The 288,358-nt window shown below is 43.4% G+C and overlaps 1 long non-coding RNA gene across 2 annotated transcripts; it reads left to right on the top strand.

Moving 5' to 3' along the window:
• The first annotated feature begins 90,917 nt into the window (after positions 1–90,917).
• LOC142010394 (uncharacterized) lies at positions 90,918–253,611 on the top strand. Of its 2 annotated transcripts, XR_012644783.1 has the most exons (5): positions 90,918–91,220; positions 117,179–117,262; positions 188,565–188,709; positions 252,369–252,682; positions 252,767–253,611. It is a non-coding gene; the product is annotated as an uncharacterized LOC142010394 (long non-coding RNA). The 2 variants fall into 2 exon arrangements; XR_012644782.1 differs by lacking the exons at positions 90,918–91,220; positions 117,179–117,262 and adding an exon at positions 161,548–161,760.
• Positions 253,612–288,358: the final 34,747 nt, after the last annotated feature.

Below are 288,358 nucleotides of genomic sequence, written 5' to 3'. Positions count from 1 at the left end.
GGGGCTCCTTTTCGAAAGGACGCCACCTTCTTTGAAGTCCCCAAGGGAATAAGGGGACTTTGAAGTAGGCAGGGTCCTTTCGAAAAGGAGCCCCGTCTGGATGCGCCGCGCGGCGGCAAGGCACATCAATTTCGAAGCGCCGCTGCAGCCTGCATGCTAATGAAGCGCTGAATATGCATTTCAGCGCTTCATTAGTAAACTTCGAAATGGCCATTTGCATGGCCATTTCGAAGTTTGGGGCACGTGTAGACACGGCCATCCTGTACTGAGTAAAGATGTGTTTGTTGTGACCTGAATTTGTGGCATAGGATTCTCACCTGGGAAGTGGAATTCATCCAAGAAATGATTAAGTAACTGAAGCTTCATCTTGTGAGTTAGAAAGAAAATCAATTACCTTAAACCTCTCTGCAGTGGTTTTCCACATGGGTCAGTCTGGGATCCCTTTTTGTTCAATATATACACATAAAATCTTCCTGAAATGCAGGCAGAGAAGGATGTGTGTGCTGATGACATGTCTATTGCTGACACAGAAAATTATTTCCAGGGGATTGAAGAGAATCTCAGTCAAGCCATGAACATTTGGACCACTTTCTGCCAGGAGTGGAGACTAATTCTTAACAAAACCAAGAGAGTGGCAACTGCTTTCCATCTCAGCAATCCTCTTGCCAGGCAAGCCATATTGATCCACGTACAGGATGGTAACTGCCATATCAGTCAGCTGTCACAGAATTGGGACTGTAGCCTGACATACTGACTTCACGTCTAAAGAAATAGCCTTCACTTCAAAAGCCTCTTCTTGTGTGGCTTTGTTACCAGAACAGTTGGGAACCTCCTGAGGAATAGACCCGAGGGGCCTGTGTACATCTGTACTGGCCCTCGTGTTTGCTCCAGCTGAAAGCTGTTCTGAGCTTTGGGGGTGCAACTTCTGCACTCACCATGTTGACACAGAGCTGAATTCAATCACTTGCGTTATTAGTGGCTGCTTGAATTCTACACCTGCCCGTAGGTTATATGTGTTCGCACCAGTGTTCTCTGTAAGCTGACTGTTTGGGTGGCTGCCCAGGAGAAATTCAGGTGCTGCCCAGCTGGTTGGCAGAGCGCCCACAGCTGCCCACTTGTGTTTCTACTGGTGATGCATATTCCCACATGCCTTGGTGCACATAACAAAATGTATTTTACCCATTGATGGACAATATTAGAAGGAATACTGGCTAGCACCTATAGCTCTGCTGCCAGATCTTCAACGTGATGTCATTATTAAGCCTGCCTGGAGAGCTGTGACCAGTCATACTAATCTCTAAGATCTCCAGCTGACTGGCTGCCCCATTGTCAGCCCAGAAACAACTTAAAAGGTTTGCAGCCCCAGCTCAAAGGTCCACTTGTGGGCAGGGGAGGAACCCCACTCCTGTGAGCTGGGCTGTAACATCACCGTGAGCGATTTTGCAACACCACTTTGCTACAGAGGCTCACGTGCTCCGGAACAAGAGCACTACTGGCCCTCTACCATTCATGGAGGATTGGTGCTACCTGGGAGCTGCAAATAACATTTGTACAGTGTGGAAACACTGGTGGGAAAAAGTCTAATATATTCAGTAAATTCAGGAATAATCACTTCACCTACCTCCTTGTCCTCTTGATCATACATGCTGGACCAGGCTCAACATGGATTATTCTCTGGCTCATCCAGGGTTGCTGCAACTACATACCAGACTGGTCCGGTTTCCTCTCTGCTGTGATTGAGGCGGTATTGCAAACAATAACTCATGGAATGGAAGAGTGCCCAATTCAACATCTGGAAGGCAGTTTACAGAGGCCTAAATACAGAGGCTAACTTTTGGCTACTGAAGCTGGATACTGAGTTCTTATATCTGGATGTGAAAGGAGAATTCTTGCCTATGACCTAGCCACACGCTTCTATGCAGTAGTGACAGCTCCAAGTGGGTCATCTCAGTCTGTCGTATCGGTCTCCATACATATTCATGAGTTCTTTTTGTTAAAAGCACACTGAGAACTTCAGGCATTGTGGGATGAATAGTTAAAATTCATTGTTTTATTTAACAGTAGGGAATAAATGGAAAAAAAATCTACAAAGTGGAAAAACTTCAACACTTTAACACTTTGCTTTGTCTCAGAGTGTGCCATGGCTAGAATAAATGCAGGAGTGCCTTCTGCTCCCCCTAACATTAGCTTCTCTCTTAAAACAGTTCCAGAAATTAGCTAATGGCATTATTTTCAAAACTGGGTAAACACATCCATGATGCTGCTCTGTTCAAGGCAGGATTACTGTGGTAAACAAATCTAGAAGGCCAAGGCTTTTGAATGCATCTGGAAAATAGTTAAGGTCCTGTCTAAACTACCAAGTGAATGAAAACAAAGTTGTACTTGGTTCCTTTGATGGAATTGTGAGTACCCTCAGCAGGGTTCAAACAAATCCTATTTATTTTTTACACTGCCTAAAAAAGATGCATGGAAAGAGAGAGCACCTGATTTCCCATTTTATGTTGTCCATCTCTAGTGGAATGACTGCTAATTTACACTAGTACAAGCAAAGTGAGAATCAGTGACCATTGTTTCTTCCCTGAATACACACTAAAGCTAACAAATCTATATTGTCCTTCCCATCACTTCAGTGGCTGAGTGTTTCACAAATAGTAATGAATTTAACCCCACAACGTCCCTGTATAATAGAGGCTGTTCCCATTTACAACTGGGAAGCTGAGGTGCAGAGGCTACAGTTACATTACAGCACTCTGTCAACAGAAGTCACTGTCGGAAGAGTTTACTGACAAAACTTCTGTCGACAGAGTGGGGCCACACATGAAAACCAATAGGAAGAATGTGCCACTTTGTCAACAGAAAGGCCAGACTGCCCGGCTGCTTTCGTGACAAAACAGGCACCCAGAAGCACAGCAGACTGGGCTGCCTGTTGTTGTGGATGCCCTGTCTGTCGAGAGAAGGCCCCCCCAGAGCATCCACACAGCTATTTTATTGACGGTATCTGTTGACAGCAGTGTTATGCCTCATGGCTGAGACGCAGAACACAGCTGGTGAAAGTGCTGAATTTTGTCGACAAACTGTTGACAAAACACATTTTGTGTGTGGATTTTCCATCAGTTTTGTCAACTCACTCGTGTAACCATAGCCAGAGAGCAAGGACCTGAACCAAAATGCAATGTAATTAATCGGCATCTTTTTTCCTTTTATTTCAGTTATAGAAGACTTCAGCACTAGCATAGTCACACTAAGTCACACTCACAAATAGTATATAGACCAGCACGGCTCCCTCTGTTACTAAGTCACACTAAGGTCTTTTAATTTTATTTTTAAAGTGTCTCTCTGTGTGTGTATGTGTGTGGTTAGAGATTAAGATGTAAGAATATGAGTTAACACTTAATTCTAATTTATAATTTTGTGGGTCTGTTAAATTCTTCATGTTACTTCAACATGATGTGGTGTGATTTCTTTTTATGTAGAACTTACTGTTCATGTGAGAAAATGCTGTTTTTCTGCTTGGAAGATCTGGTGTGCTTCTGGATTATTAGTGTAATTTATTCTGTTCTCTTTGTTTTTCTGAGAGAGAAAGAGAGAGAGAGAGAGAGAGAGAGAGAGAGAGAGAGAGAGAAATAAATGAGAACTTGCTATTTAAGCACTGAGGCTACTGACGTGTCAAGCCACATAAAAGGAATCAACTCGTCTGCACTCTTGTCCTCAGTTTGCAAAGTGTTAACCAGTGTGTTGCCACTAGGAGCTAAAAATGTGTGAAATGGATTTTCAAAAATTTAAGCAGTGTTACTTACAAGGGTTCATATTTGCATGATGAGAACCAACTTTCTGTATATGCTTATTTCTTTTGCTATACTTGGCTTGTGTGGAAATCTGCATGTTATTCCTATGATAGCAGGCTGCTGGTAGAGTTATTTAGATATAAAAGTATAACAAAACAAAACAACAAAAATAAACTAAAAAACCCCACATCCATGCTCCAAAATATACCTATTTCACTCTTAAAAAGCATCTGTAAGGTAGCTTAGAAATAATTGCTCCTGATCTTTAATTAGCCAATATTTGAAATGCAATCTGAAGATGAAAAATGCTGGATTATTTCTTTTGCCTAAAGCTGATTAATTATGGACAGCAAACCTTAAATGAGCCCAGGTGATAAATATGACCTAATAGGCTGTATAACTAGGGTGTTACTATTAAAGCAAATTCAGGGCCGATGTTTTGCTGCTGCGTCTGAGATTGAGGGTACTGTCAACCCTCTCCCCGCTCAGCCAGGAAGGTGCAAATTACTCACCTGAATCAAATGTGGAATGTTCATGGAATAAATGGATAGTTGAGTTAGGGCAAGTCTACACTCGGCCTGAAGGTCGATCCTAGATATTCAATTCCAGCTATGACAATTGTGTAGCTGGAATCAACACACCTAAGATTGACTTATCTGATCATCTTCATAGAGAGAGGTCAATGGGAGAAACTCTCCCATTGACCTCCCTTACTACTTGCTAGAATGAAGACTACCAGGGTTGACTGTTGATCCCTGGTGGTTCGATTTAGTGTATCCCGCACTAGGCATGCTAACTAGAACCCTGGAAGATCAACCCTGATGGGGCCGGATCTGCCGGTGAGTATAGCTGTAGCCTTAGTAAAAATGTCCAGTAAAGCTCATAGACAGCAGAGGAGGTAAACAGAGTAGGGAAAAGACATTGGTGGGGTGAATTCTGTTCAGTCCCACAGAGAGACCGCATAAGGCTGTTTGGAGCCACTACCCTTATTTCCCATCTCTTACTCTCTACTGGAGCTACAAAAAAAAGAGTAAGATGGGGTGAAGTTCTCAGCTGGGGAAAAGAAAGTGGAGGGGGTGGGACTTCTGAGCCTGTTGGTTGTGGATGTCAGGTGGGAATGGAAGGGGTTCTGAAGATGATGCGTACCCTGGCAGTGCGGGTATAGCAAACCCAGATTCAGGTCCCTGCTCTGCTTTGTGCAGAGTGATCTGGAATGATAAAAACATCTTTGTTTCAGGCAGCACAGCATTTGAACCTGTTCCTCTGCAACTCAGGCTAGAAGGTGAACCTTCCTACTTGGTCTCTTATCTCTCTGTAGACCCCCAAAACCTCCCAAATTAAGCTCTGTTGAAATAAATATGTTTTGAGAGAGCAACCCATTTTGGTGAAAATGTTGTGGTCAGCTCTCCTGGCTTGGCAGTGATGGGGTTGTCTACACAGAGAGTATAGTTATGTGAAGTGATGTTTCTGAGATGGGGAAGAGGGTTGGGTTGGAGGGAAGTGTGTGTTGGGTATGTGTGTGTGTGTGTGTGTGTGTGTTTGTGCACACTGAGGAGGTCTCAGAGCAGGGAAAATTGTGCTAGCAGGGGTAAGGTGACCATACCTCCCTATCCCACGTACAGGACAAGGAGATATGGGGAGGAGGGAAGACTCCTACTGGCTCTACTGAGGCGCTGGGGCTGGTAACCGGGTGGCAGCTGCACAGGTGGGATCCTGGCTCTCCTTGCCTCAGGCAGCCAGGAGCCAGGTGGCAGCTGTGCAGGTTCAGCTCCCAGCTCTCCTGAGCCACAGGGAGTCAGGAACTGGTCGGCAGCCACACTGGTGCATAGTGGGAACAAGGCAACCTCCTTTCCCACTGCCACCCCCAGGACAATTAGCCCTGTTATGCAAATAAATCAGGACGTCTTCTTGGCGCCTGAAATACGGGGTTGTCCCCCCAGAAATGGGATGGATGGTCATCCTAATCTGGGATAAGCACAAGAGTAATGGAGTGCACTGGCAAATGAAGATACGGGTGACTTGTGACTTGATGTGCCTGTTTGAGTAGGCAGCAGGGTGCAGCTAGGCTGCATAGGGCAAGATAAGGAATAGGAAAGACCTTAGAGAGCCAGGTGAGATATTATCTGTAATTTGAGATGAGAACTGCATACAAACATACAACATTCCCATTTATTGGACTGGGGGAAAACTTCTGAGATCCAAGTTAATTAAAGGCATGTTACTTCACACCCTGCTTTTGATTAATCCTTTTCAGAATATGTGACTTGAGACATGGAGTACACACAAAATGTAGGAGACATACAGCCATGATATACTACACACACCCAATCTATTAGCTCAGTTTCTTTAATATCAGTATTTTCACTTTTATTTATTTATTTATTCATTTTAAGTTTCTTCTTTTTCTGAAACTTCATAAGACAGAATCAGCAGTGCTGGGATGTATTTCTTTAAAAGGCATTATTTGTGTGTAACCCCAGAGGCACTGAGACTGCTGACATGGGAGAGTGTATCAGGAATTCTTTTAAAAACGTTAGTCATGATATCGGTAGTGAAGGTGCTAAAGAGTTTCAAAATACAAACCGTTGCAAAGAATAAAAAAATTGGCTTGATCTGGTACTAAATGTAAACTGAAAAACAATATCATAAGTCCCTGGAAAAACTGATGAAGGTCTGCTTCATTTCCCCTTATGCATATGCATTTAGTGATTAATTATGGGTATGTGGAATAGCCAATGGATAAACCACAGGTTGTCAAGACAAGATTTTATTTTAATAGTATTCTTTTATGGGAGAAATAAGCTTGTCTTAAAACCAAAATGAAGACATTTTGAGCATGGCACAAATTTGGAACCCAAATTTCACTAAGAATTAAGAAAACACATCTGAAGTTTTAACAAACTGATGGAGATACAGCTTGGTTTATTTTGCAATAAGTGTGAACATTTATACTGCTTACCCCTAGGAGAATACTAGCTCTGGGGCTATTTCAGGAAAAGACTAATTTTTCAAACCCAAGCTTTTCAAAAATGCATTTTGTATCCTTAAATTGTGAGTATTTTGCTGTGAAAGTTTTGGTTTGGCTTGTTGGACTGCACTTTTTAGTTTCACAATAAAATGTCATGCCAAAGCCACTTTTGAAAATGGAACTTGGATTCCTAAATTATGCTGGTAGTTTTGAAAACTCTCCTGAGGGCAGGATTTAAAACACCCAGGCTCAAAGAAAATTTGAATTTTACTTTTGATGCTTTGTGATAAAATCGGAAGACATTAGTTTCAAGATATGGATCTGTGGGTCCCTACCTGCGATTCGCTCTGCACAGGCAAATCCCATACCCAAGTGCAGTCGATTGCAGGATTTGGACCTAGCTTTTCATTTCAGGCCAGCTCAATAATTTGGGTGTGTAGCATCTTGGATTTTGATTTTGTCCTTTCTCTATTTTTCTTCTGAGTTGGTGATGAAGAAAATATTGAACTGAGTGAACTACTCTGCTCTGAAGTCAGCCAGGTTTTGGTTATGATGTATCGTTTCCAATACTAACCCCTCTGCTCCCTTTGCCTCCCAAAAACAGACACAAAACCTGCCCCAACTCTATTAATTCCTAGCATTCTGTGGATAAAGTGATGACAGCTGTTGCCAAAACTTGCCTGTTCATCCTAAATTTGTTTGCCTTGGTATGAAAAGGAAGATAGGAAACTTAGTAGAGAGATTGTTCTCTATTATGAGAGCTCAAGGTGACTGGAACTGAGTAATTATCCAAGGGCAGCCTATGATGTAGGCAACATTTTCCAAATTCCAGAGGGAGGGACAGAAGCAAAGAGAAGGGTATGAGATGGCCGAGGGAGGTAGAAATTGTTAGGTGGGGGATGGGATGAGAGACAGAGCACTTCTTTTAAAGGAAAATGAGCAGCCAGCAGAGACTAGATGAATCTCAACATGGGGTGAGGGTGAAGGGCCTAGCAATTGCCAAGACAGTCAATAGGCAGATTGTTCATCACACATTGCTAGGAGATTAACTGAGCAAACATTCAGACAATACTGTGTAAAGACTTCATCCTGTATGAGGGAAACAAAGAGACTGAATCATTGCAGTCCAACCAGATGCTTTGATGAGGCCACACTTGATGGAATCTTTTAGGGGGTTGAGAATGGAAATATATTGAGAGATTTTTTTTTCAAAAAGTGCATTATCTCTTCCAAAAATATCACAAGGAGCTTTTGTTTGCTTTGCTTTGCTTTGTTTCAGAAGCTTACTTAGGTTAGTAAGCAGTTCAAAAGCCAGATTGCAATAACACTACAAATCCTTTAATGTGCTTCTGTTAAAATGCCCATTTTGTGATAACTAATGGGCCTTGACTCTTCTTTCTCCTCTCAGGTGTGTAAATCTCCAGTGTTATGACCTTTTTTTAAAACCCCAGAGATGCTCAACTTGAGCAAAACACTTGACTTCCTGGATGCTATTATAAAGACATTTGATGTGATTTTTTCCAGCAAAGTGTTAGGAAATACTCAATCATACAGTGTGTCATACATTGCTGGTAGGGAAAATTTATGGAATTTTGTGTTAAATAATGTCCCATCTTCCATCCGTGTCCCCTTTTAAAACAGAACAAATATTATTTTAAAAAAAGAAATGCCACCTAGGGAATACAGGAATCAGAGAGGACCCTGAGAAATATGCTACAAGACTGTTCAGAGAATGTCTTGCTAAACAAATTTGATTGCCTTTTTTTTTTTTAAATATAGAAATGCAAAATTAGGGGCCAGAGCAGGGGTGGAGAACCCCCTGCCCATATTCCAGATCCAGCCTGCGGCTTTTCCCCAAGACTTGGGGCTTCACCCCACCTCTGCAGTATCTGGCATACAGAGGGTGTGGAGCTCAGAGCCCTGTGGATGCCATCAGGTAAACTGGGGCCAGATCCAGCCCACAGGCTCTGCCTGGCAGAGGCAGGAAAAGGCTCCCTATGCACCAGCACTTCCCCTCACCTTGGCAGGTGGAATGGAGATATACCTATCTCATAGAACTGAAAGAGGTCATCAAGTCCAGTCCCCTGCCCTCACAACACGCCTGATCACCATCCCTGACAGATTTCCCCTCTTCCCTCCCATCTATTTGCCCAGATCCCTAAATGGTCCCTTCAAGGGCTGGGCTCACCACCCTGGGTTTAGCAGGCCAACGTGCAAACCGTTGAGCTATCCCAGCAGTACAGTGCTGCCTGGAGAGACTTTTCCTCCTGCTGCTCTGACTGGTTGGAATTCTGACCAATCAGAGAAGTAGGGTGTGGTGTCTGGGAGTGGTGAGGAAGCTGCACCAGATAAGTGGCCCATCCAGTGCCTAGAGCCCCCACTTCAAGACTGCTCCTGCACCCCCTTCCTGTCCAGACCCTCACCCCGACTGCTCCTGCACACCCTCTCACCCAACCCCCACATCTACTCCTGCACAATCTTCCTTGCCAGACCACCACTGTCTGCTGCTGCATCCCTCTCTTGCCCAGACCCTGCACCTCAGTCTGCTTCTGAACCCCTCCCTTGCCCAGATTTTCCATTCTGCAGCCCATTCCTGCACCCCTTTCCCTCCCAAAATTCACATTCCAGTCAGTTCCTGCACCTCCCTCTGCCCAGACTCTGCACTTGCAGTCTGCTCCCGTATCTCCCTCCTGCCCAGACTCCATCTCTCCAGCCTGCTCCACCCAGACCGCCCCCCACCGGGTCCCAGTCAGTTCTTGCATCCCGGTCCTTCTCAGATGCCCATTCCCAGTCTGCTCCCGAATTCCCCTCCCACCCAGATCCCCCATTTCCTGTTTGATTCCTGGCAGCCCCCTCATTTTTGATCCAACCCCAGAGCCTATGGAGGCTTACAAAATCTACCAGACCTGTTCCCCCAAACTCCTGGACTGGTGTGCGAGGTGAATGAAGGGATTGTCTTTGTTTTTTTGTTTTGCAGTTGGGGGTCAGTTTTTGGTTTTGGCTTCTCATTTGTGTGGCCCCTGACTGATATTTTTTTCCTGTGGGTCAGTGGCACCTGACCTCAGAAAAGGTTCCCCACCACTGGGCTAGGGGAAACAATTTAGATACAGATGCTAAATTGACCTGAAGAAGAGCTCCATGTAAGCTTGAAAACTTGTCTCTGTCAGAAGTTGCCCCACCGAAAGATATTATTTCAGTCATCTTCTTTCTTTCCAGTATGCCTGGACCAACATGGCTACAGCAATAGCACACACAAAAATGTCAAGTATCCACTAATTTTGGGTGTCCAAATTGAGACAAGTGTCTTGGCCTCCTTTGTGACAGGTGCTGACTTCAGAGGGAGTTTTCAATATTCAGCATTTCTGAAAATCACACCCTGAAAATCAGTGTAAAAAATTACCCCAAATTAGCAGGCACTTGTGAAAAAGTAGGCCATTATCTCTTAGGATACTTAAAACTAGACTAGGCTGTGTGCTAGAAAATATATGGCATTGGCTGGGGGATGGGTATTTATGATGGTTTTCCATATCTAATTCTATATTCCTAAGCAAAAGTACATCAGAACTAATTTAATCTTTGGCTTGTGGTGACATGAATAAACCATTTGAGGTTCACTTTCATGATTCTTAATGTCCTAAACCCCTTCTGATAGAATTAAAGTCTTATTACATACAATTGTGGTACATCATTCCTTGTGCTTATGTTCCACTGTCTAGCCTAAGAACACTGGTATCCTCAAGGTTTGTCCACATAGTCTTTTATTGCAAATGTGTTATCTGTATGTTAGAAAAATAAATATAAATATTCACCAGGTTTAAAAACTAAATGGCATTCTAATATGATAACATAAAACCTGCTTTTGAATGTTATAGGGAACACTTGTGTGTTAGAACTGCCTCAAGGCTGCTAACAGATTTTTTTTTTTTGCTTAGTTATTTGTATTTATTAATTTGCATTTATCTTAGTGGTGACAGTCAGCTCCACCCCATTAGTACCAGGAAAGAGACAGAGGAAGGCAGAGAGCAAAAGAAAGAGATCATTCTTTCTATTTAATAAAGTAGGGCTACATCTACACGAGAAGCATCTGTTGACAGAAGTGACTGTCAGAAGGGATTTCCTGTTGACAGATTGCATCTATACATAAAATCAGATTGAAAGAGCAATCTGCTCTGTTGCCACAGAGGAGCCAGATTGCCCAGCCCTGTCTGGACAGAACGGCTAACTGGGAGCTCAGCAGACAGAGCTGCCCATTTAATCAAGAGCCCTGTCTATCGATAAAAGGGTCCCAGAGTGCCTACATGGCTATTTTGTTGTTGAGAGGGGCATTATACCTGAATGGGGAGAGGTATGAAGTTGCCAGCAGATGTGCTGGTTTTACTGACAAACTGTTGACAAAGCATATTTTGCATGTAGACACTGCGGTTTTTCCTGACAAAAGCCCAGATGTGCTTGGAAAAGCCTCTCATGTAGACGTAGCCTAAAACTTTAGACAGTGGGTTAGGAAACAGATTGCATACCTAACAACCCTAACTTTATTAACGGTACTCTGGCTCATAGAATTCTTCAGGCTTCCACTACTCCAGAATCCGAAGAAATGGGTCTTACCCACTAAAGCTCATTACTTAATAAATTCAATTGTTATTCTCTAAAATGCTGCAGGAGTGAATGGTGTTTTCTTTTTGGGTGAAGCTACAGACTAGAAATGGCTACCCCTCTGCGACTAGTTCTCGTCAGTTCTTTTATAATGGGGAAAAAAACCCACTTTTCTTTTGTCCCTCTGGCTAAAATGCTGTCTACATTCTGATTATGTTCTATGGCTTCCCTGAATCTTATCTGAGATGGTCTAAAAACACCCAACATTCTGTGCTCATCGAGTATGATATGTTGTCTATTTACTCTATCCTTGAGCTGGAGCTTCTCTTCCATATTGTACAGCTCCAAGTACATTGTGAGTGATTAAAGAATGAGTTGATAATTTAACTGAGCTCTGCTGAATGTTTTCTCTTTTTGGCTTATAGAAATGAGCTGTGTGAGTTACACCAAAAGGCTTTAATCTTCACAGATTTTAAATTCATTAAAATTTAGAAATGGGTGAATGAATATTGTTCAACATTCAAGAAGAGAATGAGAAATCCTGTGGCACGTTATAGACTAACAGATTTTTTGGAACTTAAATTTCCTGGGCATAAGCTTTCATGGAGTAAGACCCACTTCGTCATCTGCCAAAGTAGGTCTTTGCCCTCAAAAACTTATACTCCAAGAACTCTGGGAGCAGAACTGATAGGAATTTTAATAATATATGTGCACAGAATTATGTGTATCAATATCGTTTATATCTTGAAAAAAGTTATAAATAAAATTGGAACTGTTATGTATGCAAACATTGTCATGGGTGCAATTGATGTTAAGGTAGATCAGTAGAAAATTAGGGGAAAAAAAGCAGAAAACTGTGGAGATACCTTACATACTTTATAATTGATTTTTTTCCAGTAAACTGTTACATAACTTTAGCTTCCAATGTGCTGTAGCATTTCGTAATTAATATAAACTTGCAAAAGATGGTATTAATTATTTTTTAGTTAATTAAATAGCTTTTATATGCCTGGACTGGTTCTCTCAATTTTTGGCTACCCGAGCCGTTATATGATCTTTGGAAAATAAAGTGCATACAATTGGGTTTGGTATGCAAGGCAGAGGGCTTCCTGAAATCCGAGAAAATAACTCTTACTTAAGAGCTTCTAGTCCCTTGTAAAATATAATATGTTATATTTCAGATATATATGATGCTTACTGATCTTTATAGTCCCTATCAAGATTTACTGTTCCTGAAGTTAAATATTGACTTTAGCTTCACCTTCGTCAATATGTATCTCTCAGATCAATACATTTTAACATTGACTTCAGCTAAAGTCATCATTTGGCTCAATATTACCTCTCAATGATTGATACCAAATATAACTTTCCCTTCCTTTAATATCTCTTATTTTCATATATTCAGACCTGATAGTGTTGGGAGATCTTTTTACATAAGAACATAAGAACATAAGAACGGCCATACTGGGTCAAACCAAAGGTCCATCCAGCCCAGTATCCTGTCTGCCGACAGTGGCCAGTGCCAGGTGCCCCAGAGGAGGTGAACCGAAGACAATGATCAAGCGATTTGTCTCTTGCCATCTGTTTCCAGCCTTTGACTAAAGGCTAGGGGCACTATACTTTACCCTTGGCTAATAGCCATTTATGGACCTAACCTCCAAAAATTTATCAAGCTCTATTTTAAACTGTGTTAGTGTGCTGGCCTTCAGAGCCTCCTCCAGCAGGGAGTTCCACAGGTTGACTGTGCGCTGTGTGAAGAAAAATTTTCTTTTATTAGTTTTGAACCTACTACCCATTAATTTCATTTGGTGTCCTCTAGTTCTTACATTATGGGAACAAGTAAATAACTTTTCAATGTTCACTTTCTCCACATCATTCATGATTTTATATATCTCTATCATATCGCCCCTCAGTCTCCTCTTTTCTAGACTGAAAAGTCCCAGTCTCTCCTCATATGGGACCCTTTCCAAACCCTTGATCATTTTAGTTGCCCTTTTCTGAACTTTTTCTAATGCCAGTATATCTTTTTTGAGGTGAGGAGACCACATCTGCACGCAGTACTCAAGATTTGGGCATACCATAGTTTTATATAGGGGAAGTATGATATTTTTTGTCTTATTCTCTATCCCTTTTTTAATAATTCCTAACATCCTATTTGCTTTACTGACTGCCGTTGCACACTGCGTGGATGTTTTCAGAGAACTATCCACTATAATTCCAAGATCCCTTTCCTGATCTGTTGTATCTAAATTTGCCCCCATCACATTGTATGTATAATTGGGGTTATTTTTCCCAATGTGCATTACCTTACACTTACCCACATTAAATTTCATTTGCCATTTTGCTGCCCAATCACTCAGTTTGCTGAGATCTTTTTGAAGTTCTTCACAATCTACTTTGGTTTTGACTATCCTGAACAGCTTGGTATCATCTGCAAACTTTGTCACCTCACTGCTTACCCCTTTCTCTAGATCATTGATGAACAAGTTGAACAGGATTGGTCCCAGGACTGACCCTTTGGGAACACCACGAGTTACCCCCTTCCATTGTGAAAATTTACCATTTTTCCAACCCTTTATCCGTGTCTACACGTGCACGCTACTTCGAAGTAGCGGCACTAACTTCAAAATAGCGCCCGTCACGGCTACACGCGCCGGGCGCTATTTCGAAGTTAACTTCGACGTTAGGCGGCGAGACGTCGAAGTCGCTAACCCCATGAGGGGATAGGAATAACGCCCTACTTCGACATTCAACGTCGAAGTAGGGACCGTGTAGTCGTTGCACGTCCCGCAACTTCGAAATAGCGGGGTCCGCCATGGTGACCATCAGCTGAGGGGTTGAGAGATGCTCTTTCTCGAGCCCCTGCGGGGCTCTATGGTCACCGTGGGCAGCAGCCCTTAGCCCAGGGCTTCTGGCTGCTGCTGCAGCAGCTGGGGATCCATGCTGCAGGCACAGGGTCTGCAACCAGTTGTCAGCTCTGTGTATTTTGTGTTGTTTAGTGCAACTGTGTCTGGGAGGGGCCCTTTAAGGGAGCGGCTTGCTGTTGAGTCCGCCCTGTGACCCTGTCTGCAGCTGTGCCTGGCACCCTTATTTCGATGTGTGCTACTTTGGCATGTAGACGTTCCCTCGCAGTGCCTATTTCGATGTGGTGCCGCGCAACGTCGAAGTTGAACATCGACGTTGCCAGCCCTGGAGGACGTGTAGACATTACTCATTGAAATAGCCTATTTCAATATTTTGATGTTGCTACATCGAAATAAGCTATTTCGATGTAGGCTTCACGTGTAGACGTAGCCTTTGTTTCCTGTCCTTTAACCAGTTTCCAATCCATGAAAGGATCTTTCCTCCTATCCCATGACCACCTAATTTACATAAGAGCCTTTGATGAGGGACCTTGTCAAAGGCTTTCTGGAAATCTAAGTATATCATGTCCACTGGATCCCCCCTGTCTGCATGTTTGTTAACCCCTTCAAAGAACTGTAATAGATTAGTAAGACATGAGTTCCCTCTACAGAAACCATGCTGACTTTTGCCCAACAGATCATGTTCTTCTACGTGTCTGACAATTTTATTCTTTACTATTGTTTCTACTAATTTGCCCAGTAGTGACGTTAGACTTACTGGCCTGTAATTGCCAGGGTCTCCTCTAGAGCCCTTTTTAAATATTGGCGTTATATTAGCTGTCTTCCACTCATTGGGTACGAAAGCTGATTTAAAGGGTAGGTTACAAACCACCATTAATAGCTCTGCAATTTCACATTTGAGTTCTTTCAGAACCCTTGGGTGAATGCCATCTGGTCCTGGAGACTTGTTACTGTTTAGCTTATCAATTAGTTCCAAAACCTCTTCTACTGACACTTCAATCTGGGACAGTTCCTCAGATTTGTCACCTACAAAGGACGGCTCAGACTTGGGAACCTCTGTAATATCCTCAGCCATGAAGACTGAAGCGAAGAAATCATTTAGTTTCTCTGCAATGGCATTATCTTCCTTGATTGCTCCTTTTATATCTCTATCGTCCAGGGGTCCCACTGCTTTTTTAGCAGGCTTTCTGCTTCTAATGTACTTAAAAAACATTTTACTATTGTTTTTTGGATCTGTAGTCTACTCTAAACTCTTAGCATGAAGCACTACCCTTTTCACAAATCTGTTTTTGCCATTTCCTTGATCACTTTTACAGGCTGTCCCATAACTTTCTACCTCTATGCAAACTGATAACTTTGTCTGATCTAAGGATAAATACGTTGTTCTTAATGACTAAACAAAATGTCATTTGCAGAGAGCAACGTAGCCAGTATCATTTTTGGAATAGCACATATGTATCATTTTCAATGTTAGCTCTTTATTCTTTAACTTTTAGTGCTCACTGGCAATAATTATTTTACCTCCTCCATGTTGCTCACCTTCAGATATCAAGCACTATCTCACATGACTTTTTAAAATCCTGATTTATTTAAATTATTAAATGTTTTCAAAAGCTCCTTGCGAATTTTAACTTCAAGATCTTCTGTTGCCTTGGTTTTCCCAGTACAGTTTATTTGTGAAGAGTTTCACAAATAGTTTTACCCAAATGTAGTTTACATAATGATTCTGATATAATTTTTTCCTATTAGTAGGCAATTGAATAAAGCTTCTTTACAAATATAATTACAAGTAAAGTTCCTAGTGACCTCTGATGCATAGAAACTTACTAATGCAGTTTTGTTGCCAAGCTTTCTAGCTCCTCTTCCTCCCCAACCTTTAGAAAGATCTGTTCCTTTTACAAGTATAGTATTTAGAGAAGAGGTCTCAGTAACTTATTAACTATGCTCTGGCTCCTAGAATTCTTCAGGCTTCCACCAAAATACACTAGTTCTAAAGAAGTGGATCTTACCCACAAAAGCTCATTACTTAATAAATTCGGTTATTAGTCTCCAAGGTGCTACAGGACTGCATGCTGGGTTTTGTTTTTTTAACGCTACAGACTAATATGGCTACCCCTCTGAGACTGGTTCTTGTCAGTTCTTTTACTATGAAAAAAACCCAACTTTTCTTTTGTCCCTCTAGCTAAAATACTTCTACATTCTGATTATATTCTATGACTTCTCTAAATCTTATCTGAGATGGTCCAAAAAACCCCATCATTCTGTGCTCTTCGAGTATGATGTGTTGTCTGTCTCTTTACTTTATCCTTGGGCTGGAGTTTCCTTTCCATATTGTACAGCTCCAAATACACTGTGGCCGTGTCTACACGTGCCCCAAACTTCGAAATGGCCATGCAAATGGCCATTTCGAAGTTTACTAATGAAGCGCTGAAATGCATATTCAGCGCTTCTTTAGCATGTGGGCGGCAGCCGGGCTTCGAAATTGACGCGCCTTGCCGCCGCGTGGCGCGTCCAGACGGGGCTCCTTTTCGAAAGGATGATGCCTACTTCGAAGTCCCTGAATAAGGGGACTTCGAAATAGGCGGGGCCCTTTTGAAAAGGAGCCCTGTCTGGATGCGCCGCGCGGCGGCAAGAAGCGTCAATTTCGAAGCCCGGCTGCCGCCCGCATGCTAATGAAGTGCTGAATATGCATTTCAGCGCTTCATTAGTAAACTTCGAAATGGCCATTTGCATGGCCATTTCGAAGTTTGGGGCACGTGTAGACATGGCCTGTGAGTCATTAAATAATGACTAGATAAGTTAAGTGAGCTCTGCTGAAAGTTTTCTTTTTTGACTCATAATGATGAGCTGTGTGAGTTGCACCAAAAGGCTTTAATCTTCACAGATTTTAAATTCATTAAAATTTAGAAATGGGTGAATGAATGTTGTTCAACATTTGAGAAGAGAATGAGAAGTCCTGTGGCACCTTATAGACTAACAGATTGTTTGGATCACAAGCGTTCATGGGCATAAGCTTTCCTGGACTAAGACCCACTTTATCATCTGCCAAAGTAGGCCTTTGCCCACGAAAGCTTATACTCCAAAAAAGATCCGTGAGTCTAGAAGGTGCCACACGACTTCTTGTTGTTTTTGTGGATACAGACTAACATGGCTATCCCCCTGGTATTCAAGAAGAAATCCACCTTTGGGGTTCAGATCAATCACGGAAAATCTTAGCTGAAAGATTAAGCATGTGAACAAAAGGGGAACAGATCTCTCAGTACACTGAACTGTAGCCTTTGCTACCAGCAAAAATTAAAGTAAGGTTAACACTGACTAGTGGAATTATTAATAGACAGAGCCCTCTGTTGCTCTAGAGTTTTGGTGTGAGACCTGTGTCCTACAAACGCAAATAAATCTCTTTTACTCTGACTGAGAATGTCATGGAAAATTTGTCAAAAGAGAAACAAAATCTCTCCCTCCTTATACAAATAGTCATTTTTTGTGTGATGATTTATCAAAAAGGATGCAATAGTTTATTCTTCTGTTTTCCCAATGTAGCTCAGAGAACTTAGATGAATACATCCCTCCCCTCCCCTGAGAAACTGAAAGAAAATGGCTTCTGATGACTTTCCTATTACTTGGGACAGCTCAGCTAATTAGAGATACAGCCAAAATCCCATGTGACTTGCCCTATGATGATCTTTCCCAACTAACACAGTTCAAATTCTAAATGCTTCAGCAAAGAGCATCTTTTTAATGTTCATGGCAATCCAAGAGAAGGAAAAGTTTATTTACATCTTGACGTGTTTGTCACAGGAATGGATCTCCAGAAACATTATTTCAGGAAAACAGAGACTGAATTTTTCAGTCTATCAAATTCTCATCTTAAAGACACTTCTCCCCTGAGGCAGAAATTGAATTAGACAAGAGTCATCAAGATGGGTAGCTGAGAAGCTGGTATTTTGATTTTTCCCCAACAAAATTTACCCACAGATATTTTGATTTTGTGATCAGGTTTTTTCCTTTGGAATGGAAAATTCCTGACCAGTTCTACCCACTGCTTGTTTGTGAACCTAGGCTGAAGTCAAACCTCATGCTCTAAAGAATCCTTGATTCAAGTTTAATGATTTGCTCAGTTTAGCCCTTATTATTTGCAGTCATTGGAATAGAGGTATTAACCTTAATTTCCTGGCTAAATTATAATTCTCCCACTGCATTAGCAACTGGGTTTCTTTGGTTCCTGTCCTAACATGTTGTGGGCATAGATGTGCAGTGTTAAAAAGGTTCTAAAACACAGTTTCTCTGTGTATGCTTTTCGCATTCATAGGGACATTATGAATCTGAATTACTGTTGGTAGCACACTTTGGCTACTTTTATATAACATAGTTATTCCAAAATAACGCAGTTATTTCGAAATAACTCTGCTCTCAACTACACTACACACATGCTATTTCTAAATAAATTTGAAATAGTGGGTGCATTATTTTCTATTCAGTAAACCTAATTGTGAGAGGAATATCACCTATTTCAAAAGAGTTGTTTTGAAATAGTTGCTGTTCAGACATGGGATAGCACGTATTTTGAAATAGCTATTTTGTAATAAGCACTATTGTCTGTAGCTGCATCTACATGGCCCCTCCCTTTTGGAAGGGGCATGCAAATGAGAGATATTGGAAATGCAAATGAGGCACAGATTTAAATACATTGTGCCTCATTTGCATATGTCCCTGTGATCTGGCTTCCAGAAGATCCATTTCTGGAAGCCAAAGCAGCCATGTGGACGGGGTTCCTTCGAAAGGAAACCCCCTTTTGAAAGCACCCTTCTTCCTAAAACAAAATAGGAAATAACTATTTCAAAATAGTGCTTATTTTGAAATAGTGCTTATGTATTTCAATATGGTATTTCTGAGCATAGCAGAATTATTTTGAAATAGCTATTCTGGAATGTCTTATTTCAAAATAGGGCTGCTGTGGAGACATAGCCTTTGGAATCTAGACTAGACGACTCAGGAATGAAGTATTGTTAATGGCAGGAATGTTATATTGTGAACAATGCTATTAATGCTCTCCTCTTGCATAAAAAGGGAAATGAAGGCCCTGTGTAGTAAACAAGGGGCTTGCTAAATTATGCCTTTGCACCCCAAACAGCAGCAAAACTGACAGATGATGCTCTGCATCTGAACCAGATGGTTGCTGGTGGGGATGACTATGCTAATGTGAACTATGGATGCTTTCATTCTGCATTGCAGCCCTTAGGATGAAAAAAGAAAGCCTTATTGTAAGTGGCCTTAAGTGTCTCATCTTCCTTTTCCACAAATTTTGGCAAAGCCATACTATAAATCACATGGAAGAGGATATGAGATACTGGAGAAATTTCAGAAGAAATTCAGTTCCATCTTTCTAGCCGTGTCTACACGTGCACGCGACTTCGAAGTAGCGGCACTAACTTCGAAATAGCGCCGTCACGGCTACACGTGTCGGGCGCTATTTCGAAGTTAACATCAACGTTAGGCGGCGAGACGTCGAAGCCGCTAACTCCATGAGGGGATGGGAATAGCGCCATACTTCGACGTTCAACGTCGAAGTAGGGACCGTGTAGTCGTTGCGCGTCCCACAACATCGAAATTGTGGGGTCCTCCATGGCGGCCATCAGCTGAGGGGTTGAGAGACGCTCTCTCCAGCCCCTCAGCTCAATGGTGGCTGCGTGGAGCAGCTTCCTGTGCAGGAAGCTGAGGGAACGTGCAGGCGGCAGCCCAGACATGCGGCCAGCCTGCACGTCCCTCAGCCACCCAGAACAGGGCCAGCACCTGCCATGGCTGCCCGGCAGCCCCCCCAGCGCCCCCAGGGGACCCCCCCAAGGGGAGCCAGAGCAGCCAGGCCAGCCAGGCTGGGAAGCGGCAGCGGGGCCCCTCCTGGATGGAGGCCGAGCTGCGGGACCTGCTGGGGCTCTGGAGCGAGGAGGAGGTGCTCCAGGTAATGGGGAGCAAGAGGCGAAACACGGATGCGTTCGCTCAGCTGGCCGAGGGCCTGGCCGCCCGGGGTCACCCTGCCCGCACTCCTGACCATGTCAGGAGTAAGGTTAAGGAGCTGTGGCAGGGTTACGCCCAGGCCCGGGATGCGGCCGGCTGATCTGGGGCGGCCCCCATCACTTGCCCCTTTTACAGGGAGCTCAGGGACATCCTGGGCCCCCAGCACACCTCCTCCCCTCCGGCCACCCTTGGTACCTCGGCCGATGAGCCCCAGTAGGCCCTGCAGTCGGAGTCCGCCCCGGAGGTAAGCCCCGCACCCCGGGGACACCCCCTGGAGCCCACCCCCGGGCCATCGCGGCAGGAGGAGGAGGAGGAGGAGGAGGAGGAGGAGGGCTCCTCCTCTGCAGAGTCCAGGCTGCAGATCCTCCTCCTGCCCTCCTGGAGCAGCAGCTGGGCGTCTGCCCCCCGGGGATCTCCGGACCGTGGGAGTGGACCTACAGGTATGTACCTCCCTCTGGTGTACACCCCCGGGATTGAGGGGCGGGGGTAATAGATATGTGCCCAGGGCCCCCCACATGCCCACATGGCCATGGCCCCAAGGACAGCAGGGCCATGTCCCTCACAGGAGTGCATCAGCCCCTGCCCCTCCCCCTGAGCACGACAGTGCCATGCCCCATCCCCGGGGCAGCGGGGAGCGGAACCTCGAGGGTCCCCCGGGAGGAGGGGGTGGGACACCCCGCAGCAGCAGCAGCATGTGATGGAGTGGGGGGAGTGCAAAAGGGAGACTCAGGCTGGATATGAGCAACAAGCTGAATAGCTCCCAGGGGCAAAGGATGATCCTGGGGCTACAGCTGGCAGGTGACACCTCTGCCCTGAACAAAGAGGAGGGAGGAGCCGAGCTGGCTTTGAATCGGGGTGGGGGCCGCAGGTAGAGTCTAGGGGAAGGGAGAGCTGGAAGGCAGCCAGCCTGAGGAGGGGGAAAGCTACACCCCAGAGGGGCACCCCTTGGGGTCTTCTCCCCAGGATGGGTTGGAAGGACTGTCTCTGACTGCTGTGCTGTCACTCCTGGGAGAAACTGGGCATCTGTGGCCTAAGAAACCTCTCCTGTCAGACCCTGCTGAGTGAAGTGAGAGTCACTCCCGCCAGAGGATGGGGTGCAGTGCAGGGGGACCCCTGAACCCCATCACAGCAGCATCTCCCGGGGACGGGGATGGGGAACCTGCAGCACAGGGGTGGGGGGACAAGGGCCATGGCTTGGGGCCCACTCTAACGCCGGTCTCCACTCTTCTTCCCCCCCTCCTGTGTTCCGCAGCTGCACCATCGGAAGGACTGGAGAACGCCGGCGAGGCATCAGTGGTCCCGGAATCCCCTCCGGGGCCATCGCTCCAGGCCAGCCCCTCGGCAGAGGACTGACCGGCCCCACGGCGGGAAAGACAGCGGACCCCGCAACACCACACGGCGGTGACGGACCCCCAGCTGCTGGCCATCCATTGCCGGCAGCTGGAGGTCACGGAGCAGCGTCTGCGGGTGGAGCAACGCCGCCTCCACCTGCAGGAGCGGGCGCTGGCCTGGCGCCAAGAGGCATGGGGGGCCTACATGGAGACATTCAACCATCTCGTGGACTACCTGGCCCCCCGTGCCGCGCCGTCCGCCGCAATGCCCGCCCTGCCCGCTCCACCCGCCGCGCCACCCGCTGGTCCACTCATCGCCGCGCCGTCCGCTGTCGCCCCGCCACCCGCCACCGAGGGCTGGACCGCCGAGGGACACCTGGGGCCAGCTGAGACTCGCCGGACGTATCTTCCGGTCCGCCTGGCCCCCAGCCAGCCCCAGACAGGGCTGCGGCCGAGGCGGGGCTCCCAGCCGCTCACCCCCCAGTGCCGGACTATAGGGGCGTGGGGCCCAGGACATGGCCCTGGACATGGCCCCCCCCTTCTATATAGTTGGACTTATGTATTTGTGTCCCCCATTTGCCCAGTCCCCCCACCCCCATGTAAATAGTTCTCCCCGTCCTTGCAATCCCTGGTTTTCTCTTTTTTGTTACATGTAAATATATGGAAACTTTTTTATTATTCACTCTTATGTTATGGTTTAGTTAGTAGGTCTTCTACATAATTTTGTCATTATTAGTTCTAAAACCAGTTAAAAAAAGAAAACCAGTTTCATTTTACCAATGAGTGCGTGCTTTTATTTGTCCAGGAGAAGTGTGGCGGGGGGTGTGCTGTTGGGAGCTCCGTGGTGTGGGCGTAGGGGCAGGGAGCGTTGTGGAGGAAGGGGGGAGCGCAGTGGGGGGCCTGGCAGAGTTCACCCTGTGGCCTCCTCGAAGTGGGCCCGCAGGGCCTCCCGGACCTGGGTCCCTTCGGGGTCCACCTGGACTGGGGGCAGCGGGTGGCTGCACGTTGCCCCTGCCGGCTTCCACAGCCCAGCCCTGAAAAAAGGCCTCCCCCTTGCTCTCCACCAAATTGTGCAGGGCGCAGCAGGCACCCACAATCTGGGGGATGTTGTTGGGGCCCGCATCCAGGCGGGTCAGGAGACATCTCCAGCGCCCTTTGAGGCGGCCAAATGAGCGCTCCACCACCTGGCGCGTGTGGTTCAGGCGCTGGTTGAAGTGCTCCTGGCTGGCAGAGAGATGGCCCGTGTACGGGTGCATGAGCCAGAGCCGGAGGGGGTATGCTGCATCTGCGATGACGCAGAGGGGCATGGTGGTGTCCCCCACAGGGATCTCCCGCTGGAGGATGTAGGTCCCCGCCTCCAGCCAGCGGCACAGGCCCGAGTTCCGGAAAACCCGGGTGTCGTGGGTGCTGCCAGGCCAGCCCACATAAACGTCCTGAAAACGGCCCCGGCTGTCCACCAAGGCCTGGAGGACCACTGAGTGGTAGCCCTTGCGGTTGATGTACCGTCCTCCACTGTGTTGCGGGGCACGGATGGGGATGTGAGTCCCATCCAGAGCCCCAAAGCAACTGGGGAACCCCAGGGTGGCAAAGCCCGCGATGGCAGCATCTGGGTCCCCCAGCCTCACGAGCCTGTGGAGGAGCATGGCGTTGATGGCACGCACGACCTGCAGGGAAAGCACATGGGAGAGCACCAATGAGGCGTGAGCAGGGTGTGCGTGGACCAGCCCTGCCCTGCCCTGCCCTCCCCTCCCCTCCCTTCCCCTGCCCTGCCCTGCCCTCCCCTGCCAGGGCCCACCTGCCCTCCCCACCCCCCGTGGGTTCTCTTACCTCCATAAGGACAGCCCCGACGGTGGCCTTGCCGATGCCAAACTGCTGTCCCACGGGTCGGTAGCTGTCTGGAGTGGCCAGCTTCCAGACAGCGATGCCGACCCGTTTCTCTACTGGGAGGGCACGCCGCATGGCGGTGTCCTGCTGCCTGAGTGCGGGGGTGAGCCACTGGCACAGCTCCATAAATGTCTGCCGGCTCATCCTAAAGTTCCTGAGCCAGCGGTCGTTGTCCCACTCCTCAAGCACCAGCCACTCCCACCAGTCAGTGCTGGTGGGGTAGCTCCACAGGCGGCGGCGTGTGAGGTGGGCGGGGGTCGGGGTGCTGCAGGATTGGGGGTTGAGCCCTGCTCCCCTGGGGGACGCTCCTCCTCCGGTGTGGCAAGGAGGTGCTCAGCTGCCTCCTGCATGGCATGGATCAGGGCGAGCCCTGCTCCTGCCGGGAGGGCTGGGTGGACCTCTGGCTGCTGCTGCTGCTGCTGCTGGGGGTCCATGACTGCGTCGCCCGAGGTCTGCGTGCCTATGGCTCTTCAGATGGCGTGCTGTGCAGGCTGAGTGTGTCTGGGAGGGGCCCTTTAAGGGAGCGGCTAGCTGTTGCCCCGGAAGCGCTAGTCCGCCCTGTGGCCCTGTCTGCAGCTGTGCCTGGCACCCCTATTTCGATGTGTGCTACTTTGGCGTGTAGACGTTCCCTCGCTGCGCCTATTTCGATGTGGTGCTGTGCAACGTCGAAGTTGAACGTCGACGTTGCCAGCCCTGGAGGACGTGTAGACGTTATTCATCGAAATAGCCTATTTCGATGTCGCTACATCGAAATAAGCTACTTCGAAGTTCGCTTCACATGTAGACGTAGCTTCTGTGAACAAAGCTGATTTCTTTCCCTCCAACAGGAATGGTCAATGAACAGGAAGAAAGTCTTCATCTTATTCCCACTAGCTGGCTGATTAAATTTAACAGCTTTTTGGCATGTCTGACCTGGTCCAAAGCCTTACATTCAAAGCCAAGAGAGGCTGAGCAAATGCTATGATTCAGAGGGCTTGTCTCTACTATACCAAGGATTGATGATGCACCGATTTATCCATCGGCTATCGTGTATCACTATTTATTGTCTGTTTAGACATGATAAATCGGTCTTGGAGTGCTCTCCCATCAACACCAGTACTCTACCAAGATGCAAAGAGAAGCTGGTGTTGACAGGAGAGCAGTTCACACCAAACTTACCACACAGAAGACACCATGGTAAGTATGTCAACTTCAGCTATGCTATTTGCATAGCTGAATTCATATAGATTAGCTCGACGGTGAAGGTTATTGTAGACAAAGGACTATAGGTGGTAGGGACTGATTTGAGATTAGAATAATTAAATCAGTTTTGCTTGGATAAACAACTATTGATGGCTTGGGAGTACACACAAGTGTCTATGGCTATGTCTACACTAGCCCCAAACTTCGAAATGGCCATGTAAATGGCCATTTTGAAGTTTACTAATGAAGCACTGAAATACATATTCAGCACCTCATTAGCATGTGGGCGGCTGCAGCACTTCGAAATTGATGCGGCTCGCTGCCGCGTGGCTCGTCCTGACGGGGCTCCTTTTTGAAAGGACCCCACCTACTTCGAAGTCCCCTTATTCCTGTGAGCAGATGGGAATAAGGGGACTTTGAAGTAGGCAGAGTCCTTTCGAAAAGAAGCCCCGTTGGGATGAGCTGCGCGGAGGCGAGCCGCATCAATTTTGAAGTGCCGCGGCCACCTGCATGCTAATGAGGCGCTGAATATGTATATCAGCGCTTCATTAGTAAACTTCGAAATGGCCATTTACACGGCCATTTCGAAGTTTGGGTCTAGTGTAGACACGGCCTATGTGTATTAAGAGGGTTATAAACCTCAATGAAGAGAGAAGTATTAATTTTGGTGATACAAGGGGACATATCTGAGTTGTATCTTTTCGTCATCCTTATATGTATTACATCAGTATAACTCCCTGAATGGCTGTTTTTGCTCTGGAATAAGAGTTTCCACATGCAAAGTTATACCAGTATAATTATAGTGGTAAGTTTTACTATGTAGACAAGACCTAATGGAGTGAACGGTGTCCACTCTTGACTGAAGCATTTTTTCATTAATGTAATTACAAATAATACTTACCCTAATGTTTTATTGTTATTTATTCCATCCCACTGTTTCTGCAGAACTGTTCAATAAAGTTTATCTTGTAAAACTTCACCCAGATGAGCCTCAGATGTCTCCATTAACAGTATTTTTACAATATACTTTGGAAAATGATTTCATAATCTCTGCCTTGTCTGTACATACAAGTTGTACCTATATCAGTGCAGCTAACGGGTGAGGGGGTTGACATTTTATTTAAAGTATAGTTAAACTGGTACAACTTGTTTTCTACGAGCTTGTCCACACTTGCCATTTCAAGTGGAATAAGTCCCTTTTTGTGGAAAAAACAGGGGAGCAGCTACACTTGCCAATGACTTTTTGCAGTGAAACCCCAAAGTTTTACTGCAAGAAGAAGACTGCCACCACCACCACAAGAGGCCTGTTGCTCTTACTGTTGATGCTTTTGTGGTGATGTGCAACTGAAGGTACTTTCTTGCTGTTCGAGAGGTTTTAGCCTCTGCAGCATATCCCACTTGCTCAAGTGACCACTCTAGCCAGCAGCTCTGTTACACTGATGCCAGGTAAGTAGGCGTCTGCCTTTCCCCCTGTAAAGCCCCAAGAATTTTGAAGCTCTTCTTTGCTTTCTTGGCAACTGCTCACTTATCATCTGGCCAGGCAACAATTTGGGCTTGGTGGAGCAAATGCTCCCCTGCTTACAGCAATGCTGAGCTACTGGAGCAGATTGGTGTTTAGAGAGGGGGCTATGCAGAGACTCACAATTCCCTGTGGTCACTCCCTGCCTTCCCACAAGACCTCTCATTAAAATAAAGCTGCACTATGGCATAGTTGCCCTCAGAGCTTTGCTCTCATCAGTGATAGAAGTGCTGCAAACGCAAACACTGTTTGCCTGTGGAAGTAGGGGAATACACAAACCAGTGCTTTTTTTTCTGTTTCGCTATCACCAGTGAAACAGACAGCGCAAACACCCTGCAAGCGTAAACATAGCCTAATGTAGGCAAACCTCCTGTGGTGCATAGGCCTTGGGATGACCTTCTACACCACAGGAGATTTCATCCTGAGAGGTAGAGTGAGTTGGGTGTGGAGGCACTGGATGAACATGGATCTCTTCCTCCAATCCTGAGTCAAAAAAGCAGAATTTTCCAGATCTGAAGAAGTGGGTCTGTCCCACAAAAGCTCATTACCTAATAAATCATTTTGTTAATTTTTAAAGTGCTACAGGACTGCTTTTTTTGTTTTGTGAAGGTGCAGACTAACACAGCTACCTCCGTGTGTCTAGTCCTGAGTGCGTGTCATGATTACGGTCTAGAAACAGGCAGTAAAGGGACAAATGAGGCTAACTGACAGTTCTATACCAGTCTGAAAGGATAGATGGAACATTTTGCTTTCCCCATAGTTTTTGTACACCATTCTAAAAATTCCCTCCATATATATGTGGAGATAGAAAGTGATGATATTCTACAGAGTATGGCAAACAAATATCTGGGAAAATAGAGTCCACCATCGTAAGAAGTAATCTATCATTGCCTTTCCATTCCCTGATCATTCCACTGTTGTTCAAAACTTGGTTAAATATTGATACTCTCAGTGAAAAATCCATCACACCCATGCTCCTTCACTGTCTGACTGAAAAGTGATGTTGAGTTTTCAAAATGAGTGGAGAATGTTTTATCTATTGTGCTCAGCTATGGCAATTTGTTACTTCCATTTTCAAACTGATACCACTTGGATCCCCCAGTATCTTGAAGAAATGTTCTCAAATGTAGGAAGCAAACTGACAGGTGCAAAGAATTATTGTGATATAGGCATGCTAAATTTCAGACTGAGACAAATTTCACTACAACTTTTCTAAAGATTCACTCAGAGAAGCTTTCATCCCTGCCACCAAAGATGGATGAAAATATTACACGAACACAAAGAGAAGGTGAAAAGAATGTTTTAACGTGTCTGACAACTGGATATCCAGATCAGAATGTCCCAGATGTATTTTCTAGTTCTTCGTTCTGTACATGATATTTTTGTTGTTTCTACTACTGTATACTCTGGGGCATGCTATCCTAGGCTGGGGACCAGCAGCCCCACTGTGTGTGGGGTGGGGGGGGTAAGGAGCTGGGCAGAGGCCAGTGGCCCCAGTTCTGGGTGGTGCCTAAGACAGAAATGGCTGGGCTCGAGGTGCTTGCCTCCGTAAGCCTCAGGGTCACTCACTACCCATGCTTTAGAGCTGTGGATTGTCACCCATACACTTGGATCTTTGACCAACAGGAGGTAGTAGATGTAGACATTGTAGACACTGCAGGCTTTCACAGAAATAACTTATTTTGACATTCTAACGTTGAAATGAGTTATTTCTGAAAAGAACATTCACACTAGAGAGCCCGATTTCAAAATAAGAGCAATGATGGGATGCCTCCCTGGAGGGCAGTTAAGTCATAATTACCTCTGCTTTGTACACACTGAGTCAATTTTCAAATTCAATGAGGGGGGCGGTGAAAGTCTTTTCTTTTGATGGAGTTACTATTTTGAGTTAAATGCTATGTTATTCCAGAATCACAAGCTTTGCAGTGTGGACAAAAGGGTTTTTTTCTGTACCATTTTTCCAGAAAAAAGGGGATACCCTCCCCCACAGCACACAACAGTGTAGACAAGCCCCTACATATCACTGTCAACAACTGGAGTTAAGCCGATATAACTGTGTGTCTCAGGCGTGTAGATTTTCCTTGCCCCTGAGCACTATAGGTATATTGACATAAGTTGCTAGTGTAGACCAAGCCCTATACTTTTGCAACATGTTAGTTAGGCTACATCTACATGACTAGTGCTATAGTGGTACAGCTGCAGTTCTCCATGTATGCCACTGTAGCTATTTGTAATTAATGTGGATGCTTGCTGCAGTGATAACAGGTTTTTTTTTTCCATTGCTATAGTAAATGCACCCCATGAAGAAGTAGTAGCTAAGTCAACAGAAGAATTCTTCCATCAGCCTAGTAGAGCAGAGGTTAGCAATCCCCAGCACGTGTGCCAAAAGTGGCACCGGGGTCTCTTTCCATCGGCACACAAGGCAGGAGCTCAGCGCTGCCCCTTCTCTCCTATGCAGCCAGGGGCTTGCTCAAAGCCCTGCTGCCTGTAGAGTAATCAAACACTAGCTAATGCTACCAACCACCATTGAAACGATAAAGCTCTGCATCTTTATTTATTAGTGAAGCTGTTGCAAGTAGGACTTTTAGGCCATGTCTACGCTACAAAGCTTTGTTGGCAAAACCTCCTGTCGATGGAGTGGATTGCTCTTTCAATCTGCTTTTATGTGTGGATGCAATCTGTTGAGAGAAGGTTTGCTGGTAGGGCTCTTCCAACAGTGACTTCTGTCAACAACTTGCCGTAGTGTAGATGTAGCTTTAGTGACTTTAAAAGGTATCATTGGCACTTGGACCGTAGAGGTCGAATTTAGGCATTCTGTCTTCAAAAGGTTGCTGACCTCTGTAATAGAGGCTATACTGTAACTTAGATGGGTTTAGCTGTGTCTCTCAGGAATGTGAATTTTTCCTGAGCTTAACCCATTTTAGATGTAAACAAGACCTTTAGATTGTGTTAACATGTTCTAGCAACACACCTTTTTATATAATGCTTTAGATAAAATTTGAGTTAATCTCTGTAACTCAAACTATCCCCTCCAAGCCAGTCTTAAAATGTCAGCATAAGCATTTTGACTGCTACTAGAAGACCCCACCCCACCTTCTGGAAAATATTGAAATCACAATATTCAAGTGGGATTAAAATTTTCTGGAATGCTTTCTTAATCTAGGTTTTAAAATACTAAAAAAGTAAATATGTACAAGATACATTGTGGAAATGATCTTGCCTATAGTATAGAATTACAGTTGTACAGTGTTTAAAAGATTTTAAATTATTACTGTCTAACATTGCTACCGATGAATTGTGCTCTGGGGTTGAAATTGTCATGCTTTGTCTCCTGCTCTGATTACTAATTATTGTTGTCTTTGTCTCAGAGAAACTCATTTCAAAGACCAGGCAGCTTTATTTAGTTATAATGCTCCAAGACAATTCAACTCCAATCATTTTTAAAAATAGATGTTCTACAGCATATAAATAAAACTTCTGTACAAAGAAACATCTACTGCGTTATTACTCCTTGTGATCTCCGACGATCCATTACTCCAGGATTCTTTCCTTTTTTTCTTCTAAAAATAAGTGCAATTGTTCATTTAACAGTTCTGTGAATTAAAGCCCACAACAGGTATGGACACATCTACACGAGAAGCTTTTGCCAGCAAAACTGGGCTTTTGCCAGAAAAAAACATGGAACCTCAACTCGGAAAAAGTGCTTTGTTGACAGTTTGTCGACAAACCCGGGCACACCTACCAGCGGCATTATACCTCTCCCTATTTGGGTGTAATGCCTCTCTTGACAGTTTTCTGTTGACAAAACAGCTGTGTAGACACTCTAGGGCCCTTTTGTCAACAGACAGGGCTTCTGGTTCATTAGGCAGCCCTGTGTGCAGAGCTTCTGGTCAGCCGTTCTGTTGAGATAGGGTCAGCCAGTCTGGCTGCTCTCTGTTGACAGAGTGGATTGCTCTTTTCATCTGCTTTTATGTGTAGATGCAATCTGTTGACAGAAGTTTTGCCAAGAAATCCCTTTCGACTGTGACTTCTATCGGCAGAAGCTTCTCGTGTATATGTGGCCATACAGTGTAGGCATGACCAATGCACTCTTCTTCTCCCAAGTGAACCAACAGGAATGTTTATAAGGCCCTGTTTACACTATGACTATAATCAAGTCATGGTACCCAGTTCTAGTATGGTTATCCTCTTCCCTGACTAAAACACAGTTCAAATCTACAATGTATGTAGACACGGGCATGCTGGAATAAATTTTATAGTGAGGGTGCTGATGATGGAAACCCTGGATTTGATTAAACAGGTGGTGACCTGAATAACTTGGGGGAAAAGGAGAAAACAAAAGCATCAGTGGGTGAAATTTTCAATGATATTGCAAACATTCCAACCTTTTGAATAACGTTACAACCAATCCTGACACACAGATAGTTAACAAGAAATTGGCAGCTACATGTAAGGCCAGTCTAAGCAATGAAATCTAAGGACTTTTCAACAGTCTAATAGAATATGTAGGAGACCTCACTTCTACTCCTGGCTCTGCAACTGGCCTAGTGGGTAACTCTTACAAAGAGGTTAAGTCACTAACCCAGTTCTTTCATCAGTATAATGGGGACAACTAAACTCACTTTGAGATTTAGTGGTAAATAATGCTAAATAGAAGAAAGTATTCTTATTATTCCATGTGTTTGTAGGATGCTGGACTGGTGAGTCCTATATGTGTTGCAGGTCATAGCCCATATAAAATGTTCAATCAAATGCAAATTGCCTCAGACATTTGGGTTATAGGGGTGCCTTCCTGCACCATTCTTTCTCATCCTCAACCCAAGGCTCTCTCTGGTACCAGAATTCCTTATAAACTAATAAGTCTCCTGGCTTGCCCAAAACCTTAAATCTAGCCTAGTATTTCAGAAGAGAAATTAGCACTGTGGTGAGGGGGCTTATGCCACTCTTAGGCATGATTTTGCCTTCCTGCTACATCCCAGCCTTGTATCATGTTTTTAGACTCACACTGCTCATCGTCATCAGCAGGGCCCAGTAGCTAGGTGAGAAGGGAGAGTTGCCATACACAGTTAAGATTCAAGTGAGAGGAAAGTTGAATTGAGATTATAGTAACTCCAGAATCAATATTTAAGCTATTTATGGATTTTGACTAAAGGCTTCAACAGCATCTAACAAAATCAAATTGAAATATGTAACCATGGTGGTATTTAGCATTTGTGTGTTGATCCTGCCAGTCTTTCCCTTGCAAAGCCAAAGATGTAAACAGGTTCCACTTGCATGAATAACTCCAGAACATTGCTTAAACCTTCCAATTAGCACACTCTAATGACCATAGTTCTCTGAGATCCGACCCCTTCAGAGCACAGCTAATGGAGGCTGGGAAAGCTCAGAAACCTTTTAAATGAATCAGAGCTGGAGGGTTTTTTCCAAATTCACCGAAATTAGGGGTATGCCTTCAGAGGGAAAAGGTTGTGTTTGTGGGGGAGATTTTCAAAGGCACAATGGTAGACAGACACCTAGGTCTGGGTTCACAGAAAGACATCAGAGTCCTGATTATGAATATCACAAGGCCTAGCTTTGAGGATCCTAGAAAATCACTGTTAAAACTCGGTGAATATACAGGTCCCTATACAATGCCTGGGGAAAGATCGATGCCTTAGAATGCAATCCACAGAAACCAGCATGCTCAGCATTGAGCCACCTAAGATAAGCCATGAGCGATGCTGATGAGATGGGCATGTCCTAACTCCCACCCATCTCCCAAAGAAAGGATCTTATGCTGCTTACCTGGTCTGCATCTATGATCCCTGCTCAGGGAGTTTAGATGCCTAAATTGTTTCTTGTGATGGCCAGAAGATAAGGCAATTGCCTGTGCTGTGGAAGATCCAGATTCAATTTCCCCTCTACTGGAGGAGGGGAGAGGCTTTGGGCAGGAATCACCCAGCAGCCAGTTCTTGCCACTCGAATATGGGATATTCTGTCAGGTTCCCTCAATCTTTCCTTTTGAAGCTGCTTCACTTTTTCTGTATAATTAGTGGGTCAGAGAGAGAGAGACCCTGTAGCACAATGGTGAGGGCACTCCTGGGAAGTGGGAGACTCAGTGAGTAGTTACTGCTTTCCCAATGACTTCTTAATTATTTACCCAAAAAGGAACAACTTCAACAACAAAGAGTGAGGTAGGCCCTTCCCCATAGTTTTGGGGCTTAGACTCCTCTCCTGGGAGGTATGAGAGAACCCCATTCAAATACTTTCCTCTCCACAGCTGAGTGGAAAATTGAAACTGGGTTTTCCGCATCCCATATGGCTTCCACAACCACTGTGCTAAAGGTTAGAAGTTGGGTGGCACCACCGCCTCCAGCAGCTGGTCTACACTGAGAATTTCCTTCCACATAGTTAGGTCTGTTGTGATGTGAAAAATCTGCATCACTGAGAGACATAGCCATACCAACCTAACCCCCAATGCATGAGGGGCACGTATAACAGGCCAGGGGAGGCTAGCGCTGCCACTGCTTCTGGCTGAACCCCCAGTTGTGGGGTGTTGGGGAAGGGGAGAGGGAGTTTTTGCTTTATTATGCCCTATGCAGGTTCTGGGGCAGCTGAGGAGGCAGTATGTGCTATTCAGCTTCTTGGAGTCCAGAGAGACTACTGAAGAACCCAGAAAGTTGAATAGCACATGCCACCTTCTCAGTTGCATCGGAACTTGCATGGGCATATCAAAAGCTTCTTCTGGAAAGTTCAAGACACTTTCCCCTGGGGTGGCCTGGGTGAGGGGTAACGCAGGCAGGGGTGCTTTAGGCTTACAGGAAGTGTGAGGCTCCTCTGGGTGGGGAGGGGCTTGTGGTTCTGGTTGTGTATGTGTGTGGACCTTGGGATTCTGATTGCAGGGAGGGGCGGGGGAAAGAATGGACAGAACTGGGAGCTTGACCCCTTGAAGTAGGGTGCACACACTGCCCAAGCCCCAATATAGATGTCTCTACACTGATGGAAGAATTCTAGTTACCGCCTCTCAGGGAAGTGGATTATTTACGTGGACAGGAGAACCCCTCCCTACAGGTCAAGCAGTGTCTACACCAAAGTGCTACAGTGTGGCAGCTGTGCTGCAAGCTCCCAGTCTGGTTGGTGGCCTCTTGAGCATGCGTTCTTTAATGGGCCTACCTTCCCCTGGCTTGTAGTCCCTGTGGGGATAAGGTTGGAGAAAGATATGTGGGAGGTTAAAATGAAGCAGTCCTGCTCAGAAGCAGAAAAATATTCAGTTTTATGGAGCTGCAAAAACCTAGGCACCAGCAGGGTAGAGGCAGCAGCTAAGCAGAAGGTTACTGGATTGCATTGGATCCGAAAACAACACCAAAAAAGGGGTGTTTATTAAGAACCTTTGTGGATCTGCTAAGAGTCATCTTGAAAGTCTCAGGAAACCCTTCACTTTTAACTCCATTGTTAGGTGGTTGTGTTTGTCTGGTAAAGTTAATTTTTGACCACGTGCTTTTTGGTAGCACTGCATGGTTTTTTCTCCAGCTGTTGTAGTATCTTTCTAATGATAGTTTTCAAAGTGAGAGATCAACCCTTGTTTAAAAGTTTTGCATAACTATCACTTCCAGTTTCTAATGTGACATTTAAGGGAAACATAACCCAAGATGTGGAAATTTTTCTGGAGAGGAAACACGAATATTCACAAATTCAGCAGAAAGTTTGTGGCAAAAGCTTGCTCAAGTGCAATTCTGCAGGGATACCTGCCATTGCATAGGAGGTCATTTCACAGTTCAGGCTTGACTTATCATGAGAGGAGAGCTGGCTGATTGTATCTGGTGTGGTACATTAGCAAGCCATGGAGAACTCAGTGCCACAGAAAACATAAATGATTTTTCTCAGTGCAGTGACTTGCAAATCAACTAGTTTGGCTAGTTTGGTGAGATGAATGAAATCAGAAATTATCAAGGGGAAAAAACACTTGCCAACTTTTTTTAAAAAAATATGCATTTTGGGGCTTCTTACAGAAATCCTTTGATAAAAGAGTCAGTCCTTAAGGATCAAATATTTAAAAAAAAAGTGGAAGTGGTAAATGTAAAACTCAACCCAGTGCTTGTTTACTTCTGAAATTTGATCCTTCTGTTCTTCAAATACGGAAATGGTAATATACATGTCCTGCACTGAATGTTCATATTGTGACAATTAGTATGTAGAATAAACTGTAATTTTTGGCTCCTAAGGTAAATTTAACACATTGAAACAGCAAGTTATATTCTATTAATACTCACACTGGTGACAGTTAATGACAGCCTCCTACAGAAGAAAAAAAATTAAAACCTATATGGATGTCAAGTGTTGGGGTATAAGAAGGAAGCAGTACATTATCCTCATTACAAGGATTTTTGACAGTACCCTGGATGACATTTCTTTCTATAACAACAGGAAGTCCTGTGGCATGTTACAGCCTAACAGATATTTTGGACCATAAGCTTTCATGGGCAAATATCTGCTTCATCAGGTCCATCACTTTAAGCGAGGTCAGCCAGATAAGTCAGCCTGATCTGTCTTTGCCCACGAAAGCTTGTGGTTCAAAATATGTTAGCCTATGGCTGTGTCTACACGTGCCCCAAACTTCGAAATGGCCATGCAAATGGCCATTTCGAAGTTTACTAATGAAGTGCTGAAATGCATATTCAGCGCTTCATTAGCATGCGGGAGGCAGCGGCGCTTCGAAATTGACGAGCCTTGCCGTCGCGCGGCGCGTCCAGACGGGGCTCCTTTTCGAAAGGGCCCTGCCTACTTCGAAGTCCCCTTATTCCCATGAGCTCATGGGAATAAGGGGACTTCGAAGAAGGTGGCGTCCTTTCAAAAAGGAGCCCCGTCGGGACGCGCCGCGCGACTGCAAGGCTCGTCAATTTCGAAGCGCCGCTGCCGCCCGCATGCTAATGAAGCGCTGAATATGCATTTCAGCGCTTCATTAGTAAACTTCGAAATGGCCATTTGCATGGCCATTTCGAAGTTTGGGGCACGTGCAGACACAGCCTATAAGGTGCAAGAGGACTTCTTGTTTTTGAAAATACAGACTAACTCGGCTACCCCTCTCATTTTTTTGTATAATTTTCTTTACTGTTGGTTTGCTTATCCACTGCTTCTCTCTATTGCCAGATCACTGGTCCAGTCACATGACTAGTTTGCACATTCCATGTGGTATTGTAAATGCAATAAGCAGCATTCTGTAATATGTTTTAAATCACTAGCATTCAATTGATCAGGGATTTGGGGCAAGATATACCTTCAGTGATGCCCTGTGGACTAAGTGAAATGGGAACACTCCAGTGACTCAGCCATGCCTGAGGCAACTGCAGTGGACAACTACTGCACAAATCATGAGCCAGCAGTGAAGCAGTCAAAACAAAATGCAATCAAGCAATTCAAAAGGGAAAAGCTATGAAAACCTCTCTTTCTGGTGGCAGGTGCAGAGAGGGAAAATGGAAAGAAAAAGGAGACAAATACAAGAAAAGGAATGGGGGAGCATTTATCAAGTTAATGCAGTGTACCTTGAACAAAAGAATAAGAGTAGAATAGATAATGAGTGCTTTAGAACTAAAAATTGATTGAGATGTGTTTAATGTGTTAAGCTTATTCAATGAGCTTATGGATCATATACACACTGCTCAAAGCAAACAAACAGTTCCGAACTATGTTTTAGTACTAATGACATACAAAGCCTACTTCAAATATCATCTGTACTAGTTCATACTGTGTTTTGGTCCTGTAAATATTATTATGAGAGAGACAGTAAGAGAAAGAATTAAATAATTTAAATGGCGCTGAACTGATTGTGTACTTGTGACTTTATTACTTATCTGTAATGCAGTATTTTATTTAGCATGGGCTAGATTTTTAAAGATATTTAGGCATCTAAAATACCTCCTAATCTACTCTTATTAGAGCTGGCTGAATAGTTTTGAATTTACAGTTTGTTCATCTCTTTCTCCAAAACTGTAAATGTTTGTCCCAAAATAGCTCTCTTTAGAAATGCATGTTTTGTTTCGATGAAACCATAAAAGGCAAGGCTCATTCAGTTTTTTCAGTGCATGCCCCACCTTCTCAATCTCTGTTTTCGGTTGCAAAATGGAAAAAAAGAGGGTGGGAAGGAATAGTAAAGGAGGAGATGCAGATTTTTTTCCCATACACCAATTGAATAAATTATTAAAATTAACTAAATGAAAAAGAATTCCTTTTGAAACCTACAGAATGAAAATAACTTTTGAAAATGTCAGCCTTAATAATTTGTTTTGCATTGTTTTTTTGATGAGCTCTACCTATGATCCAGGATTCCTTCAGTTTCCAGTCAATGTCCAGTAGGTGTTACATAAGTAATCCCATAAACCATACTTGCTCAGTTCATTTGAGTAAGGGATTCAGGATCATCATCTTATTAAATGAGAGGTGCTCCTGAAATGTATGAAAAAATAATAAAACTGCTCCAAACCTGCATATATTCTGTGTATTACAAAAATAAACCTCAGATCAGGCTTTGGGCTTCCATGTGTGTAAGGCGTATGAGTGTTCTACGGACCACAAGATATTTAGCTGTCTCTCATTTAAATCTAAAGTAGTTAGGTGCTCAAATACTATGAACATTTAGGCCTAAGTGACCAACAGTCATGTTTCAAGGCAGTTGGGATTTATGGTTTGGGGTAGAAATTGTGCAACATTCTACATTTGCAAGATGGCTTCCATGTGAAGCATAATTTGAGCAAGATGCTTGCTTTAGCATCATCTGAACCTGAAACCCAAGTGCAATTGATGAGACAAATGTGAATCTAAGTGAACTGGAATCAAAGAAAGGAACACACCTGAGACTTGCATGGAGAGAATCCTCTGGGAATGTACTGGACTATTTTTTTTTAGGTCACCTATCTGATGGCTTTAGATTTTCTTGTTTGTCTGCCTTAGCAAAGGACCAATGCTTCTTTCTTTGGATTTCCCATAGCACAGGGGACAGCAACCAAAATAAGAAGGGGAGCCATTTTTTTTCTGATCTGATGAAAACTCAATAATTCAAGAGCTGCGATGCATGTGAATATGAGACGGTTCTTAATAAATAACATCAAACCATATCGCCTGTAACCCCTATTTTAAGAACAGCACATGCACAATGATTTGTAATGTGGTACATGTTTATTGCAGGACTTTCACAAACCTTTTACATGAGTTTATTTGTACTTCCTGCCTTTCACTCTTGAACTTGCTTTAATTATGCCAATTTTACTTCATCTTTAATTTCAGCTTTCTTTCTTAAAGTGCATGTTGCCCTTCACAGCAGGAAAGCTGCAAGTTTCCTTTTCCTTTTCAAAATCAAGACTTCATTAGCAACAGGGCCAAAACACAGCTACACTATCATATCCCACAATGCACCGCACATATTAAAGGAGTTATCCAACTTTTTGAGATTACATATCATTTGCTGTTTAGATGTGAGTTGTTCATTGTTGGGCTTTTAGCTTTTTAGATGTTTACCATTTATCAAAAATAATCAAGAGTTTTTATTTGTATTTGTTTATTTATTTTTACTTTGCAATTATAGTGTTGGGAGCCGCAGAGATGTCCTTAAAGAGCCCCATGTGGCTCCAGAGCCAGAGATTGTAGACCCCTGCCATAGCATAATCAAATCAACCTCCTCAGTTTGGTTTTTATGCTTCATTGTATGAGACTGAACAACAACTTCCTTTGTCAGTCATCCAAATGAAAATTACTTTGCTTGTAAATTGTTCCTCTTCTATAACACAGCCTATCATCATACCCAATTTTACCCCTCAAGATGCTGAATTATTAGAATACTGATGTCTACTTTGGCAAACAATAAGAAAAAAAGGATAAAAAAAGGAAATCTAAGATTTGTGATGGGAGTGCTATTGGATGGTCCCAAATTTGATACATTTTCCAGCATATGTTCTACTTAGGAGTGGGCTGTATAACAACAATCTTTCATATTCAGCAGATTGGGTTAAAATGTTCTAAAGCACCTAAGTGACAGAGGAGCCTTAGGGCACATCTACTCTTACTGGGAGATCGAGCTGGTCAGGGTTGATCTTTCATGGCTTGATTTTGTGCATCTAGTGGGGACATCTGACTTCGAACTATCCGAACTTGACAGTTGCCCCTGTACTCCTCATTACCACTTTAAGGGAGGTCAGCCAGATAAGTCAATCTTACATAAGGTGACTCCCGCTATGCAATTGTAGCTGGAATTGAGTATCTAGGATTAACTTTCCGGTGTAGTGTAGATCTGCCTTAAGTCTCATTTATAAAAGTGACTTAGAGACTTAGGGACTTAGTTCTCACTGAAAGGCAATGTGACTCTACAGTTGCACTTCATCTAAAAAAACTTTTCTTGTTCTCGGTGCTTAGCCTCCCCGAATCCCCATGAATGAAAATGTTTTGCCACTACTAGAGAAAATGTGAATGCTGCTTTGTCAGCAAAAGTGTTCTGCTGTTGAAAAAGTGGAATCCTCTTGGGAAAAGTGCTGACAAACAGCAGTCACACATGCTGAAATTTCATGACAAGGTGATGTTGCTAAAAGCTTGGGTGATCTCTACACTATGCAGATTTTAGTGACAAGACTGTCTGAAGATTGCTCCTGCTCACAAAACAGTGTTCGCTTGAAATTGTGTGGCAAAACTTTTGTCATTTGCGGAAGAGGGGTTAAGCACCCATGGAGCTGTGTCTACACGTGCACGCTACTTCGAAGTAGCGGCACTAACTTTGAAATAGCGCCTGTCGCGGCTACACGCGTCGGGCGCTATTTCGAAGTTAACTTCGACGTTAGGCGGCGAGACGTCGAAGTCGCTAACCTCATGAGGGGATCGGAATAGCGCCCTACTTCGACGTTCAACGTCGAAGTAGGGACCGTGTAGATGATCCGCGTCCCGCAACGTCGAAATTGCCGGGTCCTCCATGGCGGCCATCAGCTGGGGGGTTGAGAGATGCTCTCTCTCCAGCCCCTGCGGGGCTCTATGGTCACCGTGGGCAGCAGCCCTTAGCCCAGGGCTTCTGGCTGCTGCTGCGGCAGCTGGGGATCCATACTGCAGGCACAGGGTCTGCAACCAGTTGTCGGCTCTGTGTATCTTGTGTTGTTTAGTGCAACTGTGTCTGGGAGGGGCCCTTTAAGGGAGCGGCTGGCTGTTGAGTCCGCCCTGTGACCCTGTCTGCAGCTGTGCCTGGCACCCTTATTTTGATGTGTGCTACTTTGGCGTGTAGACGTACCCTCGCAGCGCCTATTTCGATGTGGTGCCGCGCAACGTCGAAGTTGAACATCGACGTTGCCAGCCCTGGAGGACGTGTAGACGTTATTGATCGAAATAGCCTATTTCGATGTTGCTACATCGAAATAAGCTATTTCGATGTTGGCTTCACGTGTAGACGTAGCCATGGAGAATCAAAGTTTTGTTGATCAATTACAAGTGCAGACAAAGCCTTACATGACTAAGGGTCAAATTATGAAAGCTATTTAGGCAACTAAAGATTCAGGTAAGCTCCTAGTAAAATTTTCAAAAGCACCAATGAGAGCTAGACTACTAGATTGCATAAGCATTTTTAAAATCCCACTAGGGTACCTATCTGTATCAACATATCTATCGGCTTGTCTACGCTACTACTTTCCTTCGAAGGAAGGATGGTAATTAGGGTGTTGGGAATTTACTAATGAAGTGCTGCCATGCATAAGCAGCACTTCATTAAGCAAATTCCCACCCCCCCATGGCAACAGTACCAGCACATGTCTGGCCACAGTGCACCCGCCAGTACTTCAAAGTGCCAGGGCAACTTCGAAGTCCGCTTACTCTTCAAAATTTTGGGGAGTAAGGGGATTTGAAAGTTGCCCCGGCACTTCGAAGTACCATCAGGTGAGCCACGGCTAGACGTGTGCCGGTACTTCGAAGTTTTAAACTTCGAAGTTGCTTGGGGGGGGGAAGGAATTTGCTGAATGAAGTGCTGCTTATGCACGGCAGCACTTCATTAGTAAACTCCCAACACCCTAATTACCATCCTTCTTTCAAAGGAAGGTGGTAGTGTAGACAAGCCCTCTATGTATATACCTTTGATAATCTCATTCCAAGATGCTTATGAATGTGGAATTTTGGCTTCAAAGTAATTTAGGTGCTTTGGAAAATTTTACTCCTAGTTTCCTAGTTCAAGATCTTATGTGGTTACTTCAGTAACAAAAGTGAATTGTTACATCTGTCTATCTCCCTGTCTATCTATTGCATTTTCAGCCTGACAGCCAAAATAACTGAGGGAACAAGCTGTTTTCTGAACTGCCTTATATGTCATCAAGAATTAATTAATTTCCATTTCTGGACTTTATCACTTACAGCTGTACAACCTCTGGGAAGGATACAATTTGGTGTGCAGATTCTTTACCATGGTGATCTCAAAGCCAAAAAGAAGTCAGGCTGAATTTGCAGAGGTGACGATTTGATAACTCATCTGTTTTCTTGTTAACGGAGCAAACAGCATATGGAAATTACTGACACTCTCTACCCAAACCTCCTTACTCCCTGTTTTAAGGGTCACGCACCAAACAAAAAAAAAAAAAGGCATTTTAAAGCTACCGTGACCTGTTCTGGAAATCTAAATCTCAAAGATTTTGCTTTTTTAATAACTACGGATAACTCCGATTCCAAATCAAAATGCATATGTAAGTATCCTCAACTGGAGCGAAAACATATATTCAGATATGAAGGTTTATGTTGGCCCTTATTTCTGTGGAAGCTACTCATGCGTAATATACAGCCACTGTGAATTTTTTTTTCAAACCTAGTGCTCCAATGAGAATTTTAAAAAACAAAAGTGAAGAAATAAAAATAGTAATAATAACAAAAACACCTCTCTAGGTTTCTTTGCAACTCTTGAGACAATATATTTTGTCCTGCTGACTCCAGACTAACAATTAACAAACCACCCTATTTCACGAGCAGGATAATGCTAGTGTAAAAGGAAAGGTAATCTGGCATGACTTAGGGTGCCTTTCAGCTGAGATGTAAAATCAAGGCCTTGGAAGTTTGCGTTCTTTAGTGACGGGGGTGTTTTGGCCAGATTTCAATGGTCAGTAAAGACCTTTATGATTGAACGGTGTGAAAGACACTTTATTAATATACAAGCTGAAGGTTCAAAACTGAAGCAGGTAATATTTAATTTCAGTTTGTGTCAAAATAAGACATCAAATGGAAAAGGGTAAAATCAGGTGTTAAAATGTTATTTGCAAGCCTTTCATGCTATGGGCAGGGAACAAAACTTAAAGCTATAAAAAATAGGTTGGCAATGGCCTCAGGTAACTTCCGAGGAAGGCAAAGTTCCTTTTAGTACACTAAGACAATCATAGAGTTGTAGTTTATGAAGGAAAATAATGCTTACCAATCCGAAGAACATAAGAAGGGTCATAGTGGGTCAAACCAAAGGTCCATCTAGTCCAGTATCCTGTCTTCCAACAGAGGCCAATGCCTGAAGCACCAGCAGGAGTGAACAGAACAAGTAATCATGAACGCGATCCCTCTCCTGACATCCATTTCCAACCTTTGACAAACAGAGGCTAGAGGCACCATTCCTATCTATCCTGGCTAATGTCCATTGATGGATCTAACCTCCATGAATTTATCTAGTTCTTTCTGGAACCCTGTTAAAGTCTTTGTCTTCACAACCTCCTCTGGCAAGGAGTTCCACAGTCCTATTACATGATGCATGAATTAAAACTTACTTGTGGTAATTTTAAACCTGCTATCCACTAATTTCATTTGGTTACCCTTAGTTTTTTTGTTATGGAAACAAGTAAATAAATTTTCCTTATTCACTTTTTCCACACCAGTCATGATTTTTATATGCCTCTATCATATCTCCACTTAGTCGGCCTTTTTTCCTAAGCTGAAAAGTCTGTCTTTTCAATCATTCTTCATATGACACCTGTGCCAAAACCCTAACCATTTTTGTTGCCCTTTTCTGAACCTTTTCCAATGCTAATATATATTTTTGAGGTGAGATGACCACATCTATATGTAATATTGAAGATGTGGGCGTACCATGGATTTATATAGAGGCAATACGATATTCTCGGTCTTAACTATCCCTTTTTCAATGGTGCCTAGCATTCTGTTTGCCTTTTTGACTGCTGCTACACATCGAGTGGATGTCTTCAGAGAACTATTCACAATGACTCCAAGATCTCACTCTTAAGTTGTTATAGCTAAATTAGTCCCCATCATTTTGTATGTATAGTTGGGATTATTCTTCCCAATGTGCATTACTTTACATTTATCAATATTAATATTCATTTGCCAATTTGTGGCCCAATCACTTAGGTTTGTGAGGTCTTTTTGAAGCTCTTCACAGTCTACTTTGTTCTTCAATATTTTGAACAGTTTAGTATCATCAGCCAATTTTGCCACCTAACCATTTATCCTTTTTTCCAGATAATTTACAAATAGGATTGGTCCCAGTACAGACCCTTGGGGGACACCACTTGTTACTGCTCTCCATTCTGAAAACTTGCCATTTATTCCTAACTTTTCTTTCTTGTCTGTTAACCAGGTTTCAAGCCATGAGAGGACCTTCCCTCTTATCCCACAACAACTTATTTTACTTAAGAGCCTTTGGTGAGGGAACTTTTCAAAGGCTTTATGGAAATCTAAGTACACTAGATCGACTGGATCCCCCTTGTCCACATGCTTATTGACCACCTTAAAGAACTCTAGTATATTAGTAAGACATGATTTCCCTGTACAGAAACCATGTTGATTTTTTCCCAACAAATTATGTTTGTCTATGTGTCTGACTATTTTATTCTTTACTATAGTTTCAATTAATTTGCCAAGTAGTAATGTTAGTCTCCCTGGTCTGCAATTGCCAGGATCACCGCTAGAGCCTTTTTTAAATATTGGAGTCACATTAGCTATCTTCCAGTCAATAGGTACAAAGGATATAAAGGATAAATTACAAACCACAGTTAACAGTTCTGCAATTTCACATATGAGTTCTTCAGAACTCTTGGGTAAATGCCATGTGGTCCTGGTGACTTATTACTATGAAGTTTATCAGTTTGTTCCAAAACCACCTCTAATGACACCTCAGTCTTGGACAGTTCCTCAGATGTGTCACCTATAAAGAGTGGCTCAGGTTTGGGAATCTCTCTACCATCCTCAGCCATGACAACTGAAGCAAAGAATTCATTAAGTTGCTCTGCAATGGCGTTATCATCTTTGTGTGCTCCCTTAGCATCTTGATCATTCAGTTGCCCCACTGGTTGCTTAGCAGGCTTCCTGCTTTTGATATACTTAAGAAACATTTTGCTCTTACTTTCTGAGTTTTTGGCTAGCTGTTCTTCAAATTGCTTTTTGGATTTTCTTATTATGTCTTTATACTTCAAAGAATTCATTATCCTTTCTTTTTTCTTCGCTGAGATTTAACTTTTACATTTTAAACAATGCCTTTTTATCTTTCACTGCTTCTTTTATCTGGCTTTTTGGCCATGTGGGCACTTTTTTGGTACTCTTACTGGCTGTGTCTACACTAGCACCCAACTTTGAAGGGAACATGGTAAGTAGGGTGTCAGGAGATTACTTATGAAGTGCTGCGGTGCATATACAGCACTTCATTAAGCTAATTCTCCCCCACAGCAACTTCAAAGCAGCAAAATTTTGAGGAGTAAAGGAACTCTGAAGTAGCCTAGGGACTTCTTAGTACCTGTGGATTAGCTGCAGCTACACACAAGCTGGGACTTCAAAGTTCACCGCTTTGTAGTTGCCACGGGGGAGAATTAGCTTAATGAAGTGCTGCATATGAACTGCAGCACTTCATTAGTAATCTCCCGACACCCTACTTACCATGCTCCATTTGAAGTTGAGAGCTAGTGTAGACACAGCCACTATTTTTTCATTTGGGGGTATACATTTAAATTGGGCCTCTATTATGGTATCCATTGAAAAGTTTCCATGCAGCTTTCAGGGATTTTACTTTTGGCATCGTACCTTTTTAATTTCTGGTTAACTAACCACCTAATTTTTGTATAGGTCCCTTTCTGAAATTAAATGCCACAGTATTGGGTTGCTGGGATGCTTTACCCACCACAGGGATGTTAACCTTTATTACATTACGGTCACTGTTTCCAAGCAGTCCAGTAATTTTTACCTCTTGGACCTACGCTCCACTTAGGACTAAATCAAGAATTTCATCTCCCCTTGTGGGTTCCAGAGCCAACTGTTCCAAGAAGCTGTCATTTAAGGTAGCAAGAAATTTTATCTCTGCATCTCATCCCAAAGTGAGGTGTTCCCAGTCAATAGGGGGACAGCTGAAATCCCCCTTTATTATTGATGTGGTTTTTTTTGGTAGCCTCTGTAAGCTCCCTTAGCATTTCATGGTCACTATCATGATCCTGCTCAGGTGATTGGTAACATATCCCTATTTCCCTCTTGCTCTATTCTTATTATTAGAGCACAGAATTATATGCAAATGTATCTATCTCATAGGACTGGAAGGGACCTTCAGAGGTTATTGAGCGCAGTCCCCTGCCCTCACAACAGGACCTATTACCCTCCCCAATAGATTTTTTAAAAACTATTTGCCCCACATTCCTAAATGGCACCCTGAAGGATTGAACTCACTCCTAGGAGTTCAGCAAGCTAACATTCAAATCACAGAGCCATCCTTCTTCTCTAAAGAGCAGTTACGGAGCTAGGCATAGAACCAGAGCTGTCAGAATCCCAGCTCAGGGCTTTATCCACTAGACCAGAATGCTCTCTGCCACCTACTATCAATATACATTCTATGGAACATTTTGGTTCATTTAATATTTTTACTTCATTTGTTTCTACATTTTCTTTTATGTATATTACCAGTCCCCCACCTGTATGACCTGTTCTGTCTTTCTGATATATTTTGTACCCTGGTATGACTGTATCCCATTGATTGTCCTCATTCCACCAAGTTCCTGTGGTGCTGAATCTCAAGTTTCTGTGATCCTGAATTCTTCAATGTATACCCCATTACTTGTGATTAGCTAACACTTATTTATGATTACTTTACCATACTGTAAAATTTATTAACGATTTTAACAGTATCTTTTTTTAAATTCTTCCCATAGTATTTCACTCGATGACTCAAACAATAGTTACTATATAATCAATAAAGAAATATTTCCATGCATTTGATCTGAGTGTAACACCTTATAAAGTTGTTATATGAGTAGATGAGTTTATCTAACGGAGAGACTGATCAATTTATAACTACACACACGGTAATTTTTACAACTTAATGAAATCCTGTTTCTCTTGTTTTGCCCAGGTTAATCTCTCATCCAGGCTGTGTCTACACAAGCAAGTTCTTTTGAAAGATTTTTCAAAATAAGGGCAATCTTTCAAAAGAACCCATGGAGCATCTATACACAAAAAGCATTCTTTCGAAAGAATGTGGCACTCCCTTTGTAATCACTCTTCCTTTCCCATTTCAGGAAAGCTTCTTTAGAAAGAAAATGAGTATAGATGCTCTGCAGGTCCCTTCTTTTGAAAGAAGAGTATTCATTTTTGATCCCAGGCTTATTTTTTTGAAAGAGTGGGGCCTGCGCGGATGCTCCTTTTCAAAAGAGAAAATCGCTGTTTTGATCCCCTCTTTTGTGCGTGGGCGCAGTCTTTTGGGAGAGATCTTCTGGAAGAGCTTCTTTCGAAAGATCGCTGTAGTGTAGACATAGTTGCAATATAAATCCAACCACACTTCTATCCTGACTACTCTTCTCTAATATCTGCTTTATCTTTCCTGAGTGAGTCAGTGGCAAATGATCTCAATTTGCCAGGTAAGAATTTATCATGTTAAATAGTGACTTAGTAATTACTCAATATGTTTTAATTATTTCCAGTACTGTTTCTAATACATTTTTAATATGCTGTCTTTTGCAGTTAGTTTAAAAATTTGAAATTTTATTTTAAGGAGGGGAAAAAAGTCTCTTCTTTTATATATGGTGGCACATGTATGCAAACAGACTTTTTTGTTCCTTTCAGCAAACTTTTAGAGAGACTCTGCTTATCTTAGTAGTTACAAACTAATGAACACTATCAAAACTGGGATTCTTATACATAATGGGAATATTCTCTACATAGTGAATATACAACTATCCCTCAATTTACAAACATAATTTGTTCAACGAAAACTATTCATAAGGTGAAAATTTGTAAATCGAAAATGGACCTGCTGGTGGAGCAATGGCTGTATCATGGGCACATGCACGAAGGTTGGTTCTTCACTGTAGTGAAAATAGTGTTCATAAATTTAAAAATAAGTATAAATTTACATTTTTCATTGTAGAGAAAATTTGTAAATCAGAAGTTTGTAAATGGAGGGATAGGTGTATACATATGTGTACTGGTAAAGTTATTGTTGAACTCATCATGATTCTGAGTAGAAAAAAGCATGCATGGGTAGTTTTAGGAGTTACCTCTGTTCATAATGGCTCATGGCTGGCAAAACAATAAATAGTCACTGATTATTTGGGAAAGAATGGCATGACAGGCAAAAATAGATATGTTTTCTGGCATCAATGATTGTACTAGTCACCTTACAAAGAAGTTTAAAGACTTCTGAAGACTTATGAAAGGTATCTATGATATTCCTGAAAACAACAATAGTTGCTGCAGTCTAGTGCCAGGACAGATCTGCTACCACATGTACATAGCTCTTTCTATTTGACACAAGACTTGATATAAACTAGGGTAATGACTGCTTACCAAGTTAACACAGTTAACTAAGAGCAAAATTTAACTCCTTACCATTCATTGTCCTACAAAAAAACTTCTGTACAGCTCGTCACCTTCTTTAAATTATAACTGAATAAAGCGATGAGTTCTTGTAGGCTACTTTTTGTTTGAACTAAGCATCTCCATGATTTTGTACTAGGCAAAATGATCTCTTGGTGATATAATCAATTAATTGCTCACACCTTTTTTAAAATTAATCTTCCTGGATATAATTTAGATTAGTTCTTCTTTAATAAAGACAACTTTAAAGTATCTTATTTTATCTTATTTCAAAATAGAAAAATGTCATAATTGTGCATTCATGAAAGACTGAATGATTCCTAAAAGCTACCGTCATCCTACAGTTCCATGTCTATTTTTATTAGAGCTATAATTAATCCTCACTTACATGCAATGTGTGTGACTCATACACACTGACAGAGGAATGATGACAAAACATGGTATTATTGATATCATAAAAGTTTTACTGTAAGGCTGTTCAAGACGTATAGAACGCCCCCCTTGTTTAAGCTGCTTACCCAATAATCACAAGCCACAACAAGAATTGTCCTCCATCCACTCTTTCAAACAACCCTTTTATTTCATTAATACAACACACAGTTAGTTTTCCGTGTTTACTGAAAGTTATTTAATTGAAGTCTATTTCTGAAACAATCAGTAAGACCTACTAGGTATAACAGCTGACCAAGCAGGCCTCACAACTCTATTTGCATCTCAGAAGCCCCTGAGGACCGAAAAGAGACCTTTAATTGGTTATTCAACTTCAGTAGGAACATGCTTTTAGGAAATGAGGCCTACACTGTTGTCTTCACACCAGGCATACTAGTTCCCGTTGCCATGGCAATCTGCTCTAGCATGCTAGGTCCAGTGAGGTAGAAAAAAGATGGCTTCTTCATTTGTTTAACCTTAAGAAAAAATACAGATATTCACAAATCATTAATGGGCTAACAGACACTCAAAAGATTTGACCTAAATAAACATTTATACTAGATTCTTCATATGCACATAGTTCTTAAACTTCTTGAGTGTTTAATGGAAGTTCTTTCAATGCCGAACTTAAAAATTTATATAATGTACTTATCTTAAATGTCTAGGTTTTCATTTAATATATTTACACTCAGATTTTGTATCTAAATGTTTAAAGGCAGCTTCCAGTGACAGAAATGGATTTAATTTGTTATTCAATTTACTAAGGAATTCAAAAATCAAATAATTGCTATGGATTCAATGGTAGGGTTCCCATAGTTGAACTTTCAAAAAAGAGGACACCCCTGAGAGTGAGTGTATCTGTCTGAGTATCTACCAACTCACTTTGTATTAATGCATTAATACATAAATATGCGTGAAGACATTCCTCTCTGTTACTATTCATTAAGACACTGTGAGTTGGTAGATACTGATACAGAGGCACCCCCTCTCAGGGGTGTCCCGCTTTTTGAAAGTTCAGTTATGGTAACCCTAGTCAGTGGCTATCAAAACAAAATATTTAGCATGCCTTCCCCACAGAGCAAACTTAGTGAGAGTAGAGCACTCTGAATTTCACACAGAAATCTTGTTTATTCTGGACTTGGTAATCACGATGCATTAGCTCTTTGCATAGTGAGAGACTGCTGTCTCATCAGCTCATCTCCGCTGGCTTGAAAAGGAGCAACAGTTCCCAGAAAGAAGGAATGTTTTCTTTAGAGTTGGCATTTCGGGGTGGACAACTTATAAATGCAGATGAGAGAAAAACACACAAAAGAATGATCCTCACTTTAAAAAAATATCAAATCCTACGAATCAGTGAAAAGAATTTCATAAATGCAGATATCACGGGTACATTCATATGGGGTACTACCAGGTCCATAGAATAATAGACTACATTACAGCCTTAATGTTTCCACAGTCAAGTGGTTGTGTGGTTCTAAGCAACTGATTAATTGGCGGAATCCTTTCCTCCCATAGTCAGCTCCCCAGGGAATGATGTGGGGAATTTCACAAGTTCTTGAAAGAAACCTTGATGAAAAAGAACCTGTTTTGGTCATTCTTCCAACAATGTCCTTCCCTGGGAGCTTTTAGCACTTCCTGGAATTTAAATGATAAAAGAAACTAATTAACAGTGAGGGACCAGAAAACAAATGGGCAAGTTTACTGTTTCCTTGACTGAAAGCTGCCAGTGACAGATACTTGTGCTTATGTACCCCCATCTATGCTATTTATGCCTTAGTATAAAGCTAGACAAAAAGGAAAACCTGTATGCAGCTATTGCAGATTTAGAAAAAAACATGTTTTTGTTATTTTGGTTAATTAACCTGGGATATCAGATGGAAATTCCTCCACTTTATTTTCAAAGCTTGCGTTCATAAATAATAGAAAATACTGAGTTTAGAGGTTTTGCCTGCTCATTTACATGCTGCCCTGAGTTCAACATACAGAGCAATATGCAGCCCCTGTTCCACCCTGCACCTTTAAAATAGAAATATTGGCATTGCAGTCATTGTTTTCTTGTACACTTATTTGAATTTTCAGCAGTGTCACAGAATATTTTTTTTTCCAAACATGAGAGGAGGGGGTGGTGATCAGGTCTCATGATAGATAGAGCAAAAGGGTCATTTATTTACCCATAATATTTTTCTTTCTTAACAAGCTCTGCAGGCATGTTGACCCACATCTTCAAAGGTATTTAAGTACCTAATTCCCATTGAAATAACTGGAATTAGGCATTTAAATGCCCTTGAGAATCTAGCTTATTGTCTGTGAATTCAATTGCATCTGTACTTCTCTATTTGTATTAACTAAACAACTTGGGCTACCAAGGGTAAAAAGTCTCTGTGTTCCATACTGTACCCATAACTTGTTTTGTTTCAAATTTGCATAAATAAAGATGTAGAACACACTGTATAAAATCTACTGTGTTTATTTATATTGTGGTTCAATTCAGAGGATAGTTGACAGTAAACATTTTCCTAAACTTCTTTGTGTCACTGGTAATCTAAAATTCCCGATTAATACATTTATTTGTGATAGAATGATTTATGAGTCTACCTCATTTATCATCTAAGTTATAAAATTGGTAGAGTGGTCTGTGAGCTACCCTATCGATGCCTGAGCCACAGTAATCAGTAATAAAAATCAAGCAGTCCTGTGCCACTTTAAAGAGTAACAGTTGTATTTATTAGGTAGTTAGCTGTCATGGGTAAGTCCTGATGCAGTGTGTCTTACCCACGAAAACTCATTACCTAATAAATAATATTGTTAGTCTTTAATGTGCTACAGGACTGGTTGCTTTGTTTTATAAAGATACGAACTAACACTGCTACTCCTCCAAGATTAATTATCATTAAGTGAATAGTAAGAAGAATACTGGCTAGGATGTGGGTCAACCAAAACAATTTGGTATGACAGTTTCATTATCCACTCAAAGATTTGTGTGTTTAACTGAACTATTTCCAGATTTTCTAGTCTGCAAAATTTGAGTTGGAAATCTTACATTAACTGGCTTTCTAATGAGATTTCTGGTACTTCCTACATCTGGCTGAACTGGGTTATTTTGAGAACAGCCTGTCTTTAGGTGTTTTGGAACATTTGTTTCTGACCATTTGCAGAACATGAAGTGCAGACATACGCACATGAAAAATAATGAGAAATAACAACCTTCACATTTTGAGCCATAAAAGTGTGGGCAGGTTCAACTTAGTGTTGGAAAGAAGATTTGTGTACATACTTGTGTTATCTGAAATGGTTTGCTTATGATTATGGCATTGAACTCTCACCTGCTTACTTATGGTCAGTGAAAATAAAACTGTATCATCTGAATTTATAGTGAGAATTCTTCCAACCAGAGTTTGTAACCACAATTTAAGGGCTGGTAGATATCAGAGGACACAAATTTTAAACAATAATACATCAGTCTTAGATAGCACTTGTCATTAGCAGAGCTCAGATTACTTTTACCAAGGAGGTCAGATTCAGGAAAGAAAGAAGAGAGGTATGGGAAATGGTGGAAGAAGGAGCAATTACATGATTTAAAAGAGAAGGAATATTCAATTTTGGGTAAACAGTCTTCATTCACTAATGACTGCATAAACCTGTCCCTGGTAATTTATCACTTCTTGCTCTCTGGTACAGTGGTAAAAAAATTAATTTCTCTTTGGAATTCTGCTATGTCTCTCTTGAATTTTGAATTCATTTTGTGGATTATAGGATATTATGGAAAGTTTATGGGTTCTTGAAATTCTCAGTTTAACATATCCACTATTATTTGAAAGATCTGCAAACTAAGGATAATGTACTGCTAAAAATGCTTTCTCTGGCCACCTATCAATAACTCCTCCATTAGTGGATAGTTCTCCTGTATCTGCAATTGCCTTCCTTAAATTTCTTAATTTTGTCTTTAAACTTAGTTTCCATGCCAATCAGTTTAATGTTATATTGCTGCACTTATTCAAATGCATCCCTAGTTTGCAAGAGATAATTGTGGAGAATAGGGCTCTGAGCTCTGTTTCATTTCTCTTTAATGCTAGCTAGCAAAAAGAAAAAAAAGGAAAAAGAAGCTGTGAGTTTAAAAAAGAAAGGGAAAAAAATTTCCTCTGAACAACTCATGTTTTCCCTGCAGAAGAAAATGAGTTATGCACAGAAGAGTGTAAAGTTACCTCATCACATCAGAATCATATGGGGGTGGGGGAAGAAACCAACTTGTTCTAAATAACCAGGAAGCCGTTCCTCACAGGCAGCCGCAGAAGCTGACTGAAATTTTTAACTGTGAACTATCTGGGAGTTCCTGGTCTATACTGAGAGGAAGAGAAACTGGTGAGATTTCGCACAATGAGTGTGAATTGAATGAGTTGAAATCATCCTGCTGGATTCATCCTCCATTTAAAGTCAGGGTAAATTGAGCATTGCTTCTCCGCTATAGTCTCCTTTCTCTCATGTGTATCAGGAAGTTATTACTCTTTATCATACCCACAAGCAGCTGCTTCCTCTGAGTACACTTCAATTTATGCAAAGAGAGTTAAAATCCTTTTTATTATAGAGGGCAGGGCACCTGCTACCAACCAGTTAATGCAGCACAGCAATTTTCATTAGAACGCCTTTGTTTTCAGACATTTTAAAATTTCTGAAATAAGGCCCATTTGAGCTTATATTCCACTGGTTTAGTCTCTACCCCAATGTAATATTATTTTTAATTTAAAGGTTAAACAGCAACATCCAATACACATATCAGCAACTTTTGAGCAAGTGAGGAAAAAGTTTCCTATTGTCTTTAAAAAATAAAATGATTTATTTAAAAAAAAACTGATTTAATGGGGATTTGTCAAGAAAATAGCCTTCACTGAGGATCAGGGCAGAACCTTGATGTGGGAGAGGAATAAACAGCATAATATTGTGGGTTTGTTTTTTTTTTGAGAGAGAGAGAGTTTGTACTTGGTCTAGTAATTCAAATAGATATTCATGTTTAATACAGTAGTGCCTAATGGCCTACAGAGACTGGGGTCCTGTAATAGGGTCCATGTTGGCCAATGTAGCTAGTGGTTAGTGTCAGTTTGGCTGTGGGGCAGTGACTGAGGAGTTTAGGGCTGCCCAAAGCATTGAGCTCTGACTCAAGGCTCCAGGAAGGTCAGTATTGTTTGGTCTCTGTGAGCAGTCCTCTGAGGTACATCCCTTGTGTTGCTTCCTTCCCTCAGCATTTGTTCCCAGATATGGGGAAAGAAAAAGAAAAGCAAGACTAGCTGTACTCTGCACACACACATACTCCTTCTCTAGCCCCTTTTGGCTGGCACCTTCAGGGTAGGTCTGCATTATCCCTGTCCTCACTCTTCTGAACGGAGATGTTCCCTTTTCAACCCTATCTCCACTTGGAACAAGCTCTGCAAGCCTGGATGGGCAGATCTAGGTTGCTCCTTTAACTCCTCCCACGCTAGTGTTCATATACACTATCATAGACCCCATTGTGCTCAGCATTGTGCAGAGTAGTAGATGGTGCCTGCTCAGAAGACCTATCCAAACAGACATGAGAGAGAAGTTCTGTGCCAAGGGCTTTTAGTTCCTGTGTGACCAATTTTTCATTATCACATAGCCAGTTCAGATGATCTGGAGACGTAGTTGGTGATGAAGAGCACCCTCTGCAGAATACTTTAATGATTGTTGAAGGAGCAGCAAACCCTATTTTGGTTTAGTGCTTGGGTTCCCAAACTGGGTGTGTGTGCCCCCTGGGGGGCGGGGGGGCACAGCCTCCTGCCTTCTTCCCACCTCCGCCCCAAGAAAGAGCCTGCTCTCAACCACAGACTCGACTGGTTAACTATCAGTTGAGTCCTTCTTCCCACAGGGTGCTTGGGCGCTGTGAGCAGCCCCTGCCATTTTACATGGGTGACCCTGCAGCCACTATAAAAAGGAGGTGGCTGTGAAGAGCCACATGGAGTGCCCTCCTGCAAACCACAGTGAGTGAATGTGGGTTAGGGGAAGGGGTGGAGAAGAGGCTGGAGGCTGGGGGTGTCTGGCTGAGGGGGAGGAGGCTGGGGTAAGGAGGGGGAGAAAGGGGAGGGGAAGGAAGGGAAGGGGCTCTGCCAGGTGGACCATGGATCCAGCTGGTGGGTGGCTTGCACAGCGGTGGGGGGGGGCCCTCTGGCAGGTGGTGCGCAGCTGGGGAGCTCTGACCTTCCTGGTTCGTGTGTGTGTGTTGGGGGAGGTGTGGTGGTTGTGGGTTGGGCGGCTGGCCCTGGCAGTGGGTGTCAGGTGGCTCGGGTGGGCAGCTGTCCCGTGAGGCTTGGGTGGGGCCCCGCGGCTGGCATGGCTCAGGCGGCAGGCCTGCGGCTTGGGCAGTGGCCTGGGCAGTGGCCCTGCAGCTGGCAGGGCTTGGTTGGTGGGCCCGCAGCTCCGGGGCGTCAGCGGCTGGCCTGCAGCTCATGGGGCTCAGGCTGGAGGCTTGCAGAGCTTGGGCAGTGGGCTGGTGGGGCTCCAGAGGCTTTGGCCCACAGCTGGCGGGGCTCAGGTGCCCGGCTGGAGCTCATTGTCCTTCACATTAAATTAATTTTGTTTCTGCTGTTTCTGATATTAAATTATATTGTTATTAAATGTTGGTGCCAAGAAAAACTATTTGTGCTTATTTTTATTATAAAACATTTTTATAAATTTTTTGTGTTTATTTTAAACTATGAATTGAATTTTTTGTTAAAAGGGGGATGGGTGATGGCAAAGAAGAGGTGGGGGTATGTGAGGGTTTCTCAAGTGTCAAAAGAGGGGGCATGATGCCAAAAAGCTTGGGAACCTCTGGTCTAGTGCATCTATGACACACCTAGGATACAGTCTAGACTAGTGACTAGCTGTGTCACTTCTGCTTGGGGAAGCCCCTTTATATTTGCTGTTGTCTTCATTCCTGGGCTGCTCATTCCCAGCTATATCTGTGTGCACTTGCAACCCGCCAAGTGTATCTAGGTGTTTGCCAGCCTGAATTGTATTGCAGGTTGGCCTCAGCACACTCCCAAGCCAAGATTTTCCCGAGAAATGTGTGTCTTGAACTTCCCAGTGTGCTACTAGACAATATAAACTCAAATAAAGTCCGTTGTTTTAGTAATAGAAAGTATATGTACAAATCATGCTATCCCTAATTGAGTTTTCCCCAAAATTTCAATTCAAGCACGTTGGTTGACTATAAAACAATGGAATACACATATTAACTACAGAGAGATTGTAAGTGGATTCAAGTAAAGAAACAGAAAGATCAGGAATGGTTACAAGGAAAAAAAACCGCAACTAGTACATGACTTAAAACACCGTATTAAATTCAAAGCAAAGTTTTTCTCACCGCATGTTCCTAGTGGTTTTACTGTCAAAACTTCTTAGACCAGGATCCTCTATTCTATGAGAGCTTCCTTTTTTAGCTTCTGATGCATTGAACTGACGTACAGTGAGGGAGTGAGGAGGAGGGATCCCTTAGGGTATTTCCACTTTCTTTTTATAGTCCTCTTCTCCCCTTGAGAGGCATCTACAGATGGTATCATGATGGTAGGTAGACTCTGTGGCCAGGAATTATATGCTTGTTTTTTAAAAATGTAGATATTTTTGCTAATGTTTTCTCTAATTTTTCCCACCCATGTGCAGAATAAATTTTGTTGTGTGCACTAAGGCATGTTTGGATATGCACCACCAGTAGAAACACATGCTGCTGGCCTTGGCCACTGTCAGTACTCTGCTGATCAGCTGGGCAGCATTTGAATCTCTCCTGGGTGGCCATGGAAGCGCTCAGCTTAAAGGAAAAAATGATTTTTGCCCAAACCTCTTTCCTGTTGCCCCACTTTCGAAGAAGCAAAGTAAAGTAACCTTCAAAGCCCTGACAACCCATTTCGGCCACCTGATTGGTTTCCTCTTAGCTTGCCATAAGCCCTGAATGTATTTTGGTAGGTAGCCTTTGCATCTTTGTTGTGTGGAGTTTTGCTGGCTTTTGCAGTTTTCTCACAACTCCAGTTTATAATGAAAATCGTAACAGATTGTAGCACCTTAGATGCTAATGTGCAATCACAGCGGGTGCTTATGCCTATGTGTGCACACACATGCATTCTTCCTGTGCACAGATCAGAGATTTGTCTTTTTAATAGTGAGATATGTATCTAGTCAAAAGAGACATCACCATATTTGACTCATTTTCAGAAAGTGGTTAATTTTGCTTCTGTAGACACAAGTCGGAGCAAATATTTGGACCTTCTCATATGTATCTGTGTCTCTCTTGCTAGTCTGTAGCTGCTGTTGTAGTCTGTAAGACCTCTTGTGTGATGTTATGGATGTCCTCCCTTTGAATCTATATTTGGGACAATGTCTTTCACTAGTGTTAGAGAGCTAGTAAAGAGACAATTCAAGACTGCAATAAGACACCAGTAGTTTCTGTGTAAATTTAATCCAAAACAACATCCCGAAGAGGTTTGGCAAAATAGTGAAATATATGGAGAAGAGCAAACGTAGAAGAATTACAAACTGACGTCTTAAACATGCTGCTCTTGTGTAGTGTTTGCAATGTGAAAGGACAAATAAACCATGCACATTTTTAATTTGGCAGAGGCACTGGAATCCTTGTCTCTAGTGGAGCATTCTGAAACATTTTTAAGTAAACAAAGCCAGCAGCTAAGAAGCTGGAGACTAAAGTAGATTTACAGAATTACCAGATACAGAAATGAACGTAGTACGTTAGAGCACACTGCTTTGGTAAAGGTCAGAAGGGACTATGATGATCATCTAGTCTGATCTCCTGAAGTTTGCAGGCTCCACAACCTGACCTAAGACACAGCATTCAGGCAGCCACTATGTCCAAAGCACTGGTTTCTCTTAGTATTTGGTGTTTTTTCTGTGGTACCATTTCAGCTTAGGAGAAGTCAACCATGTCTGGCTTGAATCATCTCAAGTCTTTCATAGCCTGACATTGGACTTTTTCTGATCACATTTACACACAAAGGAAACCATTTAATTTACATTGACCAATTGCCCTAGAATATTTTGGACAGCACTGGAAGAAATATTCTAAAGAGGTGATGGAAAGTCTGATTCATCGCTTCCCTGAATCTTGCATTCTCCTTAACACTGGCAAAAAGCAACTATAAATGCATTATGCTACCCAATCAGAATGGCAATAAGTATCAGAGAGGTAGCTGTGACTACTTCTTGTTCTCTAATCAGACTGGTTACATGTACTTTGCCTCGCTTTAGCACTTGTGGCAATTACTACAAAAGGTGAAAAACAATAATGATTTCGGCCCCATGTACTTTTGCCAGAAGAACCTTATTCTCCATTTCTCTGCACCTTATGTAATCACTTTCACCAGTGAAAAAAACTGTTTCATCAGAATAGTAGTGTTTTGACTCAGTTTGCATGGGTATGAACACCACAAATTGTAGGGCAACAGAAAATCATGTCTCTGCTGGTTGGGCACATCCTGTACATGCATCCTGTAGAGAGGAGCCACTTGTTTAGGATTAACAAACCAGGTGATTTCAGTGGTTTCACTTAAACTTTCAGAGGCAAATTCACGCAATAGGTAAAGAAAGCATAACTGTCATGAACACAGGTGTGAGTATACAAGTGCAAAACTGTTCATGTTGGAAGTATTCTCATGGTGATTTTGAAAAGCCTTTTGTCCTGTACACACAATTGTGAAGTGTCAATCAATTCTGAATAATTTTTGAACAAAAAGACAGACTTCTGTTTATAAAGCTCAGGTTATCCAAGTATGGGACAGAAACAGCACCATAGAACTGAAGGGGCTATCATACTGCGTTACTACTGACTTGTGAATTAGTTACAATCATTGGTTCATGAATAAGCCACAGAACAAATCTACTTTGGGTTCAGTTCCTTAGGAGACACTGAGAGAAACTTCAGTATTATGCAACTTTATTTACAGTTTTCTGCCCTCTTTGTATCTGTTTTCTAAGATCAGAGAAAAATCGCCCCATACATCCTACTTATTTTTTTAAAAAATAGCAAAAACAAAAAACAAAACCAAACCCAAAAATCTTTATTAGTGGTTCCAAATCATGGTGGGTACAAAGTTTTGCATGACACATGTACAATAATACTTCTTATGAGGAAAACTTGAGCTTATTCCCCTTGTACATGAGTGGGAAGCATGGAAGCCCTTTCATGCCAATTGCTGTAACTAAAGAAGGCTCTCATGTGAAATCCGGTTCTCATCAGTTCTCATTTTAAAAAGAGGTGGAAAAAACAGCTCTCTGTGTCCAAAGTCTTTCAGCTGATAATTTGGTATTCTTTGCAAAACATTATTTTCCTGAATCCCAGGAATGCTTGGCTTGGTGTAGCAAGAGTCTCACAGTGAGGTTCTACTTTGTAAATGAGTTTTATAGCTGAGTCAGATGAGGCTCAGGGAACTCATATGATTTTCCTAAGCCTTGGATTGCATCTTAAAGTTTTGCCATCATAGTTAGACTGGTTTGAAGTGGAGGGATGTGGGGAGACTACATCACTAAATGAAACAGTTATGTTGGTAAAAGCTACAGTGTAGAGGCATTTATACCAGCAAAAAAGGTTCTCTTGCCCTTGCAGCTTAATAAATTCTTTCATATCTGGCAGCCCCAGGACCCGGAAGTTGTCGGATGTTCAAATATTCTGGATAGTAGAGAGCTATGCCTAGCAATGCATAACACTAAAGAAAAACAATATTAGATGTTAAGAAACAATCAAAAATATATGCAGAGTACTTTATTTACCAACAGTAGTTTACACTGTAAACAGATACTGTATTTGCTGTATGTCTGTAGTTACTTTTGCTATACTGAACTTATGGAAAATATAACTAAAATTTACTTCTGGTTAAAATGCCAGTTATTTGAGAGTTCTGGATGATAGAATGCTGAATATGAAAGAGTTTACTGTATTTTGCTTGGAGAAATAATGTAAGCTGCACTAGCTAAATAAACAAAAAGCAAAACCAAACACCACCCTTTCACTGATATAAACTGCATCTCCACCGGCATGGTCTGTTGGCATACTTACACTGATATGGTTATACAGATGAATCATTCCTGTTGTAGGAAATGCACTGTGCTGAGTTTCCTCAAGGTCATACTAGATACCAGAATTCTCTTGGTTCACAGCTTTAGTTTTCTTCTGTAAATGTGTGGGATCCACAGATAGGGAGCTAGGAATCCTCTTTTCAACCCACTGGAATTCTATGAAAACGGATGACCTAAAAGCTGCCTTCCCCCGCTCTCTCAAAAACAGATGTGGCAAGTATTTGTGGGACATTATGTTTCAGCTCTGGTAATTTCCACTTCTAAGAATAAAGTAAAGAATTCATTATTTATCTAAACAAGGCCCTTGTGCTATGGTTCAGTGGTTGCTGGACAGCCGTGTGATCTGTCTTGTGTAATGCCCTCGCCTCCGCCTTTCCCCATTTGGAGAAGGGAAAAAAAAAGAATTGTGCTAGCTTGAAACATATTTTTACAGCTCACTGTTTCCTGTTGTGCATTTTCATTCTATTATGGTCCATTAGATAAACATGGTGTTCAACAGTCACTCAGTTGTTGATATGTACAGCCACGCTGATAATATGCTCTATGTTTAGAAGGGAATTGGTGCATCATGCAGTATGTGGGATATGTTTGTGTGTGTGCTTTTTCCTCAGCAAAAGAGGATTTATATCACAAAGTTGCTCTGTCCTTGCAGGGAGGAGAAGGTTCTTTGAGGGTTCTTTTTTATTTTGTGTGTGGGATTTTTTTCCACCTTGCTTTCTAAATTGCATTCCTTTTGTCGGCAGCTGTGCAAAAGTGAAGTCAGGGCAAATCCCAAACCCTCCCTCCTTCCGCAGGAGATTGTAATTTAAGTACAAGAAGGAGGGAGTCTGTTGGCTGAATGCATACCTTTCAAGCACAGCCCAGTCTGTCAGAGTTTCTATGTATACAGAGATCAGCTCTTTTAAAAATAAACTGTCCGTATAAAGTGAAGCTTTCAAAAACACCAAGTGAATTAGGAGACCAACTTCCATTTTAAAATGTGACTTAGGCATTTAAGAGGCTAAGGGTTTTTGACTATTCATGGCATTTAAAACTTCTAAGGCCAGATCTACAGTAAAGGGGAAAGTCAAATTAAGATATGCAACTCCAGCTATCTGGAGTCAATGTAACTTAATTTGCGCTTTTGCACCATCTCCACTGCGGGAGGTTGACTTCCCTTACTCCTTGTGAGGGGCAAGAGTACTGGCGCTGGGGGAGGGAGGTGCCTTGTGAGTTCAATTTTGTGCATCCCTAGAAGGTGCTCTTAATCAAACACCGGAATATTGTCAGCAACAGTGTTGATCTTCCCTGGAGAGAAGATACACACTAAGTGTCGCTCTTAAACCTGGGACTTGGACTCTTAACATGGTTTTGAAAATATTATCTAAAACATGTTAGTCATGTTCAATTTAGTGTTGATATAGGCTCTCCAACTTTCTGGCTGACGTCCTTCATGCAGTGTTTACATCAATGCACATAGAAAATAAGTAAATACAAACTGGAAATACAAATTGGGAGACATAAGGAACTCGAGAAACCTAAGGCTGACTGGCGTTATTGCCAGTGAAACTGAGAAGTACTTTATACTTTATTACACATAATAGGACACCGAAGAGATCATTATGCTATCAGAAATAGCACAAGATGTCCCACTGCGAATCAAGACGAAGACTGAAATATTTCAGCTTGTTCTGTGTCAGGAACAAAGAACAATGCAACGAACTGCTCATGGAAGAAACTGTGATTCAGCGTCACAGTTCCTTCTCTGGCTCCCCCTCCTTGCTTCAGGAGAAAGTTATCTATGCCAGCTGTTTACCAGATAGAGATTGCTCCTCACACAGGCTGGCTCAGCTGCTCTAGAATGCTTATTGAGAAAGTGAAGCAGGAGCTGAGGGCCAGTTTTTACTATGTAGTGAGAATGGAGTGATGGTGTGGGGGTTTACCACTGAGGGACTGAGAACGGTCAACATTACAGTGCAAAAATATTTTTAAAAAATCCAGAAATTCATTGAAAACTTTCCAAAGATTCAGTTAAAAGCCCTGAAGGATCGTATTGTTGGGCTGGTCAGCAAAACCCTTTTGTAACATTACTGTCTACAAAAAATGGATCAAATTGAGCAGTCCTTATGTAGTTGTTATGTGTCCTTCCACTGTGATAATGGTCTGTATAGGAATGCTGATGGAAAATGAAAATTAGTTTAAAAATATCTTTCAAATATTTGTTTTCATTTTGTAGGGGTCAAATGTACTTATTTTTTGCTTTCTTTTTCTTTCTCTTTCAACATTCATATTTTAAATTAACTTTTTAATAGAAATCGTTATCAAAACTAGTTATTCGATTAGTCTACCAATCCCTGGTTTTCAAAAATACATTAATAGTTTTGATAAAGTTTTTGATAAAATATATTGCAGAAAATATAAGAAAAATGTCATCAATTTATCATATGCAGTAACCCCCCACTATATGTGATTTCGACTCACGCTTAAATTGTTGGCAGCATGCTAATAAAAATAAGGTGCTGAATATTCTGTTCAGCACCTCATTAGTATTCTTCGATTTGGCCATTATCATGGCCATTTCAAAGTTTTGGCCAAGTGTGGCCACAGCCTCTCTTTCTTTTTCCGCACTTGTTTTGGTGAGAAGGGCAATGACTGAAGTTTAATGCCAGTTTGCCTGAATTACAGCATTTCGTCTTCCTGCAGAGTTCTCCTTAAGACTCATTGTGAAACCACTATTTTAGTAATATGCTTTCCTTCAAAACGAAGAGTTTGCACGTAACTAAGATGTTTGGAATGTTTCCTGTTAGACTTTTTCCTGCTTTACTGTAAACAGAGCTTTTTTTGCATGCACTCCACTTTTGCTTTTAAATGACATGATTTAGAAACTTCTTAATAGAGGAATGTTTTTGGTTCAATTAATGAAAGAGATCAAGCATATAAAGAATGAAATTCAGTCCAGGGTCTATCCTGGCTTTCACACAGTTGTTTAGTTACCTCTGTAAAATGAGTTGCAACTGTTCAGATACATGTTCGTAGGCACAAGGACTGCAGGCAGTGTCTTTCCAGTTACTTGGGCGGCACAGGAATTATACTGTCAGTTTTGTGGGAAATTCTGTTATTTCATTTTTTTTTCTGAAATGGAGCAAAAAGAAAACACCTTGAAATTTCTTATGCAAATTAGTATCCTCCCCCTCCACCCTCCACAGTTCATTTGGGTAAATTTACGTGTTTCATTTTGTTTCTGATATTTAATTTAAAATATAATATAATACATTTCAAAACTAAACATTGTTTCAAAATGAAATATTGAAACGATCTGTTACACATGTTTTTCAGGTCTCATTAAATAAAATTTTGCAAAAATTCATGTCCATTGTTGTTTTCTGATAGAAGAATGTTCTGCAGAAACTCTCTGGCCACCTCTAGTTCTTCTAGAATACCTACCAGAGGGTATATCTGCACTCAGCTCAGATTTGTATCCTTCAACTTGAGCTCTGATTGAGCTAGTGTACCTAAAATAGGATGTAACCATGGCCATGGAAGGGGCTAGTCACCTTGATTATGATCCTGTCTGAGGCCAGGTCTTCACTAGACCGAAAACTTGATCTAAGATACACAATTCCAGCTACAACAATTGTGCAGCTGCAACTGACAGATCCTAGATCAATTTTTTTTTCCTGGCTCTTCACCAAAAAACTGGTCAAGGAACTCTCCCATTGACCTCCCTTACTCCTTGCGACAATGAGGAGTACCAGGACTGACTGTCAAGCCCTGATGGTTTGATTTAGCAGGTGTTCCTACTAGGCATGCTAATCGAACACCAGAAGATTGACTCTGAAAGAGCCAATCTTCCGTTTAGTTTATACATACCCTGAGAAGTGAGGCAAATGCTCCAGGTGGCTAACCCCTCCTGCCACTGTTGCCACGGTTGCTATTTTAGCATGGTCTAGCTCTAAGAGAGCTAACTTGGCTACATATCTTCAAGTTGGAAATTATACCCTCAGTTCAAAGTGCATATGAGTCAGTTGTGCCAGAGCTCTATGTGTGTTTGAGAAGTAGTAAGTGTAAGGTTTGGCATTGTTGGCCATGCAAAAATAGTCGACCCATTTCACATACATTCCTTGTATACTCATTTTTATTGCTCATCCAATCTGGTATGGTAGGTTTGTACTCATGATTATTTCTCTCTTGGGATGGCATAAATTTAAGGTCTTTGTGACGATGGAAAAATAATACTAATTACATGTCTTATTTCACAGGTGCACATGAGCTTATATATAGATACAGATACAGATAGCTGTACAGCTATATATCATAAAACTTGAAGGGGACCTTGACAAGTTATGGAGTCCAGTCCCTTGTATTCACAACAGGCTCTATTACCATCCCTAACTGGTTAATTTAACCTGCCGCAAACCCTTGAAAGGCACCGTCAGAGACTGAGCTCAAAACACTGGGTTTACCAGGCCAATGCTCTAATCACTGAACTGTTCCTACCCCCTGCTTCTTTCCTATGGTAGAAGTGGTGGTGGTGGGGATTTGATTACAAATTCAGTTTGAATCATGGCAATATCTCAGCTGCACTCTCTTATTATATCTTCTTACTGCCTAATTCCCACTTGATGAGTTGGTGTTTTTCTTACTTAATCCTCTCTCTTCCTGCCTGTGTTGTTTTGTGAAGAATGTTTCTCCTAAGTGTAATTACCTTCAGGAGCTCGCTCTTTCTCTCTTCTTTTTTGATCCTCTTCAATCTTTGGAAAATCAGAGGCATGGAGGACAGTCATTGAACTACCCATTCTATAATCCTGAGTAACTGCCAAGTTGAATGAGATGCCACGACTCCTTGAATGTGTGGCTTGTCTTGTCTTACTAGCAACAGCACATCCCTCTGTAAGAGTAATGCACGGTAAAGCTACATGGAATCATTCATGCATCAGAAAAGTACAGTGGTGACAAAAGCAGGAAATCTCTTTGCTGTGTGAACACCTGTATACAGGGTTTGTACACAAGTCTAGTGTAACAACAGGGTGTCTGTAAAAATGTTAGTTGATGTGCACATTATGGGTGCTGGGGAGTTTAGCTCGGTAAGGTAACATCTTGAAAGGAAAATATGCCCGCCTTTGTGTACAGGTGGGTCAGCAAAATAGTATGTTAATTCTACTTTGATAAAAAAGCAGTCATGTAGCACTAAAGACTAACAAAATAATTTATTACGTGATGAACTTTTGTGGGACAGACCCACTTTTTCAGATCAGTCTGTCCCATGAAAGCTCGTCACCTAGTGAATTATTTTGTTAGTCTTTAAAGTGCTACATGACTGCATTTTTCTTTTGATAGAATACAGACTAACATGGCCATCTCTCTGTCACTATTCTACTTTGAGAGTCACACTAGGCTTCTTCTAGCCTTTTAGTCAGGGCACTTGCAGCAGCCACTTTTAGTTTTGTCATAATTTGCACATTATATGGATGATAATGTTTACTGCATGTATAAAGTATATTTTTGTTAAGGCTGCACAGGATGCCAATATGGAGCTCGGTGAGTGAGAAGAGAGGAGTATGGAACACTGGGGTGGTATACCAGGAAAGTATGACTTAAAAAAATATGCAAAGTATATAGTACTCATTTTCCAAGAGATTGTTCCCAGAATTCAAAAGGGAAGGTTCACTCATAGCAGGAACACTTTCCATAAATGCTGTGGGAAAACATAACCTCCTATCAGCTCAGAGTACATGTCTTACATTTCTGCAACTTTGTGCATGACGAAGGTTTCTTAAACCCTGGTTTCTTTCTCAGGCCACTTTGCTGAAGAGATCAAAAGCTTCTGTTCCTTTTTCTAGTCTGCCATTTGCTCCTTCTCAGCCCGCGTTCTAGATCCAGACAGCAGCTTGTCTGGATACAAACCCCAAGACTCAGGGCTCACTTCCACAGCACTGAGCCTTTCAGGCCAGATCAGGAAAGCTGGGGTTGGATCCATCTCAGAGGCTCTACTGGGAGTTGGAGGGGGGCAAGAAGCAGCTCTGCGCTCCACTGCTGTTTCCCTCAGATGGGCGAGAAAGGGAGGGAGAGCAGCAGAAGCGTTAGCAGCATGGCCTGTAACTTTTATGTTGCTACTCTGATTGGCTGAAAGCAGAGCAGCAGAAGGTGGTGCCCGGGGGCGGGGGAAGGAGGTGCAGAGCCATATGCGTTCATGGGTGCTGCAAAGGCAAGCTGCACACCCATCACCCTGTCCCTGTATCCCTCCCATCCAGACCCCCACTCCCCCCTGACTCCCCATCTGCACTCTGCTCCTGACCCCTCACTTCCAGACCCCACACCTGTGATGGAGTTCAGGGGTACCCCTGCACTGCACCCCATCCGTTGGAAGGAGTGACTGTCACTCAGCAGGTACAACAGGAGGTTTATTAGGCAACAGATGCCCAGTTTCTCACAGAAGCGTCAGCACAGCAGTCAGAGACAGTCCTTCCAACCCGTCCTGGGGAGAAGACCCCGAGGGGTGCCCCTCTGGGGTGTAGCTTTCCCCCCTCCTCCGGCTGGCTGCCTTCATCTTTCTTCCCTAGCCTCTCACCCGTCCCCCAATTAAAAAAAAAAAACAGCTCGGCTCCTCTCTCCTCTTTGTTCAGGGCAGAGGTGTTACCTGCCAGTTGTAGCCCCAGGGTCATCCTTAGCCACTGGGAACTGTTCTGCTTGCCTCTCACATCCAGCCTGAGTCTCGCATTTGCACTCCCCCCACTCCATCACATCTCTCCCCCCTTCCAGACTGAACTGAGTGAGGTCACTTAGCCAGTGACCTGGGGAAGTTCGGGGCCCTCCCTGCGTGACAGGGCATCGGCTATGGTGTTGTTGTTCCCCTTCACATGGACCACCTCCATGTTGTAGTCCTGCAGGAGCAGACTCCACTGCAGGAGCTTGGCGTTGGCCCCTTTCATGTGATTCAGCCAGGTCAGGGGTGAGTGATCGGTGTACACGGTGAAACGCTGTCCAAACAGGTATGGCTGCAGCTTCCCCAGCGCCCACACCATGGCCAGACATTCCTTCTCTATGGCTGCATAGTTCTGCTCCCGGGGCAGCAGCTTCCATCTCAGGTACACTATGGGGTGTTTCTCCCCCTTGTTATTCACCTGCATTAGCACAGCCCCCAGCCCCACGTCTGAGGCATCGGTGAACAACAGGAAGGGTTTGTTGAAGTCTGGATTTGCCAGCACTGGGGCACTGAGCAGAGCCTCCTTCAGCATGCAGAGGGCTTCTTGGCACTGCTCGGTCCAGACCACCTTGTCAGGCTTTCCCTTTTTACACAGCTCTGTGAGGGGGGCTGCGATGGAGCTAAAGTGGGGCACAAACCTCCGGTAGTACCCCGCCATCCCAATGAAGGCCTGGACCTGTTTCTTAGTCTGGGGTGTGGGCCAATCTCTGACAGCCTCCACTTTAGCTGGCTCTGGCTTTAAGCAGCCACTGCCCACCTTGTGGCCCGGGTAGGTCACCTCAGCAATTCCCACCTTGCACTTCCCTGCCTTGATAGTCAGCCCGGCCTTCTGGAGTCGGTCCAGCACCTGCTTGACCTGGGACACATGGTCCTCCCACATCTGGCTGAAGATGCAAATGTCATCCATGTAAGCCAGGGCAAAGCTCTCCATGCCTTTCAGTAGCTGGTCCACCAGACGCTGGAAGGTAGCGGGTGCCCCCTTGAGGCCAAAGGGCAGGACCAGGAACTCGTAGAGCCCCACAGGGGTGATGAAAGCCGACTTGAGCTGGGCATCTTCGTCTAATGGCACTTGCCAGTACCCCTTGGTGAGGTCTATGGTGGTGAGGTAACGGGCTCCCCCCAGCTTGTCTAAAAGGTCATCAGCCCTGGGCATGGGGTAGGCGTCCGATACGGTGATGGCGTTAAGCTTGTGATAGTCCACACAAAACCAAACAGACCCATCTTTTTTAGGGACTAACACCACGGGAGAGGCCCAGGGGCTGGAGGAGGGTTGGATCACCCCCAGAGCCAGCATGTCTTCAACCTCCCGCTCTATGTCCTGAGCCATCCTCCCTGTGGCTCTGAATGGCACACACTTGATAGGGGCGTGGGTGCCTGTCTCTATGCGGTGGACAGCTAGGTCAGTGCATCCGGGTCTGTCAGAAAACAGCTGTTGGTGTGAATGCAGCACTTCCTTGATCTCCGTCTGCTGGGCAGGGGTCAGCTGGTCTGAGAGGGGAATAGACTCCAGCAAGGAGCCCGCTCCAGTCCCTGTGAGCAAATCCACCAAGGGATCATCCCCCTGCCCCTCCCAGTGTCTGCACATGGCCAGCACCAAGTTCTCTCTGTCCCGGTAAGGTTTCATCATGTTCACGTGATAGACCCGGTGGCTGTGGGCCCGGTTCGACAGTTCCACTACATAATTCACGTCATTCAACTGTTTGACGACCTTGAAGGGGCCATCCCAGGCCGCTTGCAGCTTGTTCCGCCGCACAGGTACAAGGACCATCACTTGGTCCCCGGTGGCATAGGCTCAGGCCCGGGCGTTACGGTCATACCAGACCTTTTGCTTCCTTTGGGCCATGGAGAGGTTCTCCCTGGCCAGGCCCATGAGCTCGGTGAGTTTTTCCCGGAAGGTCAGTACATACTGTACCACTGACTCCCCTTCAGGAGAGGCCGTCCCCTCCCACTCTTCTCTGAGGAAGTCCAAGGGTCCCCGTATCCTCCTTCCATACAGCAGCTCAAACGGGGAGAACCCCGTGGACCCTGGGGCACCTCCCTGTATGCAAACAGCAGGTGGGGTAAGTACTTGTCCCAGTCATGGGGGTATTGATTCATGAAGGTTCTCAGCATCTGCTTTAGAGTCCCATTGAACCTCTCCACCAGCCCATTGGTCTGCGGGTGGTAGGTTGTGGCCCAGGTGTGCCGGACCCCACACTTGTCCCACAAGCTTTGCAGCAGGGTCGACATGAAGTTGGACCCCTGATCTGTGAGGACCTCCTTGGGGAACTCCACTCTACTGAAAATAGACAGCACTGCATCCGCCACGGTGTCAGCGTCAACAGAGGTCAAGGCCACTGCTTCTGGGTATCGCATGGCAAAATCTACCACCACCAAAATATATTTCTTCCCCGAACGCGTTGCCTTGCTGAAGGGTCCCACTATGTCCATAGCTACTTTCTGGAAAGGCTCCTCTATGATGGGCAGTGGCCTCAGGGCAGCTTTCCCCTTGTCTCGGGTCTTCCCCACCCTCTGGCAGGGATCGCAGGACAGGCAATATTGACGGACCGCTGCAAAGATCCCAGGCCAAAAAAAGTTCTGTAACAACCTTTCCATGGTGCGGTGGATCCCCTGGTGTCCTGCGAGCGGGACATCATGGGCTAGGTACAGCAACCTGCGCCGGTACTTTTGGGGAACCACCAGTTGCCTCTGGACATTCCATGGCTCCACTTTGTGTCTGGGAACCCATTCCCGGTACAGGAATCCCTTTTCCCACAGGAATCTCTCCCTGCAGCCTTCCCCCAGCTGTGGAGCTGGGCTGAGATGGGCCAGTTCCCTCAGCTTCTGCAAGGAGGGGTCTCTCTGCTGCTCTGCCTGGAACTCTTCGGCTGGGGCAGGGGCGGAAGCTACTTCCCTATCCCTGCCTGGCTTCAGCACCCCTGGCCTGTGAGATCTGGTTTCTGGGGGCTCCCTTTCTCTCAGGGTTGGCCCCTGTGGCTTTGGCTGGGCCTGTACCCCAGAATCTGGGGAATGCACCCCTCGTTTTCTTTGGCTACGGGTCAGGAGCAGGGCACGAGGGTGTTCACCTGGCCAGTTCTCCAGGTCACCCCCCATCAGTACACCCGCCAGCAAATGGCTGTGCACACCCACCTCCTTGGGGCCTTCCTTGTCCCCCCATTTCAGGTGCACCCTCGCCATGGGCACCTTGAAAGGGGTCCCGTCAATTCCTGTTACCGTCAGATGGGAATTGGGTATCATGCGGCCCGGCGCCACCACCCCGGGTTGGGCCAGCGTCATGCCGGTGCCTGTGTCCCAGAACCCTGTGACCTTTTTCCCATCTACCTCGAGGTGTGTGAGACACTTGCTCCACAGAGGCAGCGCCACCCTCACTCTGTAAACTGACCTCTGAGCATTTGGTCCCCCTGAGGAGCTGGTCTGTGGGGTGGACTCGGCCCAATCCAAGTGCCCACTGTCAGCACCACCCGCCTTGGCCGCCAGCCCCTCTGGCTTCTGGGACTCCACCCAGTTGACTCCATGACCCCCCGGCCTGCTCAGCCTGTCTGGGAGCTTGGGGCACTGCCCCTTTCACCCACAGCGATAACAGCCTGGGTCTTGTTGTGTCCCTCGGGCCAGCTGCTCTGTCCAGGCTCTGCTTGGCTCTCTGGGGGGTGGGTTGCTGACCCCTCTTTCCTGGACTTGCCCAAGAGGTGGTCCCCTCTGTCATATGGTCAGGGACCGGTCTCTCTGAGATTCTCAGTCCCTCCGGGACTCCCTCTCCCTCCGGGACTCCCTCTCTTTGTGGGGCTCACTTTCAAACTTGGCCTGGCTGTTTGTGAAGTCATCTGCCAGTTTCCCTGCATTGTGTGAATCCCCAGGCCTCCGGTCCACGAGCCACACCCTCAGGTCAGGTGAGCACATCTCGTAGAATCGTTCCAGGACCACCAGCTCGATCAGGTTCTCTACGGACTGGACTCCCATCCCGAACACCCACTTCCGGTAGTATTGCCTCATGCGGGAGGTCGTATCTACATAGGTTTCCTCTGGCCTCTTCTGCGCTTCCTGGAACTTCTTCTTGTACATCTCTGGAGTCAGCCCGAACTTATGCAGCAGGGCCTGTTTGACCCGTTCATAGTCCCCAGGCTGCAGCCCCTCCAGCTGGCTGAGCACTGCTGCGGCCTTCTGGCCCAGCAAGGGGGTGAGGTGCTGGAGCCACTCAGCTGGGGGAACCTCGTGCAACTCACAGGCTCGCTCAAAGGCAGTAAGGAACTCGTCCATGTCCCCTGGGTCCTGACACTGGGCCAGCACGCGCGTCTCCAAGTGACTGGCCACCCCGAGCCGTCTGGCCCTCTCCCCGCTTACCGCAGCTGGGGCCTCTTGGCATCTCGCCTCCACCATGGCCCGCTCATGCTCCCGCTCTCGCTCTCTCTCCTCCCACTCTCGCTCTCTCTCCTCCCACTGTCTCTCTTGTAGCTGGTGCTCGTGCTCACGCTCTCTTTCCCGTTCCTGGCACTCGTGCTCATGCTCTCTTTCCCGTTCCTGGTGCTCCAGTTCCTTTAATCTCACCTCGAGCTCCAGCCGTCGCAGCTCTGCGGCGGGCCACTCTGCCCGCAGTGGACTACCGCTAGTTGAGTGTGACCTGGTGGGCACCGTGTGTGTCTGACGGTGTCGAGCCCCTGCTCCTGTCGGAGAATCCAAAATGCTTCCCGAGGGTGACCGGCCACTTCCTGCCGGGACAGGTTCTGGCCCCCTGGATCGGTCATTCTCTTCCAGCTGGGCAATCAGCTGGGCCTTGGTCACCTTTCCCGTGGTCAGGCCCCTCTCTCTGCACAGCCCTGCTAGCTCTGCCTTCAGGAGTCGGGTATAATCCATCTCCCCACCGTCTCCCGGGGTATCCACTCACCAGCAGCAGCTGCAGGAATTGCTCTGTTCCACCTCTGGCTCTTGTGAGGCTCCTTCCTTCTCTTGCACTCAGTCAGCTACTGCTGGGAGCTCATCCATGGGTGCAGGGCATCCCACTTCTGACACCAGTGTGATGCAGGTACCCCTGCACTGCACCCCGTCTGCTGGCAGGAGTGACTCTCACTCAGCAGGTACAACAGGAGGTTTATTAGGCAACAGATGCCCAGTTTCTCACAGAAGCATCAGTACAGCAGTCAGAGACTGTCATTCCAACCTGTCCTGGGGAGAGGAGCCCGAGGGGTGCCCCTCTGGGGTGTAGCTTTCCCCCCTCCTCCGGCTGGCTGCCTTTCGTCTCTCTTCCCTAGCCTCTCACTGCCGTCCCCTGATTCAAAAAAAAAAAAAAAAACAGCTCAGCTCCTCCCTTCTCTTTGTTCAGGGCAGAGGTGTTACCTGCCAGTTGTAGCCCCAGGGTCATCCTTAGCCACTGGGAACTGTTCTGCTTGCCTCTCACATCCAGCCTGAGTCTTGCATTTGCACTCCCCCCACTCCATCACAACAGTCCCTGCATCCCTCCCATCCAGACCCCCACTCCCACCTGACTCCCCATCTGCACTCTGCTCCTGACCCCTCACTTCCACACCCCACACCACAAACCCTCCTGCACCCTTCCTCCCACCTAGACACCCTGCATGCTCTTACATCCCTCTCATGCAGCTCCCCACCCCTTGCCTACATCTCCTCTCACCCAGATCACCCCTAACCCAGTCCTGTATCCCACTCCTGTCCAGATCCCCTCCCTCCCACCCTACAGTCAGGGACCACCTCAGTGAGATGTATTTATTTATTCCTTTTCACTTGTGTCAGTGTCCCCTGACCCAAACAATGTTCCCTACTCCTGTTCTAGGTGAGAACCACCACAGGTTTTTATCCTTCCTTAGAGGACATCTACACTAGGAAATTAGGCCAAATTTATTATTGATAATTTTTAGAACCCAATTTTATAAAGTTGATGGTGCATGTCCGCACTGCATGTGAAGTTGATGAACTGCATCCCCATGAGGATGGGCAGCTTTGACTTTTTCAGCAGTGCACTGTGGGTACCTATCCCGCAGTTCCTACTTCCCCCTTACATTGTGGGTTAAGCTCCCAGTGTCTGGCAGGACAAAAAAGTGCTGTGGGTGATTGTGGGTGTGTGTCGTCAGCCTCCCCAGTGCACTTCTCTCACTTCCCCGACCTTTGGAAAGCAAGGGCAAAAAGTGTTTTTGCACCCTTTTTCACACCCATGCAGGTGCCATTGCAAGGCTAGCGTGGAGCCCATCCAGCTTCAGACTGGTTGTGGCAAGTATTGTGAGCACCTCACACATTGTGCTACAGTTTGTGCAGCATCTTAGCAGCCTTCAGAGTGATGAAGACTTTGAGGAGGACAAGGACATACAGGAATGTGAAGCACTGGAGAAGAGGAATGGGGAGATGCTGGCTGCACGCAATGCTTTGTACACAGTGAAGCGCTGGTTCTGGTGCTGTAAAACAAACTCAGAGTTTGTTCTATGGGTATGAAATGATCAGTAGTGGCTACAAAACTTCTGCAGGGGAAAGGCCACTTTCATGGGACTTTGCAAATTGCTTTCCTCTGTGCTGAAGCACAGCAATGCCAAAATGAGATTGCTGACAGTTCAGAAGCAAGTGGCAATAGCTCTGTGAAAGCTCACAACACCAGACACCAACTGGTCAGCTGACAATCAGTTCAGAGTGGGAAAATCTACAGTGGGGGCTGCTGTCATCCAGATAGCCAAGGTAATCAATACCCTGCTGCTATGAAACTTCATGATTCTGGGAAACGTGCAGGACATAGTGAATGGTTTTGCTCTGATGGTATTCCCTAAATGAGACGGTAACAGATGGCACAAACACACATCCCTATCTTGGCACCAGACTACCTTGCCACAGAGTACATAAACCGCAAGGTGCATTTCTCATGGTGTTGCAGGAATTGGTGGATCACAAGGGCCGTTTCACTGACATCAGTGTGGGATGGTCAGGGAAGGTGCATGATGCGCGCATCTTTAGGAACACTGGTCTGTTCGAAAGCTGCAGAATGCAACTTTCTTCCCAGACCAGAAAGTCACAATTGGAGACATGAAGATGCCAGTTTACCCCGGCTCACAAATCCTGTGACTCACAAATGCACACACAGACAGCCTGGGCCACAGGAAAGAGTTCAGCTGCAGACTCAGCGAGTGCTGAGTGGTATCAAAATGTGCATTTGGCCATTTAAAATCCAGGTTCAGGAACGTCCCGACTCAGTTATACACGGTGAAGGTGACATTCCCATCATTCCCATCATGATGGCAGCTTGCTGTGAGCTCTATAACTTATGTGAGAGTAAGGGAGAAGATATCATGCCAGGCTGGAGGGCTGAGGCAGATCATTTGGCCACTAATTGTGAACAGCCAGACACCAGGGCAATAAGGAGAGCACAGTGAGGGGCATTGCTAATCAGGGAAGTTTTGAAAAACAGTTTTATGAATGATCAGACAGCAACATGACAAACATGTCTGTTGCTCCTAAGGAGGTGCCCCCTATATGATATGTTCTGGCCTGTAATACTGTAGACTCCACACCACCCCCACACCACACAAGCAATAAAGGCACTGTTTTTACAAGCTTTATCATTTTTATTCAGAGTACAATAAAGGAGTTCATAGCAGGGGCTTTGGGCAGGTGTGGAGGTATAAGCAAGGACAAGAGATGTTTTGCCATCATAGGTCAGGGAAGGTTTGCTTTCTGCTCAGAGAAGTGTTCCTGGGAGTGGAATGCAAGAATGCCCTTGACTTCCCTCTCTCCTCCCTGCATTCTGGGGTGCTGATGGGGGGCATATAGTTCACCATGTAGTTCATCACAGTGGAGCTCTGTGATCCTGTACCAGGTACCCCAGGAACTCTGTTTATTTGCTGCCTCATCAGCTACAATATATCCTTCTAAGTCTGGACTTCACACTCTCTGAGCACTCTCCTGTCCTCCCAATCCACCCTTTTTTTTGTCCAGCGTGGTTCTCCTCCATGAATTTAACTGTGCCCTGTCCATGTGGGCTGCTTGTATGTACTCAGGGAACATATCTTCCCGTGTTGGGTTTCTCCTTTGGATCTATGCCAGTCTAACAGCTGGAGGCAGGAGCAAGTGGTGGTGAACGGTTCTCTTGGATCCACACACAATCTTAAAATGCCAGCAGACCTTACTGTTATACAAGGCTATGCAGGAAATTGTGGGGCTAAATTCCTTTCTAAAACTCATGTAAGTCAAGAGTAATTTAACTTACAGCAATGAGTATGGCCAATTCCAAATATCCAAAATGATTATTCAGCTCCCCAAAGGTCCTGAAACTGGCTTAAAAATTATGGAAAAAATACATTTTGGGTTCTTTTTCTTTACCTTTAGGATTTTGTAGCTATCTGCTGCACTGAGGTCACATTTCAAGCTTTTCTCTGAAACCATGAGAGGTTGTTTAAATGGTAGCTGAGAGTCTCCAGTTATTCTGATGTAACTACAGGACCTGGGGCCTTAAGAAACACATCAGAATATACAGTGGAGTAGCTGCCCTGACGCAGCTGTGATAGCACTGCTAAGCAGGCTGTCTTAAGCTGATGGGAGAGAACTGCCCATTGATGTAATTACTCCAGCACCTGAGACCAGCAGTAGCTATGTCAGTGGAAGAGCTTCTTCCATGGACACAGTGCTTGGATTGATGTAACTTATGCTGTCTAGTTAGGGCATGGGTGGTGGGTAACATAGAGTGGAAAAGGCTCTCTGTGCACCATCCCTGCTTCCTTCTTCCTGCTTCAGTTCTCTTCCCATTCATCGATAATTGAGAGGCTGAAGTAGGCATATTGGGTCCAGTGCATATAGGGTCTGGGGCTGAAGCCATGTCACGCTGCCTGCCCATCCGCCCCTAATGTCCTATGGAAAGGAGGGGAGATCATTACCTGGGGCAGAGCATGGGAGGTGGGGGCAGGTGGGGACAGCAGCAGGGGCTGGCCTTCTCTGCCCCCCATTTACCATGTGATGCCATAGGCAGCCTGCTCAGCTCCACTGTGTCCTCCCCACCCACTGAGCCCCACTTCTCTGTGGCAGCAGGGGGGATTGCTTGGGGACCCACACCTGGGGCATTGGGTGGGATGGTTGCCCTGGGCCCTGCTCCTTCCTCAGGATGGCTCAGCCCCTGATGGATGGGAATTCCAGATGGTGAAGATACCTGCCTTTTCTACAGCCCATAAATCTGCCTTACTCTATCATAGGAAACATATTGGGATGGAAGGGAATATGCTGGAGTTGAGAGAGGGCAGGCAAGCAAGTGCTGAACTCCTGCCTTTTCCTCACAAGCAGTAGAATTAGCAGCAGTGTGACTGAAGAATTAGCCTGAATAATCTTTTATTTGTTTGTTTGTTTAATTGTCTGCCCATTTATCCATTTGCAGTCACAGCCCAGAAGAGTGTGGTCCATTATTTTCACACCCTCACTATTTTCTGCGCTTCAGTGTATACAATTGTCTCCTCGTACCTAAACAGTTCTTGTCTTTCTTGTAGTATTATAAAGAAAATGTATTAATAAATGACACTCTCATTTATGTCGGAGTCAGTCCCAGTTGACTATATGGAGATCAACGTAGGCAGACCCTAGTGTAAGTAAGGGAAGATTTAGGACTGGACTAAAGAGTGCAGGATTTGTTCTGAAGGTCACTTATCCTGAGTAAGGACTTCAGGATTGTCAAAAACCATTCTTGTAACTATTCAGTTAATTTTGCCATTTTTGTCAAATAATGCATTTGAGAAATCAATTATTCTGGTATTTAACCAGCTCTTATAGTTGGTCTAATTCTAGTCACCAAGTATGTTATTTGACACAGAAATAACATTTGTCAAACAAATGTATTTGATGAATTTCTCTGGTATTCAACCAGCTCTCCATTTGGCTCACAGATTTACATTTCAAGCTTTCATTCATTCATTCCTTTCATTCAATACCAAACAAAAAGAAAAATGTATTTCTATTTTCATCAATTCAGCATTTCCCAGGGTAAATTTCAGGGTAGGGAAGATGAGGGGGGGAAAGGGAGAGGGAATAGACAAGGAGAGGGAAATACAAGAAGTTCTTATCTCACACTTAAGCAAATCTCTTTGCAAAGACAGCAAAACCTTAAATGCATGTGTTTAAAAAGGAAGTATAATTGTGACTTGATCAGCATTTCAGAGACCTTTCAAGATAGGGAAAGTAAGTCTTAAAAAAGAGCATTACCGTCACTATTATTTATTATTGTTAATTTATATTACAGTCACACTCGGAATCAGGATTTCTTTTGTCCTGAATGCTTTACAAAAATAGTAGGTAGTCAGCTTATTGTTTAAGAATTCCATCACTGGAGTGAAAGCTCTAGGTTCAGTTACTGGCAAATTTCTCTGTCTTTATCAGATTTACATGGGCCAGAGACAAAAACTCTCTCCACTTAACCTTGTTTAATGTTTCCCTTATCAGGATTTCTAACTACTAACGCCACAATGAACCCTCCTGGATACTGCACTCCAACGGTGCGTGTTCTGTGTGCACATATCTGACTTTCTAGTCAGACAGCTGATAGATCATTTGTGTTTCTGTCCCACTTCAGAGGAAGTAGGAACTATTTAAGCCCCTAATTAGATGATGGAAAGACCATATCCGTTGGATCCACTTCTCAGTGATGCCTTTTAAAAGAGATTAAGGAAATCCAGACTGACTAAATCCTCAGCAAATGCTGAACAAAATTTCCAGTAGGATGGAGATGGCTTACAATCTTTTCAAGAGGAACAAGCACCATGTTGTTTGTGTCATTTACAGTGACTGCTTTTGAATGCACCCTTCCCACAGTGATAGCTGCTGTCAGAGGAATCATAGAATAGAATCATAGAATGCTAGAACCGGAAGGGACTGTCATGTGACTGGACTTTTATATGGGATAGGGAAGCCCTTTTTTCTGTCCATTGTATCTATTGGCCTAAACAGTGCGCCTGGGGGTCATGTAGGTGTCTGATGAAAGCTGAGGATGCCCTGAATCCATATATGCTACTTACATGTCTGTATCATGTTTGTAGATGAAATTATAGATTTTTAGCTACGTGTTTGTATTAGCAATATTTTAGTAACAAGCTTCACAATAGGAGATGGGAACTCAGCTCCAGCAAGGATATTGGGCTAAACAATGGGATGGAAACCAGAAGCCCAGACATTGAATCCACATTTCAGAAACTTGGGACTTGTCAATGGAATGCAGCCCACTGGTCAGGTGACCTGGGCTGGTCAAAGGATTGAAATCAGATGCCCAGGCCTCCATGATACCTGCCATGTGAATGACTGGAGCGTGCTCACCAAACCAGTGACCAAGGGCAGTTTACCACAACAGCCTACCTGTGTCAGGTGGGGGCAGACTCAAGAGTGCGTGATGGGAAAGGGAGGGAACGTGAAGGGGCTTGGTGCCTGGACACAGGAGAGAACCGTGAGGTGGACCTAGCCGTGTCCATCGTGGACTTCTGTCTTTTGTTTCTGTTTCCAAGGGTCCATGTTCCAGCATGTTGACCCCAGCTGGCCAGATCTATGATTCTCCAGTAACTAAAGTTATGTGACCTGGAATTAAATCTCATGTACGACGGACTTTCAGAGACTTTCAAGAATCAGCATATAGCATCACTGGTCTGTGTCAATAGCTGTAATTGATGCATGCAAAGTATCACTTTAGCAATTTTTCTCTCTAGCCCTGTTCTTTCTTTTTTGTTAGTACACCTTTAGATGTTTAGATCTGAAGGATTTGGGCAGAAGTGTGTTTTTGTGTGAGATCCAAGTGTATATTGACTGGGGACTGTGGCTGGACACTGTGGGGCCCAGAAGAATCTAGGTGGTGTGGGTAAAAGAGGTTTAAGAACCATTCACCTTTGTTTGGGGTTGTTGGTCTGGGCTGGTATAGCAGCTGGGAAGTCTGTAGGTTTGCTTTTGTGGCTTCTGGCTGGCCAGTGGGGCTGGCAGAGTTACCTTTGCAGCTGATTGGATTTGCCTTAGTGACAATGGAATCCCAGTCTGGGGCTGTAAGATGCCCTGTTTTAAGCAAAAATATCCTGGATTGATTTCCTTATTTGTGCCCAGAAACCCCATCATATTCCAGGGACCTTCAGAGTTCATTGAGTCCAGGTACCTGCACTCATGGCAGGACTAGGAATCATCTAAATAATCCCTGGTAGATGTTTATCTAACCTGCTCTTAAATATCTCCAATGATGGAGATTCCACAGCCTCTCTAGGCAATTTATTCTAGTGTTCCACCCTGACAGTTACAAAGTTTTTTCTAATGTCCAGCCTAAACTTCCCTTGCTACAATTTAAGGCCATTGCTTCTAGTCCTATCATCAGAGGACAAGGAGAATAGTTTTACTCCCTCCTCTTTGTTAACAACCTTTTAGATACTGCCATCATGGTCCCTCACAGTTTTCTCTTTTCCAAACTAAACAAACTCAGCTCTTTCAGTCTTCCCTCATAGATCATGGTTTTTAGACCTTTAATCATTTTGTTGCTCTTCTCCGGACCCTCTTCAATTTCTCCACACCTTTCTTGAAATGTGGTGACCAGAACTGGGCACAGTACTCCAAATGAGGCTAATCAGCACAGAATAGAGCAGAAGAATACTTCTTGTGTCTTCCTCAGAACACTCCCTTTAATGAAACCCAGAATCGTGTTTGCTTTTTTTTGCAACAATGTGGCACTGTTGATTCACATGTAGCTTGTGGTCCACTTTGAATCCCTAGGTGCTTTTATGCAGTACTCCTTCCTAGACAATTGCTTCCCATTTTATATATGTGACAGTTATTGTTCTTTCCTAAGTGGAATACTTTGCAAACAAACAAACAAGATAAGAACTCTGCATATTTCTGGTGCTGAGAAAGGGCAAGGGCAGAAGAGAAAGAGAAAGGGCAGAAATATACAGTACAACTGCAAATCACAAACTTGTTGTGCAGTCTGAGACAAAGCAGCTGTTCTTTAGCGTTTTCTTAAAAATATGTAACTTATTTTTTTCTCCTCTTTAAGGACATTCCATTTCAGTTTTAAATGAGTGATTGGAGAAAACAGTCTGAAATTCATAAAATCAAGAGACAACTTAGCTGCTGTCCTTCAGCCTCCACTGTAAAACAGGAGTGACATACCTTCCAGGAGGTAAATTCTTCTTTTTTTTTTTCTGAGCCACCAAGATGTATTAGAAATCTTGATGTGGTTTTTCCTCAAGAAAGAAAAAATAATGATTAAGTGGAAGGAAATGACTTAGGGTATGTCTACACTGCACACCAAGCTCAGGCTCTGGCTCAGGTTTGAATCCAAGCCCTCTTTCCATTCCTTCACAAGCAGTCTTACTTGGGTCAGCAAGCACTCAGGATCTGGGTCCTAATGCTCTTCTTTGGGGGCAGGGAAAGGGGTCTCAAAGCTTATATTCTGCTGAGACTTGCATCCAATCCCTCTAATTTTACTGCGTGGACACAGTTCAAGTAGCAGACCTGACTCAGAAGTCCAGGATGGACACTTTACAGTGCAGTGTGGATGCTCAAGTGCTGGCTTGGAAATGCTGAATCCACAAGCCTGGGTCCCACACATCAGGTTTACAGGTCGGTATCTGCAGAGTGGTCTGATTTGAGGTGGTGGCCTCTCTGCTCACCAAATGCTGTTGCTATATGAAGTAGTGGCCATAGAAATGACTGTCAGAAATCAGGTAAGTCCAATAGATATTGTTTGGCGTGTGGTTTCCTGTTTGCTGAAATGTGATGATATCAGGGTTTGTTCAAATCAAATAAGGTGAGGGATACCTTAGCTGTGTTTAAGTAGGGCAAAATAACTATGAACTTGTCATAAACAGTGATATCTTAAGACTACTATTTCTTACTAGTCACAGATGATTTTTGCAGAGATAGCTTACATTGTATTTCCTGGTAGATTTCACTCCTGTCACCTAAACACCATTTCTACCATTGTATTTACTTCAGCCTGCTTTGGACAGGGGACCAGCTGTATATCTTAAATTCTCTGTTGAATTCTGGCATTATGTACTCTGTGTGTGTGGCCAATTCAGGAGTCTCTGGTATTGCTCCAGCAGCTTAACAGATGGATCTCCAGTAAGTCTCCTCTCAAACTCTCTGTTAAATATTCATGGAACCAGCATGCAGATAGGCACAAGCATGCTTTAGGAGGTGGCAGTGAGGGTTTCAGAACTGGGGAGGATGTCAAATTAGCCAGTGGAAATCTGAGGGCAGGCATGTTTTCTGCAAGAATCTATCCTTGACTTCTGAACATAGAGTGAGAGCCATATGTGCAACTTTGCTGATGAATATGTCTGAAGTGTATGCTCATATAAGCTATTAATAGTCATGTGGCAAACAGAATGTTAATGTGGGGAGAAAAAGAAATAAGGAAATACTTTGGGCCAAGTTTAAGCATGAATTTTAAAAATAAATTAAACCCCTCTGCATTTTAGTTCTCTATAAAGCTAATTGAGAGGAAATAATAATTCAGTGTCTCTTAAAATACTATATAAAATAAGCCTCCCACTTTTAGAATACTAATAAACTTTTGTTATTGAATACCCTTTGAATCCTCAATTTTTATGAAGCACCTAACACACAGTTGTTTTCTTTCAATATTTCTTGCCCCCCAACTTTGGAATGAGACACAAATATTTGGGGTCATCTCTTAGGGCATCAGAATGTATATATGCATGCAGAGCTTTCTTCTGCTATATTTTAGATTTCTCTTTGCCATTCACTGTATTGGAAGAAGCTTTTGGGACATACCCAAGTGTGGCCAAGATGAAGGGAAAGTGTGAAAAGTCATTTTCTCTTGCTACTGCAAAACAAGAGCAGGCTAATCATTAAGTTATATGTAAACATTTCTGAAGAGTACATTTTTCTCTCTTTTGGATAGAACAGATTACATCAAGCATGATTTAAAAAACAAACAAACTCCATTTTACTGGGGGAGGATCTTTCTGGTCATTTTAAAATGATGTGCCGCCACAAAACCATTTGAAATCACACACGTCAACCACTCTGTTGTATTATCAAAACACAGTGTAGTTTTCTTGAACAAGGGACAAATATTTCAAATGCACTTAATACATGGCTCTTTGTCATGTGTTATATAAGAAATTGTTTATTTTTAAATGTGAAAGTAAATGAACAGATCTTTACCTTTCTTCCACTCTGAAAAAGTTAGGGTTGCACAGATTTTACTTTCAGAGTCTGTTGCAAGCTAGAAGTGTGGATGCTTTTCCTATTTTTAGTTTTTAATAAAACAGAATGTGTTGTATTGGGGAAGTCAATGTTTTCGAATATAGCACACAATGAACTAGCCAAATGTATGATTACATGACCTCTGAAGTATTATGTGTATTCATGAATGAAATAGAGTACCACTCCTGAAAGGATCAGAAAAAGTTGCCATTACACATTTTCAAACTCCCAGACAGAATTCAGACCTTGGATGGTTGTGCGAACATTTTAAGCTACTTTGAATGGTACTCAGATATGATATAGATGATTGTCAGCAAGAACAGCTAGGCAGACTTTCTCTGCATCAGACCCAAGGCTTCTACTTATGTAACAACACATAATAAACCTCCAGAAAAAGCAACGTTTGTCCTTGGATGAAGCACTCCACTTAGTCTAAGCACAAACTAAGATGATCTCATCTTGTTGCTTGAATATTACATTTTTTTTAAAAAAAGATTATGCTCATGGTATTGTAAAAATGCTCTCTTGGTTTGCACAGTGCCAATATTGATGTATGAAAATTTCAAATTTTTTAAAGTGCTTGTGTCTGAATTATGGGCACAGAATACCTAACTCAACCAGCATACAAACTGGGGTAGAGCCACACTATAATTTGCATGTGCATGAGGTATTGTGTATGTAAACAATATGCTTAAAAATAGGCATGTGCTGATTGTGAATGTGCTTTAACTCCTTAAACATTTCTGCTGCTTTTATAAACCAAGGAGATGGGGTGGAGGGTTCACTGTAAGCAGTTGCCCAAGAGCGATTCAGGTGCCTCCCAGCAGATTAGCAGAGCACCCACAGCCACCCACAGTTGGAGGCATGTGATTCTTTGGGTGGTAGACATCTGCACATACCTTGGTGCACGTAAACAATTTTAATCTGCCCAGAGACGGGAAAAATTAGAGGTAACCACTGGTGGAGGGCAAAGTAAAAAAGGAAAATACATAGAAACAAAGGTTTCTTTTTGTCCTTCCCAAAGAGTTTATACTGTTCTGCTGAATGTTCAGCCTTTCTTTGGAACTCACCGACTAGAAGGAAGAAAGGAATGAAGACTCATTTAAGGAATGGCCAGACAATTGGTCTTTGCGTATAACAGGTATGATTTAATTAGATCTATAATTTCAAGGGGTTTTGATATTGCTTAGGGAGTGAGTTTTAAAATATACCATTATTGGTTGAATCTGTCATGTCAGCGCATATGAGTAAATGGCATTTTCTATGTCTTGTGAGCTCATGATTAGTGCAGGGAGCCAAGATTCAATGCTTGGATTTGTTCCAGATTCACTGTGAACTTGACCATTTCTTCCCTTTTCACTGCCTCAGTTTGCCCATCTGTCAATGATCATTTTTTGATATGTCTCCCATCCGTTGCAAAGAACAGATCTATTTGTAAATTTGTCCCTTATATGCTCGCAATTAAGGGCCTAATTTTGAGAAGTGTTGCACACCTGCAATTACAAACAAAGTTTACGGAAACTTCATGTACTGAGCATCCTTAAAAACCACTTTCAACCTGGTTAAAGGAGCAGGACTGGTAATTTTTTAGTGTAAATGGACACCCTTTTATGAAGAATCAATTTGCTACTAATCCTGATTATCTTCTTGCTTATTGGAGTTGATAGATGACATCTGTTTGTTGTCATTAGTATTTTAGAGGCCTCTCTGCAATTGTATCAATCATCTCTCACCAGAAATACCAGTTATGTTTCAGTTAGAGCATAGTGCAAAACTACTCTTCTGTTGTGGACAAATATTTGGGAATTTAAAAAATGTTCTCATCCCAGATAAAAGATGAAAAGTTAAAATTTGAAATATCTTCAAGTAGTGGCAAACTGAAAAAATAATGTGGCTCGAGTCAATTCAGATATTTTGTTTGTTAATCAAATAAATGTCATTTAGTTTTTGACCTTTTATTTTAATTTTTACTATCATTAACTAGCCTCAATTTTAAAGTGAGGATGTGCTGAACCTGGACATAATTTTGAGAATGTCCCGTTTTGACCCTTTTTTTTTTGGAAAATTTTCAACATTTTTTCAAGTTGAGAAATTTATTAGTATTGATCCATTCCCACCAACAGCTTAGTTTTCAATGAATCAACATTTTTCTATGGGAAAATGCCCCAGTAAAAATCCCCAACTAGTTTTAGTTTCAGCATGGATTTATTCACATTTGACATATTAGTTTAGGGTACAGCACAAGTGAAAGGCGTATAACAAAAGCTATGGAGTTAATAGCACTGACGGATTCTTATCTCCACTTTGGCTGGAACTTGTACAAAAATAGTCTGTCTTGTGATCTTGTAGCATATCTCTAGCACTCTACCACACTAGAAATTTCAGAGATGTATTTGTGTAACGACAAGGAAAGAGAGGAAATCCATCTCTTGTAAAGCTCAAAGAAGCCTAAGTGTAGGTTTGAATTCTGGGTGAAGGTTAGAGTCAGTTCTTCATTTATTTGAACCCAGTTCATCCATCTTTACGTGATACTGTTCAACAATAGTAAGAATATTACCGTTTGAATAAGACAAAACAATATAGACACTAGCACCTTGGTGCGTGGGGAATGAAAATTTAATCATTAATCTTAAAATACCTAGAAGCATCAGAATAGTGTCAGTTCTGTTTGAAAAACATACGCCTCAAGTCATGGTGGTCTTAGACTATTCGGCTGTGTCTGCACAGAGTTCTGCTCAGCGTCGCTGGCAGTAGAGCTATGCAAAGTGAGCTTCTCGGGATTGCAAATGGCTGCTTATTTGCATACTCCCAAAGCTCATTACGATAGCCATGAGCTATGTGAGAGTTCAGTTCTGGCAGAAGGGGGTGCCTGCCCTGCAGAGGCTGCATGGACATACCTCTTTTGGCTAACCACACTCTCTGTCACCAGTCCCTTATGCTTGAAACACAGCACCAAATTCTCACATGACTATGGTAATGAGCTTTGGGAGTATGCAAATAAGCAGCCATTTGGAATCCCGAGAAGCTCATTTTGCATAGCTGTGCCAGCAGCAGCACAGAGCAGAGCTCTGTGTAGACCCAGTCTTCGTGTTCCAGCCAGGAAGATGATTTTGGCCCTTCTGAAGAATACAAATTAAGTGCTCAAGTGACAGTACTTGCATGTATGTTTCCAGATGCAAAGAAAGTACTATCATTCTTCTTTTATTCAGGCTCTTGTGCTTTGCTAAATAATGTTCTACACTGCTGTAAAATAGCTTTCCTTGTTCTCTTTTCAAAGGAATCATAGTTTCATCTTTTATGCTGTTATTGGTTTTTTCCTCTATGAGTAGATGGCTTGCTATTTTCTTTGGTCTTACTGCTCAGTTGAATCAGTAGTTTGGCTGAGCTTTGTATATATTCAGAGGGCTCTTTGGTAGTTTATATAACGCTATGTCTGGGCTGGACAAGAACTGGGCCAGAACTCTCACTACAGCAGAGAAGCCTTCTTGAGGGTTTTAGTGTCATTTAGGCAGTTGTTTGCCCTTGGAGAAGCCCAGACAGCACAAAGCTGGTATGCTGTCACTGGTGCTGCTTGTGCTTACCACTTATCTCACTATTACATTGTGCTACACCCATCAGTTAGACAGTCTTTGAAGGAGGGACCATCTTCTTACTATGTGTGTACAGCACTTGGCACAATGGGAACCTACTCCCTGAACTACCCTAACACAAATAATAAAACCATATAAGTCTCTGACCACACCACTTTCAAGCATCTTAACTATATTTTAATACTAATCAGGGCTAGTCAAAGCATTCATTCTTTCAGATTTAGCCCTTGCTTCTGCTTGTGAGTTATCCATGACTAGACAATTATTAAAAATTATTCAACACACCCAATTTGTCTGATTTATTTTTAAGCTTGTTTACTTCATCTCTTTATAGTGTATGATCATTACTCAAGCCACATGGTGTTTTCCATGCCCTTTCTTGGGTAACTGAAATTTGTTAGAACAGAAAATAACTAACAGTAAACACACTTGTTCACACGCAAATAGAGACATTCACATGAAGGATAGCCACTCCCCAATATTCATGTACACAAAAAGCATTTTTACACAAATAATGGAAAAAAGAGCATGACCGTCGCTAAAACAAACAGCTGTTCAGAATTCAAATGAAGGCTTGTGAAGACTGCTTTGCAGTATTTGTACAGCTTTAGTTCAAACAATCAAATTCTGCATAAACACCCCAAACAAAACAATATATACAGAGATGCATTTAGGACTTCAGAGCTCCCCATGCCGGTTTCTAGTCAACACATGTCTGTGTTCAGTCCATTACAGCAGCCCACTCCTTTTTAAGAGTCCTAGTTTAACTAGGTTAAATTGCAGTTGGTTAGCTCAGGAGCACTTAAAAACCTACCGTGGCTTAGTAACAGAGAGATAGCTGTGCTAGTCTATATACTATCAAAACAAAAAAAGCATTCCAGTAGCACTTTAAAGACTAACAAAATAATTTATTAGGTGATGAGCTTTTGTGGGACAGACCCACTTCTTCAGCTCATAGCCATACCAGAACAGACTCAATATGTAAGGAACAGAGAACGAAAAATAGTAATCAAGGTTGACAAATCAGAAAAATATTATCAAGGTGAGCAAATCAGAGAGTAGAGGGGCAGAAGTTGGGGGTGGGGGTGCGGGTCAAGAATGATATAAAGTCAAGTGTGCATAAGAGCCCCTATAGTAGTAGGCATCCTTCAGTGTGCATAGACTATGGATCGCACCCTTTATAGTTTCAATTGAGGGCTTCATTTACAGCGTCTACTGTGACTATGAAGACCCACATGAGAGTGACAGTCCTTGCTGCATCTCTTGCAGATGTGGTGGGTGTCCGGCAAGTCCTTATTGTGCTTTCTGTGCTCTCGCTTCTCCTCTGCTAGCTGTCTGATCCTCATCTCACCCTTCTGAAGGCCCTTGTGTAATCCCTGCCTCCATCTGCCGCGGTCGTCTGCTAGTCCTTCCCAGTTGTCCAGCTTGATGTCTACATCTCTGAGGTCTGTCTTGCAGACATCTTTGTAGTGCAACTGGGGGCATCCGGGAGGTCTTTTGCCAGATGCTAGCTCACCATACAGGATGTCTTTTGGAATCATTCCATCATTCATCCTGTGGATGTGGCCAAGCCAGCGGAGCCGACGCTGCCTGAGGAGGGTGTGCATGGTTGGGATTCCAGCTTGCTCGAGGACAGCGGTGTTGGTCACTCTGTCCTTCCATGATATTCCAAGGACGCGCCTGAGGCAGCGCAAGTGGAAGACGTTCAGCCTCTTTTCCTGGCGGGCATACAGGGTCCAAGTCTCGCTGCCATAAAAGAGGGTGCTGAGGATACAGGCTCTGTAGACTTGCATTTTGGTGTGAGTGTACAGCTTGTTGTTATTCCACACTGTCTTGCTGAGTCTGGACAGAGTTGTGGCCGCTTTTCCGATCCTCCTATTTAGCTCAGTGTCCAAAGACAGGGTGTCAGTGATGGTGGACCCGAGGTAAACAAACTTGTGGATGACCTCTAATGTATAGTTGTCAATGCTGATTGATGGGGATTCAGCAACATCCTGACCAAGTATGTTTGTCTTCTTTAGGCTGATGGTAAGCCCAAAGTCCTTGCATGCTTTGGAGAACTGATCCAGCAGTTTTTGAAGCTGGTCTTCTGTGTGAGACACTACAGCAGCATTGTCTGCGAACAGCATGTCTCTGATGAGGACTTCCCACACCTTAGACTTAGCTTTCAGCCTTGCAAGATTAAACAGTGTCCCATCAGATCTTGTATGCATCAAGATGCCCTCTATTGAAGATCCAAAGGCATGCTTCAGGAGGAGTGCGAAGAAGATCCCGAACAATGTCAGAGCAAGCACGCATCCTTGTTTGACACCGCTCCTGATTCTGAAAGCATCCAATAAAGCGCCGTCATATTGGATGGTTCCTCTCATGTCTTCATGGAACGACTGGATCATCTTGAGTAACCGTGGAGGACAGCCTATCTTGTGGAGCAGTTTGAACAGACCATCCCTGCTGACCAAGTCAAAGGCCTTGGTCAGGTCAATGAAGGCTATGTAGAGTGGCTTCCTCTGCTCCCTGCATTTCTCCTGCAGCTGCCTTAGAGAGAACCCCTATAATAGAGAGAGAGCCCCTATAATGACCTAGAAAATTCCCATCCCAGTTCAAACCATGTGTTACTGTGGCTTGTTTTTTGGCACTGTGTAATGTTTTGTTTAAGTAGGAAGAAGAACCCTCTTTCAGATAAGTGTTTCTTCAAGGCCTGACTTTTATATAACCACATACAATTTAGAGGAACACCTGTAACATCAGCATCACACCAAAGGTGTTCTTCAGATTCACTCAGTTAAGAAAGGCATTACCAAGTGGGATACTACGCCCTGCCTAAGATTAACCATTATGAGGTTTCCTCTGATGTGGGTCCTCTTCAAAAGGGAAGCTATGTCTAATCATGGCACTAGGCCATGACTTTATGTGAGTTTGGTGTTCTGGTAGGACTTAAATAGTAACAGAGAGGAAGCCGTGCTAGTCTATACACTATCAGAACAAAAAGCAGTTAAGTAGCACTTCAAAGACTAGCAAAATAGTTTATTAGGTGAGCTTTCGTGGGACAGACCCACTTCTTCAGACCATAGCCAGACCAGAACAGACTCAATATTTAAGGCACAGAGAACCAAAAACAGTAATCAAGGAGGACAAATCAGAAAAAGATAATCAAGGTGAGCAAATCAGAGAGTGGAAGGGTGGGGGGGAATGTCAAGAATTAGATTGAGCCAAGTATGCAGACAAGCCCCTATAGTGACTCAGAAAGTTCCCATCACAATTTAAACCATGTGTTAATGTGCCGAATTTGAATATAAAAGCCAGCTCGGCTGTTTCCCTTTCCAGAACGGTGTGAAAATTCTTCTTCAATAACTCACATACCTTTAGGTCATTTAGAGAATGCCCCATTCCATTAAAATGTTGACTAACTGGTTTGTGGATCTGGAGTGTTTTGATGTCTGTTTTGTGCCCATTGACCCTTTGTCTAAGGGAGTTAGAAGTCTGTCCAATATACAAAGCAGCTGGGCATTGTTGGCACATAATGGCATATATGATGTTAGTAGAGGAGCAAGAGAAAGTGCCTGTGATTCTGTGAGTAACCTGGTTAGGTCCAGTGATGGTATTTCCAGAGAAGATATGTGGACAAAGCTGGCAGCGGGCTTTGTTGCAGGGAAAGGTTCCAGGACTGGTGTTCCTGGGGTATAGACTGTGGCTGTTAGTGAGGATCCTCATGAGGTTGGGGGGTGGTCTGTAGGAGAGAACAGGCATGTCACCCAGGGCCTTCTGGAGTGTGGCATCCTGATTCAGGATAGGTTGTAGGTCTTTAATAATTCGTTGCAGTGGTCTGAGTTGGGGGCTGTAGGTGATGACCAGGGGTGTTGTGTTCTTGGCTTTTTTGGGCCAATCTTGGAGGAGCTGTTCTCTAGGTATTTATCTGGCCCTGTCGATTTGTTTTTTTACTTCTCCGGATGGGTAATTCAGGTTTATGAATATTTGGTAAAGTTCTTGTAGTTTTTGGTCTCTGTCAGTTGGATCAGAGCAAATGCGATTGTACCTAAGAGCTTGACTGTAAACAGTGGATCTCGCCACCTGCTTGACCTTCCCCCCCACCCCTCCACTCTCTGATTTGCTTACCTTGATTATCTTTTTCTGATTTGTCCTCCTTGATTACTGTTTTTGGTTCTCTGTGCCTTAAATATTGAGTCTGTTCTGGTCTGGCTATGGTCTGAAGAAGTGGGTCTGTCCCACGAAAGCTCACCTAATAAACTATTTTGCTAGTCTTTAAAGTGCTACTTGACTGCTTTTTGTTTTGGTAGGACTTAAGTGTTTCATCTGCATTAGTTTGCATTTTTGCTGAAGTGGCTTCACAGGCCACCACCTAAATGGAAATACCCTTTGGCTTCCTGGGAGCAGACTGAAATAATGACCTGAACCAGCATGGTATGGGGTGTGTTGGGGGGTGCGGTGCAGGCGCAGCGGACCGGCAGAAGTACTTACATGCAGCAGGGCTCTTTAAAGTCTGAGTTTTGTATATCTGAGAACAGGATATAAAATGATTATGTAACATGAAAACTTCAGGACTAGGGCCTAAGGCCTTCATATCTTGACATAAGATCTGCAAAATAAAGGGTGGAGCTGTCCAAGGATTGCAGGGAAATGTGATTTTTCTCTTCTCCTGATCAGGATGTGCTTCCTGCTGAGATATAGGACTGGCGGGTGATATCTCAGAGGATGATGGGACCTCTGTAATGGAATTGCATTCAGAGGTGCACTGCTTGAATTGGAGGTGACACCCTTCTCTGTCGTCGCAGGTGTGAGTTGTATATTCCCCATCCAGAAGGCCGTGGCTCCTTAGCTGAAGCTGTAGCAGGTCCTGTCCTATGGGGCTTGGTGCAGAGGAGGATAGGTAACACCTGTTCGCCGGTGGGTTATACACACATTGAAAAGTCTCAGAAGGGAGGTGCTTCTTCCACATTGTCAGAGCTAAGTTTTTAAAAGCGGCTGTGGCAGATGACGACTCTGCCGTGGGCGTCTACCAAGGGAGGAAGAATGTTCCACATAGCCTCTAGAATGTTACTGGGAAGGCACCTCTGCTGAGGCACTGCATGATCTAATGTTTCAAAATGCAAGTGAGTAGCCATTGGTCTAGAAGTGCTGTGGCATTGTTCCTTGCACACTAATGTCTTTGTGGTCAGCCGAGTTTCATCTTTTAACATTCTCAAAGGTACAACACTTTTTGAAAATATCAGTCTGGTCACTGAACAGCAAACGGAAGTGGGCATATTAATTTCATGAGATTATTTGTAACGCAGTGTGGTGTGCTGCACGTCGAAGTATGCCTCTTTGATGCTACTGTTTAATCTGTATCATGCCATCATGGTTTTGAGTGGTTCATTATAATCCATGATGCAAGTATGCATTGTAAATATTGGTCAAACATTTTGAGATTGCCTCTGGCCTGGTATGGTTTCATGGAAGTTGTGAGCATGTGAAGCATTTGAACTAACAGATTTCAAAGAGAATTGCTGTCGGGCTGTTGTACTTGAAATACCTTTGGAATCGTTATGCAATAGCCTTCAGTGCATACTGTAAGGCTTAGCTTTTCCTTCATGAAGTAGGTTAAATAAAATTAGAGTGAGCTAAGGGGGCAGAGTGTTGTGTATGATAAACAGGGAGAAAGTAAATATTAATGTTGATCCAAGATAAGGTTCTGCGAAGATATAAGCATCTATAGTTGCAGATAAGCTTTCATTTCATGGGAATAAATAAATTAAACCAGGATAAATCTTATGTGGTTGAATGGCATAGTGTTAGGTTGGAGGTAGAACTGTACAGTTGCAAAGTTTCCGTCAGAAACCTGAGCCGTGCAAAATAAATAAATAAAGCTAGGCAATATAAAATTTGCAGTAATTCTGACATTTTTCATTGATTAATTTGATGGCAATTCTGAAAATTACCATGAAATTCATGTTAATGTTCTGAAAGCTAATGCACATTTTGAAATTTCCATGAGATTATGTACCCTTATTTTTTTCTGAAGTACTTTGGATAAGCAAAATCAACTCCCTGGATTGATGAGACTTAAAATGTGTCATTAGCTAAGATTAAGAAAGTGTTGGTTTTTTAACTAATTTCTCCACACACCCCTACTTGTTGTGTAGAAGAAAGCCAAAAGAATTAACATTTAGTAAGTACAGCAAAAACATTTTATTTTCACGTCCTATCAGACGACTTAAGCCTTTGAATACATCTGACCATGGCATATTTTTTCTTTCAGCAGAGGAGTTTTATGTTCAACTAATAGTATGGATTTGATTTAAAACACAGAAGAGGGAAACATTAAAAAAAGATAGGTTTGAAAACCTTTAGGTCAGATCTTCAGCTGGTCTAACCTGGAGTCATTTTAGATTATGTGGCTCCTCCCCATTAACTTACTTGGTTTTGAGTGGGCTACTGGAGGGAATTCCAAAGAGGAGGCAGTTCTGTGAAGATTCAGACTGTAACCTGGCTCCATTCAACAGGAACTTTGCACAAGCATTAGGAGGGCCAGGATTTCATCCTCAGTCTCTAATCTGAATTGTTCTGGAGTTTGTGTTTGTATGAACAAGCTGAATAAAGAGTTTTGGGTGGTTTAATTGTTTACACATTTCTTCAGAACTCTGTGCTGTTGTCTGCGAGAAAAGCCGCAAAGTAATATGCTCAATTGCCTTGAATAAATCCAGTTCCTAGAAAAAGCTCCATTGACTCTTGGCAGCTATTTTCCTTCCCCAGTTTCTCTGTAGCATTTAAAGTAAACTTATGCAAGTGCTTTCTGGGGACAAATATTCATTTAAAGAGAGTGGTAAAATGAGCACTTTCTGTGCCCTTTAACAATGTATATAAGCAATTAATCTTCTTATGATGTGCTGAGGCGTGTATCAAGGGAAGCAACACTGCAGTGACATCACTGGCAGGTTACTCTCCGTGCAAAATGAAATCTTATGGCAAGGTGTGCCCTGGGGGAGAGACAGATTCCATAATTAGACTGAATGTTCCTAGGAAACTATGCCTTGTCGCAAGAGCATTTGCAGGACCTAATTGTGGCATATTTTTGCATCAGTGCTGGTGTGCTGCCTCACTTAGAGCCTGAAAATAGCTGTAATTGTGTGTGGTGATTGAGTCACTTCCTAAATTTAGTATCCTGAGCCCGGTGTGAATGCCATGACTAACACGTACTTGACTGTGTCATCTCTCTTATCTATGGCTGGATTTTTAAAAAAGGTCTCTCTGTGCTTTCAGATTTGTAAATCAAATTAAACTTGGTGTATTTTAGTAATACTGAGAGTGTCATATTAGTAGTAATCATTGTTCCTGTGCAAAAGCACAGGCAGGCGTGGAGAGAGCTTCCAATCCCATTGCAGTCCTGCCAGGACACCTGTGGTGAGTGCCATCTCTGCTGTTGCAGGCTGTAACTGTGATTGACTTTTATTCTAAACTCCATGTCAGGTAGGTGTGTGTGATATAGAACTGGTCATTAGGTCAACAGGTTCAGGCCAGCACTCTCATTTCATTTGTAACTGAGGGAGAAAAAGAGTCCTCTGGAAATGGAAGACTTTTTTTTTTGGTGCTCACTCAACGAGTAGGATGTCTTCATATCACCCTCCAATACACGCACTCCTGCATTTCCTGATCCCTCCCTCCCAGTAGATTTATATGGCCTTTGCCTTTGAATGTTTGTCCATGGTCCATGCCTGGCTTTGTCTGAGGGACTTCTTTAAGCCGGTCCTTAGGCTATGATGCTGTCAAGTTAACCAGTATTGCTTCAGAAACGATGAGATGGCTATTGATTTCATTCATATGAATGCAAAATATGCAACTGTTGTTGTTTTTAAAATAGGGCAAAAGGACCTACTATCCTTTTGTCATCCTGGGGGTACAGCATATTAATGATGAACTATCAATATTTTCAGAGCTATCATTGTCACTTCCAAAGGCAACCTACAGTACTTGTGTTCATATTAAATCCTTTTATTTCATGTATTTGGGCTGTTTTTAAATCCTACACTAGCTAATCTCTAGCCCTGTTTCAAGTCAGAATCTGAATATTATTTACCATCTGCCTCCAAGGGATGCACTTGCCAAGTCCCTTAATTTGCTATAACTGGCAGATTTTCAGTGTACATAATTTATACTGGGGATGCGGGCTGGGGGGTGGGGGAAAACAATCCTGAAAAAAGAAGATTAATTAAACCAGTTCTTCTGGGTCCCTAAAAATGTTCCAGTAGGATGACTTTAAGGCCTTAAGGTCTTCTCTGTGTATATGCGGTCACAGCTGATCCCATTAAAAATGTATGTTGGTTTGGTCCCTTGTGCCTCTGTGCTGGTCAGAAGGATGTTGCTGGCACCTGGGTAACATCACACAGTACATAGTGAATTAAACAACTTGTGCCTTTTATTACTAGAAATACCTAGTCTACAATATAATTTATGGATACCTCCAGGTAGGCAGTTCTCTAACTGATATGCCACGAAACATTAGGAAAAAAAGCTTTACAGATATACAGAATACAAAACAGAGCTAGTGAGAGATCATGAATGAATTGAGAGACATTCAGGGTGTTTCTATGCATGATTTACACCTTTTTCTCTTTACCTATTCCTCATACGTGTTTTAATAAGCAACTCCCTGAGTTGGCAGCTCTGAGTCTTAGACGATAACAGCGTTTCACCGTAGACAGCAAGATGAGGAGACTGCCCATTGCCTCCCCACTTCCCTTCTGCTGCTCTTTCCCCACAGTCTTAAAATTGTTCCTTTTTGATGGCAGATGTCACTTCCACATCTGGTCCATGGAGGAAAGGAATGTGCAGTTTATTTCAGAACTATGAAGATGCTTCTCTCTAAATCGGTTTTGTGAGAACCGAAAAGTGAACACAAATGGCCACTTGTCCCTTTTCCCCAGAACCGGGACATGTTAGGCCTTCATTGGCTTAGAAAGTAGGAGGCCAGTTGCTCCCACATGGCAGGACAACACTAATGCATGTGGTGCCCATTCATATGTATGTATATAATAAACCTGATATTTACTCTTTAACGGCTGGATTTAAGTAAGCCATGTGAAAATAATGCCGAGTAGACTTGTGCATATGCATTTTCCTGTCCAACTTAATATGTATAATCCCAGCATTGCTTTTGGAGCTGTCTTCTCTTGCGTAGCTCATTTTGCAATAGTTAGAGCTGCATCTCTTCCAAACACTGAAGATATTTGAACATGGCTGGGATTGCTAAAACTAGCTAGCTTGAGCCACATGGAGAACATAGTCCAAATAAAGAAGGGAGCTTTAATACAGTTTTTATTTTTATAAAAAAAATCCTTAGTAAAATCATCTGTCTTCTGCCTGCCTCAGTGGACAGCAGCCTTTCTAGCACCATGGGATTACTATTTCTTATAGATAACAGGTAATCCTGGAGCACCTAAAAGACTAAGAAGTCTTGTTAGTCTTTAAGATGCTACAGGACTGCTTGTTTTTGTGAAGGATAGACTAACATGGCTGTCTCTCCTGAGTCTGTTTCTTATAGGCTATCAGACATAAAGACCTGGGCACCCCAAAAGGAAATATCCCATGATGATGATGTTTCTCATGAAGCCATTCAGAAGGAAAGATGAGAAAACATAATAGGAAAAGTGAGAACTAGATCAGCTAGGATGCCATGAATTTAAAATCCTTACTCCACAACAGGGAAACAACTCCTAGAATTGTTTTCCAGTAGGAATCTTGGAGTAAGTCTTCAAACCTTACCTTGCTAGAAAAAAGATGATTTGTTAGTGCAGGAGAGAGAGTCTCAGGTAAATTCAGTATCAGAGAGGTAGCCGTATTAGTCTGTATCTTCGGGAACAAGAAGTCCTGTGGCACCTTATAGAGTAACAGATAAGCTATTTATTAGTCTACAAGGTGCCACAGGACTTCTTGTTCTTCAGGTAAATTCAGTGAGAGACAAGCTATAAATACCTAAGTTACAGTTAGATTTGACATAGCATATTGTGAAGTACAGCAACCCAGGAGAAAAGTACAGGCACAGCTTCTGCCCTCAGGGCTCAGGAGAAGGAATCTCGTTTACAAAGAGATTGTTGCAAGTGTTCTGAGACCTGTAACCATCCATTTTCTTCAGAGAAGGAAAGATGCTGTGGAGGTGGCCAGAGCACAGGGTGTATCAGTCCTCCAAATCTGAGGGAAGTTTAACTGTGACTCTCTGCTGTAAGGCTATTCTAATATCACGAAACTTTAAGGCTTCATAAAACATAGCCTTTTCTGTGCTACATTCAGGTCTGGGAAATAACTTGGGCTGAGACTGATGTTTTCTCTCTACTGCTGGGAATGGGACCAGGTGCTCAAGTGCTCTAGAATATATCAGACTATACCCCTATTCTCTTGCAGTTGAAACATATTCATTTAGAGCCAAGTTATTAATAATTGAGTTACATCAGAGAGTTCATTTTTTGCCAAGGATATTTTGTAGTTGGGATATGCATTGCATGCCCAATTCCTACTGTTAAATGAAAAATTAATGGGTGCTTCTAAGCATCAGTCTGTACAGAGCTTGGGCATGGCTGAATATCCGTGTTAAATATACACCAGGAGGAAAATACTCCCCTTTGCCTGTTTGTAGACTAGTAGCATCTGAAAATGAATAAAATCCGTATGCAATACTGAAATTATTGAGAAGTATTGGCCATAAAAGAGGGAGGTCTAACCCTGGGGTAATAGACATGTAGGCATGGAGAAAAACACCCAGAACATACATTTTTAATGGCTCTGTGATGTGTATCAACCACACACGGAGCCGCCATTGGTGGATCAATCATTATTGGTCCAGAAGGCCATGCCCCTTTTTCCCTGCTGTGTATGCTGTAGGTGGAGAATGTAGGTAAATGGAGGCAGCTCAGCTTGGCTCAGCTGGGGTGGAGAGTAGGGTGCCGGAGAAGGGAGGCCATACCATGCTGATCTCTGTGACACTCCTGGTGGTGCACCCAAGGACCCAGACTATGCTCTAAGCACCTGGCCAATGGCAGTGACTGATGGGAAAGCCAAGTTGCTGCCCGCAGAGGAAGCTGCTGAATGTGTCACAGCCCTGCCCAGAGAGATGTAAGGCCACTGAATGACTAATATTTTGCCCTACCCAGAGGGCTAATTTCCTCAGTTCAGTTGTCTGCCCCAGCCTGGTGGCTGCAGAGCTATAGAGAGCTTCCCCTACCCAAGGGCCTTATGCTGATAAGGGGACTCTATTCCCCAGTCTAGTTGACTGCCCTGTCAGCAGGCAACAGGGTCATAGGCCTGTTTGATTGTTCTTTTGCCTCAGCTAGGAGGCTGTGAAGCTCCAGATTGCATGATTGTTGGGTCCACAGAGGCTCCAGATTACTTGAGACTGGTCCCACATTGGATTGACAGGGGTACCACGGCACAACTCTCAAGGCCCTCTGCTACAGACTCAAGAAAGCTTCTCATAGAATGGACGTTTTCAGAGAAAATTTACCTAAAACACTGTTGTTATTATGATTGTTATTGTTTCTCCCTTCTCCTCTGCCCCCAAATCCTCATCTCCTTACCTACCTTAGCACTGGAAACTCTTGTGAAGGTAATGAAATTTTGGCTCTGTGTGATTTTGATAAAATTAAATGTATACATATGAGGGAGAAAGGTGCTTCCCTACATCCAGGGGAAGTTGAACTAAACTTTAAATATGGAAACCGTAAGACCAAGTCCTAGCTTTTCTACTTAGTGATGTTCATATTTTGTCACCGTTCACAGCACCCGTGTCACAAGGCCACTACTATATTTCATACTTGATTATAAACTTCAGTTTAGGACAACTGCACTCTATGGTCCCTGAGGGGCACTCACCAGTGGTTCTTTGTTCTTCAGTCGTCACCTTTTTTGGGCAGAGACCTGCGTGCATCTCACTCTGGTGTTTTTTTTTAGGCTAAAAGGCGAGCATCTGCACATTGTTTTCTCTCTGGAGGCTGTGAACAGTGTAAAGATACCAAGTTACCACACAGTTCTTTTATAAACAAGCACATTTATTCTTCAGGTGAAAGAATTAGAGACAACATTTTGAAAACAGTAAAAGAACCTACATGCTTGCAATAAAGCTTTCCAGAAGTCATCCCAGCTCTCATCTTAGGCTTTGGCAGGCGTCAGTCCTCCTAAACCCACAAATGGGAATTCCTTATAGTTACAAACTGATAACTGCCTCAGATTCAGTACCAGAAGAACTGTGAATAATTTGGTCTTTTCTGTTTACTGCTTGGGCCTTTGATCTTTGATTCATATAACAGATGCTTAGCAGACAACTGCTCCCCAAGATATAGATATAAAAGACAGGGGTAGGGAGTGTGCATTCCCCTCCACCAAGATATTCCCCAGAAAAATAACAATGCTTTTTGCTCAAGACTCTAGTCTTATCTAGCATTTTGTTTAGTATAGTCTTTGGAACCCCCAGGTCTCAGATTCATCACATTTACCCACTAGAGAGAATCCTGACCTATTAATACATACATCATTCATTTCCCAAAGATACTTAAACTTAATTCAGTAAGGTTTTCCAAAGAATATTGCACGAAATTGCCATGTCTATCATGGGGGCAGAGTTGTAATTTTATTCCAAGTCTTGTGATATTGAGTGTTTTTCTTAAATCCTTTGCTATTAAAGTAGTATTATTGCATGAGAATATCAGCTTTTGTTTTAAAAAAGAGTTTCTAGTCTGGTTGTAAATAAAAGCTGTAAAAAGTGAACTCACATTGAAGAACAAATAAAAGAATGTAAATTTATCTTTTCAAAATCTATTGGTTATTTTTTTTTTTTTGTTCTTTTTGAGGTTGACCATACTCTGCAACCTTCAAATATAATCAAGAACAGATATGAGAGTCACTGAAAGCCATAGACAATGCGTGAGGGTGCAGAGGGGGCCACATGCATCCCTAAGTTTCCCACTGCACTCACCGTGAGTGCTGTGCTGCTTCTGATAAGTACAGGGGGGCTGTCTCCCACCTCCCCATAGCAGCACAACGTGAAAGAGCTACTCCTAGGCCATGTTGCGTGAAGAAGTGAGTGTGGGCAGAGGGATGGGGAAGGGGCACCTGGCCAGTGTACCCCAGAGAATATCTGCACTGTTCACCTCTGCTGAAAGCCACATCATGAGCATTTGAACATCCAAGTCCATTTAAATATACTAATTATGGACTCAGATATGCCTGGAAGACACAGGCCCATTTCAGAAAGATGCACTGACCTTTTAAGTGAGGATGAGGGTAGTAGGCTTGAAGCAATGCATTTTTCAGGAGTTTCAGCTTACTGGCAGGATTCTCCAAAGACTGAAGTTTTGGAAAGCAGTGCCAGTGGAAAGATAACCTCTGTGTAATGCCAACAGACCAAGGTCACCAGCACCAGGGATTGAACCTGTGGTTATAAGGGCTAAAGCCCTGTGCTCTACTACACGAGCTGAAGGCCAGCTGGCTCTCAGCCAAGGCTGTAGAGCAGAGACTTCACTTGCCCTAGCATGAGGTCTCAGTGCCTCTGGATACTACATATGTACGGGCCTGGAAGGTGCTGTGTTGTAGAAACATACTATAGTTGCGTATCTGCATGGCAATAGGTAAGATTGCATTATATCTTCTGTTTAAAAGTTGAGCTTTTTAAGTTCTCTAAAATCTGAATGCTCAACAGCATGAATAGTTGTGTTATGGACCCAATTTTGGGGTTGTTGGATAAGGGCTGCAGAGATGAGAGGCTTGAAAAATAGCACCGTTTCCCCCCAAAAGTTTTTAGGCTTTCTGTGTTTTTTGCCAGGTTTTTGGCCACAGCTGGAGATCAAACTATGGATGTGGGTCAAAATGGTCTGTCTGTCAAGTTTTACCCAAGGAAGTTCATGGAACCCACTAAATCCAAACGGAGAATTGTATTTAACAAAACATACACTTTATACTGTGCACATGCAACATAACAGAAAAACAGCTTCTGTTGGGGACAGAGACAAGCTTATGAACTTATGAAGAGCTCTTCTTGACTTGAAGAAGAGGTTTGTGTAAGATTTAAACTTGTCAATTTCCCCAACATAAGTTTGGCTACTCAAAGATATTTTCTTCTGAACCTTTTCTTTCTAATACCTTGTGATTGGGTCTATTGACGGGGGTAGGGACAAAGGGGGCAATTGCCCTGGGGTCCAGTGATACAAAAGGGAGGCAGAGTGCTTTGAGTAGCATGGGGTGCTTTGGGCAGTGCTCCAGGCTGGCAAAGTTGTGTGCTGCAGTCTGGGCAGCAATGACTACTGGCTGGCCAAGCCCCACCCCTTCAGCCAGATGCCCCACCCCTTCTGGAAGTACAGAGCAGGGCCTGCCACCACCTTGTCCAGGGTCCCCGAGGGAGGCTGTTGGCTGTTCTTCTTGTGAGTAGAATGGCTTCAATGCTGAAAACATGAGTTTTGTCTTCAGGTTTACTATATATTTCCCTCCAGTCATCTCACCTATTGATCTGATGGAAACCACAACTCTAGCACCTGTGCCTGCTGGAATAACTTTTTTATACTTGTGGCCACATTTTATAAAGTGCTCAGCTTCTATTTAAGCACCAAAATTAACACACAGTGACAAGATCTTCTGATAGTCTGACCATATTTTCTCACAAAGGGGGCTGGCTGGTTGCTGAATACTCTGGAAAACATGATCTTTATTTATTACCTAAATAGGAATTTGAGTTCTTTGGGAAACTTGGCCCTTGATATTGGAATGATTGGGCTGGTGCAAAAGTGAATTAGCTAATAAGGTTGCAATGTTTAATATTGTCAGAGCAATGGCCTTGACTTATTAGTTAAGTTTGTCCTATGAAATACAGTACCAGTATTTACTAAATGGACTCTCAAGTGACACTCAGTTGCTACACCAAAGATTGACTGCAAGGTCATTGGACTCAGAGATTAAGTAAAGACAAATTTAATTGCAAAATATTGCTTTCATTTTTTTCCCCATCATGTATGCATGGTATGCTGCTGTGGTTGCTTGAATGTTTCCAAGACATTTTCTCCAGCAATTGTTTAATTTATGTCTCCAAAAGAGCCATTAATGAGTGTACTCTGTTTATAATATAGTTCCAAAAGCAGAAAGAATTGTAGTATGCCAAACAATAACTGTTTGCAGTATTCTTGAATATTAGTGTTTGCTTCAGCTGAGAGTGAGCTCCTGGAGGATAGCTGAAGAGTCATATTTCTGCAGTATTTAGTGGGACCCAGGGTGACTGAAACACTGATGGACAGCCTACTGACAAGACCTGTTTTCAGTGAGGCAGGAAGCTTTGCTTTGAATAGCTTCTGCTTTTAAATGCCGTAAAATTGGTCAGTCTTCTGAGAAAAATTTGAAGGTAGAAGCAGAAAGGATTTTTGGCTCAGTGGGAGAATGATACTGTTGAGAATATTGAAGTAGAGTTGTTTGAAATGTTTAGAAATGTATATAAATCATAGAATCATAGAAGATTAGGGTTGGAAGAGACCTGAGGAGGTTGTCTAATTCAAGCACCTGCTCAGAGCAGGACCAACCCCAACTAAATCATTCCAGCCAGAGCTTTGTCAAGCCTCAACTTACACACGTCTAAGGATGGAGTTTCTACCACCTCCATAGGCAGCCTATTCCAGTGCTTCACCACCTCCTAGTAAAGTAGTTGTTCCTAATATTCCAACTTAACCCTCCCACACTACAACTTGAGACCATTTGTTTTTGTTCTGTCATCCGCCACCACTACAAATAGCCTGGATACACCCTCTTTGGAGCCCTCCTTCAGGCAGATGAAGACTGATATCTAATCACCCCTCATTCTTCTCTTCTGAAGATTAAGTAAGACCAGTTCCTTCAGCCCCACCCCCAGTCATTTTCATTGCTCTTCACTGGAGTCTCTCCAACTTTTCCAAATTGTCTCTGTAGTGGGGGGAAGGTCCAAAACTGAACACAATACTCCAACCTATCTTCCAGATAATTAATGAAGATGTTGAACAAAAACTTCTCCAGGAGTGACCGTTTAGGTATTCTGCTTGATACCGGCTGCCAACTAGATATTGATCTGTTGATCGCTGTTCATTGAATGCAACAATCTAGCCAACTTTCTATCCTCCATATAGTCCATTCATCCATGCCATACTTCTTTTAACTTGCTGGCAAGTATTCTATGAGAGACTGTATCAAAAGTCAAGGCATATCACACCCACTACTTTCTCCATATCCCCAGAGCCAGTTATATCCTTGGAGGAGGCAAACAGGTCGGTCAGGCATCAGTTTCCCTCTGTGAATCCATGTTGATTGTTCTGATTACCTTCCTCTCCTCCAAGTATTTCAAAATGGATTCCTTGAGGACCTGCTCCATGATTTTTCCAGGGACTGAGAAGAGGCTGACCAGTCTGTAGCTCCCCAAAACATCCTCCTTCTCCTTTTTGAAGATGGACTCTATATTGGCCTTTTCCTGCTTGTCTGGGACCTTACCTCATCACCAAGAGTTTTCAAAGCTACTGGCCAATGGCTCTGCAATCACATCAGCCAACTCTCTCAGCACCTTCAGACAAATTAAAGCTGGCCTGATGGACTTCTGCATGTCCAGCTTTTCTAAATAGTCCTTAACCTGTTCTTGTACAGAGGGCTGCTAACCTGCTCCCTGCTCTTTGCTGTTCAGTGCAGCAGTCTGGGAGATGACTTAGTCTGGGAAGACCAAAGGGGTGTGTGTGTGTGTGTGTGAAGGAAGTATTGAGTACTTCAGTTTTTACCACATCATCTGTCACTAGGTTGCCTTTCCCACTCAGTGAGGGTCTCACACTTTCCCTGATCTTGTTGCTAACATTCCTGAAGAAACCCTTGTTATCCTTCACATCCCTTGCTAGCCGCAACTCCATTTGAACTTCCTGATTACACTCCTGCATACTGAAGCAATGTATGTATACTCTTCCCTAGCCATCTGTACAAGTTTTCATTTCTTGTGAGCTTCCTTTTCGTGTTTAAGCTCACTGAAGGTTGCTCTGTGAAGCCAGGCTGGTCGGTCACCTGCCATGTTTGCTATTCTTCCTGAGATGGTTTGTTCCTGTGATCTCAATAAGGCTTGTTTAAAATACAACCAGTTTTCCTGAACTCCTTTCCTCTTCATGTTGGCATCCCAGGGGATCCTGCCCATCAGTTCTGTGAGGAGTCAAACACTGCTTTTCTGAAGTCCAGGGTCCATAGTGTTCATCCATTTTGAAAATTTCAATAGGAAAAAAAAAAGTCCTAGACAAAAATTTCACAAGCGTTTTTTAATTTGTTTGCCATTTTCTGAACAAAACTCTGCAGACAATATTCCTAATTATAATTGGGAAATTAAAAAGTGATATTACTCTTTCTTTAGCCCCTACGTTCCTGTCAGGCACACAACATAATTAGCATATGAACTGCCTCCCGCTCTGCTCCAGCTGACCTCCTCTTCCCCCTCTATCTTCATATTTTTTACTTTATTTCTGGGGCTGTTGTGGAGATGCAAAACTAAGAAATTAAATCTTACATTTCATTCTAAATGGAATCTGTGGTCATCTTTACCAAGTGAGTTACATTCTCTCAGGCCAGCTGTCAGTGTTATCCCTTCAACTTGATAGTTTCATTCCTGTGCAATGCCACAATCAAAGGAGGTTTTGGACCCTGAGAAAGAGATAGTCCTTTAGGTAACTTGATCTAGAACAGTTGAGAGCCTTAAAGATGAGGACTGATATCTTGAAATTAATCTACTATTCTCATTAAATACCCAATACCTGATAGACCTACCTTATTCCACAAGTGGTCCTGTTGGTTATAATAAACCACTTGTCCTACTCAGTGTGAGTAAAGGCAGAGGTGACCAGTGCAGAGGGCCGCTGGACAAGTGACTATGCTCCTCTCCCTCCCAGCCCTGCTCTGCCCATGCCTTACCACTACCCACCTCCTCCTGTACGGTGCAGGAGCAGTCCCCTCTTCTCTTGGAATGGTGCAGCCTAGGAGTAGCGCTTTCAGGCTGTGCCAATGCCGGGGAGGGGCGGGGCTGCCCCCATGCTCATCAGAAGTGGCAGGGTATTCATGGTGACTATGTGTGGGGGGACAATGTGGGAGTGCATGTGCCTCTCTGTACACCTCCACATGTTGCCTATGAATAAGGATAACCAAATTTGTCCTGCTTTGGGTTTTTATATTCAGGACAGTATCATCCATTATTCACATTGGACTAAAATGTTAGTGTTCTGATAAATTATAAACGTGGCAAGAGCTCAAATCCCTCAGAGCCTTAAGGGACAAGCTCATAGATATAATCAATGTTGTTTTCTTGGGAAAGACAGGAAGTCAGGTTAGCTTGAATTCTCTGCAGATTCCTCCTCTGGGCATTTTATCTGTTGAAATGGTTCTCCATTGTATTGAATAATATTTATATCCACCACAATTTTAGTAATTATTTCTGCAGTGATACAGAAGGGATCTTAGTGCAGTGCTGTATTTTAAAGAGTCATTGGAGATGAAAATTCATTACTGCACTGATCCCCTGTGCTTTGGTGTGGAAATATACTGTACTTACCAAAAATACCATCCATGAAGAGTACCGATTAAAGAGAGAGCTGCTTTAGGAAATAGAAGGCCACGTGGTCCAGCACCGACTGAGGATGTGAGCTTGTCTGCTGTTCAGTCTATGCCTGCCTTTTTCCAAATGCAAGGGAATTATCCTCTTTTCCAATTCCCTCAGACAGCAATAGCCAAGCCAAGTTGGCTGCAGCCAGCGCTTGTTTGTATAATGTAATTCTGTGGTAATGAGCTAGTGACAACTTGAGGAAAAGAGTCTTAAACAGGCTGAAAACAATTCCAAACATGACTAAATACAAGAAGGAGACTTCTAATAACTACCTCATGGGACTCAAAAGCCAAAGACAAATACAAACATCATTTGTTTTCTGCTTGAGGAATGTACTGACCTCTCTCCTGCTTCCTCCTTCTGAACATATGTGTGGACAACAGTATGCATCTTCATACCTATTATCTATACAACTTGCTTCTCCTAATGAAGTATACTTGCTACACATACTTATAGCTGCATCATTAGTGGATAAAGCAAGAATTTAAGTCTGAGCCAATACTCAGTGTGACTACAGGAAATGGAATGGGATGAAAGGGCCAGGGCTTTGCTATTTTTTTTTAAATGTAGCTGCTAAGACATTCTTTAGCTTTTTGGTTGCTATCCCAGATTTTCTAATCACAAAATCATTTCAGTCCCTGTCCCAGGAGACTTTCCAATAGCAGTACTTCCAGCTCTAAGGATTCAGAAACCACAAGTCAGCCCTCACATCCCAGTGATTGCCTTAAAATCCAGAGACTGTAAAATACATATTTTTTTCTTTGCGTTCTGATTTCTCAGCATCTGAGGTGCACTTAAAAGAAAAAGAAAAAAAAGTACTTTTGCAGGAGATCGTATGATTCCAGTAGTTGGCTCTGTGAGAAAACCATGAAATATCATGACACCTGCGTTTAAATCAAAAGGTGGGCAACTACAGTCCATCACATACAGAATTTGAAGTGATTAAATTTAAAATAGAAAAGCCTACATAATCTACATGAAATGTACTATATTAATCAATTCTGTTTGTTCCCTATAGGAAAATGTAAAGGAGAGCTCTGTGTAATATCCCCCCATTAACTCTCTAATACCCTGGGACTAGCATGTCTAAGACTATACTGCAAACACTTCTTCTTGTGTCTACTGATGCCTCCCACTAGCACTTCTTTGCCCTGTAATACCCTGATTATTGTCATTGCTCTGTGTCATGAGTTTATTTAGATTAAAATATTGAAGGGCAAACACTCATATGACCTTAGTGTGAAATGCTATGCACAACTATGACACTCTAAACTATATATTACTGTATTTGACTGTCCTATGAATTACGCCATCCCCGCTTCACTCCGTCCTGCCTGATCTGAAGGAGTGGGTCTGTCCCACTAAAGCTCATGACCTAATAAATTATGTTGTTAGTCTTTAAAGTGCTACTTGACTGCTTTTTGTTTTGGTAGAATACAGACTACCATGGCTATCTCTCTCTCCCCCTCCTGCTTAGTGAGCTGAAGATTCTCTACATACGAAGTTTTCTCTTAACTACCTCCACCACCTAAAGTGTAATGCCTGCTGGGAGTGCATACCAGCAGTTTCCTGCCAGGAGAATGTCAATATATTTCTATAAACTAGCAACCTGAGGAGCTCTTTGAATATGCAGCTGCTTCCTCTCACTTCAGCAATGTCCATAGGGCCAGGCTTATCAGCACCTCTATAATGCATTGAAATTCTCTCCTGGCTGGGGAAGTGCCAGACCCAAGTAGTTGCTCAAGCATGTTGTCACAAAGTAGATGGAAAGTCTTTTTTATTCTAGAACAGAACATCCATCAGGAAAGCTGTTGCAATAGATATGTTGGTTAATTTCCCCACAGACAAGGCCTATATTTGACAGAGAGCAAGATGGAGGAAATAGAGATCTCTGGTTACATTTACCCACATACATACCTTATCATTCTTTACTGTTCAACAGCTCCGTTGACAGAGGGCCACACTGACTGGAATTCCCCAAGTTTAACTGTGAATTTCTCTTAATGTAATTGGGATGCATCTAATTTTAATAGCTATTTAAAATAAGTCTGTTTATATCTCATTTTAAAAAGTGTTTTTATTGTATTTTAAAAATCTGCAGTTACCCAAGAGATCATTGGACATTCTTAAGGATAGCTTTGATGGTCTCAGGGCAGTAAATAGTGTAAAAGGCAGGTTCAGAACATGCTAGCTCATTTGGTAAACAGGGCACAAACAAACAACATGCATTTTAATACTGGTAAATGTATACACTTGGGAAGCAATGATTCTGAAAAGGATTTGAATGTCATCATAGATAATCGGCTCCCTGAATCACGCGTAGCCTAAGGAGTTAATGTAACTCTGAGATGCATAAACAGTGGAAGTATTGAAAGCAGTCTTCCCTGTAAGCTGAGTGCTTGGGTGCCTGACCAAAAGAGATTCAGATGCCGCTCAGCCAATTAGCAGGGCACGCGCAGTCATCCACAGCTGACAGCGTGTGTTTCCATTGGTGGTACACGTCTACACAATTTAATCCACCCATGGATGGAAAAAATTAGAGGGAACATTGTTTTACCTTTATATTTGGCAGTGGTGCAAACTCTGCAGGAAAACTGTGTGTAGTTCTGGTGCCCATAATTCAAGAAGGATGGTCCTTAACTAGAGGCAGTACAGAGAAGAGCTACAAGAATCATGAAAAGATTGGAAACCATGCCATATTGTGATAGACTCAAGGAGCTCAATCCATTTAGATTAACAAAGAATGTGAAAGGGTGACTGGGTTAAAACTTGCCAGCAATTACAGAGGGGACAAATATTTAGTAATGATCACCTCAATCTAGAAACAAAAGATCTGGTATGATCCAAAGGCTGGCAGTTGAACCTAACCAAATTGAGACTGGAAACAAGGTATGCATTTTTAACAGTGAGAGTAATTAACCATTGGAATAATGTATCATGGATAAAGATGGATTCTAAAACAATCTGCCCTGAGAATTATTGTGGGGAAGTTCTATGGCTTGTGCTGCACAAGAAGTCAGACTAGATGATCACAATGGCTCCTTAGACTTTCTGAATCCTGAGAATTCCATATCCTATCAGTGATGAGCTGCCAAATGTTTTAACTAGGAACCAACCAGATTGGGGTTTTATGTAAAAGTCTAGATCTACTTTTATTTTATGAAAAAGAGTTTGTCTAATCTTCATAACAGAGCTTATGGGAAGACAAGGATGAAATTCTGGTCTCTCACAAATGGGATCTACACTATAATCGCAGCATTCCTTGGAGATAAGATGTGTAGCCTTTGGCTTTTGCTCCACTAGTTAATGGATGGTAGTAGTAGTCATAGCCTCTATACTACATGGCTCCTGGGCAAGTTTTTCAGTGCACGCATCCCTTGTTAAACAAGTACTTTACTTACAAGTACTTGCTAAAAGGAGGGAACCTTTGTTCACTAGACAAGTGAACTCCCCCCACTAATATGAGTCTTACCCCTCACCCCGCAGACCCAACCCACCTCAGCCTGAACCCTCCACCCTCCCTGTGGCTCCAACCAGCCTCAGCCTGTAACTCTGTTGGCCCTGAAGACCCAGCCTGCCTCAGCCTGACATCCCCTGCCAGCGCCATGGCCCCAACCCCCTGCGGCCCCAACCCGCTGCAGCCTGACTGCCACCCATCAGCCTCATGACCCCAACCTGCTGCAGCCTGAAACCCCACTAGCCCTGCAGACCCAACATGGTACAGCCTATCCCCCCACCTGCCCAGTGGCCCCCAACCTGCTGCAGCCTGAAACCCTCCTGGCCTCAGAGACCCAATCTGCAGCAGCCTTAACCCCCCTGCCCACCCTATGGACTGAACCCACCATAGCCCAAACATCCTACCCTCCCCATTGACCCAACCTGCCGCAGCCCTAATGCCCCCCGTCTGCTCCACAGACCCAACCCACCACCAGGGTTTAACCCGCCCTCCCGCTCATGGCCCCAAACTGCCCCCAGCCTTTAACATTCTCCAATCCCAAGGTTCACTTACCTTTCAAAAGCAGTGCCACATGCTGCTACTCCTTTGTCCAATTAGGAGCACTTGAAATGAATGACAGACTTTTGCATGTATTTTAATAGGAATTTAATGGCCCTCTTATGAGTTTTCGCTTACAAACAGAAAGTTGGGAACCAATTGTGCTCGTATAGTGAGGGATGAGTGTATCGCTAAGTTTAATCATTCATATATCATGATCTGAAAAAAAGATATGCGTTTTTGTGTTTGTTTTATTTGTCTTTATGGCTTATATGGGTCACACTTTCAAGCTTTTCTCCATAGTAATGACATCTGGAAACTTATTTATTTTTTTAAAGTCTGAACTTCTTACATTATCATCTGAGTACGGGGGATGGGGCATTCAGGAAAACGTCAAAAATGACAATGTCCAATAAAATTGTGAGAATTGGCGCCACTGGGTTCTGGACAAATGAATCAGAACACAATGCACAGATCCACGGGCTAGCCATTTTTCGAGGTCACTCTTACTGAGTTTAATTTTATTTTTGCTCCAGAGCCCATTTCCTCAATTCTGTTTTGTGGAAGTACAGCTATGCAGCATACCTGAGCATTTGGCTTTAAGAGCTTCAAACCAGTGCCAGGCTTTAGGGACCATTTGTCTTTGACTCATTGCAAGTGGGGCAAGTTATATGATTTCTAAGCAGACAAACATTCATCAACTCCTCAGTTGCGGGATAAATAACTGGCGTTCTAGTATCAGTTGCTAGCATGATAAAAGTGGGTGTGAATGCTCTACCTCCACTCTCTGAGACCTTTAGCAGACATGCAAATGGCGTACTTTAATTACAATTATAAAGAGGTGCTTGCATAAAAACAGCCATTGAGAACATACAACAAATCATAAAACAAAAACTTAGGCTGCATTCTGCTTTGCCTGGATTGTACAATATGCAGTAAAGAGGAATTTCTCTAGTGGAGCAGTAGTAGTAGAGAGGGCCATCTATCAAAGTATTTTGGCAGTTTATTTCTTTTAGCATAAGTGAGAATTAAGTCGGATTAATCTGATAACCATTCTGTAACTGTGGGGTTTGAATTTGATTTCCAGCCCCGGGTAATCATTTTTCTGGCTGTTGCAAGCAAAGTTTTTAGAACACTGTATTTGAACACTGTTTACATATTCTTTTATCACCTACACTATCAGTGCTAAAATACAGACTTGGCTTACAGGCTATTCACGGCTTCCCAGACTGTGAAAATATATCCAGATGTGCATTGTCTTAAAAACAAACAAAGAAACAAACAAAAAAGCCAAAAATCTGAGAAGAATCCAGGCTTGATTTTAAGTTCTTGGAGCAAGTTCTGTGGTTTCCTTTAGGTACAGGAAGAAGAGTAATTGTAGATTTCAGGTGCTATTAATCTTGACATCCATGGTAGCTAAAAGTTAACTACTTGTCTACTTTCCCCCCCAAGTTCTGAAACAGTGGTTATGTAACTCCTTGACTGTTGCGAACCCTATTTGGGGAGAGGGCAGCAAGGGTATAAACATATCCCAGGCACATACTAACACTTTTCAAGTTTTTTTGAACAAAGGAAGGCAGCACAGCAGATATGGTAAGAGACTAGCAGTCAAAGGGTTAATTCTAGCTTTTGTAACACAAATTAATGAAAACTCAGCTGTAGCCCTCAGGCCTTTGTCAAGGAGAGCACAGGAGAACAGAACCCTGACTCTTTCATACAGGCCTTAGGGTTGCATCAGGGGGGTTTCTTTTGTCTCTGTTCCGGAAGTAGTTATAGGTGCATTTAAATTTGTCATGAATTTTATATATGTATGTTGTTACGCCCTTTTTGTCTCAATGCCTGTGCATTTAGGGCTAACAAATCAGACTGCTAAAGTGCATAGGCCTGTTGAATTCAAACAAAGCCCCTGATCCTACAAGCCTGCGTGGAACCACTTGAGGCATAGTAGTAGTTCCTGGTTTGTAAGATGGACAGTGCTAGGTTTTGGTTTTGATCCCAAATATCTTTATCTTCTTCATTCTTTGAAATAAGTTTTGTGAAGACCGCCTCCTAAATGGTTTTCTCCCTCTACTGGACAATTAGAAGATGAACATGTTCCAGGGACCCAACCTGGTGAAGACTTAGGGTACATCTACACCTCAAGTGAAGGTGTAATTGTATTGTGTGTAGGCAGAACTGTCTTAGCTAGCATGGGTTAACACCAGTGAGGATAAAACATGGCAGCACAAATCATAGTGGGCTAGTACAAGCCTGTTGGGAGCTGTGGGTATGTACTTTGGCTTGAATCTGGAGCCTAAGTCTGCCTTGCCACATCTTCACTATAAGTGCTATCTGCACTCACTAGATTAAAGTTAGTAAAGGTTTTCTTCCATGCACTGCAATCACACCTTAAATTGCTGTGTAGATTTTTCCCATATGCCCATGATGTTAATAAGATTACTTGCAGTGCATGAAATTGTCTGTATAGGTGAAGTGTGGGAGGTGCACAGTGGAGCCATACCCATCTCTGGCATCGTCCTGCCAACATGGTCAGCTTATGTCTATACTAGTGAGCTTTGTCGACAAAACCAGGGAAGCCTCCACATTCCCAAGGTGTTCTGTTGACAGTAAACTGACATTCTGTGGCACTTTTGTCAACAGTGTTCTGCTGCTCCCTCACAAGGCATAACGCCTTTGTTGACAGAGATCTGTGGATAGAAAGCCAGTCTGAACATTCTGGGGGGGTCCCTCTGTCAACAGACAGGGCTTCGGGGACACTGGGCAGCCCTGTCTGCTGTGCTTCCCGTTGGCCATTTTGCTGATGGAGCAGCCAGGCAGTCTGGCTGCTCTCTGTTGACAGAGTGGATCACTCTTGCAAACTGCTTGGCAATTTGCCCATGGTCTGTTGACAGAAGTTTTGTTGGAAGATATCTTCTGACAAAAACGTCTGTCGACAAATCGCTGTCATCTAGACATAGTCTCACTGTCTGCACAGCTTTGTATGAGGATGGGGGCAATCCCACCCTTGCCTCTCAGTGGTGCAGTCCGAAAGATCTACTCCTCGGCTGTGCCAGTCCAGGGGAAAGGGAAGGGAATGCCTGCACACCTACTGGAAGCAACAGATGGGGGTGGAACAGGAGAGGGGTGGGAGTGGGGCATGGGCAGAGCATGGCTGGGAGGGAGGAGTCTGGATGGGGAAAAGGAGGGGCGTGGGTGGAGCAGGGGCTGGGAGGGGGCCAGGCAGGGAAACTTGGCTGGGTCACCCCCTACAAGGCCCGCATTGGTTGCTTCTGATTGTATGTAAATTGCTGCAGTGTTGGAGCCCTAATGAACGTTCAGCCAGAATAGAAGAAGAGAAGGGGCACATTTTAAAAGTGCCATAGATATTCAGGTTTCAATATCTATTCTCTGGAAACTTTCAAGGATTTCTTCAGTTCCAAGTAAAAAATTCAAGCTGATATATTATTAGCTAGCTTGAATCTGCTTTTTTTTTTTTTTTAAAGAAATAAAGTGGGTGAGGTAATATATTGCATTGGACCAACTCGTTAGATGCAAGCAAGCTAAACAGTTGAAACAATGCCCTACGCTCACTGATGTCAGTGGATATTCTCTCAGGCTACGTCTACACGAGAAGCCTCTGTCAACAGAAGTCACTGTCATGAGGGATTTCCTGGCAAAACTTCTGTCAACAGATTGCATCTGGATGCACAAGCAGATCAAAAGAGCAATTTGCTCTGTCAACAGAGAGCAGCCAGACTGCCCGGCCCTCTCTTGACAGAACGGCTGACCAGAAGCTCTGCAAACTTGGCTGCCCACTGAACTGTCTGTCAACAAAAGGGCGATGGAGCATCTACATGGCTGTTTTGTTGAGAGAACACTGTTGAGAGAGGCGTTGTACCTGAAGGGGGAGAGGTATAACACTGCCGACAGACGTGCTGGGTTTTGTCAACAAACTGTCAACAAAACACATTTTGCGTGTAGATGCTCTGCAGTTTTTCCTGACAAAAGCCCAGTTTTGCCAGGAAAAGCCTCTCATGTAGACACAGCCTCAGTGTTCTTAATTCATAGTTGATTTCCTAAAGCCAAGTTACTTGTGGTCTCTTTTGTCTAACACTGACACATTGCAAGTTTACTTTCTGCAATAAAGTTGGGGGATTTGGCTCCCACTAGGCATTATATTACCTCATAACACATGACTGATGTAATTATACAGTGTATGTGATTATTGTCATGGCCCCCATGCTGTATGAAAATTGACTTATGAATATGAATACATACAACTCCAAGATGTTTTATGCCAACCATATCAATTTTAAAGTTGCAATCTGCTGAATCTGTAAATCCTATTTTTGTGCATGTATCATACTTGTATGTGACGTTAGAAATTGAAGTGTGAATCTGCTTTTAATTGTGAATATGCTAATGAAGGCTATTAGGGATACTTTTGGAATATAGTGGCTCACTACTCAAAGCAACAACCTGTGAATAGACTTGTTTGTCCTGTAAACCCAAACTATGGTAAATCCCAGAAAGATATGTGAGCTTGCCACCTTGGTACTGGAATCCACTGTGCATAGACACTCTATGGGATAGGAAGTGCTAAACAAAGGGTTCCAGACCTGGGGGAAATCTATTTCAGTAAGAGAAAGCAATCTGATCTTTGTCTTCTACTGGCCTTTGAAACTACTTCGCCCACCCTGAGATGATACGGATCAAGAAACCTGGCAACAAAGAACTCCAAAAAAACATTGACTCAGGCCACAGTAAAGATCAACTCTAACTTGCAGCTTTTTACCTGAGGTAAGAACAGCTGCTTATGGTAAGAATTTGCATGAAGTAAGTTTCCTAGTAGATTAGAATTAGCTATCATATTGTGTTTAATTTACTTTGATCTGTCTGTTTTTCACTTGCAGCCAGTTAAACCCTACTGTGACAGGATGTATTAAACCAGACACTGAAGCAGAGCAGGCTAATCTGGCTCACATGGCCAAGGAGGTCTCTCCCCTATAGCCTTGCTAGGCAAGCTCCAGCTGCAGGCCTGCTATCAAGGCCTGTATAGATGGTCAGTCTAGGTTGGCTGCTGCTGGGGAAGGAGGTTCTGGTGAAGTTCAAGAGAGGGAACTGCCTGCAGACCACAGCCAGGGAGGACTGGTAAAGCTCTCAAGCCAGAGAGGAGCACCCCAGAGGCCTGCCAGGAAGTGGCCCACAGAGAGGAATGCTCCCCAGTAACTTGTGTTTCAATTGGAGTCCCCACCAAGTCAGTGGTAGGCCACCCCACTGCTAGTAGGGCCATGGGCTGAGGCCTGGTGAAACAGGAGGGTCTGGGCACTCTATTCCTTTCCCAAACCCTGACCCATGGGGTCTGCCCTGGGAGATGGGCCTTGCTATAAAGACTCTGTCCACTAGGTCACACTGTCTTGCCAGGAGGGCCTTGCTATACAGACTCTGGCTACTAGGCCACATTGACCTGCAGAGAAGGCTCTGATATTGACTCAAGCCAGTAGTTTATGCTGCCCTGTGGGGGAGGGGGGGAGGGAGGGAGAGGGTTCTGAGCAAACCACCTCAACACCTATTTTTTATTTAATACAACACTTGTGTTTATTTTCGAGCTCAGTGGAAATAAATGTTACAGGGAGGAGGATGTACTGTGCATCTCTCTCTTTTATTGCTAAAAGGGGCTGACCTTATAAACTTTCTGTGTGTAAGACTTTTGTACAGAGTAAGATGGATTTATCTGGTGTGCTAGTCCCTTTTGGAGGTTGGTTTCCTAATTGCTGCTGAGCCCTTATAGATGAATTGGTTCAGCAACTGTGTTGATCTGTAGGGGGTAGATAATCCCAACTCTGTGCCATGGCTGGGGGAGATCAGATCTTTTGGCCAAGAAGTACAGGCGGGAGCTCCAGAGGGCAGGAAGATGAACATCAGTCGCTAAACCAGCACTCCAGGGGAAAACCATAGGGGGATTTCTGTGATCCAACCCATCACAGTTATATTGGGATTTTTTTTTAAAGTGCCTTCGAGGGCTGTGTCTAGACTAGCGCCCAACTTCGAAGGGAGCATGGTACTTACGGTGTTGGGAGATTATTAATGAAGTGCTGCAATGCATATGCAGCACTTCACTAGTCAAAATCTTCCCTGCGGCAACTTGGAAGTGTGAAACTTGGAAGTGCCGGCTTGTGTGTAGCCGCGGGTCAGCCGCGGGTACTTTGAAGTGCCTGCACCACTCCAAAGTCCTTTTACTCCTCAACATTTTGGTCTGATCTCCCCCAGCCAAGGCACAGAGTTGCGGTTATCCCCCCCCAGAGCTCAACACAGTTGCAGAACCAATTCATTTATAAGGGCTCAGCAGCAACCAGGAAACCAACTCCCAAAAGGCACTAACACACCAATAAATCCATCTTACTCTGCCCAAAAGTCTTAAACATAGAAAGTTTATAAGGTCAGCCCCTTTTATCAATTAAAGATTTTGAGGAGTAAAGGGACTTTGGAGTAGTGCGAGTACTGTGAGGTACCTGCTGCTGACCCACGGCTACATGCAAGCCGGCAGTTCCAAGTTTAACACTGAAGTTGCCGTGAGGGAGATTTTTACTAATGAAGTGCTTCAGATTCATTAGTAATCTCCCAACACCTTAATTACCATGCCCCCTTCAAAGCTGGGGGCTAGTCTAGACACAGCCTAAGAGTCCCATTTCAAATGTGGTTACTTCTAATTGGGTCAAATGTTGTCATTGATTTTTGCACAACATTTTGATTGATTTGAGATAAATTTACATTTGTAAAATGCTGTCTGGAGTTGGCTCAAAGTGTCTGTAAAAATGTTCAATTTTATAGTTAAATAAGAATGATAGCAATATAAATATCTTTGTTTTGTTTGTAAACAGCGCATTCAAAGGGAGAAAATGTTTGTCTATTAAAGCACAGTAAAATGAAAGGATAACGTCTAGATCCTTCTCCTCCCCCAGAGTGACTTTCTTTTTCTAGAGACCTTCAGAAAACCGTTTAAAAATGTCACTACTCTTTTTTCCCTAGGAATCTCAAGTTCCCCTTGTTAATATGCCAGAGCATCCTGGTTGCTACTTGCAAAATTTCAATGGCAAATTATGAAGGAAAAAGTTCTCTTGTGGGCTCCTTGATGACCCATTGTGCTGTTTTTAGGGACATATGGGATGACTTTATCATGTGCTCCTTTCTCTGCTCTAATCTTAGACCACAGTGCTTTTTTCTTTTTCCCTCTTTACATTCTTATAGTGATCCCTCATCCCGAAGTTATGGTGGCATAGACTGGTACAGACTTGCCAGAAGGGGAAGGAAGTTCTGGGAAGCAATTCAATTACTAATTTTGATCTTCGGGAGGAGGGCAAACAAACTATTTCCCATTTCTTATAATTAAAGACTTGGGACTCGGTTCCTCCCTATGCATTTCTTGTTTATTTTTAATGTATTTCATTCCGCAAAAATATAATCCACTGCTTTTGTTTCTGTCTTTTGGACAGAGACTGATTTGGGGAAAAGACATATGGTGTTTCTTACTGGAGAAGATTAGGGCATTTACCATCCCTTGTTCAAAGAGGAAAAGAGCAGAAGGGGCCTGCTGGATAGTTTTTGAAGGCAGGTGGGTGTGGAAGGAACTAAGTTTTGTGAAGATGTTTGAAGGATGGCAAGCAGGTGAGCTGTCCCCCTAAAATTGTCAGGAAGGAGAAGGCAATATCTACTGAGGGCAAGGTTTTGTGTAGCAATGGAGTACTGTGGCAACTGCTTTGATGGCTTGGATAATACAGATGAGCTTCTGATAAACATTAAAATGCAACAGAGCAAGTTTCCCTGTACCACATACCCTGCTAGACTTCAGTTCTGGAGGAGCCATGTCTAAGAGCGAGAAGGTATTTATGCTTCATACTAATCTATTCCCTGGGCTCTGCTGAGAGTCTCATCAAATCGTCAGTTATACCAAGTCACTTTTGTGATGAGGACTTATGTTCAATAGCAAGAGCATCAAGACCAATTCATTTCACAAAGAACATTAAAATGGGCTGTCACCAGCAATCTTGGCTGCACGATTACTGCCAGTCTAGGCTAGATCTGAATTTTCCTTTTGGTGGCACTGATGCTAGCATCATATAATGGTATTAGTAAAGGACAGGGAATGTCTGTGTCTTAATTCTGAAATGCCTCACTTTTGTCATTTTAGCACTCAAAATGGTGGAGGAAATGACATAATAGATTCTCTTTCGACCCACTCCTTTTGTATTCTGCACACCCTTTTCCAACATCTAGCATATCCAGAGTGTTACATGATAGCAAATCTTTCCCTCTCTCCCCTGCAGTCACCTTTTTCAGCCAAGAGGAGTGAGAAATATTGGCATGGATTATCCAATGCTATCTTCCCCAGATGAGCACTTCTAATATTTTATTAGTGTTTTATTTTGGTTGGCACTAGATTGCTTGCCCACTGTGCTGCTGCTAAGGCAGGTGTTGATGATTCTCTCAGTCCTTAGAGAACTCAGATTTGCTCAGTAGCACAAATACGTTTGCGGTACATAAATATTATTCCACTTTAGCAGCTCATGCTCCAATGATACTTATGCTTTTGGTTGCCACCTGCCTCTTATTTGTGTAATTTGTACTCAGTGCATTCATATTTACTTCCCAGACTGTATTTATTTGTTCTGGACTTAAAAAAAATGAAAATTGCTTGCGTTCTTTAAAAAAAAAAACAGTCACAAACCTAAACATATTGCAAAATAACATTGATTTCAAAACATAGTGGCACAATCCTCAAAACCATAAAGCCAAGAGGATTGAGTAGGAAATGCAGGGTGACAAATACTGGCACAGTTATTCTAGAATAAATAATTGTAATAGTTCCAGTGCAAATTTAGATAAGATCTTTCTGATTTCGTGGAAGTTTAAGGGAATGAGTGAATTAAATGTATCCATCAGTTAGCTAGGACAGCAGAAATCTAACCCTCCATTATAAACACACAACACTGAGATGGCTTTATAATAAAATGAGAATGAGTTTTCTTAATAAAAGTAGGTATTTATGAGAGAACAAGCAAGATTCCATGAGACAGGTCTGGTTAAACACAAAACTAAATTAAAGCTTAATTTTAGCAAGTGACAATCTTTGTTTAAGCAAGTTTCCCACAAGTCTTGTCTTTCAGGCCAATAGGGTATGCTTCCAAAGGGATTCATTCCTCTTAAGTCCCTCCAGTGATGGATGACTATAATGTCTTTAAGAACATAAGAACAGCTATACTGGGTCTAACCAATGGCCCATTTAGGCCGTGTCTGCACTTTCGAAAAACTTTGAAATGGCCATGCTAATGGCCAAATCGAAAAATACTAATGAGGCACTGAAATGAATATTCAGCGCCTCATTAGCATGCTGCTGGCTGCAGCACTTCGAAAGTGCCACATTTTGGTCATGTGTGACTCATCTACAGGGGGGCCCTTTTCGAAAGGACCCTGCAAACGTTGAAATCCTATCAGCTGATAGGAATAATGGGATTTTGAAATGTATGGGGTCCTTTCAAAAAGGATCCCCATGTAGATGAGCTGTGTGTGAGCGAAACATGGCACTTTTGAAGTGCCAAGGCCGGTGGCACGCTAATGAGGTGCTGAATATTCATTTCAGTGCCTCATTAGTATTCTTCAATTTGGCCATTAGCACGGCCATTTCAAAGTTTTTCGTAAGTATAGAGATAGCCTTAGACCAGAATTCTGTCTTCTGACAGTGGCTAGAGGCAGGTGTTTCAGAGAAAATGAACTGAACAGGTCAACTTGCCAAATGGGCTATCGTCACCTTGCCCAAAATCTTTTGTCTCTGGTTAAAGAGACACAAGGGTTTCCTGGATGCAGATTCTTCTCTCTTGTGTAATTGTTAAGTGGCCTTCTCCTTGGCTTTTTTAGCTTGATGGTTTTACTTATCTTACATTTAAAGTGTATTTGTGTTCTCTGGCTTACATAACTTGGCTGAGAAAGGAGACTCTATGTTCCTCTTTCCAAATCAAATGGTTTACCAAGCTTAGCCCAAAACACATTTAGAAACACATTTACAGTACACTTTCATAAACCTTTACGTACTATCTGTACCTCCATCAGACAATGATATTTATGACCATTGTGTCACTAGATTACATGTGATACCTTATGTGACATCTTGGAATTGTATGTAATGGGAACAGGGGTTTGGGGCCATGAGTGTATCTGGTGTGATGTGAGTGGGAGTATGGCAGACCCCCTGTCTATTGGCATTAATGGGCTCCCATGGGGTCATACATCTTTTGGCTTCTGCAAGGTTGAGGAAGTAGAGGAAATTCAATATTGCTTGAATGTTCTAATCCATCCTTGGCCAGAAAGTGGACTCCACAGCGCCTTACCCTGTTGTACTGTATAGTGGAGGGGGCAATAAGTGGCCTGCAGGCTGTAGGTGATTTGCCAGGGTTAGTCCCTGCTGGGCCACTGGTGCTTTATTTACCTGTGACTCGGCAGGTATAGCTCCTTGCAGGTCCTGTTGGCCACAGATCATTGTCCCTCGCCAATGGAAGCTGCAGGAAGCAGCATGAAGATACCATTTCCTATACCTCCCAGTGGCTTGGAATGATAATTCATGGCCAACAGGAGTTGCAAGCGGTTGTACTTGTGAAGGCACAAGTAAATAAAGCCCTAGTGGCCCATAAGGGGCTAACCCTGGTGAACCACCTCCAACACCTGCTGTTCAGGATACTAGCCTATCACTTACTATACCCTACCTTACTCTTTTCTGATCTGAATCTCCAGCAGGAGAATTCTATGGAACATCTGTGTAAGGTCATTCCAGGAGACCAGAAGAGTACAGCATGCAGGCGAGCTCCTTTTGTTCAGGTATGCAAAACAGCTTTTCAAGATATAAGACATGAGGACATATCCTCAGCTGACATAAATTGACATAGCTCCAGTAAATTTGACCTAGCTGTACTGATTTATCACAGCTGAAGTTCAGGATGACTGACTTACATGAAGTCATAGCTGCCTTTGACAGAGCAGGATTATTGTCCAGATTCTCTAGTGACTTTTCTTCTTTCTCCTTACGCATTTTATGATTGTTTAAAATCTGATTTAGAATAATCAAAATTCAGAACCAACAGAGGGCTCTTTCCAACATTGATTTCTTATCAGAGGGTCATTCCTGAACACATTCATTGTAAACACATACCACAAGTGCACAAAACACATCAATCACTGCGCTGCTTATGTTGGGAGACAGTTGAAATGGAACAATATAATTCAATAAAATTACTGGTCTTTTTATTTATTCATTTAAGGTACAGTTGCTCAAGCACTATAAATAGAACTGCTAAAAGCTACTGCTCTCATTATTTTTCCATTGTTTCATGGTTGATCTGTTTGAACTTCTGATTATTCATAATGCCAGCAAAATGATTTTATCACTGTAAAATAATTAAGAGAAAATGATCACACAAAGAGGGAGGTATAAAAGAAAATATTGGATCAAAACACATCCTGGGGAGACTGGCAGTATTATGAATTCTTTTAATTGAAAATGCACCACACAAAAGCCCAAACAACAGGTTGCACCCCCTCGTGCAACCTACTTGGCTGGTTCCAAACCAGAACATTTGCTGAATCAGGTGAGATCCCCTACCTCCAGCCCCCCAGCCTGCTGCCCTTCCCTGCCACTGGCTCTGCTTCTGCCCTCACTGATCCTCCTGCAACTAGTTTACCCTATTTCCAGCACCAACGGCTTCTCTTACCTCTGGTCCTGGCCAGGCTGTCACAGGCCTGGCCCCTGGACCTTGCTAGGCTGACACTGGCTCTAGCCATTGGATCTGGCCCTGGCTGGGCTGCTGGATGCAGCCCCAGATGCTGGCTGTGGCCAGTCTGCTGGACATGGCCCTGGGTCCAGCCCTGTGGATGCTGGCTTGAGCCCTGGCCAGGCTGCTGGACACTGGTTCCAGTCACAGCTGGGTTGCCACTTCTAGCCTACACCAGCCCCAACCCCAACCCCAGCCCTGTTGATATTGGTCCCAGGGACACAAGTCTTGGTGGGCTCCCCTCTGCAAGGCTGCTGGCACCCCCCTGTCGCCCAGCTTCTGTTGGGCAGGGGTCTCAGCCGCCAGCCCTCCTCTCACTAGCCTCTTGGCCTGAGGCTCTCTGGTCCAGTAAAATCCATGGTGGACTGTGGCTGTTACTGGATCAGAGAATGCCAGTTTTGGGTGGTGCAACCTTTCATAGGATCAAAATAAGATGGTCTTATGTTCCAAAATGTATGGGCTATCTTTGCCCCTGGTTCCAATGGGCCAATGCTAGTAGGACTTGGGGTTGGAGTACCTGTGAGGCAGGCTGTACTAAAGGGTGTTGCAGTTGGACCAGGCTAGCTCAAAAAGCCTCAGCATCTGATTGAAATCCCAGGAATAAGACCCAAGCTTCAGGGTGTGGTCTCCTTCGTCCCTCTGCCTCAAACTTTGTCATGCCAGCTTCAGGACTTGAACCCCAAGCTTATGCACTGGGACAGATTCAACCAATATCCCAAAGAGGGGGAGGGTAGAAAGGGAGAACTAAGCAAAGTGTTTAGTACTGTTGTGTGTATTTATTGAGATAATTAGGGAATGGAAGCTTCCTGTTAAATGGGATGGCAGCTGAGAGAAGGAGAAAAACATGCAATGTCCACAGCCAGGCTCACAATAAATAGTTTGCATACAGGACTCACAGTACAAAACAGTTTGTGCTCCATCCCACGTGGAAACAGAGCAAAAGCAGCAAGCATCACACTAGTATGCCCATAGAGTTTATGATTTGCCTTGGATCATGGATTATGGGTTCGCTCTGCATCTGCTGATTTGGTAGCATTGTCTGAAGTGACTCTGGTATGAAGTGACTGGAACCCCACTCTCCTCAAAACCCAGAACCGCTGGGTTGGCTATAGAGGCCATTTTAGGGATTGGATTCCCTTAAATAGCATCCACCTGTGAGCTTCCTCCATGTGTAGTCCTGGTTGAAAATTTATTCTGCCCTTCCTCTTCAGAAACCCATGGGATAGTAGTGAAAAAACCAGCCTGTGCTGGCTGGGGCAACTGTGAGTGATTGAATCCTTTTGGCACAGACTGGCAGGAGTTGGCTTTAGTGGTCTGATAGACAACTTCAGCACCGAGAAGCATAAGTAGCTCTATATACTTAATTTGTACAGAGGAACGGCTATTCATACAAGTAGGCATGAACTATGTTGGATTATTAACAAGTACAAAATATAGGCACATGCAGAGGAAAGTAGTTTGCAATTGGGTCAATGCATTCATTTATTCAGCACCAGAAATGCCTCTCTTTATATGCATGAGATTGCAATCTTACAATTTGCCTGTGTCAGTCTCCCTTGCCTAACTATAGGGAGAGGCAGGATTGCTTCTGGTGCTAGATTTTTTTGATCAACAGGACCGGGGCCCAGCCACATTCTGCACAGGCCAAGGCACCCCACATTGCAGGTATGGTGGGGAGTTCATGGTATACCACCTGGCCACCCCTTCTTCTCAAGGATGCTCTTTCCAGATATATACCACGCAGGGCCTACCATGCCAGGGGTCTTGGAGGTGTGGGGGTTTGGAGGTCATATTCTATGGATGAGGTCATATGGCTTCCCTACAGCGACTATTGGCCACAGGGTAATTCTGAACTGTATTGTTCACATGAGGCCCAAGTCATATGCCATGTCCCTCTGCACTGCCCCTGTTGTTGACTGTAGCTTCAAGACACAATAGAATCTTATGGTTACATTCTCCATTTATCAAATCTCTTCTGTTGTTATAATCCACAAGAATATATTTTCAATATTGCCCTGCTTTAAAACAAACATGTGAATTACAAACTGTCATGCTGGAAGGTCACTTTTTAAAAAACAACTTTGAAAAGGGGGATGGAAAAAATATTTACTTTTTGCTTGGAATAATGTTCCTATGAGCAAACTATTGAATGAAAAGCTCTAAAGTTAAGTGGAACTCTGGTGTGGCATGATTTGGGGCTTTGAAATGTCCCAAGAGTTTGAATCGAGGTCTAAAGGAAACTTTTTGTTTGTTTGCTTTGTACTTCCTTGTGATCCAGTTTCTTCAAGTCACAAGTCTATTTTTACTTTCCAGTCTGGGCCTCTTTCCAAATGTGAAGCTGTGGAATTCCTGCACTCCCACGTATGTGAAGCCCAGACTGAATCCAAAGTTTTGGCTGGTTTCAACTCTCTCTTCCTCCAAACCAGGCTATTTTTAAAAAAGTCCAATCTAATTTTGTGATCACTTAGATTTCTGTAGAAAGAAGAAACTCTTACAGGGTGCTTTGGATCAGTAATGAAATATCACTGAGAAGAAAGCCCCCACAGAGTCTGATTTGTCTTGGATCGGAAATTCATCATTTTACCCAATCTATATTAGGATCCAATATCAGGCAGGACTGGTGTATCCTCCTTCAAGTCTATTAGAGTTAAGAAATGCACTGTTTTATTTTCACTGCTCCACAAAAGCTTTAGTATACTGAAAAGTTCCACTTCTTTATGCTTTACTCAGGGGAAAAATACAGTGTCAGTGCCTCAGCCTTGAAAATGACTTACTTGGTCTACAAGCCAAGTGAGTAGTGGGGAGGGAGGCCAGTAAGAATGCTACATTCCTCTTCTTCCATTAGTTGTTTGTTTGACACAGAACTTGTACTTCACTTATCTGCCTTTTTTGGTAAGATCAGAATGTGCTTCAGTCACTCTGAAGGTTAAAAAATGTTGACTGAGCTTTCTTCTGCTACCAGTACAAAAGACTAGCTAACAGCATCACTGTCAGAAAGAATCCAGCCCCCTGCATTTCTTATAATAATGAAATTCATTTTTTTTTTTGTCTTACATACATCATGGTACCCTCACCATGTACAATATGTCATATCAAGGGTAGGAACAACTGGGGTGCCTACCAATAGGTCCATAAGGCTTTGCAAAATATCACTTCTTTCTGCTTTTTTCTCTGATTACTAGATCTACATTGATTTGTGATGCTGTATGCATGGAAAACATGATTTTTAATTTCGTCCCTTTTTCTTTTCACCTGCAGCGACATTGCATCCTGCTTTCGGAAGCTGAATGCAAATAAGTTAGATCAAAAATGCAAATGAAGCAAGGATTTAAATATCTCATGCCTCACTTGTATATTCTCATGCAATCATGCCTCTGAAGGAGGCTTTCTGGAAGCAAAACCAGCTGTGTAGATGGAGTTCCTTCAAAAACAAACCCCATTTTCGAAAGAACTCTTCTTCCAATTTTGTTTTGGGGGAGAGGTTCTTTTGAAAATGGGGTGTGTTTTCGAAGGAACCCTGTCTACACACTTCTTTTTTCTTCCCGAAACACCTCTTCTAGAAGCATGATTGCAGAAAAATATGCAAATGAAGTGCAAGGTAAGTAAATCTGTTCTTCATTTGCATTTTCAATCTTACTCATTTGCTTAGTGTATCTGCAGCCCTGTTTAGCTCAACTTCTGCATGAGATATCCTCCTGTCCATGTACACATTATCTGGAACATTGACCCACTCAGGGTCAACCTTCTGGGGTTCAACTTCACGCATCTCATAGGAACACAAGAAATTGACCTATTGGGGTCAGCAGTTGACCCCCATAGTTCTCGCTATGGGAGAAACTCTCCCATTGACCTTCCTCAGTGAGGATGGTCAGGTAAGTCAATTCTAGCTATGCAATTGTTATAGTTAGAATGGAGTATCTGAAATTGATTTATTTCCCTAGTGTAGACCTGGCCCGAACAACTTCTTGACTACCTTCAAATCTCATCGCAAAGCCTGCCTTTCTTTCCCATAGCCCTATCTATTAAAACAAAATGCTCTTCCCAAATCTTCCAGTTTCCCCAGCTCAGTTCCTTTCTCTAAATCTTGCCTATTACACCACTTTGCTACTATTTCAACATATTATACCAACTGGTATTTCCTGTCCTTCTAGGTTCTTACACCATATCATGTCTGTAGTATCTGGCAGCCAGAAATTTCTACTGAAAGCCACTTACACAGAATACTTCTCACTGAATGACTGTGCTGTAATCAGTTGTGAAGGCTTTTGCAATATTTCTGTATAAATTGCAGGGCGTTACACAATAATAAACTAGCTTCTATTGCACTATTTAGGGGAGTTTTGTTGTAGCATGAGTACTTAAAAATATTATCTTTGGTTTTGTAGTCCATTGACCCTGGAAAATAAGGAAAATTGTTTCCCTTCTGATTTCTACTCTGTTCTTCATTTGCATATACATCTTGGGAAAGGTATGGGAGGTTTAATGGCTAAAACGTATTTTAGCCTGGTAGCCCTAGTCAGGAACGAGGACCCCTACTATGCTAGGTGCTGTACAAACAGAACGAAAATCATGTTTTGATTACTGATGGATTTGACCATTCATTGCACATTCAGTGGTGCTATAACATTAAACAGCAATAGAATTTAGGTCATCAGAGGCACATGAAACATTATGATGTTTATACTGATGCTGCCTAGGAGCTTGGTATTATGTGTATTAATATGATATTATATATGTCTCTCTGAGATGATCCTAGAGTGAACATAGAGCTGTAGGAGCTTGCCCTGCACCCTGAATCTGTGAACAAACCCTGTAACAAGCTTTGTGTGCTGAGCTTTTATGCAGGATCATTTTAAGTTCACAGACATTCATAGTGAGAAAGAACCAAAACATGACCTATTGTGCTGCATAACTGAGGGGGGAATAAAGAAATCTTCCTTGTTTTCAGAGAGAAATTCAATTAAATACTTTGAGTGTAAGGTTTCTGGACCACTTATAAATAGAAGGGTGCATCTCAGCTTGATTACCTCACAACAGCTTCCTGCAGCCTCCCACTAGGAAGATGAGCAATTAGTATAATCACAGCAATAAGTCAAAGTCACTTGCTGTTAGGAGTTGGGCTGCAACTTTTTCTTCTTGGATTTGCTGCTCGGCTAGCAGAAAAAGAGCAATATAATACAGATTTATACAGCTAAAAACACATTGCCAGGCAAGTCTGCCTTTCTACAAGAAAGTTAAAACAGTGCCACAAAATTGTCCAACAGCTCAGTGAAGCACCACAGCTAGGGGGTAGGCTCCCTTTTATTATTAAGTGCAGTTATATAGATGGAACTCTTGCCAACAACCTATAAAGCAAAAGGTCTCACTGTGAGTCAATCTGCTAGTAGTCTAAGGTGACTCAAGAGAAGATTCCATCTAATTTTGTGCTGGAAAACCCCCCTGAGATTCCAAGAAATATAGGCAGGAAAATGTTGTAAGAACATTGGTTGTTTTTTTAAAGAATGAATGAGTTCTCTTTTGGACAGTTAAGAAAAAGTAATGAGAATTGATTTTGAATAGAGACTGGGGAGTTCTGACAATACGCCTTCTTTGTTTAATGTTCCCTTTAAGAAGTTGGATAATATGCATGTACCTACTTATCCCTCACTGTGATCTAGTGGTGCTTAATGATAGAAACTTCTCCAAGCTTGTGTCCATTAGAGTGCTCTCTCATTCTCTCAAATGCAGTGAGTGAGAGAGGCTACACCCTCTATTACCTCAGTTTATTCCAATGGCTTTGCTGTTAATGGAAGTGAACTGTTCTGGTTCATTTAGATCCCATTTTTAATCTTTTCTCTTAGTGTTAATTTTTAGTTGTTTAGTGTGAAATACAAGGTTTTAGATAGTTTCGTAGCTCAGTTGGAGGTTATTGTGGATCTGAAGAAGACCAAAGCCAGAACTGAGGAGGTGTACTTCAGAGCCTGTTGTCTTCCTTGAGCTGGACAATCTCACATTACGTGCCTTAAATGCTTGGGAGAGAGCCAGTTTCCTTCTTAGTGTTCCATCTGCTGGAGTTTTGTGCCAGTACTTCTCTTGGTCCTGGATGTTAAACCTTCTGGCTGTGGGTAACTCTTGGATCTAAGGCATAAGAGGCCAGTTTTGGCTCCTTTGGAGTTTAAAAAAATCAGAAACTGTATCAAGTCCAGCAATAATTCTTGCTACTTCAGCCATCAGGCCTTTGAAGCTGCCTGTATCAGAAGTGAGGGCCATGATGTCATATCCAGTGTCAGGGTTATCAGATTAATCCTATTCTGACAATTGCTGGGTTTCAAAATCAAGGCTGGCTTTGGTCTCTGGGTCTATGGTGATTGGTGTGTGGGTTGTCAGGCCTAGGAGTTGGAATAAGAATTGGAAACCAGGAAATTGTGTCAGGGGTTAGAACTGGAATCAGGAGCAAGCAGAAGAGTTGCCAACTTTGATTTAATGTGTTTGTGGAGATTACAGATATAATGAGATTTAATTACAGTTTTTGAGATTTAATTACATGTCAAAATCTGTAATTAAAGATTAATTTTTGATTCCGGAGATTCCAGGCCAGTCCTGGACGGTTGGCAGCCCTAGCAAACAAGGAAGCAGGGCAGGACAAAGCGGGGCAAGTCTGGGAACAAGCATGCACAGGAGTGATTGTGGCTGAGGGAATAATAGTTGAGCAATCAGTGATTTACTGCTGCTGTTGAGCTTAAAAGCAGGCCTGTGGACTCCCATCAGCCAGTCAGGCAATCCTACTACAACCCAGCTTTGACCATTATTCTGTCTGGAGGTTTACGTGGATAGTTCTCAGGCTTGGCTGAAGGAACAGACTTGTGACAGCTTTGGAAGCTAAAAAGATATATCCAAGCATTTTACTGAACCTTGTGCCATCCAAATCTTAGCTCCAGCATTCAAGTCTGCTGTTGTTTTACAACTATTTGGACAACTGGCTGCTGTTCATGAAGATACATTGTCACATCGCTTTTACAACCACCCTTTTTTAGACCTGAGACGTCTTCTGAATGTCAAAATGCTGAATATCTATCTAGTTCAGATAATTTTATTCATAGGCTTGATATTGGACTTGGTAGCAGGGACAGCCTTTGTATCAGAGAACAGATTTTAACTGCACTATGTTTTAAAACCTTCAGATATGTCAAAGTCAAAAATCAATCTTTTTAAGGGTCTTCTGGGTCTCATGGCAGCTACTACATACATCACTTCATTCATGTGTCTCAGAATGAGACTGATGTTGCATTGGCTTTCTCAGGTCTACACACTAAATCTGGACAATGCATGGTGATCAGAGTAAACTTTCTCTGTGGTGTCCAGTTCCATCCATTCCCTCTCACCATTAGTGAGAGTAAGTTCAGATGTGTTAAACAATGGCTGGGGGGTGCCTGAGTCATATTGCAGCTCAGGGACACTGGACAGCTCAGCAGAGAGACTTGCACTTGGGTGTGTTGGAGCTGTGAGATATTAGTCACGCCTCAGATCATTCTGTTACTTGCACGTAAGCATTGCACTAGAAGTGAAGAAGAGTATGTATTTATGTATTATATCAACAAACAGAGAAGTGCTCAATCCACCCAGCTATGTGCAGGGGCAATCAGATTATGGGATTAATCCCAATATTTATCTGGTGGTCTGGAATTTAGTAGGAGAGAATAATCTTGTTGCAGATCACCTAAGCAGGGAAAGTTCTCAAAGGGTTGGGTAATTCAGAGCATAATTTTTCATATGAGGTCTGTTTGCTATGATGTTAAACAATAATTGTCACTTCTTCTGCTTGGGAGCAGGGAGGGACAGTCAATTCATATCAGGTGCTTTCCTCCTGCACTGGGAAAGGGGCTTTCTGTAGCTACCCCCGGACTCCGTTGATCCACAAGGCAGTGAGGAAGAGACATCAGCATACAGCTTTTAGAAAGCCTTTAACAAGGTCAATTACCAACGGTTCTTCAGCAAGCTAAGCAGTCATGGAATAAGAGGGGATGACCCTCTCATGGATCAGAAACTGATTAAAAAGAAAGAAAGAGTAAGCATAAATGACCAGAATTCACAATGGAAAGAGATAAATAGCAGAGTCCCCCAAGGATCTGCAATGGGAGTTGGGCTGTTTAACATATTCCTAAATCATCTGGAAAATTTTCAGATGATATAAAATTGCTCAATGTAGTCAAATCCAGAGCTGACTGTGAAGAGTTACAAAGGAATATCACTAAACTAGGTGACAAAATGACAGATGAAATTCAAGGTTGATAAATGCAAAATGCCCATTCATTCCAAATTAGTTGCTACCCCTAAAGAAAGATATTAGAGTAATTGTGGATAACTTTCTTCTTTTATTTATTTATTTATTTATTTATTTCCTCTAAATATTAAGCAGATGTTTTCAGAGAACTAACAGAGTTTTTGGAACCATTATGGAAGGGATAAATAAGACAGAGAACATAGTGCTACTATGTAAATCCATGCTATATTCACACATGGAATACTGCACACAGTTTTAGTTGCTCCATTTCTGAAAAAAAAACATATTAGACTTGGAAAAGGTGCTGAGTTGTGCAATACACATCACTGGATATGTAACTGTTTCCATACAAGTAGAGATTTAAAAGCTTGGGCTTTCATCTTAGAAAACAGATGATTAAGCAGGGGTATGATAAAATTTTATACCTATAAAATCAGGACTGATGTGGAGAAAGTGAATAGGAAAGTGTTATTTACACCTTCACAAGAACTAGGGCTCACTCATGAAGTTAATAAGCTGCAGATTTAAAACAAATAAATGAAGTACTACTTCCTGCCATGCAGAGGTTAACTGTGCAACTCATTAATGTGGGATGTTGTGAGGGCCAAAAGTATACATAACTTTAGAAGGTAAGATCATGGAGATAAGTCCATCAATGGCTATTAATTAAGATGATCTGGGATGCAACCTCTTGCTCCAGCTGTCCCTAAACTCAAAATGTCAGAAGCATCTATCACTGGCTCCAGTAAGAGACAGGATATTGGGCTGTCTGGAGGAGCCTTTTATGTCTTACTCCATCTCTAGATCTTTTGTCTCAGTAAAAAAGGTAGTATTCTTCTTCTGGATCCATAATCTCTTCACCAGATATCTTGGGCAATCAGTTTGAACCTGTCTACTCTCGAACCATTCATGTTCCTCATTGGTGAAGAGTGTATTGCTTAATTCTAGAATGCTGTCTAACAGAAAATGGTATCATTTGAAATGGATCAGATTTTTGGTTTGAAGTAAGGAAAAATCTAATTCTCTTATCTTCCACATCTTGCATTTTAGAATGTATATTGCACCTAAAAATTCAAAGGTTATCTAACATGTCTTTGAAAAATTTCTTGACAGCTATCTTCACTTATGACTTTTTAGCTGATGGCAGATTGTTTGGGCATGATATGGGTAGGATGGTTATGCAGGGGATATCTCATGTGTATCCTCCTTGAGAAATCCTGTCCCCCCCTTAGAATCTTAATTTGGGGTTAAATATACTCATGAAGCCACCTTTTGAAATCTTCGCAGAGTTTTTTATTTGTCTCATAAGATGACATTAATTAGTGCCATAATATCAGCCAGATGGTTGGGTGAATTAAAGACTTTGATGGCTGAACAATCCTTTATATCTTTTAATAGGTTGGTTCTTAAGCTTGGTCAAGGTTTTTCCAAAAGGCGTTTCTGATTTTCACATCAATCATGCAATTCTTTTTCCAGTATTTTTTCTAAAGCCACACCATGTTGGCTGGAAGCTGTTTATGTACTGTGCACATGCATATTATTTAGATAGAACTAAAAATTCTTGAATATTCATATATTTATGAAGAATCACAGGGTTATTCAGTGTCTTTCTTCCTAGTCTATTTCTGGAAGGATTACATAACGTATTACCAAATGTTCCCTGTTAGCAGAAATTCCTGCACCATTGGGGGTATGATCTCATTCCAGCAGAAAGGTGGCTCGCTTGCCTCAGCACGTCTCTGCTACTGAAACTTGCACAGTTACAAACTGGAAATCTTTTAGTAAGCATGGTACTCTTGGTTTAGCCTCGAAGTCTGAAGCTAGATTGGTAGAGTGGTGCTTCAGTCTCTAGTCAGTTAGGCCTCTGTCCCCTCCTACATTTTATTTCAGTACTTCTTATCAAACCACCCTTTGGTGGGACTATGCAGAGCTACTTGAATTAAAAATGAAGGTAACTTACTTGTAACTACAATGAAAAGTCCTGTGCATGTGAATCTGATGAAGTGGATCTTTGCCCATTAAATCTTGTGCTCCAAGAACTATATTAGCCTATAAAGTGCCACAGAACTTGTCATTGTTTTTGCAGATACAGACTAACACGACTACCCCTCTGATACTTGTTACTTGTAACTGGAATTCTTCAAGATTGCTCTGCATGGCCATATTTCCCATGCACCTTTCCCCTCTTTTGAAAGTCACTTTTTGTTCTGTGTCTTCACGTTAGTGATGGAAGGAACTGAGGTAGTAGATGACGTTCTCTCCTCAACTCCTCGTGTAGCCTCACCCTCAGAACTTCTGGAGATGCTGAAGGTGGGAAAGGACATGAGAGCATTCTAACAGACACCGGCCACATCTACACTAGCAAGATCTTTTGGAAAATCAGGCCCTTTTTTGGAAAAAACACGCATAGCATCCACACACAAAATGCGTTCTTTCTATCCAAAATCAAAAGAATGCTCGTCTTCTTCCAGAAGCCCTCTTCTATGCTCGGATCAGGGAGAGTATCTCCTTTCAAAAGGTTCTTTCAGAAAAAAGGGTGTGTAGATGCTCCACAGGCCCTTTTATCGAAAGACTGTCCTCATAGAACCGAATATTTTGATCCCTGGCCTGTTCTTTTGAAAGAGTGGGGGCTGTGTGGATGCTCTTTATCAAAAGAGCAGATCAGTCTTTCAATCTGCTTTTTTGTGTGCGGACATGTTCTTTTGAAAGACCATCTTTTGAAAGATTGCTGAATTGAGTTTAGATGTGGCCTCTGCTTGGAAAGGGTCTACCATTTCACACCACTAAAAGTTGCAATACCTATAAGTATGGATAGTCAGACTTATCTAAAAGAATCAGCCTTCATGTTTAGCCTACAAAGAGATTTCAGGCCAAAGGCCTTAGTATTCAGGCACTGTGGTCCAGAAGCACTCAAAGGAACACAGGAATACTATACCAGATCAGATATATCAGGTTTAGTATTCTGTCTCCATGGTCAGCATTACAGAGCTTCAGAGCAGCAGAACAATGGCTTCAGAGGAAAAGTACAAGACCTTTCGCCCCACACAACTGAGCATTCGCGGAGCAAACTGCCTATGAGGAAGTTTCTTCCTAATCTCCTCACTCAGGCCGTTTCTACACATGCCACTTGTTCCAAAAGCAGCATGCTAATGAACAGCCCAGAAAATGCTAATGAGGCATGGATGTAAATTTCTGGTGCCTCATTTGCATACAGTTGCATGATTCCTAGTCCGTAAGAAGCTTTTCAGGACTCCAAAACAGCGTGTAGAAGTGCAGCCCCCGGGTGATCTCCCAGAATGAAATCCTCCTTCCGGAAGTCCCATCTTCCTGAAAATTTTCATTCCATTACTAGCTAATCCATCCTCATTATCAGCCTGTGCCTTGCTCATGAGCTTGAAATGGATGTCAATCCCACTGACATGCTGCAAGGATGCGAGGAGATGTTAATGAAGCTATTGCCATGTTGTCATATCTCTCCTTTGTGTGAGGGTGGGATTGGGTATGTAGATGACAGAGCTGGCTGGAAAGGGCAAAAGACACTGTCTGTGAATATCGTTAGTAGTTGTACATGGTTTTGATATGGCCATGTTTCTATCTTTTTAAGGCATCTTTTGTGGATGTTTTCACAACACCTTTTTAGTGTCACAGTTATTAGAGGATGGGCTGCTATACACACACAATTACCCATGCTCACATGTAGATGAGGCTGCTTGTGTGTGACTGTGCAGTGCGCGATATCTCTGGTTGACGGCAATGCAGTCGCTCAGTTGGTAGGTCAATCAGCAGCCTCACGTTGAGCCCATTGGAAGAGTTATGGTGGCTGAAGGAAGTATTTTTCCATGACAACCACATATTTAAGTTGGACTCTGCAGCACAGTCTGTCCCAGGGGTAGTTGCAGGGGAGATTCAGCTACCTGATTAAATAGCATGCAAACTTCCCAGTGGGACTCAATGGCAGAAGTCTGATTTTTTTTAAAAATTCAATAATAATGTGATGCTGGCAGACCAGGTGCCAGCTCATGCCAAGGCTCTGGGCCTCACTGAACATGGACAAATACAGTAACTGGAAACCAGTCTCCCTCACCTGTGTGTTAGTATTGTTACAATGGAGTTATAAGGATGTTTTTAGGGTTTAGACCTTATGAAATACTTGTATGATGCTCCATGTGGTAATCTGACTGATCTGTGTCCCATATTATAATACAATATTTAAATGTTTGCTCTGTAACCCTAAAAATGTTTGCTGTAGTCAGGGAAGTAGCATTACCAAGTGTGGAATGTTAGTTTATCGCAAAAGGTGTTATCTTGTCACAGGGATATAAGAGGGAAGAGAAGGCAATGCTATCCCAAACTGCCAGCCCACCTCCACACACACTCTACCCCCTTGCCCCCATAGCACAGCATCTCTCCCAGTCTCCTGGGGCTGTCTGAGCTTCAGCCCCACTGAGGCTTAGGACCATGCTGCCAGCCCTCCTGTGTCAGGAAACAGGTGCTGGGCACTGCCCAGGCTCTGGGTTGGGGGGCTGTGCACCCACTGGGCCTGGGAGGCCACACTCTCCATGCTCCAGGGAAGGCTGGAGTTGTGTACCTCCTGCCTTTCCCTTCAGATTCCGTCAGTGGCTGGGGAAGGCTGGGGGCATGTGCCATCTACCCTTCCCTCCTGCTCCATCCACGGCCGTGGACTGCCTGCCTTTCTTCTATCCCTTGCTCCTGCTGGGGCTACAGGAGGGATGGCCTGCCCCTAGAATGTGTGTGTGAGGTGGGTGGGATCTTGGTTCCCTCAGGATCCTGTGTAGCAAAGGGAGGCCTAGGGGCTTGCCTCCCCCAGGCAGAGGTTCACCCAGCACCCATGTCTTCTCCTCAGTAAAAGATCTATTGATATCAGACAAGCCATTCGCTCATTGCCTCCCTCTTCTCCTTGAAGAGAATAGGTGCAGAAACCTTCATCCCATCACAGCTTCACCACGGAGGAAAGGGAATAAAATCCCTGTTAATGAGAAATTGTTATTCTGATGCTGATTGAACTCTTGAGAGGTGAAGAGTTCCAAGCCCAGACTGGGGCCCCAGCAGTTTTTCTGGATTAGCTCTAAAGTACATATAGCCTACGTCTACACTAGAGAATTTTGTCAACAAAACTCGTGGCCCATTTACATACAAAATGTGTTTTGTCGACAGTTTGTCAACAAAATCAGCACTTCCACCAACAGTGTTCTGCCTCTCTGGGGTGAGGAAGAATTCCTTGTCGACAAAAATGCTGTGTAGACACTCCACGGGGCCCTTTGCCGGCAGACAGGATTTCCAGTTCACCAGGCAGCCCTGTTTTCTGGGCTTTCAGTTGGCCATTCTGTCAAGAGAGCAGCTGGGCAGTCTGGCCACTCTCTTTCGACACAACAGATCACTCTTTCGATCCACTTTTGTGTGTGGACATGATCTGTCAACAGAAGTTTTGCCGGAAGATGTCTCCTGACAGTAACTTCTGTCAACAGATCACTTTAGTGTAGACCATGGACACAGAGTTTAAACACTATGGGAGTTTCTATTATCTTTAGAAACCTAACTCATTTGTGCATTTGTGCCTGCTTTAACCTTGTAAATTACTCATGTACTTTCTTTTTTCCTATTGACTAAACCTTTGGTTGGTTTATTACAGGACTGGCTACAAGCATTGTTCTTAGTTTGAGACAAGAAGTACAATTAACCTGTGGTGACAAGTCCTTTGTGATTGGGAGTAACCTAATATTGTTGTGATTTTTTGGGGTTAAGTACAAAGACAAGCTTGCCCGCATGGCAAGTCAGACTGGAATGCCCAAGGGGGCTGTCTGTGGCTCTGCATTAAGGCTATTATACCCAGGACCATCCCTAACAATGCTGGTTCACTGTTTTAGGAGTATGTGGTACTGTGCTGTTGAAACCTAATTATAGGACATTTTGGGTTTCTACTCTGTTCCTGAATAGTCCCACTGGCACTCCTGCTTGTGAACCATTCCAGACAGCATGACAAATGGGAACTAGCTAGTACAAAGACAAGCGTGCCTGCATGGCAAGTCAGATGGGAGTACCCAAGGGGGCTGTCTGTGGCTCAGCATTAAAGCTGTGCAGATACCCAAAGTCTTTTTTTTCTTTTTTAATGGCTTGATACTTTTATTTCACATGCTCTATTTCAAATTAAAAGCTCCCTAAAATACTGACTAACATTGGGAGTGACCAGGTATATGAGGATGCTACTGATTTTTGTTTAATTTAAAATGACTAGGATAATAATGATTTGTAAAGATCTGAAGCCAATGGGAGCATTTCCATTAACTTCACAGGGCTGTGGTCTGTCTCTAAGGCTTTACGGCTTAGGGAGCTGTACATAAAGTTGTGTGTAACCTCAGAGGCACTGAGACCACTGACATGGGAGAATGAAATCTATGCTCTACAGCCTGGGCTGAGAGCCAGCTGGCTTTTAGCTCATGTGATAGAGCATATAGCTTTAGCCCCTAAGGTTGCAAATTTATTCTCTCCTGCCGATGACCTGGGTCTTTTGGTCTTACGTATACAAGGGCTTGTCTATACTTATTGGAAGATTGGTGTGCTGGTGCTTGATCTTCTGGAGTTTGATTTTGCAAGTCTGGTGAAGATGCAGCCACATCTGTCTCTCTGGGCGCAGCTATCAACCCCAGTATGCCACACTATTGTGCGGAGTAAGGGAGGTTGATGCAAGACTATAGAGGTTAGGTCTTCACTCAGAAAATAAGTCGATTCCAATACGTTGATTCTAGATATGCAAATACCATAGCTAGAATTACATATCTGAAATTGACTTATTTCCCTAGTATAGACCTACCCTAAGTGCTTGGCTGAACAAGGGCCTAAATGAAAAACAAGCTATTAGTCGTGAATAGCAGCAGCTGAGAGCCTGCTTCATCTGGTGGCAGGGAGGTCATTTCTTCCCTTAAAGCTCCCAGCAAAGGGCAATGTAAGGGCAGCTGAAGTGGTTACACATCTTTCTATCTGTGAGCGAATTCTGTCAGTGTTCTCCTTATTATGCAAGTATTCCCTCATCAGTAGATTGATACAGCACATGAAGCAGGATGCACATGGGAACTCTGTCATCAGCTGCCTTCCTTGCATTTTGCCACAAATCAAAGTAAGAAAGAAGAGTTCATTAACCACGCTTCTGTGGCAGCCTGTGAATTCGCCAGCATGGTTTTACCTCTGTTCTACACATGCACACTGCAGCATGTTGCTGATGATATACCTATTTCATAGAACGGGAAGGGACCTTCAGAGGTCATCGAATCCAGTCCCCTGCCCTCACAAAGGGCCTATCACCATCCCTGCCTGATTTTTTTTAAAAAACTCTTTGCTCTACATCCCTAAATGGAACTTTTAAGGAATGAACTCACCACCCTGAGTTTAGGAGGCCAATACCCAAACTACTGAGCTATACGATCCAGCATGAGTTGGAGGACATATAACCACACTGAATGTCCATAGTTAGATGGAATGCCAAAGCAGCCAAAGGCTCCTGCCATCTTCCTAGCTTGACAAAACTCTGGAACAGCAGGTTTTCTGAGGAAAAAGCTGAGCTCCTTCTGCTCTGGAGCAGCATCAGCCATAAGTTTTACATAGCAGAACTGGAGAGTAGGTCATCTGCCATCATTTTTGTGTGTACAACATTCAGTAATAGGAACTGGCAGTAAGTACAGTAAACTCTTTCATAACCGGCAGCCCCAAGACTGGGAGGTTGCCAGATATTCAAATATTCTCGATAATAAGGAGGTAAACCTAGCCATGCATAATGCTAAAAAAACCCAAAACCCTCCACAAAAACACGATTAGATATTAAGAAACAAACACATACGTATGCAGAGTATTTTATTCACCAACAGCAGTTGTATCACACACTGTAAACTTACTCTGCATTTGCTGTATTTATTTGCATTTACTTTCACTCTACTGTAGTTATGAAAAATGCAACTACAGTTTGCTTAGGGTTAGAATGCCAGTTATTTGAGAGTTCCGGATAATAGAATGCCAGATATGAAAGAGTTTACCGTACAGTGCAGTGATTGATGCTCCTCTCAATGTCTTCAATAAGGGTTAATAAAACCTTGAAGATATTTAACCATGTAGGGGCACAGCAGGTTGTGGTATTGCTAGTGTGAGCAAAGCATCGTTTTCAGCACCTGGCTGGGGTCTGGGACCTGCCGGAAATTCCAAGTTGTGGTGATAAAAAAAATATGTGGATGGTGATGTTAGGACTTGCTTTATGCAGCTACCTGGGGCTGAAATATTTGTCAGATACATTTCTCCATTTAAACAATTGCTTTTTATTTGTTTTATTTTATTTCAATTCAGCATGTGAAAGTTTCAAACTAGTTAGCCTTTGCCATCATGTCATCTTATCATTGTTATCCTCATCCTTTTCCAAATCTTCTGTCTTATTCTCATTTTTTGCAACATATCTTACTGTATCTTCCAAAGCATTTAGGCAGCATCAGGGGCCCAGTGTGTTCGGCACTGTTAAATGCACAGTAAGATACAGCCCCTCTTCTGGGCAGAAGATAAATTAAATGTTTGGTTTTGATAACTTCTCTCACAATTCCATTGAATTAAAAATATAGAGTAGCAGATGAAAGAGTTATGTCAAAGAGATGGAAAAAATATTAGGATAACAAAAACAACATATATTGAATTACATGGAATAACTTAGGACTCTTAGAATTGGTGGCTTTGTAGACCAAATGCAAACAAGAGAATCATCATAGTGTAAGTGACAGCGGCTAAATCGTTCAACTGCTCTTTAGGTCAGAGTCAAGAGACAGACAAAAGACACCTATGCTCTACATTTTTAAAATGAAGGACAATGTTTCTTGAGCAAAGATGCAGGTACTTGGTTGAATTCATTATCACTAGAAGCTTCACATTAAGGCAGAATGTAAATTGGAGGCTGTAAATCAGATGATGAACAGACAGAATGGATAAAAGATTATTTTTGCTTTCAAGGTCAAATGGCATTTAAAGAGCCATTTTGCAGTCACAAGGGAAAATTACTAAGGCAGACCACAGATTTTGATAGTCATAGCGGCGATTTCTTTATATCAAAATAGAATGAGGATATTAGTTCCTGTTTTACGTTTTACTATCTGATAAGTGTCTCTAATCCACATTCTAGCTACTATATTTTCTTTACAACTATTTAAAATGTGAATTTAGTCTCTGTGGAAGGTGCCAGTCTGATAGGACTGGAAATGAAAGTCTTATTTATTCGTAATGGGAGGGCAGCAGCACTATAAACTTAATACATCCCTGCACACTGATACTCTGGTATTCCTAGAGAGACTTAAGGCCTTACTGTTACTGCTAAAAATGCTGTGTGTTTACCTTAGTATACCTATTCTGTGAGCTATAGTGAGGTAAAACATAATGATGACAAAGCACTTTAGTTTTACCATGAGGTAAACTTGCGGGGGTCAACTCCAGGTGGAGGTTGCGGGTTGAATTGGTGAGTTTACCTTGTGATAAAACTAACGTACCTCATCTTTCTATGACTTTGTTTTAGGATGGTGCATGCATGTTAGCTACCTCAAGATTAGAAAACAAAAGCAGCTTGTTTAACCGTGAAGACTAGATCATAGAAAGAAAAGGTAGTTTAGGTGTCCATGCTTATCCTACCTATCCTTGACCTTTCTGGTGAGGCTGCCAATAAATGACCGCTGGACAGCTATAAGGTGACAATGGCTTTTCGTCCCCAGGCCCTCCAATAATACAAAATCAGTATGCTGCTATCTTATTCATGTTGGCATATCCAGTCACATGAATATAAGGGACACGAGGTTGTAGTTATTCATGTAAACCTCATATGTCATTGTGGACTGCCTAACAGAGGTGTAACTTGCAGCACTGGTCACGCACAATTTAGGGAGTCTGCTTTTAAGACAAAAATGTAGTTTTGGGGAATTTTTAAAAGAGATTAAGAGAATCAGGCACCCAACTCTCAATGGAATTCAATAGTCAGCTTTGAAAGATCCCACTTACCCATGCTGAGAACAACATAAAATTGCCTCATCCAGTTCTCTCCTGCACAACTACCAGCTCTACTTCAGTTTTACATTTTCCCCTTCACTGTCTATTTCACTTGCTTTGTGAAAAAGATATGAGCCTGGCTTTAAATGTCCAGGGTGGCCTTACTTACTGCAGTCAGTATTGCCACTCACACTCCAATTAGTGTCATTTTAGCATATATTTAATTAACCTCAGCTAAGTACTCCACAGGGAGTGGCATGTGGGCTGCGGAAGAGCGTTTCCAGTGGCTCAGCTTTGAACTCTAACACCAGATGAGCATTAAGACATAACCTGTTCCCATCCTTAACACAGGCCTAAACCTAGTGACACACAGACTGAAATTCTTCTGCATCTGCAGCTCAGAAATGGATTTGAGGAAGTGATAATTTGAAGTTTTAGCAAAACAGTCTATCTACAACTGGAGTGTACTCAACATTATGTACATGTATGTAATGTATTCTTATCCATTCCAATGCCTGAGGAATGTTTCAGTGTGTGTCAAACAGAGGTGGAAAAAGCACCCCAAAAGTTACTTGAGTAAAAGTGCAGTTGCTTTGTGGTGGTGATGGGCATGTACTTAAGTACAAGTTACTGGTGTCCCACTGGAAAACTACTTGAGTAAAAGTATACATGTGTGGGCGCACACACACATCACATCTAGATTGTACTCAAGTATGTGAAGTGAAAGCAGCTGCACTTTTACTAAAGTAACTTTTTGGGTAGTTTTTCCTTCTCTTGTGTCAAAGATCTATCAAACAGAAATATATGAAAAGACATAACTTTAACATGGACTTTATATGTAACTAGCAGATTTGCCCAGCATTGCTCAGGTCCTTAATTCAGTTAACGTTTTTTTTGGAAAATAATAGGAAAATGTACATACATTATTTAAATGATTGTATCTTTTTAAAAAATACAGTGTTATTTTTAGGAAGTTTATTTTTATTTTGGATTTCTTAAATGATTGCTAATTTTTTTTCTGTTTATATTTTTTAATTTTTAAAATGGGAGTTCCATCAAGTGCATTATTTTCATCATCCTTATAAATGCTTATAATTTGCTACGTTTTAACAGAAAAGGGCTCTAGTCAACTTGGTTTCCAGTAAATTCTCTTCGAACTTTCAAACCTGAAGGATTGAATTAGGGTTGCTGTAGCTGAGCACTACTCCAATTTTCTACATTTTTGCCCTTTTCTGTAAGTTTCATTGAAAAGCAGTCGTATTCCAGGATCATCTTATTTTTCTGGTTCATCTTGGTTCAGCCTCTTCTAACATTTGCTCAGTTATGTCAGTTTTGAGGACTACTTGATTTGGTCATTCTATCTCTTTTCTGTTTGGTTTCATGAAAAACAATCCTGTTCCGGGCCCAACCCATTTTTCTGGCACAACCAAACCCTTACGTTGCTTAAAGTTATGAGAAGAGGAAGCTGTGCACCCAATTTGATGGTCCTAACTCTTCTTGTTAAAGAGGAATTCTTGATCAAACATGCAAACAGAAAGATACAGGGCGAACCTCTCTAGCCCAGCACTGTATCACTTGGCAACCCCCATAATCCAGCATGATTTTAGTTAGCCTGATGACCACTTATGCATGTGGGTACATTTCCTATGGTCCTAAAAAGTTTGTTTACAGCCACCAGTCTTGGCTCTCAGTGTTCTGTGCTATTATTTAGCTGTAATTTACCCCTAAATGTCTTCTAAGAGTCCAGTAAGCAATGGAAATGTTGGTAATACTGCTAGATAATGTTGACTTCCTGTGCTCCAGCAAATTTTCTTGTTCAGCATTGGTCAGGTCAGGGGGGTGCCAGACTAGAGAGGTTCAACCAATATATTGAACTAAATTACCAGGCCTGAAATAATTCCAAGAACTTCAGTGGACCTACCCCAGGGATTACTTTTCCCAGTTATATGTTCAAACATATAGATATTGCTTTATGTGTACTTACAAATTTATGCTCAAACATGACTTTCCTGTCTACTTTGAAAGAATGGCTTTGTAGGTGCTATATTAACAATAGCTTAAGGCAATAATTTTCCCACTTCTGTGACTTCACTTAGCATAGGGGTCTGCAATCAAGATAGTGAGAAGAGCCATTTTTTCAAATTCAGTTACGAAATCAATACTTCAAGAGCTGCAGTGCACGTGAATACGAGACAGTCCTTAATAAGCAACATCAAATCATACTTTTTGTAACCCCTATTTTAAGAACAGCATACATGCAATGATTTGTACCAGTTAGAAAGTTTGTTATTTTTGCCCCTGTGTTGGACAGCGAATGAGGACAAGGACACTTCTACAGGTTGAACTCTCTTATCCAGCAAACTCTGTAATCCAGCATGATTTTAGTTAGCAGCACTTATCACAGTCCTGCAGTCTCATAAAGTTTGTTTACAGCCACCAGTCCTGGCTCTCAGTGTCCTGTGCTTTTATTTAGCTGTAATTTACCCCTAAATATCTACTAAGAGCCCAGTAAGCAGTGAAGTGTAGGTAATGTGCTAGATAATTTTGACCTCCCGTTGTCTGTCAAATTCTCTCATCTGGTAGTGGTCAGGTCCTGAGGGTGCCAGACGAGAAGGGTTCAACCTGTACTGCATAATGGGAAAATACTTTTGGTGTTACCTCGTAGTTTTGTTTGGAATGTGTAACAGTACATAAGGCTCAAACACCCCTCTTTTGGAGATAGAATCAAATATTTGAATTGAAGATCCACAAATTATCAACCTTGATAGGAGAATCATATGGGGTGAAAAACTATATGCTCTATCCTGCTTCCTGACAATGAGTAGCAAAATTCCCATTGACTTGAGTTGTGATCAAGATTGGACCCTGCTGAAAAGTGAAATGAATAGAATATTCCAAGACTTTGTTGCTTTGTGATATGTGATTCAGTAGTAACTACTGAAATCACTGGAGTGACACTGGTTTCAAAAAGGGTTTAAGATAAGAAGTGGGCCTACTTAATGCATGTTCAAGTCTAAAATGTCAGTATACGACACTGGTAATTGGAAAATAGCTAAATAAAAAATTGCTACCAGATTTTTAAATCTTCTATCACAGGTAATGCCTAGTTTTCAAATGTTTGCAATTCCAGGATTCAGAATTCCCTGTCGATGGAAGTGTAATGGAGTTTATGTAGAACAAGAAGTTAATGTTATTTCCATATCAGAAGACAGTAGATAGAGAAAATTGTAAAGTCACTTACCACAATGGTTGGAAAAACAACCCGCTGCAGCAGACCATGTTAATTACTCTTGCAGCTGGGAGATCAATTTGCATATATATTCTTTGAAGCCTGTCAGATATGAATTGAAGCACTGAACTGTTATATTTGATAATCTAGCCTTCCAAAGAATTTTTGCTAAAGATGTTATGTTTCTTAGTGCTAGTTATTTTTCTATCTGAAAATAAAGAGTTGTATTTAATTTGTTCCTGGATAAACAGTTTTCTGTTTGAGACTTCCTGAAGTACTTGGCTAACTTAATGATCTCTAAAGAGATATGGACAAATAGCCTTGATGACAAATGAAAGGTGAGAAATTAAAACCTTAAAGCTACTGGTGACAGGCTCAGAAGATTGTCAATGAGCTATGGAGCTTTTAGCTCTGGGGTATGTATTCCATTCTGCTCTGTGTCAGTAGTGACAAAGTTGTTACCATCTCATGACTGCTTGGTGGCCTGAATGAACCAAGAGTATGCTCTCAGTTAACGTCCCAGTAGATACTCTGTACTACTATAGTTATTTTACAATGCCTGTTCCTATAGGACCTAGTTTCCTGGATCATAAAATCGCTGACCACAAAGGACAGCAATTGTACCCTTTGATGGATATTTCAACAAATAATCTAAGATTTATATTGAAATGAAGGGACTAGATCCTCACTTGGTGTAAATCAGTGAATAAACTATTTTTTTTTCTGAATTGTGCCTTTATGCTGCCTATGAAGATCCCATGTTTTCTTTCCTCTTCTCTGGTTAACAAGTCAGGATTACCTTATATTAGCACTACACATTGTTGGCCAGAAGGGGCTGTCATTCCATCAGAGGCTCAGCAAAGCTGACAGCAACAGAGGGCCCAGGTGAGAGGGAGGCTTGGCTCCCGACCACTTCTATGGGTGATGCCCATGGTGGAGGGGTGGGTTTTAGAGCAGTCAGCTCTGCCCCCTCCCCTCAGGCCAGTGGCACAACACTCTGGGGTGTTTGAAAGGGGCCTGGAACTCTGGCTGTCACTGTTCCTGCAGTGGCTGGAGCTCCAGGCCCCTTTGAATTACTGGGCTTGGGGCCAACTGCCCCCTTTCCTATCCTCCGACCCACAGAGCCCCATTCAGAATTATCCATTCTGAGGCTGTCACATAACCTATGTTTCATCAGATTGTAATGCCAACAGACCTAGGTTGCCAGCCCCAGGGCTAGAGCCTGTGAGCATAGAGTCTAAAGCCCTGCACTCTACCACATGAGCTAAAGGCCAGTTGGCTGTCAGCTGAGGCTGTAGAGCTGAGACTTCACTCACCCCAGATGAGGTCTCAGTACCTCTGGGTGCTCCATGCTTTCCTGGGCTGAGGAAGCATATCCTGAGCTTCTGAGACCTTCCAGCAGTTCTTTCCAGACAACACACCAGTTGTAATGCTGACAGACCTGGGTGGCTGGCCCTAGGGATAGGGCTTGCAAGCATAGGGTCTAAAGCCCTGCACTTTACTACGTGAGCTAAAGGCCAGCTGGCTGTCAGCCAAGGCTGTAAAGCAGAGGCTTCACTCACCCCAGATGAGGTCAGTACCTCTGGGTACTACAAGATATCGCCCAGATGTTTGACACTTGGGTTCCAAATATTCTAGAGGATTTGTAATTGGACTGATTCTCAGCCAATTAGAAGAGGTAGATTACTAGGTGAAGCTTGTTGAATTAATATCCTAACCAGTCATACATTTTGTGTTGTTCTTTGCTGTGTGAAACCTTGTTATGCATTGAGCTAAGACCTCGTTGAGATTGAAAGGTGTAAACTCACTGTTCTATTAATGTAACTGGAAATATAAGCGCCACTTATGATAACAGGCGTTTTTAAATCCATCCAGGAGTCTTAGGCCTGAACGTTATTTTGGATAATGGTGTGTGGGAGTGGATGTGAACACACAGAGAATTCCAGAAAGAGAGGCAAAAATAACAAAACAAGAAAAAACAAGTTGGAGTCTATAAGCATAGTGCAACTTGGGGAACAAAATTATAGAGAGAGCTTTTGGGTCTGGCTGTTATTGGTTAAAGGGCTTGAAGCTGTAAGCCAAAAAGTGCTCCTTTTTATTCTTGGTTCCTTCTGCATTTAGAGATATAGGAAATTCCTTCTAAATAGATAGGAATTGTACATTTCTTCTAAATAGATAAGAAATACTTGGCTTCTACCAATTTAGATTTGTGATTGAACTCATTGGGGGACAATTGTGTGTTTCCTCCTCTGTGGTTTTACTCCTGTAGAAAGGTGGACTGACTTTCCATACACACAGAGAGGGAGGAACCCTTCCCAGGGCACTGGTGGGCAGAGCAAGGCCATGCTCACCCCTCACACTGGAAGTCAGTGGGTGGGACAGGAAGTATAAAAGATGGGTTTGAAAATTCATTTGGGCAGCAGCCTTCAGAGGATCCAGATACTTCCTGCCCGCTTATGAGATGGGAAACTGCTGCCATTTCCAGGCGCACTGAGGACTGGCCAAACTGGCCAGAGCCATGTGCCAACGCTATGCTGGGGGAGTTGCCAGTTCTGCCCCAGGCCTTCCACATAGACGATGTGGGCAATGCTCTAAAGAACCAGGTATACCCCAGGGGGAAGTCGGAAGTGGTCCCGGGGTAGCTGGCCCTAGTCTGGCTACAGCTTTGCCTCAGCATAGGCTAGCACGTTGCAGTCGGGCTCCTTGCTGACCCATGGGTGAATCCCACTGCCATTATTAGGGCCATGGGCCAGAACACAGTGGACTGGGTGGGTGCACTCCAGCAGCCAATCCTAACCATGGGGCGCAGTCTCCTCCTCTCACAACAAGAAGCCAGCACTTGATGGCCGTCCACCAGAGCCATACCCCTTGCTGCTTGACCCCAAACACTCACCCAAGCCATAGAGCTCCTCAGCTTAATGACAGCGCTCTAATTGTTTGCTCCTTAACCCTGAACACAGGCCCAAGCTCTTGTCACCCCACTAATTCCACACAACAGGTGACATCCCAAGATGTAGTGAAGTGGACTGACCTCCCACAGACCTGGATGAGGAAGAGCCCCACTACTGAACCAGTACAACCTCATTTTGCCATATATTCCCATTTGGAAGCTACAGAATCTTAATCACAAAAAACCTCCCACAACCTTCTACTGGTGACATCTGAATCAGATGATGAAAGCGAATATATATAAGTCCACACTGCTTTGGGTCATTATCAGGCTGAACCTGTCATCAGCATGGATGCATGTCCTCTGGAATGGTGGTTGAAGCATGAAAGGGAATATGGATGTTAGCATATCTGGCATGTAAATACCTTGCAACGCCAGCTATAACTATGCCATGAGACCACCCATTTTTACTTTCAGATGATATTGTAGGTAAAAATCAGGCAGCATTATCTCCCATATGTATAAACAAACATGTTTATCTTAGCAATTGGCTGAGAAGAAGTAGCATTGATTAGACTTGTAAGCTCTAAAATTTTGAATTGTTTTATTTTTCGTGTGCAGTAATGCAAAAATTTCTACGTTTCTAGGCTATGCTTTTATGATCAAGATTGCACTACCGTACTTGTATGAGATGAGTTGAAAAATACTATTTCTTTAATTTTTTTTAGATGGCAGATATTTGTAATTAAAATAATAATAGAAAGTGAGCACTGTATACTTTGTATTCTGTGTTGTAATTGAAATCAATATATTTGAAAATGTGGAAAACATCCAAAAACATTTAAATAAATGGTGTTCTATTATTGTTTAATAGTGTGATTAAAACTCTGATTAATCACAATTTTTGTAAAATTGTGTGGTTAATTGCAATAATTGTTTTAATCATTTGACAACCCTAGTCATAATGAGAATTAGGAATAGAAATGTTAAGAAGCATAAAGTAAGAGGAGCAGTAAACGTAAAGCTTTGTTTTCTAAGTGGTTTTCTAGCTGGAAATTCCCCTCCAGTTGTTTAGATTTCCCTTGTGCAGAAAATTAATTAGGGGACATCAATCTGGAGAGTGACGTATGAAATACATATCCTGTCAGGGTCCTAGGTGGAAGAGTTCAATAAGAGTGATAACATAGTTGCATCAGAAAAATCAGAAATAAACCAATCAGCTCAAGCATATGTGCATTTGTTTTATGTGACGGGGTGCAGACAAAAATTTAAGGAGTTGCATTTGCTAAATATTTGCATATTACCTTTACAGATTGTCTTTGCTTTTGAAAACCAAGGTGGTTGGATTTAAAGGAAGAAAGACATCTGAAAATTAGATAACCATGATGGCAAATCATGAGGCTATATTTGTTGAGTCCTTTTCTTTTCCTGATAGTAACTAGTTGCACTGTTGTTTACCCTTTGGATTGTGACTATTTTCCCAAGGTCACTTTTCTTTTAGAGTGAGTTATAGACAGTATGTTACAATAATAATAATTTATCTATCGTCTATCTGCCTCCTGTCTGTCATATTTATATTGAGCCAATCACTACAGTATATAATACATCTTGGCCTCTAAATTCAGAGGGTGTGAAATAATAAATTTATTTCTTGATGTTGTCTGAAATATTTTGAAGCTGAGTGGATTTGCAGACAAAGCACTCTCTAATCTACCACAGTAATCTTGCCATTAATATTCAATTATGATTTCTCCAGGTAGCAGCAATGATTAAAAATATTTAGCCAGTCTTTGGACCATATTATTCCCTGTTACATGCATAAACTCACTGGTACCTGTATAGGCTCTTCATTACTTCATTAAGGCCCTTATCTGGAACCTATATTCTTACGGTCCATAAGGAGAAGAAGAGGTTAGAAAGATTTTTTTTTTTCCAAGATTTTCAGTTCTGTTTGTAGCTCACATATTTAATACTGTCAGAGATGAGAGAAGCAGTGAGGCGGAGACATGCATTTTAGTTGTAATACTCTGTCTCTGAACATCTGTTGAGATCAGGGTAAGGTAACTCACCTTGATAGGTCTAGAAATATCCAGAATTAAGGAGCATTTCAGTAGCTGCTTCTGAAGATGTTCTGAAAGCTTTCATTACAGGCTAGCCGTCCTGCAGGTGCCACAAATGCTCACCATCTATCTCAGGGTAGCGCTTATAAATATAGGGGTTAAAGACAGCTCTGTGAACTCTGCATCTTATTGATGCATGACCAAGAGATATGTCTGCTGTGAGGACTGGATCCCAATGCCTGTAGCACTTTGGATACAGGTGAACATTTATCCTTACTTACTAGGGAAGCCCTTCATTAGGATAACATTGGGTCAGCTTTAAGTCCCGGCTTTACAAAGTCCTGGCTGGGATAATTTAGTTGGGGTTGATCCTGCTTGAAGCAGAGGGCTGGACTCGATGACTTCCTGAGGTCCCTTCCAGCCCTCGGATTCTATGATTCTATAAACTGTAGCTGCTACCCACCAGCATCTATCGGTGGGGGAACATGACAGGCTGAAAGGGGGACAGTCCCAGCAGTCAGGGAGAAACAATAAGTAGTTCTTCCCCCGGGAGTATCTGGTATCTATTGGCCATCTGTGGGAAGGAGATGCTGATTAGCCAGCATTCGCTAGCTCCCAGGGTTTAGCCTGGTATAGGAGCCTCTAATGGTTCTGTTTCAGTGGGGTTGGAGGTTACCTGTGGGAGGGGATCTATGTCCCTGGATACCCCTGTCAGCTGGGTCTGGTGCATTGGCCTTCCCCACTTCTCTTGTGCAGTGGATGAGGGACAGCACTGGTTGTCGTCTGGCTGCACTCTTCACCCCCAGTTCCAGCTTCTGGTGTGGTGAGTGGAAGGGGTCATAGGGCTTTGATCAAGCTTATGACCAGTGATCCACAGGTGTCTGAACCAGCAGAAAATGTTCTGAAGGAGCCAAAGAGGCTGCCCAGTCTCCTTCCATGGCTGAGGCAAGGAAAGGGCAGGAGTTGTGGGGTAGGTAAGTAGGTAGTAGGGTAGTCCTGCTGTAGGCATAGGTGGGTAGGGTTTTGTTTGGGGAGCTTTGCTAGGTATTAGTGGGCTTGGGAGTGCAAATCCATGGGAAAGAATGTGATGAACCTTCACAGGAATGGAAATCAGGAGAAGCTCACTGGCCTGAAACAGATGCAGAAGGAGAGTCACAAGATGAAGGGAGCAGCTAGGTAGGAGCTTGGATCCTCTTCAGTGAGGATAGATCGCTTTGTGAATGATAGGAAGGTGGATGAGTGAGTTACTCCTGGGTGGGATCCTGAAATCTGCATACAGAAGGTCAACAGGATGAATGCAGGGTCCGAGAGTAGTCAGAGTCCAAGCTGTGCTGAGGTGGATGAGGATAAAAAGGAGCAGGTGACAGGCCCTGGGCCTGTTTCTTGCTCTGATAACCTGCCAACAGTCCGGCAAGCCTTCTCAGGCTACAGTGCTGGGGTTCTCCAGTTGCCAGCAGATGCTGATAGAGGGGATAATGTACCTGGCACTCAAGGGCAAAGGTGGTGGCCCAAGTCACTCCCCTTTTAGACATCTTCCTTCTCCTCCTCAAGGGATATATGGTGATCTGTTAAAAATCACTGACACTGGTAGCCCATGGGTGGGCAGACTCCCTGCCATGAGTGGACCGTTCTCAGGTTTGCAGTGGGACTGCTGTCCTGCAAAGGATTATGAAGCAATTAAGAAAGGAGTTTGTGGCTTTATTTACTTACTGCTCAGGGAACAGCAGACCAAAGAGGGAGCAAAAGGCACATACAAAGATAAGTACAGATCTAAGGGTGTCTCAAATGCTTGAGGCTTGGTCTACAGCCTTTTCACATTTATGTGAGCATAGCTTGTGTGTGGAGCCCCAAGTGGTATATTGCTTTGTTCAGGTGTGAAGACTTAATAGTGAGGGCTTATGCCACCTAAGGGTGAGATAGCTTTGTTAAGGTATGACAGAGGGCAAATGAGACCCTGATTTACCCCATGGTAAAAGAGACAAGGAACTCCTCAAATTTTGAGGAGTAAAGGGACTTGAAGTTGCCCTGGCACTTCGAAGTACTGGCGGGTGAGCTGTGGCTACACGCGACCCAGCACTTTGAAGTTTAACACTTTGAAGTTGCCACGAGGGAGAATTAGCTTAATGAAGTGCTGCATATGTAGCGCAGCACTTCATTAATAATCTCCTGACAACTTACTTACCATGCTCCCTTCGAAGTAAGGAGCTAGCATGGACAAGCCCATTGTGTCCTATGTTGTTTTGGAAAGATTTAGGTTTTGATATGGTGCTTATCCACTACAATTGGCCTGAAGTTTTCAGGGATGATGTCATACATTTGTCAGATGTAGGTGCTCACACAGAGCAGTGCAAAGTGAAGGCATGGATGGGGCAGATGGCTTGTAATATTAGGCAGCATGGTTGGTGGAGCACCCCATATGGCCAGGTTAGTTGCCGGCACCCCGTATGGCCAGTGTTCAATGTAGTTAAGAGAATGAAATGAACAGTGCCCAGAGGTAAAAGACTTGAGATTTCGGTGATGGATCTTGGGCTCATGGGATAGAATGAGGCCATGTGGTTTTTGCAGACTGAGGTCAGACTATGTGGCTCTTACTGACCAAGAGTTCCCATTAATCTTTTCTATCCACGTGTGGATTCTTTCCATCCATGTGTGGAATAAAGCTTTATGTGCCCTGAGGTGTGTGCAAATGTGCACCACCAGTAGAAGCAATAACCCTGCTGTTGGTGACATGCTAATCAGTTGGATGATATTTGAATGTCTCCTAAGTGGCTGCACAAGTGCACAGCTTGTGGTTCCTACTCTGCTGCACCCTCTGTTTCTCTTGTGGCAGGGACGGTGCTAGAACTCAGAGAGAGCTGAGTCTTCAGGGGGAAGCTGAGGAGAGCCAGCCTTGTGCCAGGGTTTACATAGTAAGGAGCTCTGTAACCCCCTCCCCACACTCTGCACTGGGCCCAGCTAAATGGCTCGTAGAGTATGGGTGATGAGTGGCTAATGTCCCTCCCCAGTGTTCAAGCTGAATACAAGTCGCTGTGTAATTCCGTGCATGTCTGTTTCCTCAAGTGGACACAGTCACAAAATCTGTGCATTTTGGAGACCTGGAGGGGAGAGCTACAGACTGGGATTCTGTCTCAATTAAAGAGAGAACGGGGACATAGCTTAATGAGGTAAGAGATTGCAAATTCTTAGTTGTTTTAGCTTGGGTTATGAGCAGAAGACTGTAGTGATCCAACAAATGGATATTTTATGTGATGATACCAGTACCAATCCGTACCACTTAGGCAAACTATGGCCTGTATCTAATCTCTCCAGAAGCTGAGGAGGCCAGACTATTAACCTACACCGGTGACGGGAATGCTGCTAGCTGTGAGGATCCCCAGACTTTTGTTTGCTGACAAGGCTCTGAAGTGTTTGGAAATCCTGCTATTTTTCTGAAGTGCTGAAGAAAAGGGGGAATAATAGAACTATACGTAATATTACCTCAGTATCCTCCTAGCCTCTTATTAATGTGGATGTGAATGAAAGGATTGTTTGAAATCCTGCTGCCTTTGTCTCCTTTTTGTTAGATGGTAATGACGGAGATTTCTTCCAGGCTGGTGGCAGTCAAGGCAAATTAATTAAATACTTCTACTTAGCTCTTAAGAACAAACTTCTGAGGGAAGTTTGTGCTGAAGATGCAAATTACAGTTCTTCATCCACCTCCCAACTGAGCCTGTGCACACATTATTATAAGAACTACTGGATTCTGTAATAAGGCCACCTTAATCAGAAAGACCAGCAGATGCTGCTAGTGAGATTACATAAAATAATAATGTACATGGAGACAGGATATTTATTTATTTTATTAATAGAAATTTTTATGGTGCTTATTGCTCTGGATAAAGATACAGCAAATACCTCTAAGAAACATAGTTTACTATATCTCTGAGCTGGTCTTTTTCCTTTTTGTTTTTTTTTGTTTTTCATTGATAGTGTTCTGGAGGTTTAGCCATTGTGAGAGGGTGCCATTATGGCATGATTATTTGGGAAAAGCTAGCTTAAGCAGTCATCTTGGCGCACGTATGTTAAAGCTTTTAATGTGAATTGTCAATCCAACCTTAAAAATAACACGGTTAATATTTGATATGGCTGAGATGTCTTTCATAATACATAAACCAGAAGTAGCTTCTTTTTTAATGCACAAGTGGGTATTTTGCAGATAACTATTCATGACCATGCTCACTGTCATTCTCTCTTCAAAACCTCTGGTATCAAATAATTCAGTGCTGTAGATGTTTGGGGCCAAATATTTAAAAAGGAGAGCTGAGTTCTACTAATCAGAATATAGCAATAGGAACCAGCAATTCCTGAACTGTAATTCAAGCTGTGATGCAGACTCCCAGTAGAGACAGCTGACATTTCTGAGGCCTTGGGCTAGTGATTTTCTTCCTCAGTTTTTTCACCTGCATAATGGGGATAATAATCACTACCTCCCAGACAGTAAATTTTATCTTTAGGCAGAAGACAAGCACAACGCCTATGGAATATTTTTTGTGCCATCACAATCAGGCTTAAGTGGGACATGAATAGTGTGTAGGCCTAATACTGGCTCCCTATCTAAGGGAAGTAATTTTAGGTATGGAAAGTGCTTCAAAGGTGAAGAGTGCCATGTAAAAGTTGAGCGTCACAGCTTCAGGATAACTACATGTATATGGCTCCTCCTTGGTCCTTCAAGGGCAGCCACTTTAGGCTTCCACCTGTCACCTTTCATGAATGGAGATGTGTGTCTGTCTCCCTCTTGACTAAGGATTTTAAGGCTGCAGAGTTTCTTGCCTACAGTGTGCTATCCTCAGCAAGCCAGATGGCCAGAAATGACAAGTACCTGTATTTCGTTTTCTCTCTGCTGGCTGTTACTGGTATATTGACTGCAGTTGAAAGTTGCCATGCAGTTCCTTCTAAACAAACATATTTATTCTTCAGCTGAAAGCATTGTACAGAAAACATATGAAAACAATAAAAGAATCTATATCAAAGAAGCTTACTAAAAGCCAGCCCTATCTCCATCCTTGGGCTATGGTTGGTTTTAGTCATTCAAAACCCACAAAATGTATTTTCCCCATGTTGACAAGTATATGCAGGATCATTTTCTGGTGATTATATATATAAAGTTTGGGCCTTTGGTCTTGGCCTTTTGTACCAGGTAATCAGCAGGAAATGGTCCTTTTCTCTGTATGTAGTTTCCAAAGGCTCAATTTTTGCATAATTGGAGAAGGGGAATTTACATTAACCTCTCATTTAGAATTTTCTAGAGAATACACTTAACACTTGTCCCCAACATCTGAACTTGTCTTGCTCATTTTCGGTATAATCTCCTGAACTCCCAAGTTTCACATCAGTCACATCTATCCCTAGGGAGGTTACAGCAAATCCCAGCCCACAGTAAAACATAAATTAAATACAATAATATCTTAGAATATTACAAGAAATTGCCATGTCTGTCATACTCAACCTTATTTTTATTACATAAGTAGCTGCTGCACAGTACCATAGATTTTCTGTTCTGATGTAAACTACCAATAACCTGCTTCTCCTTTGGGCAGTAAGCCCACACTTGTATACATCTCCTTGAACACAATGAAAGCTAAACTGTCCACTGTTTACATTTTGCAGAATTTCTGCTGCTAAGTAAACAGAAGATACTTAAGTTTAGAGGACAAATTCTGCTCACACGTTTATCTCCGTAGTACACTCACTTGCATCTGAAGGCAAAATTTAGTCTTAAAGAAGTGGGTTGTGAGCCTGCAAATTCTAACTAGTGTATTATCGGTCATTTTCACCTTTACTGTGCCTTGTTTGGATAAATCTTTTATTAATTATGTGAATTTTGCCACCTGTCTGTCTGTCTCATGATTCCCTTGAGAGACTCCAACATAAATAGTAACAGAGAGGGAGCCGTGCTAGTCTATATACTATCAAAACAAAAAGCAGTCAAGTAGCACTTTAAAGACTAGCAAAAAAAATATTTTGCTAGTCTTTGAAGTGCAACTTGACTGCTTTTTGTTCCAACATAAATAAGAATTATTCATAAATTATGCAGGGTGTTAAAAGTGTTGCTATCAAGCCTCCATGTAAATACCATGATATATCCAATCTTGTTTTAAGTAGTCTAAGATTATGTTACACTCATGTTTTAGGATTAGGCTTACCAAAGCTACTATATAGTCCTTTCATCTATCATTCAACAGTCAGGGTGATTAGCACTGGCAGACATAAGCAGAGTGAGTGGTAAGTACCATGACATTACACTGCATATTTCTTCTTTTATTCGGAGTGAAAGTTTTGTTAGTGTATCAGACAGGTAGCCATGTTAGTCTGTATCTTCGAGAACAACAAGAAGTCCTGTGGCATCTTATAGACTAACAGATATTTTGGAGCATAGGCTTTTGCGGGCAAAGACCTGCATGCTCACTCATACTGGGGGCCTGAAGCAAGCTGTAATTGAGCTAAAAATCTTGGTGGGTTCACACATGTTGGCAATGGCAGTACTATAGCACAGGCTTCTCTTTAGGATGGAAAGCCAACTGCCCTGATTCAAATTCATTGCAAAATGTATGCATGGATAACATGTAAAAATATATATATTCATTCCTTTGCTTGGTCTGTGACTTAGGACCAGTCACCAAAAGGGTAGAAACAAGTTTCTTTCAGGCAATGAATATTTATCTGGATGCATGTAAATTGAGTATTGTAAGGTTCCCAGTGGATGTCTATTTACTGTTTGAGCTGAATGCTGATGAAGGGATTGTGAAAACTTCAGGCCTGCAGAATTTACAGGAAGAATTAGATCAGCAGAAGGGATGGTTTCCCCAGAATTTAACGTTCTTGCATGTACCCCAGAACTAGACAGCACTGCAGTCAGCCATTTGGTGTGTCCAGCTATTTGCTAGCTGAGAACCAAACATCACATAGCTAGGAATAATCTCAGGCCTTTGCAAGAAAAGGCCAGCTAATTGCATATTTGCAGCTTATTAATTAAAATGGGAGGATGGAGTAGAAAGTTGTGGAGGAAAATGAATTAATGGCAACTTTGGTTTTAGGTGCCCTTGACATATTGTTGTTATGGCTCGAAATACTAGAAATGTTTTCAGATAATGATTGTTGAAAATAGAGAAATGGTGATCCATTAGAGGTTATCATAGTGCCCCATTAGGAGTGACTATAGATCAACGTTTTTTAAATTGTGTTTCATGGAACAACTCGCAGGTGTGCCATGAGAGTTTGGAAAAATAATTCAAAATTTTACAATAAATAACCATTTTACAATGATAACAGTAACGGAAAATACTGAAACATCATTTTATTTCTACATCTCATGAGAGCGGTAGTGATCTGGCAACACAGCAAGGTTGACTGACATTATGATAGCCTCCCTTCTCCTCTAATCTTCTCCTATCTTTATGGTGGTGTAACAACTAGCAGTGTTATGCGGCTCATGCTCAATGCCCACGTGGCAGCTGTGCTTGATGTCAGTCAGATGCTTGATGTCAACCAATGTGCATATCTGCTCTTTTTGTCTTTTTGGTCTGACATTTTTTTGATATCATACACTGATGGTATACATTTTCTGTTACTAAAACCAGATACAAAGTTACTTCTTCGTTGTTGTGATACCGAATTAAATTACTTCATTTTGTTTCTGCTCTGTATGTTGCTGTTCAGTTTCTTTCTTTCTTTCTTTCTTTCTTTCTGGTCTGATGACAATTTTTTTGAAGAAATTTTTCATAGGTGTTCCCCATAAAAATATTACTGTTTGGTGTTCTGTGGTCTCAAAAAGTTTAAGAAACACTACTGTAGATTTTGTGCTTTGGAAGAGCTAGCTATAAAAGATTAGGTTAAAGTAAATACTTCAGAGCAGCCTGAGGGAGCTCTTCTCTGGAAAAAGAGCTGACATCTAAATTTCCCGTCAGCTGAACAGAAACAGGATCCCTGAAAGTTTGGTTGGTGATTCCTCAAACTGTGGGTGGCTGTATCTGAGATGTCTTAAATCTATTGCTTATGGCTGTGTGTGCTTAAATCTAATTGTACTTTTACATAAGAGCATACTTACTTGTATTAATAATTTATGAGACAGAACTGCTGTTTTCCCATTGATTTAGCCCTGGAGTGAAACAGTTAACTTACCACTGTTTTGGGTTCTGAAAACCTCAGGTAACAGAAGTCTGCCTTACAAGCGAAGACAAAGGAATTTTGCACTCTAAGGCCATGTCTACACTTTCATTCCTCTTTCGAGGAATGAAATCAAATTTGCGTATCTGACACCTCATTTGCATATTCATATTTCGAAAGAGCTTCTTTTGAAGGAAGAAAACCAGTGTAGATGCTGCTCCTTCGAAAGTAAACCTCATCTTTGAAAGAATGCTTCTTCCCTTTATTTAATGGCAAGAAGGATTCTTTCGAAGATGGGGTTTACTTGTGAAAGATCAGCGTCTACACTGGTTTTCTTCCTTCGAAAGAAGCTCTTTCAAAATATGAATATGCAAATGAGGTGTCTGATACACAAATTTGTACCTTATTTGCATTTTCAATCCACCTCATTTGCATACCTCTTTTAAAAGACGCAAGTGTAGACGCACCCTAAGGCTGTGTCTAGAGAGTTTTGTTGACAGAAGGGACCTTCTGTCAGTGTAACTCAGGGAGCGTCTACACACACAAAGCATTCTGTAGGCAGAGCCTTGACAGAGCCTCAACAGTGTTAACCCTTGCAAATTTGAGGAATAATGCTCTGCTGACAGAACTCTGTCAACAGAAGTGCCGTGTAGACACTTCTGTGGATAGAGAGGGCTTCCAGTTCACTGAACAGCCCTGTTTGCAGAGCTTCCAGTAAGCCATTCTGTTGACAGAGGGTCAGGCAGTCTGGCGGCTCTGTGTAAACAGAGTAGATTGGTCTGTCAATCTGCTTTTGTGTGTAGATGCACTCTGTTGACAGAACTTCTGTCAATACAACTCTGTCGATGGCCGTTACTGTCGACAGATGCTTCTAGTATAGACGTAGCCCAAGGGTATGCCTACACAGCAAAGGTATTTCAAAACAGCAGCCGCTATTTTGAAATAACTATGTGAGTTTCTACACACTGCAACTGATATTTCAAAACAGCAGATGCCTTATTGAAAAATTCATAATCCTTGTATGAGGAATAGCACGTACTTTGAAACAGGGGCTGTGTAGACAGGGAATAGAGCCTATTTTGAAATAAGCCATAGCGCATCCAATGGCTTAATTTCTAAATACCCTCTATTATGTACAGAATCTCCATTTTGAAATATCTAAGTGCTGTTTCAAAATGCATTTTGTGTGTAGCTGCTCTATTTTGGAATATGATATTCCTGAATACTTCTTCTGGAATAGCTTATTCTGGAATAATGCTGCTGTGTAAATATAGCTTAACTCAGGGGTCTGCAACCAAAATAGTGAGAAGAGCCATTTTCAAATTCAGGTAAAAAATCAATACTTTGAGAGCTGCAATGCATGTGAATATGAGCCAGTCCTTAATAAATAACATTGAACCATACCTTTTGTAACCCCTATTTTAAGAACAGTGCGCACAGAATGATTTGTACCAGTTAGAAAATTTGTTACTTGCACCCCTGGATTGGAGAGCAAATGAGAGCAAGGAAAATGCTGAACCTGGGGATAGGCTCTTAAATAGGAAGGAGCAATGTTCGCATCAACCCTCCCTGCATCAACCCCCACCCCCTAGTTCCTAGACTTTACCACCCTAGATCTGCCAGTGGGCCCCCCATCTCCAGGCTTTACCCACTTGAGCCCTCAGCTCCAAATTCGCTCTCCCCATCCTCAATCATTATCTTCCATCCTGCAAACCCACTGCCCCTATCCCCACGCTTAACCTCTCTCAGCCCCAAACTCGCTCCCCGTCCCCAGTATTAAACCGCCACAGCCCCAAAACGACCCCCAGGACTAACCCATCTGTGGCACTGGTTGGGGAGCCTATGCCAGGTGGCCATGTGTGCCCAGTGGATGGCTGGCATGGAGGTGTTCCACTGGCAGGGGTGAGCTGAGCTACCCCCACTAGAGAGGTGTGGCCACTCAGGTAGTGGGGTGAGTGAGGGGGGTCTCTGCAACCCCCTGCCCTGCTGCTGCTGAAATAATGGAACTCAATTCACTTGGTTTAACAGCCAGATCACTCCCACCACACTGCTGGCTGTTAAACCAATTAAATTTAGTTCTACTGTTTAAGTGGCAGCAGCATGCAGTGCCACAAATGACTTCTTAAAGAACCTCATCAGGCTCCAGACACGCAGGTTGCTGACCTCTGGCCTAACTGAACAGAAGAATGGCCATACTGGATCAGACCAAAGGTCCATCTAGCCAAGTATCCTGTCTGCCAACAGTGGCCAATAACACTGTTGGTGCTGAACTACATTTTGTCTCTTTCACCTAGGAAGTAAGCAGAGTCTTTGTGGGAAAAAAAATCCCAGCCAGGCATGGCTGAAAATCACTGGAAAGACTTTGGCGTGAACTAAACTTGATTAGAGAGAGGGCTGTCTTGATAGAAAAGTTTAGGCTTTAGAAAGAACATTATGATTTTATTTTGTGTAATCATTTGCTTCCATTATTTCTATTTGCTGCTTCTTGAATCTCTGCTCTTTGTTCAAGGACCACCTTGTTTTTATATAATGAGCCAAAACTAAATAGATCTGTGATCTAAGGTGTAACTGGTAAACTGAGAGCAGGGGATCTGGAAATTTTGTGATTGCACAGTAAATCATGGGCTGGGCACAGCAGAGAGATGCTTCAGGGTTGGAGCATGCCTATTGCTATTGTGCAGAGGTATAGATGAGCCTGTATTGGCTGAGAAGAGAGTGCTTGTTCTGCTTGTGGCGGATGGAGTCAGGAAACATATCCATGGCAGGCACAGACATGGCTGTCTCAGGCTAAAGTGGTAAGAAGATACCTTACAACCCTGGGCAATACCAGGCAGTAGCATATCAAAACATTGTTTGGGGTTTTCATGACTTAAAGCAAATCATCAGCTCCTGATTGTGAGAAGGTTGGATGAAGCTTCTGACAACACTGAGAGAAGTGTGCACAACTGACGACAGCACATATGATCTCCTGACTGTGAGATGGATGAGGCTTGCCATAGCACCAACAGTGTCTCAGAGTTATAACACACAAAGGGAATGTTCCAGTGAAAATGACTGGCTGAGGTTCCCAAGGTTGCAAGCCAGCAGGTCTAAGTATATAAAAGAGCAGAACATACAGATAAAAGGAATTGCTAAGTCACTGCTTCAAGTACCGGAGAGTGCAGAGACACACCCTGAAGTGGCAGGTTGTGATTCTGCCGGCCACGAGATGAAAACACTCCTCTGAAGGATTTGCTATTTTGATGTCAACAGACCCCTGCAAGTGGCAGGAATCAAACCGGAGACCTCTGAAGCCTCGTGTATGGGCCTTTACTTCATGCGCTAAAAGCCACATGGCTCTCAGCTCAGGTGGTAGCCGACTCAGCAATCTCTAGCTGCGCTGGGTGTCACAGAGCACCACAGCAAGCGGGCCTGGGTAACACCATGAGCTTTGGCACCAAATGAGGTATTTCAAAATGGAGGCAGGGGATAAGAAGCTCCCAGGAGTAAGAGACAGTGAACAAATATAGGCTAGAAACATTGTGATATGGGATAGGTCAACGAACACTATTTAACCTTCAGTGTGCAGCAGCAGCATCTGAATGGACGCAAAGGGTTTGTCTACTCCGCGGTTGGATGATGTGATTTCCCAGCACAGATAGAAAGGTTTGCTCTAGCTCTGCCTGGCTACGTCTACACGTGCAGCCAACATCGAAATAGTCTATTTCGATGAATAACGTCTACACGTCCTCCAGGGCTGGCAACGTCGATGTTCAACTTCGACGTTGCTCAGCCCAACATCGAAATAGGCGCAGCGAGGGAACGTCTACACGCCAAAGTAGCACACATCGAAATAGGGATGCCAGGCACAGCTGCAGACAGGGTCACGGGGCGGACTCAACAGCAAGTCGCTCCCTTAAAGGGCCCCTCCCAGACACACTTTCATTAAACAGTGCAAGATACACAGAGCCAACAACTAGTTGCAGACCCTGTATATGCAGCACGGACCCCCAGCTGCAGCAGCAGCAGCCAGAAGCCCTGGGCTAAGGGCTGCTGCCCACGGTGACCACAGAGCCCCGCAAGGGCTGGAGAGAGAGTATCTCTCAACCCCCCAGCTGATGGCCGCCATGGAGGACCCCGCTATTTCGATGTTGCGGGACGCGGATCGTCTACACGTCCCTACTTCGATGTTGAACGTCGAAGTAGGGCGCTATTCCCATCCCCTCATGGGGTTAGCGACTTTGACGTCTCGCCGCCTAACGTCGATTTCAACTTCGAAATAGCGCCCAACACGTGTAGACGTGACGGGCGCTATTTCGAAGTTACTGCCGCTACTTCGAAGTAGCGTGCATGTGTAGATGCAGCTCCTGACTCCAGGCATTAAATATGTTTTGGTGGTGTGACATCTTTGGCTAACTGTTGAAATCCAAGCTGGCCTGACTCCCATGGTCCACCTCAACTGCTGCCTGTGCCACAAAGTCCACACTGTTCTTTTTAGAATGCTGTCCCAGGCAGCACTAGTACATGTCTGTTTACTCAAGCTGAGACTCAGACTTCTGGCCCTTAGTGTGCAGCAGGCTTGTGCAGAGTGGATTTACACCCCAGCTTGCCGTGAGACAAGCCATCAGAAGGTAATGAAAGGTGAGGACCGTACGCTTCAGCACCTGGTTAAGTAGCACTGAGAACGTCAAAGACAGTGCCTAATTCCTTTCATGAATTTTTTTCCTCTCCTTTCTTTAGGAAATTTCTAAAGAGACTGAATGAGAATAAAATAGTACCAAAAGGTTTCTACTGGAACCACTGATGAGAAGAGTGTGATTTAGCAAAGAACCTACCTGTACTACCAGACCCAGTTATAAAAAGAAGGTAGAATTAGCCTCAATTATCCTTGGGGACACTGGGTATTATTTACCCAGATTTAAGCCACCGATTTAGGAAAGCATCTCCATCCAGGACAACACTTAAGAATGTATGTAACTCCCTTAGTATCAATAGGACTGAAGCATATTCTAAAAGATAGGTAAGTACTCCTGATGAGAGAAGGTCTTTGCATTCGTGAATCTGGCCTGACATAATTACTGGAGAATATTCTTGCCAAGTGAATTCTGAATTTGTAAAATTGTTTATATTATTCATATTTGCCATTAAAATGAGAATGCTTACACAATAGCTCTGAGCATTTGGAAAATAATTTAGACATACAATAGCCACCCAGAGTATTAATACTTATACTGAGAAATTAACTACAGATAGTCCCCAGTTTATGAACCGGTTATGTTCCGAACAGCTGGTTGCAACTCGATTTAGTCATAAGTTGGAAATACCCTTATACTGTAATCCCTCGAGGTACGTGAGGGTTGCATTCCATGCAACCATTGTGTGCCTTGAATTTTGCGTAAGCTGGGGAGGCTTGGGCTGGGGCCCAGGGAAGGGGTGGGCGGGTTAAGCCTGGGGTGGATTAGGGCAGCAGGGGTGGTGGGAGGGTGCAGTTGAGTTGGGCTGTGCAGCGGGTTGGACCCGGGCAGCAGGGGGTTGGTGAAGGGGTTGAGCCCAGCCAGGGGGTTGGAGCGAGGGCTGCGGGGGAGGCGAGTTGGATCTGGAGCCCCGAGCGCTGGAGGTTGGGAGCCCCGGGCACAGGTTGAAGCTGGAGCCCCATGTGTCGGGGAGTGTGAGCTGAGGCCGTGGGCAACTGGGGGGGTTGAATGGGGTGAACTGTGGTGGGGGGTTAGCTGGTGGGGATACAGCCTGCTGTGCCTGCAGCAGCCGACAGCTGGAGCCCTGTGCATGCTGGTGGCTGACAGCCCAGCGTGTGCTGGGGGCTGGTCATCTGGCAACTGGTGGGGTTAAGCCAGGTGGAGGGGGAATTGAATGGGGGGTGCATTGGGGCAGGGTGCTTGAGCAGGGGACAGGTTGAAGCCCTACACATGCTTAGGGTGATCTGGGGCCACATGGGGGTTAGGAGGGTTGGGTCCAGGTCCGTGGAGGTTGAGGCTGGGTGGAGGGTTGAGGCCCAGGTGTGCAGGGGGAGGGGTTGGGGCACGGGGGTTGGAGCCAGGTCCGCAGGAGTAGGAGGGAAACCCCAAGCATGCAGCTGGACCCTCTGCTGGTGGAGGTGAGCTGGGGTGCGTGGGGGGCGCGTGCTGGAGGTTGATCATAAGTACAAATGGTTGTAAGTCAATGTGTTCGTAAGTCTGGGACTGCCTGTATGTCAGTAGCAGCCTGGAATATTTTTTATCCTTTCCTGGAATTCTCTTGGGAATCTATTCATGTATATTCTACCTGAGATGTTATTCACTGACATTAAGTCTCTCAGCCCCTTTGGCTCTGGCATTTTTTTCTGCTACTTTCTTGACTGTTAAACAGTCCTCATGTATGTGATCTGGGAGCTATTGTGTTTGGATTTTCCGTAATGCATGCGTTAAACTGTACCTTGTGCTCTGTTGTTGTACCTGAAGCTGTGTAGATTTTATGTGACGTGCACTATTAATTATGTTGCATTGTGATCATATAATACATTTAAGAAAGGCAAATTCATCAATTATTTATTCCAAATAAGAGACATCTACTATTAAACCTTTTCCATGTTTGCTCTCAAGAGTCCAGTTTTAATACCCCATTCGGCCATGCCATCTACAGACGCAGGATAAATTATGGCTGCCTGCCCTATGTGCTCAGGAGAGGATTCAAAGATCTCCTTACATAAATGAATCTTTGATGGAGGTAATTGTTATTCAGTGGCTTGCACTTCTGGAGAATAAACTGAGGGGCTGTTTCTCTTTCACTGAGCACCCCAAAGAATAGGACTACCTGGACAAGGGCTGACCTCTGCACCAGTTGTTGCAAGATAGCATTGTGAAGATCAGTGCAGCACTTGCTACATAGTTATGTGGTGGTAACTAGCTTCAGAAAGCACACTCATCACCATTCACTCTGAAAAAAATGAAGCTTGTCCCTCCAATCTGTAGGTACAGGTTGAACCTCTCTCCTCTGGCACGCTCAGGACCTGACCAGTGCTGGATGAGAGAATTTGCTGCACCATGGGAGGTCAATATTGTCTAGCACATCACCAACACTTCAACTGCTTACTGGGCTCTTAGAAGACATTTAGGGGTAAATTAGAACTAAATAACTGCACAAAACACTGACAGCCAGGACTGGTGGCTGTCAAACTTTATGGGACCATGGGAAACTTGCCACACACATGATAAGTGGTCATCTGGCTACCTATAATCATTCTGGATTACAGAGTTTGCCAGATGAGATAGTTCAGGATTAGAGAGGTTCGACCTGTATAATATAGCCATATACATGGATCATTCAAAAAATGTGGAGCCTGATATGCTTGGTTTCAACATTTTCAAAGATCCAAATACTCTGATGCATTTATTAGAAGCTGTTTTATTTAAAAAATTCGTGCAGAACTTGTATGAGAACATATTGAGGTGAGTGATTTATGAAAGCGTTAATCTACACTACTGCAGAAGATTTACCCACTCAGGGTTGATCTTTCAAGGTTTGATTTTATGTGTGCATGAAATCAAGCTCTTGGGTCAAAGTCAACCTCTGTTCTCCTTGCAAGAGGTGAGGAGAAGGTCAGGGCAAAGGGAGAAACTCTCCCGTCGACCTTCCTCTGTTAAGACAGACAAGTAAGCCGAGCATACATACATCACTTTTAGCTACACAACTGGCATAGCTAAAATTATGTATCTGCGATTGATTTCTATGTCTAGTGTAGACATAGCCAAAGATTTTAAAACTGAAGAGTGAAATCTGAACAGTGATAAAGTACCTCCATAAGAATGGCTTGTTCCCAAAGGAAATCTGTGAGGAGATAGTAGCAATGCTGGGGGATGATGCCCTTTTGTATACAACAGTAAAAACTGGGCGGCTGAATTTAAGCAAGGGAGAATCAGCACTGAGAATAAGCTAAAATCAGGTGTACCCTAGGGAATGTTGATGTCTGCAAGACGGTGACAAATGACAGATCATCATCAGTCAGGCACATAGCTGAGACAGCAGGCATCGATGCTGGGTCAGTGCATGTCAGCTTCAGTGAAGGCTTAGGGATGACAAAGGTGTCATCAAGATGGGTGCCCTGGATACTTAGCGCTGATCAGAACAGAATACGACTTGACGTTTCCAGGGAACTTATGGGACTGTTTACTTCTCCAGGAAAACGTATCTCCCCTCACATCCCAGGTTTCAGTGATTCCAGCATTCAGTGTGGCCTTCAATTACTTGCCCATTCACTACGCTCTCTTCCCCAAGTTGAAGGAATAGCTCATTGGAAAGATTTTCTGTGATGGCTTGTTCTTAGTAGTCAAGGAGTTTCTTGATATGCTGGAAGAGGGTTGTTTGTTTGTTTGTTTGTTTGTTTGTTTGTTTGTTTTTTACAATACAGGCATAGCCAGACAGCAACCGTGCTGCACCAAACACATGGCTCCTAAGTCAGGTTATACTGGCAGAAAAAAACCACTTGAATGCAAATCATATTTTGTCACATGCATAACTTTCTGAACACCCCACATATCACCATGTAGATCCTGTACCTCTTCCTTATCTCCCTCTGTGGCTTAGCCTTTTTGAGCTGTAAAAATGCCCTGTTCTTGGAGTCATTTGTGCTAGGTTATTTTTAATCTTGCAGGCTCAGGACTGAAGCTTCCCAGGGGATGAAGCTAGGGCAGTACCAAAGCAACAATCTCATTTTACCTTGCATCAGAACTGTCACTTTATTTTTGTATTTTACAGTCCTGCAGTTCCTCCTACGCTGTCACTGAATGCATTAAATTATATAAAGGCACAATCCTGTGACACCTTTGAACCAACCTCTGAAGGGAAACAGTTTCTCTCTCTTCCAAAGCTGAATGCAGAAAATCTGCATGCAAATGCTATTGCAAATCCGATTAAATGGATGGACTCAAGGAAAGTCAGGAGCAAATACAAAAAGAAGTCCTGTGGCACCTTAAAGACTAAGGTATTTTGGAGTATAAGCTTTTGTGGGCAAAGACCCGTTTTGTCAGATGCATGAGTTGGGGGGAGGGGGGTGTCCAGAGGAGGGTTTAAAGAGGGAGTCTCTGTCAAGGGGCGGGCCATAGTTGACAATGTCTGTTCAGATACGGAGGATGTGGCCCATTATCAGCAGCTAATGTGGAGTTGTGAACATCAAGAATGGAGAAATCAAGTCAATTCAGTCAGGGTAGATGTGGCCCACTTGTGGAGGTGTGAACATCAAGGGTGGAGAAACTGCTTTTATAATTGGCCAGTCACTCTCAGTTTCAGTTCCATCCTTGGTTGACAGTGTCAAATTTGCAAATGAATTGCAGCTCTGTAGTTTCTCTTTGGAGTTTATTTCCTAAGTTTTTTTTTGTTTTGTTTTGTTTTGTTTTGTTTTGTTTTGTTTTAGGACTGCTACTTTTAAGTCTGTTACACAGTGTCGAAGGAGATTGAAGTTTTCTCCGACCGGTTTTTGTATGTTACCATTCCTGATGTCTGATTTATGTCCATTTATTCTTTTACAGTTTTCTTCTTTCCTCTCTGACTTGTGCTCAAGTGCTAGTGAATTTGGATGGTTAAATGGTCTTTGGGCAGCTCAATAGCTGGGTTTGATCCAATTTTGTTAATACTGCTAAACTATAGCAGAAAACTAACACTTTGCATAAGGCCTGGGACTAAAAACAGGAGCTCTTGGCAATTTTTATAGCTAAGTCGCACATTTACTGTGTGCTCTTTGCAAGTGACTTAACATCGCTATGCCCCACTGTGAGATGTGGATAATATCACTCGTCTGCTTATGGTTAGATTAATTAAGGTATTTCAACATCCTCAGACAAAAGTGTTAAAATCAGTGGAATATCTAGCAGTGGAACTGTGTGTGGTCCCCAGTGTCTGGTGGTTGGACCATGAATCTGCCCTCTTCCTCAATGTACCAATTCAGTAAACCAAACTGAATCCTAGTACAGGCAGCCATTCCTTGCCTCCCACCTACTTACCACAGTGTATACTTTCTGTCCCCTGTGGGGATAGGAAGAGACCCTCCAGGTACCTCCACCACCAAAGGGAGCCACCAATTGGCTCAGACACCCCATCCATGAGTGTCAGGAACAGAGGTAAGAGTAAAATCTGGGGAAGAGGGGGTACTTCATGAATTTGCTCAGTCCAGGAGGTGACTGAGACATTTTGAGATCCTTTCCCCCCATGTCATCTCCCAGGCACGTCCTCACAAAGCCCTCAGCACAGTGATAGGGCTCCCTGTGCTTGTATTTGCATAGAGGGTCTGTGAGGAAGTATTGTAGGTGTCAGAGCTGGGGGCTGTGCAGCTCCATCTACTGCTGCTGCTGGGCTGGGGAGAAAGAACATGGAGACCTGGGCAGAGCTGCTAAGTCACGTGATATGAGCTGGCACGGAACATTTGAGGGCATTCATAGCAGCTCTGATTTGGGTAGGTCTTGTGCTAGGGTGCTAATTGCCTGACCCATAGCCCACTGAGTCCCAAGAATGGCTACACTCCTGCTCTAGATAATATAATATAATATAATATAATATAAACTGCACCATGAAGCCTCTAGGGGTTCCAGGCCAGTCAGCCCTGGAAATAAGATCATGGGAGAGATGATCAAATACAGCAGAGAAAGTATGATTCAGGAAATACATTGCCTACGTAATATAGCATGGAAAGAAGGGAAAGGCACCTAAGAAATGTACAAGAACCATGCTAATGACAATACACAAGAAAAGAAGTGCATTGGATTAGCTTAGGAACAAAGCTGAGTTGGGGAAGTGCATTGGCGTGCAAGAACTACAGAACAATCGCCCTAACAAGTCATCTCGGCAAGGTGCTGCTTATGATACTGGTGGAGAGAATGAAATCACAGACATAAGAACATCTAGCAGATGACCAAGCAGGATTCAGGAAGGGTAGAAGTACTGTACAGAAGATATGGGCACTAAGATTGATAGTGGAGAAAGCTCGATGAAAGAACAAGAACATCTACAATTGCTTGTCTATTTTCAGAAGGCATTTGACAGTATAGATCAGAAAGTGACTTGGGTGGTGTTGGAGTTATATGGAGTGGATAGCAGGCTGACACGGTTATTGAAGGATATTGACAACAATGCGGAGGCAGTGGTGAGAACATGTGGAGAGCTGGGAAGCTGGTTTAGAACAAGTAGAGGTATGAGACCAGAAGATCCGATATCACAGAGTATGTTCATCACGCACCTAGAGAGAGCGATGGACGAGATCAAGGAAGAGGTAGAAAGGAGATCCGTGCACGGGATGAGAATCAGCAACTTGAGGTTCGCGGATGATATAGTTATCATTAAAGAAGATGAAGAGAAGCTAGTGAGAATGGTGCAGGTGCTATACAAGAAAGGGAAGCAGTGTGGACTGATTATGAACATTGATAAAACAAAAACAATGGTATTTGGAGACAAGGAAATAGGAAGGAAGATAAATGTAGACAGTATCGAACTAGAGAATGTAGAGAAGTTCAAGTATCTGGGAAGCAATATAACATATGATCTAGGCTGTAAGAAGGAAATAGCAACTAGAATTGTGAAAGGAATAGTGAATTGAAGGTGATTGATAAGATCTGGAAAAGCAAAGAGATTAGCTTAGAAACAAAACTGAGCATCTTGAAAACGTGTGTATTCAGCAGCATATTGTGTGGATGTGAGACATGGGTGATAATGAAAGATTCAAAGAGAAGGATATTGGAATTTGAGACGAGCTGTTATAGACAGATCCTGAGAATAGGATGGATGCAGAAATTCACTAGTGAGGAATTATATAACAAGGTACAGCTGAAAGAGAACCTACCGCAGAAGGTTATACAATGGAAGTTACAGCTACTGGGGTATATCCACAAAATGAATGATGAACAAAAAGTCAAGATCTTGGTATTTTGCATAATGGGTGGTTTGAATAGGAGTTTCAGACCCCACAGAGAATGTGTAGATGATATATTAGATTGGTGCAGAGCTAGTCTGCAGAAACTAAGCCACTGCATACTAGACAGGGAAAGATGGAAGAAAATAGTGAGGGAGGCATCGGACACCAATGCATGTTGAGCCTATGCTGATTGTTGATGATGATGATGAATATTATATTATATTATATTATATTATACATTTGACAACTTCTGCATACTTTTCTTAGCATTCCTTTAATACTATGCAGTATACATTGACAACATGTACTGCAAGAGGTCCTTCAGAACTGGTTTTTGTTGAGCTTGTCAAGATATACCTGTGTTTTGCATAGTATTCCTGTTAGGCAATCACATACTACATCATAACAGTTCCATCAGAGACATTTGGGTGTAAGCTGTCAATGTGTAATGAGATTAGTATGCATTGCATAGTGTAGTATTGCACTAATAATACAGAGCTATATCTGATACAGTGTAATCTAGGAGATTTAAATACTGCTTTGTAATGGATAAGTAATGCATGCTGTGTTGTAAAATATTTTGGAAATTTCAGTATCTGCTGTTGTCTGCAGAAAGAGCAGATGCTTCTGGTAAAGAAAATAAATAACTTGGCTTTTTAAATTTTTGTTATTTTAAAATATTACCAGAAATGATCTAGTCACTATCACAGTTGAATAATGACCTGTACATATTCCCGCTTGCAGATGAAGTTGTTTTTGATCCGAGGAGTACAAAACTTGCCAACCTCTGAGTAAATAATACACCCAAATTGTTTCAACACGTATGATCAAACTGCTGGGTTCAGCTGCCCAGAACCACATAAAGTTTGCATTCATCATGGTGGCAATGGCCATGTCAGCTTCCGGTGTGCTTCATGCCTTTTTAAAATGTGCAGTTTATAAACCATTTGAAAACAAGTGCATTTGAAGCCATATAAAATCAACGTGTTATTTTCACAAAGAGTTGGTGAGAGTACATTCACCCCCACCCAGCTGAGGCGAGGCCTACAAATCATTTTCAGTGACCTCTCCAGAAAGTTCACCAGGCTGTCCTGATTAAATTCAGCATTGTCAGGGCAATATGAGACTTCTGAGAGCCAGAGTAAATATAGGAAAGGAGAACCCTTATTTTAGAGAGAGGTTTTGTAGGTGGGGGCTGGGCAAATAATACTGTAAGTTTTTATATTTGTTCCATAGGCCTTACCACCCTAGTATCTTTCCACCTGATAATTATTAATGAATTTATCCTCATAAAACCCTTGTGAAATGGTGAAATACAATTTTCATTTTATACATGGAGCGGCTGAGGAGGAGACATTGACTTGCCTAAGATCACACTGAAAGTCTGCAGAAGAGTTGGGACTCATATCTTACCTCTCAGCACTCCAGCCAGTGTGTGTGGATTTAAGAAAGCTCTGAGAGCACTTACCAGAACAAGTCCCACAGGGCAATGCCTCATATCACCTGCTGTGAGGCACCTAGATAGAGATATAATGAGTATTCTCAAAGGCAGAAAAACTAGGCAACTAGGCAATATTTATGACAAAAATGTAGGTGCCTGAAAGGTTAAGTGGCAGCTGAATAAAGGCTTTGAGGATCCCAGTGGAATTAAACACCCAAGTCTTTTCCTGCATCTGGGCCTGGCATCAGAACTAAAATTGCCTGATAGTCCCGTGCCTTAACTACAAGACAATCTTTCTATCCTATGGGCTAGGTTCTTCCACCCTCATTTATATGAAGTAGTACTTTACATTCACTAGTGCTCTGCCATTTGCTTTGGAAGCAAGTAAGGTGGCAGAATTGGGTCCAAGTATAATATTACAGAACCAACTATACCTACACATAAAGCCCAGTGAATATGCATATACGATGTTTATCTTTTTCCTATGGCAGAAATAGATACTCCAGATAAAGTTTCAGAAGGAAGGGGGAACAATAAAAGAGCACAATAGTAAATATACAAGAGGGCTTGTGAATCTAGAAGGCTAAAAGGCTGCTTCATTAATGACTAAATAGCTTTTGGGTGCAGAAGTAAAATGATAAGTGGAAAGCCACTTAGAGAAATGGAGTTGACACGTAATCAGCAGAACAAAAAGAAATACAAGTAGCAGCTCTTGAATGAATCATGGGGCATAGTAATGCCTAAGTAAGGAAGAAAAGCAGTCCTGTAGCACCTAAAAGACTAACATTATTTAATAGGTGATGAGCTCTCATGGGACAGTCCCACTTCTTCAGGTCTGGAGAATACTGATAACTGAGAGAAAAAGAGTTTTAAAAAGATAAAAAGAAAGAAAGAAGAAATAAAATCGTTAGTCTTTAAGGTGCTACAGGGCTGCTTTTTTGTTTTGTGAAGATACAGACTAACACGGCCACTTCTCTGTGGCTTAGCAAGCAAGGAAGGAAGAAGCTGACAGAAAACGAAAAGGCAAAAAAATAGATCAGACAGGGACAACACCAGTGATGTGACAGGTACCATGAGTACGAGAAATACCCAGTATTAGAGCCAACAGAAAGAAAACACTTGCAAATATATTGCAAATATATTGCAAGTACAACAATGGAGTGAAGGGTAACAGCACTTTATTCACGCAATAAAGAAATAAACTGCATATTCAAAAAGAATGGCTAGTGCTACACGTGACATAAAATGTAGATGTGGACATAAGCACCGCCACTGTGGGTGTTTTGGGGCTGGAGGACCTATGGAAAAAAGTAGTGGGTGCTCAGCACCAACCAGCCACCTGCTGATCAGCTATTAGACACAGCTGTCAATCCCCACTGATCAGCTGGGTCATGGTGAGTGGGAGTTGCTGTGGGAGGGTGTGGAGTGGGGGTAAGTAGAGGAGGGGCCAGAGTGAGTCTTGGGAGAAGGGTTGGAGTGAGGGGTGGAGTAGGGGTGGAGCACAGAGCAGGAAAGCAGAAAGTCAGTGCCAGTGGGTATAGACACAAATTAATATAAAGCAGAAACTTAAATAGAGGCAGTCAAAAATGCACAAAGCTTGGTTAATGATTTACAGTAATGAAATACAATTAAAACAAATGTTAATGAAACAGTTCTTGAGTACAAGAGAACCCAGACGAGATGTAGTCGGTGCTGTATTCACTAAAGCCTGGAGTCTACTCTTCAGTCCTTGGTGCAATAGATGACCAATGCTACTCCTGGCAATGCTAAATACAGCTTGAACCTGTCTAGTCCCGAACTCTCTTGGCTGTCAACATCCATAATCTGGCATGATTTTTAGAGTCTGATGAGCACTTATCATAGGTGTGGCCAAGTTTCCCATGGTCCCATAAAGTTTGTTTCTAGCCACCAGTCCTGGCTCTCAGTGTTCTGTGCTGTTATTTAGCTGTAATTTACCTCTAAATGTCTTCTAGGAGCCCAGGAAGCAGTGGAAGTGTTGGTAATGCTGCTAGACAATACTGACCTCCTGTCGTCTGGCAAACTCTCTTGTTCAGCACCTGTCAGGGCCTGAGGGTGCCAGGTGGGAGAGGTTCAGCCTGTATTTGGTTTAAAGTTGCCAGCAATCTGCAGTGAGCAGCAGAACTGCCAAAGCTATGTTGTGTTTAACCCTTGAACATAAGTCATGAGTTAAACTTCAACAAATGGATGTTGGAGACAGAAAAGTATCAAAACTCTGTGAAAAAAGAGCCACCAGTTCAAACCAAATATACCACAGAAACTCAGCTCAGTGATAGTGTCTATCTTGTGTGTACTGAGCGTTATAAATACTCCAGTGTTGGGCTGATTATCTCTGCTTTCCCTTTGTATTGCTGTAGCACAGGACTCCTCTATCTTAGCTGTAGTAGTAAATGAAAGCTGGAGGGAACATGCTGTTTTGAACTTGTCGTCTGCTCATGCTCTCCTGTTTACGCAGCTAGTTCAAACTCATGCTTGTTTGTCTTCCTGGGAAGCACACATCTTACACCTATGGGTGCAGACCTACCCTGGAATACTTAAGAGCTGGGTGTTGCTGTTGGCATGGTAGCAGGTCTTCAAGTATTAACAAGGTGTAGTATTGCATTGGATAAACAGAAGTCCAAAGTTCTTGCAGTTACTCAGGAGCTTGCACTACAAAACATTAACATAGAACCATTCCCTGATGCTGTGCTGTTCATGCACTTGTGTCTGACATTGCTATTTTAATTTCCTGACCCAGTTTTGTTTTTCTGTTCTGTTAGCCTTCTCTGGCAATGTTTAACTTATTTAGTTAAAATTAGCATTGTGTTATGTTGATTCAGCGCAAGGCTCCTGGGATTTTTCTCTATAAAGCGAACCTGATCTTTAGCTATGATTGCTTAATGTCTGCATAACTTTGTGTCTCTTGTTCCTAACACCCAACTTTGGTGGCCGGTCTGGTCAGAGGAGCAATACGTTCCCAAAACAAACAGGAAAAGCATTTACACCAGCCAGGTTTCTTCCATTTCCCTATTTTTGGCAATGGGTTGCCAACTTTCACGCTGCAGATGAGCAGCCCCAACTCTTGTATATCTCCTTGCCCCTCATTAGACATTCCTCTTCACGGCTTCCTGTGCCTCCCCAGGCCCTCACTATCTTCCCTTTCTGTTCACCCGCTTTGGGCCTCTCCTTGTCCCCCCATGCCTGCCTCCTGGCCTTTAGTACCTCCCCTCCCTGCTCCCATTACCCCCTTATCCCGCCTTACCCTTAACCTGGCAGGCCTTCCCATGCTTCTGCTGTCCCATGGGTTGTCCCAGAACCACTCTGCTGTGGTGCCCACAGCAGCAGCTCCAGCAGGTAGGCAGGAACTGGAAATAACTAGTTTGGGTTGGAACTTTAAAGTCCACACACACATGTTGCTGCTGCCAGGGATGTGCATGCAGCGTGCTCTCCCGTTGGATGCCTCAAGGGAGCTTTCTCTCACACCTCCCTGAATTTTATGTGTTTTTTAAACAAAGATAGGAATCCTCCCCACACACTCCCCCTACCCATCCCTTTATGCTCTTGGAGGGGAGCAGGTGCCTGGAGACTCAGATTCAAGAGCTGAATGAGGGGGAACTTTTAAGTCCCTTAACAGTCACGTGCATGCCGCTAGCATGCATAGTTAGGCTACTTCTGCACTGTAGGGATTTGTCGACAAAACCCGTGGAGCATCCACATTCCCAAGGCGTTCTGTCGGCAGTAAATTGACGGAAAGGGTGCTTTTGTCTACAGCGTTATCCCACTTCCCATGAGTCATACCGCTTCAGTCAACAGTGATCTGTCCACAGAAGGCCAGTCTGGACATTCTGGGGGGCTTCTGTCAACAGAAAAAGCCTCCCATGTGCCATGCAGGTGCCCTGGGGGACGTCCTGCCCACAGCAAACGGAGCTCTATGGATCCTGCCTCCGACCATTCTTAAAGCCACAGGGAGCCCAGGAAACCCTGAGGCAGGAAGCTGAGCATTGGAGCAGCAGCGTGCCATGCATGCTTATGGCCATGCCAGGCATCAGCAAGGCAGAGGCACAAGTGCCATGAGACACCCCCACCCCCACCCCCGGCCCTTCGGAAAACCAGCCATAGGGGTCCCAGCAGCCACCCAGGGGCACGAAGCATCAGCTCCCTTCCCACCCGCCCCCCCGGACTGGGGCTGAAGTCCAGGCCTTGTTGGACTTGTGGGATGAGGAAAAGACCTTCCTCAACCCCAAAGCAAAGTGCCAGCATGCCCCTATGTACTCCTGGCTGGACACCACCCTGGCAGCACAGGGCCACCCCACCCACACCATGGAGCAGGTGCAGACGAAGGTGAAAGAGATCCACTGGGGCTACACCTGGGTGGGCCTGTGATGCCAGCCACAGATCTGGGGCAGAACCTGTGAGTGCCCCTACTACAGACAGCTGCACAAGCTCCTAGGGGCAGACGACACATCCCCTCCACCTGCCCCCATTGACACAGTAGAGAAGGCCTCCCTGCTCACAGCCAGAGCCCAAGGAGGAGAAGCAGCACCCCAAGACCCAAACCCCACTGGAGGCAGACATGGGTCCAAGGCAAGTGGCAGCACCCTTGTCATCACCACTGAGTTGGGTCCCTGCAGCAAGGCCACCTCCAGGGCACCCCCAGAGCTGGGTGATGGTCCCTCTGGTAAGTACCCTGTGCATGTCCCACCCAGACCCAGCAGGCAGCCCCCAGGCATGGTGCCAGCCTGCTGCCAGCCTCATGGGAGACCGGATGAGCCCCAGGCCCGTTGCGGGGGGGAAGGCTGCTAGTCCCTGTCATGGCTGGAAGTGGGCTAGCCACATGGGCGACAGCCTGATCCCAGATACACTGAGGAGCGCAAAAGGAGGGGACTAAACACAAGTCAGGCACTGTGGGAGGGAGTCCCTGGGCCTGGGGGAGGGTCCCTTGCCCCTTCCCATCCCTTTTCTCCGAGCTGTCTGGGAACCTCCCCATGAGACGCCCCCCCCCCCAGCAGCAGGGCTGTGTGAAGGTGGGATGGCACGGTCCCCCAGGGATGGGGCTTCTCCCTGCCTCACACCCTGTTCCCACCTCCCCGGGTTCCCGTTGGGTGGGAAACCCCCTGTGCAGGGCCTGCTGCTCAGGAATGCCTTACCTCCTTGAGGAGGGCCCTGACAGTGGATTTTCTTATGCCAAACTGGTTCCTGATAGAGCAGTTGCTGTTGGGGGTGGTGAGTTTCCAGAGGGTGACTGTAACCCAGTTCTTCACGGGGATGGTGGGCCGCAGCCGGGTGTCCTGTCTCTGGAGGGCAGGGGCAAGTCAGGCACAGAGCTCCAGGAACGTGGCCTTCTGCATTCGGAAGTTCTGGAGCCACTGCTGGTAACCCCACTGCCCCATGACCAGCCAGTCCCAGCAGTCAGAATTGGTGCAGTACTTCCAGAACCGCCTGTGCAGCCAGGAGCTTGAGCACGGGTGGGCCCATGCAGCAGCAATGGTCTGCTCCTGAAAACTGGTGCCAGGCTTGCCCTCTGTGAGAGGAAGAGGACAGCCATGATGAGGTGCAGCAGGTGCTGAAGCATCTCTCTTTGGGACTAGTGCAAGTCCAGGGGCTGCTCTGGCACCATGGCTAGCTAGAAAGCACTCTCTCTCTCCACAAGCATCAAAGCCCTGCTCTAGCAGCCGTGCTGTCCCTTGTGGAGGTACCCAAGACTCAGCATGGACAGGGAACGGACTTTGGGGCAGAGGGAGCCTTTAAGGATGCGTCTCGCCGTGACTTCTAGAAGGGGCTGGCCATGTGACCCTGTCTGACCATGTTCTGGGAGCCGTTCTGTCAAGGGAGCAGCTGGGAAGTTTGACTGCTGTCTGTTAACAGAGTGGATAACTTTTTTCTGTTGACAGATCGCTCTAATGTACATGTAGCCTTAGAGGGTAGAGGAGGAAAGGGGATGCACAGTCACAGGCTAGCTGGACTGAAGGTGAATCACCAGAATCATGCTTCTATTCTGATTGGCTAGAACCAAAGATGGGTGGATTCCAGGAGCCAACTGAAAAAAAACATTAAGACACAAGCCACTGTAAAATTCCTGAATGTCAAAACAAAACAACTTAGCCAACAAGCAAACAGGAGCCAACTCAGCTGAAAACAAGCTGAATTTCTGTATATTTTAGGCTGAAAAGGCACCCACAGTAGCCTGCAAAGGAAGCTGACCATGAGCAACAGGTGTCGGCCCAACAGGGGAAGATAAACTCCATCCCAGCCCCATCCTTCCCAAGGCCTCTCCCCTTCAGCAACCTTCCATCACCACCCCTGCCCCTTGAGCCAATCCCCACCTCACCTCAGTTCAATCCTTCCTGGCCACCCAGAGGGACCCACTCTTCCCAGGCAGTTGGGGAGCACAGGCAATTTTGGAAAGGCAATGCCTTCCCTTTCCTACATTACCCACAGCCCATGAAGCTGACGAATGTACAGCCGTAGCTGAATTATTCTAAAGATTCACTGACTCATGCTTGCACTTTCTATAACGAGGCTGCAGACTGTTGACCCTCTTTTCCCCCATTGTTCAACAGTATTTATAACTTCCATTCTATTTGTTCTCATACCACTCGTCTTACATTACACAGCACTTTCCAGTAGTGCCTTAACCAATCAGAGTATACAGCTGTCTCATGTTCTCTCATCCGCTCCCCAGGAAGAGCTGTTTGTGCAGTGGAATGTTTGATTTCAATAGGGATTTACAGTTTGGGTTGGCTGCTTTTGATTTAAATATAAACTATTTTTTAGTATCTCCCATATAACTGAGCGAGGAGTTTTATGATATTATTTTCTATATAGCTCTGTTCCATCTAAGTTCTTATAACTCACTCATCACCTTAGCCCTTGAGCATGTTCCAGTAGTGCGTTAGGCACTGCGTCGTCACAACTGTCACATTGTGTATTCATTCGTTCTCTTCCAAGGGGGAGAATTATGAGGAGGATCTTGTTCTGGTTTGGTTCTAAAACTACGCATGTTGCTATGTATTTAGGAGATGGCAAGCTCAAAGAAACGTGATTTGCACTTGGAGCAGAATGTGGTCAGTTGTAGGATGATCTTTAGTTCCTAGTGAAATTCATTCCAGAGTCTCTGATGGACCCCTGGGAAAGTCCTGTTTTTAGCACAGATAAGATCTCTCTTTATTGTGGGGTTTTGTGTCTCTTATGGACATTGACTCAGAAGCTGAAGTCCTTTTCCATCCTCTCATTTAGCTTTCCCACCTCACTACACTTCCTAACTCCAGCAGTCGTGATCAGCGCAATTGTAATGGCCTGAGTGGCATGTTGGAGTAATTCCACATTTCTGAGATAAATCAAATGTACCTGTTCAGTGCTGTAGTCTGAAATTTTTGGATGCCTCGCTTCAGAGGAAATTGGCTTCGGTCTCATGAAATATGCATATCTAGATCTAATGGCCTCAGTAACTGTCTTTGCTTTCACATACATTTTCAGTCTTTAACATTTATACTGAAGAAGATTTAAAGATAATTACTACATGAAACAAAGTAGCTAACAAGCAAACAGATGCACAAGTACCTTTTCTCTTATTACTCTCAAACTTTAATATGAATCTGGAAAAATTAAGTTTAATGCCATTTTTTTATACCCTGTACTTAGGACAAAACAAAATATACTCACATGAATCTAGTAGGTGTCAATAAAAGTATCTACAGTTATTGGCATTCAGTTCTTTGCTATACATACTTGTTTTTCACATGAGTTTCATTGAACTGAATAATTTTAAATGAAATAGAAATAAATTAAACAAATTTGTTTGAGTTAAGATCCAGAACTTAAAAATCTTATATTGTGTATTTAATTATTTATCTTTATATGCTATAATAATTATTTCCAGTGACTAATATGTAGATTTTTAAAGTTAATGTGCATGTATGTAAGCTATAAACCTAAACCAATACATTAAAGAAGTAGAAAAGTCAGTTTTATAGTGAAAAAATGTCCATATATTGTAAATGTAAATAATTGTTAATTACAATGTAAATATCAAACTGATATATTAAATTTTAGAGATTTCTTCACAGGTTGATGATTATAAGGAATTTTCTGAATTTATGTCACTGTATTAACATAGACTATATCAGGGTCAGCAACCTTTCCAAGGCAGAGTGCTGAAATTCGATTTTTTGACCTCTGCGTAGTCGGAGTGGTCATGATACTTTTCAAAGTCACTAAGGTTATGTCTACACGACCTACTTATTTCAAAATAACAGATACAATTTTGAAATAACTTTGGCATTGTGTAAACAACACACACTATTTCAAAATATTTGCCTAATAGCAGGGCATTATTTCGATTCTGGTAAACCTCATTCTATCAGGAATAGCACTTATTTTAAAATAGATATTTTGAAATAAGTGCCATTTAGGTGAGGAAAAGGACTATTTTGAAATAAGTAGCCTCCAGCCCATCCCCATCTGGCCAGAACCAGATATAGAACGTACAGCCTGCCAGTGAGTTGCAGCATGCTGCAGGCTCACCAGGCATGTACTGTTTACCCAGTGCACCAGCCGCAACATGAGCCAGGCCAAGGGTGGTGAGCTGCCCCGCTCAGGATCTCAGTGGGAGAACCCAGCCTCCCAGGGGTCATCCCTGGCCTGACAGAGATGGGCACCTTCCTGGTTGAGTGCGGAGATCCAGGACCTCATCAAGGTCTGTGGGGAGGAGGCCAACCTCCAGGATCTCTTTCAGCCTCACAGACGGGAGCTGAGGCAGGCCTATGCCAGGGCCAGAGAGTGCAGATCCCACTCCAGTGCAACATCCATCACCGGCCCCTATTACGCGGCACTCCACAGCATTTTGTGGGGCAGAACCATACCATTGCTACCCCACGTGACTAACTCTGGGCTGGAGGAGCTGGTCATTGTCTGCCCGGGGTGTGGGGGGGAACGCTGCTTGAGGCAAGGAGGAGCCTAACGAGGGCAAGCATGGAGCTTGCCCTGGGAACAAACGTGAGGGACACAGCTGCACTGAGAAGCTCAGTGTTTTTTTACTGATATTGTTATATGCTTTTATGGATTTTATGGACAAGTCCAATTTTATCTTGGTCGCTAGAGACTATAGCTTATGGTGCCACAGCAGAACATAAGGGGTGTGAATTAATTGCAAAGAGTTTCGGGCCTAGCAGTGTGGAAACTAATACAGTGGAAGTGGAAGTTGGATGTGAAGAAGAGGATGAAAATGGGGTAGCCGCTGCAGAGGGAGAAGTCCGGAGTGAGGAGCAAATATGCTGTGCTCCAAGTCCTAAATAAGGGTGGAGGTGAGAGGTGGGTGAAGTGTTGAACTGGGGAAAAGGGAGGGCTGCTTCTCAGTGATGGCCCGCTCCACTGAGAGTGATTGTGCTACTTATTACGAAACTGACGTAGTTATAGCTGTGGCTTACACCACACTACTAACAGGAGGAATAGGATTACACCCAAAAGGAAAAGAAACACCCCCTGGTGTTTTTCTAACTCCCAGTAGTTCTCTAAAATAGCCCACGAGTTGGTGGAATTCATTGGCTGTTATCTATCCTGATTTCTAAGAGCTGTTATCTATCCCCAAGAAGTGTGAGTTTTGAGTTTCAGGGGACAGGACTTAAGGATTAATAGGAGAAAGTGACGTACAGACACAAACAACACTTTGTTCTGTAGAACATGAAGGTTCAGCGGACCACGCTTCCCAGCTGAGGCAGCTTGCTTTCAGAACTTCCCGGTCATTGGCTCAAAGCCCTCTTGGGGGTCCTGGGGCGTCTTTGCCTCAGCCTTACACATGACCCTTACAGACTCATAAAACTGAAGACATACACACGGCAATACACATAGCTATGGCAGGGTATCAAAAGAAAAGCCAGAGACAAAATGCAACTGCTAACTTTTACTTACGCAGCTGAGCAGGTACAGGAACCAAACAATAAAACACTGCATCTGGCTATCTAAGCTATACTGTTACAAATTTCTTCATGGTACCAACAGGTTTTCACACACTACTCTAACTCGTGAGCAGGCGGAAGGAGCGGCGAAGGGTGATCAGTCCTTGTCGCAGACAGCATCCGGTCTCTCCAGGCTTCGCAAGTTCCTCCTCCTCCTTACTTTGTTGTTCCCTTTTATGATCTGCCATTGGGTGGCTCCACCTGAGGCCTGACACATCACATCCTGGTTGCTTCTGCTTCTCTTAGCCTGCAGCCCCTCTCAGCCCCCTCCCCTTTTTACACAACCATACATCCCATAATTCTTTTTCCCTTTTAAAGTATGCAGCTGGCGCCTCTGGGCTGCTAGGTCAGAGGCCATGGCTCTTTTCTATATAGGGTTTTCCTGTTTGTCAATTTTAGACTTGGGGGGTGGCTGCAGACAGTGCAGTCTGCAAGCAATTCAGCAAATTCCATTGCTAACTGGGTAAGACTTCCCCAATTCACTTGGTTCCTTAGTTCTTGGTCTGGAGTTTGTGGTTTAGCCTTTTGTGCTAAGGCATATTTCCCTATCTCGATTTAAAAGGGTCTCTGTACCCTGCCTCCACCCCACGTACCTCACTGTGTTGTTCAAGTGCCCATGCAATTCACCCTAACATGCCCGAGCGTGGCCGTTCACTCAAGGGTCACCAGGTAATTTTGCACAAGGAGAAGGTTTTTTAAGATAGGTGAGTTAGTGGCATATTTAAAGCTCAGATAAAGCAGTGAAATGAGAAAGAATGAATAAGAGAAGATGGATGAGGGTAAATGTAAAAGTTGGGGGAGGGGTGAGAAGAAATAAGGTCAAGAGATTGGAACGGGTGTTGGTCAAAAATTTAGTTGTTGGTGATCAGAGTGAAAGAGGAGACACCAAACAAAGAGGAATGTTGGACCAGGTGGCAACTAAAATGAAAAGATGGAGGATAACTCATGGTTTATAGTGCCCGGTATTTTCTCTGAATACATTTGCAAGAGTTTGTGCAGAGTAGAAGCCTTAGATTTGAAGTGATTGTTGCAGAGGAGGCAATAAGGGTAAAATAGATTTTTTTGTACCAATCATTACTGGAATCTATCTTCATTCTTGGGGTTACAAGAAGGGGGTTGCTAGCTGTCATAATTCTCATTACCTACTCAGCTCAATTTGATTGACCCAAAATTGGCAATTATGGAGTTTTTGAAGGGCGGAGTTCCTCTGCACTCCACATTTTCAAGTGGCTCTGCAGGAAGCCATGGTAGAACTTTTATTCTTGGTAGATTTCCTGGGGAGATTAGATTTTCTCTAGTGAGATCAGCTGCATGTTTCAGCATCCATGATTTTCTAAAGATTGTATGATTAGAGAAAATCATGAAAATTTGTATTCTTTCTTGGATCTCAGGTGGACAAAAACTTATGTATCAGTGACTGACATAGTTTATAGAGATGCTAAATAGCTATGGAATTAATTGAGGGGGTTTGCTGAATTCAGTGATATTGCTCTGTTCCTTGAGATCCCTTAAAAACTCCCATAGTCTTTCTCAGGAGTACCACCAAACACAAAATTGGACTAGTTTAATAGCTGAAGGTAGTTCAAATTAGTCAGCTTGGACAGATGAGTCAAGAGGAGTATGAATATATGACTGGAGAATGAGCAGGGGTAATCAGGAGAGCGAAATCACAACTGGAACTGCAGTTATCAAGGAATGTGAAGGGCAACAAGAAGGGCTTCTATAGGTATGTTAACCATAAGAGGGTTATCAGGGATAGTGTGGGACCATTACTGGATGAGGGAGGTAACCCGGTGACAGATGATGTGGGAAAGGCTGAAGAACTTAGTGCTTTTTTTGCCTCAGTCTTCACGGACAAGGTCAGTTCCCCGACTACGGTACTAGACAATGGAACATGGGAAAGAGGTGGGCAGCCCTTGGTGGGGAAAGAATGGGTTACAAGCTATTTAGAAAAGCTAGATGCACACAAATCCATGGGTCCAGATTTAATGCATCCCAGGTACTGAGGAAATTGTCATATATCATTGCAGAGCGTTTAGCTATTATCTTTGAAAATTTATGGAGGTTGGAGAGGTCTCGGATGATTGGAAAAATGCAAAGGTAGTGCCCATCTTTAAAAAAGGAAAGAAGGACAATCCAGAGAACTTTAGACTGGTCGGCATCACCTCAGTTCCTGAAAAAATCATGGAGGGAATCCTCAAGGAATCCATTTTGGAGCACTTGGAAGAGGGGAAAGAGATCAAGAGTAGTCAACATGGATTCACCAAGGGCAAGTCATGCCTGACCAATCTGATTAGCTTCTGTGATGTGGTAACAGGCTCTGTGGACATGGGGAAGTCAATGGATGTGATCTACCTTGACTTTAGCAAAGCTTTTGATACAGTCTCCCACAATATTCTTGCCCATAAGTTTAGGAAGAATGGATTGGGTACATGGACTGTAAGATGGATAGAAAACAGGCTTGACAGACAGGCCCAATGGGTAGTGGTTAATGGCTCAGTATCTGGTTAGTCACTTAGCCACTGCACCACAACAGTGCACTGAATGGCTGCTCCTGACAAACAGTCTTTGTGCTAACGATCTGCAGGCACAGAACAGCTACAGCCCTGATTGGATGGACAGGTAGCTTGCTCACTGGGTGCTTTAATTATATAAAGACCCCAACAGGAAGAGGGAGCTAACTGAGCAAAAGAACAACGCCCAGACTTCCTTGTCTTACAGCTCTGCTTGGACCATCATTGTTGCCATGATGCCTTGCATGATTCTACCTTACCTCCTCAGCCCACTGACCTGACCACTTGTATTGAATCTTCCAGCTACTGACTCATGCAAAAACTCTGGTGATTGCCCTGAATTGCCTTCAGGACAGCTTATGCTGGCTTTCTGATGGCTCATGCATCCTTGAGTACTGCTTTGTATGGTTCAGCCAGCAAGCATTACACCTGTCCAACCATTACATCTCCAGCATAGCTTCTTCTCTTCCTGCCAGAAGGCCATTTTTTTTATTCAAAATCTCTGGAATAGGTTCTTCTGGTCCTCTCTAGTATTAACAGCCAGTATACCCTGCTACAAGAAGAATATAAGCTCTACTCTAGAGAGTCAGAAACATAAACACAAAAGCATTGTGTTTGAGCATCAGGATAAGAAAGAGAAGCTGACAGAAACCAAGAAGTGAAATTTTCAGTCTTGTATCATTATCAAAGCTGAGTAAAATATAAACAAGTAAGTGGCATTCATTCACAGTCGTTTGTGGATCACTGGCTGTATAGTGCTAATGCTGCTTGTTTCCAGTTTCTAAATTGCACTAAAAGACAGCTAAAAGACAGCAAATGGTGTTCTAATATTACATACCTATGTAAGCAAATTACTGTAGTTCCACAGGGATGTTATGCTGGGATGAAATGAATGGGAGATGATCTGCATAGTCATAGAAAGCAGAGAGGTCATCTGTTGATTTAAGAACTAATTTGGTGGTAACAAATCCAAATGGTCATAAATTATAACAAAATTATTATTTTGTCATACATATGATTCTTATTTTATGGGGCGGAGAAAACGCCCAAGAAAAATACTGATAGGATGACCTTGTCAAAATTGAAAATTAAGAGAAATAAACCATTATTTTAATGTTAAAAATAAGATAGACTTCTATTATATTACTACTGCAATCTTACATTCAGCTTCACTGGGTATTTTAGTGCTTAAACAGATTCATGGACACAGTGTGCTAGTCTGGGAAGCCATTCCAAACATTTGATTTTTATTAAAACATTTATAAAATATAAAACATTTATAATTATTTGTAATGTTTAATTAACAACTCTTGAAAAGCTTGATAAATTAATAAAAAGTCAAAATTTTGCACTGAAATGCAGTAGGTCTCCTCCAACTGTCAAGTAAACAGTGAATGTGTACTGTGTGGCAACTGTTTGACATGTCAGTTGTTTAATCATTAGAGCTAGACAAATACAGCAAAGTATTTTTTCTGTGAATATTTGCTTGAATGTAATGCTCATGCCCCTTTTCTACTTATTTGCAACAAAGACTTGAGCAAATAGGCTTTACTTGTGCAAATTGCAATGAAGGGTGAAATTCTATCCTGTGCAAAGCAGTGCAAAAGCCTATTTTGGTGCAAAAATTGGTGCATATGCCTTTTGTGTCAGCTGTCCACACGAGGATGGATTTCGTCAGAAATGTGAATGCTGTTGTCAAAGATACAGTGTGACCATGCTTTTCACAATTAGGACAATGTAGTATTTGGTGTTATTGTGGTAATGAAAGAAATTTGTAAATCAATGAATTCAGTAGACTTGGAATATTTATTTGGGATGACACCCAAAGTAATACGCCAGGAGTAAGCAAATGAGCCAAAGTTCTGACTGTACCATTCTCAGTTCTTCAAGGGACTTGCATAAACATGAAACAAAATTAAACTTGAGATAATTTTCCAGCCAATATATTTGACAGAAGGCCAATTTTTCTCACGTATAATGCCTTGGGAAAGATCTGTTTTTCTAGAAAGGAAAAATAAATATGTTAAAATCCCTTTATCCTATTTATCTGCTCTTACTCCCTCAGAAGCTAAAGACCAGCTGAAAATTCTATGCTCATCCAGACAGGGAGCAGATCATCATAGGACTAATCTGACCAATCACAGTGAAACTAAGGTGTTCCTATTTCTACTCTCCTCATCCAGAACTGTTTGTAGTCAACCCAAAGAGTAATCAAGTATGGAAAAACTGAGCTGAATAAATTCAGGAAAATCTAGATGTGTGCTTAGACAATCTGTAAGTATTAATAGTGGGTTGTTTAATACATTGTTGACTGTCAATTATTCATCTCAGTCTAGTTATTACTAACAATTACATTAAATATTGAAGTGTTCTAAATAGGTGATGAGAGCTATGGTATTAATTTCACTAATGTCCAACCACCATTGCTGTGTTAGATTCCCAAGGGGAATGGTAGAAGACCCAACACTTAATTTAAACCCAGTCTGGACAAAGTACTTGACAATGTATCATTTGCTTATATTTAATTGCTTGTATTTAAGGTAACCAAATTAAATTCCAGGTTAATATTTGAATTAGCATAAACAATTGATTGAAACAGACAAAAGCCAAGAAATCAATGGAAGGCTAACATTCCTCCAGTAAATATAGTAGGCATCCTTCAGTATACGTAGACTATGGATCGTGCCCTTCATAGTTCCATTTGGGATCATCATTTGCAGAGTCGACTGTGACTGTGAAGGCCCACATGAGAGTGACAGTCCTTGCTACATCTGTTGCATGTGTAGTGGGTGTCTGGCAGGTCCTTATTGTACTTTCTGTGGGCTCGCTTCTCCTCTGCTAGCTGTCTGATCCTCATCTCACCCTTCTGAAGGCCCTTGGGTAGTTTCTGCCTCCATCTGCTGCGATCGTCTGCCAGCTCCTCCCAGCTGTCTGGCTCGATGTCTACCTCCCTGAGGTCCCTCTTGCAAACATCTTTGTAGCACAATTGGGGGCGTCCGGGAGGTCTTTTGCCAGAGGCTAGCTCACCATACAGGATGTCTTTTGGAATCCTTCCATCATTCATCCTGTGGATGTGGCCAAGCCAGTGGAGCTGCCGCTGCCTGAGGAGGGTGTGCATGGTAGGGATTCCAGCTTGCTCAAGGGTGGCAGTGTTGGGCACTCTGTCCTTCCACGATACTCCAAGGATGCTCCTGGGGCAGCGCAAGTGGAAGGCGTTCAGCCTCTTTTCCTGGCAGGCATACAGGGTCCAAGACTCGCTGCCGTAAAGAAGGGTGCTGGGGATGCAGGCTCTGTAGACTTGCATTTTGGTGCGGGTGTACAACTTGATGTTATTCCACACTCTCTTGCTGAGTCTGGACAGAGTTGTGGCTGCTTTTCTGATCCTCCTATTTAGCTCAGTCTCCAATGACAGGGTGTCAGTGATGGTGGACCCGAGGTAAACAAACTCGTGGACAACCTCTAATGAATAGTTGTCAGTGCTGATTGATGGAGGTTCAGCAACATCCTGACCAAGTACATTTGTCTTCTTTAGGCTGATGGAAAGCCCGAAGTCCTTGCATACTTTGGAGAACTGATCCAGCAGTTTTTGAAGCTGGTCTTCTGTGTGTGACATTACAGCAGCATCATCCGCAAACAGCATATCTCTGATGAGGACTTCCTGCACCTTAGACTTAGCTTTCAGCCTTGCAAGATTAAACAATTTCCCATCAGATCTTGTGTGCAAAAAGATGCCATCTGTTGAAGATCCAAAGGCGTGCTTCAGGAGGAGTGTGAAGAAGATCCCGAACAATGTTGGAGCAAGGACGCATCCTTGTTTGACACTGCTCCTGATGTTGAAAACATCCGATAATGTGCCATCATATTGGATGGTTCCTCTCATGTCTTTGTGGAAAGACTGGATCATCTTGAGTAACCGTGGTGGACAGCCTATCTTGTGGAGCAGTTTGAACAGTGCATCTCTGCAGACCAAGTTGAAGGCCTTGGTCAGGTCGATGAAGGCAATATAGAGTGGCTTCCTCTGCTCCCTGCATTTCTCCTGCAGCTGCCTCAGAGAGAAGACCATGTCAATGGTAGATCTTTCTGCGCGGAATCTGCACTGTGATTTGGGATACACCCTCTCAGCAATCTTCTGGAGTCTGCTGAGGATGACGTGAGCAAACAGTTTGCCAGTGATGCTTAGGAGGGAGATTCCATGGCAATTGTTGCAGTCGCTTCTGTCTCCTTTGTTCTTATACAAGGTTACTATGTTAGCATCACTCATATCCTGTGGAACCTCTCCCTCTCTCCAGCACAGGCACAGTAGCTCATGTAGGGGTTCCAGGAGGGTGTCTGTGGCACACTTGATTATCTCTGGTGGTATACCATCCTGGCCTGGGGCCTTTCCTACTGCAAGGCTGTCGATGGCTTTCTTCAATTCATCCACAGTTGGTTCCTGATCTAGTTCGTCCATTACTGGTAGGAGATTGACGGCATTGAGGGCTGTATCAACCACAATGTTCTCGTTTGAGTACAGCTCGGAGTAGTGCTCGACCCAGCGCTCCATCTGTTTGGCCTTGTCAGTGATGACTTCACCAGATTTGGATTTCAGAGGTGCCATCTTGTTCTGGGTGGGTCCTAATGCCTTCTTGATGCCCTCGTACATTCCCCTGAGATTACCAGAGTCAGCACTGGTCTGGATGCTGCTGCATAGCTCGAGCCAGTAGTTGTTGGCACAGTGCCTGGATGTCTGCTGTACTGTTTTTCTGGCTGCTCTGAGTGCTTTCAGGGTACTCTGGCGTGGTGAGCATTTGTGCTCCAGGAGTGCAGCGTGCTTCTTTTCTATGGCTGGAATCATCTCATCAGAGTTAGCTTCGAACCAGTCATTTGTGTTTCTAGCTCTTCTTGCAAACACCGACAAGGCTGTGTTGTAAATTGCATCCCTCAGATGCTGCCATCTGGATGTCACATCGGCACCCCCATGGCTCCTGTGCAGATTCTCCTCGAGGGTCTCTCTGAACTTTTCAGCTCTCTCAGAGTTTGCTGTCTTTCTGGCATCAATGCGGGGCCTTCCAGTTGGTTTAGAGTGGTACAGCTTCTTGGGTCTCACCTTGAGTTTGGAGCAAACTAGCGAGTGATCTGTATCGCAGTCAGCGCTATGATAGCTGCATGTCAGAAGGACGTTTTTGAGGTTATCACGTCTAGTGATGACCTCATCTAATTGATGCCAGTTTTTCGAGCGTGGGTGTCTCCATGACACTCTGTGCTGTGGCTTGGTTTGGAAAAATATGTTTGTGATGCACAGATTGTGGCACATGCAAAGTTCGAGAAGACGCTGTCCATTTTCATTCATTTTTCCCACACTGAAGTGGGTTAAGCAGGAAGGCTGTGAGTCACGATAAGCTCCAACTCTTGAATTGAAGTCACCCAAAAGGTACAGTTGTTCACGAGCAGCTATTTGCACTATGGAAGCACTAAGCACGTCCTAGAACTTGTCTTTTACTTCTGGTGTGGCGTACAGGGTTGGAGCATAAGCGCTGATCAGGTGGACAGGACCGGTGCAAGTTTGAAGTGTGACCTGTAGAAGTCTTTCTGATCCACCCATGACTAATTCCACCATTTGTAGAAGGGTGTTTCTGATGGCAAAGCCAACACCATGCTCCCTGGGTTCTTCTTGGGCTTTACCCTGCCAGAAAAAGGTGAAGTCCTTTTCCTTTAGAGATCCCGAATCTGCGAGTCATGTCTCTTGCAGAGCAGAAATGTCAACTTGGAGCCTCTTCAGTTCCACATTGATGACAGCAGTCTTTTGAGTGTTGCTGATGTCCTGAAGATCTTCATCAAACTGGTCAGCAAGGTCCGCACATTCCAGCAAGCAAGCTTAAAACTTTGATGGTTTCTTTTTCTGGTTGATTTTCTTATTGGTTTGCCTGGTGCTCAAATTTCAGTCACTTGTCAGGTTTGGGAACCTTAAGCCTCACGCACCCAGTGAGGCAGGTGAACTGTGGCGGGACAGTACCCTACTGGCTGGGGGCTGCCCAGCTGGAGGCGGGTGGTGACTGTCCAGTGAGATGTGATGATCTCTCCCACCGTCAAAGGCAACCCCTGGTGCTCGTTCTCTATGCCAGTCGAGCAAGAGCTTATAACCGGTATCTGTTACCTTCCGTGTTGGTTCAACACTGTTAAGCGATGCTGGAGTACCTCTCCAGGTGCAAGCCTGGGCAATTTTTTTTTGGGACCCTGGGCTGCAGTAGTTCATAACATTCTGTGGGAGGTCTGAAAGGCAAAGAGGAGAGATGGGAAGAAATGAGAGGAAAAATATGAAGCTCAAGTTTGGAACTTCCCATTAACTTTTCCTACCGAGGGGAAAACTTTAGCTTTATTATTTTCATAACTTTTTGTAACTTTCTTTTACTTAGAGAAAAGAAAAGAAAATGTTCACAAGAAGTATTTTAAAATTTCATGCTATCTACCACTTTCCAATTTATGGTCTCTTGGGCAAAAGGGCAGTTTTTCAAAACATTTATCATGTCTCTGACAGACTGGAACAGCTTGAAGTCTTTCCAGTCTAGTGGTTTAAATTTTTATTTTTGTGTGGGTATATGTCTATGTCCTCTACATCTATATTAAGTCATATTATTTAAGTACTAGACTGGAGAGGGTTGTGATTTATCATGCATTTATATGCTTAGCTAAAGTGTGACAGTGTTGCAGGCAAAATTCTTTCAGCCAATGTGTCAATAACATTTGCTGCAAGCATGTAGCAGGTTGATAACTTGGAATATCTTTGGCTCTGCAGTAATAATTAATAAAACACCAGCTACAAATTGTCCATGTTATGAATGAACTGCTTGCTAAATTTCATTTCCTGAATCAAAGCAACCATATCAAAGCAAATACAATATTTGAAAAAAATTTTTTTCAGTGCATGATTAAAAATGTCCAAATGGATTTGCCCACTGAAACATTCTTGTGTACATGGGAGAAATGACTTGCACAGTGAAGCGGGTCTTTGCACATGAAAGCTTATGCTCCAAAATGTCTGTTCATCTATAAGGTGCCACAGGACTTCTTGTTTTTGAAGATACAGACTAGCTTGGCTACCTCTCTGATATAATGGAATAAGTTATTCTACAGGAAAGAAATTATTCTGAAATAAAGTCACTTTAATTCCAGAATGGAATGTCACAGTGAGTTATTCTAACACAGCTATCAAAGAATAGTTTATTCTGATAGAAGTATCATGGTTAATGTGCGTATATAGACAAAGCCTTAATTACAAAGACTATGGATTAGAGCTTTAACACTTCATGCCAAGATGTTGCCTAGAGCATTCCCTTTACATTGCATTATAAACATTTGAAGAAAGGTGTCGAGGAAAGAAATCAATGCTTAGAGAATGATGGGCACTTAACGAGGCATGAATAGCAAACCTATAAAATGACAGCTAAGTACTTGTAGTGATTTACATATGTGGTTTCATATATTGGGTGTGTGGAAGAAAACAGAATTCCAAGGCATGGGGACTACTGAAACAGTTCTGTTGGGAATAAGTCACAGAGAGTGACAGTAAAGGCTTTCAGTTTCACCAGCCTTTTCCAGGACTTTTACATATTTGAATCCCCCAGCAAATTCTGAGTTTCAAGAACCAGCAAAGTGCTCCATATTTCATAGACTCTTTCATATATGTTTAAAATAAGTCTTCAGACTCTGAGGGAGCTTGCAGAAGCCCCAGGGTCACCAGTAGCAGCTTAGAACTTAAGGCCCATCACTGCTACTACTGCCACAAACTGATCCAGGTGTCTCCTGAATATCATTGAGCCCAAAGGACAAGTGGGGACTGTTCCCAATAGTAGGGATTATAAATGACTTTTGCTTCCTTGGTTAATTCAGTGACAAACTTTGAACATTAACGATCCATTTACATTTCCAGGAATGTGTTGACAAGGAATAGTACTGGCCACTAACATTTTTTCTTCATTATTGAAAGATGAAATTAGTCTTTTTATTTCTAAATTAACCTAATTTATGAGGATCTATGAGACTAGATTAATTGATTTAAAGGAAGTGAGTCTTTCATTTTTTTCTGTGTACGTGGCCACACAACATGTTTATTTGGCTTTGAAATCAATAGCTCTTTTAGTTTGGTGCAAAACCCACCATACGACTTGCTTGCTTGCAGTTCGGGCTCTTATTTCCCTCCCCCTCTCTTTGTTTAATAGCTTGGTTAGCTTAAGCACTCAAACCTCCTGTGGGAATTTGCCTGGAACAACCAGCTCCCTTTGCACACATGCTTCCTTTCATTTCCCTATCTGAAATTGAATGATATATTTTCCCCTGAAATCTCGATGTTGTTCTTTCAGACTCAGTTTGTCAAAATCACACATTTGCAAAGATTTTGACTAGCACAATTGTGTTTTTAGTTGCCTGCTAACCTTGGGAACATTTACAAAAAGAAAAGCAAGACGACAGAAATCAAGTGTACTGATCAGCACAAATATGCACTTGTACAATATCTGAAAGGCAAATAATTATGTTGTTGCTATAGTGGCAAATGTTTTCATATCCTTTTGTGTTAATCAACCTAATTGGGACTGCAAAGGCTGAGAATTAGTAATTTAATGGTATATATTACTAGAGTTAGAATGTAGAGGGGGGTTAAAACCACTCTAAAGAAAATGTATGATCAAGTACTGAAGAGGGCACTGATGTATGCCTTTAATATATCATTAGCATTCTGCATGAGACAGATGATAGGAGTCTCATGAGCCGGTTCCTGGAACACATCTTCACATAAGTAATCCTAAAGTGAATAGTCTGTCAAAATCATTGTGAATGCCAGTCACAGTAGAGAGGATTTGGCCCTAATTTATTTGTTCTTTTATAATTCTTATAAGCTATAAAGGGCCAGAGTCAGATGTTCTTGTTCACAGTAAGCAAATGCTCATTGGAAATCATTAAAACTGCTCATGGAGGACATGCGACTCAGTGGGAGTAAGGGTATCAGAATCTCACCATAATGATCACACCCTCACACATTGCACAGGTCAGATTCTTAATTGGCATGGTGTCCTTCCAGTCCATGGAACTGTGCAGATTTACACAGGCTGAACATCTGGCTCTATAGAGTCAGGGTGCATCTACACTAGCTCCCCTCTTCTCAGGGGGCATGCTAAGTAGGCAGGTCAGAGGAGGCTAATGAGGTGCTGCAAAGGGGCTAACTCTGAAGCGCTGACAGGCAGTGTAGCCGTGGGTGCTTCAAAGTATGCGCCGAACTTCGAAGTTCTTTTTGAAGTTGTGGGAGTAAGGCGATTTCAAAGGTCAGTGCGTGCTTTGAAGCGCCCATGGCCACACTGCCTGTCAGCACTTTGAAGTTAGCAGCTTTGAAGTTCCCGCAGAGGCCATTATGCTAATAAGTTGCTGCATATGCACTGCATGTGGTATAGTGGGGGATACATGTGTGTATGTGTATGGCTCACAGAGGGTGTGGGGCTCCTGCTGAGGGTAAACCAGGTGACCAGGTGACACCTCTGGACTGCAGACAAAGGAGGAGTTGGAGTCTGATGGATTTGAATTGGAACAGGGAGTTGGAAAGCAGTTAGTCTGGGCTGGAAGAGAGAGAGACAAAGGACGGGGCAAGGCCCTGGCTTGAGGGGCCCTTTGGGGCCTTCTGTCCCCGACATGGATTGGACTGGCTGTCTCTGCCTGCTGCACTGACCCTTCTGTAAGATGCTGTGTCCTGTCAGCTAATAAACCAGCTGTTCTCCTGCTGAGTGAGACTCACTCCTGTCTGTGGATGGGTTGCAGAGCTTGGGGACTCCTGAACCCCATCACACTGCAGCACTTCATTAGCCTCCTCTGATGTGCGTGCTTAGCATGCTCCCTTTGAAGAAGGGGGCTAGTGTAACTGCATCCTCAGAGATAGACTGAGAGAACATTTAGAATGCAATCACTGGTGTGGATGAAGTTCGAGCTGACATGTCCACACTTGTTTTAATTCACTCCCCGCAGGTTCTGGAACAGAGAAGCAGTAGGAGGTTCGCTGTCATATATGAACTCACTGGAAACCTACTCACAGACTAGCCTATGCTGACACCTCTGCTGTCACAGCTTCACTGTTTCTGGACCTCAGATAATGAGATGAAAGCTAGCTCAGGTATGTCTACACAAGCATCAGTCACAACCTGCAATTGTAGTCTAAAAAAACCCCTGAGATTATAAAGTCCTGTTCTCTATAATTGCCATGGTGGCATTAATTTCCACAGAATATTATCCAGTCTAGTTTGCTAGATTTCTATTACATCTTGTGGGGAGCTATTGCAAAGTCTGATAGACCTCACGATGATAAAATGTTTCTTATGTGTGTATGAATATTTCTTAGTGTAATTTTTCCTTTGTTCAGTCGTGTTCCTTAATAGTTGGTAAAGATTCTTGTTGTACCTTAAACAATGCCAATCTGCCATTGACATAGCTAACCGTAGATTTTAGATGTCTTAAACTAGATGTCGTAGATGTCTTAATCTAAGGGTGCTTCTACACTCGGCCCCCCATGTCGAAGAGGGCAGGGCTATGAGGCAATTTGAAGCAGGCTAATGAGGCGCTAAGATACATATTAGTATAATGGTGGCTACATGAATTTCAAAGTGCAGACTTCCCATTGCAGACTGACAGTTTAGATGGGGCAGCTTCAAAATAAGGGCCCCACTTCGACATCCCCTTACTCGGATCTAGTTCTGTGTGAGTAAGGGAATGGCAAAGTGGGGCGCTTATTTCGAAGCTGCCCCATCTTCACTGTCAGTCTGCAATTTGAAGTCTGCCCTTCGAAATTCGTGGGGCTGCCATTATGCTAATGCAGTGCTGAATATGCATGTTAGCACCTCATTAGCCTGCTTCGAATTACCTCATTACATGCCACCTCCGACAGGAGAGGACAAGTGTAGAAGCAACCTAATTCTAGTCTGTGAACAAATGAAGTCTCATATCCAGGTGAGACGAGCAGAATTACTGCTGAAATCACTATTCTTTATCAGACTTTTTTAAATTTGAAATTGATTGTTTTTGTAGTTGGTCCAAATCCTCCCTCTCACAGTCAGTTGTGTGAAGAGAGTGGCATTTTAACTCATCGTGAAATGAGAATAAAATAGAATTTATAAAAGCAAGTGAGTGCTGGGCATGCTAATTATACTACATGTACCACAGACATTGTCATAGTCCCGAGCTATTACTTTCAGTAATATAAGCCTTCAGAATTCAGCTGATATAAAATTAACTGTCACCAGAATTTTGTAGGTGGTGTCTGACGATTCCAGGGGATATAGTTTAGGGTGCCCAGTCAAACAGTGATACATTAAAAAAAATCCAAAGAATATTAGAAGGCTCATGACTCAAGGAATGGGTCCATACTTCCGGAGACTTAGGTTCAGTTGCTGATTAGGTCAAGTGGGAAATATGTTTCAAAGGCATTTCTGGCCTTTCCTTGTGTAACCCTTCTGCCATGTACAGCCAGCTGCAGCCAGAGACAGGTTCAGTTTCTAGGGGTTCCTCATCATCTGTACACCACAGAACTGGCTTGAGTTCCTATCCAGTATCCTGTGAAATTCATGCACCAACCCTGGGCATCCCTGAAAGGCAATGTCTTCCCACTTGCAAGCACAGATTCTGAGTATAGAAGGAAACTTTTAATACAAGGGAGGAAAGTAACTTGGCATTAATTTTGGAAAATATCACAGAATTCATAAAAAAAACAAAACCTGTGAGTAGAAGTCTGACCCATGTAGGTTGGGCAATGTCTTCTTCCTCTCAAGTTCTTAGGTCCAGCAACCTAAGGCTACGTCTACACGTGCACCCAACATCGAAATAGCTTATTTTGATGTAGCGACATCGAAATAGGCTATTTCGATGAATAACGTCTACACGTCCTCCAGGGCCGGCAACGTCGATGTTCAACTTCGACGTTGCTCAGCCCAACATCGAAATAGGCACAGCGAGGGAACGTCTACACGGCAAAGTAGCACACATCGAAATAAGGGAGCCAGGCACAGCTGCAGACAGGGTCACGGGGCGGACTCAACAGCAAGTCGCTCCCTTAAAGGGCCCCTCCCAGACACACTTTCATTAAACAGTGCAAGATACACAGAGCCAACAACTAGTTGCAGACCCTGTATATGCAGCACGGACCCCCAGCTGCAGCAGCAGCAGCCAGAAGCCCTGGGCTAAGGGCTGCTGCACACGGTGACCATAGAGCCCCGCAAGGGCTGGAGAGAGAGTATCTCTCAACCCCCCAGCTGATGGCCGCCATGGAGGACCCCGCTATTTCGATGTTGCGGGACGCGGATCGTCTACACGTCCCTACTTCGATGTTGAACGTCGAAGTAGGGCGCTATTCCCATCCCCTCATGGGGTTAGCGACTTCGACGTCTCGCCGCCTAACGTCGATTTCAACTTCGAAATAGCGCCCAACACATGTAGACGTGACGGGCGCTATTTCGAAGTTACTGCCGCTACTTCGAAGTAGCGTACACGTGTAGACGCAGCTTAAATGTCCCTTTTTTATGCCTATCTTATCTCTGCAACCCTCTCACAGTTGCTGCCCTTGGTCAGGGCAGATCCAGAGTTCATTCACCTTCCTCACTGAACACGGGAGGTAAAGCAGCATTTTACTCATTCTGCTGGTCATTTGACATCTGTCTTCTCATTGTGCCACTGTGGCAGGGCTGATCCTGTCAGCCGCCTTGCCTTGCTGTTCTCACTGAATTCACTGTTGTTCCTGCTGGGCAACTGCTCACCATCCACCAGCTTGTGGTGGATTTGGCTCTGGGCAAAGTTCATTGATTTTAGCTGTTGGCCCAAAGCAGAGTCCCACTACCAGCAGTGTCCAGCATCCACTGGAGTAAATTTAAAAAAATAAAAGAGATTCCTCATGGAGCCTGTTTTAGTTCAGTCATTGACCAGTAGGGGAAGACAGGTGGAACCAGTCTTATAGCTCACACCTGGCAGGCATGTAGCCTGCTGCTCAGAGGCATGCCCTCTTGCTCTTATGTCACAGATTCTGTCCAGGGTCCAGGGTCTGGTTGTTTAAACTCACAGTGTCTCCTTAAGAAACATGATAAAACACAGTCTCTCTTTTCTGTATTCCCACAATAGTTGCAAACATTGGTGATCACATTTCACAATTCCTGTGTTTAGCATTACTTAGTTTGTGGTCTCACAATGACCAAATTGGTCACAATAGGCAAAACACCACTATATCAGTTGAATATCTGGCAGATCTCTGCACACAGGAGCAAACTGTAATTACAATCACCCACCCAAGATTTCTTTTCCATTCCAGCAAGCTGAAATGGTAGCTTTCCTTCATACCCTGCTTCCACATCCATCAAGGTGACAAACCGTGCTCAGGATTGGCAATTCCTACTAAAAAAAAGGATGAGATGGCAATAAAAGAGGTGTTGCAGTTAGTTTTGAGGTGGACTGGTAGGATTGTCCACCATATGAGGGTATGTCTATAATTTCAGGGGGGTTGACATGCCACGATCAATCTTCTGGAGATCGATTTTGCTATGTGCATGACAACCTGCCAAATTTTTCTCTCTGGGCTTGGCAATCGAATATGGTATTCCATGCTATCACATCGCGTAAGGGACATCTGTGCAAACCGAAAGAGCCCCGGACAACACTAGGGAACAAAGTTGATTCTGATACATTGATTCAAGCTACTCTAATGGTGTGGCTAAAATTGTGTATCTGGGATTGACTTTGATTGCTAGTGTAGACCAGGCCTCAGTGTCAGAGGGAATAGCCATGTTGGTTGGTGGCTTCACAAATAACAAGCAGTCCTGTGGGACTTTAGAAACTAACAAATGTTTTTTCTTAGTACAAATTGTTTAACTTTCATGAGCATTGAAATTCTCTGAAACTTACAAAACAAGTAATAATGAAAATCCTGCCTGACTAAACAGAGAAGCATAGTACCATATGAGGTACATTGTATTAAGTAGTGTGTGGGAGGTCTGCATACAAATCCTGTTAACAAATAACAGAAGAAAACAATTTAACCTTAAAGTTCAAGTTCAAAACAAATGAAATAAAATTTAATAAACAAAGTACCCTATTGAACAGCATATTCAATTTACAGGGGACTTGCATCTTGTGAAAAAGATCTTAATTGCCTGCTCCAACCTACAAGGCCCATCAACTATGGGTCTTTCACATTTGAAGAAACAAAAAGAGCACTTATTATTGAGCACTTAGCCATGTTCAGCCAATCAACTCTCTCAAGTAGCTAAACATTCTAAACCTTGTAATTTTGTATCTAGAGTGCTTTGCACAATGTTGAACCATTTGTTAGACCATTCCATGATATTTTGTGCATAATTCATTTGAATTCTTGTCAAGACCCTCCATAATATGAAGTAATTCAGTTGACACCATATACATTTATATTTAGACAGGTTGCTGATCAGAAGTTTGATAGTGGGTGAATGCGCCTGTTTTACTTGTAATTATATTCTCTCGAGTTATCTTTACTTACTCTAATGGTTCAGAAACATATTTCATATAACAAGGGAGGGGAAAATTGATTAATCATTTATATGCATCTAAACTGGTGTAAATTGCAAAAGAACTTTTTTCCCACCAATGTAATCAACATCTACATTACCCGGTAGATTGACCTGGTCGATCATCTGGGGTTTAATTTTGCATGCATAGTGGGGACCTGGGAAATCAAACTATTAGGGGTCAACAGTCAAACCCTGAATTCCTCAATCTCATGAGGATGGCCAGGTAAGTTCATCATAGGTAAGTTGATTCCAGCTACACAATTGCCATAGCTGAAGTTGCATATCTATGATCGACTTTAAGGTCTAGAGTAGACATGGGTTTAAAAGCAGTGATAAGCATGAAAGAAAGTGAGAAAAGCTTTTATGCTATTAGACTACAACTGAATTCTTTCCCTACCTATCTCTCCCCCAAAACATCTTTTTTTTTAAAATTTCAGTAATGGAACTAGGGCTGCATAGAGTTTAACAACTTCACTTGACTTAAATCATTTTGTTTCTTGTTTTCCTTTGCTTTAAATTTGGAATTTACAAGTAACCCCAAAACTCAAAGGGGGTATAAATTAACAACCAATTTTTGGTTACCAGAATTGTATCAATGACTTCATTTTAATAGTTCCCACCTGAAATTATAAACTGGGCCAAGTTTGTGCACAACTTAGTTTAAGTTTACTTGAATTCAGCTGGATGGTCACTGAAAGTTTGCAAATTCTTGAGAGATTCACATTTTCTAGAATTTTCAGTTTGGTTTATATTCCTACAAGATTAAAGATGAAGAACTTAACATTCAAAATTCTGGAAGAAAATGTGTGTGGATGACACAGAAATAAAAAGAAGTTCCCTGCTTTTCTTTTTATAACTTTAGTAATAGGTTATTAGTAAGACAATCTTCAGAGATGTTTTAGATTCACCTACCTTCACAGTGGTCAATAGTCCCTCATCAAGTCTAATCTTACTTTTGTCAAAAATAAATCAAGTATTGTTTCACTTTTATTATTGCAATTCATAATATCAGGTCAGGGCTTCTGGCACTGAAATTATAGCAATTATAAGTTATTCTGTGGGCATTAACCCTACATCATTTTAAGTGCTTTTGCTGATGATCCTCCTCTCCATCTTATTTAGTGCCGCAACTTTGACATACCATTGACATTTCTATGGAATGTGATGATGCACTTGATGTGTGGGGATCACTAGAGATGCATTTGTACCTGGTACATTAGGTATCAGTTGAATCTTGAATGTTTGCTTGTATGGCGATCTACATAATTTACCAAACCAATGAGCTCAGCCTAACTGATCTAAATACATATACCATGCTTGTTGCTATAGTCACTAAAGCAAACATGCAGCAACCTATGTAAAACCATGATTTTTGAAAATCTTATCAAAGGGTATTTCTATACTTTAAATGAAACCCTGTGCCAGCTGATGTGAGCTCCTGGCTCAGGCTAAGAGCTGTTAATTGCCATCTAGACATTAGGACTTGTACTGGAGCCTTGCACCCAAGACCAGAGGTCCGCATTGCAAATAAATAGTCCCCTACCCAAAGTTCCTTAGTTCAAGTCATCATGGGCCGGCTGTGGTGTCTAACTGCAGTGTAAACATAACAATGTGGCCAAAGAATGAATGAACATGAAGAGTGTCTTTATCTGTCAAGCCTTGAAACATGAATTGAGACATACTTTTTTCTAACAAAGCTAAAATCCATTAACAATTTCCTCATGACATAATTTGATATCATTCTCAATAGGGAAAGCAAACCACTTTGGGTTTGAGGAATCATCTCCAATAACCAAGCCTGAAACTTCTTCAAGTTTTTGCTTGGCTTGAATAGGGCCTAACAACCACAGTTCTCACAGAATTTGTTGCTAGGGTTGTGTGGCCTGTCAACTTACTATTTTTAAAATACAATTGCAGGTTGATATTACTTTAAATAACAACATTTTACAGAGTCAGCCACTCCATTTAGTACCCATAAATTGATAAGAATTTTACTCCTGGTTTAAATATGGCATGGACATGTTCCTGTGTATAGCCTAGTACCCATAGATACATGATTATTTCCAGAGCTGGGTACATGTGGTAAAAAATGTACAGTGAATAATCATTTACATTTTAAAATTCATTTAGACTTTTTTCATGTAGTTTTAAAATTCACTTTCCAGTAATATCCACCCTAGTTTATTGACAGGAATGTTTACTAAAACAGTGAATAGTAAGTGCAGAATTGAAGAATATTTGCTAAAATCAAATTTTAAATCAGTAATAATGTGTATATTATCCTGAGACTAATAGCTGCATATAGTGAATCAGGGAAATGAAACTTAGCATGTGACCTATTTGTCCAATCCAAAAGAAGCTTGAATTATGGATATTAAATGCTCACAATAAGCTATTTGAGAATGAGCTACACACTAAGAATTACCAAAATTAGTTGGCAAATCATTTCAAATAGCAAACAGATTACAGTGAATCATGATCTGTTTGTGGAAATTTCACAATGACTATGCTAATAATTTTAAATTTACATAGTGTCTTTCATCTGAATAGGTCCTAATGATGTACCATCTCAACATCCGACAAAGGCAGAGTGTGGCAAAATCTGGATAAAAACAATGTCTAATGCCACTTTGTTAATGTGCAAAAATTATGCCTATTTTTTCACACTGTATTAATACATTTAATTGCTGTGAATAAAATAATCAAATGCCTTTTGTTTCTCCTTCTCTGTTTCCAGATTTTTCCTGTCATTTTTTCAGTGCATTTATTTTCACCACATTTTTAGATCTCCTTTTTTCAACACCTCTCTTTCTCTCACTGAATTTTCTGTATTTCTTTTAATATGTATTTTTTTTTCTGCATAAATATTTTCTTGCCTTCACCCTCTACTTCTCTTCCATCTGTCATAGGAAATCTCTTCTAGGGCATGTGGTCTGTCTCTTTCTCTTTGATTTTTTGTGTGTGTGTGTGTGGCCACATCTATGCTACAGTGATCTTTCAAAAGAAGTTCTTCTGGAAGATCTCTTCTGAAAAAACTTCTTTTGAAGGACTGCATCCACACACAAAAAAGTGGATCAAAAAATCAATCCACTCTTCCAATACAGAGTGTACACACAGACCCTGCTTTTTTTGAAAGAATGGCCCGAGGGTCGAAAAATCAGGCACCATGAGGACTGCTCTTTTGAAAAAAAGGCCCCAGGGCATCTACACTTGTTTTTTTTTTCTCTGTCTTTCAGAAAAAGGCACTTTTCGGCCGTTTCTACACAGGCCACTTCCTTCAGAAGTGGCATGCTAATACACGGAGTGAAAGATGCTAATGAGGCAATGATGCAAATTCCCCATGCATCATTAGCATAACATCACGTGATTTGGAGTCTGGAACACCATTCTTCCAGACTCCAAAATGCCATGTGGAAGTGCGGCCCCCGGGGGGGTGGGTGGGGCTTCCGAAAGGAAGTCCTTCTTCCAGAGGCCCCTTCTTCCTGAAAATTCCTTCTGGAAGCCCATCTGAGGGCTGTGCTTGTACACGGCGTTTTGGAGTCCAGAAGAATGCTCTTCCAGACTACAAACCACGTGATGTTATGCTAATGAGGAATGGGGAATTTGCATTCGTGCCCCATTAGCATATTTTGCTCCGTGTATTAGCATGCCACTTCCAAAGGAAGTGACCTGTGGAGAAACAGCCTTCCTCTGCTTGGAGAGGAAGAAGGCTGCTTGAAAAAGTGACGTTTTCTTTTGAAAGCGTGCATTTTGTGTGTAGATGCTTTGTGGGTTCTTTTGGAAAAAGTCTGTTTTTTTTTAAAGAACTTGCTAGTGTAGACGCAAGCCTCTGTGTATATGCATGTGCATGTGTGTGTGTGTGTGTGTGTGTGTGTGTGTGTGTGAGAAGAAGATTTAACTGTGGATTTTGACCTCACTGCATCAGTATGTGGCCAGAAGGCAGCCACATGGCTCATGTTCCAGATTACCATGATAAAACAATGCACTGATTTTTCTATTCTGTTTGTCAGGCCATTTTTGACTTTTATTCAGATTTTTATTTTTCCCTCTTGGCTTGCAGAAGTTGGGAAGTCTTCTGTTATGAAACAAAACTCCCTTCTGGCAGGCTAAACAGTCAGGTTACGTATCTCCAAATAACTTATGCAGTTTGTGTTGCATAAATTGCATAAGTTATTTCGAGATAGCACCAATTAGCACCAAAGTTTGAAATAAGTGCCTGCTTCAAACTTCCCGCTACCTCTCATGACAAGAGGGTAGCAGAAATGAAATACCACACTCGAAATACGGTGGGGTTTGTCTTTTGGGATACAAATGTGTCCTGAAATAGAAACCACAATGTAATCCTCGCCCCAGAGAAAGATTCCCTATCATGTGACCCAGGGAAAGGTGTTTCCTCCTTCCAGTGGCTGAGAGATACAAGGGTAAAGTGCTGGGGATGGCAGAGCAATTACCGGAGCAATTGCCTTGGTAATTACTCATGAGTTTTTTTTGTTTCATCAATAAATTGTGGCTTCACTGAAGGACAAGAAACAAACTTGGGTGTGGCACTGATTCTTTCCTAGGCTGGTGGGATAGCTGCTCACTATTTGCTTAGGTTGCAGGCTTTCTTATCTGTTGGTTTGATTATCTCTAGTCTTTGCCTGTTTTCTCTGGAGACGGGAGGCAAACATTTTTCTTGCTCATTACCAGTATGGTGTAAATGTACTCAGTTACTTTGTTTATTCAAACAAATAAAATCTCCTCAACAGACATGGAAACCTAAGGATTACCCCTTGAATGGCCTATCAAATTTAAGCCTCCCCAAAAAATGGTTAGCTCAAGCCATCAGTCAGCAATAGCTGATGTTTACACAGTGCAGTCAGCTATAGAGTTGACAATGTTGGTTTATTTTCTGTTAAATGTGACAGGAAGTAAAGGCCTTAACTTTCCAGACACACATATAGAGAGAAGGGGTACAGCTGCTAATGTGTGTGATTTCATGTGTCAGTTTTCATTTGAAAAGATAAAATAATTGAATCAGTCTGAGTGAGGCAACAGTCCCGATCATTGGGAGTGTCCCAGTTTCTGGGCATAATAAGATAAAGAAGGCTCAAGTTATGGCTTCAGAGTAATGGCAGATGACTGATTAATTCTTCCCATGTTGTCACAGAAAATGGAAAGCTAGGTCGACATATTGATCTGAGCCTTGGCCAGTAAATAGCTACTCCACCTCCTCAAGAGCCCTAGGAAGTTATAGTTACTTGGGCACAGGTCCTCCCCTGCTCCCCTTTGGCACTGGGATGGTGGGCGGGGAGTGATGGCTTGCATACACCACAGGTTATTTGGTAAATATCATATGACAGTCAGTGGCGTGGCCTGAGCGATGCGTTATACTGACCTAAATGCCTGTGTGCACAGTTCTGTGTCAGCTTCTCCCACTGACATAGTTACTACCTTATGCTGAGGTGGACATATTAGGCTGATGGGAGAGCTAGAGTGTCTTTACCAGAAGCACCCCAGTGGTGCAACTGCATCAGTTTAGCTATGCCACTGTGCTTCTAATGTAGACTAGCCCTGAGTTATATCATCCCTTTTCAGAGTTCAGTTTACTTCCTCTCTTATTCTGGGCCAGCACCCCTGACCAGCACGTAAGATCAGTCTTCTGGTGCCACGTCTCCCAAGTTGCTTCCTTGCAGGTAGGAGAATCAGGATAGAATCCCTGCTCTCCTTCCTCTGTGGCTGTAGCTGCAATGTAGGCAGCCCTAGTGTGGTTATGTGGTGTTGGAAAAGGTGACCTTCCTTCCCAGTAGATCCTTATTGAGCTTTGCTAGGGCTAGAGACAATCTAGCCACTAAAGATTTTTAGAGCATTTGCTCAAATGTTGTTCAAGGTCTGTGAGTCAGATTTTTTCTTGTAGCTTACCGGTATTATGGGATGAACTGCAAACGGATAATATTTGCTTGAGGTAGTGATGGTCTGGGGAAATGTGTGCGGGGATTTAAGAACACAGTTCTTCACTTGCGTCACATGAATGATATTTTGAGTGTAGCTCAATGAAGGGAGATAATTTCCCATCCGGTATAATGTCCTGCATCAGATTAGTAGCCTTGGGAACACTGCTGGTCACAGAAAAATGTTATTTATTTATTGTTCATTTTGATTTTGGGATTAAGCCAGAGAGCTGTTAAGGCACTATTGGGAATATGGAATGTTTCCCTTTGGCAAATAACATACTATTTTATATCAGAGGATAAGTGGACCCAAAAGGTACTTTATATAAGATTGGCAGCTTGGTAAATCATAAGTAAATGTTTAATGCATGTTACGAACTGATGTAATAGTACAGGATTTGGAAGTAATGGAAACACCATGTTAAAATACAAAACTATTTAACATAATTATGACCTAGCCCATTTATATTATACAAACAATACATTAAAATATTTATTTCAGGAAAGATTTACAATGCTGCTGTGGAACAGGATATAGTTTAAGATTGCATTGATGATAACATGCGTGTTTTATGTGAAGAATGGTAATTGACTCTTCCTTTACGTACATTTACACATTAAATTGCATTTAATATACATTGCATCACATATTTCAAGATGGGCTTGATCACTTTGTAGGAACCAGTCCCTTCCAGCATGCTCTGTTCAGGCACAATTTACTCTTTACCTTACTTTATCTTGTCCATTGTTATCTTATCCATTCTGAATGGTTCCCTGGGTGTTCCCCCTTATCTTAGCTAGTACAGACATTCTGTTTCCAGCCTGCTGATCCATTTAGATTTGTAATCCTGTCTGCCAAGAAATGAGGCCTCACCCACATATCAAGCCAGGCCAACAAAGGGTAGCAACAGTGGTGGCCATTGTAGCAAAATAGAAAAACAGCACTTTTGCTTATGAAAATATTTCTTAAACACTTCTGTATTATCAGAGCAGGTGTAGGTGTTAGGCAAAGCCTTTTGTCGCCAGTCTATATGAGGAAGAAAAGCTCCTATGAAATTGTAAGAGATCTGGGACATCTGAGTATTCTTTCACAAAATGAAACCAAAGTTTGGGGCTCTAGTATGGCCACATTCTGTCCGTCTGCTACTAACTCTAATTGGGGGTGGTGATGAAATAGAAGAAATGGACTGCTTCTGAACTATTACCTTGATTTTGGGAGCATATGTTTATCTACGTAGATCCACTTGCAATGCATTTAATAGCCCCTCTCCCTATCCACTTCTCAGTGCCTTGCAGATGAACATCACACTTGTCTTCTCTCGGCTGTGTCTACACGGGCACAAATCTTTGAAATAGCCATATTTTGAAGATTACTAATGAGGCGCTGAACTGAATATTCAGTGCCTCATTAGGACACTTCCGGCTGCGGCGCTTCGAAATACCCGCTTTTGAAAGTGTGCGGCTCGGTGCGGCTACATGGGAGTCCTTTTCGAAAGGACCTGCCCCTTTCAAAATCACCTTATTCTGATCAGTAATCGGCATAAGGGGATTTCGAAAGGGGCAGAGTCCTTTCGAAAAGGACCTCCCGTGTAGCCGTGCCAAGCCGTACACTTTCAAAAGCAGAGCTTTTGAAGCGCCGTGGCCGGAAGTGTTCTAATGCTAATGGGGCGCTGAATATTCAGTTCAGCACCTCATTAGTAATCTTTGAAATGGCCATTAGCATGCCTATTTCGAAGATTTGTTCCCATGTAGACACAGCCTCTGAGACCCATTGTAGTAAAGTTCTCTGTATTTGTTTTCTCCTTTGAGAACAGCATAGGAAAAAAACCATTGTTTCCGCGATTCTGAATCATGTGCCAGAACAAGATTTAGAATTTTGTGTACAAAGGTTGCATCATTTCCCATGGAGATTCCATGTCACATGTTTTTGAACCCTTAATATGCCTTTTGTACTCTTTTGATGTATAGAAATATGTAATTGGAACATGTTGATTCTGTGTCTCTCTATGGGGTGTGTTACAGTCCAGCTAAGTTTCTTCAGTTGATGATTTCCTGCTAGACTGAAAAATAGTTTGCCACTGTTTCACAATACTGTGTTCTCTAGACACTGGTGTTCCCCCTATTTTTAATCTCAGTGCCACTACTGCCACAGCTTGACCAGTCATGACATTTCAACAATTTTCTCAGGGAGCATTTAATTCTAGCTGAGAGAGCCCAGTTACCCCTTCTGTACCTGCAGACAGGTGGAGTGCAGGATAAGAAGGTTGGTTTTTTACCCCATAAAGGTGCCATTAAAGCAGCTTCTCACTATGACAATGCACCCTATATTATTCATAGTGTTATTATTATAATTGTCATTGAAAATGTTATGATTTTGTGAGGTATCATTTAGGTATTGGAAATTATAAATATTGACTATGGATCTGTATTTCAAAACATCTTATTCTAGAAAACACCCGTAACCAGCCTTTCAGGTTAAGAAAAGGGAAGAAGTCAGACGGTGCTAATGGTTTATTAACAAATACAATGGGATGTGTAGTAACTTATCCTTCCTGAGAATGCTACAGAGAATCTGAAAATAATGGCTGCAATGACTCATCAAGTTATGCAAGGGCATGTGACCAGGACACCTGACTTTGGACTCCATTTTGGGTTGTCTGTATTTTTCCACAAAGTCATCTGGAAACCAAGGGTAAAACAAACGTTTTTCACCATATGTGAGAGGCAGGAAGTGAGATAATCTGTTATTCATGATCCACACAAGAAGACTCTTGAACACACCTGAGGAACAAAGACTGAACTTGGGTTAATGCTGGAAGTAGGCTAAAGGGAAGCTGGAATGCAAGTGTACATTGTAACTTGAGACTCTGCCAACCTATTTAGATCAACAATCAGGGTACGAGACTGTTAAATCAAAGTTTGCATTTTTGTTTATTTACTTAGCAATCTCCTCTTATCTATTTGCTGACACTTGTAATCACTTAAAATCTATCTTTTGTGCTTAATAAACTTGTTTTATGTTTTATCTAAACCAGTAAATTTGGAGTGAAATGATTGTAAATCTTATCTCAAATGGCAAAAGTTGTTGCATATCCTCTCCACATTGATGGGGAGGTGAACTAGATTGTAATTTCATCTTGGTTGAAATTTTGACCAAGGCAGGACAATACAGGTTTGGGGTTCTGGAATGGGAAGTTGGTGATTATTTTGGCTGGAGACTCTTTGTTGTTGGTTCATGCTGGTCAGAGAGCCTGCATGTAAGTGCCGTTGGGTGTGTCCCTATTTATATGTATGCCAGTGGAGGTATAGGACTGGTAGCAAGTCTGCAGCTTGACACAGTGGTAGTGTGGGAGGGAGTCGAGGATGGTGAGTCAGAAAGCTCAGTGATTTCCCAGTTCCAGGTGGGACCCTGCGGGGGAACCTGTCGCATTCCATTTATGTGCTTGAATGCTGAAGTAGTGAAATGTGAAGTAGACAAGTACACATCAAACGCATGGACATGTGCAAATACATCTTTGGGCTCTCAACTAGGGGCTCAAATGGGTGTTGGTTACCAGGGGATTATCAAAGTTGAAATTCAGCTGCACCTTAGTTGCCTGAGTATGCTGAATGCCTCAGTGGAATTTGCCAAAGGGCATATACAAGTTTCCTCAGTGCCCAAGGCTAAGATGGCATGCCAATTAGATTCATATTAGAATATACTAACGAGCATTAATGAACATACGCTTTCCCCTCAGAGTATAAAAAACAGCTAGCAGAGTTACTTTAGTTCAAAGCTTAGAAGTCATTTGTCAGAAGCTAAATAGTAAATATGATCCTTGCTGATGATGAATATTGGGGGTCAATTACAAAGCAAAACCTTTCTTGGCACAAACAATCTCTTCCAGTTTCCAAGAAATAAGTGGGGGGCAAGATTTTCAAAATGTTCATCAGAACCCAAAGTGCTGAGCTTTTTAAAAAATCCTCTCCTAAGCACTAAATCCAACATTTCAGAAATTTGATTAATAGATTCATAGATAGAAGGGCTCACTGTTATCATCTTATCTGACCTCCTGTATAATGCAGACCAGAGAGTATCTCCAAACTAATTCCTAGAGCAGATCTCTTAGAAAAAAAAATCCAGTCTTGATTGAATGCACCCTTGATAAATTGGTTCTAATGGTTAATTACCCTCACAGATAAAAACATATACCTTTGGATGGTCACCAAATTATCTATTTGACTATGCTCACATAGATTTCAAACCAACAAAACACTGCTAAATCGTCATTTTGTCATCAACATGTTGCAGGAGGGACCCCATGTTAATAAAAAATTCAAGATTAATGTCTTTTCCACTTAATTTTTGGGTACCTAGGACTCTAATTCAAGAGTTAGTCATACCCAGATCAGACCAGATTGTTTGTTAACAATAAATTATGATTCCTACTGCCTAATATGAATAAGAAAGTTTTTTGTGTGCACAAAAATCTCAAATCAAAATAGATAATTAAACTAAAATAAACTATCAGTGACTAGGTTTTGTGGGGGGTTGTTTTGCCTTCCTCCTTTTTACTTATTCAGTTGAACCAAGGCCTTGACTTCCTCTTCTCTCCTGCTGTTCTGTGAACATGGTTCTGTCTGATTCACCTTCTATCTACAACGCTTCTTTTTACGCCTCAGTGCCAAGTGCAATAATCTCTCTAAAGCATCAGCCAGTCCTCCTCTCACACTGCTAAATAGGAACAAATGCTGAGATGACAAGGGGGAGGGATTCTGATCTAGTTACATATAGTATATTTCTCTCAAAGGGATCTTTGCAATCACCCTCCGAACTACTGCATTTGTGTATGTCATTTAGTGCCTCTAAGTACTGTACCTCATGGTCACTTTATTTTCAGATCTTTGCAATATCATTTTAAATGCTTAAGAGAAAATCAATTTATCAGTGGTTCAAGTCTGTCAGTGAGACTATATTGAGAAGTTGGGTACTATAGAAATATATACTGGGGAAAATGTGGGATTATATAACCAAACATCTCATATCATGGGCCAGGTTTTGTTCTGACAAATTCCATTGAGATGTTATTTTTCTGGTTGTCTTTGTGCTACAGTCTCTAGATGAAAACCCCAACGGGGCTTTTTTTTTTTTTTTTTAAAGATGTGGAAGATTTGTCCATGCATTGTTTCATTCACATGTGTCTTGTAAATAGTATCTCACCCCGCCTTTCTCTCCAGTTCCAGACATACCTTTCATTCTTGTGAGTGACTGCACTCTCAACCAATGGTGACTTTTTCAGCTGAAAATCATGGAATCATAGGGCTGGAAGGGACCTCAGGAGGTCATCTAGTCCAGCCCCCTGCTTCAAGCAGGATCGACCAGGGTGTAGAATACTGTGCTGAGAAGTGGTTCTCTTTAAGCTGATATAGTGCGTACAGAATGGTAGTAGCAGAAGAGTATTTCTTGTTTATGAGACATCTGTAGTGTTTTTAATACTTTAAAGAATTAAATAGCTTGACTAGTATTTCAATTCATGTGCCATTTTAATGAAACTGCCACTCTACTTCCTAGCTGGAAACACAGGGCCAGATCCTTGTTCCTACAAAGGCTAAGAGGCAAAGGGGCTGGGGACTAATTACAGCAGATCTACCCCATCCCAACAGGGCTCCTGAGGTAACAGGCTGGAGCACTACTGGGTTTTGATTGTAATTAGCTACTAGAAAAGGCCCCTGGGACCATCAGCATCCCGGTTCAGCTCAGAGAAGCTGTAAATTTTGCCCCGGGCCCTGAATTGAATAGCCACAAAGATGGCAGCATATAGTCATTTTGCCAGCTCTCTCTCATTCAGTAGCAAGAGTAGCTCAGCTAGACAGACCCAGCCCTACCAGGATAACCCATTTAGAGCAGGAATATTAGAATGGGTAACCTATGGAGCCAATGGGAATGCAGGGATTTGTGAAAACTTGTGTAAGGGAAAGTCTAATACCTGTAACAAAGACAAGCTAACTAATAAAAGAGAATGTATGTCATAGTGCTTTTAAGTATCCCTGCTTTCCCATGTATTAATATGGATTCCACATCTCTCCACCCTACTGTGAATCCTCAAGCTTTCCCGACAGCAGCTTCCAATCTAACTATTAGCTATTCTTTATAGATTTTAAATAATTTTTAGTGATTAACTGTTTTTCTGTTGCTTAGAATATCTTCTGTGTTGTCTTCTCTCCCTTGCTTCTCTTGTTCTCCTTAGCTCAATGGTGAGCAAGTTCAAAATGCATGGGGCCATCACATAGGACTCCTCTCCATTTTGAGTGATCGTGGGTGAATGTCTCCCAAGTGTCAAAATTAATATTGGCCTCTTTAAATTATCCTTCAGCAAGTCCTTAAAATGCTCCTCCTATGTTACGGCACTCTTCTTTCAGCTGAGAGAACAGGACCTGTTTTGGGAGGTGACAGTCTGGCATGTGGACAATGTGACCAGTCCATTGAAGCTGCTGATGGATGATCATTGCCTCGATACTGGTTGGCTTTGCCTCTGCTGGAACACTAATGTTGAAGCATCTGTCTTCCCATTTGACTTTCATGATCTTGTGGAGGCAGAATCGGTGATACCTCTCAAAAACTATCAAGTTATGTCAGTAGGTTGTCCAGGTTTCAGACCCATACAACAATGTTGGGAGAATAACAGCTTGATTAAAAAAGAAGCTTGATGTCTGTTTGAATGTCATGCTCTTCAAAAACCTTGTGCTGTGAGTGAGCAAAGGCTGCAATAGCACAGCTCAGACAGTGTTGGATTTCTGTATCAGTAGCTGTGTTGTGAAAATCACATCTGCAGTTCTGCAAACATGGACAGAAACCTCTCTATGAGTCTGGTAAAATTTCTTCTGACAAGGGCAGAAGGTGAGTTGCAAGGATCTGTGCCACGGCTTTGCCTGAAGTGGCAAAGAGATATACCAGGATAATTTCTACTGTCTGACGTATCCCCTTTCTTAAAGAGGTGACAATCAGGGCACCCCCTCACTTCACTGGGTAGCTTCTCCTTTATTCAGATTTTCAGGATGAGCCGGTAAAGCTGCCAAGTTAGCTCTAGTCCACTATTGTTAGAGATTTCACAGGGGACACCATCTGGACCTGCTGACTTGTTTTTCATTTGCTTACTGCCATTGTGTATCTCATTGTGTCACACTTATTAATGAACATTTGATATATGCTTTTAGTAAACATTGCCATTTTAAGGTGAGTTTTGGGCCCCTGGATTCTCTGTGCCAGAGACGTATCTGGTCAGGACTCTAATTCCCACCATTTTAATATGACTCCTATTTTCTGTGGGGATTATTTATCTACATTGCTTCTGCTCAATCAATGAGGTGTCATAGCCCTCCAAGTAGCCCTCCCTTTTTTATAAAGCAATGACAAATGGCATTTGGGAGTACATTCAAAGAATAGTTCACAGGGATTTCATTGTAGCATTCCCATTGAGGTTAGATGACACCCTGAGAGTCTGACAGCCTAGATTAGTCAACAGCTGGAAGAATTTAAAGTCAAGCCTAGTCAGTCATGTGAGATCATTGCTACTTTGTCACTCATCCCTAAAAACAAATACTGAGTTTTACCCACTATAGTCTTCATTTGGTCAACCTGAAGCTTCTAGTTCTATGTTCATTGAGAGAACATTTGTGGTATTAAGCTGAAGAACTGGGATGCTATATTTAGGTTGCAAATGGCCACTAAAACATCAGTCTTTAGCTTACTAGTGTAAGAGAGACCATCTTTTTTGGTTCCCCCCTTTTTTTTTAAATGCCAGTTTAATCAGCTTAAGGAACGGTTCTTCTCCTCACAGGGTTTGGAAATCAAGTGTTGACCTTCTTTAGCATGCTTTTCTTTTTCAGGAAACAGTCATCTTTACCAGTTCTGTAACTGCTCAGTCTCTCTATTATGTATAATAAAACCAGGAGGGTAGAAGATCTCTGACTCAGCTCTTCCTGTTTGATTCACCCATCCTCCTGTAACTTCTTTCTTTTAGCACTGGATGATTCTGCTGTTTGCTTCCCTCTTCCCTGATGTGCTGTTGGATACCTAAGAGTTAAAATACATAGAATAAGCCATAAGCTCCCTGACATTTCTTTGTTACCATATCAGAAGTGGGAAAAACATTCATTTTTTGTGACTGCCTGCTTGTGATATGCTATACACGCTACAGCCAAATGAACAAAATGACAGCATCTTTCATGTTATTCAGTCACTTTTTTGAAATAAAAAAAATCAAGCATGTTTGAGTTAAGGACACTGACTCATAACCAAAGGAAACAAACAATTCCCAGTGTTTGAAGAACAAAAAAACAGAGTGTGAATGTAACTGCCAAGCTGTAGAAAATAACCTGCTGATAATATGCCCATATGGCCTGACTTTCTGAAATGCCAAGCATCCCCAGCTCTTCTTAAAGGCACCCAGAACTGCAAGTGTTCTGCTTCTCTGGCCAGTCCTGACAAATGATTATTTAAAAAAAAAAGTGTTCTTTATATTTACATTTTCTGTGCATTTCATAATAAAAACAACTTGCTGATGCAAATAGGAAAAGAAACAGGTAAATGGTGATCAAATCAGAAGAGAGTAAGGAATATATATTTCACATTACTGTGTAGTCTTTACAAAGAACAAGTATGTAGAGGACTGTGTATAGAATTTATGTAAGTTCATGGATATATGGCTTTTAATTGATTCTTGGTTCACACAGACTGTTTAGCAGTGATTGGCTGTGTCTACACGTGCCCCAAACTTCGAAACGGCCATGCAAATGGCCATTTCGAAGTTTACTAATGAAGCGCTGAAATGCATATTCAGCGCTTCATTAGCATGCGGGCGGCAGCCGCGCTTTGAAATTGACGCTCCTTGCAGCCGCGCGGCGCGTCCAGACGGGACTCCTTTTCGAAAGGACGCCATGAGCTCATGGGAATAAGGGGACTTCGAAGTAGGCAGCGTCCTTTTGAAAAGGAGTCCCGTCTGGACGCGCCGCGCGGCGGCAAGGAGCGTCAATTTCGAAGCGCGGCTGCCGCCCGCATGCTAATGAAGCGCTGAATATGCATTTCAGCGCTTCATTAGTAAACTTCAAAATGGCCATTTGTATGGCTATTTCGACGTTTGGGGCACATGTAGACACAGCCATTATGTTGTAGCTGAATATTTGTAAAGAATGATTCTGTGAATGTTACAGTTTTGGTTTAATTGGTGGTGGGATAATTTTCAGTATTCCCTCTGCCCTACTTGTGTTAATCACAAACCATGTGTTGTGGGTAGTAACAGAGAGGGAGCCGTGCTAGTCTATACACTATCAAAACAAAAAGCAGTCAAGTGGCACTTTAAAGAATAGCAAAATAATTTATTAGGTGAGCTTTCGTGGGACAGATCCACTTCTTCAGACCATAGCCAGACCAGAACAGACTCAATATTGAAGGCACAAATATTTTTTGGTTCTCTGTGCCTTCCATATTGAGTCTGTTCTGGTATAGCTATGGTCTGAAGAAGTGGGTCTGTCCCACGAAAGCTCATCTGATAAATTATTTTTGTAGTCTTTAAAGTGCTACTTGACTGCCTTTTGTTTTCATGTGTTGTGGGTATTTGATGTCTGTGTTCAATATTTAAAAGTGTGTTGCTTAATTATAACTGGTTGGAAAATTCAGGTACTGTTGCTTCTGGATTGGCTGATCAGGGAAGCTCTGCTAATATGAGTATTTGTATGTGTGAATTTAAAATTCATTTTCTGTGCATGGACTTTGAAATTCACTTTCCACAGATATGTGTGTCAGACAAATTGGATTGCTCAGAAGGTGAATACCAAAGAATACTAATTTTAAAAAGCTGAGTTAAGATCTCTAAACTGACATAGAAATGATACTACAGAGGTAATTTTGAGAAAAAAGCTTAATATTCGAAAACGCCTTTATTTTTGTAGAGCAGTTAATGGTTCTGATGTATGTAAGTAAAACAACAAATTATTCTCTACATTATTACTAACTTTAATAAAAGTGAGGTGATAAGTTTTCTGGTTTTTAAATTATTTTAATTTTGTTCTTTCTTTGTGATTGTTTTGTCTCATTCTATTATGAATGTATAAGAATTTAAAAAAAAAAGTTTGGCTAAATCTATTAGTATTTTCTCATGTACCCTTGCATCACCTTTTAGCTCTGGGCTATATCCTTGAACTGGGAATGAAGTTGGGAAGAAAGGACAGGAAATACAATGTTTAACATGATGTCCTTTCCTTCCTATCTGAATTACATGGCTGGATATCAAAGGGTTTATTCTTAATGATCTTGGCTGATACTTCTGTGAGTTAAAACTAGCATTTTTAATAAATAGTCTCTCTATTGGATTTTATAAGCATGCTTCATTGCTTGGAGAATCAACAGAGCATATCTACCAAATCCATCCTGCTAATGGATCAGGATTTGATAAAATGCCATTGAAAGCCATCAAAATTTTATATTGAATCCAGAAGGGATTAGCTAACTATTGGTTAGTTAATGGGCCATATTCTTAAGGAAGGCTTTATTGATTTCTATGGCTGTCTTGATTTTCTTCCCACCAAATCTGAATTTCTAGGAAATTCACAGGTCAGTGCCCTTGACTTCAGTTGATCTGAATCTGGGATGGGCAAAAATAATGTGAAAATTTATGCTGCTTCTCTGTAATAACTTCTGTTTAAAAATCAGTTTATCTTTCACTTCTACTAATATCCCAAATTAATAAAAATCCAAAATTAATAAATAGGTGACAGCATTATGAGTTTGACGAAGCATTTATCTAAAAATGTGACCTGACTGACCTGTGTAATGATGTATGACACACAAGCCACATTATTCAGTGACAGGTGAACCCCACATCTTTTGGTTCATCTTGGAAGGTTATTGGAACCTCTCTTGTTAAGAAACTGGGATGAAAATATCAGAACAGGCTTTGTTGTAAGAATTGCAATACTTCTTGAGCTCTTTTAATGGTGTCTGATTCTATTATTTTTGACTGAGGCCAGAAACTATAGGATAAGTGGCTTCTTTCCCCCATTCTCCATTTCCCCCTCACACTTCTATTTCCTTCCTGAAAACCCCTGCCAAAATGGAACAAACAGGAGGACAAAAAGACATTCCAGACACATAGGGTAGACAACTGCCACCTAACCAGAAATGTGAAAGTACTTTTGGGTGTTACAGATAAAAATAACAAATTGGACAAGCGAAAAGTCTCCAAATAAGAGAATAACAATCAAGATGAAAAGAAATCTTCATATGTGCTTGACTCAGTTCAGCAAAGAGTACTGGGTGGCATGAAATAGAAGTTGCATGGACGAAGATTAAAGGTACAGATCTTTCAAATAGAATTGGGGTTCCTTGAATTGCCCCAATAGAAACCCTATGAACTCACCATCATTTTGGAGTCCCACTTCAAATTCAGCTTCTCTTCCCCCTGTCAACCCACATACTGGTATTATCTGGATATTGAAATACTTTGGAGAACTAGAAGGATTTCTTTAGTTGCCCTGAAGTTGCCAGGGGAAACAAGAGTGAAACTAGGTCTTTAGGATGAAAGGAGAAAAAATTCAGAAGATATCACTTTTGTAGCTCAACCCAGATTAGACCTATGGGCCTGAGTCATCTGTGCTTGACTCAAGTTTTACAGTAGCGTATACAATTGATTTCAAAGGAGTTTTAGATCAGTGTAAAAATGGGCTAACGCATGATGGATCATACTGTATATATCATAGTCATTTTCTTTCTGAAAGCTTGAGATGTGTATTGAAAAATAAGGGGAAAGGATACGAGACAGTCACCATAGCAATTGTCATGAAGCTAGAAAAATGGGAAGGGATGTCAGTCAAACAGTGAAATCTGGGAATAGTGATCAGTCCTTTGTTTAAACTAGTGATCACTGTGCCCTTGTCTGGTAACCCATTGCCTGTTTACGACAATCTAATTTCATTTAGTTTTAGTGATTGCTCCTTTTCCGTTGAAGTTATCTGATTAAACCTTTAAATATTTCCATTTTTCAAACCATAGCACATCTCTTGCAACTCTATGTAACATATATTCAGGTGAAATTTGATTTAAGTAGACAATTTACTTGTGATTCATGCCTACTTCAAGGCACTGTAGCGGGCTGCTAGGCACCAGTACAATTTTAAGCTATCTAGTGCAACACTTATCCTCCCTATGTCCTTGATATATAATGAACATTTTAGTGATTTTTAAAATCACATCAGATTTGCAGTGTGTAAAAACAAACCAAAATCCTTCCCACCGAATATTAAACTGTCAGATGGCTTTTTACACACATACATTCCCTCTTTTTGTTGGCATGAGGATTCCAGCATGAGGGGGAAAAAAGCGCACATTTACTGGATATATATAGAGCAGATTGTAGCACAAATTTTTTCACACCACCCGTGAAGAAATGTTTGGAGAGTAGCACTGTGTAGTCATTTTGTTTGTGGCTATATGTTTATTCACAAAGGCTTTAGCCTTATTCAGGCATGTAGTCAAATTATATTTTAGTTTTGCAGTGTAGAGAGAACACTGGCTATGTCAGGAAACAACAGCTTTTCAACTGAGTCTGAGGGGAAGAGAAAGCAGGACCTATGTACAGGTTGAACCTCTCTAATTTGGAACTCTCTCATCTGGCAACATCCATAATCTGGCATAATATTAGTTAGCTGGACGACCACTTATCATGCATGTGGCCAATTTCCCGTGGTCCAGTAAAGTTCATTTACAGCCACCAGACCTGGATCTCAGTGTTCTGTGCTGTTATGCACATGTAATTTACCCTTAAATGTCTTCTAAGAGCCCAGTAAGCAGTGACAATGTTGGTGGTGTGCTAGAAAATATTGACCTCCCATCGTCTGGTGAATTCTTTCATTTGGCATGGGTCAGGTCTCGAGGGTGCCAGATGAGAGAGGTTCAGCCTGTATAGGGGGAGATGCTGAACCCTATGGTGTTCTTCCTGAGGCTTGAGGAAAGAGGACTTAAGGGAGACTCACCCTAAAGTTCAGAATGGTGAAAGGGATGGAAGGCAGAAAAAGAAAGTCTGGAACTCTAAGTACCATGAGGAAATGGGTTTCAATAGAATTTATGCTTTTTCTACCTGCTGTTTTGTGGGAAAAAGTTGGGACTGAGGAGAAGCCCCTTTTGGTTTGCTGTATGGCTATGTCTACACAAGAAGCCTCTGTCAAGACAAGTGACCGTCAGAAGGGTTTTCCCAGCAAAATTCTGTCAACAGATTGCGTCTACACATAAAAGCAGATTGAAAGAGCAATCTGCTCTGTCAACAGAGAGCAGCCAGACTGCCCAGCCCTGTTTCGACAGAATGGCTGATCGGAAGCTCTGCAGACAGGGCTGCCTGGTGAACTGGAAGCCCTGTCCATAAAAGAGCATTGGAGCATCTACATGACTGTTTTGTTAACAGAAAACTGTTGAGAAAGGCATCATGCCTGAACTTGGAGAACTATAATGAAGCTGATGAATGTGCTGGGTTTTGTCGACAAACTGTTTACAAAGCACATTTTGTGTTTAGACGCTCCATGGTTTTTCCCAACAAAAGCCCAGTTTTGCCAGGAAAACCTCTTGTGTAGACATAGCCTATATGTTTAGTGCTGGTTGAGGACTTAATTGGAGATAATAAGAACATTGTTATCCTGGAGTAAGGTGGGGCTCTGTAGTTATCCGGCTGGAAGATCAAGTCTCCATGGTCAAAGACAGCACTCCAGCATGAGTCCATCAGCTTAGAGGCTCAAGGGTGCTACAGTAGGGCCTCACTGCAGCCCATGAAAAGGTAATTCTCTAAAGACTAACTTTGATACACTATCACATTTTTCAAAAATGCTCACCTTGCAACAAGTGCAAACAAATCCCAAAGCAAATTTCAAAAATGTAGCCTACCTTAAACATACTTTGCTGGCATATATAATCTGATTTTTTACAAGGACAGAAGACCCTTTTGAGAGAAATTTTCAACTGTGCCTAAGAGACTTAGGAGCACAAATCCTTCTACAAGCCCAAGATTCCTTAAATCAATTAGGCATTTTTCAAAGTCTCATCCTTCACCTCTAAGTTGTTAGTAACAAAAGGTTGTTAAGTATCGGAGGGGTAGCCGTGTTAGTCTGGATCTGTAACAGCAATGAAGGGTCCTGTGGCACCGTATAGACTAACAGAAAAGTTTGGAGCATGAGCTTTCGTGAGCACAGACTCACTTCATCAGATGCTGGTCTTGGAAATCTGCAGGGCCAGGTATAAAACCTGCACTTTATACCTGGCCCTGCAGATTTCCAAGACCAGCATCTGATGACGTGAGTCTGTGCTCACGAAAGCTCACGCTCAAAACTTTTCTGTTAGTCTATAAGGTGCCACAGGACCCTTCGTTGCTGTTAAAAGGTTGTTACTGTATCATGCCTTCTTAGTGCCTTATGTGAAATACTTGGTAGTGTCAAGCTACGTCCTAGAGAACAGGTGCACACATCACAGAACCAATACTGGCATTAATTAGCACTCTTTTCTGGCAGTCCCAACTGAGACCAAGGACTGAATGATATTAAGAAGATTCTACCATATATTCTTATTCTGCAGTGCTGGCCTTTCTCATGACATATACTGGCAGGCTAGCGTGGGGAAACTTGCCCTGAATTTGTCCGTGGAACTTGTTGTCTAGATGGCCCCTAAGATGATCCACCTGTTCTGTATGTAGAGAACTGGATTTTCCAGGGTGATCACACACCTTCAATACATTATTTTGCTCAAATGTCAGCAGCTTAACAATTTTCCTGCTGTGACATTGGCTCCAGCTCTTATGTCCGAAATGTTTTCTAGGGACTGGTGAAAGAATCTGTTCCTTTGCCAAGAGTAGCAGGCCCTTTGGGGGCAGGACTAATGTCTGTATGGGTGCATGTACAATGCATAACACGATAAGTTTACTCATTATCAGGGTATTTGAGTTCAGACACCATATAAAAATTAAAAAAAAATTAATACATAACAGAATCTGAAAATGTTTTTAAGGTCAGAAAAAAAAATCAGATACCTTTTTTTTTTTCCGATGGGGAGGGTTTTCTTTACCTGAATTTGGATGAAATGGAACCAAATGTGCCACAAGAATAGATATTTTCACTGTCCTTGTGATCTGAGTGATAGCAGGGAAAATTCACAAATGAGATTGTTCTCATGAGACCTCCTAAAGCAGTTTGGAAGGAGTATATTTGGATTAACTTCAGATGCTTATCTGCACCACGTCAAGTCTCAAAACTTTTGAGTGCCATTCACTGCTGACTTACGTAAGTATGTTTATTTCTCCTAAGCGAATTCATCCTTCTACCAGAAAAAAATAAACACCGTACTAAACACCCTGTAATTTAGACTTCCAAGGCAAAGCAGAAGGTGGATCAGGGAAATATAGGCACAGAGAACTGAGCCCAAACTAATACAGCTGAAGGGTGATTGAACTGTGAATAAAATCCAAGTCTCCTGACTCCCAATTTAGTATCCTATCCACTAGACAATTCTGAAATTATTAGGCATATTACCCTTGATATCCCTTTAAAGCAAAATAGGTACAATATCAGGTGAAAATACTGAGTGCTAAGGAACTCTTTAACCTAGCAGAGGCCACAAAACACTATGCAATGGCTGGAAACTGAAGTTAGGTACATTCATATTAGAAATAAGGTACTCATATTTGACACAGGGTGACTAACCAATAGAACAAACTGCCAAGGGAGCGGGTAGATTGTTCATCTCTTGACTTCTCCAGGGCCACATCTACTCTACAGCAGTCCTTTGAAAGGAGTTCTTTTGGAGAATCTCTTCCAAAAAAAGGTATTTCAAAAGATCAGAGAGGTAGCTGAGTTAGTCTGTATCTTCAAAAACAACAAGAAGTCCTGTGGCACTTTATAGACTAACAGATATTTTGGAAGTGGGTCTTTGCCCACAAAAGCTTATGCTCCAAAATATCTGTCTATAAGGTACCACAGGACTTCTTGCTGTTTTCAAAAGATCACGGCCACACACAAAAAAGCAGAGTGAAAAATCGATCCACTCTTTTGATAGAGACCAGCCACATCCCAGCTGCTCTTTCCAAAGAATGGGCCTGGAAAGGCCGCGGATTGAAAAATCCAGCACCATGAAGGACTGCTCTTCAGACAAAAGGGCTCCCACAGCATGTACACACATTTTTTTCCAAAAGAATCTTTCAGAAGAAGGACCTCTTACTCATCTGGGAGTAGAAGAGGGTTGCTGGAAAAAGTGCTGCATTCTTCTGATTTAATATTGAAAGAACACTTTTTATGTGTAGATGCTCTGGGGGATTTTTCAAAACAGCTCTGGCTTTTTCAAACAATAACTCATTAGTGTAGACCAAGCCCAGACGAAGACAGGATGCCTTCCTGAAGGATATTCTTTAGCCAAATACAAATACTTTACTCAAACACAAGTTATTAGGCTCAATCCAGGAGTAACTGAGTGCATTTTAATGGCCATAAACAGGCAGAAGGTCTGAACACATGATTACATAATGGTCTCTTGTGGCCTGAAAGTCTATGAATCAGTGTCACAAAATGTATATATACTTTCAGTCTGCAGGGTCTTGAGCACGTACTGCAATGTGTTGTGCTATCAAGTCCTTTGAAGTCAAAGAGAATTCAGAGTGTGTAGCACCTTGCAGGTCTTGGATCTTTCAGAATAGTAGCACATTATGATAATTATGATGATATGACTGTTAAGCCTTACTGAATAACATGGCAGCAAATGATCATACAAAATTTAAATATAACATTTCCTATTTTATTTACTGCCTATTAAAGTAGTTCTGTGGATCTTGAAATACTGATGTTCAAATTTGTAAGTCACCAATACATACAGGCTGTGTCTGCACTTACATTCCACTTTCAAAAGAGGCACGCAAATGAGGAAAATCGAAAATGCAAATGAGGTGCAGATTTACATATCTGGTGCCTCATTTGCATATTCTTCTTTTGAAAGAAGAAAAGCTGCATAGATGCAATTTTTTCGAAAATAAACCCCATCTTCGAAAGAGCCCTTCTTCCTATTTTTTATGGGAAGAAGAGTTCTGTCAAAGATGGTGTTTACTTTTGAAAGAGCCACATCTGCACTGCTTTTCTTCTTTTGAAAGAAGCTCTTTCGAAAGAAGAATATGCAAATAAGGTTTCAAATATGTAAATCTGCCCCTAATTTGCATTTTTATTTCCCTCATTTGCATGCCTCTTTCAAAAGAGGAATGCAAGTATAGACACAGCCTTAGGCCGTGTCTACACTAGCCAAAAACTTTGAAATGGCCATGCAAATGGCCATTTCGAAGTGTACTAATGAAGCGCTGAAGTACATATTCAGCGCCTCATTAGCATGTGGGTGGCCACGGCGCTTCAAAATTGATGCGGCTCACCGCCACACGGCTCATCCAGACGTGGCTCCTTTTCGAAAGGACCCCGGCTACTTCGAAATCCCCTTATTCCCATCTGCTCATAGGAATAAGGGGACTTCAAAGTAGCTGGGGTCCTTTCAAAAAGGAGCCCAGTCTGGACAAGCCATGTGGTGGCGAGCCACATCAATTTCAAAGTGCCAGGGCCGCCTGCATGCTAATGAGGTGCTGAATATGTATTTCAGCGCTTCATTAGTAAACTTCGAAATGGCCATTTGCATGGCCATTTCACAGTTTTTGGCTAGTGTAGACGTAGCCCTAGGGTGTAGGTACAATTCAATGCCGCTTCATTTTTTTTTAAAAAAATATGACTTGTTTCTGGAGTCCATAGGCTGATGTCCTCATTTCAATCAGGAGTTTTTAACATCTTGAGAAGGCCTGTTGTTTTCAGTGGGGAGGAGTAACTTACTACTAAAAGTAAGTTAGGATGTTCATCTTCCATGCCTAAGATATCTTTATAGAGTATGATAGGATCAGGCCAGAGGCAGCTGCAAAAAGCAGAAACAGCCCTGGCTAATCAAATGTCATCACAGGCAGAGTTGGAGCAGTGGAGGAGAGGCTGCTATAAGTCAATTGAGGGCCAGCTGATCCCACTCGAGGCTCCCATGGGTTGTTTAAATAGTCTTCACCCAGTGAGGAGGGAGAGAGTGGAAGAGAAGTAAGTAGGCAAGGAGAGACTTACTAAGGAGAGTACAAGCCATATTAGAAACATCCAGGGAGATGAGGAGCTCCCTGCCCCTGATAATCCCAGGGCTGAGATGGAGTTTAGGAAGGGCCGGTTACTCAGCCTAGTCAGACCAGGTGGCTCCTACTGAACCCCACAGAGGGCAAGCAGGCCCCATACCATGGGACTGTGGACCAAGCGGAGCTCTGGGGCTCAGGAGTTATACTGACTCTGCCACATGGAACAGAGTCCTGCAGTTTGCTGACAGCAGTGTGGGGACAGCTAAGTGAAGAATATTTTTTGTTGTTGAGTACGCTCAGTCTGTATTCTCCAGGCCTTTTATCATAGGATAAAGTTCACAAATGCAGTGATTCTGGAGCCAAAGTTTGTGTTCAAATAGCTTTGAGGTTCAGCATAAATATTGCACACTATCCTAATAAATGTCTAGTTTTTTCTGAGAAAAAGCCAGAGGAATTAGCATCATGTAATTGGTGTTCCTGCTATGAGCACGTAATGAGTTTGGCAGTGGTTAGACCTTTGCAGTTTTCTCCGGTTTGAGGTAATTTGTCTTTTATTTCCACTTGCTAGCTCTTGTATTCAGATTAAAGACAGAGGCTGTTTGACAGTGTTGGCAACTCTTTCATGTTTGTGTTTGGTGATACTCAGAATCTTTTTTTAATCGCCAGTTCTGGGAGTCATGTAATTAAACGAGAATACCAGCTTTCATTTTTTTTTTTAAAAGTACATTCCTAGCCCTTCTGTTTGCAGAGTAAAGTTTGAAAATGTTCTGACTCCACAAAGCAAATAACAGGAAAACCACTAACAATGGTTTCAAACTCCGGTGTCATAAAAGCAACAAAGGGTCCTGTGGCAGCTTATACACTAACAGAAAGGTTTTGAGCATGAGCTTTTGTGAGCACAGACTCACTTCATCAGATTCTGGTCTTGGAAATCTGCAGGGCCAGGTATAAATAAGCCAGAACAAGGGTGGGGATAACAAGGTTAGCTCAGTCAGCAAGTGTGAGGCTTATTACCAGCAGTTGATCTGGAGGCATGAACACCAAGGGAGGGGAAGCTGCTTTTGTATTTAGCCAGCCATTCACAGTCTTTGTTTAAGCCTGAGCTGAGGGCGTCGAATTTGCAGATGAATTGTAGCTCAGAAATTTCTCTTTGGAGTCTGGTCCTGAAATTTCTTTGCTGTAAGATAACTACTTTTAAGTCTGCTACTGTGTGGCCTGGGAGATTGAAGTGCTCTCCTACAGGATTTTGTATATTGCCATTTCTGATATCTGATTTGTGTGCGTTTATTCTTTTACGTAGAGACTGTCCAGTTTGTCCGATGTATATAGCAGAGGGGCATTGCTGGCACATGATGGCAGAGATTATATTGGTAGATGTGCAGCTGAATGAACCCACGATGGTGTGGCTGATCTGGTTAGGTCTTGTAATGGTGTTGCTGGTGTAGATATGTGGGCAGAGCTGGCAACGAGGTTTGTTGCATGGATGGGTCCCTGAGTTAGAGTGACTGTGGTGCGGTGTATAGTTGCTGGTTAGGATTTGCTTCAGGTTGGCAGGTTGTCTGTAGGCCAGGACTGGTCTGCCTCCCAAGGCCTGTGAAAGTGGGGGATCGTTGTCCAGGATGGGTTGTAAATCCCTGATGATGCAGCTTCCCCTCCCTTGGTGTTCACACCTCCAGATCAACTGCTGGTAGTAAGCCTCACCCTTGCTGACTGAGCTAACCTTGTTATCCTCACCGTTGCTCTGGCTTATTTATACCTGGTCCTGCAGATTTCCAAGACCAGCATCTGATGAAGTGAGTCTGTGCTCACGAAAGCTCATGCTCCAAACTTTTCTGTTAGTCTATAAGGTGCCACAGGACCCTTCGTTGCTGTTACAGATCCAGACTAACACGGCTACCCCTCCGATACTTGGTGTCATGAAACTGACTTTGCACCACTTTTAATGGCCTGGGTTCTAGGGCTAGCCAAGTCCTGAGAGCCCTAGTTCCCAGTGAACTCAATAGGAGATTGGGGTGTACAGGGTCTAAAAGGACTGAGCCTTTATGTTAAGACTCATCTTTCCCAGTACATTTCTCCCCATGGAAGATCTTTGCAAATGTTGTCTTACAAAAGGTGCAAAATACTAATTTCTGTTGTGACAAAATATGCCTCAGATTTGACTGCATCAGCAGTTCAGATGAAGTCTAATCATTCCCGTGCTGTGGTCTTTCAGAAAGCATGAACCCAATTCCAGGGCCCTTAAAAGGTTGCAGCAGTGCTATTTGTTTGAAAGTGTGTTGCGAGGAGGAGGGAAGGGGTGGATGTGTCTAGAGTGAGGAAGGAGGAATTGCTGACTGGTGCTCTTTCTACTGTTCTCATGTTAGTTTCATCTAGACAAATGATATAAAGGAGGTGACTGAAATGGAGAAACCAAAGAACTCCAAGAATGAGTGCCCTCAGCACAGTCAAAGCAAGTGTAGGTAAGGAGGGATTTCTGAGGAGTCATATCCCATTTTAATGTACTTCATGATGGCCACAGCTGCCAACAACTTAGGCTTTTCTAGGACACATTTTTCTAGCATTCTCATTCACTGAGGTTTCTACCTTACTGTATTTCTTGCCCTTTTTTCTGACATATTCTCTGTTGATGCTCTCTTGCACATGGAAGCTGAAGATTTTTTTTAAATTTAAAATGTACGGATCTCCACTTTTGGTTGAATTTTGTAAATTAGAATGAAGACCCTGGTACATGTATGTTCACTCTATGTGAGCACAAAGTTATTGATGGAACTACTCACATGAAAAACAAGTACTTATAGTAAGCGTTTCCAAGGCTGAGTCCTAGACAGTGAAAGGCTGTGGAAGAAGGCATAATAATGGAAATGCAGCAGATGGCAGATGTAATATTTTTAAACAGCTAAACTATCTGTTAGTCTGTGCTCTAAAAAGATCATAATATACCCAATGAAAAGTGTAAAATAAAATAATGCTTTCTACTCTTTAGTCTTTTGCAAGACTGGCAGGACACAACCACTTGTTGCAATCACCATTACAAAAGTTAATACAGGTCAAACCTCTCTGGTCTGGCAACATCTGTGTGATGTCCCTTTACAGTGGGTGTGGCCAAGTTTCCTCTGGTCCAGTAAAGTTTGTTTACAGCCACCAGACCTGACTCTCATTGTTCTGTGCTGTTATTTAGCTGTAGATTACCCCTGAACGCTTTCTAAGAGTCTAGTAAAGAGTGGAAGGGTTGATAATGTGCTGGACAATATTGACCTCCCTTGGTCTGGCAAATTCTCTGGTTTGGCATCAGTTAGGTCCCAAGGGTGTTGGACTAGAGCAGTTCAACCTGCACCAAATAATGACCAAATATTTAGGTGCCTCAAAAGAGTATCAATCTGTTCACCTGTGGGAATGATGCTTGATTTTTGTTGATCCTTTAGTAAATTAATTACCAAAATTACCCGAAAAGAGAATAAAAGCAGGGGCCATTGTTTTTGTTTTGTGCAGTGCCTAGCCTAGTGGAGCCCTTGTCTCGGACTGCAGCTCCTCTATGTTTTAATGCAAATAATAGTCAAAGCTGTATTGAAATGACTGGGGGAGAGATTTTCCATGTGTTTCAGATTCTGCAAGAAAGAGAGAACTTATAATCTTTATATGGATCACCACAAACTATTTATAAACCTCCAAGAATAGGAGCCCCTTTTGCTTTAATGAGCATACCTTAGTCTCCTAGTCACAGCCCTGCCCTGACCTCCCCGGCCTTCTAGAGGCTCAGTTCAATTTTTGTTCTAATCGGGAAACTCACAACTGCAACGCAAGCTCAAACGCAAACAACAGGTCAATGAGAAATCCATGTGCTAGGGAAGAATAAATGTCATGATGAAAGTTCTGAGTAGGGTTAAGTGTTGTGGTCACCCCTCGCACTTTCTGTAGTAATAGATCAGAACTTCAGCTACTGTCCACCTTTTATGGGGTTGATGTGTGTGGTTAATTTGGTCAAATGGGATTAGCTGCACAGAAAGGTCATTCAGCATGTACCAACAATGGTTTCATCGACCATCTGATTTTAAAATAAACTAGAGATGGGCTCAAGCTGCAGTGTCTGGATCCAGGTTGCCTAAAGAAGTGAGTTGTCTGAATTGGGATTTGATTGGGTCACATCAATTAAAAATTAATCTTGGGGTTGTTTGACTCATCCTAGTGCTCTAAAAGATCACATGGAGATATCCACCATAACACAATGGCTTTTTATAGTTTTTAGCTCTATTGTGGTAGCATTCATGCTTTTAAAATTTATTTCTTTTATAGAAATGTGCACTTAAAGAATGTCTAGCACATTGGGGGCCGTTTCCTGTCATTATAATTCTGATATCACACTACCTGTGTTTTGGCACAAGTCATCGCAGACAGTACAGATTTTAAAAGGATCTATTGGTGATTAGTAGGCTCTGATCCTGAAATGAGATGTGTACAAGCTGATCCCTGAACCTGCATATAGCCCTATTGATTTTAGTATGTCTCTAGGGGGGCACAGGAATCTATGTACATGTTTTTTATTGGAGAATGAGGGTCTTAGTTCAGCAAGTTGTGAGTTGCAAAGAAGCAGCTCTTGAGCTGAAGTAAAGTCTGGATTTTGTCTCTTTGTCTAGTAGGATCAAGCATGTTTTGAACTTAGCCTGCTTGGTCAGCTTCCTTGCCCTTTTATACCTTTTTTGAACCAATTTATGGAGAAGCAAGTGGGTTCTCCCTGTTGTTGTTATGGCTGAAGGATACCTAATTATGTGTGGCAAGAAAGTAGAGTTTTAAAAAGCGGTGTAGGGAAAAAAAAATCCCAGGGAGAATTTTATTATGGTTCTGACCCTAGTAAAGCCTGACTAAACAAGATCAAAAATACCACTGAAATGTCATAAATTCTTCTTGAGTCACACAAATTAGAGCTATGAAAGAAACATATATGAAGTTACTTAGTCTACCTTCCCCCATCCCCCTTTGAGATATTTGCCTACTGTACATTCTCCACTACTTTCTCTCACTTAATTTTAAAAGTGATAGGCAATTTTTTTAAAGGTGGGCTTGTGCAAATTCTTCCTTCTTTGTCATGTGTACATAGAGGGCAAAAGGACTGCAGAAGGAAAGAGATTCTGTCTGTATTGACCCAATCAATATATCCTCAGAGGTCTCCTCACATCAAGTCCCATGATCCTTGCATTCTTTCTCCTTTTTATTCTGTTTTCGCTTCTTCCATTTTGTATCTCTGTAAATTTGTCTTTCATCTTGTTTTAAATTTCATGGTTTCATATTTGCTTTTTTATTCATTGGTTTTTGATCTCCCCTCCTTTGTTTTTCTCTTGGGCTGGGTCTGGATGGAACACTTCTTCCAGCAACTCAACATTGCAAATGGCTGCTCATTACCATAGTCCCATGGCTCATCAACATAGCAGTGTGAGAGCTCGCTCTTGGTAGAGGGAGGTGCCAGCAGTAAAGAGGCCATGAGGATGTGCCTCTTCCAGCAAAAAGCTCCTCTGTCACCAACCACTTATGCCTGAATTCAGAGAGGCTTTTTGCTGACAGGTGCACGTCCACATGGCCTCTTTACTGCCAGCTCCCCCCTCTGCCAAGAGCGAGCTTTTGCGCGGCTATACTGATGAGCCTTGGGACCATGCTAATGAGCAGCCATTTGCAATTTCGAAGTTGCTTATTAGCATGGAGCTGCTGGGAGAGCCGCTCCATGTAGACCCAGCCCCTATGATATATCTAGAATATCAACTCTTGTTTCCCCTCCACCCACATCCCCTATTTAGCTGTAGGACCTAATCAAAGGATGGCTGCTCACTATCACACTTTAAGGGAGGGAATGCTGAATGTTTAACAAACATGTCCCATTTCCAAAATAACAGCAAACCATGTATTTATAAAAATAAGCAAAATAAAATAAGACCCCCAAACTGTCAACGTTCTGGTTTTAAACCCCTTCTTATATCTTCATTGCTCAATTTTTACTTGCAGATATAAAGCTAGTTCTCTAGTCTTCCAAGCTAGATTAGATATGAAAGTCTAAGTAAGGAAGCAAATCGGATGTGTATAGGCATTCATTATGTGAAAAATTGGACCTAGTTTTTAAAAAAATCCTTTCATGTCTCCTTTGTACATCAACCTGAAAAAAGAGCAAAGCCTATTCCCCACACCCTCCCCCCACACTTTGCAAGTCACTTTTAAATATCCCAAGTGATTCTTCTACCCCTGGGAGCTTATTCCAGTAGTGATTAGTCTTCATTGTCAGTAAAATTTTCCCATCATTCAATATAATTTCTTGTTCAGTCAGTTAACTTTCAACCCTGTGTGCCTATTTATAACTCATTGCACCATGCTTAGTCTCCTGTATGATGGCAGAAGGAGAGAGCTCTTGCCTCTATGAACTGCACTGATGTATCCTCAGATGTATCCCCTCATCAAAATCCATATCATCACTGTTTTCCCTTTTTCTGTTTCCCCTTCTTCTGCTTTGTGTGTCTGTGCAGTTCTTTCCCATCTTGTTTTAAATTTCATGTTTTCTTATTTGCTTCACTATTATTCATTCTTATCACTTTTTGTTTACTATTTTTTCCCCTTTCACTCTTCCTAAAAAGCTACGTGCTGCTCTGGGTGCAGAGGAGTGCCCTTTGATGTATCCCCGAGGCTAAGCCACATATGCTCTTATGGCTGAATTGAGTCCTTTGGGTCCACACAAAAGTGGCTCGATTCTTAAACCTGTGCACTGCCCTGTGGTCAGCTGCCCTAGAAGCCATTGGAAGAGAGGGGAGAGGAGGCAAGCTGTTTTCAAGGCACTTCCATTGCTTTACACACAGCAGGAAATTTGCATTGTATGTGAGGAGGCTGGAAACGTACATTGTATGATGTGAAGTTATGCAGCTTTCCTTTCCCTTAGAATTCATTATGTGGGGAAGTACAGGAATAATTCTCCAGATATGACTATTCAGGGCTCCGACAAGCCCTTATCTCCAGACCTCCTTCCAGCATTGACATACTTTCCCACTGATGAATGGGGGCAGGGCGGGAAAGAAATCCATATAAAAGAATTAAATATAGTTATGGAAAAATCTGAACAGTTCTTATAGAAATGAATATAAAATCTATGCGGCAAATGCTAATTTATATTTTAAACCTTCCTATAAAATTCTACAGCTGAGATAGAATTATCTTCCAAATTCCATAGGGTGGTTGCAAAACAATAACAGAAATCTGATCTTGTTTGGGTACTCTGCATTATACATGGATGTTAATCACCTTGGAGGCATGCTCTAGTTTCAGTGTGATTATATTTTTTCTAATTACAAACACTTAATTGCACACACTAACATTTTTGTGCACATAAAATCCAGGTTCATTGTATACAGTTAATCTGCAGACCCCAAAGTATTTGTATCTATCATACCTGGATTATGAAAAGATGTTTTACTCTGGGGTTAACCATAGCTAATTCAGTCCTCTAATAACATTTCTGGTCACAGGATGGTGTCACTGTGTAGGTACCTCTGTCAATAAGTCTATATACTATCAAAACAAAGAAGCAGTAAAGTAGCACTTTGAAGACTAACAAAATAATTTATTAGGCAAGCTTTTGTGGGACAGACCCACTTCTTCAGACCATAGCCATATCAGAACAGACTTTGCCTTAAATATTGAGTCTGTTCTGGTATGGCTATGGTCTGAAGAAGTGGGTCTATCCCACAAAAGCTTGCTTAATAAATTATTTTGTTAGTCTATAAAGTGCTACTTTACTGGTTTTTTGTTATGACTTCAGAGTAACTACAAAGTATCTGGGCTCTAAAATATGTTTTAAAAATGATTCTATAGAAGTTACCAATTCAATCAGGTAGGTGCTTTGCCAGTGCTATGAATCAATAGCAGTTATATGTGTACAAAGCGCAGGGAAATTACAGTATAATTATCTGTATTATGAAATGCATTCTCCTTTTGTAACAAACACTACAAGTCTTTTTCATAAGCCTCTCTTTGCCTTCACTAACTTTCCAAGAGGAGTTCTCAGGGCTATACATCTTCTTCACCACAGCACTTTGATGAGAGATGACATAAGCTTTTTATTTCTGCATTCTTTAGGGGCAATTCCAATTGACTTTTTTGCCCCCAGGAAGTAATGTTTTCTCTTCTTAGTGTGATGTGGGGCTGGGAAGAGAGGTAATCACACACACACACACACACACCCCTCCCCCTGGGTTGTCCAGAGGTATGGAGGAGATTGTTTAGACTGTAAGTCTTTTGAGCAGGAATTTTTTTGTCTGTATAATACCTGGCAAAGTGGGGTTCTGGTTCATTACTATAACTCATAGGTCTCACTGGAACAATGATATATGGATAGTAATGAATAAGAGGCTTCATACAATGTGAAGGACACCTGTAACTCTCAGATTCCTTCCCCTTACCTGCCTGAATGAAGACAACCTCTCCAGCAGGCAGAAGATAGGGAAAGCAGAGGCATGGTCACCTACCCTCTACCTGCAATAGCCCATGCGTAGGAGGACAATATATTTATTGCACAGAAAAGCAGCAAGTTGTTGTCTTTTACATACTTAAAACCCATCACAAAAGCTATGGGTAGTCACACTCTCAGGATTGAAGAACACCAATTTGTACTCTTAGTTTTGCACAGTCATGCTGATTACCAATATTTTAGAGGTTTTACAGCAATGTGGAACAAGAGAGTAACACTAAATTTTATTTTTGAGGTGAATCATGCAGAATGCTGATCTAAAACTTTTAGAACACTTAAAAAACTTGGGGTCTATTAAATTATTATAGATATAGTTCCTTGATCTTGTATATAAATTAAAATAGGAAAAGTTTATTGTCACTGTATCAGTTTGTGTGGCTTGTGGTCATGGGACTATTTAAATTTGGCTTTACGTTTATATGCACATCTGTACATTTCCCTGAAGTTCAAGCCAGGAGTGCTGAATTTGTAAGATGCTCTTGGGTTTGCAGGCCTATCATCTCTGTGAGCTTGCTGCTAGATATTGCTTTATGTCTCTGAGCAATTCATCTTAGCCCTGTTCCATTTTTCCCTCACACCCAATTGAATATACTGGAAAATGACCAAGAGTCTGATCCAATGCCTACTGAAATCGTTGGAAAAACACCCATTGACATCCATGGGCACTGGAGTAGGCCCCAAATGAAGGAAAGAGTTGAAAAGACTCGTGCTTTATACAAGAAGGCAATTTGTGGCTGAAAACAGGGCAGTTCCTTGAATGCACTGCTGTGACCTGTGCCCATTCTTGACTTAGGAGAGACAAAGATTATTCAAACTAATCAGTCTCTGTTGGATTAAGATGGGTTGAGGCTGTCTGAGGTTTGCCAAAAAAGTGTAAGAGAAGCCATCATGGAAACAATTTTCTACAAGTTGGCAAGATTACCACAACAAACAGCAAATGAATGAATTATTAATTAAACAGCACTGATAGGAAATTATAAAATTCTGAAAAACCAAATTCAGTGATTTATCCATTTTAATAAACCTGTCCTCAAAAACATCGATATTGATAGGACAATTTAGGTGAAGAAATATGAAGTCAACCCCCTAAATTAAGGTAGAAGTTGAATCATTTGGATGGGCCTGTTCATATCATTAAAATTGATTGCCTGGAGCTTTGTTGTTGTGCTGTTACATTAAGGCTACGTCTACACGTGCACGCTACTTCGAAATAGCTTATTTCGATGTTGCGACATCGAAATAGGCTATTTCGACGAATAACGTCTACACGTCCTCCAGGGCCGGCAACGTCGATGTTCAACTTCGACGTTGCGCAGCCCGACATCGAAATAGGCGCAGCGAGGGAACGTCTACACGTCAAAGTACCACACATCGAAATAGGGATGCCAGGCACAGCTGCACACAGGGTCACAGGGCGGACTAGCGCTTCCGGGGCAACAGCTAGCCGCTCCCTTAAAGGGCCCCTCCCACATACACTCAGCCTGCACAGCACGCGGTCTGACGAGCCAGATAGGCACACAGACCCCGAGCGCCGCAGTTATGGACCCCCAGCAGCAGCAGCAGCAGCAGCAGCCGCAGCAGCAGCAGCTAGAGGTCCAGCCAGCCCTCCTGGCAGGAGCAGGGCTTGCCCTGGCTCTTGTCATGTTGGGGGCAGCTGAGCACCTTCCTGCCCCAGGGGAGGAGATGCCCCCGGGGCAGCAGGGCTTAGCCCCTACCCCTGCAGCACCCCGCCCCACCCCCCGCCTCACACGCCGGCGGCTGTGGAGCCACCCCACCAGCACCGACTGGTGGGAGCGCCTGGTGCTTGGGGAGTGGGACGACGAGCACTGGGTCCGCAACTTCAGGATGACCCGACAGACATTCCTGGAGCTGTGCCAGTGGCTCAGCCCCGCACTCCGGCACCGGGACACCACCATGCGGCGTGCCCTCAGCGTGGAGAAACGGGTCGGCATCGCTGTCTGGAAGCTGGCCACTCCGGACAGCTACCGATCCGTGGGGCAGCAGTTTGGCGTCGGAAAGGCCACTGTCGGGGCCGTCTTCATGGAGGTAAGAGAACCCACAGGGGGAGGCCAGGGCAGAGCAGGGGGGCCAGGGCAGAGCAGGGCAGGCCAGGGGGGCCAGGGCAGAGCAGGGGGGCCAGGGCAGAGCAGGGGGGCCAGGGGGGCCAGGGCAGGGCAGGGCAGAGCAGGGGGGCCAGGGGGGCCAGGGCAGGGCAGGGCAGAGCAGGGGGGCCAGGGCAGAGCAGGGCAGGCCAGGGGGGCCAGGGCAGAGCAGGGGGGCCAGGGCAGAGCAGGGGGGCCAGGGGGGCCAGGGCAGGGCAGGGCAGAGCAGGGGGGCCAGGGCAGAGCAGGGCAGGCCAGGGGGCCAGGGCAGGGCAGGGCAGAGCAGGGGGGCCAGGGCAGAGCAGGGCAGGCCAGGGGGGCCAGGGCAGAGCAGGGGGGCCAGGGCAGAGCAGGGCAGGCCAGGGGGGCCAGGGCAGGGCAGGGCAGAGCAGGGGGGCCAGGGCAGAGCAGGGCAGGCCAGGGGGGCCAGGGGGGCCAGGGCAGGGCCATGCACACCCTGCTCACCCCTCATTGGGGCTGTCCCATGTGCTTTCCCTGCAGGTCGTGCGTGCCATCAACTCCATGCTCCTGCACAGACTCGTGAGGCTGGGGGACCCAGATGCCACCATTGCCGCCTTTGCCACCCTGGGCTTCCCCAACTGCTTCGGGGCTCTGGATGGGACCCACATCCCCATCCGCGCCCCGGACCACAGCGGAGGCCGATACGTGAACCGGAAGGGCTACCATTCAGTCGTCCTGCAGGCCTTGGTGGACAGCCGGGGACGGTTCCAGGACATTTACGTGGGCTGGCCTGGCAGCACCCACGACGCCCGGGTTTTCCGCAACTCGGGCCTGTGCCGCCGGCTGGAGGCGGGGACCTACATCCCCCAGCGGGAGATCCCTCTGGGGGACACCACCATGCCCTTCTGCATGATTGCGGATGCGGCCTACCCCCTCCGGCCGTGGCTTATGCGCCCCTACACGGGCCACCTCTCCGCCAGCCAGGAGCGCTTCAACGCGCGCCTGAACCGTGCGCGCCAGGTGGTGGAGCGCTCCTTCGGCCGCCTCAAGGGACGATGGAGATGTCTCCTCACCCGCCTGGATGCCAGCCCCAACAACATCCCCCAGATTGTGGGTGCCTGCTGCGCCCTGCACAACCTTGTCGAGAGCAAGGGGGAGACCTTCCTTCAGGGCTGGGCCGCCGAGGCCGGCAGGGCACACCTCCAGCCACCTGCTGCCCCCAGTCGGCAGGTGGACCCAGAGGGGACCCGGGTCCGGGAGGCCCTGCGGGCCCACTTCGACAACCAGGCCGCGGGGTGAACTCTGCCCAGGCCCCCGACTGCCCGCCCCTTCCTCCCCCACACTCCTGCCTCAACGCCCACACCACCATGGGGCACCCCACCGCCCCCCCCCCTTGTCCAGGAGAAACGACAGATCGAACTTGTGGGTGAACGTAAATGTTTTCTTTGGCTGAACCTTTTTTTTTTTTGAAATAGAAAAATATACACATGTGAAAGGGAAAGCAAAAAGGAGGGACAAACATGTAACAAAAGCAAGATGGGCACAAATAAAACTATGTACAACAATAAACTCCAAGCAGGGTGCGCCATCCACAAAAGGAAACCAAAAAGCAGGGAGGAGAACGGGGAGAACTATTTACAGGGGGGACGGGGCAAGCAGGGGCAGCACCCACCCACCCAGTCCCCAAAGTCTGTCCATCGGGGGGGGGGCCACGTCCCGGGCCCCTCAGCCCCTACAGGCCCCCAGTGGGCGTTCCCGGCCGGGAGCTCCGGCGGGCCTGCAGTCTGGTCCGCGGCTGGGTGGGAGCGGGCTCCACCAGAAGATATCGGCGCCGGCGAGTCTCGGGTGGCTCCAGGGGTCCCTCGGTGCGGTGGCCCTCGCGGGGAGGTGGTGGGGCGACGGCGGACGGGCCGGCGGCGGCTGCAGCAGCTGGTGGTGGGGCTGCAGGAGCGGCCATGGCGGGTGGTGGCGCGGCTGGCGCGGCATGGGGGGCCAGGAAATCAACCAGGCGGTTGACAGTGTCCACCAGGGCCCCCCATGACTCGCGGCGCCAGGCCAGCGCCTGCTCCTGCAGCCGGATGTACTGCTGCGACACCTCCAGCTGCCGCTCCGACACCTCCAGCTGCCGGCGATGGATGGCCAGCAGCTGGGGGTCTGTGGCCACCGCCGGCAGTAGGCGCGGGGTCCGCCGTCTTGCCCTCCGCGGGGCCGGTGGTTCCTCGGCCGGGGGGCTTCCCTGGAGCGAGGGTCCCGGAGGACTCTCCGGGACGACCGACGCCTCGCCGGCGCTCTCTTCCGGTCCTTCGGATGGTGCCGGTGCAGGTGCAGGACACAGGAGAGGAGGGGGGAAAGAAGAATGGAGACAGGCGTTAGTGTCGTCCCCGAGCCGTGGCCTTTGTCCCCCCCCGCCCTGTGCTGCAGGTTCCCCATCCCCGTCCCCGGGAGATGCTGCTGTGATGGATGGGGTTCAGAGGTCCCCCTGCCCTGCAGCCCGTCCCCTGGTGGGAGCGACTCTCACTTCAGCCCGCAGGGTCTGAGAGCAGGAGAGGTTTCTTAGGCCACAGCTGGCCAGTTTCTGGCAGGAGTGACAGCACCAGCTGTCGGAAGAGACAGTCCTTCCAACTCGTCGTGGGGAGAAGACCCCAAGGGGGGGGCCCCTCTGCGATGCAGCTTTCCCCCTCCTCTGGCTGGCTGCCTACCAGCTCTCCCTTCCCCTAGCCTCTACCTGTGGCCCCCGCCCTCGCCCCCCAATTCCAAGCCAGCTCGGCTCCATCCTCCTGTTTGTTCAGGGCACAGGTGTCACCTGCCAGCTGTAGCGCCAGGATCCTCCTTTGGCCCTGGGAGCTCCTCGGCTCGGGTGGCTCATCTGTAGCCTGGGTCTCCCTTTGGCACTCCCCCCACTCCATCGCCTGCTGGTGTTGCGGGGTGTCCCACCCCCTCCGCCCGGGGGCCCCTCGAGGTTCCGCTCCCCCCTGGCCTGGGGATGGGGCAAGGCACTGTCATGCAGGGTGGCGGGGGGCAGGGGCTGCTGTCTGCAGTGCTGTGAGGGCCCTGTCCCTGGTGTCCTTGGGGCCATGGCCATGTGAGCGTGTGGGGGGCCCTGGACACATCTCTGTTCCCCCCGCCCCTCCAGCCCTGGGGTATCCACCAGAGAGGGGTACCTACCTGTGGGTCCGCTCCCATGGTCCGGAGATCCCCGGGGGTCGGAGGCCCTGCTGCTGCTCCGGGATGGCAGGAGGAGGATCTGCAGGCTGGAATCAGTGGAGGAGGAGCCCCCCTCCTCCTCCTCCTCCTCCCCCTGCCGTGATGTCCCGGGGATGGCCTCCGGGGGGGACCCCCGGGGTGCGGGGCTTACCTCCGGGCTGGAGCCCGGCTGCAGGGCCTGCTGGGGCTCGTCAGCCGAAGTGTCAAGGGTGGCCGGAGGGGAGGAGGTGTGCCGGGGGCCCAGGATGTCCCTGAGCTCCCTGTAAAAGGGGCAAGTGACTGGGGCGGCCCCAGATCGGCTGGCCGCATCCCAGGCCCGGGAGTAACCCTGCCGCAGCTCCTTCACCTTACTGCGGACATGGTCAGGAGTGCGGGCAGGGTGACCCCGGGTGGCCAGGCCCTCGGCCAGCCGAGCGAACGCATCCGCGTTCCGTCTCTTGCTCCCCACTACCTGGAGCACCTCCTCCTCGCTCCAGAGCCCCAGCAGGTCCCGCAGCTCGGCCTCCGTCCAGGAGGGGCCCCGCTGCCGCTTCCCAGAGTGCTTGGTCCTCTGGCTCTGCTGGCTGCCCTGGCTGCCCTTTGGGGGGGGTCCCCTGGGGGCGCTGGGGGGGCTGCTGGGCAGCCATGGCTGCTGCAGGGGCTGAGGGCTGGGCAGGCTCTGCACCGCGTGTGCAGACAGGAGCCTGCACGTTCCCTCAGCCTCCTGCAGTCAGGGCGGGGGAGGGGCCCTTTAAGGGGCCGCTCCACGCGGCCACCAGTGAGCTGCGGGGCTGGAGAGAGCGTCTCTCAACCCCCCAGCTGATGGGCGCCATGGAGGACCCGTCAATTTCGACGTTGCAGGACGCGGATCGTCTACACTGTCCCTACTTCGACGTTGAACGTCGAAGTAGGGCGCTATTCCCATCCGCTCATGGGGTTAGCGACTTCGACGTCTCGCCGCCTAACGTCGATTTCAACTTCGAAATAGCGCCCGACGCGTGTAGACGTGACGGGCGCTATTTCGAAGTTACTGCCGCTACTTCGAAGTAGCGTGCACGTGTAGACGCAGCCTAAAAGACAGATCAATGTCAGATTTGTACTGGAGGTCCACCCCTAAAACCAATCAATGACTCTCCCCTTCACTTCTGCTCTACCCCACCCCACCCACTATCTCTCTACCTCTTCTAGGCTGCATCTACACAAGCAAGTTTTTTCCAGAAAAGCCGTGCCTTTTTCAAAGAGAACCTGTTGAGCATGTATACAAAAAATAAGATCTTTTTCTACGAAACTGAAAGAATGCAGGCCTTTTTCCAGCAGCCCTCTTCCTCTCCCAGATGAGGAAGAGTGTCTTTTTCCTGGAAGATTCTTTGGGAGAAAAAAGCATGTATAGACATTCTGCAAGCCTTTTTTTGAATGAAGAGTCCTCATAGTACCAGAGTTTTCGATAGCTGTCCCATTCTTTTGAAAAACAAAACAAAACAGGAGCTATGTGAACAACAAGAAGTCTTGTGGCACCTTATAGACTATCAGATATTTTGGAGCATAAGCTTTCGTGGGCAAAGACCCACTTCATCAGATTCATCAGAAGTGGGTCTTTGCCCACGAAAGCTTATGCTCCAAAATATCTGTTGGTTTATAAGGTGCCACAAGACTTCTTGTTGTTCTCGAAGCTACAGACTAACATGGCTACCTCTCTGGTACTTGTCAGGAGCTACGTGCACGCTCTCTGTCGAAAGAGTGGATTGATCTTTCGATCTACTATTTTGTGCATGGACCCAATCTTTTAAAAATTTTTTCAGAAGATCTCTTCTGGAAAATCATCTTTCAAAGGATCACTGTAATAGAGACATAGCCACACAGTCTGAGTTAAGGGTGTTTATACCCATATCTTTTTTCACATGAGGACAGTACATTTTATATTGCTAGGATAATTACCCACTATCTATACGGCTTTCCTGGTTAGTGTTTTTTCAGACAAATAGGGTAGGTTTTAATCTTTTATTCTCTGGGAAATGGAAGTCACTTGGTGTTTACTTTGGTATCACTGCCTCAGAATCTGGCCCACTGTGTGCTATACATTTGAAAGAACTACGTAATTAATCTTGACAATCCCCACCCATAATTAGTTTCTGTAGAAATTCCAAGCTGGAAGAACTCTCCAGTGGTATCTTGCTAAGTAGCCATTCTTCACAGGGCTCAAAGTGGACCATTCTTGTAAAATGCTGTTTTCTTTGACTGGCTGCCATTTTGATTTCAGTCCTAGGTTTATTCCCAATTACCGTCCACCTCTCAGAACCAGTTTTGTGTTGCCTTTGTAAGGCAGTGAGCTGCTGGCCATAGAGATGAACATACATCTTTGTGTCACTTTCTTGAAGACCCTACAGTGAAGAAAGAGCCATTGCTTCTGCCACAAGCTATCTGAGCTGCCATTGCCTCCAATTCTCAGGAATTCTGCCTCCAGACTTCCCTTGCTATTTGGAGGGTGGTGGGTTGAAGAGGGAGGGAAGATAGTTCACAAGGTCCAAACTGTACAGCAGCCTGGTGCTACCATTGTTCAGAGGTGCAGCATCTATACAACATTCCCCATTTGGGAACAGTAAGTGGCTGCCATTATGCAAATGAGGTGTGCAATATGCAAATCAGTGCCTCATTTGTATTTCCGATTGGCCGCATTTGCAGTCCCCATCAAAAAGGGGAATGTAGGATAGATGCAGCCGGGGGTCTAATAAATTGCGCAAAATGTTGGCAGCAGTGGTGACATGTGGACATGAAATACTGTCAGCAGTTTGTGATGGGGTGGACTAGGTCCTGAAGCCCCCCTGCTGGAAACCTTGTGGTTCAGCCAAACCTTGCCCCAGAAAAAAAGGCAGGAGAGGTATTCCAAGCAGGTTAGAGTGGCTCCAGGAGAGCAGTCAATTAGGGTCCAGTAGGGAAATATAAAAGGTGCTGCAGAATGGAGCAGCAGTCCCTTGTTGTGTGCAGCTGAGGGAGTGAAGATTGGCCAGAAGAGTAGCAGGGCTGTGGACAGCTCATGGCGAACAAGACAGAGCCCTGAGGTAAGGGTTAAGATGGCAAAGGCCATGTGGAAGTGACCCAGGAAACCAGAGCATCATTTGAGCAGACATAGCAGACACGGGCTATCTGCTTGGTCCCTGGGCTGGGGCCCACGAAGAGGATGGAGCTGGGCCCACCTCCAACCCTCTGTTAGCCCCATGGAGAAATAGCCTAGACTGAGGCATCCCAGAAGGGTGGATTGGGCTATAGAGACACAGACAAGGGATGGGAACCAGAAGATCCCCAAAAGGGCAAATACATTGCCTGAGGAAGGAAGTCCTGGAGGCGCCACTGTATTCCAGAGTCGGGACAAACTGAAACATTACAGAAGACACTGAGAGAGGCCCCATTAGCTTCTACCCCAATAGTAGTTTTTTTATTTGGGCACACAGGCTATGTGAGTGACTTGGATGGAGGATTGAGTCATCAAAGAACCTTCATAAGCAAAGAGTACAGGTGCACATGCTTGGCCAGGGCATGCTTGTGACAGGTGCATTACACAGTGATATTAAATTTTTGCCAAGCTTTTCCAGTATAGAAAAGGTACAAAGTTCCTTAGTATGCTACAGAGCTTTATATGTGGTACTTTTGTGTTTTATGTTCACACTTGTCTTTGGCCATGTTTTCTCACGTGACAAGTGGCATATTTGAAGTAGAAGAGATGTTCTGAAAACAATCTGGGATTGAATTGTACTGAAGAGTGCTACAGAAAACACGCTGGCTAAACATAAACTGAAATCTATAATGTGCAAACGACTGTCAAGATGTAAACCAAATACAACCAAAGTGCTCCTAATCTTTATAATTGTACTATCTATTATAAATGTCATGGAAATTAAGACAAAAATAACCTACATTTTAGAATTACATTGTGCCTGGCAATAAAAATGGAAATATATTGTTGTTGTTTTCTTAATGTTAATTTTCAGTCTATATTCCCAGCAGAAATGCGATGATGCACTGGAAAAGAAGGAAAATTCTAAAGGTTAACACACAGCTAACTAAAGGAGCACAGGCTATGATAAATACAAAAGAGTATAGCAAGGGATAAGCACTTTTAAAGTACTGTGCTAAAAGGAACTACTTATAATGAACTATTGTACAAAGAAGTTCGGAGAAGGTAAACAAACCTTATATATTATAAACCTTCTATGTTGCATCAGAAAACAAATAACCTCACATCAAAAGAGAAATTTCCAAATATGAAGGCAGTAAAACAATGCTACCCACTAGAGAGGGGAGAAATTATTGTCTGTTTTTTTTCTTATGCAGAAGTGTTTTTATTAATTTATATCCATATTTGTTTTATGAGAACTTACTCATTTTTTCTCAAAAAGTAGTATTAAATTGATTTAAAAACAAAATATAGTCTTGATAAAAGCTGTTTGACATCCTTGGAGACTGACATCCTCCATCTAGATGTAGACAAGGGACAGTATTAGACCCAAGTAATTTTTTCCTAAGTGTTTCTTTAAAGTGTCTCCCTCTTGACCTAGCGAGAGCTCTTCCAAGATAGAGATGGTATTTCAGTTTCCATATCCATTACATCCTTGGCCTCTTAGCAGAGACTGTCAACAAGAATCAGTGATAATGGTTTTTGTGACAGAGATACTAGTCTATAGAAAAAGATGAAAAATCCCACCAACACAGATCACTGAACAGCCACCAGAGGACAATTTATCTTAAAAAAAAGGAAATGCTTCTACAAGGATAAATCAAGGAAACATTGAGTAATTTTCAGCGAGAAAACCCCTCTAGCTCTTCCTTGGCTTACACTCAAGCTGGTGACCTACAGTTGGAAAGTTTTGTACCTTATTACTGTTCCCTGAGTCATCCAGTGTCTGAATCTGTGAACCTCTGTAGAACAGTTCCACGGTCTATAGCAAAACTCCTATTAGGGGAATAAAGCTGATTGGCTGCAGCCTTCATTGCTCTTGTCAAGCTTTCTTGTCACTCCTTCCTCTACTTCTACTGCTAGAAACAGTACTATACAAAAACCTACACTATTAGTTTTTACCTGTTCCACTCAGAATTTCCACCAGGGAGCATACTTCTTGGCAGAAAAAAATGGCCATCCTGCCCCAGCTAAAATTAATTTTTGTATCTTATTTCCTAACTTTTTTTCACAGAATTGTATCCTGGTTGGGGTTTTTGTGGGTGGGAAGGAAGGTGTTATATGAAAAAAATTTGGGGCCAAATAACTGGGAAAACAAACTTCCATTAAATAAACAAACAAAATTGACAATATACAAATGGTTTGTTTTTCTTACAAGTCTAATAAAATGTGCTAGTGTAGTTTTAAACAAAGTTTTTTTCCAGTCATGAGAACTTCTTCTTTCACATATTAATTCAGTCAACATCAGGGCCAGAAACTCAGGTCAGAATTGGAATGGCTCGTGTTCTGTATTATTATTATTATTTAATGTGGGGAAAGCTTCTTTTTCTCTTCTTGGGCTCTATTCAGGAAACCATAGGCCAATATTTTAAAATATGATTCATAATTTCAAGTGCTTCAATTTTTAGGTGCCCAAATTGAAGGATATTTAGGTATCTCTTTTTAAAAATATATATACATATATATTTTTTTTAAGTGACTAGGTTCTACCCCTGTGCAAGTCAGGCCTTTTTAAGATGTCAGATTGAGTGCCCAAAAGTAGTGGCATCCAAAATCCCTTTGAAAATCTTGGCCTAAGTGCTTTCTTGAATAAGGGCAGACATAAGCGTAGACTTGAGTGGTTTCCTGAATCGGTGACTTTCACAAAAGGGATCTTGTGTATGGGATCAATTTTTTTTTTTTTTTGCATAGAACAGTGTTTCCCTTTTTTTGGTCATAGAGCTAGCTCTTTTCAACTCAAAAGAATTTTGTGGAGCCCCATTTCCAGGATCTACCCTTTCAGTCCCCACACCTGCCCCCCATCTCCAGGCTTCAACCTCCAGCCTGTAAACCTGCACCCCTCTGCAGGCTTAGCCCCTCTCTGCTCCATACGTGCCCCCTACCCATCCCCAGGCATAACCTGCCTCAGACCCAAACGGGACCCTGGGACTAACCCATGTGTGGCACTGGCTGTGGAGCCTGCTCCGGGAATCCATGTACCCCCAATAGATGGAAGGCTGGTGTGGAAGTGTTCCACTGGCGGGGGTGAGCCAAAGCCACGCTCGCCAGTGGGGTATGGATGCTTGGCTAGTGGGGCAAGTGAGGGGTTCTCTGCGGCTCTCTGCCCTGCCACTGCTGAAGTAATGGAACTAAATTCAGCTGGTTTAATGCCCGGATCCCTCCTGCTGCCCTGCCAGCTATTAAACCAATTCAGCATAGTTCTACTGTTTTAGCAATGGCAGGGCAGGAAGCTGAAGAGAAGTCAGCTATTGAAATGGAATTTTCTCATGGAACCCTTATTTTAACTTTGCGGAACCCTGAGATTCCGTGGAACACCATTTGGGAAACACTAGCATAGAAAAATGGCAAAAAGGTTTCCAATAGCGACTTTGTTTTTAACCTGTGTGCAATGTCCTTTAGTCAACGAAGGAAGTTTGTAAACTATATTTTATTTCCAAGTATGGTGTGCTGCATATTGGCTTTATAATGAGGTGTGTACTTCCTTTTCAGCCTTTACTCCATAATTTCACTGTGCATGCTACATATCATTTTCAGTAATTAGTCTGCCTTTGGAGGCTTCTTTTTGATGTGATGGAAAGTTCTGTGGTGCTCATTTTTTCCCTTGAGAAATGCTTTCTGCTATAGCTTTTTTTGTACCACAGTTGGAGCTAACTTGCTATGTAGACTGGCTCTATCATGTGTGAGATTTGTAATATGCTATACAAGTTTGAATTATCTCAGTGATTCAAGAATGTATTTTAACTAGAGAGACATCAACAACTTCTTTAACTTGACCTTCAAATGTTTGTTCTTTCACACTGTGCAGCTGATTTTTACTGGCACACGATGTGTGCAGCCTATTACTATCAAAGGTGGCTGCGAAGTGGCATGTCCCCCTCCGCAGTCTCAATGCCTGTCAGAAGTCCTCTGTGCTGACAAGCAATTATTAGTCTTTGTTTCTTTTATACTGTACATTGGCAAAACAATCATTGCAAGGAATTGTAGAGGTAGAAACCATTATCTTTTACCCTATAGTGGTAACATAGCTTTTAGGCTTACTGAAAATACCTATTAGGTCCTGTCCTCTTATCTACAAATGCTTTCTGCTTTGCTTTGTGTTGCTCCAGGAGTTGAATCACCAACTTCTGCTGCACTCGGGACAGATAACTTTATTCTTTCGTCAGCTGAATTTTTTTATTTTATTTTTTTATGTTCTACTGGGCTTTGTTCAAGGCTGAAGGAATTCTTCATTTGTTTTGATTCTCATCATGTTAGCTGTAATGTGGATATCTGTTTTAGCTTCATTGTCCTTGAAGATTTTGTTCTTCTTTTAGAAGCTGTGCCATGACAATCCCTTGCAATTTAAAAAAAAAAAAAAAAGAGAGCATTGAAGAGATCAAGCCAATTTTGTTCTCCAAGCTGGGAGGAGGATCTTTGAATTCCCTTTTGCTGGATAGATATGTTGGATCTGCACTGTCTCAAATATTCTTAATAACCCTGGAGCACTTAAGCAGTGTGCAGCCATGAAAAACACAGACCTGGTTACTGAGCTAGTAGCACAGCACAGTTATGCTCTCTCAGTTGAGTTCAAAGTGATCCAAATGATCAAACATACCTTCTACTGTGACAATTTGCCATGATTCCAGAACTCAGTGGACGTCTGCTTATTTCTGGCTACTCCAGAGCAAGTTCCTAGCATAGATATGAAAACCTCCAATTTGCACGGTTGGTGTTTACTGTGGCTTGATGCTCAAGAGCAGTGTTTCTCAAACTTAAAACATTCACGTGCCCCTTTCAGGACTTTGGCCTTAACAGCGTACCCCCTCTCCCAGTGCCGTTCCAGTCCTTATCTCCTGATTTTTAGTAATATATTTTCTGCTGTGTACCCCTTGAAATCCTTTTGTGTACCACCGGTGGTACGTGTACCAACCTTTTCACTAGTGCAAACCTGCTATCATCCCCACAAACCCTTCAAAGACCCCCATCAAAGCCAATTCTAGCTGCTACATGCGCTTCATTAAAGGAAACCACAACATAGATTTTCAGACGGCAGTTAATAACGTTACTGGAAAATAATTAATTTAAGAATAATTGACTGGAACCTTGCCATTTATTTAAAACTTATTTTCTGTAATTTTTTTCTTCACAGACCTCTTGCAATACCCTCAGCTCCACGCACCCCGGGTTTGGAGCCCCTACTCTAGAGAGTCCCAGCACAAATTATGGTAATGGATTTCCATTTTCTGAAGGCTATCTGAATAGCCTCTCGCACCCTTCTGTCCAGTTTGCATCTCTTTTTTTCCTCTTAAGTATCCCTTCAAGCCCTGTGCTGTCTATAAATGATGTCATTTTGACCACCTAGTTGTTGCCTTCTGATCTTACAAGTAACTGCACCACTTCTACCATGCTGCCCTTTCACATGAAAAACCCTGTGAACTGAGCATGACAGGTTATAGGGCCTCTCTATCTTTATTCTATTAAAAATGCTTTGTAAAAATTACATTTAGCGTGGTTGTGTTCTTTCCTATCGGTGTCCTATGGTAGACATCAAGTGAGTCTCTTTTTTTATTTTAAATATAGCTGCTTAGAACAAGACAGCTAAGCACTGCCTCAAATTTAAGGCAATGAGCATTTAGATGAAGGTGAGAGAAATGGACAGTTGTACAACATACAATTTTCTTGATTTAATAGCCCCCACAGTCTGGTCAGATATTGCAGTAATAGGAGGCACAATCAGAACCCATAATGTGGTCACTATGAGTGACTCAGCTATTGCTATTTCTTGATCTTAATATTTCACACAAACTAATTCCATCTTTTTAAACCACTACAGGCTGCACATCCTTGGTCTGGCACACTTAAGACTGGAGTAGTCCCAAACAAGGGACTTTGCCAGACCAGGGGAATTTAATGGCCCCTGGTCCCTGCTGCGGCCCCTGCTCTCCAGCCACCTTCAGCCCTCTGGCCACTGCTCCCCAGCCCATTGGCCACAGCTCACCTCTGCTCCTGCTGCTGGCTCCCCAGGTCTCTGGCTGCAGATCTCTGCTGCTGCCACCACCACTGGCTTCCTGGCTCTCTGCTGCTGCCAGCTCCCCAAGACTTTCAGCTGTGGTTCCCATTCACTGTTGCTGGTCCCCTCACCCCAGCTACAGGAATCCCATCTGGCCCTGCTCCCCAACACTGGGCTCTTTAGTTCATGGATGTTGCTGGACCAGAGAGTGCCAGATTTCAGACAGTCAACCTGTATTATACATCAGAGAAAAATGTTTTAAAAAATGCTAAGAAAGGTCTTAGGTGTAAAACTGGATGAATCCTATGGTACATTTAAAAACAAAAAATGGTGTCATACTTTAAGATTAGGTCACATTTTTATAAATAAAAGCAGCCCAAATGACCTTAGCTTAATCTCTACACAAATCCATAATCTTCCATCTTCAAACTGTTGAGCATCAACCTGAGCAATGTAAGTAAAATCTCCTAAGATTCTATTTTATATTCATTAGTCTAATAGACACCATGCAATCACCAAATATGACCCATCTCTGCATTGATTTGACTCCCTTCTCCAGCTCTCTGAGGCTATGTCTACATGGCAGAGCTATTCTGGGATACTTTGGTATCCCAAAATAGCTACTCCACGTCTTTGAAACATGCCCATTATTTTGAAATAATTGTCCAAAATAATGAATGTGCTATTTCAGCATCCCTTAGTCCTCATTGTGGGAGGAGTAAGGGATGCTTTGAAATAGTGCATTATTTTGACATTCGGTGTCAAATCCCAAAACAACCTATTCTGAAAAACTCAAAATAAGATATGCAATTTGCATATCTTACTTCGTGGTTAGGGTGGCACGTAGACATAACCTGTTTCTGAGCCACCTATACCATTTCAGCTTTGTCAGTTTGGTTTTCTCTCCCCTGCCCCACTCTCAATTTTGTCTCCTCTTTGTGGCATAGACAGTGAAGGAGGAAAACATTGGGATCTCTACAACATGGTGTTAAATAGCAAACAGTTTGAATAACATGAAAAGGACAAGATATTCACAAACAAGTGCATTTCTGTGTTTTATTTTAGTGTATTTTACAATCCTCTGCCCCTAAAATGGACCAGTAAGTGAAATGCCAAATGTGTGAAGAAAAATGGCTTCTTGACTAAGGAGAAGATTTTCAAAGGGACTAAGGGGGCAGTTTGTGCCTGATTCCTATTGAAATTCATTGGGGTCCAATTAGCTTTTTTGCTTTGAAAACCTCTCCCTCAGATCTTTGTTTGCCAAGTTTGAGCCTGCAGCCAGTTTTTACAGCTGAGTTATAAAAGCACTGTAAATAGGGTGGTAGGCTAGGAGAGGTTGCCAGACCCCGTAACTCTTGTTGTGCCTGCAGGTGCTGCTGTAATAAATACTTTGAAATTTGTAATGACCGTTCATGTTAAAGTTTGAGAAATCCTTTTGTGTTAATACTACACTGCTTCTTCCAGCCAGAGAGACTGGGGGCTCATTAGAAAAAGATGCTTCCTGCAGGTGGTGGTTGTTTCCAACCACCCAGCATCATACAATATTTACATTCAGCCCAGTGCTTGTAATTACACCTTTCCATGAAGCCATTAGAAAGATTCAAATTTGGTCTTCTAGCAAAATATTGAATTGTTACAGCAGAAAAGACCACAATCCCCTCCTTCATTCCCCCTTCTTTGGACTTTAGGGTCTGAAACGTTCAGGAATCTCATAATTTAAGATGAATACCTAGCAAATCGGCCCCGATATTTATATAGCTTAATTACCTAGACACCTGCAGCAGTTGTAATTAATGGTGGAATGAGATTCTTCCTGGCCAATAAAGAAGCATAATACTTTGCTTTTATATCTTGTGAGCACATAAGTCGGTGGCTATGTCTACACTTGCATTCCTCTTTCGAAAGAAGAATGAAAATGAGGGAAATCCAAAATGAAAAGGAGACATTGATTTACATCTATTGTGCTTTATTGCATAATATTGTTTTGAAAGGGTTTCTTTCAAAAGAAAAAAAATTAAACCCCATAATTGAAAAAAACCCTTATTTCTGCAACAGAATAGGAAGGAGAGTTCTGTAAAAGATGGGCAAGACATGTAACTCCGTGCCTCATTGAATTTTTGATTTCTTTCCTTTTGAAAGAGGAATGCAAGTGTAAATGTAACCAGTATGTTTTCCACTAACAAATTTAAAGCATTCATAAGTCATGATAAACTGGTAGAGCTGAGCTGGGTGAGACTTCTCTAAGGTCCATCCTGGTAATATGTCCTGAAATGGCCACTGTTTGTCCTGTCACAAAAGTAATGAAGACTCTCATACAGGGGTTAGCCCTGGCCATTTTCAGAAAAGGAATTAATAATAATTTCAATTGCTAAACATGCCTCTACCAGTTCTTGCAGGTTTACGATCCCATCTTTCACCTTGTAATGTTTTTTCCCCTCGGGCTCTTTTGCACACTTGGCTTAATCTAATTCTTGACTTTCCCCCGCCCTTCTGCCCCTCTGCTCTCTGATTTGCTCACCTTGATACAATTTTTCTGATTTGTCAACCTTGTTTACTATTTTTGGTTCTCTGCTACAGTGTAAACAAGCCACACAAACAACCAGGGAAAACAATTCACCATACAGGAGAAACAATGTAAGTGGCTATACACAGGTGATGTCATAGGCATGGAGTAAACAGGCTGGAAAAAAAGTTCTCTCTTCTGTGTTATAGCAATCCTAAGGTGTTAATTGTAGCAATGCAAGGCAAACAATTTCTTAAGAAAAAGATGTTTTTGAAAATAATGGGGCTTAAATTAATGCTGATTTCTGGGATTTGTGGAAATTGGATTTTAACAAACAAAAACATTTATACAGTAAGGCTGGGTCTACACGAGCCCCTTCCTTTCGGAAAGGGCATGTTATTGAGCGGGTTTGAAAGATGCTAGTGAGGCACTTCCATGAATATGTGCACCTCATTAGCATAATGGCAGCCACAGCGATTCAAAAGTGCAGCTTTTGAATCGCGCGCTGCCCATGGAGAGGGGACCTTTCAAAAGGACCCCCCTGTTTTTGAAAGCCCCTTCTTCATAGGGTCTTTTGAAAACTGTGGGGGGTCCTTTTGAAAGGTCCCTGTCACCACGGGTGGTACATAATTCAAAAGCCACACTTCCAAAGTGCTGCCGCCACCATATACTAATGAGGCGCTGCATATTCATGGTAGTGACTCATTAGCATCTTTCAAACCCACTCATTAACATGCCCTTTCCGAAACAAAGGGGCTTGTGTAGACACAGGGAAGTATTTACCCACCAATGTGTGGATAACTGTTTAGCCACCCAATCAAACTTAAGGGAGGCAGCTCAAATTTAAGTGATCATGAACAATTCACTGTGAGAGTTTGATCAATTCACAGATTTTTCAACAATATGTGCAAAATGAATGGGAGGAAAAGATTTGCTGTCATACATACAAGCAGAAAGATGATAAATTGATCCACCAAATTACTTGTTTTGAATGATTCACTCATTTCCAAAATTCAGTTACAGGATGGATCATTAGTCCTCTATCATGATATTGGTATGGGAACCTCTTATGAAAGCTTTATCATGTCTCCTGAGTCATCTAAATGCTGTAGGAAACCTTGTGTTGAGAAGAAGCTGGAGACAAGGGCATTTATTAATTCACAACTGATGCTTAAAATGCTGAACACAGAAACAAAGCCATGAATTTGAGACACAACCATCAGTACATTCTAATGGGCCTTTGTTAGATTGCTCAGCTTCTGGCATCATCTTTCTTTCCTCTTTCTGCTGACAGATGACTTAAAAAAAACAGAGAAATTGACATTCAGAAATGAAACAATCCAGCTGTCAGCTTGCTTGCTTTCCGGTCATCCCTTTGATATTCTGCCTCTGAACAAGGCAACCAGGTGTGTGGGATAGGAAAGATGGTTTATTCAAAACACTTTCAAACAAGGGATTTTGGATCCCTGGAATCTGTTGTTCCTCCCTCAGTAAGCCTATATTTCTGTAGATTTCAGCTCTAATTTATGGTAAGCATAACACCAACAGGCCTGGGTTGCTGGCCTTAGGGATAGAACCTGTGAGCATAGGGTCTAAGGCTCTGCACTCTACTGCACAAGCGAAAGGCTAGCTGGCTCTCAGATAAGGCTGTAAAGCAGAGACTTCACTCACCCTGGATGAGGTGTCAGGGCCTCTGGGTACTACATAAGTAAATCCCAGATCTTCCCAACTAATTTAAAAATCAACAAATTAAATGGAACCAGATTTTTGAACCTGATCATTGACTTCTCAATAATTATAAAAGCAACATGCACACATTTGAGTTCAGCGCTATATACAAAAATCTTAAAAGCACAGAAAATTATTAAGCCTCAAGCTATTTGTCCTTGATGCATCAGGCAATCATGAAGAGCTTGTTGGGATAAAGGTAGGACTGGTCTACTGGGTTGTGCAGCAGTTAAAGACTGAAGCTAGAAATAGACTTATAGTGTTTGCCAAAGAGATATCAAATTTATCCTACGTTGAGAAAAGAGTTCTAAGGCTATCAGGTGACTGTTCACCTCAGCAGTAAATATGACATCTAACCATACAGAATCTCCTTTTAAAGCTTTTATTATTAATACCAAACTCTCTGTATGCCCTTAAAACTGCTGACAACACTTAATTCTCTTCACATTTCATTTGGCAAATAATTATAATTCAACATTGCTGATTTTATAATAAGTAAATTAATGAACCATAGCTGGGTCACTTTAAATGTAAGATAATACATTTCATCAACAATACTATGCAGTATACTGTACACACTATAACCTGTGACAGCATGACCAAGTTCTTTGTTTTAAATTGCCAGTTTCAAAGCAGCTTAGTTTATAAGAATGTATGGAGTACTCGGGATCAGATCTGAGATCACTGCCACTCTAAGTAAACCTAAATCGTGCCTTCCTCCCAGCCCATCCCACACAGTCACTCAACCTATGTGACTAGCTGCTTTTCTCTGCTAGCAGGTGCACAGGTTCCCCTGGCTTTCATCTTATGAAAAGAAATGGACCAGGTGGTGCTTATGAAAAGATGAGACTGTCTACCTCCATGTGAATAGTAGGCAATCTGATACCTTTATCTTTCAGTTTAAAGGAAAGAATCTTATAATCATCACAATAGCAAAGGACACATTAAAATTCTCTGCGATAAGCCTCAATTTTAAAGAATGAGACTTGGAATATATATTTTTAACTCCAAATCTTCCCCTTACTCCTCCAATACTCACTTCTTCATGCTAAGTTGCTTTCCTGCCTTTTAACCAGAAAGTTTTAACTAACTTTGAGATTTAAAATGCTAAAATGTCAACCTCATTTGACTCTTCCTCCAACCTCCTCTGCCCCAAAAATCTAGATCTGAAATGTTTGTAGTCACAAATGCGTACATATTCTCTTTTTGGCAGTAAAGGAAACTTTCAGCCCACAAAAGTGACTTCAGTGAGAACTAGCAACAGAGAGAAAGCCATGCTACTCTACATACTATCAAAACAAAAAAGCAGTCCAGTAGCACTTTAAACACTAACAAAATAATTTATTAGTTGATGAGCTTTCATGGGATAGATTCACTTCTTCAGATCAGAGCCAAACCAGAACAGACTCAATATTTAAGGCACAGAGAACCAAAAATACAAATCAAGGTTGACAAATCAGAAAAATTTCAAGGTGAGGAAATCAGAGAGTAGAGGGGCAGAAGTGGGAGGAGGGGGGGGCATTAACAATTAGATTAAGCCAAGTATGCAAAAGAGCCCCTATAATGACCTAAAAAATTCCCATCCCAGTTCAAAGTAAGTGTTAATGTGTCAAAGCAGGTGTTAATGTGTCAAATTTGAATATAAAACAGAGTTCAGCAGCCTCTCTTTCCAAAGTGTTGTGAAAATTCTTCTTCAGTGAGATGCAAACTTTCAGGTCATTAACAGAATGGCCCACTCCATTGAAGTGGTGACTCACTGGTTTGTGGATCAGGAGCGTTTTTACGTCTGTTTTATGCCCATTAATTCTTTGTCTAAGAGAGTTTGAAGTCTGTCCAATATACAAAGTATCTGGGCATTGTTGGCACATAATGGCATATATGATATTAGCTGAGGAACATGAGAATGTGCCCATGATTCTGTGAATAAGCTGGTTAGGTCCAGTGATGGTATCTCCAGAATAGATACGTGGACAAAGTTGGCAACGAGCTTTGTTGCAAGGAGAAGTTCCAGGACTGGTGTTCCTGCAGTATAGACTGTGTTTGTGGGTGAGAATCCTCATAAGGTTGGGAGGTTGTCTGTAGGAGAGAACAGGCCTGTCACCTGCAGCCTGCTGGAGTGTGGCATCCTGATTAAGGACAGGTTATAGGTCTTTAATAATGTGTTGCAGTGATTTGAGCTGGGGGCTGTAGGTAATGACCAGTGGTGGTATGTTCTTGGCTTTTTTGGGCCTATCTTGGAGAAGGTGGTTTTTGGGTATTCGTCTGGCCCTGTCGATTTGTTTTTTATTTTTCTTGGTGGGTAATTCAGGTTTATGAATATTTGGTAAAGATCTTGTAGTTTTCGGTCTCTGTCAGTAGGATCAGCGCAAATGCGATTGTACCTAAGGGCTTGACTGTAAACACTGGATCTAGTTGTGTGTGCAGGATGGACCTACAACCTATGTGCCCTCCATCCTCTGGAATAGGCCAGAGTGGCAGAACTTACAGACATCATGTGCCTGGCCCGACCACTCAACGTAAGTGTCAGTGAACTGTCCATGGAGGGTGACCAGCACCTGCCACACCATCAAAATATAACCCTGGTGGTTGATATACTTGGCTGCGCTATGCTCTGAGGCATTGATTAAGACATGGGTCCCGTTGATGGCCACCATGCAGTTCAGGAACCCCAGAGCAGTGAGTTCAGCCATGACTGCATCCACATCTCCTATATGGCTAACCCTCCAGAAGGATGGTGTTGATGGCTGTCATGACCTGCAGAGGGAAAGGACCAAGTACACATGTTATGGACTGAGCGATGGTGTCCCTGGGCCCTGTGGGGGGGCCCCATCCCCTCCTGTCTTCCCGCATGAGCTCTCTAGAAGCCCCACTGTGAGGCTGCCCCTCCCCCCACCAGCAGCAGAGCTGTGTGAGGGTGAGATGGCACAATCTCCCAGTGACAGGGCTTCCCCCTCAACCCCCCCCCCGTACCCCACTCCACATCCTGGGGCTTCCCTTTGGGCAGGACATTCAACACCCATCTCCCTGTGCAGGGACTGCAGCCTTACTTCCATGAGGAGGGTCCCAATGGCAGACTTCTCCACACCAAACTGGTTTCCCAGGAAGCAGTAGCTGTTGGGGGTCCTGAGCTTCCACGTGGTAACTGCAACCCTCTTCTCCACAGGGATGGTGGGCTGCAGCTGGGTGTTCTGTCTCCAGAGAGTGGGGAGCAAGCCAGGCATGGAGCTCCAGGAACATGGCCTTCTGCATTGGAAGTTCTGGCACCACTGCTGATTGTCCCACTGTTGCATGACCAGTCAGTCCCACTAGTTGGAACAGGTGTGATGCCTCCAGATCTGCCTGTGCATCCAGGTGGGGGGCGGGGTAGGTGTGACCATCCTGCAAGCATGGCGAGGTCCTCAAAGGTGGTCTCATGCTCACCCTCTGTGAGGAAGAGGAGTATGGCTGTCAGGAGGTGCAGCAGGTGCTGAAGAACCTCTATGTCCATTGAGGAGGTAGGCACACCTGCAGCATAGGCAGGGAACGGGTGTTAGGGGAGGTGCCTTTATGGGAATGTCTCACTGGGGCTCCAAGAAGACAATGGCACCCTGTAACCCTGTCTGCTGTACTTCTAGGTGACTGTTTTGCCGATAGAGTGGCCAGGCAATCTGCCCACTCTCCGTCAACAGAGTGGATCACTCTTTCGATCTGCTTTGCTAACTGAACACATTTTGTTGACAGAAATTTTGTCACAAAATATCTTCCAATAAAAACGTCTGTCGACAAATCACTCTAATATCTACATAACCCTAGTAAAGTGTAAGTTCAGAGCTTGGGTTTTCATATGCGCTTTCATAGAAATAGGATTCATAAAGCTTAGGCCCAGAAGGGACCAATAGATCATTTAGTCTGGCCTGCTGTAAAACAGGTCAGTTTGGGCATAATAACTATTGTAACTTTGCAAGAAAGTTTTACTATATATCACATATTTTGTAAAATGGCTCAGTCCTGGTGATATTTAGTACCTGATGCATCAAAAATAGGTCAACATCAATCTAGGGGTGACCATGAGATGGTCTAATTCTGCAGGCCTTGTATAGTGACAACACTAGCTGATGTTTACGGGAATTTTCATTATGTAAAGAAAGACTACAGAACTGGGCCAAAAATCAGACTTTCAGAATAACATCTATAAGTCAAAATGTTTAAGCAAAGCTTTAAATCACTGGACAACAGACTATAATGCGATTCCTGGTCTTTGTTGTCTGCTGAGTTTGAAATACAGCTAGAATGGTCTTCCTGTTATGTTCTGTTGCATCGGTTTCTGTGAATTGTGCAGAACTGGATGGTATGCTGGGGGGAAGATGGATACTGTTTTAAAAGGGTAAGCAAGCATTTGACAATGAAAGTCCTTTAACAGTGAACTGAATAGAATATACCATTTGTCAATTTTTCTCAAATTCATTTTTCCTTATATTTAATATGGGGAATGCTTGCAACATCAATAATAGTGGTAGAATAAGGTAACCCAACAATGGTAATTATTTTCAAATGGTAGACCTCAGCACTTTAATTGTAGCTTGTAGGTAGTCCATTGTGTCCAATGATCATGTCTTGAGCTTTCACAGGCTCATCGGGTGTGGACTTGCATGTGGCTGAGGAGACCAAGCTTTGAACGGCATGGGTGTTCATAGTGGGGGCAAGGGAATTGTCCTGGCTCTGTTGGTGTGGCTGCTGCTGTTGCTTTGTTCCTCTCACAACATCAATGAGGCATATGTGTTGCTGCTCTTCAAAGGTGTCATATGCTTGTCATACGAGAGCACGCCAGCCTGGTTGGTCTTTTGCATGCTGCTCTAGCTGATCTGGTTTTAAACCAGCATGAGCAATGTTGGCCTTCATGCACTCTTTATATCTCTTGCGAGGCCCACCTTGATTCCTTGTGCCCTGTGAGAGTTCACCATAGAGGAGTTGCTTACTTCTTGACTCCTCCATTCGTATGATGTGCCCTGTCCAGCGAAGCTGGGCTTTCAGAATCATGGCTTCGATGCTTGTGAATCCTACTCTGTCCAGGACTTCCAGCTTCATAACTTTGTCCTGCCATCGAATGTGCAGTATTGACCTCAGGCTGTGTGTGTGAAAGAGCTCCAGCAGTTTTATATGTTTTCTGTACAAGGTCCAGGTTTCACAGCCTTACAGGAGACTGGTCAGGACTACAGCCTTGTACACTTTCAGTTTAGTGGACTGTTGGATATTGTGCTGATTCATCCCTCACATTCTCAGATGTCCTAGTACCTGACTGGCCTGGCAGATTCTGGCATTGATTTCTTTGTCAAGGGAGCCATCATTGGCTATCACACTGCCAAGGTACTTGAACTCCTCTACTGCTTTTAACTCTGTTCCTTCAATAAAGATTGAAGCGGGGAGAGCAGCAGATCCTGGAGCAGGTTAAATCAGTACCTCGGCCTTTCCTAGGCTGATGGTCAAACCAAAGAGGCAAGTGGCATCAGCAAACTTGTTGGTGATGAGCTGGAGATCAGATTCTTTGTATGCCCTAAGTGCACAGTCGTCAGAGAAAAGGGCTTCAAGGATGAACCTCTGAAGCATTTTCGCTTTAACATTCAGATGATGAAGGTCGAAAAGTGACCCAGCAAGTGTGTATTTTATGTAGACTCCATGGTTCAGGTCCCTAGCAGCGTGGCTGAGGACGCATGTGAAAAAGAGGTTGAATAACACTGGGGCCAGCATGCACGCTTGCTTCACACCATTGGATATCTCAAATGGATCTGAGGACTTGCCATTTGAAAGAACAAAGCCACTCATGTCATTGTGGAACAGGCATATAAGGTTAACGAATCTTCTCGGGCAGCCAAGTTTTGACAGGATAATCCACAGGGCTTCTCTGTTGACAGTGTCAAACACCTTGGTCAGGTCTGTAAAGACAGTCTACAGATCCACGTTCTACTCTATGCACTTTTCCTAGACCTAACAAACAGCAAAGATCATGTCAATGGTGCTGCATCCTGGGCAAAAACCACACTGTGCTTCTGGTAGGTTTTCTTCTGAGATGCTGGTCATCAGACAATTGAGGATGACTCGAGCCAAGATCTTCCCAGCAGTACAGAGAAGGGAGATGCTCCAGTAATTTCCACAGTCAGCTTTGTTGCCCTTGTTCTTGAAGAGCAAGATGACTGTGGCATCCTTAAAGTCTTTGGGCATGTCTTCTTCCTCTCAGATGTTGATCAAGATGTTGTGAAAGACTTGAAGCGACACTGGTCCTGCCGCTTTGAAAATTTCAGCAAGGATACTGTCCTTCCTGGAGCTGGTCTGGCTGATTGCCTTTTTGACCTCATCCATTGTCGGGGGCAGGTCAAGACTGTCTATTGTGGGTTTCTGAAAGATCTGGTCTAGGGTCACAGGGTCGACAATGGAGGGTCTGTTGAGAAGGTTGCTGAACTGCTCTCTCCACCTATTGTTGATGCTGTTCTTCTCCCTCAGAAGGGTCATGCCATCTGCACACAGGAGAGGTGTAGTACTTGGCTTTGAAGGTCCATATATAGCTTTGATAGCACTGAAGAACATCTTGGAGTTCTTGGTGTCAGCATAGTATTGGACTTCATCAGCTTTACTCTCACACCACTCATCTTGCATTTTACGAAGTGCCGTTTGCACCTGGCTCTGAAGGTGTTTGAAATGATCACGTGTGGAGATTGAAGACCAATCGTTTTGCCATAGCAGAAATGCATTTTGTTTTTCCTCTAAGATCTTCATGATGGCCTCATCATTTTCATCAAACCAGTCTTGGTGAACTCTCTTTTTCAGTCCTAGCATTGACTTGGCTGACACCATCACCAGGGCTTTGAACTGGTCCCATTTTTGTGTTGGGTTTCCAGTCAGAGGTCCATGGGACATCTGCACTTTGTCAAGGCAGGCTGCAAATTTCTCATGATGACCAGTATGTTTCAGCTTCCTGATGTTGAAGGAGGGTCTGACAACCTTGGGCTTCTTGCGGTACAGTGGTGTGGTGTGCAGCATAAGGACTGATCTGATGAGTCTATGATCAGTCCAGAACTCAGCTCCCTGCATGGCCCTGGTGATCTTAATATCTCGAATGTCCCACCTGCAACTGATGACATAGTCATTCAGGTGCCACTGTTTTGATCTCAGGTGCATCCATGTGGTCTTGTATCTATCTGCTTGCCTGAAGAGAGTGTTGGTAATTGTCAGGTTGTTTTCTGCACACAAGCTCAGCAGAAGGTGGCCATTGGCATTCATGTTACCAACACCATGATGCCCCAGCACCCCTTTCCAGGTCCTAAAGTCCTTGCTGACCCTGGCATTGAAGTCACCCAACAGGAGAAGCTTGTCACTAGGAGGAGTTGCTTTCACAAGATGGTCAAGGTCCTCATAGAAACTTTCTTTTGCTTTGTCGCTGCTAGTCAGTGTGGGGGCGTAAGTGCTGATGACTGTAACTTGGTGAGAGGTGTTGAGGGGGAAGCAGAGCTTGATCAGACGCTGACTGATGCAAGTTGGTAGGTCAGGAAGCTGGCGCAGAAGTGATGTCTTGATGGCAAGTCCCACTCCATGGATTCTATCTTCATTTTCTGGCCTGCCTTTCCAGAAGAAGGTGTGACCGCCTTTTGGTTTGCAGATGTATCCTTCCTCTGCCAGTCTGATCTCGTTCAGGGCATCTATGTCAATAATATAACATGCCAGCACTTTAATAGCAACACATTAACTACTTTTGCCTTTAAATTCCAGCAATGAGACTAAAGTTATGTCTACACTATGAAATTAGGTTGAATTTGTTAAGATCCAATTTTAAAGTCAAGAGTTCATTTCCACACTGGCATATAAAGTTGTTGGTGTGTGTCTCTTGTCAGCAATGCACTGTGAGTACCTACCCCACAGTTTCTACTGCACCATCTCATTGTGAGTTTCCACCTCAGTGTCTGATAGGACAAAAATGTGCCATGGTTGGTTTGGGTTTGGGTTGTCAGTATTCCTATCATGCTCCTCTCACTTGCCCTTCCCTTTGGAAAGATACAGCAAAAAAATGTTTTCGTGCCCTTTTTTTCCATGTCTCTACAGGTGCCATTGCAAGGCTAGCATGGAACCCGTACAGCTTCAAACTGCTGTGATAAGTATTATGAGCACCTCACACCCTGTGCTATGGTATGTGCAGAGCCTATTCCATTGTCAGAGTGATGAAGACTCCAAGGAGGACATGGACATATACAAATGTGAGACGCTGGAGAGGAGGAATGGGGAGATGCTGGCTTCACTCAATATTTTGTACACCGTAGAGTGCCAGGTCTGTTGCCATACAACAAACTCAGACTGGTGGACCCAAATTTTTCTGTAGGTATAGGATGACCAGCAGTGGCTACTAAACTTGCCCTTGTGTAAGACCACGTTCATGGTACTTTGCAAATTGTTTTCCCCTGTCCTAAACTGCTGTGATACCAAAATAAGTCTTGTTTTGACAGGTCAGAACCATGTGGCAATAGATCTGCAGAAGCTTGCAATGCCAGACACCTACTAGCCAGTGGACAATCAATTTGGAGTAGGCAAATCTACAGTGGGGACTGCAGTCATCCAGCAAGGTAGCCAAGTAAACAAAGCAATCACTACCCTTCTGCTACAAAACAGTGACTCTGGGAAATGTGCAGGACATAGTGGACGGTTTTGCCATGATGGGATTTCCTAACTGCAGTGGGGTGATAAATAGAACATACATCCCTATCTTGGCACCAGACCACTTTGCTATATAGTACATAAACCACAAGGAGTAGTTCTCTGTGGTGTTGCAGGTGTTTGTGGATCACAAGGGTCATTTCACCAACATCAGTGTGGGATGGTTGGGAAAGGTTCATCATATGGGCATCTTTAGGAACTATGGTTGGTTCTGAAAGCTGCAGAATGTGACTTTCTTTCCACACCAGAAAATCACCATTTAAGACATAAAGGCTACGTCTACACGTCTACACGTGAAGCCAACATCGAAATAGGCTATTTCGATGAATAACGTCTACACGTCCTCCAGGGCTGGCAACGTCGACATTCAACTTCGACGTTGCGCGGCACCACATCGAAATAGGCGCTGCGAGGGTATGTCTACACGCCAAAGTAGCACACATCGAAATAAGGGTGCCAGGCACAGCTGCAGACAGGGTCACAGGGCGGACTCAACAGCAAGCCGCTCCCTTAAAGGGCCCCTCCCACACACAATTGCACTAAACAACACAAGATACACAGAGCCAACAACTGGTTGCAGACCCTGTGCCTGCAGCATGGATCCCCAGCTGCCGCAGCAGCAGCCAGAAGCCCTGGGCTAAGGGCTGCTGCCCACGGTGACCATAGAGCCCCGCAGGGGCTGGAGAGAGAGCATCTCTCAACCCCCCAGCTGATGGCCGCCATGGAGGACCCAGCAATTTCGACGTTGCGGGACGCAGATCGTCTACACGGTCCCTACTTCGACGTTGAACGTCGAAGTAGGGCGCTATTCCTATCTCCTCATGAGGTTAGCGACTTCGACGTCTCGCCGCCTAACGTCGAAGTTAACTTCGAAATAGCGCCCGACGTGTGTAGCCACGACGGGCGCTATTTCGAAGTTAGTGCCGCTACTTCGAAGTAGCGTGCACGTGTAGACACAGCTAAAGATGCCAATAGTGATTCTGGGTGATCCATCTTACCCCTTGCCCCCTTGGCTCATAAAACCATATACAGGCAGCCTGGACCACAGTAAGGAGCAGTTCACCATGTGCTGAGCGAGGGCAGAATAGTAGCAGTAGTCAAACCTAACCTGCCCAGCACATGCTCTTCTGGCCGCATTTGTAATCCAGCATGATTTTAGTTAGCTGGATGACCACTTATCGTGGGTGTGGCCAATTTTCTCATAGTCCCATAAAGTTTGTTTACAGCCACCAGTCCTGGCTGTCAGTGTTCTGTACTGTTATTTAGCTCTAACTTAACTCTAAACATTTTCTAACAGCCTAGTAAGCAGTGGAAGCGTTGGTACTGCTGCTAGACATTACTGACCTGCTGTGGTTTGTCAAATTCTTTGTTCAGCAAGATGAGGTCCCAAGGGTGCAGGACTAGAGAGGTTCAACCTGTAGAATGTCCATTTGACCATGAAAAACCAGGTTCAGGAGCTCCTTGAATTGGTTAGACCCCAGAAAAGGGAACATTCTGCTTATGGTGGCAGCCTGCTGTGTGTTCCATAATTTGAGAGTAAGAGGGAAAATTTCATGCCAGGTTGGGGGGCTGAGGAACATCACCTGGCCACTAATCATGAGCACCCAGACACCCAGGGCAATAAGGAGAGTACAGCAAGGGGCACTGCTAACCAGGGAGACTTTGAAAAACCAGCTTTATGAATGACCAGAGAGTGACACGAGAGTCTCTTGTCTGTTACTCTTAGGAGATTGCCCATGATTGATGTGTGCTTGCCTGTAAACACACTTCCCTTGTGAAATACAAGCAATAAAGACCTGTTTTTGAAAGCTATTCATTTTTATTCAGAGGACACTAAAGAAGTTTATGGTAGGGACTTTGGGGGTAGATAAGCAAGGGCATTTTGCCACCTCATGTGGGGGGAATATCAGCCTTATGCTCTAAGATGCTTCACTGAGTGGAATGCAAGGCTGTTTTTGACTTTCCACCTTACATTCTGGAGTGCTGATGCAGGGAAGTTAAGGTCCAGCTAATGCTACCAACCACCACCTAAACAGTAAAGCTCTGCATCTTTATTAATGAAGCTAAGTAGAATTATTAGTGACTTTAAAAAGTATCACCAGCACTTGGGCCATACATAGAGGTTAAAAGATCAAATTTTGGAACTCTACCTTGGAAAGGTTGCTGACCCCTCCTATAGGATCTTTTTCACCAGCAGTGTCTTCACATACTAGATTGTCTGTTTCTTCAGGCAGAGACTATTTGGCTGGAAATTAAAATAATCCTTGCATGTGGGGAAATCTTGCATTCAGTGGCTAAAATTACTTTGGCCTAAGGTCCAACATTAGTAACATTTTTAAATTAATTTAAGCCTTATTCTATTGTGCTCTCAGAGATTGTCTGCAGGGGAGTACTCATGAAGGTTAAGACAAATTAACAAAAGGTGTGATGTTAATGTGTATAAAGTGCCTTAAAACCACGTGTAGATGTTTGAATTTAGAAGTAAATTAACCTTAATTCTCCATAGGTTAATTTTCTCAGAACTCAGCTGCAGAGAACTGAAGATCCTTTGCTATTGAATAAAAGTATTCACACGGAGGAAGGGGTTAATGCATTCTAAGATATATGCATTCATTTTGCACTGTTTGCTAATTTGTCTAATTTCCCATTTGGACACTCCTTCAGAAATAGGTGTTTCATGCAGTGTCTAAAGTTCATCTACTTATGCAATCATGTGTCTATGTTTCCAATAAGGTGTGATACAGTCTTGCATTACGCTCTCCCATCCTTTGATTGCAGACATTGCACAGGGACCACTTTGACTAACAAATGAGGACACAGTGGCCAAAGTGCAACACAAAGCCAAATGCAAGCCACAGAATTTAATATTAGAGCCTGTTGTCATTTTCACACAATCATGCTGTTAGTGAAGACTAGTCTTATCACTCTGCGTTCCACCTTGACCTATCTTGTTCATATCGGACAAAGATGAAGCATCGCGAGTCTCTGCAGATTACACCTCAATATTGAAAATAAGAGCGGCTATAATATTGCTTTTACTAGGCTCTACCCTGAATAGTTTTCAGTGTGCCCCCCTAAATGAACTTTGGCTATCCTTGAGAAAGAATGTATATATTTAAATCACCTACTGTAATACTGGTTCTCTAATTTAGTACTTACAAACACATTTCCTTATCGATCGTGTCTGTTTGGATCAGTGTCTCCTAATGCTGCTTTCATCTCTCCCTGATCTACATGACATAAAATTGGTGGAGTCTAAAGAAAGGGTTTTTAATGATTCATAAGAACCCTGCTCATCCAGCACCTTGAAAGAATGTGCTTCCAGGAGCCATGATCTCTTGGAAAGCTGCAAATGGTGATAAGATGGTGGTGAATTTATAGTAACCTAATGCTACAGCACATTAAGAAAGGTTTCTTTTATATTAGCCTTTAATTATATTTCAAAATTGTATCAAATTCATCATTTTTAAAAAACTGCAATTTACTAGGTAATTCCTGAAGTTGTTCCCACTCCTCTACTTTCCCAGAATGACTTATACACATTAAATGCTTTAATATACATGGAGGTTTGTTGTGAAGCAGTTATGGTTGCTGCACATGTAACATGCCTAACAAACCCAAGTAAGGACACCAAAATTTAAGTCATCCACCTAAACGTACCTATCTGTTCTCTAACAACTACCACACTCCATGCCATGAAGTATAATTATATCTCTGTCCTTTCCTTGCCTTTTCTACATTTCCCTTTAGTGATTATTTTTCTCAATGCAAGCAGTTGGGAATGTTTCTGGTTACTTTCATAAGGAAAGAGTAGTTTGACAAAGGGTTCTGTGAGGCAAGAACAGTTAAAGAGCTGATGGAAGGCTGGTATCCATAAAGGGGCAGTATTAAGGTTGCAGTTTTCCTCAGTGTTCCCATTTGCCAAGTATTTTGGAAATACGCATTTTTAAAGAGATTCCAATCTACAGTGCAAGATGGAACTGTTAATTTAAAACTTCCAGCCAGAGCTCAAAATTACCGAGTTTCTATTAAAACTTTAGAAAGATAAATTTACCAAAGCTTAATAAAGAGTTCATGAAGAGTTCATAGGACGTAAGAAATAACCCTGGCTGAAGTTGAATGCCAACTGGAAACTTAATTTTGGAGAAAGATAGGAATGTATCCATGTATGTCCCTGCTTTAGGAAAACTATAGAGTTACCATTGGGCACCTCCAGAATACATCTGGCCCCTATTTTATCACTGCTTAAAAATCTGCAGATGACACAAATAATGGGGGAATAATAAATAATAAAGAGGATGGGTCACTGATGAAAGCAATCTGAAACTCTTGGTAAGATAGAGGCAAGAATCAATATGCCTTTTAATGTGGATAAATGTAAAGGTATACAACTAAGAACAAAGGAAGTAGACCATATTCACAGAATGGTGGTGGGGGAGGGACACTGTCCTCAGAAACATGGCTCAGAACAAGACACGTGGGTCACTGCGACCGTAAACTGACCTTGACTTCACAGTGTGATGCTCTGACTAAAAGGACTAATGCAATCCCTGTATGGAAAAACAGGCAAAAGTTACATTATCTCTGGATTTGGCACTGGTAAAACTTTACTGGAATGCTATACCTAGTTTTGGCAGAAAAATGTTGAAAAACTTGGGAAATTTAGATGGTTCAGAGAACAGCTATGAAAATATAACAATGTATGAATGGCCATACTGGGTTAGGTCAATGTTCCACCTAGACCAGTATTGTGTCTTCTGAGAGTGGACTGTGGAAGATCCTTCAGAGGGAATGTATGAAACAGGGCAATTCTTTGTGACTTATCATCCCATATGCCAATGTGGGGGCATTTGGAGTATTGGGTAGCATCCCTGACCATTTTGGCTAGTAGCTCTTCATGCACTATCCTCCAAGAACTTATCAAAGGCTACGTCTACACCATGCCTATCGTGTAGCTAAAATTGTCTAATTAGTGATCAACTGCCATAATCGTCCACACGGAGGAAGGTCGAGGGGAGCATTTCTTTCATCAACTTTCCTTATTCCTTGTCACTCGCAAGGAATGACAGGGGAATATTCCAGGGTTGACTTTGACTCCTGAAAGCATCATTTCATGCATGCATGAAATGAAACCCTGGAAGATTAACCCTGAGTGGGTCAATCTTCTGTGGTAGTATGACCAAAGCTAAGTATTTTTTGAATTCCTTTATATCTTAGCCTTCACAGTGTCCCCTGTCAATGAATCCCCTGACTGTGCTGTGTGGAGGAAGCACTTCCATAAGGTTTTTTCATGCCATGCTTAATTTCATCAGGTGACTCTCCCACCAGTGACTGTATTATGTGAAAGAGTAACACTTGACTATTCACTTTCTCCACACTATTCATGATTGTATAGACAACTAACATATCTATCCTTGGTTGTCTCTTTACTAAGCTGACCAGACCCCTTCTTTTTTCCTCCTCATATGGAAGCTGTTCTGTATACTACATTTTTGGTGTCTTTCTCTGCATTTCATCTCCTTCTACTATATCTTGTCTGATATAGGGTAATTAGAACTGTATGCAGTCTGGTGTGTAAGTTGACCAGTGAGAAGGCATGTTATTGTTTGCCCAGTAATTCTGGGTGCCTTTATTAATCTGATGGTATAGTTCGATGTTTGGACTCTCCCAGCCAGCCTACACACATGGAGTCTCTCTCCATTAAGAGCCTTGGTTCAGCAACTTTGAATCTAGCAGTCTGCTTGTTAAACCACAGCCACCCTCTGATCTCCATCAGCCTCAGTTAGTACTAGTGAAGTAACTAGCGACATATTCCTAGTCCTGAATTTCTCCAGAAACCTCTGCCCTGATATATCCAGCCCTGTCATGGATCACTCAGAGAAAAAACAAAAGAGTTTGTTTCTTTAAAGTAATAATATCCAGCAGTTTGCCACATTCACTGGAGTCAATAATTAATTAAACTTAAATTCAGCACTGGGTTAGTTTATGCTAAAATAAAGCAAGTTTATTAACAAGATGATAATTTTAAGTGATGCTAAACAAAACATAGAGATGATAACAAGCAAATAAAAATGAAAACATGCATCTAAAAGCCTAAGACTGATTTAAGAAACCTAAGTCTTTGTTCAAGAAAGTTTCACTCATCAATTATTCTCAGTCCAGCATGACTGACTGTGTTTCAGTCAGGATCTTCCACAGAAGTACAAGATGCTGATTTCACTTGTCTTCTTAGGTGAATAATAACTGCTTGAAATCCCCTTATTTCTATCTGCTGAGAGCCGAGATCAGTGAGCGCTGAAGCCACAGAGAACTAGAATCACAGGGTTTTGCCTATAGCAAAACCCACAAGACAGCAGACAGGTCGCTGGTGAGAAAAGCGGCTGATAGGAATAAGGGGATTTCAAAGATGGTGGGGTCCTTTCGAAAAGGAGCCCCATCTGGACAAGCTGCATGGCAGCAAGCCACATCAATTTCAAAGTGCCGCAGCTGCCAGCATTCTAATGAGGTGCTGAATATGTATTCAGTGCTTCATTAGTAAACTGTGATTCTAGTTCTCTGTGGCTTCAGCTCTCAGTGATTTCAGCTCACAGTGGCATTCAGCTCTGGGCCTTGCCACAGCTCTTCAGTATCTACCAAGGTGAGTTCTCACAGTACAACTATAGACCCATCTTTAGATCTACGTTTGAACAGTGGCGGGGGGGGGGGGTGAGAAATAGTCAAATCAGTCTTACAGCTGTATAACCAAAAGGCTTCCAGTCAGCTAGTTCAACCACTATCCTTCCCCTCTTCACTTCACAATGCTTAGATTGAGGAAGGCCTGTGCAATCCATATCTTACACAACAGTGATGGCTGCCCCGTACCCCTACAACAACTTCAAGCATTGGTGAGACTCCACAATTCTTATACTGGGTGATATCATAAAGTATGACTTTACAACAACAAGTTGTTTATAAGAGACAACACCTCATTGCTTCACCTGCTCCCATCAGGCTCTGTTTACAGGGTACTACATATGCACACCTCTGCATTTTCATGCAAATGATCTCTAAAGGACACATTCCCCAAATGTTTCAGCAGTATTGAGCTCCTGCTGGCACATTCCTTACACAGGCACAGCCTAACTCTCGTCACGTCACGTCACGTCACGTCACGTCACGTCACGTCACGTCACGTCACGTCACGTCACGTCACGTCACTTCTCCCCAAACTCCTCTTCCATCCTTACTATTGGGGGTGGGATTGGGTGGGGTGGGAGCATTTTAAAAGGCCAGTGGCAGCCTCAAGTGAGATCAGCTGGCCATTAATTGATTTATAACAGCTTCTCCTCTGCTGCTCTGACTTTATCTGTGATGATACCTGATTAGCCAGGGCTGTTTCTGCTTTTTAGAGCTGCCTTGGGCCTGACCCTGTCACCATGGCTTGGTGGGCCAATTAACTGCATAAGGGACACCTGGAGGAAGAGCTAGAGTATAACAAGAACTTATTAAAGGATGAAGCTCGCTTGAACAGGGACTGGTGGGGCTTGTATAAATCCAGGTAGCTAGGGGCAGAAAGGGATATAGGGTGGAGGTGGGTAGTTATGCTTTCTGAAGTTAGAGTGAGCAGGAGGCTTGGCTAAAAGGGGAGTGCATAACAGGAAGAGCGTGGAGAAAAAACTTGATTGAGAAATCTAGGGAACCAGCAGTAAGACATAGGATAGTGTAGACCTTAGTCAGTGATTGTAGGATCCCTGGACTGGAACCCAGGGAAGAACTCAGGCCTAGTTTCTCCTATTAGATATAGGGAGGGGTGATGAACAGGAAGATCACCTGGTTTGACTAATACAGATAAACTTTGAAACATAGTTTTAGCAGGAAGAAAACTACAGTGATCCGACTGAAGGTCCAAGCTACAAAGAGGGAATAGAAAAGTCCTGGGTGAGATGGAGTGAGCACATGAAAAAAGGGGTACCAGACTGGCAGAGCTAATCCCTAGCCATAGCTACAAGGAGGTCCTCTACTGGTAAATAGAGTAGCCTGGGACAGACCGTCATTTGTATGTCCAGAGGGGATTATGCATTCCAGTGTGCACTATTTTGCACTTGCCAATATTGCAGTTTCATCTGCCATTTTGTTGCCCAGTCACCAAGTTCTGTGAGATCCCTTTGTAACTCTTTGCAGTCAGCTTTGGAGCCATCTTGAGTAATTACATATACTTTGCAATATGGATAATAATTTATGAATACATGGATGAGCACAGATCCCTGTACAAGTCCTTCAGATCCATGCTATATGCCTCGCTCCATTATGAAAATGTATAATTTTTTTCTTATGCTTTGTTTACTGTCTTTTAACTTGTTATGGATACATGAGAAAAGAATGATTACAGGATTGAACACTACCTTTAGTAACAGATATAAGATGCTCAATATATTTAGCTTCTCAAAATAAATATAAAAGCTTGTGTTGTGTGGAGTGATTGCCTTATAGCACCACTTGTTGGCCTAGTGAGCTGCAATAGGCACCCCCTACCTCATTTTATGTTTCTTAGGCTACGTCTACACGTGCACCCAACTTCGAAATAGCTTATTTCGATGTTGTGACATCGAAATAGGCTATTTCGATGAATAACGTCTACACGTCCTCCAGGGCTGGCAACGTCGATGTTCAACTTCGACGTTGCGCAGCCCGACATCGAAATAGGCGCAGCGAGGGAACGTCTACACGTCAAAGTACCACACATAGAAATAGGGATGCCAGGCACAGCTGCACACAGGGTCACAGGGCAGGCTAGCGCTTCCGGGGCAACAGCTAGCCGCTCCCTTAAAGGGCCCCTCCCACAGACACTCAGCCTGCACATCACGCGGTCTGACGAGCCAGATAGGCACACAGACCCCGAGCGCCGCAGTCATGGACCCCCAGCAGCAGCAGCAGCAGCAGCAGCAGCTAGAGGTCCAGCCAGCCCTCCTGGCAGGAGCAGGGCTTGCCCTGGCTCTTGTCATGTTGGGGGCAGCTGAGCACCTTCCTGCCCCAGGGGAGGAGATGCCCCCGGGGCAGCAGGGCTCAGCCCCTCCCCCTGCAGCACCCCGCTCCACCCCCCGCCTCACACGCCGGCAGCTGTGGAGCCACCCCACCAGCACCGACTGGTGGGAGCGGCTGGTGCTTGGGGAGTGGGACGACGAGCACTGGGTCCGCAACTTCAGGATGACCCGACAGACATTCCTGGAGCTGTGCCAGTGGCTCAGCCCCGCACTCAGGCACCGGGACACTGCCATGCGGCGTGCCCTCCCTGTGGAGAAACGGGTCGGCATCGCTGTCTGGAAGCTGGCCACTCCGGACAGCTACCGATCCGTGGGGCAGCAGTTTGGCGTCGGAAAGGCCACCGTCGGGGCTGTCCTCATGGAGGTAAGAGAACCCACAGGGGGAGGCCAGGCCAGGGCAGGGGGGCCAGGGCAGGCCAGGGGGGCCAGGGGGGCCAGGGCAGAGCAGGGCAGGCCAGGGGGGCCAGGGCAGGCCAGGGCAGAGCAGGGCAGGCCAGGGGGGCCAGGGGGGCCAGGGCAGAGCAGGGCAGGCCAGGGGGGCCAGGGCAGACCAGGGGGGCCAGGGCAGAGCAGGGCAGGACAGGGGGGCCAGGGGGGCCAGGGCAGAGCAGGGCAGGCCAGGGGGGCCAGGGGGGCCAGGGCAGAGCAGGGCAGGCCAGGGGGGCCAGGGGGGCCAGGGCAGGCCAGGGCAGAGCAGGGCAGGCCAGGGGGGCCAGGGGGGCCAGGGCAGAGCAGGGCAGGCCAGGGGGGCCAGGGCAGGCCAGGGGGGCCAGGGGGGCCAGGGCAGGCCAAGGGGGCCAGGGCAGGCCAGGGGGGCCAGGGGGGCCAGGGCAGGCCAAGGGGGCCAGGGCAGGCCAGGGGGGCCAGGGGGGCCAGGGCAGGCCAGGGCAGGGCCATGCACACCCTGCTCACCCCTCATTGGGGCTGTCCCATGTGCTTTCCCTGCAGGTCGTGCGTGCCATCAACTCCATGCTCCTGCACAGGCTCGTGAGGCTGGGGGACCCACGTGCCACTGTCGCCGCCTTTGCCACCCTGGGCTTCCCCAACTGCTTCGGGGCTCTGGATGGGACCCACATCCCCATCCGTGCCCCGGACCACAGCGGAGGCTGATACATGAACCAGAAGGGCTACCATTCAGTCGTCCTGCAGGCCTTGGTGGACAGCCGGGGACGGTTCCAGGACATTTACGTGGGCTGGCCTGGCAGCACCCACGACGCCCGGGTTTTCCACAACTCGGGCCTGTGCCGCCGGCTGGAGGCGGGGACCTACATCCCCCAGCGGGAGATCCCTCTGGGGGACACCACCATGCCCTTCTGCATCATTGCGGATGCGGCCTACCCCCTCCGGCCGTGGCTCATGCGCCCCTACACGGGCCACCTCTCCGCCAGCCAGGAGCGCTTCAACGAGCGCCTGAACCGTGCGCACCAGGTGGTGGAGCGCTCCTTCGGCCACCTCAAGGGACGATGGCGATGTCTCCTCACCCGCCTGGATGCCAGCCCCAACAACATCCCCCAGATTGTGGGTGCCTGCTGCGCCCTGCACAACCTTGTCGAGAGCAAGGGGGAGACCTTCCTTCAGGGCTGGGCCGCCGAGGCCGGCAGGGCACACGTCCAGCCACCTGCTGCCCCCAGTCGGCAGGTGGACCCAGAGGGGACCCGGGTCCGGGAAGCCCTGCGGGCCCACTTCGACGACCAGGCCGCGGGGTCAACTCTGCCCAGGCCCCTGACTGCCCGCCCCTTCCTCCCCCACACTCCTGCCTCAACGCCCACACCACCATGGAGCACCCCACCGCCCCCCTCCCCTTGTCCAGGAGAAACGACAGCACGAACTTGTGGGTGAACGTAAATGTTTTCTTTGGCTGAACCCTTTTTTTTTTTTAAATAGAAAAATATAGACATGTGAAAGGGAAAGCAAAAAGGAGGGACAAACATGTAACAAAAGCAAGATGGGCACGAATAAAACTATGTACAACAATAAACTCCAAGCAGGGTGCGCCATCAACAAAAGAAAACCAAAAAGCAGGGAGGAGAACGGGGAGAACTATTTACAGGGGGGACGGGGCAAGCAGGGGCAGCACCCACACCACCCACCCACCCAGTCCCCAAAGTCTGTCCATCGGGGCGGGGGCCACGTCCCGGGCCCCTCACCCCCTACAGGCCCCCAGTGGGCGTTCCCGGCCGGGAGCTCCGGCGGGCCTGCAGTCTGGTCCGCGGCTGGCTGGGAGCGGGCTCCACTGGAAGATATCGGCGCTGGCGAGTCTCGGGTGGCTCCAGGGGTCCCTCGGCGCGGTGGCCCTCGTGGGGAGGTGGTGGGGCGACGGCAGACGGGCCGGCGGCGGCTGGAGCAGCCGGTGGTGGGGCTGCAGGAGCGGGCATGGCGGGCGGTGGCGCGGCCGGCACGGCATGGGGGGCCAGGAAGTCAATCAGCCGATTGACGGTCTGGAGAAGGGCCCCCCATGCCTCTCGGTGCCAGGCCAGCTCCTGCTCCTGCAGCCGGAGGTGCTGCTCCGAGACCTCCAGCTGCCGGCGGAGGATGGCCAGCAGCTGGGGGTCTGTGGCCACCGCCGGTAGTAGGCGCGGGGTCCGCCGTCTTGCCCTCCGCGGGGCCGGTGGTTCCTCGGCCGAGGGGCTTCCCTGGAGTGAGGGTCCCGGAGGAGTCTCCGGGACGACCGACGCCTCGCCGGCGCTCTCTTCCAGTCCTTCGGATGGTGCAGGTGCAGGACACAGGAGAGGAGGGGGGAAAGAAGAATGGAGACAGGCGTTAGTGTGGTCCCCGAGCCGTGGCCTTTGTCCCCCCCACCCTGTGCTGCAGGTTCCCCATCCCCGTCCCCGGGAGATGCTGCTGTGATGGATGGGGTTCAGGGGTCCCCCTGCCCTGCAGCCCGTCCCCTGGTGGGAGCGACTCTTACTTCAGCCCGCAGGGTCTGAGAGCAGGAGAGGTGTCTTAGGCCGCAGCTGGCCAGTTTCTGGCAGGAGTGACAGCACCAGCTGTCGGAAGAGACAGTCCTTCCAACCCGTCGTGGGGAGAAGACCCCAAGGGGGGGCCCCTCTGGGATGCAGCTTTCCCTCTCCTCTGGCTGGCTGCCTACCAGCTCTCCCTTCCCCTAGCCTCTACCTGTGGCCCCCGCCCTCGCCCCCCAATTCCAAGCCAGCTCGGCTCCTCCCTCCTCTTTGTTCAGGGCAGAGGTGTCACCCGCCAGCTGTAGCGCCAGGATCCTCCTTTGGCCCTGGGAGCTCCTCGGCTCGGGTGGCTCATCTGTAGCCTGAGTCTCCCTTTGGCACTCCCCCCACTCCATCACATGCTGCTGCTGCGGGGTGTCCCACCCCCTCCGCCCGGGGGCCCCTCGAGGTTCCGCTCCTCCCTGGCCTGGGGATGGGGCATGGCACTGTCATGCAGGGTGGCGGGGGGCAGGGGCTGCTGGCTGCAGTGCTGTGAGGGCCCTGTCCCTGGTGTCCTTGGGGCCATGGCCATGTGAGCGTGTGGGGGGCCCTGGACACATCTCTGTTCCCCCCGCCCCTCCAGCCCCGGGGTGTCCACCAGAGAGGGGTACCTACCTGTGGGTCCGCTCCCATGGTCCGGAGATCCCCGGGGGTCGGAGGCCCTGCTGCTGCTCCGGGATGGCAGGAGGAGGATCTGCAGGCTGGAATCGGTGGAGGAGGAGCCCTCCTCCTCCTCCTCCTCCCCCTGCCGCGATGTCCCGGGGATGGCCTCCGGGGGGGACCCCTGGGGTGCGGGGCTTACCTCCGGGCCAGAGCCCGGCTGCAGGGCCTGCTGGGGCTCGTCAGCCGACGTGTCAAGGGTGGCCGGAGGGGGGGAGGTGTGCCGGGAGCCCAGGATGTCCCTGAGCTCCCTGTAAAAGGGGCAAGTGACTGGGGCGGCCCCAGATCGGCTGGCCACATCCTGGGCCCGGGCGTAACCCTGCCGCAGCTCCTTCACCTTGCTGCGCACATGGTCAGGAGTGCGGGCAGGGTGACCCCGGGCAGTCAGGCCGTCGGCCAGCCGAGCGAACGCATCCGCGTTCCGTCTCTTGCTCCCCATTACCTGGAGCACCTCCTCCTCTCTCCAGAGCCCCAGCAGGTCCCGCATCTCGGCCTCTGTCCAAGAGGGGCCCCGCTGCCACTTTCCAGACTGCTTGGCCCTCTGGCTGGGCTGGCTGCCCTGGCTGCCCTTGGGGGGGGTCCCCTGGGGGCGCTGGGGGGGCTGCTGGGCTGCCATGGCTGCTGTCGGAGGCTGAGGTCTCTGCAGGCTCCTCGCCGCGTGTGCAGCCTGCAGCCTGCACGTTGCCACAGCCTCCTGCAGTCAGGGCGGGGGAGGGGCCCTTTAAGGGGCCGCTCCACGCGGCCACCAGTGAGCTGCGGGGCTGGAGAGAGCGTCTCTCAACCCCCCAGCTGATGGCCGCCATGGAGGACCCGTCAATTTCGACGTTGCGGGACGCGGATCGTCTACACTGTCCCTACTTCGACGTTGAACGTCGAAGTAGGGCGCTATTCCCATCCGCTCATGGGGTTAGCGACTTCGACGTCTCGCCGCCTAACGTCGAAGTTAACTTCGAAATAGCGCCCGACGCGTGTAGACGTGACGGGCGCTATTTCGAAGTTGGTGCCGCTACTTCGAAGTAGCGTGCATGTGTAGACGCAGCTTTAGGGTCCCTCAGTAGCACCCAGTCCAGAAGGATATAAGACACAATTTTGCTTATGTGGTTCTACTTGATTAGAGCTGAATAAAATTAAAATATTTTTGAAATTATTTATTAAGGACCATCTTGTATGCACAGGTTCTTGAATTATTGAGTTTTTACCGAATTGGTAAAATGGTTCTTGATGTTTTGGCTGCCGACCCCTGATCTAGGAATTACGTTGGGGAAATTCTATGGCATGCATTGTACAGGAGGACAAATTTGATGATCACAGTGGTTCCTTCTGATCTAGTAACCATGAAAGTTACTAAGTTAACAACTTAACAATGGTTGTTGTGAATTCTTATTCACTGGAAAATTTTACATCAAAGTTGAGTGTTTTTCCTAAAGCTATGCTTTGGTTTAACCACAGGCATTGGACTTCAAGCAGAAATTAATTCAAGGAAGTGCTTTGGCCTGTGTTATGCAGGAGGTAAGACTAGATGATTAGAATGGTCAGTTCTGGTCTTGAAATATATGAATTTGTGTTATTTCCAACTGCTCCTATGTTCCCTAATGACTTATTTTTTGTATCACAAGCACACAGTTTGTTATTGGTATTCTGAACAGAATTAAATGTCCTCATGAAGATTTTCTTGCCTTGCATAGGACCAGTAAAAATTTTCACAAATGAAATAAACAGTTTGAGTCTCGTTGTTTTAACAGAATGCATGCAGTACTTGCCTATTCCCCAGATTTCTTTCTCTCTTGCCACAGTCTTAAGGCAGGTTTACATGGCAAGACTTAAGAATATGTGTCACTGTTATTGAGCTACAAGAACTTGTCTCCCCTTTCAGGCCTTTTTGCATGCCCCTCCCATTAGGGATTCAGCCTCATGTTTTTATTTTTCTAGGTGGAATCCCACGATTCTTGCATTCTTAAACCCGGTTCTTGGCTGTAGCTCCCTGTGATCAACTGTGCTTACCTCAAACTGGTCTAGCTGAGTCCTGTACCTGGAGCTGGAATGAATGTGACAGCAAATAGTCTTCTTAAAACAAAGCAAAGCATAAGAGAAGAGGTTCTTTGAACAATCAACAGTCTATATATGTGCCTATCTTGCCTAAAGTCCTGTCTTCAGTGCACTGGTTAGAGCGTTGCCTCTAACTTGACTTCTGTGCACACAAAATCTCTAGTTCTAGTTATGTGATATTTTAAGATTGAGACAGCTAACTTGTTGATGTTGAGGTGGAGGGGTGTGTGTGTGGATTGAAGCCTGAGAGTAACCAAAGCTTGAATTAGCTATGGAGTAAGGACTCAGCTTGTGCATTCAAGTACGGGAGTCTAATGCCTCCCTGAAATGCCACCCCTGGGTGTTTACATCTGATGACCAGAAGTTATTGCCAATGAGGCCCACTGGTGGGGTGGTAAAGGAGATAGTTGCCCTTGGGCGCAACATTCCAAAGGGTCAGGGAGCTCCAGCCACCACTGCTGCCTCAATAGAAACTCTTTGAGATGCTGCCATTGTGCTGCTCTGAGACAGTGTGTGGGGGCATGGGGGATGGGAGAGGGAGGGTGAAGGGGGCTCCAGGGATGACTGTCACAATCACCACCCCTTCCACCCTTGGCTCTGCCCTTTCTGGGTGTGGGGAGCTGGGTACCCTTCCCACCTTGCCCCATGGCCCATGTTGGCTGTTGGCCCCACTGTCGCCAGTATAACACACACCCCCTTTCAGCATTCAGACACTGCCTTTCGCAGGGCTATCTGCAATGGTAGCATTGTCCCCTAGCTCCACTATTGTACTTATTCAGCCAGATATTAACAGTGAGGAGGCACATGAGGTGGCTGCTTTTTCTAAAGGAGTAATAGCTACAGGTGCTTCTATTTCAGGCCTTCCCTGGGACAAAGGCAAATATATCATGTCTCTCAAACCTTGGTGGGAGAGGAGATTCTCTTTGTAGCATTTCCTCTGCGGGGAAATAAGGCCAGTGTTTGAGCTGGGAGCTGAGAGAGCAAGGGAGGCTGTGGCAGGTTTGAACATGGGGTCATCTATGGACACTGCACCATTGGCAGCTGACGCTGGGGCAGGCACGGCGGTTGAGAGCTTTGGGATCTAGTGCAACCGTGTGGTAAGAAGGACTAAATAGCATGTGGTTAGCATAAGGCTGTACTATTTCACAGATGATAGGGACTTGCATAAGTCTGTGCTTGGACTTTAGAAGAAATGCTGGATCTAATTTTGGGTTAGGAATTGTCTAGGAGATGGTGCCTTCACCTATAACAGCAGGTTGTGTGTAAGAGCTGTGTGAGGGCACATCTACTTGGGCAGACTTTAGACAAGTTTGTTGCTGAAGAAATTCCGAAAGGCATGTGGACTATGCGCAGAACCCCCTTGGGTACAGACGACTAATGGGCTGGGAATACACTCTCCTAGTGGATATTAGTCTGAGGGATAGCTGTGTTAGTCTGTAGCTTCACAAAAACAATGCTCCCCCGACACCCACTGAAAAAGATAAGACAAGCCCAGAGATCCAGTCTGAGAGGAAGGACCATGAAATGCCATCCAGAAAAGGGCAAAGGTAGTGAAATCTGTCTCCAAAAGTGGTCATTTCCCCCATGATTAATTCAATATTTTACTTTAGGTTTGGAGAATCCTATTTGCTTGCCAATTGCTTTAAAATGTCACTAATCTGGATTTGCAGACGGATTAGCACACGAGGAGTTCTGGACTAATAGAACAGCCTTGAAATCAGATGATACGATCTTGGATGGATAAAGATGTATGTACCAACATAGCGACAAACTACACTGCTTCACAGGTGGATGCCAGCATTTGAAAGTGACGAATAAGGGCACCTCTTTGTGAAGAAAGATGAAGAACAGGAACATATGTTTCTCCCTCATTGAAATGCATGGGAGAGTAGAAGAACAGTTTGCTCAATTGGTTAGCCTTATTACTACTGGTGAGCCTGAAGGAAATAATGTGGGCTTCATGGGGAAGAAGAGGAAAACCACCTCAACCCATACCTTACTTTCATGTTTTTAGCAAAAACCTGTAATAATTCCTCATTCAAAGGGACCCTTCTGCTTGAGCATCATGAAATGGAACATACGATGTTATTTGGCTTGGTAACATTAGATTTGTAGGATGTTTTTTTGCATGAGGAAGTGGATTATTTTCTCTTTTGAGGAATATGTTCTGAGTAAGTTTCCTGAAGTGGAACTATTGAAATCCATAAGGACTGCAATTTGTACTTTCATCAATGTGTTTCCAGCTCAGGGCTATCTGCGTGAGATAGCAGCTTTGCTTTTCTGAGGGAAGAAACAGAGGTGTAAGGAGTAGGAGAAAGGGAATTAATTTCCTGAAATGAATAACTTTTCTCAAGATTAATTGTAGATTCTATAAAGGAACAGATTTGTGGGGGAAAAAGGAACTTCTTTGTGTTCATTATATATGGTGATAGAAAAGTCTTTGTACATTAACTGAAATTAAATCTAGTTTACATAATTACACATAGAAAAACAGTGTTAACACAACATTTTTGAGTGCCTGGCTTTGCAATGCTAAAAGTTAGCAAATGACAGAGTTAAAGTATCCTATGTATTGGGGCACTAGAATTTTTTACCCTGGGCAAAGCAATGTACTTTTTTTTTTCTAATATCATTTTTAGTGTTTTGGCTGAAATGTTCGAAATAAATTCAGCCTAAGGTAGACAACTATGAAGCCTGAAATTTTCCATTTAGGGCAAAGTTTCTGACAAAGTTAAAAATACCTGAAAATATAGTCTTATAATGAAATGTATATGGTAACCTTAATGACATAACACTCTCAGCCATGCCTATAGTATCTATGATATAGACACTATGTAACATCAAACAGCTTTTCTGGATTTAGAAGGCAAGGAATCTGAAATACCTGAGAAGACCATTAACCCAGCTGGTTTCCCTGTGGTACAGGGGCAGGTGACACAGCAGCAAAAACACTTGCAGTTGGTTTAATTAATGTTTCTAGCTTTGCTGTATTGGTTTAGATAAATAATGTAAAAAAGCCATGAATTAGATAAATTCATGGAGGTTGGCTCCATCAATGGCTATTAACCAGGATGGTAAGAATGGTGTCCCTAGACTCTGTTTGTCAGAGGCTGTAAATGGATGGCAGAAGAGGGATCACTTGACTATTACCTCTTCTATTTGCTCCCTCTGCAGCATCTGGCATTGGCCACTGGCAGAAAACAGGATGCTGGGCTAGTTGGACCTTTGGTCTGACCCAGTATGGCTGTTCTTACGTTCTTATATGCCTGGCGTGGACAAATCCCAGGAGTGTACAAAGCCAGCAACTGGAAGACTTAGTTGTTCCCTACCCTGCTGTAGTATTGGCAATGTGAGAGAGGGCACAGAAATCCTCCCCTGTGGTACCCCTCCCTATGTAACAGTTACAATGGCAGTAGCTCTATAGACACCAACTCCATGGGAGCTCTGGGGCTGGCCCATCTATGGGGAAAAATTGGTGCATACAGAGCACCTACAGGCAGCCAAGCTCCCCTTCTGTATCTCCCCCACCATACCTCTCTCCTGCTGGTAGCCCCACTAACTCTTCCTGCATCCTCCCAGTGCTTCTGCAGCTAACAGCTCCAGGAGGGTGTGGGAGGATCAGGGACATAGTGCACTTGGGGGGAAGAGGCAGAGCAGGAGTGGGGTTTAGGGGGTGAGGTGGAATGGGGCACGATCTGGGACAGAGTGGAGGAGTCGAGCTCCTCCCCGCAGCCAGAGGGGAAATTGGTACCTACAAATGGCTATAACCTTCCAACAAAGAGTGGGCTTTGGCTCTGTCACCGCTAAGCATTTGGGAAGTTTGTATCCAAAGCCAGCATTTGCTGTTGATGACATACAGTATGAATTTCTATTTGCTCCGTAAGACCATGAAATGCTGGCAGGGAATGGTACCAGTCTTTATGCTCTTTGCCAGCTAACAGTATTGCCATTGATTCTTCGCAAGGGGACAGCACAGTGAATATGACACAGTGAGCACTTTGAGAGGAGTCCTCTGAGTGCCAAGAAAAGAAGCCTCAGGGCCAGAAGGGAAACTCACTCAAAATTTTGGTGGTAATAAGCACTGAGGAGAGAAAGGGGAGGAGGTTACAATGTTTTGTCCCTCTCCTGCTTGGATAGACATAGATCCTTGCAGCTGGGCTCTGAATGAACATCTACCCCTCATCTGCCTCATTAATCCAATGGTGCTCAGCCCAACAGACATTTCCTCCCAGCCCTAGCAGGTTCTATTTTTCCCTCTCATTCAGGCAGTCCAATCCTGTCTGGCCCACCATGGATAAATTGGTCCTGCATTATATATTGCCTCAAGAGTCCAGTCAGAGCTCACTTTGTAACCTCCCTCTCCCTTCACGGCCAAGCAAGATCAAATGTCTTTTTGAAACTTGCTTTCTGTCACTGCCAACCTGACCTCTTTTTCTCAGTAATGAGAGCTGGTGGAAATGTTTTAAATTTGGAAGAAATTAAAAACTTCAAACTTACACAATAAAACAGAAAAAATAATTATGGTGTTTCTGCTTTTCTGAGAAGTTCTGCTGTTGTGTTGTACTCGCTTTTATCCACTTCAGTCATCTTTTAACTAATCTTAGGCTACAGTTACACTAGCAAGTTTTGTAGAAAAAATGGGGTTTTATAGACTAAATTTGTGGCACGTGCACATACAAAATGCATTTTGTCATCAGAAACTGTTCATAAAAATGTTGTGTAGATGCTACTGGGGGCCCTTTTGTTGACAGTGTGGCTAAAAAGATCGACCTCCTTTTATGTGTAGATGCGACCTGTCAACAAAGGTTTTGTCAGAACATCTCTTCCGACAGTAACTTCTGTAGACAGATCACTATAGTGTAACCATAGCCTTAGAATGGTGAGTAAAGAATCTCTCTAATATACACAAGCATAGGTGCGGTAACCTGTTTGCTTCCATCTCACCTTAGGAGCAGAACATAACATTGTACCATGAAATCACCCCAGGTTGGATGTCACCTGCCCCTGGTTCTTTCTCCTGGTTCCTCTACAGCAGCGCCAGCTGCAGGGCAACCATCACTAGTGGGAGGTTTTCACAGCAGTTTGGAAAGAGAGGCTGCCGAACTCTCTTTTATATTCAAATCGACATATTAATGTGTGGTTTGAACCGGGATGGGGATTTTCTGGGTCATTATAGAAGCTCTTATGCACACTTGGCTTTATCTAATCTTGACTCCCCACCCTTCTGCCCTCTGCTCTCTGATTTGCTCACCTTGATAATATTTTTCTGATTTGTCAACCTCGATTACTGGTTTTGGTTCTCTGTGCCTTAAATATTGAGTCTGTTCTGGTAGGGCTATGGGCTGAAGAAGTGAGTCTGTCCCACAAAAGCTCATCACCTAATCAATTATTTTGTTAGTCTTTAAAGTGCTACTAGACTGCTTTTTTGTTTTGATAGTGGGAGGTAGTCTACCTCATGATCTTTGCTCAGATAAAAAATGTTAAGAGTTGAGATTGAGAAGCCATGACACTGCTCTTTCATTTCTATCTTTTCTTGGTTCTTAATTCTGGTATCTCCAAAGCCAGCAGTTGGTAAGGAGTTAGCAATTGTGAGGTGCCCCTTCTGCCAGAATTCTTTTTTTTTTCTTTTCTGAACTTAACACCAGCCACTGCACCAGGATATGTACTGAAACCCTTCTTGTGAATGGTGAACCTTGTACCCTACTAATTTCTGAATATATTATCCAATTTTAAGTTCTACCAAAGGCTCGAACATCAGAGATACCCTGGACAGTGAGTTACACCAATTAACTTTGTATTATGATATAAAATGTTTCCTTTTGTCCCTTTTAATGCATTTTTAAAATGTTCATCAGTCGCCCTCTGTTTCTCACTTCAGTATGAAAATATGCAACCTTGCCATTATATTTCTTGACTAAACAAAAAATAGAGTTTGAAAATAGCCTTACTAATGATTCCTGGGTACAAAACTTTGTAAAAGTAGACTCAAGGGAAGGCGCTACACTCTTTGTATGGTTTGATAAATAATTATTTTCAATGCTAAAATGGGTTTTGTATTTATGGCCAGAATATTACTCTTATTACTATTTACCTCCAGAACGGTCTGTCTCACAGAATCACAGTCTTGGACTGGGGGGAATTCTACCCTAAATAAAGTATTTTGATTAACCATGACAAATCTGCTCATCCATCAGATCAGTGTTTGTGCATGAGTTACGTACAGGATTGTGGTGAAGGGCCATATGGGGGTAGTAAATAAACAAAAAACAAAGCAAAACTCCAGAGCACTAGCTCAAACAGAGTTGTTTTCACTGAACATATCAAGAAGGGTGAATGTTGACTTTAGTGTATTTTTTTCTTGTCTGTTTCAATTGCATCTTGAATTTGATACCTGTGAGGAATTCACAGTTTTGTTGAAATATGTTGCACACAGTAGAGAAACAGTGATCCACTGGATCAGTGCAGTTCTTGAATATTGTTTACTGGTGGTTGTAGGATGGTTAAAAAAATATACCTTACTGGAGGCTGATGAAAGATATGTTTGCTGACAGGGGCTTGTGGAAAGAGGTGGACTTCAAAGCAACTGCTTGTTCAGAGCATGGAAATGTATCTGTGAGGATAAATATTGTCAGAGTGCAGGTTTTGTGGTTTAAGCTTAAATGAATGAACACAACATTTTTTGCAATGAGAGGAGGGAAAGAACAGTTAAACCTAGTTTCAGGGTGGGGGAGGAGAGAAGAGGAATTCTTAGTGAATTCTGAAGAAATTCTTTAATCCAAAAATGGATTTCACTTTGAAATCTGAAAAAGACAACAAAGCTCATTTTCTTTTACCTCCTCCCATGCATGTTCACTCTGCTCAGCCAGTAAACATGGTAAGGCATTTTAATAGCCAACAGTGTGTTGTTTACCCACAGCTTTATCAAACAGGATGGCTGCAGAGAGTAATCAAGGCTTCACATGGATTGCATTATTTTGATGCATAGTGTCATATTTCCTCACTGGTTCTGATACGTCAGTGACTTAAAGTTTCTTATCTCAGTTTTGTGGTTTATAAACTATAATTGACTGTCTCTTGGGACAGTACAGAGTACTTTTTTATTTTCTTTGTCATTTTCCAAGCAGTTTTCGGGGTGTGTGCAGTTTTTTAAATGCAGGTCATATTCAGTTTGATAGTCTCTGTGCATCCTAATGCAGCTAAAGCTATTAACATGAGCTCTGTTGTTTTACAAGGGCTCTTGCCTGACATTGAGACTTCAGAGGTGTTTTCCACCTTTATGTGGCATACCAGACAATGAGTCAGGCTTTGCTTTCAGAAACAGTGGTGTAAATTTGAAGAATCTGCCATTAAACTGGGTATAAATGAGTTCAGAATATAGCCCAATGTTCTTAACAGTGTGATAAATATTTTGCATGTGGCTGAATTGGAGGCTTAACTTCCACTAAAAGACACTGCATAAATATTTGTAAAAAAATATATCAGAGGTGAAATTTTAAATCTTCTCACTCTCCGCAAAATTCAAGAGACTGTTTAATTTCTATGTTACTCTTCTCCTTGCTTATGTAAAACTGAGCTGCAGCACATTTGAAAATCAGGCCTTCAGACTCCTAGTCCATAATAGGTACATCTACATCAGAGCACTACGTCTAAAGAGAGTGATCGAAGGATGGTCTTTTGATGCATAGCATCTACACACGGGCCGGGGCAGGCACCGTCAATGAGTGATGTTGAAAGGGCCATGCAGCACATTGAAAGGGGCCACCCAGGATGTGGAAAAAGAGCATCTACACTTACCAGCAGCCTCTGTCAAAATAGGGGGCCAGGAAAGGCTGCAGATGGGTTTGCAGGGCAGCCAAACCCTTCTGGGGCCACCGCAAGCTGTTCCTTTAAAGGACCCCTCCCCAACATCCTCAGCTTGCACAGCATGAGGACTGCGGAGCTACCAGAAGCCCCTCAGACACAGTGCCCTCAGGGACAGCAATGGAGCAGCAGTAGCTCCGGTGGCTGCCCAGCAGCTCCTGGCAGGGGAGCACCCACCAGGGGCAGAAGGGGACGCCCCAAACGATCAGACCCTCCTGCTCCCACCCATGTGTTCCTCTGGCTCTGGAGCCACCCCACCAGCTCTGAGTGGTGGGAGCAACTGGTCGTGGGGGAGTGGGACAACGACCGGTGGCTCCAGAAATTCTGGATGTCCCAGCTGATTGCCGCCATGGTGGACTCCACTCTTTTGAAGTAGAGAGATGCAGTGCACCTACACGTCTTTTTTCAAAGTTAGACGTCGAAGTAGCACCCTATTCCTGTTTTCTGTTTGGAATAGCAGTTTCTACATCTGCGACGCCTAATATTGATTTCATCTTCGACGTAGCGCATGGCATGTGCAGACACAACATGCACTACTTCAAAGTGGTGCCTGCTGTTTCGAAGTAGCAGGCTAGTGTAGACATGGCTAATGTGTTTTACTTATTCTGGAGGACTGGAGATGAGACAATGAAACCATTTCCTTTCAGGAGTGAATGATACACAGATTAGCTGGCAAGGTAGTTTTGATAACCATGTCCTCTTAGAATTTGTGTGAGCAAACTGTGCATCGTTGAAGCATGTACAGTGGTTGCCATCAAATGGTCAACTTTTACCAAGAGTGCAATCTGAGGTGTTGGCTGTATTTCCCTGCATTTGAAACAAGGAATATCACTAGTGTGTCAGATAACCTGGCATGGTAAATGTCATTTTAATTATGGCCACTGTAATACCCAACATACAAAGTGCTGTTTGCAGATCTTAAGTGAAGCAGGCATCAACTGAAAATTCCAGAGATAATTCTTCCTCTTCTGCTAGTCTTCTTTCTCTGTCCTTCTCCTTTCTCTTCTCCACTCCTGATCCTCCTGTTGTGCAATCATCAGCTTGCACTAGAATAGATTCTTTTCGGCTATGTCCACACTAGAAACATCTGTCTACAGAAGTTACTGTTGAAAGAGATGTTCTGACAAAACTTCTGTTGACAGTTTGCATCTACACATGAAAGTGGGTCGATCTCTTGATCTGCTCTGCTGACAAAAGTGCCCCCAAAGCACATACACAGCTTTTAAAAGGCACTTTGTGTGCAGATGCTCTGTGAGTTTTGTTGACAGAACCCCAGTTTTGTCGACAAAATTCTTTAGTGCAGATGTAGCCCTCCTGAGTTAGAAATGTGAGCTCTCAAAACAACTTCCCAAGTGTTTTTGCATTGAGCTAAACAGATTCTCAGTTCCTACTAGTAATCTGACTGAGAAGCCAATAAACTAATTGAAAGGAGCCACAAAAATGTCTATAGCTCAGTGTAACCTTTTTAAAAGTGGCACAGTCTTGGGTTGAAATAGCGAGAAACATATCAAAATGTAAATAGATGGTGATGAGGATAATCCATACATAATTCATACATCATGGTTTTGTTTTGTTTTTAGGCTGGAACTGTTATGATAACCTTGTTTCACCTCTTCAGAGCATAAAACACAATATTTTATCTAATAATTCATTCCTCAAGTTCATTAATTTCTGTTAAGATACAGCATATCTTTTAGAAAGCTATTCAGTCTTTCTCTAAAGGGATTTCATATGGCGGAGAATCCACCACATTCTTTGCTAAGATGTTCCAAAGATTAATTACCCTCATTGTTAAAATTATGCACTTTATTTTTCAGTTTGATTTGGTTTAATTTAACTCTTCACCCACTGGACCTCGTTTGCTATATTGAAGAGCCCACTATTAGAAATCTTCTTCCCATATTGGTACTTACAGGCCTATCTGATCAAATAACCCCTTAACTGTTTCCCCCCACTCCAATAAACTAATAGATTAAGTTCCTTCAGTAGCACACTGTAAGGCATGTTTAGGGGCTATACAGACAATGTTTAAACAATAAGTACAGATCACTAGCAAATCTTGCTCTTCAATTAGGCTATTTTGTTGACATATGGTAATTAAATGTACTAGATAAATTAGGTAAACTCCTTGGGGCAGGGATTTGTCACTTTTAGTTGCATAAGCATAGCCAGACTGAGTTTGATCAATGATCAGCCTAGCCCAGTATCCTCTCTTCTGCCACTGGCCTGTGCCATATGCTTAAGAGGGAATAAATAGAACAGGGTAATTTTTCAAAAGATCTAACCCCCCCATCACGCAGTCCCGGTTTTTGGCAGCTGGATGCTCAGGGACACCTGCAACATGGGGTTGTATCTTCGTTTATAGCCATTGATGGATCATGAACTTACCTAATTATTTTTTGAACTCAGTCATACTTTTGGCCTTTATCACATCCCAGGGCAACAAGTTCCATAGGTTTTCTGTGCATTTTGTGAAGACATACTTCCTTTTACTTGTTTTAAACTATCTGCCTATTACTTTCATTGGGTGATTTCAACTTCTTGTGAGAAGGGATAAATAATACTTCCCTATTTGCTTTCTCCAGACCACTCATGCTTGTATAGACTTTCCTTATATTCCTGCCTCCCTCAATTGTCTCTATTCTATGGGTGAATCTACACTTATCTGATGATCAACCACGCTGCAGTCAATCTTCTGGAGTTCAATTTTGCTATATGTTATAAGATGTGGCAAAATAGATCTCTCTGGGCTAAGCCATTGACCCTGGTACTCCATGGTATTGCATGGAATGAGGGACGTCAGCACAAGCCTGAAGAGCCCTGATCTACACTAGGTAAGAAAGTTAATTCTGATACATCAGTTCTAGCTTAGCGGATGGTGTAGCTAGAATTGCACATCAGAAATTGATTTTCTACTTTAGTGTAGATCAAGCCTAAGGTGAACCATCCCAGTCTTTGTAGTCTTTTTAATCTCTTCTCATATGGAAGCTATTCTGTACTCCTAATCATTTATGTTGTTGATCTGTATCTTTTCACGTTGTTTTCTTTTGGAGATGGGATGTACAGAACTGTATTAAATATTCAAGGTATGGGCATACTATGGATTTATAGTAGCATTGTCTTATATAATGGCATATAGTTGCCTGTCAAATATCAGCTATGATGCCATATAAATTCAAAAGACTGGAGGGATGACTGAGATAATCTAATATGATCTTCTGTATAACACTGTCCATAAACTTCCACAAAATAATTCCTTTTGAACTGGAGCATATCTTTTAAAAAAATCCTCTCTTGAATTAAAAGTTGCTCCTGATCAGTTGGTTCAATGACCAATTAACATCACTGCCTTATTTTCTCTGCCCCCTTGTTGTCTCTGTTTCAGATGTATTTCCAGTCTGCATTTGTGTGGCTTCAGCTCCCAGCTGTTGGATCAAGCAATAAATTTTGTCTGTCAGACTGAAGAGACCACTTTCCAATATTTTTTTCCTCCTATAGGTAGTGAAGAGTGATCATGTTACTGCTTAAACTTCTCTTCAAGATAAACTCAAGGGCTACGTCTACACGTGCCCCAAACTTCGAAATGGCCACGCAAATGGCCATTTCGAAGTTTACTAATGAAGCGCTGAAATGCATATTCAGCACTTCATTAGCATGCGGGCGGCAGCGGCACTTTGAAATTGACGCGGATTGCCACCGCGCGTCTCGTCCAGATGGGGCTCCTTTTCGAAAGGACCCCTCCTACTTTGAAGTCCCCTTATTCCCATGAGCTGATGGGAATAAAGGGACTTCGAAGTAGGTGGGGTCCTTTCGAAAAGGAGCCCCATCTGGACGAGACGTGCGCCGGCAATCCGCGTCAATTTTGAAGTGCCGCTGCCGCCCGCATGCTAATGAAGCGCTGAATATGCATTTCAGCGCTTCATTAATAAACTTCGAAATGGCCATTTGCGTGGCCATTTCGAAGTTTGGGGCACGTGTAGACACGGCCAAGGAGATATATTTATTCACCACTATAAAGCATTACACATTATAATTGATTGGTATGAGGCATAATACTGTCTTGCTGCTGGATTGTGTTATGCTACACTTCACCAAAATAATCTGTCCTTCCTATTTTTAGAATAAATGGATTTTTAAAGATATTTCCCTTGATCCCTTAATTTGTACATGTTTGCATACCTCTGCAGTTCTGATCCCTTACAATAATGGCAGTGAACATGCTATGGCGTTGTTCCCAATTTTATTTCGCCACAGAACCCTTTTAAACCCAAAAGAGTTTTGCAGAACTCCTAATAACAGCCTTATATATGGAGCTGAAAAAGTAGACCACAAACGAGTTAGGATAATAATAAGCAAATACTAAACAAGCTCATGAGATCAACATTTAGTTTAATTGCACATATTTAAAAAACAAAACTTACATCTAATTTAATAGGTTTAATAGAGTGTGTGTGGGGATTTATGGTGGTATATAATAGGCAACCACACCGCTGACTGCACTGCACTCTCAGCTTAAGCTGGCATTACACAGTGACACTTACGGCAAACACAAATGAACATTGTTTTTAATAAAATTAGTAAATGTGTAAATATTAATTATTATATTAAAAATCATAAAATGTTATTATAATAGAATTTTCTTGTGGAACCCTTTTTTCACTTCACAGAACCCTGGGGTTCCACAGAATACCATTTGGGAAACACTGTCCTACGGGAAAGATCTTTTGTTCTGTTTGGAGCCTGATAGGGAGTTTTGGAAATCCACGCCAGTTCCAGCCAAAAATTGCTCATTCAAGAGATTTGGATTGCTTACATAAGCTCAATCACAGCCACCAATGGGATGGCGTGGGAGGCAGAGAAAACGTGGCACTTGCCTTGGGGCCCAAGGATTTAAAATGGTGGCAGCAGGGCTGGAGCTCTGGACCCTTCAAATACCCTGTGGAGCCCCATGTGTCGTGGTCTGGGCAGTGCCGAGGGCTGCCTGAAGGAGGCTAGCCTCCACACCATCTCTTCCACTCAAGGCCATGCCCTTTTGGTCGGCGGGGGAAGGGCACAGAACCATCCTCACAACTTTCCCAGTTCCCTGTCAACAGCCCTGAGTTTCATATATAGCAGCAATTTTGATTCATTGACTATCTAACTCCTTCTGCTTCATTGTGCATAAGAACTGGCCTTTTCTCCCATCCATATAGCTAAATCTTGACTCCAGGCCCTCATCTTTCTCGCATCTCGAGCACTACAGCATTCATCTCTCTGTTCTTGATAAATCCTCTGCATCAGAGACACAAACTGCTTGTCTTCCCATTGAAGAAATTAATCTATGACTCTCCTAAAGCAGCAAGGTGTCAGCTTCTGCCTTCATTCTGCAAACGTTGCTACTCATGATTGCACATTTTTAATTTTTTCTTTGAGCAACTTTGTGTTGACCTTAAGCATGATAACAGCTCCCCATAAATATCAGTAAAGCTGTTGCATTGTCCATCTCCAAATCTATCCCTGAATCTCTTCTCTGCTATGATGCCAACAAAAAGCTCAGCAATGACCGGGTAGATTATCTATTATTACAATTGTTGCTTTATTTATTTTTGCTAGTATCCTCTTCAGAGTAAGGTGAATCTCCTTTTATGTCTGTACAGTGGCTAGCACACGACCCTTCCCTCTGGATGTCACCAAAACACCAATAATAAATTTGTTTTAAAATGTTCACTTTTTGAATTATTCCATCTTTCAAAATTTTTTTGAACTTTTAAAGATTTTTGAACAGTTCCATTGTTTGTTTCTAAAAGCAAGGTAAGTGTCACAAAAATCTGAAAACTTTTTTTCACGTTCAAAATTTGAAAATGTGGCTAAATTGTCTAAACCTTTGATGTCTAAACGTTTCAAGTGGTGAGCGTTCTAGCCTACAAAAGGCTGTGTCCTATATAATTAACTGAAATGACTCAGGCCCTACAGATGAGAAGATTGTATTTTAATGTGCACAAAGGAAAGCCACACACTTTTGGTCAGAATGACCTTTGTCTTACAATAAGAGAACAAAATACAAAAGAGTAAGATCTCTGTCTCTCTAATAGCACAGTACATACACCTCCTGGGTACCAATCTGCACTGAATTTTGCCTCTCAAAAGGACTTTCTACAAATGCAGAAATGAGGCTGAACTTGACCTCATTGAAGACAGTGGAAAACCCTCACTTGATTTCAAAATGGCTACGATTTCACCTCAAATTCCTGGATATTTAAAAGTGTGGTCTTAACAGACACAAAATTGATACAGAAAATGTTTGGGTTGAGAAGAGCAAGTTTACACCTTTTGCTTGTGTTTTCTATGGACACAATTGTTGGTAATAGATTATTGGGTTGACGATGAAAGGAAGTTCATTGCACTAGAAAGGGCTAACATTCATTTACTTCTTAAACAAACTGTCAACAAAACACATTTTGCGTCTGGACATTCTACCAGTTTTGTTGACAAAACCAGGATTTGTATTCTTATGTTCTGAAGGTAGGAAATTCAAAAGGGAAGTGCTGACATAATCTTAGCTGAACAATATGAATGGTTCTCTGGCGATCTGCAAGCAGAGGCTTTCTTAGGGTGAGCAAAATGAGTTGTGCATGTTAAGTAATGGTGAAAGCTGTATGTATTTCATTTAAAATGAACTACATCACCTTTTGTTGGTTCATATATCAGCAAAAGCATCAGCACAAATAAGTCCTCTGAAGTTGACGCATAGTTAAATTAAAGGAAGTAGAATTACTCATTTCAAAATTCTATGCACTCTGTTCATGTATTGCAAAAGAAAACTTTGCCATGAGATGACAACTTTTTCTACCTCTGTAGAATCACATTGCTATTCACCAGGTATAAACCCACCTTGAAATTTCTTTACCCCTTTCCACTATATCTAGGACATGTTAGTTGCTTTCTTTGAGCAAGATGAAGCTTTAAACTAGTAAGATGGGTGGACTTCTTTTTTCCTCTTCCTATATTCTGTATCCTTTGAAAATTCTTATATGCCGTGGTTTTTGGTTATATTCCATCTTTGGGATTACTAATCTTTAAATACGCATGACATCTGACATTAATACCACATGAATTTTATTATAGCTAAATTGCTTACAGATACACTCAATGGATTAATCATAGTTAAGCCATTTTTATACATACATCTGATATTACCATAGTTGATTCTATTACCATTAGAAGAGATTTTTAAAGGCTCAAATGACACTGATGTGTCCAGTTCCCATTGTCCAGGCACTCAACTCCCATTTGCACACTTGAAAATCGCTCCATTATTAATACCACAAAGTAAACCTCATATTTGATTCCTGTAGCGCAGCATTTGTTTACCTTTTACCATCTTAATGTTATAAAGTGACAGATTTAGCCTGAGTTCTCTTTTGTAACAAGTCACAACAATTAAGAATAAGTGAGGAGGTCTGTAGTGAAATCACACCGCCAAAGTTTTCAATAAACCAGATTGCCAAGGTTGTCTGTAATATGTATGCATTTACACAAAAAATTCATCTGTGAAATCAAGCTTTCAACAGACAGTTTTGTAAAGGACTCTTCATTTTTAGGCTTTGGTTAGTAAATAAGGTCTAGATTGCTCAACATGCTCTTAGCTTTTGCATAAGCATGGCCATACTGGGTCTAGCCCAGTACCCTGCCCTCTGACATTGACCAATGCCAGGTGCTTCAGAGGAAATGAACAGAACAGGGAATCTCTGTCATCTGTTTCCTGCTTCTGGCAAGTCATTTAGCACTTCCGCTATTTCCACATTTTCTGTTATTGTTCCTCTCACCCCCTTATCCATTGAGTACTGGGCCTATCCTGTCCTTGGTCTGCCTCTTGCTTCTAATGTATTACTGGAATGTTTTCTTGTTATCTTTTGTTTCTAGCTAGTTTTGTTTTAATCTTATTTTGTGCATTGGCCTTTCTAATTATATCCCCCACATACTTAATTTGTTTATACTAATACTTTCTAATTTGACCTAGTTTCCACTTTTTTAGGACTCTTTTTTTTTTTTTTTTTTAAATTTCAGCTCTTTGAAGATCTGGTTAAGCCAGGGTAGGGTTTTTTTGCCCTCCTTCTTTTGTTTCCTATGTTCTGGGATAGTTTGCTCTTGTGCCCTTAATAATGTCTCTTGCAAAAATGATCAAGTTTCAAACTTTTTTCCTTTGAAGACTATGTTTAGACTGTAGGTGCTATTTCAGGATACAAAGGTATCCTGAAACAAACAGCAATGTCGCAACTTTTCACAGTGCCAAAAATAGCACTGCCATTTTGGGTGCGCTATTCCAGTTCCACTACCCTTCATACTGAAAGGCCAATGGATCTTTTGAAATAGACTCTTATTATGAACTTTGGTGCTGTCTGGATGGCACCAAGTTCAGTGTAAGGTGTTTTGAAATAATTTAGACTATTTGTGCAATGCAAATTTGGAACAATGATGCAGTCTAAACATAGCCTTAGATGTGATTGCCATCAGATTTTATCCACCAGCTCCCTTAACTGGCTGATTCTGCCATGTTGAAATCCATTTTGTTTACTGTGCTCTTTTCCCTCCTATCATTTGTGAGAACCATGAGCTCTTATCATTTCATAAACACTTTCACCCCAGCTGCCTTCCACTTTCAAATTCTCAATCAGTTTTTTCCAATTTATCAAAGACAACTGCAAACAATCAAAACTACTTGGAGGTAAAAATAGGACCATAACAACTGACCAGGCATCATCCTGCCTGTAAATAATGAAGAAAGATTGTTTTAATATAACATTGACAGGGGAGAGGCATTCTGGATCCATTCGCTGAATTCACTCAATTCTTTCTATAAAGAATGAATCTTGGTTCCTGTATAACCAGCTAGCTCTGCAATAGACAGAAGTTTTTTGGTGGGGTTGGGTGCACAGGCAGGAACGAAAGGAAACTACTTTGTTAGACAGGATAGATACCTAATAAGTGTGGGGTCCAGTTTTCATTTTGGTAATTGTATTGTAATAATTTGTTTCCATCTCAGTGGAATCTCTATTTTTTTCTTAAATAAACCTGCCTTTATTTCATTAAAATTGCTGTGAGTTATACAGAACGGATGACTTAATGTAAAAGTGGTAACTGGGGCACATTGGCCCTTTGAGGGCAGAAGACGTGGGATTTCTGTGAGTAGCCATTGTTAGGGACTGGATATCACAGAGAAATGCTTCAAGTGGATTCAGGCTGGCTTGTACCCCTAGTAACCTGCCAGACAAAGACAGGGCAGGCATTGCCTGGAAAAGACCACTTGCATGATTGAAAGGCAGGTAGTGATAGGGACATATTATATAGTTTCCATAAGTAGGCAGCACAACTGGTCACCAATTTTACCAACTTTTTGGCAGTTGGGATCAATGTGACTCTGCACTACGTTGTGAGCAGTGTGGGAGCTGCACCCCCCAGTGTGAGCACTAGGTGGCGTCCACCTTCCGGAGAGGCAGAAATCATCCCAGAATGCTCCCATGCACTAGTGCCATAGAAAGGGGCACTGATAGGTGCACATCTCCAAATGGTATTGCCTACGCCTTCTTGTGTGTCCGGGGTGTAGAAAGTGGCTGGGTGATGGCCCTACATCTCTGGGAGTTCTAAGTCCATGTAAGTATAAAAGGGAAGATACTTCCTTGGATCCTACATTGTGTACTTTGCAATATCATAAAAGGAATCTTTATTTCGGGTGAGGAACATAAATACATATACTCAGTAGCACCTTTCCAGCTTGTAAACTGAAGCACAAGCTCTGTGCCTCCTAGTGTCCTCCTACAGGAGCTTCAGCAGTCATGGGCTATGTTGCTGCCAATATTACATCCTTTTGTTATTTAAACTAATGCAACCCCAAACAATTCATGCTATTTAACTGTTGTAACACTAGGCAAGGTCTACACTACTCTGGAAGATCGACCTGCTCGGGGATGATCTTCTGGGGTTCAATTTTGCATGTCTATTAGAGACCTCTCAGGGGTTGTAGTTGACCCCATACTCCTGAGATGCTATTTTGAAATAAGCCATAATGGCATGCTGTGGCGCTATTTTAAAATAGGCATATGGGTCTAGAAATGCTATTTTGAAATGCATTTTGTATGTGGCTGTGTTATTTAAAAATATTTAAGAATATCTTATTTTGAAATTGGGCTTCCATGTAGATATAGCCTGTGTCTTCATGAAGTCCTTATCAGTCATTGTTGAGCTCTACAGCCTGTGCTTTGGAGGCACTGTCTCACAGATGTCATTGGTGTTGCAATCTCTGGGTTTGCTTCCAGCATATGTCACCAGAATTATCTCCCATTTGATTGCTTCAAGTGCCTCAGACATGAGTCACTGCAGAAAGATGAAGGCTGAATAGCTTCCTCAATTTCCTTTCTTTCCTCTGATGCTCTAAAATGATGTTGTGCCAATGAAGCAGTAATGTGTATTAAATCTGCCTACTGCTCCACTTGAACTGTGAAAGAATGGTGAAAGTTAAGTGGTGACTCTTCTGATTTCCACCATAGTGGCTACTGAATTCATTCCAAGAGTGATGAACTTTTCATTACTGCTAAATATTTTTTTAAATATACATCTGCTTTAAAAAATTGGTAATTCTATTGGCAGCTCCAGGTTTTCTTATGCTTATAGAAAACAGACACTTCATGAACATATAGCTCTGCTATTATCTATGCAGAGCGTGTGTATTTTTCCTTATCTACATCAGAACACTAGACCTGTTTGCTGGAATTCAAATGAAGGTATAAGAGGTTGTCTACACTGAGACAGCCAGGAAAACTAATCAAACTCAAGTGTGAGAATTTATGTGAAGCAGATTCGTTAAAGCCACAGTAGATGCTGCAGTCCTAGCCAACTATTGCTGAATGTTAAACCTGTCATTCCTGAGCAAGCTCATGGAGAAGTCAGCCAAAGGCTGACAACACAAGCTCTTCTTAGCGGAGCCTGCATTGTAGACCAGTATACTCTGGATTTAGGTCAGGACATGGAGCTGAAACTGCATTAGTTGTACTTATGGCGAGTAATCAGAGGACTCATCCTTTTAGATTTCACAGCAGTATATAACACTTACTGCTGTCTCCATAGTGCTGTCTCACTTGCTAGAGGTGGCAGGAATCTAGGGTAATCACTAAAATGGTTTGAGTCCACTGGGGAGAGATGCAACTAAAAAGTAGCAATGAAAAACTGCACCTGCATTGCTAGACACCACATTTGTACCTATGGATTCACTCTCTACAGGTTGAACCTCTCTATTTTGGCTCCCCCCCCAGGATTTGACTGGTGCTGAACCAGAGAATTTGCTGAACAACAGGAGGTCAATATTGCCTTGCAATTTGACCAACAATGCCGCTACTTACTGGGCCTTTAGAAGAAATTCAGGGGTAAATTAGCACTAAATAATAGTAAAGAAAACTGAGAGCTGGGACTGGTGGCAGTAATAATCTTTATGGGTAACTTGGCCACACCCATGAAAAGTGAACATCCAGCTAACTAAAATCATGTTGGACCATGGATGTTGCTGGTTCAAAGAATGCCAGATGAGAGAGGTTTAACCTGTAGTCATGTTCAACGTCTACATAAACGTTAGGGCTACCTTTACACTACAGAGACCTTTTGAAAGAAGCCCTTCCAGAAGATCTCTTCTGAAAGAACTTCTCGTGAAAGAGTGTCCACACAAAAAAAGCAGATCAAAAGAGCGATCTGCTCTTTCAAAAGAGAGTGTCCACACAGCCCTGCTTTTTCAAAAGAATGGGTCATGGATTGAAAAGTCAAGTGCCAAGAGGACTACTCTTTCAAAAGAAGGGCTCTGCGGAATGTCTACACACGTTTTATTGTGAAAGAAGGAGTCCTTCTAGAAACGGAAGTGGAAGAGCACTTTCGAAAGGCGCACCACATTCTTTTGATTTACTTTTGAAAGCATGCTTTTTGTGTGTAGACACTCCATGGGATCTTTCGAAAGAGTCCCCTTCTTTCCAAAATTTTTTTTGAAAGAACTTGCTAGGTGCACTGGGCAGACAACATAGATTCAAGAGCCAGCAATAAATAGATGGCAAACAGTTTTTGTTATTTTCCACCAGGGATGACCTTGCTGCTACCCCAGGATTGGCCTACTGCTTGTTTGAGATCAGTTCATGCACCAACAAGTTGAAGCTAAATCAAAGCAGGAAAGAGGAGGGTAGAGGAAAGTATAGTGAGAAGTTTGCAGTGTTGGGGCCGTCTCCTTTGACTGAATGTTCACATCCACAATTGGTCTACTACTGCTTGACAGACTGAATTCTCCTGGATTTCTCACTGATACAGAGTTTTTGCATTTCAATGGCTATGAGGAATGCTTTCTGTCTTTTCTGGTTGTCTGTGAGACTCTTTCCCATCAGCTCCATCTACAAGTCCCCTCCCTTTCGGAAGAGGCATGCAAATGAGCAAAATCAGAAATGCAAATAGGGCATGGATTTAAAAATCTCACACCTCATTTGCATATTCCCACATGATCTGGCTTCCAGAAGAGCCATTCCTGGAAGCCAAAGCACCCATGTGGATGGGGTTCCTTTGAAAGATTTGTGGACACCCAGAATTGCACCTGCGTGAACCTGGTGGGACAGGATGCTGTTACCCAGCTGTGGGGAAATTGACCTGATGGACTGGTGTCACCACTGTCCTCTCCCCTGCCTCAAACATAAGTCCTTCTTCTACTCATGACAGTGGATCACCCAGAATGATGTTATCCTTCCCACTTTGGGAATCCCTGATTCATACTTCCATCACTTTTTGACTGGCTTACAACAATGATATCTGGACATGCAACCTCCAGCACTAAAGACACATCAGTTAACACAAAATGCTGCAT

Source organism: Carettochelys insculpta, chromosome 3 (assembly GCF_033958435.1).
Source record: "Carettochelys insculpta isolate YL-2023 chromosome 3, ASM3395843v1, whole genome shotgun sequence".
Taxonomy (NCBI): Eukaryota; Metazoa; Chordata; order Testudines; family Carettochelyidae; genus Carettochelys; species Carettochelys insculpta.
This window is presented reverse-complemented; position numbering and strand designations above follow the sequence as displayed.